This window comes from Staurois parvus, unplaced genomic scaffold (assembly GCF_062004578.1).
Source record: "Staurois parvus isolate SC_StPar_1 unplaced genomic scaffold, SC_StPar_1.0 ptg000021l, whole genome shotgun sequence".
In the NCBI taxonomy this organism is placed as follows: Eukaryota; Metazoa; Chordata; class Amphibia; order Anura; family Ranidae; genus Staurois; species Staurois parvus.
In genome coordinates, this window is record NW_028317817.1 from 2,114,987 (window position 1) to 2,403,344 (window position 288,358).

General features: G+C 42.4%; 4 protein-coding genes across 8 annotated transcripts in view; 2 read left to right on the forward strand and 2 right to left on the reverse strand.

The window, feature by feature from the left end:
* The window catches only part of CNOT10 (CCR4-NOT transcription complex subunit 10), a 188,172-nt gene extending 160,473 nt beyond the window's left edge, over positions 1–27,699 (reverse strand). Inside the window, exons 1-6 of one of the 5 annotated variants that reach the window (XM_089690725.1) lie at positions 27,615–27,699; positions 23,888–23,977; positions 18,965–19,059; positions 10,268–10,429; positions 3,533–3,683; positions 558–626 (exon numbers count right to left, since the gene is read on the reverse strand). In XM_089690725.1, coding sequence (XP_089546851.1) covers positions 558–626; positions 3,533–3,683; positions 10,268–10,429; positions 18,965–19,059; positions 23,888–23,909 — 499 coding nt within the window. In that variant the 5' untranslated portion in view covers positions 23,910–23,977; positions 27,615–27,699. Of the gene's footprint in view, positions 1–557; positions 627–3,532; positions 3,684–10,267; positions 10,442–18,964; positions 19,060–23,887; positions 23,978–27,464; positions 27,582–27,614 lie in introns of those variants that run through there. The other 4 variants (XM_089690708.1, XM_089690719.1, XM_089690736.1 and 1 more) reach the window with 4 other exon arrangements.
* A 29,207-nt stretch (positions 27,700–56,906) lies between these two features.
* On the forward strand, positions 56,907–127,000 carry DYNC1LI1 (dynein cytoplasmic 1 light intermediate chain 1). The gene is made up of 13 exons (XM_089690748.1): positions 56,907–57,217; positions 77,744–77,817; positions 79,958–80,074; positions 81,146–81,376; positions 88,175–88,344; positions 90,452–90,545; positions 92,020–92,155; positions 94,592–94,703; positions 102,149–102,208; positions 102,313–102,354; positions 109,324–109,444; positions 109,528–109,671; positions 121,448–127,000. Exons 1-13 carry the CDS (start codon positions 57,102–57,104, stop codon positions 121,558–121,560), a joined length of 1,530 nt encoding a protein of 509 aa, XP_089546874.1. The 5' UTR covers positions 56,907–57,101; the 3' UTR covers positions 121,561–127,000.
* Positions 127,001–142,060: 15,060 nt separating this feature from the next.
* CMTM6 (CKLF like MARVEL transmembrane domain containing 6) lies at positions 142,061–193,443 on the forward strand. Its single transcript, XM_089690760.1, has 4 exons — positions 142,061–142,380; positions 180,406–180,582; positions 185,163–185,261; positions 188,047–193,443. The coding sequence occupies exons 1-4, from the start codon at positions 142,285–142,287 to the stop codon at positions 188,209–188,211; spliced, it is 537 nt and encodes a 178-aa protein (XP_089546886.1). The 5' UTR covers positions 142,061–142,284; the 3' UTR covers positions 188,212–193,443.
* Positions 193,444–211,081: 17,638 nt separating this feature from the next.
* On the reverse strand, positions 211,082–279,187 carry CMTM7 (CKLF like MARVEL transmembrane domain containing 7). Its single transcript, XM_089690770.1, has 5 exons — positions 278,687–279,187; positions 220,192–220,365; positions 218,604–218,702; positions 212,605–212,686; positions 211,082–211,653 (listed from the first exon to the last, which is right to left on the reverse strand). Exons 1-5 carry the CDS (start codon positions 278,816–278,818, stop codon positions 211,640–211,642), a joined length of 501 nt encoding a protein of 166 aa, XP_089546896.1. The 5' UTR covers positions 278,819–279,187; the 3' UTR covers positions 211,082–211,639.
* Positions 279,188–288,358: the final 9,171 nt, after the last annotated feature.

A 288,358-nucleotide genomic window follows, 5' to 3' on the forward strand; every position in this document is an offset into this window, starting at 1 on the left:
TGGTCATGCGGTAAAGCAACACAAACACATGTGAATGGGACCTTAAAAAACAGAGAAAACATTACTTAGTTATTCTCTACTGCTGCAAGTACTGAAAAAGTGAAGTCTGGTAACAGGGTTTCTCTTAAAAAAAAAAAAAAAAAAAGACACTGTCCAGACAAACCACCTTCAAGGTAGCCCCTATTGCAGAGAAAATTAGCCCCTTGATTCCCCACTCCTCTTCTATACCTCCCCTTTGAAAACAACAGGACGTGTTGACTGGGGGGGGGGGGGGGCAACGAGAACCTCGAAACAAGGACCTCCAAAGTTTCTTTATGGTGATGCCTCAAGGAAAATGCCACAAAAAAGCTTTGTTGAAAAATAAATTATGAAAGCGAAGAAATCTGAGCATAATCCAACATCCCCGAGAGCTGCAAACAAAATTACGTTAACACTAGCTGTTTTTAATAATTTATGAACAGCTTCCACTGGTAAATGATCCTGAATGAAGGCCAGCTTCCATTCGCTCTATCTTGGGAAGAAAAAAGGGAACACTAAAAATTAGTAACAATCTTCACCTCTGCTGTGTGTTGTGCATGATCCATAAGGGCTGTGGTGCGATGATCTAGGTATTCTCAGACGCATGCCTAAAATGTCAGTGTCAAAGACAGCATGGTGGGAAAGAAAGTATACAGAAATATGAACAATAGCATAATAAACATTTTAGGATGATTAGAGTAAAACCTTAACCATACTATCATTTTACACAAAATAATTTTCCAAGTAAACAGCTTCTTTAAACTGTAGAAACATACATAGCAACCGCATTGCAGAAATAATGTTTTGTGGTCAATATCAAACCACACCACCTAGGTTTATTTTCAAAACTGAAAGTCTGACGCTAACGAATTCCTATGGGGAACAGGTTTTTTCCTTAGCATATTTCTCCATACATCAGGAGTTTTATGAGCAACAGAACTTAAATGATAAATCTAACAAAACTGAAGATTGTTTGTATTTTTGGTACAAATTTCAATATACACTAGCTAAATTAATAAAAACACACTTCTATACCTATGTATTTACTTTTTTAAAGCAATTATTTTATTTGTTAAACCCAGTAATCTAGAAGCCTCATCCTTACTATCCTACAGAACAATTTCACCTTTAAACTCCTTTAAATCAACCTGTCCTTGTTTCTTAACCTAGGCCAATGCAAAGCTTGCAATTCTTGGCATTGTTTTTACACAGCTTTTTAAACATAACTATTTTGCTGATTCTGCAGGATGTGGATAAAGTAGTAGAACAAACTAAAAATTAAGGATTTATTCCTGTGTATAAAATGTTTTAAAAAAATTAAATTATACTTAAGTATTTAATACCTGAACCTTAAAGAGTAACTCCACTTTTGATGAGGAAAAAAACATTCCCCTCTGGGTGATCTATGTACATTACAAGGATTTTCACAAACTTTGTTGCAAATTCCTACCTTTTCCTACCTTTTTGTAGACTGAGCTTGTAATATTTCCTCCTCCCCAGTCCCCCACTCATGACTTTACCATTAAGATCAACAGCACAACCATTGGTCCTTCCCCTCATGCCAGGGTGTTAGGTGTAATCCTAGACTCTGACCTCTCCTTTAGGCCCCAAATCCACTCACTGGCTAAATCCTGCCACCTCAACCTCCAGAACATTTCCAAAATCCGCCCCTTCCTGACCAATGACACCACAAAACAACTTATCCACGCCTTGGTTTTATCCCGCCTTGATTACTGCTACTCCCTCCTCACTGGTCTACCGTTACACAGGCTATCCCCCCCGAGTCTATTATGAATGCTGCTGCTAGACTCATACACCTTAAAAACCGATCAGTGACTGCTGCCCCTCTCTGCCAATCCCTTCACTGGCTTCTACTAACCCAACGTATAAAATTCAAAATACTAACCACAGCTTACAAAGCCATCCACAACACTGCCCCTAGCTACATCGCCAACCTCATCCACAGATACCGCCCAAATCGCCCTCTCCGCTCCTCCCTTGATATCCTCCTCTCTATCTCCCTCATCACCTCCTCCCACGCTCACCTCTAGGACTTCTACAGAGCCTCTCCCATCCTCTGGAACTCCCTACCACAGCATGTCAGCTCAGCCCCCACCCTGTCTGCCTTTAGGCGATCTTTGAAAACTCACTTCTTCAGGGAAGCCTACACCACCTCCACCTAAGAACTGTACTTGAATCACCTCCGCCAGATCATCCCCCGCAGCTATCACCTTTTGTATCACCTCCCCCTTCCTTTAGATTGTAAGCTCCACAAGCAGGGCCCTCACATTCCTTCTGTACTGAAAGTATTGTAATTGTACGGTCTCCCTTATATTGTAAAGCGCTGCGCAAACTGTTGGCGATATATAAATCCTGTATAATAATAATAATGTTTGTTTCTGTCCACGTGCAGAGTGAATGGTTTTATAATTATCAATCAGCTGCTGAACCTGCAGAGCTCTAAAGAGGAAACTGGCAGTGTCTGAATCCCTTTAAACGTGATTTCCCTTTGGGAGTATCTCACCAAAAATTAAATTTATGTTGCAGGGGATGACAAAAATCTGACGTATCTTAGTGCAGACTTCTGGGAAAATCAGTAAGTCAATCACACAAGCAGGAAATTACATCTTCATGGGGCGTTCTGTACACCATCTGTGTACAGATGCCTCCAGGTAGCAATATTGTATTTTACAAAAAAAATTACAGTGCTGCAAATTGAAAAGGATAGTGTGAGTGTGTGTGTGTGTGTGTGTGTGTGTGTGTGTGTGTGTGTGTGTGTGTGTGTGTGTGTGTAAATTTTCGCTGTTTTCCCACACAAGTGGAGTTACCCTTTAAAGTATCTAACCTCCAAAAAAGGTTAATTAAATATTCTGCAGCTTACCAATCCTAAATTGTTGAGACTTTCCTTTATTATTTTTTTTTTTATTTTAACCAGCTGATCCTGCAGGTAACACACGTCCTGTCTCAGTATGACAATGCTCACTTACTGTACTATTTATGTGGAGAAGCAGTGTTGTCATCCTAGGACAGAAAGTGTGTTAGGACTCTAGAACACCTCACAGTCTTCACTTATTTCCATAACATAGAGGGAGATATTCTGTAGTCCACAGCTGTGTGATAGGCTGGGCTGATAATATTGTTTGAGATAATGATACAGAGTGCACAGGACAACACAGGATTTTTGGCAGTGTCAACAGGTATTTTTTTTTTAATCACACAGATATAACAAACTCTTTCAATGGTACATTTAATTGGCTAAAAGGGAGAAAATGAAATATTGAAAGAAGTTTGTTATGGTTTACATACACTTTAAATAAGTAGAAAATCCAAACTAAATGTGCAAATAATAAAACAGCATGAAGGTACACAACAAAATAATTGCAATTCAGAAATGCTTTTCATTAAAACAATATCAAATATTTTGTCAAAAAAACGAAATTGTCAAATCTTTCAAAAATATTCAGATGTAATGGTAGAACACAGTTTGACTCACCAAGACTGAACAGTTACTTACCAAAAGGTTCAATGAACTGGTAAAGTTTTTCTCCAATGGCAATGGCTTCCATGTGCTGGCGCAGGTAATACAAAATGACAGCTTGATTGTGGTACAGCATGCTATTCTCCACATCATCTAAACTGTCCATCTCATCAACAGCTGAATGAACCTAAATATGTGAATTTAAATGATAACATGTGCTGTTACTAGCACCTCATGCAATAGGACATTATAGAATTTTTAAAAGGTAAAACAGACAATCTTCTTTTTCTGTGATCTCGCTATGTTAGCACACCCTGGTGTGTGTGTTTTCCCTGAGCCATGTACTGCAATACAGACTTCTCCTACCACAACATTTACTGGAGAGCTATAGTATTGTAGGACAGCATCTTATCCTCTAAGGTAGCCTTTCCTGACCGGGGTGCCATCTGAGGTCCTCAGGGGTGTCGCGGCATCCTGATAGAGAAAAGCTATCAGAAAAGACCAAACTCCTGATCCCAGCCGAACTGTACATCGGCAGTGAGGGAGCTCAGTCAGCCATCAAAGCACTCAGAAAAGTGAAAACAAAGGGAGTGGGGAGTTTATATGTAGTTTTCTCCTCCTCCCCCTGCAGTGCAATACCCGGCTGTGTGAGTGAAGGTACTGTACTGCAACTTTTTAAAAAACTGTATATACAGAGGTGTGTGTGTTACTTTTAGGCCAGGTTCACACCCCATGCATTTTTTTATGCATTCTGCAAGAACGCAGTGCATGCCATTTATCATGATTTCCTATGGATCACATCTATGTGTTTTTTGCGGGCATGTTTTTGGGAAGGGGTTAGGGACTTCTTTTCCCACAGCAGTTTGCTTTTTTTAGTCCAATAGACTTCAACGGAACCGCATATAAAACGCAAGTGTTGTGGTTTTCACAATTGTGCCCTTTCTTAATCTGCCCAGCAACAAGTTGGCCAAAAAATAAAAAAACACAACAAAAACGCATGTGCAAAAATGCAAAACGCACTGCAAAAAGCACTGCATAAACAGATCAAATGCAAACTGCATAGGTGTGAACCTAGCCTTAATCCTGACCCCTATTCCTGTACTATCAGAACTGCTTTTTTAAGGCCTGTTTGTAATAGCATCAAGGTCTGCCACTCCTCTAAAAAGAAAACCATGCTCAGATTGTTTTTCAGATGCATTTGACAGGTAGTGAAGAGGAACTATGTCGCCTGCTCATCACCTGTTTCAACAGCCAAAATGCAACATCACCGCACTGCAACTGGGTTCAATGCACTCAGCTGCAGGGCAGTTGCAGTGCAGCCCCACTCACCTGAGAGCATACTTCTAGCTGTGGCAACAGCACGTGTACACCACCAGCTGCTGCCTCTGCAGCTAAAGGGGGAGCAGTTGTCGGTGATAAAAAAACAGAGCAACTGAAAGTTATACCTGCTAGCACCTTGCTTAATATTTGTTTTTATTTTCGAGTGACAGAGCAACTTTAAAATGAAGCTTAATGAAAACACACTATTCATTTTCCTATTTAATATAATCTTACCAAAGCATATTATGTTCTAAAAGCATTATTACTGTATAATGTATAAATATATTGGTGAGACCTTCACTGTGTATTTCTCAAAGCAAATCTGTATGCACAGACTGACTAAAAAAAATAAAACAGACTTTGTATATGACTAATAGATTTTATTGCACCAGTTTTTAAGAGCTACTATAGAGGAGATCAGGAGAAAGAATCAATGTTATTTCATGATTAAAATATGGAAAATCAAGAGTATAAAACAGCACATTAAGTCTTAGGTCACACTCCCTGTAACCTCTCTAACACCCCTTTTCCTCTCTCCAATCACAACTTTATCAGATTCACATTCTCCATCTTCTACCTCCCATGCCTCCATCCAGCAAACCCGTAGAAGCCTCCACCACCTCAGTTCTTCCCTTCTTCACTACTGAGCACCTTTTATGATAAAATTGCACCCCTGCCCTGCCCAGACCTGGCCACATCTGCCTACAACAACTTACTATCATCCTCCCTGGACGCACTTGCTCCTTTCTCTACACGCCTCGCCTGTCACAACCCTGGAAAAACAGATGACTCCATCCAGGATGGAATATCACCCATATGCAAAATGATTTAAATGTGAAGGGAGAGTTCTGTGAGCACAAAGGTGACACTTTATGTGTGAAGTTAACAGGAGCACATGTACCATGTTGGTGTTGGAAAATCACGCACATTTATGAGGACTTTATGAACTGTTATCAAGTTTATATTCACATATGTTTGAAATGCTATAATTAATACATTTATATCTATATCGTTTGAAATGTACTAGAGTTTATGTGATTGTTTAAGCATGTGAATTTAATTATTTGTTTAATATAGGGACATAATTATTTTATATCACGTTTACCAATATTCACAGCAGTGCTGCATCACCTATCACACTAATGCACTGGTTATCCCCATACTTAAACCCTTGCTGGACCCCATCTGTTTGAATAACTTTAGATCCATCTCCTTGCTTCCGTTTGCCTCCAAGCTTCTCAAGCGCCTTGTTCACAACCATATGAATTGCTACCTCACCGACAACAATCCTCTACAGTCTGGCTTCCGCCCACAACATTCCACTGAAACTGCCCTACTAAAACTCACTAACGACCTACTAACTGCTAAAACCAATGGCCATTACTCCATACTCATATTCTTAGACCTTTCCGCTGCCTTTGACACAGATGACCACTCAATCCTCAGTAAACTCCACTCCCTTGGCCTCCATGACCCTGCTCTCTCCTGGTTCGCCTCTTACTACTCTCAGAGCACTTTCAGCATCAACTCCTCCACTCCTCTTCCTGTTGGGGTACCCCAAGGCTCCGTCCTTGGGTCCCTCCTTTTCTCTCTACATGTCCTTCCTGGGCCAACTGATAACCTCCCATGGCTTCCAATACCGCCTGTATACTGACAACACATATACACATATATATCTCCATTCCCCAGCTCAACCCCTCACGCATCACAAATCTACTAAGCGACATATCAGTATGGATGTCACACCACTCCCTCAAACTCAAGATTTCTAAAACCGATCTTGTAATATTTCCTCTTCCCCGATCCCCCACTCATTACTATTTTAATCAGATCATTTTTTATTGAAAAACTTTTCCTACAATAACAGCAAAAAAAAAAACCAATAGAAAGAAAGTAAACAATTGGCATCCATTTTCACAATAACAAATACAATCTTGTAGGAGTAACACAATTTGGGTCTGCAATTTCCAGTGAGGGAGGAGTCGTTCGAGGATAGTCAGGGGTCACAGATTTTAAGGAATTTTTTCGGGCAACCTCCATGCTTGTATGTCAATTCTTCCCTCTTTTTTGTGAAGTTCACTGCTTCTTTCCACTGTATTAGTGTTGGAGGATTAGGCGATAACCACTTTTGCAAAATACGTTTGCCAGCAAGGAACAGGGTTCTGATCCATAACATATTATAATTCGAGGGTAACACCTCACTCTGGATAATACCCAATATAGCATTCTTAGGTTCTATAGGGACCTGCGTAGAACACATGCTGTTTAGCATACCGAAAATTACGGTCCAATAACGTTGTAGTTTGGGACATCACCACAACATATGGATCAATGACCCATTATGCACCGTACAACATGGGCAGTTGGGTGAAGAACGTCTTCCCCATATGTGAAAGCGCTGTGGTATAATGGACCCTGTGTAAAATAAATAGTTGTGTCAACCGTTTAGAGGAAGATGATGATACCCTAGGAATAACTTCAGGTGCTTGTTGTCATCATTCTTCAAAAGGGACTCACATCCTCCTCCTATCTCCACATTTCAGCTGTATCTGATCTCTAAAAGTGGCATGTACAGCAGAGTATAAATCCCCCATCACTCCCTTTTTAGTACTGGATGAAGATTCTGCCATTCCCAGTACATTGGAGGCATTATATTTCAACTCCATCGAGACAGCCTGACATTGTAATGCATGACGGAGCTGAAGATATTGAAAAAAACACGTGTGTTAAATGATATCTCTCCACTAAGTTTTCAGAAGATAACAGAACATCATTACTATACAACTGATGTAGATGAATAATATGCGCTCGTCACCAGGTTTCAAAACCTGAAAGAGTGGCCAATTCAGGAAAGCTAGGATTATTCCAAATAAGTATATATTGCGTATATCCTTTATGAGAGTTCCCCAACAGATTCCCAAAGATGATGAAGCATATAAAATGTGGGAAACCTACGATAAATCTGAAATTGACCCGATACCAACAGGTCCACCAAAGAGGCTTCTGGTAGTATAGACAAAGTGCATTGAATGGAGTCTAGAATATTATCTGAATGCCACCCACCTTCCCATGTGTTGGAGTTGGGAAACTAGAAAATACAGTATAGTGTTAGGGACTGCCAGACCCCCAATGTCCATGGGGAGTTGAAGGGTAGTAAGTTTAATTCTAGAGTGTCCTCGCTTCCAAATAAGTTCCCAGAAAAAATGTATCTATGCTTCTAAAAGTTTTTTGAGGGATCCAAACTGGGCAACTGTGTAACAGAACGATTGTGGCATCCATATCATATTTACTAGATTAACCCTGCTATAACTGACAAAGTTAATTTACACCAAGTTCTACCAGTTTGTTTCAACCTAGATAAAAGAAGGTCAATGTTTATGGACAAGTATTCCAAAGATCTAGGTGTAACATAAACGTCTGAATATTTAAAGGAAAAAACATCTGAAATCAGGCTGGCCTTGGAAGCTAAATCTCCAGATAGCGCATCAAGTGGCATAATAACTGACTTGTCCCAGTTACTGGTGAACCTAGAAAATGAACCATATGACGAGATAAGAGACATGGAAGCCATCAAAAAGGAGGCGGTGTCCCCCAAAAACAGGAGGGTGTCATCTGCATATAAATCTACCTTATGATCCCCCCATCATTCTACAGAATCCCACTATGTCATCAGATTGCCTTGTGCCCCAGTGAAGCGGAAAAGGCTCTGAAATATGTCCGTTAACCTGAAACTCTTGTGGAAGTAGGAATAAAAGGAGCTTAACCCATCTGACAAAACATGGCCCAAAACCAAATTTCCGCAATACTTACCATAAGAAATTCCATTCTATGCTGTCAAATAACTTAGTCACATTGAGTGAAAAATAGCCCTATTGCGCACTCATGACTTTACCATTAAGATCCACAGCACAACCATTGGTCCTTCCCCTCATGCCAGGGTGCTAGGTGTAATCCGACCTCTCCTTCGGGCCCCACATCCAATCACTGGCTAAATCGTGCCGCCTCAACCTCTGCAGCATTTCCAAAATCCACCCCTTCCTGACCAATGACACCACAAAACAACTTATCCACACCCTGGTTATATCTCGCCTTGATTACTGCCACCTCACTAGCCTACCTTTACACAGGCTATCCCCCCTTCAGTCTATTATGAATGCTGCTGCTAGATTTATGTACCTTACCAACCAATCAGCGACTGCTGTCCCTCTCTGCCAATCCCTTCACTGGCTTCCACTAACCCAAACACATAAAATTCAAAATACTAATAACATACAAAACCATCCACAACACTGCCCCTAGCTACATCACCATTGTCATCAGCAGATATCGCCCAAATCGCCCGCTTTGCTCTTCCCAAAACATCTTTTTCTCTAGCTCTCCGATCACCTCCTCCCATGCTTGCCTCCTGGACTTCTCCAGAGCCTCTCCCATCCTCTGGAGCTCCCTACCCCAATATGTCCGATCAGCCCACTCCCTATCTGCATTTAGGCAATCTTTGAAAATTAACTTACTCAGGGAAGCCTACCCCACCTCCACCTAAGAACTTTACTTGAATAACCTCCATCAGATCATCCCCTGCAGCTATCACCTTTAATACCACCTCCACCTTCCTTTAGATTGTAAGCTCCACGAGCAGGGCCATCCTATTCCTTCTGTTTTGAACTGTATTGTAATTGTACTGTCTCCCATTAAATATATATATATATATATACACACACACACACACACACACACACACACACAGTATAATAATTGTGGTGTGGGAAACTGCATGTGAATAGGATAGGAATCACACCACGTTCTTGCTCAGATCACATGCAATTCTTTGCAGTGCAATTTGAGCATCTTTGTAAGACTCAAATCGCACCACACGACGCCAGGTACATGCACTTTTTTTTTTCCCTGCACTAGAATCGGATCACATGGGAATTCACACCCACACAGCCAATCTCACTGCAATCTGCAAGCAGTTTTTGGGGCATCATTAACATAACATACACACCTGCAGCAGTTCGAATGAATGGAGTGAGATTGTGATGCAGTGCTGAACAGCACAGAATTCGCTGAGAATCCTGCACCGCATCAGTGTGAATCAGCAGTCAACAGGCGAACAAAAAAAACAAAAATAAGTACTTTCTATAAAAGAAGAAAAAAATATAGCAACTGTAAAAGAGCAACACTGTCAAGGCAAGCTGAGGTATGCTGCATCCCCAAAAAACTCAAAGGCAGATAATATTTTAATATTTCATTTTTGCATCACAGCAGGAAGATGTTACAAAGTCCGCTTTATTCAGTGTAGGCACCTTTGAAATTACCCAGGGACATAAATTGCCATGCTGCACACAGTGTCTAGGACTACAGAACCCTCAGCATCAAACAGCAATTTACCACAACAGTTTCATTTTCAGGTTTAAAAAAAGATAGCAAAAACAAACGAAAAAAAAAAGTTACCTCATTTCTCAACTGGTTCAGCGTTTGTTTCAAAGTGTCTGTAGTACATTGGTCACCTTTATAAAACTCTGCAACTGCCACGTTCAACATTATTTTGTAGTCATCTTTATTAATTTCTTTAAGTTCTCCAAGGTGCTGAAGACATGCCTCATAATTCCCTGCCTGATGGAGAAACTGTATGAAACCACTTTTCAAAATGTAAATTATTATATATGTATATGCACAACATACAATGATAACCAACACTACCATTATTAAGAGCAATACACCATAATAACCATAGATTTCAAGGTTTAAGCCTATACAGATGAGGATTAATATCTGTCATTGCATGGTCTGCATGTGCAGCTCTTTTGTGCATTCGATTTTTACTGAATTACCAAGTACAATCCAAGCGATTCATAGACAACAGAACTGGAAGTAGACATGGTAATGGCAGTAAAAAGTTTAAGAGACAGGTACATGTGCAGTGGGTAAAGAAAATCACCCCTCTATAAAATGTTCACACTAAAATGAAGACAGTCACGAATTCTGTTTTATTCAGCTGTATTTACTCAGTGCAACTTATAACATTCAAGTGAAATATAGAACACACATACATGTCAGAGTTTTTTTCTTTTAATTCAAACACAAAATCACTGAGTTGGTAAAAGGATCACCCCTTGTGTCAGTATTTTGTTGAACCACCTTTTGCTTTAATTACAACTTTAGTCTGTTGGCGAATGTCTCTACTAACTTTACACATCTAGACTTTGCAATATTTACAGAACTGCTTAAGTTCAGTTAAATTTGATGGTGACGTTTATGGACTGCAGTCTTAAAGTCATTCCACAGATTTTCAATAGGGTTTAAGATTGGGCTCTGACTAGGCCATGTAAGGACATTCACCTTTTTCTCCTTCAATCACTGTGTGGTCATTTTGGCTGTGTGCTTTGGGTCATTGTCATGTTGGAAGGTAAACCTTCTTCCCATTTACAACTTTCTAGCAGAGAACAGCAGATTTTCCTCAAAAAATTGATGTTTTTTTTGTCCCATCCATTTTTCCTTCTATCCTGACAAGTGCTCCAGTCCCTGCTGCAGAGAAACACCCCCATAACAGGGTATTACCACCTTCGTGCTTTACTGTTGGAATGGTGTTATTTGGATAGTGAGCTGTATTAGATTTCTGCCAGACATACAGTCAGGTCCATAAATATTGGGACATCGACACAATTCTAAAATTTTTGGCTCTATACACCACCACAATGGATTTGAAATGAAAGAAACAAGATGTGCTTTAACTGCAGACTGTCAGCTTTAATTTGAGGGTATTTACATCCAAATCAGGTGAACGGTGTAGGAATTACAACAGTTTGCATATGTGCCTCCCACTTGTTAAGGAACCAAAAGTAATGGGACAATTGGCTTCTCAGCTGTTCCATGGCCTGGTGTGTGTTATTCCCTCATTATCCCAATTACAATGAGCAGATAAAAGGTCCAGAGTACATTTCAAGTGTGCTATTTGCATTCGGAATCTGTTGCTGTCAACTCTCAAGATGAGATCCAAAGAGCTGTCACTATCAGTGAAGCAAGCCATCAGTAGGCTGAAAAAACAAAATAAACCCATCAAAGAGATAGCAAAAACATTAGGCGTGGCCAAAACAACTGTTTGGAACATTCTTAAAAAGAAGGAACGCACCGGTGAGCTCAGCAACACCAAAAGACCCAGAAGACCACGGAAAACAACTGTGGTGGATGACCGAAGAATTCTTTCCCTGGTGAAGAAAACACCCTTCACAACAGTTGGCCAGATCAAGAACACTCTCCAGGAGGTAGGTGTATGTGTGTCAAAGTCAACAATCAAGAGAAGACTTCACCAGAGTGAATACAGAGGGTTCACCACAAGATGTAAACCATTGGTGTCAACAAATAATATAAATGATGAAGCGCTCAACTTATATCCTTCAAATATAATCAATCAACAAATATATATAGTGCAAAATCCCCCACGTAAATTATACACCCCCTAGTGGTAAATAGTGATATTCAACAAAATGACACAGGCTGGCCATACATTATACAATTATCTGCAGATTTTCTGCCCAATTTCCTTTAGATTTACCTTCAACTATGTAGTGCAAGGGCCTGCCTAATTGGATACAACTGAAAGTGTTGTTTAGGTTTGTCCTCCTATTATATGGTTTTTGGTAAATCTAAACCAAAAATCTGCAGATAATTGTATAATGTATGGCCAGCCTTAGACTGTGCAAAGTGACAAATATTTAAACAAAATATAATGCAAGATCAAAAAAAATGATTATTAGTGATGCCACACTGTGTAAAATAAAAAAAGTGTTCAATATGCTGTGATAATAATTTCACTCCATGCTGCCATTGTGCTCTTCATGACTCTTGAAGTGACTCCCCTTGTAAATAGCCAAAGTGCCCCCTCACCTTCAATATTCGACCCTTGCGGGTCACAAGGCTTTGTATATATAATATATATCTCTGCCAGGATATTGATACTCCACTGCCTCCACCGACTTACATCAAGATCCTCCTCCAAGCTATGGGTTCCTCTCAAAAACCTTCCCTCACAAACAGGGCGCATATGCAAGAGAAGAGCAGACCTCCATAGTGCAACACTATTTTAATGCACACAAGGTAAAATGCCAAAAACGCACTCACATGTAATCCCACAGAAAGAAGCAGTTCCCATCTGCTATGGGTATACTCAGGTGTACCAAGATGGCGTCCGAACCCGGAACCGGAAGTACGTCACCCCTATGACCGGAAATACGTCGACGCGTTGCGCCACGATCACGTGGCTTCTTCAGGATGCCGCATTGGATGACAGGACTCCCTTTTAAGCTATTGGCATAATTTACAAGGGGCGTGTATAACCTCCATTTTCTTGGAGCACGATCTACACGGGACAGCCGTATGCCGCCGCTACTCCCCCTGGTTCTCCCATTATACCTACTCTGCTTAAACTGATTGCATTTACTCCTCAAACATAAAATCCTTTATTACAGCAAATCGGTTTATATAAAATATTAAATTCTTATTTAATTATATACTATATAAGTAAAAAATGGAAAAAAAAAAAAAAGGAAAAAAAAGGGGGAAATTTCTAATTGATAAATGGATAAATATATATACACATAACCAGGGGATTTAATAGATATATGTACAATACCCATCCACTAAAATAGACTCCGCTCCCCTATATCGATTTATTAAAACTACCCCATTCCATAAAATTTCTTTATTATTAAAAATTAAATAAATGGCAATTATATTAAAACATATTAATTATAAAATTTGAAGAAATATTCATTAAAATTAATCAAATAAATTTTAGAAACCTATTTCAATAAAACTCCTGTATAATACCCATACCACATGTTTACATAAATAAATCATTATACACCACCAATTTATACATTAAACATAAATAAAACCAAGCAGTATTAAAAATCATTAAAAATCATTAATGAAGCAATTAAGGTCAAATTCAATATTTAAACCTCTAGGTGTCAGCGTTTGCATAAGGAAAATCCATTTAGACTCTGCCTGACTTATTGTTTTCACCTTATGGCTCCCTCTCCAATGTTTTTTGTATCGTTCCACCCCCCAGAATCTCAATCCCGAGGGGTCATTCCCATGATGACTGGCGAAATGTTTGGAGACGCTGTGTTTTGGGTTACCCTTTTGTATGTTTTTCACATGTTCTCTCAATCTAACCCACAACGCTCTTTTGGTGCGTCCCACATACTGCAGGCCACAGTTGCACTCTAAAACATAGACAACCCCTTCAGTTTTACACGTAATAAAATCTTTGATTTCAAATGACCTCCCATTGCTCTTAGACATAAATGCATTCCTTTTTTGATTCTGCCCTTTTGTAGCTTTACAGACACTGCATTTTTTACAGGGAAAAAAACCGGTAACACTAAACAGGGTATTTTCTCTATTCACCCTCGGTGGATCCAATACATTCCTCACTATTTTATTCCTCAATGTAGGAGCTTTTCTGTAAATAAATTTGGGCTGTTCTGGCAATAAATTACCTAATAGGGGGTCCATCTTTAAAATTGGCCAATGTTTCTTAAAAATGTTCTGAATCTTTTTATATTGTAGATTAAAATCCAAATAACTGCCACTTGATCAACCATCTTCCTATCCCTATTTTCTACTTTATTTGCAATGAGTTTCTCCCTATCTATATTAGCCACCTCCAATTTATTTTTCTCAAGATCCGACACCATATATCCTTTAGATATAAATCTTTTTTCCAAAATCCTAGCCTGAGTATCGTAATCATCTTTATACGTACAGTTCCTTTTCAACCTAATGAACTGGCCCTTTGGGATGTTGAGTAACCAAGGGGGAAAATGGCAACTCTCTATCGGAATGTAGCCATTCTTATCGACTTCCTTAAAATACGTTTTAGTGCTAATAGTTTCCCCTTGCACTCGAATATCCAAATCCAAAAATTGAATGGATTGGTTACTACATTTCCATATAAACTTTATATTCTTATTATTATTATTTAATAGTTTTAAAAAGTCCATTAATTTTGTTTCATCTCCTTTCCATATGATGAATACATCATCTATATATCCCTTATACATTGCCAGTTCAACAGGTTTATCTTTGTATACTGATTCTTGCTCCCAGTGGGCCATGAACAAATTTGCCACACTCGGGGCAAAACGAGCTCCCATGGCTACACCCCTAATCTGTCTGTAAAAAACTTTATCATACCAAAAATAATTGTGGCTAAGGCTGAAATCAAGACATTGTATAATAAATCTTCTCTGTGTCCAATTCAGGCTGCTTAATTCCCTCAGACCCCACCCCGTAGCTTCTAATGCGTCTTCATGGTTAATAATCGTATATAACGAAGATACGTCAGCACTGGCCAGTATTATATCAGAGCTCCCTTTTTCTAGAAGTTGAATTAGATGTTTGGTATCCCTCAAATATGATACCGTACTCTGGACCAATGGTTGTAAAAAAGTATCTATATATTGGCCTAATCTGGCCAATACCGATTGGATCCCATTGACGATTGGCCTCCCCGGTGGATTCACAGAATTTTTATGCATCTTGCGAATTGTATAGATTACAGGTATACGGCAACATTCCGGTACCAAATATCTACCCTCTTTACTATTTAGTATTTTCTTCTTTTCACCTATTTTAATTAATTGTTCTAATTCCTTTTTATATATCCTTGTGGGGTCCTTTAGTAATTTCTGCTATGTGTTCACATCATCCAACTGCGCTTTGATTTTTAATGATTTTTAATACTGCTTGGTTTTATTTATGTTTAATGTATAAATTGGTGGTGTATAATGATTTATTTATGTAAACATGTGGTATGGGTATTATACAGGAGTTTTATTGAAATAGGTTTCTAAAATTTATTTGATTAATTTTAATGAATATTTCTTCAAATTTTATAATTAATATGTTTTAATATAATTGCCATTTATTTAATTTTTAATAATAAAGAAATTTTATGGAATGGGGTAGTTTTAATAAATCGATATAGGGGAGCGGAGTCTATTTTAGTGGATGGGTATTGTACATATATCTATTAAATCCCCTGGTTATGTGTATATATATTTATCCATTTATCAATTAGAAATTTCCCCCTTTTTTTCCTTTTTTTTTCTTCCATTTTTTACTTATATAGTATATAATTAAATAAGAATTTAATATTTTATATAAACCGATTTGCTGTAATAAAGGATTTTATGTTTGAGGAGTAAATGCAATCAGTTTAAGCAGAGTAGGTATAATGGGAGAACCAGGGGGAGTAGCGGCGGCATACGGCTGTCCTGTGTAGATCGTGCTCCAAGAAAATGGAGGTTATACACGCCCCTTGTAAATTATGCCAATAGCTTAAAAGGGAGTCCTGTCATCCAATGCGGCATCCTGAAGAAGCCACGTGATTGTGGCGCAACGCGTCGACGTATTTCCGGTCATAGGGGTGACGTACTTCCGGTTCCGGACGCCATCTTGGTACACCTGAGTATACCCATAGCACATGGGAACTGCTTCTTTCTGTGGGATTACATGTGAGTGCGTTTTTGGCATTTTACCTTGTGTGCATTAAAATAGTGTTGCACTATGGAGGTCTGCTCTTCTCTTGCATATGCGCCCTGTTTGTGAGGGAAGGTTTTTGAGAGGAACCCATAGCTTGGAGGAGGATCTTGATGTAAGTCGGTGGAGGCAGTGGAGTATCAATATCCTGGCAGAGATATATATTATATATACAAAGCCTTGGGACCCGCAAGGGTCGAATATTGAAGGTGAGGGGGCACTTTGGCTATTTACAAGGGGAGTCACTTCAAGAGTCACGAAGAGCACAATGGCAGCATGGAGTGAAATTATTATCACAGCATATTGAACACTTTTTTTATTTTACACAGTGTGGCATCACTAATAATCATTTTTTTTGATCTTGCATTATATTTTGTTTAAATATTTGTCACTTTGCACAGTCTAAGTGTCATTTTGTTGAATATCACTATTTACCACTAGGGGGTGTATAATTTACGTGGGGGATTTTGCACTATATATATTTGTTGATTGATTATATTTGAAGGATATAAGTTGAGCGCTTCATCATTTATATTATTTGTTGACACATATCTGGAGGTATAAAGATTAGGTGATAGCAGCTTACTTTTTTATCACTAGGTTCTGTGGAGCGCAGGGGGATTTTTTATATATTTATTTCTGTCTAGTTAAACCATTGGTGAGCCTCAAAAACAGGAAGGCCAGAATAGAGTTTGCCAAACGACATCTAAAAAAGCCTTCACAGTTCTGGAACAACATCCTATGGACAGATGAGACCAAGATCAACTTGTACCCGAGTGATGGGAAGAGAAGAGTATGGAGAAAGAAAGGAACTGCTCATGATCCTAAGCATACCACCTCATCAGTGAAGCATGGTGGTGGTAGTGTCATGGCGTGGGCATGTATGGGTGCCAATGGAACTTGTTCTCTTGTATTTATTGATTATGTGACTGCTGACAAAAGCAGCAGGATGAATTCTGAAGTGTTTCGGGAATATTATCTGCTCATATTCAGCCAAATGCTTCACAACTCATTGGACGCCGCTTCACAGTACAGATGGACAATGACCCAAAGCATACTGCAAAAGCAACCAAAGAGTTTTTTAAGGGAAAGAAGTGGAAAGTTATGCAATGGCCAAGTCAATCACCTGACCTGAACCCGATTGAGCATGCATTTCACTTGCTGAAGACAAAACTGAAGGGAAAATGCCCCAAGAACAAGCAGGAACTGAAGACAGTTGCAGTAGAGACCTGGCAGAGCATCACCAGGGATGAAACCCAGCGTCTGGTGATGTCTATGCGTTCCAGACTTCAGGCTGTAATTGACTGCAAAGGATTTGCAACCAAATATTAAAAAGTGAAAGTTTGATTTATGATTATTATTCTGTCCCATTACTTTTGGTTCCTTAACAAGTGGGAGGCACATATGCAAACTGTTGTAATTCCTACACCGTTCACCTGATTTGGATGTAAATACCCTCAAATTAAAGCTGACAGTCTGCAGTTAAAGCACATCTTGTTCGTTTCATTTCAAATCCATTGTAGTGGTGTATAGAGCCAAAAATGTTAGAATTGTGTCGATGTCCCAATATTTATGGACCTGACTGTATCGTCTAGCGTTTAGGCCAAATAATTCAATTTTATGGTCTCATCTGACCAGGACACTTTTCCAATGTTGTCTTGGAATCTTCAAGGTTCGTTTTGGCAAAGCTCTGTCCTGATGCATGTGGCCTTTCCCGAGTGGCTTTTTCCTTGCAATCCTCCCATACAAGGCACATTTGTGGAGAATTTGTGATATTGTTGTCACATGCACACAAGGACCACTCTGACTACAGAGTTGCTATAGGCCTCTTGGTAGCCTCTCTGACCAGTTCCCTCCTGGCTCTTTCATCCAGTTTTGAGTGACCTCCTGATCCAGGGAGGGTCTGTGTTGTACCAAATACCTTCCACTTCTTAATAACAGACTTCACTGTGCTGCAAGGCATTGAAATTTTTTTGTATCCATCTCCTTACTTGTGTCTGCCCACAACTGTATCCCAAGAGATTTTTTGACAGTTGTTTGCTTCAGTTGCTCTACCAGGCATAGAAATGCTCAAGGAAAGCTCTTTTCTTGCTGAGCTAATCAAAATGACCACAGCTGATCACAGTTGAAAGTCAAATGGCTTGTGTCCCACTGAGAAGGTTATTATCTACACCTAATAGAGTTTACAAGTTATTTTTAGGAGAGGGGTGATCCTTTTTCGAACTCAGCGATTCTGTTTTTTTTTTGTTTTTTTTTTCTGACATGTTGGAGTTATATCTTTAACTTGGATGTTAGACACTGCACATAAGTAAATACAGCTGGATAAAACAAAACTGTATCCGTCTTCATTTCAGGCTGCAATAATGTGATTATTTTGAAGGGGGGGGGGGGGGGGGGACTCTTTTCTAGAAGAGAAAGAGACCAACAGAAGAGATTTTGTTGGTCAACAAAAAGGTAATAGCAGGCATAGTCTGGGGCCTACTCTTAGGCAGGGCCTATTTAAACTGCACACATTTACACAAATTCCTATACCTTTCCTTCACAAGCAGCAGGTTAAAACAAGCAGTAGGATACTGAACAAGAATAGAACATTTCAGTTACCGTAAATGCTTGGAAAGAAGACTTGGACAACTCTTTTTCTTGGTCAGAGATACCAGAACAATTAGTGGATCCCTCATGCTTTTCGGTATTTTGCTCTATGTTACATAAAAATAAAAAAAGACCAAAAAGTTAGTTTCTTATTTTTTAACAGTAAATTTTGTCACATTTATAAGACAACCTCTACCAGAAGTCAATAACTTAAAGAAAACCAATGTCTACTTGTTTTCAAGGCCTGGAATGATATTCTTCCTTTGCACTACTATTTAGCGAATTACTTAATTAAAAACATGTAAAATTCAGAAGTCCTGTACCCCCACGAAGTACATGCTTGTTCCTAGTCAAGGACTCACCAAGGAGAGAATTCAGGATCATAATGACAGTCTCAGAACATCCACACTTAGAAACATGTTAACAATGACCGTTTTCATATTTCTGTTTTTACAGATTCTAACCACAAATAGGCAAATAGGGAGTGATGGCCGATCACTTGGGAACAACATCTCCAATTATCAGAAAAAAAAAAAAAACAAAGAAACAAAATAAAAAAACCACATGCGACATGGGTGTTGGTGCCAGCTACATAAATGCACAAAAGATACTTTATTCCAGCATGTATCAACTAAAATACATTACTTTAAGATAACTGGTAGTCACAACAACACATCTTGTAAGAACTATTTGTACAATTATTATGTGAATTCATAACATTCACATGACCAGATAGAAATTATGTCATAAACAAATATTATTCAGTACAGTTAGTCAGTAGTTTCTTCACTGCGTTTCACGATGAGGGAAGACGTACTACTTAACCACTTGCCGACCGCGCATAGCCAAAAGACGGCTTCACCGCGGCCGGCCAGTTCTGAGTGGACGTCATATGACGTCCTCCCAGAACGCGCTCTCCTGCGCGCCCCAGGGGGCGCGCACCCGGCGATCTCCGTGATCGCTGTGTCCTACGGACACAGCTGATCACGTGATGTGGTGAAAGGCCGATCCCACCGGCCTTTTACAACGTGATCAGCGGTGTGCAATGACACGCTGATCACAGGAAAATGCAAGTGCCGGTTCTCGGCTGCACTTTCCTCACGCTGTCAGATCGTGAGGAAAGTACTGCCGAGAACCGGCAGTTGTCAGAGCGGGGATCGGCACCGATCATCAGGGCACTGATGATCAGTGCCCTGATGATCGGTGCCCAGCAGTGACCCCCGCAAGTTCCGATCAGCAGTGCGCCCACTAGCCCCGCCCACCCATTCCCAGCAGTGCCCCCACCTGTGCCCAGCAGTGCCCCCACCTGTGCACAGCAGTGCACCCACCTGTGCCACTCTGCAGTGCCACCTACCTGTGCCCAGAAGTGCCACCTACATGTGCCCAGCAGTGCCACCCACCTGTGCCCACCCACCTGTGCCCACCAGTGCCACCCACCTGTGCCCACCAGTGCCACCCACCTGTGCCCACCCACCAGTGCTGTCCACCAGTGCCACCCACCAGTGCAGCCCAGCAGTTGTGCCCAGGGGTTGTGCCAGTCAGTGACGCCAGTCAGTGCCCAGAAGTGATGCCAGTCAGTGCCGTCTATCAGTACCCATCATCAGTGTCACCTATCAGTGCCGCCTATCAGTGCTGCATATCAGTGCCGCCTATCCGTGACCCCTAATTAGTGCTGTCTATCAGTGCCGCCTATCCGTGCCACCTCATTAGTACTGCCTATCAGTGCCCTTTAGTGCTGCCTATCAGTGCCCATCAGTACCGCCTATCAGTGCCCATCAGTGCCGCCTCATCAACGCAAATCAGTGAAGGAGAAAAAATACCTGTTTGAAAAATTTTATAAAAGAAACAAATAAACTTTTTTTTTTTTTCAAATTTTTTGCACTTTTTTTAATTTATAGCGCAAAAAGTAAAGCGCCCAGTGGCGATTAAATACCACCAAAAGAAAGCTCTATTTGTGAGAAAAAAATGATCAAAATTTCACATGGGTACAATGTTGCATGACCACGCAATTGTCAATCAAAGTGCGGCAGCGCTGAAAGCTGAAAATTGGCCTGGTAAGGAAGGGGGTATAAGTGCCCGGTAGGCAAGTGGTTAATGATGATGTGTTGAACCCATGGCATATCAATAGTCACAAAGCAAGAGCAGTTGCCAGCAGACAGGGAGGTGCTTGCAAGCTCCATCACAGACATATAAATATATCTTTCCGTGGCTACCGATTCCTCGATTGTAGTTGCCTTTTTCAAATGACCACCTCAGTCAGCCATACTCTTCTTCATATATGATCTCGGATGAATGAAAAGGTGCTTGCTTTTATTCCCTTCCATGGCCTCTTCATTCATTTTTACTTCTGTTACTTTGAAAGTGGGTGGCTCAGTGGACACCACCTGACACTACAGAAAAAAAATACAAGGAGCTGGGTGCAAAAATCTTGGCTAAACAGTGACTGCATTCTATCAGAAGCAGTCACTGTTCTGGTATTCAAACAGTTGCAGGTGTTGTGGCAACTTGAAAACCATAGCTGCCAGTGGAGATTCCTTCATCCACTCTGTTTAGCATGGATGATTGAACCATGTGATTTTCAGTCATTCAGCCCGCTGGCAAAAGGAGAGAAAACAATGTGTGCATGTCTAGCTTAAAGGAGAAATATAGCCAAAGCTTTTTGGCTGTACTTCTATGGATCACAGGAATGCAGTTAATTCTTTTCGATTAGCCAAAAGCAGGCTAAAGCCCGCTGTTGGCGGACGTCACAGAGCCTGTCCAGGATCTGAAAAGATCCCAACCACAGGGTCGGGATCCGCCCAAAAGCCTGGACCAGCACCTGGCTGAGCTTCTCAGCGATCCGCTGAGCCAACTGCTCCTGCCCCCTCCACAGTCCAGCGCTCCAGTGAGCAATGGAGGAGCAGAGCATAGAAAAATAGACTGACTGTCAAAGCTCTCTACTTAGAGCGAAGGAGAGATTAGAGCGACTAGCGGTGTGATCACTCAGTTCTCAGTGCAAAGCAGGTAGGGGGGCAGATGCAGCATCGGATTGATGCTGCATCCACCTAGGGGAGTATAAGGTTTTTTTTTTTTTGGTTTTGCATACCCCATACGTCTCTTTTAACTTAGAAACTTGAAATCAGAGTGTGTTATCAGCATGATGTCTGGCATTCTTCTCTCTGCTCACCGAAATTGTAAGAAAGCTCACAGTACACAGATAATTCTCTGCACTGTAACAGAACTTGACTGTCTTACAGTAACGGTCATCCCACTCTCAATTCCTGCTCTACTAGGCAGGGCCGCTGTTAGGGCCTCCAACCCTGCCCGACACCATATACCTGCCCAAAAAAAAAAAAAATATACAGCTTTGTCTTCAAGGGGTGACAAAAGAGGGTACTGGTGCACAGTCAGGGGAGAAGGAGGGTCCTGGTGCATAATGGGGGGAGAAAAGGGGGTCCTGGCGCTTAGTGGGGGGAGATGATGGGGTCCTTGCGCTTAGCGGGGGGAGATGAGGGGGTCCTTGCGCTTAGTGGGGGGGGAGATGGGGGGATCTTGGTGCTTAGTGGAGGGAGATGAGAGGGTCCTGGTGCTTAGCGGGGAGAGATGGGGAGTGTTTGTGCTTTGTGAGGAGAGATGGGGGGTCTTGGTGCCTAGTGGGGGCAGATTGGGGGCAGTGCCATAACCAACGTGGACCACAAGGAAGTCCAGAACCAAGGCGCAAACATCTGAGGTCTGAAGAAAAAGCGGAACCTTTGAAAACAGGTGATTGACTTGTCCTCGCATCCCTATTGGCCGCACCGCACCTTGGTTCCGATCTTCCTTGTGTTCCACGCCTGTCACGGCGTCCAACACTGACTGCTGACACATAATCCACTCCTGGGACATGGACACCATTGGAAACCTCCAGCCACAGCACTTACCCTATAGAGGACATGCTTTAACGCCTTATCTGTGTACCTTCTAGTGAGTAGCCATTTGGCTATATTATTAATAAATACTTTTAACATACTGCACTTAGGCTGGCACCCCCTTGTGTTCCTTTATAGTTCAGACTCTACTGCCACTTGTCAATAAAGATCCGAAAGCAAAGCAAAACTTCCTCTACTTATTTCTCTGCCAGGCTCTGACAAATAACTAATCCAAAGCAGAGCCCAGCAGAAGAAGTCTTCCTTTACTGCCACTTTTTGTTTACTTGGCTGAGCTGTCATTGCATTGGCATTCCCAGCATCCCTCCAGGCATGAAGGCCACAGGAGCAGTGATTCTACTGTCACCTCTCCTGTCAGCGGCGGTGCGCGGAATCCACTGAATGAAAAGATCCGGCACCCTCACCAGCCCACAGCATATAAGTTACCACCGGTGGAGCTGGGAACAACATTATGTATGGAACACATGCTACCTGAAGCTTGAAGATGCTGGCTGACCGGGTCCCCCTCTAAAGTGATGGGGCCCAGGCCCCCTACAGGAGACCTGGAGGTACCCCCTTATTGGCAGCTCTACTACTAGGGAATAGAAAGCTAATGGAAAAGTAAAAATCATCTGGCAGGGAAAAGAGCTATGGTAAATGTACAGTATTTATTCCCTGTATTTAGAGGTTTGCATGAAGTTCAGTTTTAATACCTAGCAATCATTCATTTGTAAAAAGTATAGGCAAGCAATAATCAGCTATACCCAAATGCCTCAACCTAAAAATATTGTATTAGACAAAACAATGACAAGGCGGCAACAAAATAGATTTATCATAGGACCAAATGTGCACTATATTGGTTCAGTTGCAGAATGCTTGGGTCTTGAGTTTTCTACACACCTTGAGGACAGAGGATGAAGAAGGGGGTTAATATATTAAATTTTGCAATGACAACAATTTTTCAAAATCATTCTTTGTTACTACTAATACAAGACATTTCATAAAAACATTTTTCAAAAGAAAAATAGTAATTTCTACAGAATAGCCTTACCTCCTGCTTTATCTGCAGCCATTCTGGATTTTTTTCAGGAAAACAGTTCTTGGATTGTCCTCTTAATTCAACATAGAAATGTGTCTTTTCCTACAAAAAATAAATAAAACAGAAGTAAGAAATTAAAACACACGCAGACATATTAAAGCTGAACTTTGGGCAAGAAATACATTTATGAGAGCTATTTATCTGCCAAAGAAAATATCATTTTGGACATCTATACTGATACAGACTGGGTAATGTGTTAGGAACATAAGGATGCCCCATCGTTTGGTGGAAATTAAAATGATGCAGCAGGCTAGTTCACTTTGCTGAAATTTCATTGCAGCAACTCAAAATGGTACTCAGTAGTTTATAGGGCCCCCATATGCCTGTATGCATGCCTGACAACGTCGGGGCATGCTCCTAATGAGATGACAGATGGTGTCCTGGGGTATTTCCTCCCAGATCTAGACCAAGGCATCACTGAGCTCCTGGACAGTCTAAGGTGCAACCAGGTGGCGTCAGATGGACCGAAACATGATATTCCAGAGATATTCTAGTGGATTTAGGTCAGGCGAGCTTAGGGGCCATTCAATGATATCAATTCCTTCATCCTCCAGGAACTGCCTGCATACTCTTGGCACATGAGGCCAGGTATTGTCGTACACCAGGAGGAACCCAGGACCCACTACACCAGAGTAGGGTCTGACAATGGGTCCAAGCATTTCATCCCTATACCTAATGGCAGTCAGGGTGCCATTGTCTAGCCTGTAGAGGTCTGTTTGTCCCCCAATGTATATGCCTCCCCAGACCATCACTGACCCACCACCAAAAGGGTCATGCTGAACGGTGTTACAGGCAGCATAACATTCTCCATGACTTCTCCAGACCATTTCACTTCTGTCACATGTGGTCAGGGTGAACCTGCTCTCATCTGTGAAAAGCACAGGGCGCCAGTGGCGGACCTGCCAACTCTGGTGTTTAATGGCAAATGCCAATCAAGCTCTATGGTGCCCGGCAGTGAGCACAAAGCCCACTAGAGGACGTTGGGCCCTCAGGCCACCCTCATGAAGTCTGTTTCTGATTGTTTGGTCAGAGACATACACACATGTGGCCTGCTGGAGGTCATTTTTTAGGGCGCTGGCAGTGCTCATCCTGTTCCTCCTTGCACAAAGGAGCATATACCAGTCCTGCTGATGGGTTAAGGACCCTCTACGGCCCTGTCCAGCTCTCCTATAGTAACTGCCTGTCTCCTGGAATCTCCTCCATGCTCTTGAGAGTGCTGGGAGACACAGCAAACCTTCTGGCAAAGGCATGTATTGATGTGCCATCCTGGAGGAGCTGGACTGCCTGTGCATCCTCTGTAAGTTCCAGGTATCGCCTCATGCTCCCAGTAGTGACACTGACCCTAGCCAAATGCAAAACTAGTGAAAAACAAACAGTCAGAAAAGATGAGTAGGGAAAAAATGTCATTGGCCTCCACCTGTAAAACTATTCCTGTTTTGGGGCTCGTCTCATTGTTGCCCATCTAGTGTACCTGTTGTTAATTTCATTAACACCAAAGCAGCTGAAACTGATTAACAACCCCCTCTGCTACTTAACTGACCAGATCAATAACCCAGGAGTCTAACTGACATGATGCTATACTCTGATTAATAAGTGTTCCTTTAATTTTTTTGAGCAGTGTATTTACTCTTTCTAGCAGCATAAAGATTCAAAATAGTCAATGTTGATTGAGAGAGTGAAGTTCCATTTTAAAAACACCCCATCACACAAGGAAAAAAGAATGGCAGAGCTGTGATGACATCACTCCTGCGCATGTGGATGGTCGTGGCACAGTTCTCCATTGAGATGTCTGCGGCATGCTGTCCATTGACAGCGCACTGCTCATTCCCCAGTGATGTCAGTGGCTGCTACACATGTAAATATCTCCTAAATAGTGCATGTTTAGGAGATATTCACTGTACCTACAGATAAGCCTTATTATAAGGTTACTTGTAGGTACAAGATAAAAAGTGGAATTTACTTCTGCTTTACAGTGAAAAATGTCCCACTAGTTGTTGTGCGCCCCTTACCAAAAAAAAAAAAAAACACTTACCTGTCTCCTGTCCTGCTCTAGTGCTGTTCCTGCTGCACTATTGCTGCTCTCCCTTTCTCTTCTCACAAGCTACACTGAGAGTCGTAAGAGCCATGGGCTGTCAGTAAAATCCTGTGAGAAGGGAACAAGGGTTGTGGCCAAGCCACGCTGAGTCTATGGATGCACACAGCCTGGCTGATGAGTGCACCTGCACAGGTGCCTCCACAGCATATGGCTTGCTATGGAGGCACCCAGAGGAAGAAGGTGCTGGCAAGGGACCACCAAAGAGGTATGGGGCTGCTCTGTGCAATATCATTACACAGAGCAGGTAAGTATAACCAGTTTTTCATTTTAATTAAAAAAAAACAAAAAACGCCTTTAGCATCACTTTAAAGTTAAACTAAGGTCTGCAGTACTTACCTCTTCTCCAACGGTCTGAAGTCTGGGAGGTCCCTGGCCAGCATCTTTTCCCCAGCCCAGAGGAGGAATGGGATGGGCTCTCCCTCCTCTCTGTACACAGAACTTAACACAGAAACTTTTTCATGCTCGGACTGTACAGGGCTTTGTGTCATTTTGCTGTAGCAAGGGCAAAGATGGGGTTCAGGGGTGGCTGTGCTTAAAGGGGGGATTTAAGAAGGGCGGTTTCTGTCAGACGGAGGATTTTTTTTAGGAGGGTTGTGCTAGCAGGAGGGATGGGGGGGAACCTACTGACCACTTAACTCTGCCTTACAAAACTAAATTTTAGGGCATTTTGGAACACCAGTTGCAGTATGGTAAAGCATGTGAAATGGTGTGTTTTCCGCACCACACAAAAAAATGCATGGTCTTTTGCAGTGCGCACGGGTGCCATTAAGTCTTACTGGCATCCCCACACATCCAACAATTGTATGTTTGTTTGCACCCACTTAAAGCGGTTGTCCAGTCTCCTCTGAAAAAAAATTAAAAAACAGCCACTAACCTGTCCCATGATCCAGACAGCTGGGTTGACCAACCGTCTTCTGTCCCTGGCATCTTATGTCTGGGCACCCAGCTGTGACAGCTTGTGACTTCACAGCCGGGTGCTCACTGTGCATGTGCGAGCAGTGCTGCAGTCTTCAGGGATCGGTCAGAAAACTGCGGGGGAGGGAGGAGAACGTTCGATTGCCTAGGCAGTCAGAGCAGAAGTGGGAGTGGGTACCTGTCAAAATCAAGTGCCCGTTCCCCAAAGGTGCCAAATCTTCATGGGGAGAGGTGGACCAGTCCTTAAAGTGAAACTTTCCCTTTTGGGTGGAGCTCCGCTTTAAATGTATGGTACCGCGGTACCAGGTATTCTGGTGGGGCTCAATTTAAAAATCATGGCAGCACCTTTTTTTCTGTGGTTCACAAGCCTAATAAAAAAACAGAAAACGCACGAAAAGCGCCCAGGCTTGGACGCACCTCAGACTGGTGTGCCTTGTGGTTGTGCGCAATTCTAAAGGGTTTGACTACAAAGAGGATGAAAAACATTGCTGTAAAGCTAGACATTTCTAAAGGACAAACCTGGCATGTGTCCTCAGTGTGTGCCAGGAAAGTTCCACTCACACAGGACAGGCTGCTAGGAGAAGCCTCCCATGGAAATGGAAGGGAAGCCCCCTGTCCGCCCACACTGTACCCCCAACCGTGACACACCCGACAGATTCAATAACCCACCAGTAAGACACCCGCCGAACCGAGCCTTCAGCTGTTCCTACAGGCATGCGCGGTGACCTCCAATTACAACAAAACGCTGCGTTTCCTGTCCGCTTTCCGTCATATCCTCTCGCCTGTCTGAAGAGTTTGTCCCTTTTTCAGGCGCCATTTTTGTGAATACCACATTCGCTGTATGACATCGTTTGGTCTTCAAGGTAATGGAAGACGCGTTAATAATTAAAGAGAAACGTAGAACCAGGATGTGAGACATGAATTGGTACAACTGTCTTCATCTATGTACTTACTACAAGAAGATTACGTCATTTATGGCTGGAAGGTTTGAAAGTGTACAGTACTTTACAGCGCCACCTTGGGGAAGTGAGGTGCGCTATCAGGAAGCTGCTTTCATTTACTGTCCAAAGTAGCAGGTTGGCTAGGTTTGTATTGGACTTGACATCAATCACCTGTTATTGGCATCACAACCAAGTAGTTTTCACAGCAACTGTGGAAGTAGGGTTGCAACCTCATCCCTTTAAAACCAAACGCATAATAATTACACAGGTTCTGTGGCTAATTTAATACACATAAGGCACTGAGTTTAACCGCCTCCAGCCCGCCATATAGTAATATGACGGACGCAAGGTGGTTCTCTCGTTCTGGGAGGACGTCATATGACGTCCTCCCATTCTCAGCGCACATGCGTGGCTTCGGGAGCGCGTGGCGATCGGCAGGGCGCTGTGTTCCTCGGACACAGCGGATCACCAATCCAAGGAGGCGAAGATGTCGGCTCGGTCATGTGATCAGCTGTGTCCAATCACAGCTGATCACATGTAAACGGAAATGCTGGTTATCGGCATTTCTCTCCTCATGAGCTGTCACGCTGACAGCTCGAGGGGAGAGGAGATCCAGTAACTGGCATTCCTCGGAGGGGACATCTACACAGATCATCAGAGCATTGATGACCAGTGTGCCCTGATGATCTGTGTAGCCCCAGCAGCGCCCCTGTGCTCATCCATGCCTCCTGCCAGTGCCACATTTCAGTGCCACATCAATGCCACATATCAGTGCCCATCTGAGCTGCCAGTCAGTGTCACCCATCAATGCCAGTCAGTGCCACCTATCAGTGCCTATCAGTGCCGCCTAACAGTGCCAAACAGTGCCGCCTATCAGGGCCATATATGAGTGCTGCCTTTCAGTGCCCATCAGTGATGCCTGTCAATGCTCATCAGTGCCACCTACCAGTGCCTCCTAATCAGTGCCCACCAGTGCCAGCTATCAGTGTCCATCAGTGCAGCCTATCAGTGCACATCAGTGAAGGAGAAAAATCCCTTATTTACAAAATTTTATAACAAAAACTAAGAAAAAACTTTTTCAAAATTTTCAGTGGTTTTTGGTTTGTTTAAGAAAAAATAAAAAACCCAGAGGCGATTAAATACCACTAAAATAAAGCTCTGTCTGTCACAAAAAAATGATAAAACTTTCATATGGGTACAGTGTTGCATGACCGCGCAATTGTCATTCAAAGTGCAACAGCGCTGAAATCTGGAAATTGGCCTGGGCAGGAAGGGGGTTTAAGTGACCTGTAGGCAAGTGGTTAATTACCACAGTAATCAGCCACAAAACCTGTGCAATTAAAGTGTTACTAAACCCAGGACCCTGCATTCTCTATAACTGGTCTCCCACAGTACACACTACAAGGAAATGCAATTATTTTAGTAAATATAAACTGCTAAATACCTTTTCTCATCAGCATTATAGAGCAGTCTTGTGACTTTTATTAGTCTCCAGCAGAGCACCGGTTAAAGCTTGTAGGAGTTTTCATTCTCCCCTGATTGTCCTGTGAGGCTGCAGGACCCCTGACCCTCTGTCTGAACAGCGCTAATTGACCCTGTGCTGATCACATGCACTCTCCCAAAGAAAAAAAAATCTCTAGCAATACACACCAAACTGAGCATGAGCCGTTTGCCCCCAAAGCTCAGTTCTATCAGCAGATAGATTGGGGACAGTAGAAGGTAGGATCAGAGAAGTCAGGATCACACAGCCTTTTTACATAGTGCAGAGGATTAACCCCTTCGGTTCCACAGTGAGTATAACAAGCATGCTTTACTACATATACAGACTGATTTTACTGTTGTGGGTTTAGTAACACTTTAATATGTGTTCGGTTATAAAGGGATAAGGTGGCAACCCTATGTGGAAGTGAGTAACATAATAGGGTATGCTAGACTCCCTTTAGGCGAGATGCACACCTAGAGTCGAGTTCTTCTCGACTTCTCACTTTTTTTTGTGAGCGTTTTCGTGCTGCATGCATTGTAAAGTCAGTTTATTTGAATGGGCTGCCCTATGTGTAACAAATGCGCCAAAGAAGCTCATGCACCTTTTTGGGCAATGAACCTTACGCGTTTTTTACAGAGTATTTTCTGACACATTTTTCAAACATTTTGAAGTGTGAGAATATGCGGGTTTACTTGCCACATATGGGGTGCCATTAACAATGAAAAGCTGTGCAAGCGCTACACATATATTTTCATACTTTCCATGAATGCATGCGAAAATGCATGGTTTTACATGTGTTCATGGATCGCTCAGATGTAAGCAATTCTAACAATATGCAAAAAATGCGTGCCATGCTTTTGGTGCTATTCATTGTTAATAGTACACCAAACACAGCAAACAGATGAACATTAAAATATGCAATAAGCATGCCAAAATGTGTGGTCTAAAAATGTGCAAAGTTCAACAGCAAAAAAAAGTACAGAAGCTTTTTGCCATGTTTGTCACATGTAGGGCAGCCCATTGAAATGAACGGACTGCCCTATGCGTAAAGATTCTAGGTGTAAACCTAGCTTTAGAATAGTGTTGGGGCACAGTACCGAGAGTGTTGGTGCTTGCTGGACATGTGCAATTTGTTTTGTTACAAATCGACATTTGGAAATAGTATGTCTTTTTACTTAAAGTTCCACTTTTTATATTGAATGATGTGCCTATTTCTAAAGTGCTTTCTCTTTTGTTTGGAACAGTATAACGTTGATTACAAAAAAAACAAGTAAAACAAATTCCTTCATTTAAATATCATCCATTATAAAACTGATTTTTTTTCAGGCCCGAATATTTGTAAAATACAAAATGTAAAATGTGGCACTCGTTCTGTGAGGTACAAAAAAATCCTAATCTAAAAAAATCCATATCTGCCTTTCTATTTAGAAGGGAGTGCTTTACTCTTACTATAGAGCCAAAAGATGCTTAGGAATCTGACCCTTGTTTCATTATTTCACTGCAAAAATTAAAGGATAAGTTCACCTTTTAACAAAAAATAATACATGCACATTTTTTTGCAGGTAAAAAAATGTGCATATATTATTTTTTGTTTCTGGAGCCTCTAAAGCATTGCACCAGCGATCAGCAGATCAATGGTGCCATGCAGGTCTCCTGCAGACCTGTCAGTGTATCTGTCTGCTTGTACATCATAGAAGCAAGCAGATACTTACTGACAAGAAGAATGAACTTCCACAGCTGTGGTGGTAACAAGTAGCCCAGTAAATCCTAATAGCTCAGTTTCTAAGGTGGTAAAAAATAGTGGCTACAAGGCCTTCTTACCAGACCCAGTGACACAGCAGCAGTGATCCCACAGCAGCAGTTATCCACTCACTCTGGGTTGCCTGTGGTGACTCTGGTAAGCATCTTCATCCATCCATTAAATCTGGTCACAATCTGTAGCCTTTGGTAGTCCCAGACATGGCAGTGGGCTTCCCCTGACACAAGCTCTTTCTCTCTTAAGTGGAGCTCCTTGACATGGTTCTGTCACACTCTGCTCCTGTCACATTCAGCTTCTGTCACATTCAGCTCTGGTCACACTCAGCTTCGGTCACACTCAGCTCCGGTCACACTCTGAGGAGAATCCACATCTGACACAGGCTATTTATTATTTCGCTGTTAAGTGGAGCTACTTGACATGGTCCTGACACACTCAGCTCCAGTCACACTCAGCTCCTGTCACATTCAGCTCCTCTCACACTCTGAGGAGAATTCACATCTGACACAGGCTATTTCTCTGTTAAGTGGAGCTCCTTGACATGGTCCTGTCACACTCAGCTCTTGTCACACTCAGCTCCTGTCACACTCTGAGGAGAATCCACATCTGACACAGGCTATTTCTCTGTAAAGTGGAGCTCCTTGACATGGTCCTGTCACACTCAGCTCCTGTCACACTCAGCTCCTGTCACACTTTGAGGAGAATCCACATCTTACACAGGCTATATCTCTGTTAAGTGGAGCTCCTTGACATGGTCCTGTCATACTCAGCTCCTGTCACACTCTGAGGAGAATCCACGTCTGACACAGGCTATTTCTCTGTTAAAATGGAGCTCCTCAGCATGGCCCTGTCACATACCTCTCCTGTCACACTCTCTTTTTCCCACGCTGAGATGAATCCTTTTGCAGGAACATCTGGCTCTCCCCTCCTTACTGCTGATTGGTCCATTACTGTTGCTATGATAGAGAAGGAAGAGAGTGCACACACAATCCTATCTTGAGGTTAAACTGAATAGCTGACAGGAGGAGGAAAGGGGGGCAGAGACCCAGCCAGAGTAGTATTCTATTACAAAATAATAATTCACTGCATAGAAAAGCCAACAAATCAACATAAAAAAAATAAATAACACAACATTAATCTTATGTGTCAAACACCAGGCCATTTCATGTGGCCCTCATGCCTCTCCTGCAGTTGCAGCACCCTTCTCCTCTCCACTCCACCTTGTCTCAGCAGTCGGCAGCAGAGAGGAGGATAGAACTCCTCCTACAGATCCTGCACCTCTCTGTGCAGCCATAGCACCCCCTTGTCTTCACCTCCCCTGGTCTCAGCAATCAGCATACTTCTCTGGTCCTCTTCCAGACCCTGGACTTTCTTCTTCCCAGCTCCACCCCCAGCTTCTTCCCGGTAGCAGCACAAGATAACGGGGTGCACTGTAATGTAAAGGGTGGGGGACTTTTGACTTCTGATAGTGGGGGCTGTAACAATCATGCACACAGGGAGAGGCACAGTTCTCCATTTTGCTCCAGACTTCTGCATTTTGGTATTTCTCTTAAATTCCAAATCAGTCTCCCTCCTCTGATTTCCCCCCTCCCTCAGGAATGCGTTCAGCGTACCTTGCTAGTCCCTGCCTTTATACAATCCTTTTACCAAATAAGGCAATTGAGTTCTGTTGTAAGAGACACCTCGTTGATTTTGGGTAGAAAAAGAGGCTGTTATGTTTTGTCTGTAGACAGGGAAGTGAGAACCTTCTGAGTTTTATCATCTAGCAGACAGAGAGAAAGGGGAATCTCGCTATAACAACGAAACTGAGTGCGAGACCAGAAATCCCTTTCTACCTCATCAGACTTGAAACTGTTTAACTCCAGGCATCTATTTGGCAAGTACTTATTTACCTAAACTTCTTTCTGTTATCTGTTTTCTGTGCAGTTGTGCTCTGTATTTTTATATATATATATATATATATATATATATATATATATATATATATATATATTGGTTACATCTATTTTCTGTAAATATTTCTACTGCACCCTTTTGACCTTTTAGTAATAAATCTTACTTTCTGGAAGTGTTGAACTGTTTCTATAGCTCTTTACTGTGACTTACGAATCCCTGCCGCTGAAGAGCGCTACTATGAGTGTTTAACCCTCTGTATAACCTGTCTGTGGAGATAGCGGTATACCGACGATTAACCAATCATCCTAGTGTATTGCTGAGTTTCCTCTTTCTCTGTACAAAAAGGAGGTGGTGGCAGTGTGGAGGGTTAATTGCGTAATTAACCTGACCCAGTAACAAACGCTCCCAGGCTGCAGGTGCATCGATTGTGGTCCAATTAGCCGGAAAATCGGTGTGCAGGGTGCATCTGGGCATGGCATTGTTACGCACGTGACATCGCAGTTTCAGATTGGCTAGTCCTTCGGTCACGAGTTTGGTGAGAAGGTCAGGGGTCTGACGCGCGATCGTCACAGGGGCTTTTAAAATCTGATGTAAGATGGACATCTAGTCTTCCAGATACAGCCGGGCCTTTGAGGGCACCCATAATGCTGATGCAGCCTACGATGAAATTGAGTTTGACATCCCTGCCATATACTTAAAGAATATGTAAACCCAACATTTCAAATTCCTGATGTGTGACTGCGGTACCATGTACATGTATGAAAAAGCTGTTCTCTTTGTATTGCTTCCTTTGTGTGAAATCCCTGGTGTTCCTGCCAGTCCTTCTAGCTGTGCTGGGAACTCAGTCTGCTCTCCTACAATGATCAGACTCCTGCTGACATGCCCCCCCCTTCCCCGCACAGCAAAGGATCATTATTGTTAAGGATAAGTAAAGGATCGTTATTGCTGCAGATCGCTACTCCCAGAGTTCATGTGCTTCTGCTGTTTTATCACGTTACCAGCTCTAGTGTGTTTATTTAATTCATCCGGTGTGAAAGAGCACTTTATTGGTGATATATGTTAAGAAGACACGTAAAATTTGGACATTAATTTCTGTGGGGGACTTTTTAGCTTGTGCTTTTTTGGTTATGGACTCTGCAGTCATATGAATTGAGTATTTTATTCTATGACCACTACAGCACTTTTTATATGTGTTTGTTATATATTGTGGTCATTTGCACTATAGCATTTGTGTAGCATATTTGGTAGTTATATGAATTGAGTGTTTATCAGCACTATAGCACCTTTATATGTATTGTTGCAAAAATTTGTTTTTTTATATATTGTGGCTCATCGGGATTTGGGGTTTATGTATAACATGCTGTGAATGAAATAGGTGGGATTTGTGGGTTAGCACTGTTTCATATCATGTCTGTGAATTTTTTTGGGGTTCACCAAAAAAGGAATAGCAGCTCCCTTGAAGTATTAGGATGTTTTTTTGATGTTGCACTGCCAGCAAGGACATTCTAGTTTTAATACAAAGCAAAACTTAGAGTACTTACAATGTACAAACCAACTTCTGGAAGCAGCAGAGAAGTGGGAGGAGTTATATTAGACTGGTCACTTTTTTTTGCCACTGTCCAAATTCGCCTGTAGGTGGCAGCATAACCCAATTGTCTCTGATTTCTGTGTCCCTTAGTTAACTAGAACAGCCTTTCCCAATGTTCTCAACACAGAGGAACCCTTGAAATGACTTTTTGGTCTCTGGGAACCCCTGCTAGAAACAGGGGCAGACTGACCATTTGGAAACTTGGGCACTGCCTGAGGGCCCGGGGTCAGTAGGGGGCCCCAAGAGATGCCCCTGGTACCTTTTTCATAGGCTTTTTTGAGTTTGGGCAAGGACACAGGTGCCCAATGATCCCCTATTGCCTGGGGGCCCCATGAGTTGTCAGTCCGCCCCAGGCTAGAAAATTACTGTATCTACAGCTCATGATACATTTGTGTGATGGTCAGTGGGAAGAATGTTCCTTACACTTGTGGTCATTGAGAAGAATTGCCCTCTTATAGATAGCTAAAACTATCAATAGTGTCAGTGGGAACCTATCTGAGAGGCGGATATTGCTCATTGCTCAAGGAACCCCTAGCAACCTCTGGAGGAACCCTGGTTGAGAAACCCTGAACTAGAGAGAAGAAGCATTGGTGTTTTTATTTTATATTTGCACGGATTACATCTTTAAATACATACATTATATTTTATTTTCACCTCTTCTCCCTTGGACATTGTTTGTATTCCTTCTACTACAGATGACATGGAAGCTACTTCTAAGTCTACAAACACAAATAGTGTTTGTAGACTTAGAAGTAATGCTAGGGTGTGCTATTATGCAAATACTGACTTCAGAACTTGAAATCAAACTGAAGCCCACCTCCATTCAGAGCAATATTAAGTCCTGGTTTACACTACTGCGACTTCTGATGCGATTTGTGTCAAACAGAATCGCATGACTAGGGAATTCTCATTGTTTTCAATGGTGCCCGTTCTAATCAATGAGACTCAGCATGGTGTGATTTTAGGAAAGGTTTAGAGGAACTACTTGTAAAGTTGGAGCTGTAGTAGGGAGCAAGAGCCACATAAGCCGATGCCTCCTCTGTAACGCTGGCTCCTGTACCATGCAGAGTGATACCAACTGCACTCCAGCTCTTACCAGGGGTGGACTGACCATTTGGAAACTCGGGCCCTGCCCGAGGGCCCGGGGTCAGTAGGGGGCCCCATGAGATGCCCCTGGTACCTTTTTCATAGGCTTTTTTAAGTTTGGGTAAGGACACAGGGGCCCCATGATCCCCTATTGTGCTAGTGGTCTCCAGAGTGGTGCCAGGGAAAGGAGAGGTCTTCAGGTCAGTGTGAAGCAATACACTGAAATAATAGTATAGGGCGGTTTACCCACACTGCGAGTGCAGTCTACCCGCAGCTTTCCTGCAGCTTTATAGGGGGCAAAGAAAAGTAAGGGTTAATTTTTCATTTGCAATTTGGAGAAGTGGTAAAACCCCATAGTTAAGATTTTTTTTTACCACCCCTGCCCCAACTTTAGCTGCAGTGGCTAGGGGTGTAAATATGTCATGGCAGCAGCAGGAGTTACACGCCCTGTCATGGTTGGTGGGTGTAGCACCTGCCAAGCATGACCCATTCAAGTGAATAAGGCCGCTCTGCAAGTCCCCTGCAACCTTGTGCAGTACAGCAAAAAAGGGGTTAAAACAGGAAGCGTTGTGTTGCTTTCTCACCATGCACCCCGCAGAAGCATGCAGTTGCAGGGTGCTTGCAGAGTGGCCCCATTCACTTGAATGGGTCAGAATTGCAGGCAGTAGCACCCACCAAAAGCAACAAGGGGTTTAATTCCTGCTGCTGCACATATACATGTTTGGCTGCTGCCTCAGCAACTAAAGGGTGTAGGGATTGGGGGCAGTAAAATTGTGACGCAACCACAGGATTTTACCACCCCTTAACTTTCTGTGTGAATGAGTCCTAAGGGTGCCGCTGCCAAATGCAACTAAAGGCTCATTCACAAGTGCAGCAGACACTGCTGCTCCTCTGAAAAGTGATCTGAGTGTGTATGAGAGGTGGTGAGGAGGTGATGTGTTGTCTCCTCACCACCTGATTTAACCACTTGCCTACTGGGCACTTTTACCTCCTTCCCGCTCAGGCCAATTTTCAGCTTTCACTGCTGTTGCACTTTGAATAACAATCGCGTGGTCATGCAAACACTGTACCCATATGAAACTTGCATCTATTTTTTTTCACACAAATAGAGCTTTCTTTTGGTGTATTTAATCACCACTGGGTTTTTTTTATTATTTTTGTGCACTATAAACAAAAAAGAGCGAAGATTTTGAGGAAAAAAAAGGTTTTTCTTTGTTTCTATTATAAAATTTAGCAAATGGGTAATTATTCGCCTTCACTGATGTGCATTGATCAGGCTGCACTGATAGGCGGCACTGATAGGCAGCACTGGTGGGCATTGATGAGGAGGCACTGATGATGCTGCACTGATAGGCAGCACTGAAGGGCACTGATAGGCAGCACTGCTGGGCAGCATTGCTGGGCACTGTTGGGCAGCACAGAAAAAATGAGGAGCAGCCAGTGCATGCTCCGAAACGCGTTGCAGTGCACCCTGGGATCTGACATCATCACGGCCACGCCGCCGCTACGTTCTTGCGTGCATTCCATCCGGCTCTGAGGGAGGACGTGCATGCAGGCCGGCCTCACCACTGTTCCCCTCCAGCCACCACGCTGTTCCAGCCGAGAGCTGACCTCCCCACATCGCAGAGAGATGACGGCTCTTCACCCGGGTTACCACCCCACCGTTAACTATTGTTAACCACGGTTTTTAAGCTTATGATTACTTCACACATGTGAGTGTTTCTACATTTAGACTTGAATTAAAAGACTCATTGCACTTAGAGGCGCTTCTCTCCTTTTTCTCACTGTTGGGCAGCACTGTTGGGCACTTTTGGGGCTACGCTGATATCAGTGCAGATGTCTTCTTTCACTCTTGCCAGTTATTGGCAGTACTTTCCTCACACTGTGACAGCATGTAGAAAGTACTGCCGATAACCAGAAAGTGTATTTACATGGTGATCAGCTGTGATTGGACACAGCTGATCATGTGGTAAAAGGCCACTGTGATTGGCCTTTTACCATGTCTTGTGATCAGCTGTGTCCAAAGGACACAGCGGTCACAGACAGCGCCAAGTATATGCCACTGGGGGTGCATTCTGGGAGGACATCATATGACGCCCTCCCAGACCTGGACGACCGCGCTGTAGCTGACAAAGTGGTTAAACCCATGATTGCCATGCAATGCATGCAATTGCGATATGGTAGTATGACAATTAGGGTTTAAATCAAGGGTGAGAAGGCAACACTGTGCCAGGTGATCTTTGTCTTCTCCCAGGTTGTACTGGTAGATCTCTACTTCTTTAGGGTTGCCTACCCCTGCTCTAGAAGGTAAATAAATGTATGGGCAAGCGGACACTTTTCCTTGTGCAGTATTTAACTTGTGTCAAGCTTTGTGCAGGTACACATTGAACAAAATTATCAAGGTAATACAAGTAATATGCTATGAAAAAAAAAACAAAAGAAACATTTGAGGAATATTTTTTGAATTTTTGTATTTGTTTTATATTATCATGATAGCACTGAAGTGCTAAAGTCCAAAGTACAGGAAGAGCGCAACAGCAATAAATGTGATAGCATGTTACCTGCTCTACTATTTAATCTGATTTTACTCTGAATAACTAGCTTGCTGAAAGCATTCAATTAAGCAAATGTTAGAACTAAAGCAGATCTTTACTTTATATTTTATTTTATTGAATAATCTCAGAGGTAGTGCAGGACTACCTTTTAGGCACCATGCACATTAGGCTCTTCTGAATGCTTTTCTCCTGACAGGAGAAAAGCAGCGATAAAAACGCACCTAAATCCTCATTTTTTAAACACGTTTATTCATTTATTGGCCAGATAATTAATTTATTCTGGCCATTGAAATAAATAAATGCTCAAGTGCTGAATGTGCCTAGCATTTAGGTGAGTTTCTGTTCAAATGTTCCTCTCCTGAACACAATATTGGTGCATTTAGATTTCTGCCCCTAAGTGCCCCTGCCTCTAAACTCCTCTAAGGTCTGTGTGCATGGACACAGAGGCAAACAAAGAGGGGTGTTTAAAGAATAAATTCACCTTTGGGAACATGTTACATTTTCCACCCGTTTTTAGGGTGGAACATGTAATATGTTCCCATAGCCGCAGCAGCTACCCGCCGCCACCCCCTCCTTCTGACAGATAGTACAGGGAGAAGTTTCCCCATACTAGCTGTCAAATTTGAAAACAGCGCAGCCGTGCAAGGCTCCGCCCACACAGGCGCATCCAGGGAGTTGTATTTACCACAAGGCAAACAAGGCATTTGCCTAGGGCGGCACATTTCAAAGGGCAGCACTGCCCCATGGAAGAAGGGACACCTGCGGCATGGGGATCAGGTGAGGTGAGAGTCGAGAGGGGCTGCGGACTGCTTGATGGTGTATGCAGAACCCAACTCTCGTCCTCAGGGATGTCTGGAGCTGTGAAGGCGAGTGACTCTCTCTCCGGGGAGGGGGGGATGTGTGTTAGTGGAAGGCTCTCCCGGGGGGGGATAGGGGTGTTGTTCAATGTTAGGCTCTCTCTGCAAGGGGGGGGGCGTCTGATTTTTGTGTTGCCTAGGGCAGCGCAAAACCTAAATACACCACTGGGTGCATCATTCATTCAAGGACTTCTGTGAATGAATAAACTGCAAGTCCCAGCAGCCTTAGCGGCTGTTGGTTTGTAGTTTTCAAAGAACTACCAGGGACGTGGTAGTTCATTGAAGCTTCCTGTCAGAATATGTGCTTGCTCGTGCATCGTTTATTTGCAAAAAAAATATGCATTTATTATTTTTTCCTAAAAGGCGAACTTATCTTTTAATGTAGTTGTAAATGGCTTCCACTGCTGTCAATCACAGCCAGTCAGCCAATGAAGAGAGAGAGGGGGCAGGGCTAAGCTGCAGCTCCATGTGTGAATGGACACATGGACCAGCGGGTGCCCCCATAGCAAGCTTCTTGCCTTCGGTTGATAAGGAGGACATTGGGCACCTGTCCCTTTCCTGCCTCTCTCCATCAGCACTGGGGTCATAATAGCTGAGTGAAGGAGAGAAACTGAGAGAAAAGATAAACATTGGAGTACTAGTCTGTGCCACTATGCAAAGGTGTATTTGCTTTGGAAGAATAAATCACTTATGTTGGGTGCTCTACATCTGTAGATGTTGCTGCATTATATAAAACTGTTAGTTTTGTTTTTTTACATTTTAGCCTGGGTTCACACTGATGTGGTGTGGAATTTATAGCTTTTTCTGTGCAAATTCCGCACCGCAGCAGAATCATACCCTGTTCATGCGAACTGCTGCGGGTGTGTATACCGATGTGATCCGATTCTATTGCGGACCAAAAAAAGGGTCCTGCACCTTTTTGGTGTGGGTGGGGTGCAATTAGAGCCATACAAAATGTACGGCTCCGATCGCACTGCACACAATTCGCATGTGATTTGCACAGGAGTGCAGTGAGTTTCCTGTGCGAATCACGTGATGTGCTGAACAACATATCTGTGAACCCGAGCTTAGAATCACTTTAAGGGAAGAAAAAAAAACATCAATTGCCTGTAAAATGGGTGTTTGACAGCTGCTGTGTGCATGAGACCTTAAACTGGTTCTAAAGGCTCCATTTGAATTAATAAAGTTTGTGAAACTTTTATTGTCATTTCTATGCATCCGCACCCTAAAGAATGTTAGATTGGGAGCAGCGTCTGTGTCTATGCAGCCGCTGTGTCCCAATTGATATCAATAAGACTGCCTGCAGAAGGTATATCGCAGTGTGCAGAGGGTCAGTAGCCAGACCTAAACCTGGGAGCTCTCCCCCACTTTGTATCTGTTTGCCCCAAGTTGGCATTGTGTCCACAGTAGCATTTGCGTAGGCAGAGCAGAGTATGACTGGCCATAGAGGGATTACTTTGACACAGTTGGACAGCCTAAACATGTACTGCAATATGTGTGAACTAAAAATCCCTATTTTTTTTTTTTTTTTTTTTTTTTTTAATTTGCTGGAAAGGGTATATAGCAGTGTGCAGAGGGTTATTTAAGAATTTCTAGTGTTAATATGCGGTTACACCCCTTTAGCACCTGATAGATAAATGCATGTACAAGCTATTGGGATTTGAGAACAGGTATATCTTGTTTGTTTGCCTACAGATGGATGCACAGAACACCTATGCACCCCCATGTGGGTAAACAGGACCCTCCATGGGCGTAGTGTTACATTTTCAATAAGAAGGCAGCCAAGCAAGTTACAACACTGTCTTCACTTCTCTTCTCTCTAGTGAGAATGTAACAATCTGACTGTATACTTTTTGTTTGTAGCTGAATACACATTAATATGAATCATTTTTACTTATCATAACTAGTTACATTTACTTTATGATCAGATTGCTATATAGGGAAGGATGAAGATTGCGTTGGATTTAAGCGACGCTCATTTCAGCTAAATCTTCCTGCACATTACTGCAAAGGCGACTAATCTATTACAGTGGCTTAGAAGAGATTATTGCTAAATGGATCAAATCTGGCACTCGCTTTGACATTAATTAGTCATCCTTTACACAGCAAACAACTTACTTATTCCACTTTTGACAAACCTTTGAACACTTTTCCTTCCTGTATGAGACAATTTTTAAATGTTAAAATTATACAGTATTAGGGATAGTTGACAGTGCTCCTGACTATATGTATCCCCAATTCTCCTGTTTTGCAAAAACTGAGTCACTGATGCTTGCTGTGTCATACATACTAGGCAGGGGCGGACTGACAACTCATGGGGCCCCCGGGCAATAGGGGATCATGGGGCTCCTGTGTCTTTGCCCACACTCAAAGCACACCCAAAAAAGCCTATAAAAGGTGCCCTCGGGCAGTGCCCCCAGTGCTCAAATGGTCAGTCCGCCTCTGATACTACAGGTGAAACTCGAAAAACTAGAATATCGTGCAAAAGTTCATTTATTTCAGTAATGCAATTTAAAAGGTGAAACTAATATATGAGATAGACTCATTAAATGCAGAGCAAGATAGTTCATGCCGTGATTTGTCATAATTGTGATGATTATGGCTTACAGCTCATGAAAACCCCAAATCCACAATCTCAGAAAATTAGAATATTACATGCAATCAATAAAACAAGGATTGTACATAGAACAATATCGGACCTCTGAAAGTATAAGCATGCATATGTACTCTGTACTTGGTTTGGGCCCCTTTTGCAGCAACTACTGCCTCAATGCGACGTGGCATGGAAGCTATCAGCCTGTGGCACTGCTGAGGTGTTATGAAACAACAGGATGCTTCAATAGCGGCCTTCAGCTCTTCTGCTTTGTTCGGTCTCATGTCTCATCTTTCTCTTGGCAATGCCCCATAGATTCTGTATTGGGTTCAGGTCAGGCAAGTTTGCTAGCCAATCAAGCACAGTAATCCCATGGTCATTGAACCAGGTTTTGGTGCTTTTGGTCGTGTGGGCAGGTGCCAAATCCTGCTGGAAAATGAAGTCAGCATCCCCATAAAGCTCGTCTTTGGAAGGAAGCATGAAGTGCTCCAAAATCTCCTTTTAGACAGCTGCGTTGACCCTGGACTTAATGAAGCACAGTGGACCAACACCAGCAGATGACATGGCTCCCCAAATCAACACAGACTGTGGAAACTTCACACTGGACTTCAAACATCTTGCAGTGTGTGCCTCTCTATTCTTCCTCCATACTCTGGGTCCTTGGTTTCCAAATGAGATGCAAAAAGTTGCTCTCATCAGAAAAGAGGACTTTGGACCACTGAGGAACAGATCAGGTCTGTTTTTCTTTAGCCCAGGTAAGACGCTGCTGACGTTGTTTGTTCTTCAGGAGCGGCTTGACAAGAGGAATACGACATTTGAAGCCCATGTCCAGGATCCGTCAGTGTGTGGTGACTCTTGATGCACTGACTCCAGCCTCAGTCCACTCCTTGTGAAAGTCCCCAACACTTTTGAATGGCCTTTTTCTGACAATCCTCTCCAGGTTGCGGTCATCCCTGATCCTTGTGCATCTTTTTCTTCCACACTTTTCTGTTCCACATAACTTTCTATTAATGTGCTTTGATACAGCACTTTGGGAACATCCAACTTCTTTTGCATCTATCTTTTGAGGCTTTCCCTCCTTATGGAGGGTGTCAGTGGTGGTTTTCTGCACAACTGCCAGGTCAGCAGTCTTTCCCATGATTGTGATTCCTACTGAACCAGACTGAGAGACCATTTAAAGGCTCAAGAACCCTTTGAAGGTGTTATGGCTTAATTAGCTGATTAGAGTGGGATTCTTTGAGCCTAGAATATTGCACCTTTTCACAATATTCTAGTTTTCTGAGATTGTGGATTTGGGGTTTTCATGAGCTGTAAGCCATAATCATCACAATTATGACAAATCATTGCTTGAACTATCTTGCTTCAACATCAATGTTATATCTACTACCAAAGCATCCTGGAATCCATAGAATATGCATATCTGTCTCTCAGCAGAACCCATCATCCCAGTATGTTCCATAACTTCTGAAATCATGACCATATAGCCAGAATAAAGTCATATTCACCTTCATCAATTATTGGGTAGCATTTTGAACCCAAACACCCCTATGCTAGGAGGTATCAGAGTGGATTAGGCCTCCACACCCCTCCTGTGAGGAATAGATATCCAAGACCTGTCCTTCTGTATCTATATCCATCTTGAAGCTAATTTCATGCTGGACAATAATCTCCATGTTAGCAGACTGTAAACGGTCAGTATTTAGAAATATGAATACATATAGAAAACTGTATTTGGGATTTGGTCATAAATGTGGTGACATCCCAGCAACTACCCTTTAAACCAGATGATTGGTCAGATGGTCTCTGTCAACACCCCCTTTGATATGAAGAAAAGGGAAATACCAGGACCTTTTGATAGCTCTTGTTTAACATCAAACCAAGGAACGCCTAACTGGACTTGAGAGCCACTGTACCATGTTTGCCATCCATTGGACTCTGCAAACCAGGAGTTAAAAAATCAAAAGTGTTGAAATTGTCTCTAAGGCTTTTAATGCAAACTAAAAGAATCCCTGTCTCTTGAAGAGTGCTACTGAATTATAAATCTCTGAACATACCTGTCTGTGGTGACAGTGCGTGTTACAGACCTTCAATCTAAAATCATAGTTGTTATTGCTACGATTGCGAGTTTCTTCCTTCTCGGTAAAAAAAGGTGGTGGTGGCAGTTTAAAGGGTTAATTGCTTGATTAACTTTACCCAGTGACAATCGCTCTTAGGCTGCTGGCACCTATATTGTGCTCCCGCAAGCTGGAAAATCTTTGTGCAGAGTGCAACTGAGAGTGGCACTGTTACGTAAGTGAAAGCACAGTGTGAGATTGGCCAGTCCATTGTCACAAGTTGGAGAGAAGAGCAAGGGTTGGGCACCGTGTTTTGTCACACCCCTATGTTTCTATGTACACATACTGTAGGCTATTACCAGAGTTTAGGAGCAGCAGAGTTTAGAGGCAGTAAAATGGTGAACACAGAAGAACTGCATTCAGAAGAGGAGTGTTTTAACAGAAAAATGACAAAATGCGGAAAAAACATGAGTAAATGTGTGTAGACGCTAGGTGCTTTTGGGCGTTTTTAATTTATTCTGGCCAACAAGCACCCAAGCACTTGATGCAGGTAAATGCGGTACACATTTAGTTGACCAGCAGCAAGCTTTTATTTTGTTGGCAGAAGAAAAACATCCAGGGTAGTTGTTATCAGGGTCCAGTGTGCATGTACCCTAAGACTTAGGCAGGGTCCCTAACTCTAATTCTATTGTATTTATTGTATATTTTTTCACTTTAATTTATCATCTTTACATCTTCACATAAAACAGTTGCCAACCCATGGTTTACAGAGTGCAATAGCTCAGACTGATTTTTACACACACATGTACTATAAATGGGTCACAGCAGTGACTGATCCCCTCTCCTTCCCTGTGAACAGTAGTCAGACAACGCGATCCTTAAAGTAGGCAGCTTTTGCTGTGTTTAAATCATTCATTGTGCTCTGTAAATCCTTTGTCTTACATTAAATGTATATTTGTAAAGTTGGATAAATATACTAAAAAAAAATGAAACAAAAAGTTTTCCATTAACACAGTAGAAAGAATAAGACTTGAAAGGTGTCATGTACAACAGTTGGGCCACCCTAATAGTTAATCCACTGGTGTTATTCTTTGTAAAATTTTACCCTTTAATCGACTCTTTAGGCCTTAATCCAATACAGATGTAGAAAATTCCAGAACTTAATAAACTCTCTGACCCCTTGGAACCTTATAGGGTGTTGCGCTGACACTCAACAGTCACGGGCTTCCTAAAGTAGCTAAGCAGCAATCAAGGCTACAAAAAGATATTTAAATACTTCCTGCTTGAAGTTTCCCCCATCTGGTATGTCATTAAAATGGAAGGAAAGAGAAACCATTGAAGTTATTGCAAGATCTGGAAGTCCAAGACGAACCTCAAATAGAACAGTGTGTTGACTAGGTATGACTGCAAAACAAAACCTTCATGTTCAATGCAAAGTACCTGGAGGGTTTGGTTGGCACAGAAAAAATGGTGCACCAATCCACTGCTTTCACAAATGTGATCTTCATGAAAGAGTAATCAGAAGGAATCTCCACCAACATAAGCTTAAAAAACGATTTTTGTTTCTAGGGAAAGCCTGTATATAATCAGCATGCAGCAAAAAAAAGAAAAAAATCTGTAAATAAAGACCATTGCTATTGCGTGGAACTAGTGGTTTCTCAGCAGAGGTTTGGCACCCTCCCTGCTTCATCACAACTACAGCTGCTCACTCATCAAAGCTCACTCTCCCTGCTTAGGAGAGTGAGGCCCCTTTCACACGGACATTCTGTATGTTCGTTTTTCATCTGTCCGTTTACGGATGACAAACAGACACCTATGTATTTCTATGGACCAGCGGATCTAAACGGATGATTATCTGTTTACATTTTTTAATGTCCGCATCCGTTAACATCTGTTTGTTTGAATGGAAGAAAACCCTATGGCCCCTTTCACAAGGCGGTTCCATTTTTTTCATCAGTTCAGTCACATTTTTTCCAGGAAAAATGGATCAGTTCACATCAGTTTTTCATCAGTTCACATCAGTTTTTTATCAGTTTACATCAGTTTTTCATCCTTTTTTAATCAGTTTACATCAGTTTTTTATCAGTTTTTCATCAGTTTACATCTGTTTTTCATCCATTTTTTCATCCGTTTTCATCCGTTTACATATGTTTTTGTCCATCTTCACCCATTTTTTGCCCGTTTACATCAATTTTTGTCAGTTCCAGTTATTTTTAAAAGGACTTTTCTTCCTTTCAAAAAACCAAATGTTAACAGATGCGGACAATAACGAAACAGATGATTGTCCGTTTACATCTTCTAGTCCATACAAATACATGGGTGTCCGTTTTTCATACATAAACGGACAGATGAAAAAACAGACATATGGAATACCCATGTGAAAGGGCCTATTTTTCTTCCATTAAAAAAAATTGAATGGGCAAAAAACAGATGTAAATGACAAAAACAGATGTAAACAGATGTAAATGGACAAAACTATATGTAATCAGATGTAAACCAATGACAACAACAAATGAAAAACAGATGTAAATTGATAAAAAATGGATGAAAAATGGATGTAAACTGATGTGAAATGATGAAAAACTGATGTGAACTGATGTAAACTGATAAAAAACTGATGTGAACTGATCCGTTTTTCTTGGAAGGGGCCGGAGGGTTGCTGTGTGGGTGTGGGTTATCAAAATGTATTTTGACACTTAGGGGCATATCTATAAAGCAATACATCTGACATTCACCAAACATACCCCTGTAAGTGAATCCTCCTGGTACATTTGTTTTGAATTACAATGATCCACTAGTGAATGTTTAGGAAAAACATTCCTTCTCATGTGCTACTAGAATAGTGTAGTGAATTATAGGTAAAATCATTGTGTATGACTCGTGCTAATTGTGTGAATCTGTGACTGAGGTCAGGTTATTACAGGTTAGTTGGATGACTCAACATGATGTGGCTCTATTACCTCCTCTTGACTCTGGAGGACCATGGAACCTTCCAGAAGTTGGTATTCAGGAAGGGGTGGAGACCTAATCTGCATGTTTCTGGGAATCCTAGGTTTGGAGTCCTTGGTAGAATGGTGGACTGGCCAATAATTATGAGAGAATCAGCCTGACAGAGGAGTGGGGGGAGGAAGATGGAGTACTGAGGAGACTTGCGGTGCCTGGGAGGGGTCCCCTAGGTCAGTGGTCGGCAAGCCGCGGCTCGCGAGCCACATGCGGCTCTTTACAAACTTAAATGCGGCTCTTCTGTGTGCCGGGCGCCCGCTCCCCTCCCTCCTCTCGGGCGGCTGCCCCCTCCCCTCCCTCCTCTCGGGCGGCCGCCCCAAAAGTCAGGACTCTGCAGCTGTCAGGATGTAGGCGGGGCAGCGTGACGAACTCCTCTCCTCTCACAATCCGCCCTGAAGACCAGAACGGCGCGGGAACACGGCGAGAGAAACGCGCAGAGCAAAGGTAAGTGGATTGACACAATATGGGGAATGAATTACTATAGGGGGGATGAATTACTATAGGGGGGATGAATTACTATAGGGGGGATTAATTACTATGGGGGATGAATTACTATAGGGGGGATGAATTACTATGGGGGATGAATTACTATATGGGGGATGAATTACTATATGGGGATTGAATTACTATAGGGGGCATGAATTACTATATGGGGGATGAATTACTATAGGGGGGATGAATTACTATATGGGGGATGAATTACTATAGGGGGGATGAATTAATATGGGGAATGAATTACTATAGGGGGGATGAATTACTATATGGGGAATGAATTACTATAGGGGGGATGAATTACTATATGGGGGATGAATTACTATATGGGGGATGAATTACTATATGGGGGATTAATTACTATGAGGGATGAATTACTATATGGGGGATGAATTACTATAGGGGGGATGAATTACTATATGGGGGATAAATTACTATAGGGGGGATGAATTAATATGGGGAATGAATTACTATAGGGGGGATGAATTACTATATGGGGAATGAATTACTATAGGGGGGATGAATTACTATAGGGGGGATGAATTACTATATGGGGGATGAATTACTATGGGGGATGAATTACTATGGGGGATGAATTACTATATGGGGGATGAATTACTATGGGGGATGAATTACTATATGGGGGATGAATTACTATGGGGGATGAATTACTATATGGGGGATGAATTACTATGGGGGATGAATTACTATGGGGGATGAATTACTATATTATTATTATTATTATTATACAGTATTTACAGTCAGGTCCATAAATATTGGGACATCAACACAATTCTAACATTTTTGGCTCTATACACCACCACAATGGATTTGAAATGAAACGAACAAGATGTGCTTTAACTGCAGACTGTCAGCTTTAATTTGAGGGTATTTACATCCAAATCAGGTGAACGGTGTAGGAATTACAACAGTTTGCATATGTGCCTCCCACTTGTTAAGGGACCAAAAGTAATGGGACAGAATAATAATCATAAATCAAACTTTCACTTTTTAATACTTGGTTGCAAATCATTTGCAGTCAATTACAGCCTGAAGTCTGGAACGCATAGACATCACCAGATGCTGGGTTTCATCCTTGGTGATGCTCTACCAGGCCTCTACTGCAACTGTCTTCAGTTCCTGCTTGTTCTTGGGGCATTTTCCCTTCAGTTTTGTCTTCAGCAAGTGAAATGCATGCTCAATCAGATTCAGGTCAGGTGATTGACTTGGCCATTGCATAACATTCCACTTCTTTCCCTTAAAAAAATCTTTGGTTGCTTTGGCAGTATGTTTTGGGTCATTGTCCATCTGCACTGTGAAGCGGCGTCCAATGAGTTCTGAAGCATTTGGCTGAATATGAGCAGAAAATATTGCCCAAAACACTTCAGAATTCATCCTGCTGCTTTTGTCAGCAGTCACATCATCAATAAATACAAGAGAACCAGTTCCATTGTCAGCCATACATGCCCACGCCATGACACTACCACCACCATGCTTCACTGATGAGGTGGTATGCTTAGGATCATGAGCAGTTCCTTTCCTTCTCCATACTCTTCTCTTCCCATCACTCTGGTACAAGTTGATCTTGGTCTCATCTGTGCATATGATGTTGTTCCAGAACTGTGAAGGCTTTTTTAGATGTCGTTTGGCAAACTCTAATCTGGCCTTCCTGTTTTTGAGGCTCACCAATGGTTTACATCTTGTGGTGAACCCTCTGTATTCATTCTGGTGAAGTCTTCTCTTGATTGTTGACTTTGACACACATACACCTACCTCCTGGAGAGTGTTCTTGATCTGGCCAACTGTTGTGAAGGGTGTTTTCTTCACCAGGGAAAGATTTCTTCGGTCATCCACCACAGTTGTTTTCCGTGGTCTTCTGGGTCTTTTGGTGTTGCTGAGCTCACCGGTGCGTTCCTTCTTTTTAAGAATGTTCCAAACAGTTGTTTTGGCCACGCCTAATGTTTTTGCTATCTCTCTGATGGGTTTGTTTTGTTTTTTCAGCCTAATGATGGCTTGCTTCACTGATGGTGACAGCTCTTTGGATCCCATCTTGAGAGTTGACAGCAACAGATTCCAAATGCAAATAGCACACTTGAAATGAACTCTGGACCTTTTATCTGCTCATTGTAATTGGGATAATGAGGGAATAACACACACCTGGCCATGGAACAGCTGAGAAGCCAATTGTCCCATTACTTTTGGTCCCTTGACAAGTGGGAGGTACATATGCAAACTGTTGCAATTCCTACACCGTTCACCTGATTTGGATGTAAATACCCTCAAATTAAATCTGACAGTCTGCAGTTAAAGCACATCTTGTTCGTTTCATTTCAAATCCATTGTGGTGGTGTATAGAGCCAAAAATGTTAGAATTGTGTTGCTGTCCCAATATTTATGGACCTGACTGTATAAAGCGCCAATAGTTCACTCAGCGCTGTACATTACAGAGGGGGACAGAACATGTGACAGAACAATACCAATACAATGCAAAACATGAGGGGATCGAGGGCCCTGCTCTTTCGAGCTTACAATCTAGGATGGGGGATGAATTACTATATGGGGGATTAACTACTATATGGGGGATGAATTACTATGGGGGATGAATTACTATATGGGGGATGAATTACTATGGGGGGTGAATTACTATGGGGGATGAATTACTATATGGGGGACGAATTACTATGGGGGATGAATTACTATATGGGGGATGAATTACTATGGGGGATGAATTACTATATGGGGGATGAATTACTATATGGGGGATGAATTACTATGGGGGATGAATTACTATATGGAGGATGTATTTTCAGTTTTAAAAATGTGGCTCTCAAAATAAATTTTAATCGTGGTTTTGGCAAGATTTGGCTCAGTTGAAAAAAAAGGTTGCCCACCACTGCCCTAGGTCTATGGGAGGGCAAGCTCCAGGCTGGGCTCGGGAGGTTACATTCAGCAATAAGGCGTGAAAGGGATTGAGACTTGAAGCAGCAGGGAGCAGAGGACAGTGCGAGTACAGCAGCACTCTTTGGAATCTACAAGGGGAAAGACTGCCACATGTAGCAAGCTTTCTAAGGACAGCACTGGGCTCAATCCTTTATCTTTGTCCCGGGAGATCTTCTGAGAAGCCAGGAAACAGAGAGAAGACGTTGCTGCATGTAGCTACTAGACGTAAATATGAATTTTGAGGTGCTGCTAGTTCCTCGCCCATAAAGGGCAGCTACTACTGATCCGCAATGACTAAGGGCTTTCAGGAAAAGAATAGTCCAGGATCTGCCTTTGTACATAGGAAGGAAGTGTCCCCCTTCCATTGTTTCAAGCCAAACTGGTCATCCCATAATCCATATTTCATTATCCAAGTTGAATTCCCCTAATAAAACAACAAAACCAAGCCTGTGGACTGGTCATTGTCTTTGGATGTAGGTCTGTGTAAGAAATACCTATTGCCTGACAGTGCAGAACAAGCTTAGGGATACCCATTACTCAGCGGTCCTCACGAGGGTTCTTTTGGGGTTCTTGTCAGGGATATCCCTATAGCAACCTGCCAAGCCATTGCCCCTAGCAAACATCGAGCCATAAAAGAGTTATGTGCTGCTGAGAAATCACAAGAAATGAGCAGGAAAGTGGAATTGTGCTGCACTGCTGGGACTGTGCTATGCAAATACTGTTTATTATGTTGTCGCCCATAGCAACCATGTCAAGCCTGTACAAGTGTCTTCCCACTGCCCAACAGGTGGCTGGAATTAAAGACTGCGCCAACAATCAATTTGTCTATTTCACTGAGGCCAGCATTGCATGTACTGTATTTAACTTTAGGGCCAGTTCATACCACATGCAGTGCAATGGTTTTTTTTTCCCCACATCAAAAACGCATGGGAAGTATGTTACTTGGGTTCCAATGGCATAGTTCACACCAATGCAGTCAGTTACAGAAGAAAAAAAAAGGTACAAAATGCTGCTTTTTTCCTAATCATAATTAATCAATTAATTTTGTCATATTTGCTATGTTAGAATTATTCTTTTTTGGAATTAATTTAGTATATGAGGATTCATTACGTATATTCATTATTTTCAAATCTAATTGAAATTCAAAATATCAGAAGAAAGCTATATTCATTCTGTTTTATTCTATTCTCTTCTAATCTTTTCTATTTATTTCTATTGTATTCTACACATTTTCTACTCTACTCTTTTCTATCCATTTTTTATTTTATTCTCTTCTATTCTTTTATTTTCTATACTATCCTGTTCTATTCTATTCCTTTATTTTCTATGTTATTCTTTTCTTTATTACTCCTTTATTTTCTATTCTAGTCTGTGTTATTCTTTTATATTCTATTCAATTCTATTCTTTTATTTTCTGGCCTATTCTATTTTAGTCTTTATTAGTAATTTATTATATTCTATCCTATAAAGCAGCCTATGTAGGAATCATCATCTTATTTCATTTTTATAGCTTACTGTATGTATGCAATATGTTTCCATTTGCTTTCCTAATTGACTCCACTCTGAAACATATTACGCTACAATATCTTAAGCTCTTGACAGAGAGTTTGAGAAATGTTGCAATACCTTTGTGTAATGGGAGCAGCATTGTCTGTGTGTTGGCGGTAATCCAAGGCAGATAAAGGAGAAGGAGCAGTGGCTTCCTTCCTCAACAAGGACCTTTCATCTTCCTTAGTAACAGCCACTCTGTCCTCTGCTTCCACCTGTTCCCATTCTACTACCTCTTGAATGATAGCTTTAAGATTGACTGTAGTGTTGGCTCACACATCAGCTTTCAGTGTCCTTTTTTTTGGAACCAGCTTGTATCCATGAGATAAACTGATGCTGCATTACTTTATCTGGAGTGCCAATAGTGGAACAGCCTTGCCAATCTTTTTCTTGAAGCAGACATTACAATTCCCGGACAGACCGACCACAAGGCTGACCTCACTGTACAGGCTGCCTAAGCAGCCCATGATTTGTGCCAGAGTGGGTTCTATTAGCATCTTTTAGGATGAGTATGGCTCTCTTACCTCCATCTTCCAGGAAGTCGATCACCAGATCAGACACCTGAAACAGGCATGGAAAGAAACAAAAAAGAGAGGGCGCACTGGCCTTGTGCATTACCTTAAAAAATTAATTTATTGTATAAAAGGTGGTGATATACTCACAAAGGATAAAATATCAAAAGGCATATCATGTAAAGTATAGCAAGGACCAAACTGGATGATATCTGTTGGGATTTGTAGACCTCCAAATGGTTGATGCGTTTCAAGGCTTAGCCTCTTCCTTAGAGCCACTGTGGCTCCCAACACAGATATCATCCAGTTTGATTGGTCCTTGCTGTACTTTACATGATATGCCTTTTGATATTTTATCCTTTGTGAGTATATCACCACCTTTTATACAATAAATTATTTTTTAAAGGTAATTCACAAGGCCAGTGCATCCTTTTTTTTGTTTCTTTGCATGCAGTTCATTTGGATTCCCCTGATCCCATGAGGGCAGTAAGGCGTGCATCCTCTAGGCATCCTATGTGTGGTTATAGTTGCTGTGGAGTCTATCGTCCAGTGCAGGAGTAGAAGTTTATTTTTTGTCAGACTTGAAACAGGTATGTCGCACTCTCTAGTCTGTGTCCCATCTGCCAGGGTGTCATGGTCAGTGGTCAAGCTCAGTGGGCAGCAGCTGAAGCAATAGAGAGGCTCCCACCGACCGGCTAGATAAGTACACAAGCAGATCACTCTGGCAGATGATGCAGGCTCACCCAATCACTAATCAGTATTCACCAGAGCTCCTGATGGTGGGTTTTGCTGCATGTTAGTAGCAGGTTACTGTCCTCATGATCACCCCACACAGGAGGTGAGCAAGCCTGGGTTCAGCAGCAGATATAGCAGTTAGGGATCATGCAGAAATGTAGTCATTAAAGGAGCCAAAGGTCAGTAACAAATGGCTGCAGGTTGGGATCAAGCGGAAGCGTAGTTGGAAAACAAACAAAAGATTGGTAGTGAATGGTTGCAGGTAGGGGCTGAGTGGAGGTGTAGTCAAGGAACAAGCCAAGGTCAGCAAACGAGTAGTAGTGAAGATACGAAAAGCAGCCGCAGGAGAGACAAGAGCAAGATATTGGCTGAAGAAGAGCACAATAATCTGACAAACAAGAAGCGCAGAAAAAAAAACAGATCAGTTCCCATCAGTTTTTCATCAGTTCCCATCAGTTTTTCATCAGTTTACGTCAGTTTTTCATTGGTTTACATCAGTTTACATTAGTTTTTCATCGGTTTCCATCTGTTTTTTCATCCGTTTTTCATCAGTTTACATCCATTTTCATGTTTTTCATCCGTTTACATCCGTTTTTTGTCCATTTTCATCCGTTTTTGTCCGATTACATCTGTTTTTCGTCCATTTCATTTTTTTTAACGGAAGACAAATAGGGTTTTCTGCCATTCAAAAAAAAGGATGTTAACGGATGCGGACATTAACTGATGTAAACAGACGATCATCCGTTTATATCCGCTAGTCCATAGAAATGAATGGGTGTCCATTTTTCATCCATAGATGGACAGATGAAAAACGGACAAACAGAACATCCGTGCGAAAGGGGCCTTAGTGGTGTCAGAGTAAAGGGGGCTGAGTACAAATGCACGCAACACTTTTCAGATATTTATTTGTAAGAATGATTGAAAACCATTTATTATTTTCCTTCCACTTCACAATTATGTGCCACTTTGCATTGGTCTATCACATAAATCCCAATAAAATACATTTACGTTTTTGGTTGTAACATGACAACATGTGGAAAATTTCAAGGGGTAGGAATACTTTTTCAAGGCACTGTGTAGGTGATCTGGAGGCTTTTTCGTACATTTTTATGCTCGATTTGCAGTAGAAGTGCAAAATGCACATTTTTGGCCTCTCAGAGTTTTAAATTGGAGCACTTAAAACACACATGTGCACATGCATTTTTCAGACATCTCCTTTAACAAAGGACTCTGCCCCAAAGCTCATGACTTTTTTGAGATTCATATGACAAGTGACATAACGCTCGGGTGTGAATGGTACCATTAAGAATAATGGGATTCTTCATCTTGAGCGTTGTTGCCATGTGGGAGTCATGCAGCAAAACGCTCATGTGTGAATAGGAGCTTAACCAGTTGCCAACCGCAGGTAGCCTAATGAAGGCTGCACTGCGGCCAGCCAGTTCTGGGAGGCCATCATATGAAGTCCTCCCAGAACGCGCTCTCCTGTGCACCCCCGGGGGCGCGCATCTGGCGACCGTCATGATCGCTGTGTCCTACAGACACAGCTGATCACGTGATGTGGTAAAAGGCCAATCACAGCGGCCTTTTACCACATGATCAGCCATGTCCAGTTACACGCTGATCACCGGAAAATGCAATTGCCAGTTTTCAGCTGCACTTTCCTCACGCTGTCAGAGTGTGAGGAAAGTATGCCGAGAACCGGCAGTTGTCAGAGCAGAGATCAGCACTGATGATCAGTGTACAGCAGTGCCACCCAGCAGTTCCACCCACAAGTGCCCATCAGTGCCGCCTACAAGTGCCCATCAGTGCCACTCACCAGTGCCCACCAGTGCCACCCAGTAGTGCCGCTAGTCAGTGCCCATCATCAATGCCAGCTCATCAGTGCTGCCTTTCTGTGCCACCTCATTAGTGCTGCCTATCAGTGCTGCATAATTGTCAAAGTGTGACAGCGCTGAAAGCTGAAAATTGGCCTGGTAAGGAAGGGGGTATAAGTGCCTGGTAGGCAAGTGGTTAATGCACACTGCTGGTTGTGCTGCAATCCACAATCTTTGGATCACTGGATATGCTGTTTGGTATGGCAAAGCGTGGAGCCATCTGGGGTAGTATGAACTTGTATACAAGCTATCTAGAAGTACTTGGGCTAGCACAGAGTAAGGCTCCAGTCAAGCCCTGTTCACACCTGAGCGATGCTGCAGCACATATGGAAGAAAAATATATTTGAAATATATTTTTAAAATATTCTTACCAAATATATTGACATATATTTGAAATGCTACAATTTTGGCCATATTCAATATATTAAAATTTTTTTATATATATATATATTACATACATACACACATACACACACAGTGCATGTTGAAATGTGTTTTTTATATATTACAAAATATATGAAAAATATTTTTAAAAATATGTATTTTTAAAATATATTCTTCAGATTTTTTTTTTTTACAAAAGTAATTTTAACATATATTTTTACATATATTTGTAAATGCATTCCAAAAATGTAGATTTGTATTTTTAAAGACATACACTATATTTGAAAATGTTTTAAAAATATTTTGTAATAAAAACACATTTCAACATACAGTTTATATATATCTATAGAATATGGCCAATGTTGTAGTATTTCAAATATATGTCAATATATTTGGAGAGAATATTTTTTAAAAACATATTTAAAATATAATTTTTCTTCCATGTGGGAGGGTCACATTTTTTGTGTATTGTTGGGGTGGCACCATTCATTTTGAACAGGCTCCCTCCACTCCAAAAAAAGCTCATGTACTAAATTTTGACACTCAGCCAGGTGTATTTTGCATTTGTTTTTCCACAATTTGCACGTGTTTGGTCATATGACAATTGCTGCAAAATTGCACTGTGATTGGAGTGCCATTAAAAAATGATGGCAACGCCAGCATGCTGTGAATCTGGAATCGCAGGCAGAATTGTGCAATTCAGTCTGCAATTCCAGTACGCTCAGGTGTGAACGGAGCCGGGTTTGCGCAGCACGTCGCTGGTAGAACAGTCCATTCATTTCAATGGGCTTCCCTACCGTGGGGAAAGAAGTCCCCAATCCTTTTTTAAAATCGCTGCAGCACCCTACGATGGCCTCATTCACACCTGCGCATATTGGAATTGTGGGCAGAAACAGACGATTCTGCCTGCTATACTAGAATTGCAGCAAAACATGCAATGTACTTACGGTGCCACATTTTTTACTGGCACCCCAAACATGATGTGATATTGCCATGAGTGTCATGCAACAAAAAACGCAAATGCAAAACGCATCTGATTCAGCACCAAAATGAGCTTCTTTGGCATGTTTTTATAGCGTAGAGCCCATTCAAAATGAATGATACTGCTCCAAAACCACACCACTGAGACGCACAAAAAAAAAAAAGGCGGTGCTGCAGCATTATGCTGGTGTGGCCTTAGCGCATGTGAAATCACGCCACGACTGCGGATGCATTGGGTTGTGATGAATGGCAACGCTGTGCATCTGCTAAAGTGCAGCGCGTTTCTCTGCAGGTCAGGGAGGTGTGCGATTTCACACGTTCCCCACTTGCAGAAATGTGAACCTAGCCTTGGTAGAGTTTAAGAACACAGAGATAAATACTGAGGGGTGGGGGAGCTAAAAAAGTGTCTGAGACAAAGTTTGTCTCAACTAGAAAACAACCAATCAGCATTTCATTTTATAAGCTGAAGATAAAAGAGAGTGACTGGTTGGTTGCTATGGGTAACAGCACTGGTTTCGATAGAACTTGTCTCAGACACTTTAATACTGCCCCCCACCCCCATACAATGACCGTCCATAGTCCTGGTCACAGTGTGGAATGGATGCCGGTGATTCAGCATCCAGCAGTCACATTGAGTGGGCGGAGTCACACCGCCGCCACTACGTCACCTCCGCCATGCCTTGCGTCCCAGCCCCGCCCAGTGCTCCTGTCTCCCGCCTGCCTCCTCCCCTCCATAGGGCTCCTGGTTCTTCTTCCCGGGGACCGCGCCTTGTCTATTCAGCGGAAGGGTGGTCGAGACCAAATCCTGGAGGGGGGTGTTCCGCAGAGAAGCTGTCTAATCACCGCACACACAGCTGTCATAGGAAAGGAGCGCTAGGATGGCAGCGGGGAGAGCCGCCTCTTACTCGTCTCCATCCTCCAGCTTCAATGCTGGCTATGGGAACAGCCACAGCGGGGCGGCGGCCAGTGAGGATGAGGATGGACAGAACCTGTGGTCAGTAGCTGGCATTGTGTAATAGTGTGCTAGGGGAAGGACAGCCGTGGAGGCCGGGGGACCCTCGCCGCTGTTCATTCATTAGCCGGCCCAGACCGTTATGCCGAGCTCGTGTGACATGTTCTATAGGGGGCCGGGGTGGGGGGTAGGGGACCCTGTCTGCTTAACCCTTTCTCTTCTTGACAGGCTGCCATTCTCATTGCTGCACGTTACACAGAGAGGGTAAACACACTGCCGGTCCATGGCAGACAGGTGCTGTGCAGGAGAGACGCCTAGACGCTTCTAGGGGCCGGGGGCGCGCCTTACCTGTGCGTGGCTAGGGAGCTACAAGACACGGGAACGCGCTTTACCTGTCAGATGGTACAGGTGCGCAGGCTCTTGGAATTGGGCAGTCTGAGTGACAGATGGGCGGGGTTTCCTGTGTTTGTTTTCATTTGAGGGGCCCTTAGACTGCTCACTGTGTGTGACCAGTGGTTGGTCACACACAGTGTGCTCACTGTGTGTGACCAGTTGAGGGGCCCCAGCGTGGTGCGCCTCTCTGAGCAGTGGAGGGGCCCCAGCGTGGTGCGCCTCTCTGTGCAGTGGAGGGGCCCCAGCGTGGTGCGCCTCTCTGTGCAGTGGAGGGGCCCCAGCGTGGTGCACCTCTCTGTGCAGTGGAGGGGCCCCAGCGTGCTCTCTGATCAGTGGAAGGACCCCAGAAAACATTCTCTGTGTGACCAGTGTCCCTTATTTATGAAGTTTCTCACACAGAGCAGATCCTCCCTTTTGTAGTATTTTGTTATAAACTCACCGGCAGGGGCGGACTGACCATTTGGAAACTCGGCACTGCCCGAGGTCAGTAGGGGGCCCCATGAGATGCCCCTGGTACCTTTTTCATAGGCTTTTTAGAGTTTGGGCAAGGACACGGGCCCCATGATCCCCCTATTGCCCGGGGGCCCCATGATTTTTCAGTCTGCCTCTGCTCACCGGCCACTTTATTAGGTACACCTTGCTAGTGCCAAGAAAATATCCCCCACACCATTACACCACCACCAGCAGCCTGAATTGATACAAGGCAGGATGGATCTATGCTTTCATGTTGTTTACACCAAATTCTGACCCTACCATCTGAATGTCGCAGCAACCATTCTGCCCATTCTCCTCTGACATCAACAATGCATTTTTGTCCACACAACTGCCACCTACTGGATATTTTCTCTTTTTTTGGACCATTCTCTGTAAACCCTAGAGATGGTTGTGTGTGAAAATCCCAGTAGGTCAGAAGTAAATACTTGAAATACTTAGCCTGTCTGGCACCAACAACCATGTCGCATTCAAAGTCACTTAAATCCCCTTTCTTCCCCATTCTGATGCTCGGTTTGTCTTCACAACGTCAACGTGCCTAAATTCATTGAGTTGCTGCTGTGATTGTCTGATTAGCAATTTGTGCTACCAGGCAATTTAACAGGTGAACCTAATAAAGTGGTCGGTTAGTGTAGGTTGTAATGGTTTAATGATGATAGTGTGAGGAAATTCTTGCACATTAAAACGGAACTAAACACAGTGATTTAACAGTTATAATCTCAGCACATGCCAGGAATGTAACTGTCAGATTAGTTGTGATCTCAACCAAACTGTCAAACCATCAAATGGTTGGTGTCATAACTGATCACATGTGCAGGACTATTGCAGTTGAAAATCAGAGGCTAAGATGGCAGCTTCCTTGGTAGAAGCTGCCATCAAACAATAGGAGTTCTGCTTTAAGGCCTTATTCACACAGGTGGTTAGGCTTTTCAGCATCAAACCACATTGTTTTCAGGGAGGCTCGGCTGACAGGCTGATATACTTGGCGGCTGGACCTTGTACTGAGCAGAATTCCTGCGTTCTGGCCTTACGCTCCTAAATGCGAATACCACTAAGTACAGAAACCAGCTGCCATGTATTTCAGCCTGTCATAGATTTTGACAGGGCTGGCCGCTGCATCTGTCCTCCCAGGTGCCTGAAAACATAGAGATTGGACAGTGATGGGCCTAAACGAATGTGTTCATGAGGCCTTAAAGCAGTGGTCTCCAAACTGTGGCCCGCAGGCTGGATGTGGCCTTTTGCTTGCCTTTATCCGGCCCTTGAAGCTTTATTCCTCCCACTGATATGAGACGCTATTCCTCACATTGTCAACACAGTTAAGTCACCTTTCCGTCCACTGACATCAGTAGTGGGACATAATTCTCTTCACTGACCGCAATGATGGGGCATTATTCCTCCCAATGACACCAACAATTGGGCACTATTTCTTCCGCTGACACCAATGATTGGGCGCTATTGCTGCCATCGATAGCAATGATGGGGGCATTTTCCCTCTTCATACTAACCTCATGTGTTTTGTAATTTTTTTTACTCCTGCTGACCACCAAGCCTGCGGAATTGTTTGCTACCACTGACACTGGGACATTTTCTAATTCCAATGGGCACAGTACGACCCCCCCCCCCCCAAAGTTTAAAAGACAGTAAACTGGCCCTTTGCCATAAAGGAAAAGTTCACCTTTGGATCATGTAACATGTTCCAGCTCTGCTTCCTCTCCCCCAGATTTCCTCCTCCGTGACAGTGGCCGGGGATCATCTCCCTGCATCTGCTGTCAAAATTTAAACACAGCGAGGCCATGTGGGGCTCCACCTGTGAATGAATAAACTACATCTACCGTTGGTCTCCGTGACCGATGGCTTGAAGTTTTCAGTGAACTGTGAGGGCACTGGTGAGCATCCTCATAGTTCATTGACTCTTCCTGCTATACAGTAATTGCCTGTCTGTACGGAGTACAGGTAGACAGCTGTACTGAGTGCCTTCAGGAGCCTGGTATTGCACCCGTGGTTTGCTGATCACCCATACAATATCTTACAGACTACAGAGTAAAAAAAAAATGCTCATTTTTTTTCCTTCAAAAAGTTGTCCATTTATTGTTTTTTTTTTGTGTAAAAGGTGACTTTGGCCTTTAAATATCAGACCTGCTAACCTCATTTACAGCCAAGGAAGCTGCCATTTTATCCTCAGGTTGATCTGCAGTTGCCATAGTGTTATACATGGGGGGGGGGGGGGGCACGGGGATTGGCAAAACATTTTTCACCTTAACTACTTTAAGGCCTTGTTTACAGCAAAGGGGCACTAAAAACAAGTCGGTTGATATGTGCTGTTTTTTTTTTTTTACCAACCCCAACTGCCCACCTAAAACCTACCTACCATGGCAGCTGGATGTGTCAGTACACATACTGCGTCCATGATGCTTTGTTTTGTAGCCGCAGTAAATTTATGTTGGCAGCCTCATTTTCTTGAGCAGACTTCAGTTGGGGAGTTGGACAGGCGGTGCAGCCTATGAAACTCACAATGCCAAGTAAACTTTGCAGCAGTTGCATCTGAAAAAAAACAAATGCCTGAAAGAAGCTGCTGCTCTGCTGCCCTCTGAAAGGTGATCCTCTGATTAATTTTCATAGGGATAGTAGAGACTGCCACCTGTGTAAATGAGGCCTAATGGTTGTATACCATAGCTTATGTTCTTGAATGGAACCCTGTGTAGTGTTGGGGTTCTAAAGTGTTTCCTAAGGGAAAAAAATAAAGTATTGCTAAACCTAAAAAGAAATGTAAACTCTTGCAGTTTACCAGTCCTAAGATGTGGTGGCTGCACAAGTTTTTCTTTTTGTTCAGGCTTTTTCCCTTTTTTTTTTTTTTTTTTTTTTTTTTTCACCTGGTGATCCTGCCAGTAAAATACATTGGGGTCAATTCTCTAAAGGATTTTGCATGTAATAAGAAAGGTAACGTGACCCATTTTTCAGAAATATCGTATAAGATAAGAGTCAATTCATCAAAGTAAAATATCGAATGTGAGATAAATACTGCAAAAAAAAAAAAGATAAATTGTTAGTTAATTCACTGAGGCTGCTTTCACACTGATCTGTTTTTCTTCTGCTTTTGCGTAAAATAAAGCAGAAGAAGGAGGTGTGACCTATTCCTTGGAATATATGGTATTCCAGTTGGAACACTTTGCATTGATCCATTGCAGGTCAGGAGTGTTTTTCAAAGTCCTGCTTGCTGCATTTTTGGTGCGATAAAAAAAAAACCCACCTGGTACGTTTTTGGTGCAGTTTTTGAGTCGAATGTCATATTGAAAATGTACCGCAACCACATCAGTGTGAAAGTAGCCTTAAAGCAGCGTTCCACTCAACCTATAGAAAAAAAAAGTCAGCAGCTACAAAAACTGTAGCTGCTGACTTTTAAAAAACAGCCACTTACCTGTTCCTCGGTCCCGTGGTGTGTCCCCAGCAGCTTGTTTCACCGGCCATCCTGGATTCCTGGAGGCCAGCATCTTCAGTGTGGGCACCTGGCTGTGATGGCTTGTGGCTTCATAGTCAGGTACGCACTGTGCATGCGCGAGTAGCGCTTCACTTCATGAATGGTCCTGTAGTCTTCTGGGACCTGTCACATGTCCCAAAAGACTAGAGGGAGGGAGGACACCTTCCATTTCTGAGCGCCTAGGAAGTGGGAGCGGGTACCTGTCAAATTCGGGTGCCCACTCCCCAAAGGTGCCAATCCTTAATGGGGAGCGAGGTAGCTGTCCTTAAAGCAGAACTTCCCTTTTGGGTGGAGCTCTGCTTTAAGAACACACACATTCACTATTTATCACCTGCCAGTAGGCAGTCGTTACTTTAGAAATGTACAAAGTAACAGTGAGGGGAACTCTGCACTGGCCAGTAAGTTAAAAGTATACAATGTATCAGTGTGGAAATGTTCTGCTCTGAGCTCAGGAATGAAAATAAATTGTAACGTTTCTCCAGAGGGGTATGGTTCTGTGAATAAAACACCATAATGTTTTCACAGTTGTCAAGGTTTTCTTTAAAGTGATATCTATGCCAGTGTTTTTCAACCAGTCAAGGCACACTTTAAAATCCTGAACGATTTCCAGGCACCCCCTATTCTAAGCCTGGGTTCACACTTGTGCAGTGCGGCATATCGCATGTGATTCGCACAGGAACCGCACTGCATTGCTGTGCAAATCACATGTGAATTCTTTGCGTTGCGATTTGAGCCATACATTTTGAATGGCTCAGATCGCACCGCATCCGCACCAAAAAGGTACAGGACCCTTTTTTTGGTCTGCACTAGAATTGCATGGGTATTCACACTCATGCGATCAGATTCTGCACATCGCACCGCATTTTGCTGACTGATTTCAGGGTGTTGTTGACATAAACACCCTCAGCGGTTCACATGAATTGGGTGGGATTGTGATACGGTGCAGAATTCGCACAGAAACCACTGTGAATTCCGCACCACATCAGTGTGAACCCAGGCTAAAATGTAAAAAAAAGAAAACTAACAGTTTTATATAATGCAGCAACATCTACAGATGTAGAGCACCCAACGTAAGTGATTTATTCTTCCAAAGCAAATACACCTTTGCATTCTGGTACAGACTAGTACGCCAATGTTTCTCTTCTCTCACTTTCTCTCCCTCACTCAGCTATTATGACCCCAGTGCTGATGGAAGGAGGCAGGAAAAGAGCAAACAGGGATATTGTCAGGTGCCCAATGTTCTCCTTATCAACTGATGGTGTCATTGGTTGTTAGGAAACCGGTGGCAGGAAGGTTTTAATGGTGCACAATGATAATCGTTTAACTAAAAGGCAGGCTTCATCCTTCTACTACAGGGGTCTCCAAACTTTCTAAACAAAGGGCTGGTTTACTGTCTTTTAGACCTTAGGAGGGCCGGAGGGCCCAGTGGGAATAGAAAATGTCTCAGCGTCAGGAGTAAAAAAAAATTACATGGTGTTTGTAGTCAGTGGGAGAAGGAACAGTGCCCCGTCATTGGTGTCAGTGGGAGGAACAGTGCCCCGTCATTGGTGTCAGTGGGAGGAACAGTGCCCCGTCATTGGTGTCAGTGGGAGGAACAGTGCCCCGTCATTGGTGTCAGTGGGAGGAACAGTGCCCCGTCATTGGTGTCAGTGGGAGGAACAGTGCCCCGTCATTGGTGTCAGTGGGAGGAACAGTGCCCTGTCATTTGGTGTCAGTGGGAGGAACAGTGCCCTATCATTTGGTGTCAGTGGGAGAAACAGTGCCCTATCATTTGGTGTCAGTGGGAGGAACAGTGCCCTATCATTTGGTGTCAGTGGGAGAAACAGTGCCCTATCATTTGGTGTCAGTGGGAGGAATAGTGCCCCATCATTGGTATTACTAGGAGGAATCGTGATCCATCAGTGCTATTAGTGGGGTGAATAGTGCCCCATCATTGGTATTACTAGGAGGAATAGTGATCCATCAGTGCTATTTGTGGGGTGAATAGTGCCCCATCATTGGTATTAGTAGGAAGAATAGTACCCCATCATTAGTATTAGTTGGAGGAATATTGACCCATCAATGGTATCAGTGGGATGAATAGTGCCCCATGATTGGTATCAGTGGAAGGAATAGTGCCCCATCATTAGTATTGGAGGAACAGTGACCCATCAATGGTATTAGTTGGAGGAATAGTGCCCCATCATTGGTGTCACTAGGAGGAATAGTGCCCCATCATTGGTGTCGGTAGGATAAATAGTGCCCCGTCATTGGTTTCAGGGGGAGGAATAGTGCCCCGTCATTGGTTTCAGGAGGAGGAATAGTGCCCCGTCATTGGTTTCAGGGGGAGGAATAGTGCCCCGTCATTGGTTTCAGGGGGAGGAATAGTGTCCCGTCATTGGTGTCAGGGGGAGGAATAGTGTCCCGTCATTGGTGTCTGTGGAAGGAATAGTGTCCCATCATTGGTGTCTGTGGGAGGAATAGTGCCCCGTCGTTGGTGTCTGTGGGAGGAATAGTGCCCCGTCATTGGTGTCTGTGGGAGGAATAGTGCCCCGTCATTGGTGTCTGTGGGAGGAATAGTGCCCCGTCATTGGTGTCTGTGGGAGGAATAGTGCCCCGTCATTGGTGTCTGTGGGAGGAATAGTGTCCCGTCATTGGTGTCAGGGGGAGGAATAGTGTCCCGTCATTGGTGTCAGGGGGAGGAATAGTGTCCCGTCATTGGTGTCAGGGGGAGGAATAGTGTCCCGTCATTGGTGTCAGGGGGAGGAATAGTGTCCCGTCATTGGTGTCAGGGGGAGGAATAGTGTCCCGTCATTGGTGTCAGGGGGAGGAATAGTGTCCCGTCATTGGTGTCAGGGGGAGGAATAGTGTCCCGTCATTGGTGTCAGGGGGAGGAATAGTGTCCCGTCATTGGTGTCAGGGGGAGGAATAGTATCCGGTCATTGGTGTCAGGGGGAGGAATAGTGTCCCGTCATTGGTGTCAGGGGGAGGAATAGTGTCCCGTCATTGGTGTCAGGGGGAGGAATAGTGTCCCGTCATTGGTGTCAGGGGGAGGAATAGTGTCCCGTCATTGGTGTCAGGGGGAGGAATAGTGTCCCGTCATTGGTGTCAGGGGGAGGAATAGTGTCCCGTCATTGGTGTCAGGGGGAGGAATAGTGTCCCGTCATTGGTGTCAGGGGGAGGAATAGTGTCCCGTCATTGGTGTCAGGGGGAGGAATAGTGTCCCGTCATTGGTGTCAGGGGGAGGAATAGTGTCCCGTCATTGGTGTCAGGGGGAGGAATAGTGTCCCGTCATTGGTGTCAGGGGGAGGAATAGTGTCCCGTCATTGGTGTCAGGGGGAGGAATAGTGCCCCGTCATTGGTGTCAGGGGGAGGAATAGTGCCCCGTCATTGGTGTCAGGGGGAGGAATAGTGCCCCGTCATTGGTGTCAGGGGGAGGAATAGTGCCCCGTCATTGGTGTCAGGGGGAGGAATAGTGCCCCGTCATTGGTGTCAGGGGGAGGAATAGTGCCCCGTCATTGGTGTCAGGGGGAGGAATAGTGCCCCGTCATTGGTGTCCCATCATTGGTGTCTGTGGGAGGAATAGTGCCCCATCATTGGTGTCTGTGGGAGGAATAGTGCCCCATCATTGGTGTCTGTGGGAGGAATAGTGCCCCATCATTGGTGTCTGTGGGAGGAATAGTGCCCCGTCATTAATGTCTGTGGGAGGAATAGTGTCCCGTCATTGGTGTCAGGGGGAGGAATAGTGTCCCGTCATTGGTGTCAGGGGGAGGAATAGTGTCCCGTCATTGGTGTCAGGGGGAGGAATAGTGCCCCGTCATTGGTGTCAGGGGGAGGAATAGTGCCCCGTCATTGGTGTCAGGGGGAGGAATAGTGCCCCGTCATTGGTGTCAGGGGGAGGAATAGTGCCCCGTCATTGGTGTGAGGGGGAGGAATAGTGCCCCGTCATTGGTGTGAGGGGGAGGAATAGTGCCCCGTCATTGGTGTCAGGGGGAGGAATAGTGCCCCGTCATTGGTGTCAGGGGGAGGAATAGTGCCCCGTCATTGGTGTGAGGGGGAGGAATAGTGCCCCGTCATTGGTGTGAGGGGGAGGAATAGTGCCCCGTCATTGGTGTGAGGGGGAGGAATAGTGCCCCGTCATTGGTTTCAGGGGGAGGAATAGTGCCCCGTCGTTGGTGTCAGGGGTTTGAATAGCACCAAATTGTTTGGAATGATTGTCAGAAGCTACAAAAACTATACAGACACTTGCCTGTCCCTCGGTCCAGTGGTGTCCTCACCACTGCTGATTTCACCGGCCATCTTTTCTCCCTGGCACCGGCATCTTCAGTGTGTTCACTCGGCTGTGATAGCTTGCGGCTTCATAGCCGGGTGCCCACTGCGCATGTGTGAGAAGCTTTGTGAATGGTCCCGTAGTCTTATGGAACCTGTCACTTGTCCCAGAAGACTATGGGGGGGGGGGGGGGGAGACAGCTTCCGCTTCCGATCGTCTAGGCCAGGGGTAGGCAACCTGCAGCTCTCTAGCTGTTGTGGAACTACATTTCCCATGAGACATTGCAAAATTGACAGTTACAGCTATGACTTGCAGAGGCATGATGGAACTTGTAGTCCTGCAACAGCTGGAGAGCCGCAGGTTTGCCTACCCCTGGTCTTGGCAATTGCAGTGGAAGTGGGAGCGTTTACCTGTCAAATTCGTGTACTCGCTCCCCAAAGGTGCCAATCCTTAATGATGGTTTTTCTTTGTCCTCTGTAGAAGTGCCGAACAGCCAAATCCTTCATATTTATAATACATGTATGGGGCTATCTTTATTCATAATCTTGTTCTGAATAATTAGAGAGCCGTGTTGTTGCAGTTGTCCATTTGTTGATTCTGCCTGCCAAGGAAGAGGAGCACATGTGTGTCTTCTGATAAAACTAGTTTATTCTGAATTGTTCGGTCATATGAAAGTCACACTAGTTGTCATTGTCAGTGGTAAACACATCTGATAATTTTCCTGTAGGATTTTTGATTCCAGTTTATGGTCTGTACCTCCATTAATAATTAAAATTATTCTGTTATAGCACATAAATAAGATGCATTATGTATACTGTGATCCATGATCTGCCTCCCCTCCGGCACTCTTCTTGTGTGGAACGGACCTATAAATGAACGTCTCTGTTTAACCGCTGAAGTGGGGAAATGGTTAGTAGAGCAGGAAGATTGTCGATGATCCTTATTACAAGGGCAGCCCTATTAACAAATCATATTTCCATTCAGCATTACCATCTTTGCGTCTGGGCCAAAGGAGGGGGTAATGAATGTTTGAGGATCCAACTGATTATTACGGTATTGCATTGCTGAGCTCCGCGTACTCAGACAACATGAGACATGACGAGATTAATGGATGGCTAGATCTGGAAATTGTATTCTTACCTCTGTGGGTAGGTTATACAGTTGCAAGAAAAAGTATGTGAACCCCTTGGGATTACGTGGAGTTTTGCATGAATTGGGCATAAAATGTGCTCTGAACGTCATCTAAGTCACAACAATAGAAGAACACAGTCTGCTGAACATAATACTACACAAACATTAGATGTTGCCATGGTTTAATCGCACATAACATGTAAACATTCACAGTGCAGGGAGGAAAAAGTATGTGAGGCCCTAGCTTAATGACTTCTCCCATAGCTAATTGGAGCCTGGAGTGAGCCAACCTTGACTCCAATCAGTGTGATGATATTGGATGTGTTGCTGACAGCTGTCCTGCCCTTAAAAAACACACACCTGTTTTGGGTTTACTGGTTTCAAGAAGCACTGTCTGATGTTGAACCATGCCTCGCAGAAAAGAGCTCTCAGAATACCTATGATCAAGAATTGTTGACTTGCATGAAGCTGGAAAGGGTTACAAAAGTATCTCCAAAAGCCTTGATGTTCATGTGTCCACAGTAAGACAGACTGTCTACAAATGGACAAAGTTTAGCACTGTTGCTACTCTCCCTAGGCGTGGTCGTCCTGTAAAAATGACTGCAAGAGCACAGCGCAGAATGCTGCATGAGGTAAAGAAGAATCCCAGAGTGTCAGCTAAAGACCTACAGAAATCTCTGGCACATGCTAACATTTTTGTTGACACATCTACAATAAGGAAAACATTAAACAAGAATGGAGTACATGGGAGGACACCACGGAGGAAGCCATTGCTGTCCAAAAAGAATATTGCAGCACGTTTGAAGTTTGCAAAAGAGCACCTGGATGTTCCACAGCACTACTGGCAAAATATACTGTGGACAGATGAAAGCAAGATTGAGTTGTTTGGGAAGAACACACAACACTGTGTGGCGAAAAAAAGGCACAGCACACCAACATCAAAACCTCATCCCCACTGTAAAACATGGCGGAGGGAGCATCATGGTTTGGGGCTGCCTCAGGGCCTGGACGGATTGTTGTCATTGATGGGAAAATTAATTCCAGAGTTTATCAAGACATTTTGCAGGAAAACGTACGACCATCTGTCCGCCAACTGAAGCTCCGCAGAGGATGGGTGATGCAACAGGACAATGACCCAAAGCATACAAGTAATTCAACAAAACAACAGCACAGAATACGCCTTCTGGAGTGGCCCAGTCAGAGTCCTGACCTCAACCCGACTGAAATGCTGCGGCATGACCTTAAGAGAGCGATTCACACCAGACATCCCAAGAATATTGCTACACTGAAACAGTTTTGTGAAGAGGAGTGGTCCAAAATTACTCCAGATCATTGTGCAGGTCTGATCTGCAACTACAGGAAACGTTTGGTTGAGGTTATTGCTGCCAAAGGAGGGTCAACCAGTTAAGTCCAAAGGTTCACATACTTTTTCCTCCCTGCACTGTGAATGTTTACATGTTATGTGCAATTAAACCATGGCAACATCTAATGTTTGTGTAGTATTATGTTCAGCAGACTGTGTTCTTCTATTGTTGTGACTTAGATGACGTTCAGAGCACATTTTATGCCCAATTCATGCAAAACTCCACGTAATCCCAAGGGGTTCACATACTTTTTCTTGCAACTGTATAGTTCCTTCCCAACTCAAGTTAAAATGTGTGAAAGGGTTTTATTTTTGCCAACACATTTTTATTAAAATGACAAAGGGTTAGACCCTCTGACAATGTTTTTGATGTCCTGGTGTCAGACAGGAAGTGAGGGCACATCTCTCCAAATTGGGTGACAGATATTTTGAATCTTCCCCACTCTATTGAAAACTAAAAGAAGAAAACATTTGGGCTTTCTGTAGTTACGTTTTTGCAGACGTTTCTACTCAACTCGGGCTGCATTCACACTTGAGTGTTTTGTTGCTTGAAGCTCCAAAAAAGCTCAAACTTAAAAAAAAAAAAAATCAGTTGTCCTCTATGGTCCCTGTTCCTGTGATCAGGCGTGAACAGGCACCATAGAGAACAATGGATTTTTTTAGTTTGAGCTTCAAGCTACAAAACGCTCAAGTGTGAATGCAGCCTTAGAGTCTAATGCCTAGTACACAAGATGAGAAAATCTGATGACCAATGATCAATACATTACAATACTATACAAAACATTACATCACTTCAGAAGTTGTATCCTGTCTTAGGATAATTTTTGTAACTTTAGTAACCTATTCATTTTTCATATGAGACTAGTATGCAAAAAAAAAAAAAGACAACCATTTGTCCGATATTCTCATTGTGTGTACCAGCTTTCACATTAGTATAGTGTCCCCAAAAACACAGCGTTAGTGGGATTAGCCCCTGCACTTACCCCCCCCTTCTCCCCCAGCAATTGCAGTGTCAGTTTTACAAGCAGCGGGAGAAGATGCCCCCCGCTGCCTTCCACAGCCTTCTCGGGCAGTCCTGTGCCATCTGGGAAACCTGAGAATGCTGCCGGTGTTTCTGCCAGCTGATCATATAGCTGATTGGAGACCAGAATGGGGCCAATCATTTCTAGTCTAAGAAATCGAAAGCTATGAGGATTTCATCACTTCAGTTTCGCAGGATATAAACAGCGCCATTTGTAAATTGGGAAAGCATCTGATCACACCGATCTTGGTGAGATTAGATAATGTAAGGGCAGAGGAGATATCCAGAGTCTGATAGACCCCAGATTTCTCAAAAGAATGACAGTGTAAAAATACTAAAAAAAAATCAAGATAACTTATTAAAAAAAAAAAAAAAGAAAACCACCCTAACTCCCCCCACCTGCACCCTCGTGCGCGAGCGTTGACCCTGTGCCGGTATGTAAACAGCGGCTGCACCATGCATGTGAGGTATCGCCTCGAACGTCAGATCAAGGGCAGTAATTTGAGCACTAGACTCCCTCTGTAAATCTAAAATGGTAGCTTGTAAAGGTTTTTAAAGTGTTGCCTATGGATATTAAAAATGTATGCCATTTGTCGCCGTTGCTCGGGGCATGCACAGTTTTAAAGCATGTCATGTTTGGTATCTATTTACTCGGCATACCATCATCTTTTATATTTACCAAATAATTGGCCAATATATTGTGTTTTTGTTCATTAAAAGTAAAAAAAAAAGTTGTTTTTTTGTTTGTTTTTTTTTCTTAAATTTGCTGTGTGAGTACTATGTGACATAAATTAGAGCACCCTCCATTTTATTTATTAGGGTATCTGCTTTAAAAATATATACAATGTTTGATGGTTCAAAGTTATTTCCTAGCAAAAAATACTGATTATTTTTTTTTCCCCCATGTGAACAAAAAGTATCAGAAAAGGCTTGATCTTTAGGTGGTTAGAGTGGATGATGTGTGGCATAAACTTCTAATGCTGAGCATAAAATGCCCCCACCCCCCAAAACGACCCCTTTTTGGAAAGTAGACACCACAAACTATTTGCTGAGAGGCACGTTGAGTCAATAGAATAGTTACATTTTTTACCACAAGTTTTTGGGAAAAAAAATAAATTTTAGCACAAAATTGTCAATTAAATTATTTATTGCTCACACATGCCATGGTTATATGTGGAATTACTCCCCAAAATACATTCTGCTACTTCTCCTGAGTATGGGGATACCACATGTGAGAGACTGTTTGGCAGTCTAGCCAAGTACAGGACCCCAAAATCCAATAAGCATCTTCAATCTTTTAAAGGGCTTTGTTTCCTCATTACACTTCCTGACTACCTATCACAGTTTCGAAGGCCCTGAAATGACAGAATAGCACCAAACGCCCCCCCCCCCCCCAAATGACCCCTTTTTGGAAAGTAGAATTTGATAAGAGACATAGTGAGTATTTTGCAGATGAAGAAAGAAAAGAAAAACATTTTTCTATTACAAAACCTTGTGAGAAAAAAATGTGATCTGCAAAATACTCAACATGCCTCTTTTTAAATTCCTTGGGGTTTCTACTTTCCAAAAAGGGGTCATTGGGGGGGGGGGGGGGTTGGTGCTGTCCTGGCATTTCAGGGCCTCCGAGACTGTGATAGGTAGTGAGGAAGTGAAATAAGGAAGTTACGCACCTTCAGGCTTTCAAAGTGGTCATTGGATTTTAGGCTCCTATATGTGGCTAGGCTCCCAAAAAGTGTCGCACGTGGTATCCCCATACTCGGAAGAAGTAGCAGAATGTATTTTGGGGTGCAACTCTACATATACCCGTGTAGAAATATATAATTTAAATGACAACTTTGTGTAAAATAAAAACAAAAAAAAAGTTTGTGTCATTTTACAAAAACTTGTGGAAAAAATAAATCTTCCGTGGACTCAATATGCCTCTCGGCAGATAGCTTAGGGTGTCTACTTTCCAAAAAGGGGTCATTTGGGGGTGTTTATACTGTCCTGGTATTTTAGCACGTCAAATGTGATGGGCAGTCAAAGTAAAAACTGTGTAAATTCCATTATACCGTAGTTTGTAGATCCTATAACTTTCTCACACAGTTTTTGGATATTTTTTTTTTACGACAAATTAGAAAATCTTCTTTTTTTTTTTTTTTTTTTTTTTTTAACTTTTTTTTTCAAAACTTTTTTTGTTTTTATAAGGGTGAAAAATAAGCGCACAGGTGATCATATACCACCGAAATAAAGCTCTATTTGTGTGAAAGAAAAAGGACATAAATTTAATTTATGTACAGTATTGCATGACCATGCAAATGTCAGTTAAACTAGCGCAGCGCTGTATAGTAAAAAAAATGGTGTAAATTGCAGTATCTATACCATAGATTGTAGATGCTATAACTTTCACACAAAGCAATCAGTATATACACTTATTGGGATTTTTTTTTTTTTACCAAAAACATGTAGCAGAATACATTTTGGCCTAAATTTATGACTAACTTTGAATTTACTATATATTTTTTATAGCCGAAAGTAAAAAATACTCTTTCTTTAACATTTTCGGTCTTTTTTTTGTTTATAGTGTAAAAAATAAAAAGTGCACAGGTGATCAAATACCACCGAAAGAAAGCTCTATTTGTGTGAAAAAAGGACGTAAATTTCATTTGGGTACAGCATTGCATGACCGCGCAATTATAAGTTGAAATAGTGCAGCGCCGAATGGCAAAAAGAGGCCTGGTCTTTAAGGGGGGTAAATCCTCAGGGTGGCAAGTGGTTAAAGGTGAATTTAGCCTTTTAATACATCATTGATGGTTTCAGGAAAACCTTTCCTATTAAAGTTTCCAGCTCTGTCACATAATTCAAGGGGTAGATTTACTAAAACCTGGTGCACTCAGAATCTGATGCAGCTGTGCATGGTAGCCACTTTGCTTCTAACTTCAGCTTTTTCAATTAAGCTTTGGCAATAAAAGGTGGAAGCTGATTGGTTTCTATACAGAGCTTTGCACTCTCCAGTTTTTGAAAATAACACCCTAAGTGTCACACTTTCTGTATAGGGATGAGCAAAAGACCCCTAAAACTACGAGGCCTCTATGAGGGGTATTTCAGTTTATTATGGTTCAGCGTACTGCTGATTGGAAACCATGCAGTGGATTATAGAACCTTCCAGTTGGCCCTAAACCCATTTTAGCTCAAAAGTAAGGGGCAAAATAAAGTTTCCAGGCTAATAGAATGTCCGTTCTAGATATTTGAGCTGATTGTAAACCATGCAGTGGATTGTAGAACCTTCCAGTTGGCCCTAAACCCATTTTAGCTCAAAAGTAAGGGGCAAAATAAAGTTTCCAGGCTATTGAATGTCAGTGCTAGATATTTGTAAGACTTTGTGAACATAGCCAGGAACTTCAGACATCAGAAGATATGTGGCTGTGCCATCTCTAAGGCAGCATGTCAGTCCAGGAAGTTGATGATGTAAATCATTAACCTGTTTAAATGTGATTGCTGCAGGGGATGATCTGATGGCGGTGCCTCAAGTACAGTTCTTAGGATCAGGTGGCTCAAGTACAGTTCTTAGGTGGAGGTGGGGTAGGCTTCCCTAAATGAGGTTGGCGATGTAACTAGGGGCAGTGTTGTGGATGGCTTTGTAAGCTGTGGTTAGTATTTTTATTTTTTTTATACATTGGATTAGTGTAAGCCAGTGAAGGGATTGGCAGAGAGGGGCAGCAGTCGCTGATCGGTTGGTAAGGTGTATGAGTCTAGCAGCAGCATTCATAATAGACTAAAGGGGGAATAACCTGTATAATGGTAGACCAGTGAGGAGGGAGTTGCAGTAATCAAGGCGGGATATAACCAAGGTCTAGATAAGTTGTTTTGTGGTGCCGTTGGTCAGAAAGGGGTGGATTTTGGAAATGTAGCAATCCGTGGAGGTTGAGATGGCAGGATTTGGCCAGTGATTGGATGTGGGGCCCAAAGGAGAGGTCAGAGTCTAGGATTACACCTTGCACCCTGGCATTTGCTGAGGGACTAAAGGTTGTGCTGTTGATCTTAATGGTAAAGTCATGAGTGGGGGATCAGGGAGGAGGAAATATTACAAGCTCGGTTTTGGAAAGATTGAGTTTAACCGCTTCAGACCGCCCTATAGCAGATATACTGCTACAGGGCGGCAGGGGTACAAATTATATTTTTGTATGTGTATATATATATATATATATATATATATATATATATATATATATATATATATATATATTGTGGCAGTTCTGGGCACTGTCACTGTGAGAATCATGGTTATATCCCAGCAGGGTGGATAAAAATCAATGATTTTTTTTTAAAAAATCAAAAAAAATCAGATTTTTTTTTTTTTATTTAAATCGGATTTTTTTGAATAAAATGCTTTTTGAGGAAAATATATTACCATCCAAAGGTTATTCCATCATGAAATAAAGATTAGTTTTTTAATTATGTAGAATAAGGCTGTATATGTTTAATTTTTTTGGTAAATAAATTCCATTATCCATTCACAATGTCATGCTCTTCCAGAGGTTTTTGTAAGATTATTGGGCAATTTCTCTGCCTACAGGATATTATCACAGATGCTTGGTTCTCAAAACTGAATTTGACTCAGCGGAGATCACATGCCTCTTCTTCACAGCAAAAATGTTATAACATGAACAGAGTTAAGAAAAAGACCTTAATCCTAACTTCTACAAACCTATGAATACAGAATCAACCCCTTCAGTGCTAAGTTTCAAGAAGTTCAGTGAATAGAAAAGAAACAATATTTTTCTGATTGTTTGGAGTGGAATAGATCTGCACAAGAAGAAAGTGAATCTAAGTGTGAGGGGGAAGGGGCTGACAGTCTAAGTTTCTTAAAATATATATATTTTGTTTAGCCAAATTAGTTAACAAACATGGATGTTTGTTTAAGCAAATAACATATGCTGTAATGTTATTGTTTCAGTTGAATAAATCTGTTTAAATTGTTATTAAGGTAATGATTATTTTTCTCCTTCCTAAGTACAACAGAAAAGTTGTCCAAATATGAATGATTAACCTATTAAAGTGGGGATAAAAAAACGAATATGAAAAGTTATTCTAAAAATCTTCATCTAGTTGCATATTAAAGTTATACCAGCAAGAATTAGTCTATGTAGAAAACTATGATTTAAATCAAGCCTTACTGACTAGTGATTTAAATCGTGATTTAAATCAGTTTGATTTAAATCAAATCCACCCTGTATCCCAGGATTCTCAACTAAACAGGTTGAGGGGCACCAGAGGGTTTATTTAATGTAGAGGAAACTGGCTTTTCAGTTTCCTCATTTGTTCGTAATGTCTGTTTTGGGACCTGGAGCCTGGAGATTTCAAAGTGATCTGGGAGGGATGAAATCTCCAATCCTGCGTCCATATTTTCTTAACCCCCAGCACACTAATTGTACATGTGTGTACAGGGTTTTAAATAATAACCCGACTAAGGTTCTGGGCTCCACCCTGGCAGACAGTAGGTCATTGCCCAGGAGTCAGGAGGGCTCCACCTAGGAGTGGTGGGAGCCAGAGGAGCAAGGGGCTGTATACCTGAGAGAGCCAGGAGGCTGAATATTTGTTTAATTTGTATTGATGGTGGATACCCTTGCGTTGGAAACATATTGTATGGAACTTTCCTTTAAATACAATTGGGCTAAAAGGCCCTTAAAAAAGAACGGGGGGTGGAGTAAGAAATTAAGGGTAGAAAAGAGGTGACGAGGATTGGATGAGAGGGTTTGATGAGTGTTGTAGTATAGCAGCGTGGAGGACAGTGTTGTATTTGAGAAGGGCGGATTTGTAGAGGGTAAAGTCTTGCAGGGATTTAGTTGTAAGCCGTGCTGGCTCAAGAGCGCATTTTGCAGAAAATTTACAAAAATCTCTGTTATTACACAACAACCTAACCATACCTCAAAGCAGATAATTGCCATTACATCACTTCCTCTTTAACCACTTGCCAACCGCGCTATAGCTGCATGATGGCTACAGCGCGGTTGTCCAGTCCTGGGAGGGTGTCGTATGACGTCCTCCCAGAACGCACCCTACGGACACAGCTGATCACGTGATGTGGTAAAAGGCTAATCACAATGGCCTTTTACCACGTGATCAGCTGTGTCCAATGACACAGCAGGTCACCAGTAGATGCAGTTGCCACGTTAGGAAAGTACTGCCGATAACCGGTTATTGTCGGAGGACGGATTGGCACCGATCATCAGGGCTCTGATGATCAGTGCTGCCCATCTGTGCCTAGTAGTGCCACCAATCAGTGCCCAGCAGTGCTGCCTATCCGTGCCGCCTATAAGTGCAGCCTCATCAACGCACATCAGTGAAGGAGAAAAATTACCTGCTTGCAAAATGTTATAATAGAAACTTTTTTTCTTTTCAAATTTTTTGCTCGATTAAATCCTACCAAAAGAAAGCTCTGTTTGTGTGAAAACAAATAACAATTTCATATGGGTACAGTGTTGCATGACTGTGAAATTGTCTTTCAAAGTGTGACCGCGTTAAAAGCTGAAAATTGGCCTGGGCTGGAAAGGGGTATAAGTGCCTGGTAGGCAAGTGGTTAAAGTGTCACTAAATCCACATCAATAAAAACTATCAGTAAATGCTGTATTATATGCTGTTCATATTGTTCATGGGGGATTTGTGTTTTGCATTCTGGAAAAAAAAAAAAAACCTGGTTGATCCTTCCTTCTGTTCTCTGTCTCCCCTTCCTGTTTCTTGTCCCCAATGCAGTCGGGGTTCTTGCAGAGCAGTGTTGGCAGCTAGTGCATATGTTCCATTTTCAGTGAGGTTTTTATTCTGAGATCTGAGTCATGTGACAGGTGTATATGGATTAGTAAAGAGGTACTTGGATGTTTTTTAAAAAATAATTATAATGCCATCATCCATACAGAAAGAGAAGGGGTAATGTAAATTAAACATTATGTGTTTGGTATCACTTTAAGCACTTCTCCCTAGAAAAACAACACTTTCATGGGCATTTAACCAATTGCCCTCCTGATTATTTTCCCCCCTTCCCGACCAGGCAATATTTTGCGTTACAGCGCTGCGTTACTTTAACTGACAATTGCGTGGCCATGCAATGCTGCACCCAAATTAAATTTATGTCCTCCACCCCCCCCCCCCCCCCCCCCACAAATAGAGCTTTCTTTCAGTTGTATTTGATCACCTGTGTGGTTTTTTTTTTTGTTTTATGTTTTTTTTACGCTATAAACAAAATAAGACTGACAATTTTGAGAAAAAAAAATATTTTTGATGTTTTGGTATCAAACATGTCCAGTAAAAAATCTAATTTTGTCATAAATTTAGGCCAAAATGTATTCTGATACGTCTTTGCTAAAAAAAAAAAATCCCAATACATGTAAATTATTTGGTTTATGTGAAAGTTATAGCACTTACAAATGGTGGCATATATACTGGAATTTTTTTTTTTTTTTAGTAATGGTGGCGATCAGCTACTTATAGCAGGACTGCTGTGGGCATTCTGACACTGGGGGGGGAACTGACTTTGTGTCACTGACATCTCCAGTGACACCAATACAGTGATCGGTGCTAAAAAAAAAAAAATCACTGACACTGGGCAGGAAGGGGTTAACATGTGGGGATATTAAAGGGTTAACTTTGTACTGTGTGCTGTGTGAGTGCGTTCCACTGTAAGCACACTGCTTTGTATGGCTCTGCATACAAAGCAGTGTGCATTAGCTAATGGGAGAGATCTGTGTTGTTTATATACAGGTCTATCCCCCGTTGGATATACTCGGTGATCAGCGGGTGCCGGCGAGAAATCATCGACCGGGACCCGGTGAATGACAGCCGAGGCCACGAATGGCGGTGCGGGTAGGGCATGTGCGTGCCCCCTACCCGAAAACTGCAAAATCGTGTGTATATATGTGTGTGTGTGTATATATGTATGTGTGTGTGTGTGTGTGTATATGTGTGTGTATATATATATGTATGTGTGTGTATGTATGTGTATATGTATGTATGTGTATATATATGTATGTATATATATATGTATATGTACACACACACACACACACACACACACACACACACACACACACACACGTGTGTGTGTGTGTGTGTGTGTGTATATATATATATATATATATATATATATGTGTGTATGTATATGTGATTTTGCCCCGTGCCACCCTGTAGCAGTATTTCTGCTATAAGGCGACGCAGAAGTGGTTAACAAGCATTCTTGATGCTTTTTACAATGCTTCAAAAACACATCATAAATGCTATTGCTTCTTTAATGAGCATTGCTTTGTTCTTTATAGTCAACACACGTGTACACCCATACATTGCTTAGTAGGCATACATGAAAAATGTATCTGATGCTAGTGATGTGGATCCTTACATTCACTTTGGGAATATCTGCAAGGTATTACATGTAAGAATCACATTACCCTGCTAATATGTTTTTTGTATTTATATAGGTCCTCCATACTGAGTGAGGTTTCCACTAGGTCTCGTTCAAAGTTACCCTCTGGAAAGAATGTGCTGGTGCTTGGTAAGTTTTTAAAAAAAGAAAAAAAAAAAAAGCTTTTTTTGTTTCTTTACATCTTTTTAATGTGGACCTAAAGATGGGTAGTTTTTTCCATTATACATTTAGTAATGGATGTCTGAGAAGGCTTCTGATGACGCTTGTTTTCTGGTTGTCATACTGATTCATGGATTTCAGTACTCTGAGTTGCTGATGCAGAGCAAGTATACTAGCTAGGAGTTGTGACCTTGCTTCCTGCATACTTGTTTGACTTCAACATTTTCTGTATCACAGACCACAAAGACAGCTGTGCAAGAACAAAAAATGTGTGTGTAACTTGCGAGCCACTAAAATATTCCTCTGGATCGCTAACTTTATCACATACTCAAACTGTGTAAAAAAGACCATATAACTAAAAAATATTGCGCTCCCAATCTCTAACAAACTTATAAATTAGTGACTTCAAATTATATATCCATGAAAAACAAACAATATACCATATATAAATAAATGAATATCAAGTTAAATGTGATGTGATCAAATAAAATTAAAAAACAGTCCCATTAATCAAATAATAGTCCAAAAAAAGGAATTTGTGATGACGTGATTCAAACACACAAATTGTGACTTTTCGTGAATCCTTAAATCAATAAAGGAGGTGCGCTCACCTCCTCACAAGCTTAATACGCTTTTTCTTCACATACATGGAACCTGCTAGAATTTGCTGCAGCATGGAATGGATGTTGGATACCTCCTATGTACTTCACAATGCTTCTCTCCTTATACACTCGTTATCCCTGCAGGAATCTCTCCCTCCTTCAGCTGCTCATGATCCCCTGCTCACTCCTCTCAGATGTTCCTCAGTGTCATGAAGCAAAAAAGAAAATGTTGACATGGTGCTTTATCCTTATATGACTTGCCTTTATTTAAATGCTCAGTATATAACACTCACATTGAATAAATTAAAAAGCGCTTTGGTATTAAAAAATCCTTTGCCTGTGTGTGTCCCGCACAGCGTGTATACTCGCCGTATGCTCTCTGGTGCGGAGTGATGTCGTAGCCCCACCCCTACGCATTACGCCATAGGTCACGTGGCTTCATCAGGGGGTTGTAATTGTCAATTACAACCCCCTATGACATTAGCTGTGGGATTTAGCCCGCTGTTGGCTGAAAACTGATCACAGGAGTGCAGAGCAAACTGAACTCCTGTGCTCCATAGGAGAAGTGTAGCTTAAAAAGCTTTGGCTATACTTCTCAATTTGAAATAAGTTCACCTTTGGAAAGAAAATAATAAATGCACTTTTTTTTTTTTTTGTGGTTAAAAAAATGTGTTTTTTTTTGTTTTTTTCTCCTAAGGAGCCTGTAGAGCACTGCACTTGCGTTCTGCAAAAAAAGTGCATTTATTTTTTTTTTTTTTTCAAAAGGTAAACTTATCCTTCAATGTACAGCAGAGCCATTGCAATCCCAGGCTCATGCAGACTCTCAGCATATCTGTCTGCCTGTACCTCATACAGCTTGATGGTTACCTGAGAGCAGGAAGAATCAATGGACTACGAGAGCGCTCACCAGCCCCCTCACAGTTCATTGAGAACTGCAAGCAGTCAGCCACTAAAACTGTGAAGGAATGATGCGGCCATGTGGGCAGAGCCCCGCACTACCTTGTTACTTTTAAATTGTGACAGTGGGTGTGCAGGAGAAGACCCCTAAAATGGGTGGAACATGTACTATGTTCCAGAGGCGAAATTTATATTTTAGGGATACATTAGCATGGGCAGCAAGTGCCTGTGCGAATGACAGCGGCAGGAATCTTCGCAACTGTTTCAGCCACCTTTGGAGCAGGTAGCTATGATGCCAAACCCTGTACATTTCAATGACAGGTCAGTGGTGGCCACAGCCATATGTGGCTGCCCGCAGTGCTGGTGATTAACTGCAGTGATTGCTGCTCGATGCTCTCAAAAAGAAATGTACTTAATTGTACAGGCCAGTATTTTTAAATCCTCCCTTGGAACAGTAACATATAACTTCTCTTTCCCTCCAAGTTACCGTACCACTTTAAAGCATGCTTGTAATAAGTAAAAAAAATTATCATTACAATTTAAACAAATAGAGCTTTCAAATGTGTAGTTAATTTTATTATTTCTTTATTGTCATCTTCAAATGATTATAGGTGAGGATGGAGCTGGCAAGACAAGTTTGATAGGAAAGCTGCAGGGAATCGAAGAGTACAAGAAAGGAAGAGGAATGGAATATCTTTACATTAACGTCCATGATGAAGACAGAGATGGTAAGCAGAGCTGAAAAGATGATAATCAATAATGGACAAAACATAGAAAACTGAATATCGATGAAACTTCCAACTAATTATCTGTAGAAACTGAACACAAAACGGAGATCTTTAAATCATTCATATCAGCTACTATCCCTGAGAATTAATGACTGTTAGAATTTTAATGTGAAGCAGTTGATATTGGGTAAAATGTTAATGTCATCAAAGAGTCTATATTTTGTTTTGTTTTAGTAGCCATCACATGACCACTGAGATCCTCTTTCTGGTCTCCTTATCACTACTGTCATTCAACAGGAGGTAGGGGCAGGGCTGAGTGTGATACAACTGGTGGGTGGGGCAAGCCTTCTCCTCAAGAGTGACAACACTGTGTAATTCTGAAGAAAAAGACTGAGTGCCATCATGTTGCCAAAGCTGGCTCTTAGTCTTCCAAGAGTATTGCTCTGCAGAGGGTGACAATGCTCTCAGAAATATAGTAGGTGGCAGAAACTGTTGTCATCCCGAGAAAGGAAGTGGACTTTACACTGCGGGAAAGCAGATCAACAAGTACACTTTACATAATATCTGGGAAGGAAAAAAAGCACTTTTAGTTCAGTGAAGTTAAGGTAGAACTATAGGCAAAACTGTTTTTTTTTTTTTTTTTTCCCCCCCTCCATTTTGGATAAATTAAGGGAGGGTTAGAAACCCTACTGGTTTTTATTTTTTTGCCATTTGTGTCCTTTTGCTGAGATTTCTCTTCACTTCCTGTCATATAGCCAAACAGGAAGTGATGGAAATCCCTGCAAATTAAGGGAATTCCTTGGGGACCCACAGGTCATCAGAACTAGTATCCCCAATGGAATAGGTGATAAATCAACTACTGTCATTTTAAAACACAAGCACCTGAAAGATTTACCTGCAGTGAATGTCAGATTCACAATGTTCTACATACGCCCTGTTAAGTTAACCCTTCTAATTTCACAATGTAATAATGTTATTAATGCATGTGCCCTGATTTCATTTTTGTCTTTTAGTATATTGTTTTGATATGTTCCCTGTGTACATGTAGTAACTAAAATTCTCTTTTTGTAGATCAAACCAGATGTAATGTGTGGATTTTGGATGGTGATCTTTATCACAAGGGCCTGCTGAAGTTTGCCATGGATGTTGGTAGTGTTAGGGACACATTGGTCATGTTGGTGGTAGATATGTCACGGCCTTGGTTGGCCTTGGATTCACTTCAGAAGTGGGCCAGTGTTGTCCGTGAGCACATAGACAAAATAAAAATCCCCCCTGAAGACATGAAGGAGATGGAAGAGAAAAGTAAGTGAACTCTTATATGTCAAATTCATAAAGACTGCTGTAGATGCTCATTCGAAATCTCTCTCTCAGTAGTTTGACGAATAGTGCAGCTTGTGACAGTTTTTTTTTCTTGTAACCATAAGCTTTTATTAATCCTTCCACAGAGTTGTATAGTACATAGGAAGTAAGTATAATTTTACAGAAATCTCACCACCCCAGTGACAAACAGAATCCACAGAGCAATTGCATAACATTGCAACAGTCGTGGAAAAAATATTTGTGGCTGAACGTCCCGCTCTCTACTCAGAGCGGAGAGGAGACCTCCGTGATCATGTGATCACTGAGTTCTCACCCTTAGAGCCAACGGGGACAGATGAAGCATCGGACCGATGCTTCATCCACCTAGGTAAGTATAATGGGGAAAAAACAAATTAACCCCACACTTCTTTTAAGTCTCCCTTCAGACCTGTGTGGTTGAATTCTGCATGTAGGGCAGCCCATTCAAACATGGGGAAAGAAGTCCCCAACACTTTTATTATTAAATCACTTTCCACCGAGCCAGCACCATACGTTTTTTGGTACGTGTGAAACCATTCCGCCTTTGCTGATGTGTGGTGGTGCCTTTTAAGAATGATTGATACCCCAAGCATCTGTTAAAGTGCACCGTATTTCTCTCTGGGATAGGAACGTACATGACTTTGCACACATTCCCCCTTCACAGATTTATGGACCTAGCCCAAAAGAAAATGCAAACATTTACAGTAACAACTGGAGATATACAGTTGCTAGTAGAGGAAAAGGTAACAATGTTGCACTTTAGTATCTCTTGCAATGATTAACTAAACACATGGTTTGCTGAATAAACTTTTTTGGTTCAGCTATCTTGTGTGCACAAAACAAAACTGCAGAAGAACAACAATGTCTAGCGGTATAACAGATAATTTACCTGGAAGATTGCTGTAAATTCAGTTGTGGTCCTCTCAAATTAAATAGGTAGGTAATCTCTTTTAGAGGTTTATCAAGAAGCAGATATGACAGAAGGAAACTGTTTCTGCTTTAACTGTCCACTGTACATCTATTTATCTCCTTAGATGGGAAGTGTGATATCTTCAGTATTGCTGCAGCAATGTCCGAGAGATGATTTTTAAGATTACCTGGTTTCCTACAAAGTAAAAGTGATCCAAGTAGCTATAAAACTGCTGGATCACTTTTACAGGTGGCAGTCTGAAGTCCCCGATTGCACTGTGATTGCACCACGCATGTGAGGTATCTATGTGATTGTCAAGAGTAAGAGCATAATTCTTGCACCAGATCTCCTGTGTAACTCTAAACTGGTAACCTGTAAAGGCTATTAAAGCACCTCCTATGGATATTTTTAGGTACTGAAGTTTGCCGCTGTTCCGTGGGTGTACACAGTTTTAAAGCGTGCCATGTTAGTGTCTACTTACTTTGCATAGGATCGTATTTTATATTTTGGCGATTTAAAATGGTTATTCTAATGTTTGTGTGCACTAATTGGGTATTCTAATGTTTGTGTGCACCAACATTCATTAAAGTGTATTTTCTCCAAAAAAGTTACTTATGATAAACCGCTGTTCAAATATCGTGTAACAAAAAATTGCAACAAAAGGCATTTTATTCTTCTGGGCCTGTGCTTAAAAAATATATAATGTTTGGGGTGTTAAGTAACTTTCCAGGAAGAAAGCTGCTTACTCGCATAATTCCAGGGTGTTGCTTGGTCTGCTGGACATGGTGAATCCACTGCTGGATCTACTTCTGTATACACCCCTAAATACAAACCTGTTTAACTTGCTGAGAGAACCACCTATTCCTATAGATGATTCATCTGTTATACCGGGTGTCGGCAACCCGCGGCTCCGGAGCCGCATGCGGCTCTTTTTCACCTTTCCTGCGGCTCCGGAGCACACTGCCCACCAGGTGACAGGCAATAGGGTCGGCAAGCCGTGGCTCTTTTAATGCAGCTCTTCTATGTGCTGGGCGCCCGCTCCCCTCCCTCCTCCAAACATTGGCTGTCAGGATGTAGGCGGGGCAGCGTGATGAACTCCTCTCCTCTCACAGTCCGCCCTGAAGACCAGAACGGCGCGGGAACACAGCTAGAGGAACGCGCGGAGCAAAGGTAAGTGAATTGACACAGGGGGGATGAATTACTATAGGGGGGATGAATTACTATGGGGGATGAATTACTATATGGGGGATGAATTACTATGGGGGATGAATTACTATATGGGGGATGTATTGCTATATGGGGGATGAATTGCTATATGGGGGATGAATTGCTATATGGGGGATGAATTACTATAGGGGGGATGAAATACTATAGGGGGGATGAAATACTATATGGGGGATGAAATACTATATGGGGGATGAAATACTATATGGGGGATGAAATACTATATGGGGGATGAATTACTATGGGGGATGAATTACTATGGGGGATGTATTACTATATGGGGGATGTATTACTATATGGGGGATGAATTACTATATGGGGGATGAATTACTATATGGGGGATGAATTAATTACTATATGGGGGATGAATTACTATGGGGGATGAATTACTATATGGGGGATGAATTACTATATGGGGGATGAATTACTATATGGGGGATGAATTACTATATGGGGGATGAATTACTATATGGGGGATGAAATAATTACTATATGGGGGATGAATTACTATAGGGGGGATGAATTACTATAGGGGGGATGAATTACTATAGGGGGGATGAAATACTATAGGGGGGATGAAATACTATAGGGGGGATGAATTGCTATATGGGGGATGAATTACTATGGGGGGATGAATTACTATATGGGGGATGAATTACTATGGGGGATGAATTACTATATGGGGGATGTATTTTCAGTTTTAAAAATGTTTCTCTCAAAATAAATTTCAATCGTGGTTTTGGCGAGATTTGGCTCAGTTGAAAAAAAAGGTTGCCCACCACTGACCTAAGGCTATGATTGTGATTATGACGATACACTGTGGCCCTGGTTAACCCTTTGCTTACTGGGCCCTTAAACCCCCTTCATGACCAGAGCGCTTTTCGCAATATATGCAGTGTCGGATTTGTTTTAAATGTTGCAATGGTTTTGCGGCTCCCAGTCTTTTTTTCCCTCTCGGAAACGGGTCCAAGTGGCTCTTTATGTCTTAAAGGTTGCAGACCCCTGTGTTATACCAACAGGCACTGTTTTGCCCTGGTGGTTTCATTCTTTACGTACACAAGATAGTTAGCAAACCATGTGGTTACTTACTCATTGCAAGTGATACTAAAGTGCAACATTGTATCTCTAGTGCTACCTATTCATCTATTGGCAAGCGCAGATCTCCCTCTCCTTCTTTCCATTTTGGATAGAGTAAGGGAGGGTTATAGCCCCTGTAAGGTTTATTTTTGACATCTTTGTCCCATTGGGGAGTTTTCCCTTCTCTTGTGGTCCCATAACCAAACTGGAAGTGAGAAGAAATCCCTGCAAATTAAGGGAATCTCTTGGGGACCCCCAGGTTACTAGAACTAGTGTCCCCATTGGAAGATTTCCCCCTCTATTAATTTTGTGGGGCAAACCCAAAATTTGGAATTTTCTTTTGCGTTCACTTTCAATGATAATGTTAAACAGTAGGGTTGCACCGACACTGAGTATTTACATGAGTTTGTGGTGCGATTTGAGCCCATACAAAATGAAAGGGCTCAAATCGCACTGCAAAGAATTGCATTCGAATTGAACAGGAATGCGGTGTGATTCCTGCTTTAATCGCATGCGGTTCCCCCCATCTCTCCTGTGTGAACCCAGTATAGAAAGACAGGGAAGTGCCAAAGTGCTGCAATGGGTAAACCGTTTATTAAAAATAAACATTATAACAACTCACATGTTAAAAGTACATATCTCGCATGTCAAATCCACATCTGCTTGGTCAAAGTGTCCTTGTCCTGTGGGACCTGCCAATGATGGAAAACCACGGCTGCTTGTGGTGCTCACAGGGCTGGGGGAGATGTAGGAAGTTCCAGGACCCCTGTAAACCAGCTTGGAGTGCACATGTGGGTATAGCGCAGAAGGGATGTCTGCTTGGGGGCAGACCGTCTATACATCTTCTCCAGCCCTGTGAACACCACAAGCGGCTGTGGTTTTCCATCATTGGCAGGTCCTGTTCAATTCGCATGTGATTCTTTGCAGTAAAATTTGAGCCCATTCATTTTGTATGGGCTCAGATTGCCCCTCAAAGGTAAAGCGAAACAAAACAGCACACCAACCTTGCGCATTACTTCAGTAAACCAAAATTTTATTGAATACAGAGTGCTACTCACAAACAGCAAAGTAAATCAAGCATGCAAGTCCTCCAAGGAACTTAAGAATTATGGAGCCTGCGCGAGTCTCATCATAGGGGTAGACACTCAGAGTACAGCTGACGCCTTTTGAAGGGCGGCCCTTCTTCATCACAGCGCAGGAGAGGTCGTTTCTGCACCTCAAAGGTATCGGTACTCAGTATCGGCAAGTACTTGACCGGAAATGTCAGTACTCGTGGGTAAATAACTGGTATCAGTGCAACCCTAGTAAACAGGACAAATAGAGAGGGTGAATCTCCCTAATGGGGACACAGACAGTAATAAAAACTGACAGGCGTTCTAATTCATCTCCCCTCTATCTAAAACTAAAAAAAAAAACAGGTTATACTTTAATAATGTGACACAATACCTACTCCTGCGACACAATTTATTCCAGCATGAAAGAGTTCTTCTGTATCTCCACTTTCCTTATCAGCAATATGGCAGTATTTCTTATAGAATTTGTCAAAACAATAGTACTATTTTCTACACTTTCACTGTATGTGGCGAAGTACTAAAATGAAAATGTCACATGGGTCTAAAGAATTTTGAGCAAGGCTTTTGAAAACATTTGCACTGCCAGAAGTGCAAAATCCTTATTGAATCGTGTGGTTTTTCAAGTTCTGTCTAGATTTTAGTTTACAATGTACAGTGTATTTCAGCAAGTGGTATTTAACCTAAAACAGTGGAAGCTGTTCCAGTTGCTGGTGACAAAATCTCCCAAGAACCAGGGTGACCTATGTAAAGTTTAAAAAAAAAAATACAAATATTTAATTTTATTAACCATAGAAGCATGCTTTACACATGTGCTTAGTGTGCAGTCCAGAAGCCAGCAGAATGCTCTTAAAGTGAATGAGTTTAAAATAAAATGGAAGGAGAGCAAAATCCTATGACTGGCATTTCTCCCAAACTGAGAATTAGGCTATGTGCACACTAAGCCACACACTAAAATGTCATCAGGGCAGGGAGCAGTGCGATGCCTGTTTCAGCACAATGTGGTGCTTTTTTTTTTTTTCGGCTTTCAACTGTCATTTTGCTGTCTGGTGACATGCAGTATCTTCCATTGTACTGCATTTTTCTGCACTGTACATCACACTGGCAGTGTGGTGTGAATGTGGCACATAAAAAACAATTGATTTCTGTGTGCTCTAGTGGGACCTGCATTTTATCAAGGGCAAAAATCGCAGGTGCCCGCACAGTGTGAACAAGCCCTTAAACATGACATACTGCAGGCTCCTCTCTGCACCCTGTGTTTTTATATTTGGGCAATAAAATGCAGGCTGCGGTATGTGGTAACTTTTGCAGTATATAGCCCTGAGTGGGAAGCGTTATTCATTCTCCATTTATAAATTTGCCCCTTTTTAGTGTTCAATATATTTTTTCAAGTTTTATCTTCATCCACCGTTAAATTGTTTATCCTATATCAGACATTCCTTTAAATCCTGGTACTAGTCCAGTAGTATTTTCTAGGCTGTGTGTACACATGGCGTCTTGCACAAATCCAGTCCCCTATTGCTACAGTCACTCATGTCTGGCTACAAAGGTTTAGTGTTGTAGTCAGAGTGAACCCTGGGGTAGAGAGTCTAAACAAATACTACTCTTCATGATGTGGAACGATGACATCATTCCCCAGTTGGAACCTAGGCAAAGCAACTTGATGCTTTTTAAAGGATAAGTTCACCTTTTTATAAACCAAAAAAAATAAATGCACATCTTTTTGCGGTTAAAACATTTTTCCTTTTTTTTTTTTTTTTTTTTTTTTTAACACTGAACTGCAGGAGGAATTGGTGAACTATGAGAACACTTGCCACCCCCATTGTAGTTCATTGAGGATTTACAAGCCATCTGCCACAGTGCTGACAGTACTTGTAGTTCATTCACAAAACCCTGTGAATGAATGACGTGGCTGTGTGACCAGAGCCCTGCATGGCTGCACTGTTTTTAAATAGTGACAGCTAGTGCGGGGAGGTGTGGGCAGGTGCTGTATTGTTACATGTTACACTTTAAAGATGGGTGTAACAAGTTACACCTTAAATACGGGTCTAACATGTTATAAGGGTGAACTTATCCTTTAAAGCCACCCTGTCAGTGTGAAAAAGATTTAAAAAGATGGTGCCATGCAAGAAAAGAGCTTCTATTACTCCCCTTTTCAGTGCTCCATGTGTCCTGTGTTCTTGAGGCAGACGACTCAGGCATCCAACACTCCTGGAATTGTCAAATGCCTAAGACACTGATGGAGGCTGCAGAGCTGGAAATTGAGGAGAGGTAGGAGATGCAAGCTGCTGAAAAGAATAGCTCTTCCCTTGCAGGGCAATTTAATATAAAAGGTAGAATTTTTGTAAAATAGTATTCACAGCATATTGTAATATCTCAGAAATGTATTCATGCAGGCTTGGAAAGACATCGATAAGTTCACTTTCACTTTTGTCACCTTTTGGATTGGCTTGAATCCTTTTACTTGTGTTTTTTGTTCAGTGGTTAGAAATTTCCAAGAATATGTAGAGCCTGGAGATGAATTTCCTGCCTCACCGCAGAGGAGGGCTACATCCTCGCAAGAGGATCAAGATGACAGCGTGATCCTGCCCTTGGGAGAAGACACCCTAACGCATAACCTTGGCATTCCTGTAGTAGTAGTTTGCACAAAGGTCAGTCTTTGTTTTTTTGTTTTGTTTTTTTTATTTTTATTATTATGCATTACCCATTTCAGCTCATTGCCTGCAATTTGTGTTTTTCTATTACTAACAAGCAAATATGTTTGGCATCAGTCTTTTTCCTTTTGCTGTGTGTTTGCAGTAATTATTCTATTAAAGTTACACTCCAGGTTTGTTGAGGTAAAAGAAGGTCCCCTCCATGAGCACTACACTGTATATGTTGCAAGGATTTTGGCAAACATTAAAGTGGTATTACACCCAAAAGCTAACATTTTATTATATTGCAGATTACCAGTTCATAAATGTGATGGCTGCATTCATTTTCTTTCCCTTGGTTTTACCTGATGATCTAGCCAGTAAGTCTCTTGTTTTGTAACAGAACAAGCAGTCCTGCAGATGTAACAGTTAGGGGGGTGGGACACACCATTTTACAACTGACAGGGATGCTTATAATAATCAGCTTTTATTTATTTAATACCTTTATCCCAAAAGGAAAAAAAACTGTTGCTATAACTGCTTAAAAAGCAGTTAGTTTGGCTTCAAGTTATCAGTGTATCTAACACTCCCCTCCCCCAGATTAACAATGATTCTGTCCAAAGGTGTCTCTGTTGCTCCTTCATCCAGAGTATAAGCACTCTTAATACAGGAGGTGTGTCACTGGCCAGATTACCAGGTGAAAACAGAGGGAAAAACAAAAAAAAAACTAATGCGGCCACCACATCTAAAGCCCCGTACACACGGGCCGAATAATGGACGGAGATTTGGCCCATGTCGAACGGGCATGCTGGAAAACCAGCATCAGATTGGCATCCGATCAGTACTGGCACCCAGTGGCTGTGAGTGCTGACCAGAGTGTTCTGATGAGGGACAGGGGCAGGCAGGCCCCCTGTCGTCAGCACACAATAGCTCAGTGGGGAGTTCGCTGTACTAACATTGGATAGTTTTTTGCGTTCAGCCCGCTGGGTTGAATGAAAAATAAACTGATAGTGTGTACCAGGCCTAAGGATTGGTAAGTTGCAATATGTTAAATCCTTGGATTCAGGTTTAATACCACTTTAAAGCGGTTGTTAAGGCTCACGGTTTGTTTTTTTTTAACCTTCATGCATTCTATGCATAAAGGTAAAAAATCTTCTGTGTGCTGCAGTGCCCCCACCCCCTCAATATTTGCCTGAGCTGCATCGCGATCCAGCGATGTGCGCAACAGGCCTTGGCTGTCCTGGGCCTCTGCCTCATTGGCTGAGACAGCAAGCAGGAGCCATTGGCTCCCGCTGCTGGTAATTATAGCCAGTAAGCCAATGAGGAAAGAGAGGGGGCGATGCCAAGTCACGGATCCATGTCTTGACATAATTTGAGTATTTTCTTGGTACCTTTTCCTGACATGGCAGCATGATGGTTATCTGCTGTGAAGGCTCTAAAATCTCACTCTGTCCTATGTATAGAATTAATAACATAAAAATAGGGGAAAGATCAACTGTATCACTTGCAGATTTGTATTACATCTCAAAAAGATTACAGTACTTCCCTGAGAATTACGTCATCACCATTTCTTCCCAAAAGGCTGGAACCATCCTTGATTCAAGATCAGCAACTATTCCTCCTTACTGAACTAAGATAATTGAAACATGACAAAGTCAAAAATCCACTGCACTGTAGTCTTTAGATCCTTGGCTGTGTTGTCTTGCGCAGTGAGGTCCCTTCAACCCAGACAGAAATTTACAGTGTACAGTCAGAGTATTATGTGGAAGCCTGATGGAGGAAGCACAGTGCCCAGCAGGGAACGGGTATCAGATACACCTAGACATATTGAATACCAGCTGCTCCCAAGCAGCTGGTATTCAATTAACACATAGCTTCCTGAAAATGTAAGTATTAAAAGTATTCTTATTTTCAGAGGGCCTTTTTGCTTTATTTTTTTTTTCTTTTGTGGTGTCAGTCGCTTGTATTTTTGATCAAACATCTGCACTTATTGTGTCCTGTTAATATTTTTTGTTTGTCTGGAGTTCAGCTTTAAATACCTTTTTATATTTAGTAGACTGTAATATAGTCATACAGGCCTATTTTAAGTTCCCTCGCTTGTTTCTCAATGTTTTTTGTATTGCAGTGTGATGCCATCAGTATTTTGGAAAAAGAACACGATTATACAGATGAGCACTTTGACTTTATTCAGTCCCATATCCGGAAGTTTTGTTTACAGTGTATCCTTCATACGTGCAAGAAATGCAGACTTGTATCTGTAACTATACACGGCAGATAGTTTTATACTCTTCATTAAATGTGAACAATAATCACAACTGTTAAACCTGTGTTCTGTCTGTGTTTCCCGTACTGCGTTCAAAACGCATTGCAGTTGCGATCTACAGTAGATAGCAGTGTTAACTTATTGACAGCACAAACACGAGTCGCAGACAGTGAGTTTGCCTGCACCAGAATACATGGTACAATAGTACAATGCGATCTATTTCTTCTGTGTTTTTAGAAAGTAGTGCATGCAGTAGTAGTGCGGTCCTGTACAGTTTTAATGTCTTAAAATGAATGGACTGAAATTGCATTGCACCCGGATTGTATGTGAATCACACAAAAAAAAAAAATGTCCCTTTTATGGCTGTTATGTAAACAAATTCAAGTTTTGAGTACAAAAATTGAAAGAAAGCTGTGTGCACACTTTATCATGAAACCAATATCCGTTGTCTGTCAGGAGTCTGTACCTTGAGGAAGGTACCCAGCAAGGTTCCCAAATAATTTATTTGACGTTTTGCTCATGGTGGCTAGAAATAAAATCTATATTTGCTAATAGAGATGCGTTGATTGCTTTCCTTAAAGTGGGATTGCAGGCTATACCTAACTAATCCTAAAAGTGCTCTCTTCCCATTTCTAACGTCTATGTTGACTAACCTATGTAAGAGATGTATATACTTACCTATTTTCAGGCGGCTTGAGTCCAGTCATGTGATCCAGCTCCCCTGTATCAGCCAGTAGCAGCTGCAGGGGAGAGGGAACACTGACAACAGATGGGCCATAGAAAACTATGAGTGATGCCACCACTCCCAGGTTTTTGAGCATGGTTGCCAGCAACTGACACGGGGGATCATGTGACCAGACCAGAGCAGCCTGAAAATGGGTAAGGGTATACATCTTTCTTACACGGGTTATTTAGCATAGGTGTTAAAAGAGGGGAAGGTTCATTTTTAGGATAAGTTTGCTGATTGTAATGGCACCATCTGTTGCCAGTTGCCTTTTAAAGATTATTCTGGAAGGTGTACTAGGTGGATGCCGTTTTAATGCATGTTTTGAGTAATTCATGTTTTATGATGCACTTTTTTTTTTTCTTTTTTTTTAGAAAATGACTATATGTCCTGCCCAGCATGGCTTTCCTTTGAACTTGGGTGTTGCATTCTTTTGGCTTGGTTGACCTTATATTGCTTTCCTCTTTGGGACCTCAGCTGAGAGGGCATTCAGAGCATAGTTGCTGTATGCTCAGATTCTGCATTCAGGGCCCATTAGACACAGCCTTAGCATGTTGGCTACGTTGTTTCGGGTGTTTGCCCAATCCTCTAATGCAAATTAACCATTTTGAGATGCAATAGTTTTACATTTTGTGAAAATACCTGTTTTACTGCAAAATTTGTATGCCTGATGATCATATATTTTCCTTAACTAGTTACTTTTAAGATGGCACCGCACTAATTTACACATCAATCAAAGAGAACAAAAATATAGACATTGTATATAAGTATATTGTCCAGCACTTATATGGATTTCCCTTCAATATGCCTGCTGTGGTTGTAGAAAAGGATGCAGTATTTATGTAAGTATTTACAGCTGCTCTGACCATGAGATTTTGGAGCTCCTCTTTTCAGGCCTGCATGTAGTGACAGTCATATTAGAGATATGGTTGAATGCTCATGCCTATAATTAAGTAGCCCAAACCTGGCCATAGACAAAGGGATATCTACCTGAAGCTGAACTAATGCATTGCAGCCTGGCTGTACATTTTCCTTTAGCTATATCAACATCTATGTGGTACAGGAACCTTCCTAATTGGATACGAAACAAATGTGTTTTTGTTGTGTGTTTTTTTTTTTTTTAATGTAAACCATTTACATTTGTTTCGTGAATCTAAAAAATACTTTTACATTTAGGTTGTAATGTATAGCCAGATTTAGAATGCTGGAAACTGGGCCACGGCTTAGTGGGAAGGGGGGGGCACATGGTATTATGCTCCTTCACTTTTTTTTATACCACTGTAATGCATAAATGTCAGTAATCAAGGGGGGTAACTTGGACATGGTGATAAGACACTTTAGGTATCCCTACATAGGTACAAAATATACAGTACATTGATTTTGTTTGGTAAAGCACTGTTTGTGTTTGCAGAAAACTGACTAGGGCCTGTTCATACTGTTGCAAAAGTATAAGTTTTTCAAAAGCACATATTGTATTTTTAACATTTAGTGTGTTTCTATAATAGAAGGTGTGTTTTTGGTACTTTTTTTTCAAACAGAGCACCAAAGATGCTGCAAGCAGTACTTTTTAAAAATGCAGTACACCTTTAAAACACAAGGTAGAGATGCGCACAGGTAGATTTAAAGGTAATTATTTTTCATGCGCTTTTGTCACTCTGGAAAAATTCGTTATAGCGTGGTTAAAGTTGTAATAGGCCTTTAGTGCACAATTCACCTTTTCTTTTCTTTTAAGCAATATTTCCCGCTAAGTGGGGGGGAAAAAAGAAAAACTAAACGTCATAGTGGTGCAAACATTCGGTTTGTTATACGTACAACCCCTGGCAAAAAGTATAGAACCGCCACTCTTGGAAAATGTTCATTCAATTTGTTTAATTGTGTAGAAAAAAAAACTAATCACAGACATCCCTCAAAACTATTTTCATAAAAACACTTACAAAAAATAAAAAAGAGAAAACTGTAGTCAATTGCAACTGTTTTTGCAAATCAAGCAGTGGGATTATGGAATCGCTCAATTCTGACGAAAATATAATGGAATCACCATGTACTTTGCAGTTCTAAAACAAACTGCATCAGATTACATTTGCTAATTAGTCTGCTGTTAAAAAAGAGAGCTTGCACACCTTGGTGATCTGTTGCACCAAGCTGATTGACATGAATCATGGCTCCAACACGAGAGATGTTGAAACAAAGGAGAGGACTATAAAACTTCTTCAAGAAGGTAAATTGTCACAGAATGTTTCGTAGTCAGCTGTGTCTAAAATCTAGACCAAGTACAAATCAAAAGGGAAGCATACTGGTAGATCAAGGAAGACATCAAAGCATCAAGGTAGAAAACTTATAGCAATACGCCTTGAAAACAGAAAATGCGCAACAAAACAAATGGGCAGAAACTGGAGTCAATGTCTGTGATGGAACTGTAAGACATCACCTAAAGATAATGGGATTTACATACAGAAAAGCCAAACAAAAACCATCATTAACACCTAAACAGAAAAAAACAAGGTTACAGTGGTCTAAAGAAAAGCAATCATGGACTGTGGATGAAAGTGATATTTAGTGCTGGATCACAAATCTGCATTGGGCAGGGTGATGATGCTGGAACTTTTGTTTGGTGTGGTTCCAATGAAATGTATAAAGATGCCTGCCTGAAGAAATGAAATGAAAGAAAATGTTCCATGACAAGGCTCCAACCTGCAAAGCTGATCTGGCAACTGCTATGTAGAAAGTTGGAGCTGGATTGATGAAGTTTGTCGATTTAGTTAAATCCATGCCTCAGAGAATTCCAGCTGTTATAAAAGCCATAGGTGGTTCAACAAAGTAATAGTGGTGTACTTTAGTGTTTTTTTTTTTTTTTTTGTTTTTTTTTCTCCATGATTCCATATTTTCATCAGAATTGAGTGATTCCATATTTTTCCTGTGCTTGATTTGCAATCAGTTTCAACTGATTACAGTTTTCTTTCTCTTTAATTTTTTTAAGCGTTTCTTAAAGCCAGAAGGTTGGAATGTTAAATTAAATCGTTTTGAGGCATGTCTGTGATTTTAGTTTTTTTTTTTTTCTACACAATTAAACAATTGAATGAACATTTTCCAGGAGTGGTGATTCCATACTTTGTCAGGGGTTGTATATACTTAGCTATTTTAGTGTGTGTGATAATTTTCTATGATAGCTTAGGGAATTGTTTGAAAATGATTGCAGAAAATGTGAACAAGTATGCTTAGTTTATTTTAATTACTTTGAGATGATATTGGATGTCTGTTGATTTTCACCTTTGTTCCAGTCCTGCAGGATGGGATAATGAGAAGAAGATAGGAATTTTACATGAAAACTTTCAAACGCTAAAACCAGAGGATGCTTTTGAAGATATAATCACTAAACCACCTGTGCGAAAGGTACTTACATTTATATTACCACCTCTTGGAAGTCCAGGATTATGTTTTCTGCTTTGAGATAACCACATTACATGCCTACAGAGAAATATTAAAATGTTAGTGTTAAATCCTCCAGCCTTGCTGGATTAAATAAATAGCTCCAGGACAGTCTACAGGACCGCATTGCGGTTTTAGGCAGAGTTGTCGTTTGCTGCACAATTTAAAATGTTTCTTGTAGTATAAGTTAACCCTACAATGACACAGTAACACACATATGCATCGCCCAGGAGGTGGGCTTTAAACCTGGTAGCCACATATGTGTTCTTTCACTTTCTCCTCAGGTCTTGTACGGATGATCAGGAATCAGGACTTCCGGTTCCCATTCACCTAATTGCTGTGATAGCCTCTGATTGGCTAACACTGTGATCAGCCACTGTGCAGCCTACTCATGGGTTTTTTTTTCTCTTCTGCATGGAGAGAAAGATGCACTGTATCTTTCTCTCCATGCAGGAGAGAAAGATGTAAACAAAAGTGTGTTAAAATAAAGAAAAACATAGCTAGACCAAGGTTTTATCTAGGTCGTTGTCAGAGTTGGTGTTAAGGTTAATGTAATGGTCAAGGGCAGTATATTTTAGGCAGAGATTTAAAAAAGACATTTTTTTAAAATCTGTGCCAGTGTGTTTTAGGTAGGATACAAAAAAGCAAAATGCATACTATAGTTTCTGGGCCCTACTACGGGTACAAATAACTCACACAGATGTGTTTTTTGGTGTTAAGTTATAATAGCAAAAAATATTCAGCTAAATAAAAATATAAATCTATATATATTTTATTATTTTGTGCCAGGTTTCCTTTGATAACAAAAATGTATATTATACATTATTATACATTAATATTCTATTGTAAAGCGCTGAGCAAACTGTTGGCGCTATATAAATCCTGTATAATAATAAAAATAGTAGTATAGTTTTAATAACCCGTCAGAATTGCAAAATTGGGTCTGGGCATTCAGGTTTGTTTTGCTGTCGGTCTTGAAGGGGTTAAAACACACAAAAACAGTGTTCAGCAGCTCAAATGCATAATAAGAATGTAGTTTGATACTTTTTGTATTAGCAAAGCAAGTTTTAAAGTGCAACTCAACTCAAAATGCTGTTAGGGTAGATGGGGGAATCAGTTGAGCTGTACATGGATACATGAAAGCGGTATTTAAACCCAAAAGCAATCTTTGTATCTTGCACCTTTTTAGATCCATTTGACTGACATTTAACCACTTCAGTACAGGGTGAAATTCTGACACTTCTCACATTCTCACTTATAAGTAAAAATCGACGTTTTGTTTTTGCTAGAAAATTACTTGGAACCCCCAAACTTTTTATTATATTATATATAATATATAATATATATATATATATATATATATATATATATATACTTGAGAGTGTGTGTGACTTTTTTTTTGCAAAGGCCCTAGAGAATAAAATGGTGGGTGTTGCAATTATGTCATACAGTACTTGCGTACACAAACACTACATTATGGTAACATATAAAAGATGATGTTACTCGTAAATAGATGCCAAACATGTCATGCTTTAAAATTGCAGATGCCGTGGGATGGCGGCAAATTATGGTACCTAAAAATCTCTGAAAAATAACAGATTTACTGGCTTGATCAACAAGTGAAAATAAGGGGGGAAAATGTAAGAAAAACCTATGCAACCACAACATCTAAGCATTAGTAAGCTGTAAAATCATTTTTGTTTTGGAGTTTAGATACACTTTAAGCAACTCAGCAATGGTCACGTACTGGACTGTAGATGGTAAAAGTATTAATTTATATCACATAGAATGGTGCAGCGCTAAATAATAAAACACAGTTTATACACACAATATATTAATGTGAGTTTGTGTGAATTTGTAGCAGGAAGTGGATCGCACTGCGATCCACGACAAAATGGCGCCGATCGTTCGCGCATGCGCAATAGCTTGGAAAGACGATGCCGACGTTCTGCGCATGCGCCGATAGTCGACAAAATGGCGGGCGCATTAAGCTAAAGTGCCATTTACACATATAAATAGCAGCTAAACAGATGTCCTGGTTGCTGGCCTTGAACCCTATGAGTACGTGCATCGCACGAAACGCGTCAGTGGGCAGCAGGACACCTCACCACCGTTGGTGGACACCTGGAAAACGTATGGTCAGTAAACTTTTTATCTAAAATCTTTTTATGTACCCCACACCTACCAACCCTGAATAAAGATATCTGAAGCAGTATCACGCTATGAGGTCTCTCATTGGGCACTCTGTGTGAGTGCTATCATTCGCAGTGCCCATCTGGAGGATTCTGGACCCTTGGTGGTGATACCTGGTAGCAGTTCTGATGATCTTACTTCTGTGGAACCGGGATAGGGATCTGGGGGCAATCTGATCTGGGATCTGATGATCGTTTTATGGCCTGGTGACGCAGGATCACATATTGCGTATGTTAAACGCACATCTGGTGAGTGCGTATTTCACCTATTTGTGTGGTTCACACTTATCATCACACCTTGGATCAGGACGTCCACTCACCTGAATTAGGATCTCTCCGCGATCCGCACTATTATATTGAACTTTTTGAATTCACAGATCACCATTGGGGTGATATCACGCATGTGTACAAATTCACACAAACTCACATTAATATATTGTGTGTATAAACTGTGTTTTATTATTTAGCACTGCGCCATTCTATGTGATATATATGTTTCATTGGAGGTTTTTGTTTAGGTTACCTTTTCGGTGTATCAGCTGCTCATCATTTATGTTGTATATACATATTTATATACCTTTCCATTTAAGTAGCGCTCACTATAATACCTTTTACCTAAAAGTATTAATTGGTTTAGTTGGTCATACGTAAAGGATGGCTACGGTAGGAGTAGCTTTTGACTGCAACATTCTCTCTAAATTGTATTTGTTTCCTTTTTATGCTCTCTTTTGTGGATTGTTTTTACAGAGAGATTCTAGGTCATGAACTCACCTACTACCACTACTAAAGTATAGTTACATGTCCATATAATGATATGCTAACTGCAAAGAAGTTATTAGCCAGGAGATCAGAAATGGCCCCATTATTGCAAGTGATGATCAAAATCAAGTGCATCACTTTAATTGCAAGGAAATGTAATTTCATAAACTCAAAACTACAATCTTTGCTGTGAATAAATGTAAGCTTATTCAACATGATAGCCCAAACAGTCATCGCTGCAAGGAGAGGAAAGAAAGCGGTGGGGATTTCAAATCCCTCTCGCTTTCTCTGCTCTTACCACCAAGACTCAGCATGTGATGCATTCAGGGAGGTTTCCCACACCGTTCCTGCGTGAACTCGGGCTATGACAAACCTGGGTTCACACAGGAGCAGTGGGGAAACTGCATGCGATTTGGACAGGAATCTCATTCCTGTTCAAATCGCATGCTATTCTTTGTGGTGGAGTTTGAGTCCATTAACGCAAAGTATTGGTAATTCGTATCGGCTAGTACTTCACCAAAAGTATCGATACTCGTACTCACCGGTATCTGTGCATCCCTAGCAAACAGGACAAATAAAAAGGGTGAATCTCCCTAACGGGAACGCAGGCAGCAATAACAACTGACAAGTGTTCTAATCCATCTCTCACATATCCAAGAAAAAAAAAAGTTTTTTGCCTTTAACCATGTGTTACTAGCTTTTTTTTTTTTTTTTTTTTTTTTTTCCCCCCCAAGATTTTTTTTTTCTCCAATTAAGACTTCATCTACAAGCTGCTTTGGGGATCTTACCCGGACCCTGCTGTTGTACTTGGGTGATTTTGGGGTCCACCTAGAATGTGACCTTTGAACACTGGGCTTGGTTAGCTGCAGAGTGCTATTCAGGTTGAGAGCTGTGGTACAGTCTCTGGTGTGCCCCAGTTTCTGAAAGCTCAATGTATAGGCTGTAAGGGGGCCAAGCATCAGCTGTTATATTTACTATTTGTTTCTGCTGGTTTTCCCAGAAACTGTTAAGATGTATAAATTTAGCTTTAAGTAGTACCTTCCATACCCTTACCGCAAAACGCACGTTTGTCAGCATTCCCCAGGGTCTCCTGGTCTCATTTCTGTAATTTATGCCTCCCTTAAAAGTAGGTCCTCCTCACCCACCTGTCTTATGTCTCTCAATGGGAGCAAGATCTGGGTGTCTCGATTGCGGCGGAGGATTGGCGTAGGGCCTGGGGGATGGTGGCGAAATGTTCATTCAATACAGTCACTCTTGAGGCAGCCTACAAAGTTCTCCTGCAGTAGTACAGGGTCCCGCTCGCTTTAATCCGACTGGTGGGGATAGGTGTTTCCGGAACTGTGGTCTACGCGGGGGCGTCTTGCACATCTGGTGGTCGTGCCCGCGATTGATAGGCTTCTGGTCTAGGGTTTTTGGTTTGCTACAAACGCTATTTCATATTACGGTCCGTAGGGATGCAAGGGTGGCCCTCCTGCATTGTCCAATTTTGGGACTGTCAAGGGCTCAGCAGAAATTGGCATTCTACCTATTTATTTCGGCCAAACGTGCTATAGCTCACGCTTGGAGAACCCCTTTGGTTGTCTTCCAGTGGGTGAAGACCCGGTTGAATGCTATGTTGTTCAATGAAGAGATGTCTAGCATTCTTCATGATTCTCATCCGAGATTTCTTAAGGTTTGGGAACCTTGGATACGTTATTCCTTGCCATCCCTGCCTCTTACTAGTTATGGCCTCTTACAATCACTGCCTGTGCTAGCCCTGGATCCGTGATTCTTCTAGTTTCTTTTCCCTCCATGTTTTCTTTCTGATTTCCTTTTTTTTTTTTTTTTTTTTTGTTGAATTACTGCTGCTAATATTTGGTTTCGCTTTTTGCCGTCCCTCCTTCGTTATTTGACTAATGCAAGTCAGCTGGATGTATCTGTTTATGTTCTGCTCTGCCCCTGCGTGGGCGCATCTTGAGCTGCTTGTATTCTTAAAATAAAACTTTCTTAATACAAATATTGAAACAGAAGTAGTGCCTTCCTGCCACTGCTCCTAATCACAAGAGACACACAGAGGAGAGTTTATCAAGCCTGGAGCAGCCAGAATCTCGAGCAGTTGTGCATGGCAACCAATTAGCTGCTAGCTTTCACTTTCAAAGCCTAATTGAACAAGCTGAGTTTAAAAGCTGATTGGTAACTATGCACAGTTACTCTATATTCTGTTTGCTCCAGTTTTAGTAAGTTTCACTCCAGTCCTTTCTGCTGCCTACAGTTGTCTTGTGAACTGGTCACTTTTAGCCATTAAGCCATTCCCAGCAATCAGTTTGTGAGTACTTAAGGTTTTACCTTGTATCACAGCTAAGTTGTCTCTGCTTGCAGTTCAACATGTTGGATCGCAAACACAAAAGGAGTTTTCCTACTGTATTGAACATTTGTGGCCTGCAATCCACTCATATTTTCATGGTGGCCAGCAGGGTTCCTGTCAAGGACCTGACACCAACAGCCTGAAACATTGTCCCTGCTTCAGTTTTTACATTGCTCTGAGTCTTCTTTGACACGAGATTATATAGGCAGCATCTCCCTAGGGCTTCCTCTTTGCCAGAATGTAAGCGTTTTCATCTACCCCAGCATAGGATGCCTAGACCTCAAACCAGGTAAAAATCACCCCCCTCCCCCAAGATTAAACCCATGGCAGAAGCCCATTTTCATCGCAGGCCTTGAGCCCCCTAATCCTCAAAACCTGTAGACAAGTCCTCTTTGGTATAAAGGGGCACCCCTATGTTCCAAAAGGTGTGTGTGTGTGTGTGTGTGTGTGTGTGTGTGTGTAGGGGGAGAGTTGTCAGTCTTTGCAGACGCTTGGCCAGACAGCATCTCCGATGCTAAAGGAGACAGTTGCAATGGCCTACAAACTAGAGTTCTGCTCCCAACCCCTTCCTCATCTCATGTCTTCTAGTCTTCCTTTGTCACCACATAGTTTAGCAGGCCTTCTGGAGCAAGGGGTTATCACCCAATTCTTGTATAAGCAAAGTCACAATCTTCTTTCTTCGCTTTTTCCTCATCCTTTGAACATGGGGAGGAGTTCTGTTAGTGCTAGTCCAGCAGAGAAGAACTAAAGTAAGGTTTATAACCGTTTGGAATTTCAGTGCTGCATAGGCAGTTCATTACAGGAAGTTAGAAGCTCACTGGATTTTTGGCAAGATCAACAGTTCTATATAATGCCAAAAGATTGGGACACCCCTCCAAATCATTGGATTCAGGTGTTCCATCACCCCCATGGCCTCAGGTGTATAAAATCAAGCACCTAGGTATGCAGACTGCTTCTACAAACAATTGTGAAAGAATGGGTAGCTCTCAGGAGCTCAGTGAATTCAATGTGATACAGTGATAGGTTGCCTTCTGTGCAATAAGTCCATCCATGAATATCCTTGCTACTATATATTCCACGGTCAACTGTTAGTGGTATTATAACAAATTGGAAGTAACTGAGAACAACAGCAATTCAGCCATGAAGTGGTAGGCCACGTAAAATGACAGAGCGGGGTCAGCGCATGCTGAAATGCACAATGCGCAGAAATCGCCAACTGTCTGCAGAGTCAATAACTAAAGACCTCCAAACTGTGTGTAGAGAGCTTCATGGAATGGGTTTCCATGGCCGAGCTGCTGATCCAAGCCTTACATCACCAAGTGCAATGCAAAGCGTCAGATGCAGTGGTGTAAAGCACTCCACCACTGGACTCTAAAGCAGTGGAGACATGTTCTCTAGAGTGACGAATTACGCTTCTCTGTCTGGTAATCTGATGGACGTGTTTGGGTTTGGCGGTTGCTCGGAAAACGGTACTTGCCTGAGTGCATTGTGCCAAGTTTAAGGTTTGGTGGAGGGGGGATTATGGTGCGGTGTTGTTGTTAGTTCCAGTGAAGGGAACTCTTAAGGCATCAGCATACCAAGACATTTTGGACAATTTCATGCTCCCAACTTTGTGGGAGATTTCGGGATTGCCGCTTCCTGTTCTAACATGACTGCGCACTAGTGTGCACAAAGCAAGGTCCATAAAGACATGGATGAGTGAGTTTGAGGTGGAGGAACTTGATTGGCCTGCACAGAGTCCTTACCTCAACCCGGTAGAACACCTTTGGGATGAATTAGAGCAGAGACTGCAAACCAGGCCCATCAGTATGTTTTGCAGAAATAAGGATGCAAAGGTCTTGAGAGAGAGCTCTTTGCTTTTACCCATCATTAGATGTGTGTTGTGTGACACCTTGGTAATGACACATTTTTATAGGTCAGTAGTTGAGACTGAACCAGCTGATATTAATTTGCACTGACAAGAGGCAGGGTTGCTTTCTAATTACTGATAGATTTTAGCTGGTGTCTTGGCTTACCATGCCACCCAGACATACACGGTTTAGGAAAGTGGAGTAATTTATAAATTAATAAGTCTGTTTCCCTGTATCTCATTTTTGTATTATGCTTGTTCACAGTTTGTGCATGAGAAAGAGATTGTAGCAGAAGATGATCAGGTGTTCCTTATGAAGCAGCAAGTAAGCATACTCAACTATGTCCATTTGCATAATAAAGCAGAGTCAATTTTTTTGTTGATCAAAGCTAATACACATTTTTATATAAATTTTTTTTTTTCTTGCAGTCACAGTTGGCAAAACAACCACCATCTTCAGCAGGACGACCAGTAAGTTTATTTTCTTTATATTATGGTACATTTTCTGCAAGCATATTCATTGTGTGATGTGACGTTTGTTTGCCAAGTTGGAATGTTACACAACATTTCCTATTTTTTGTTTTTTTATTTTAGATTTTATGGGCTGCCTGCCATGACCAATCTCTTTAAATTTTTATTATTTTATTTAAAATAAAGCTCTTGTTTGCTTGCAAAAAAGGTTATAATGCATAGTTTACACTTTTGGGTTCCAGAGGAAGCAGATGCAACCTTCCCCATGTACATTTCAGTGCAGCAAATGTTTCCCCATAATTGCCTTGTATGACACTTTAATTTTGTGGGTGGTATCTAGTTTTCAGCCATTCACAGACTGAGTTATCAATATTAGTTCTGAGTTTATTGGCAAATTCTGACATTGTTGTTGAGGGAACTTTGACTTCTTAAATTACATTTGTTGGAAATTTGGCTTTGGGAATGTTTAATCTTTTTGGTCCATTGAGGGACACTGGAAGCCTTTACACTTCTGCCACCTATAAGAGGATTTGACACTAGCAAACTGTAACCAGACTCTTCTCTACAGCACTGCTGGAGCTTTGTCACCTTTTGGCCACTAGGTTTCCACTTAGAGCGCTTTCCAGACTTTCTTCTGGTAAAATCTAGCTATGAATGTTTTCCAGGTCCAGAGTCACTGGCATTGCCTCAACACATTGCCCTTGAAGACTCACTTGGCAAGTGGATCAGTCGGGACAAACATTCGGAGCAATCTCCCTTTACGTAGGTCACAAGTTGCCCTTATTCTCTATACCTTCCCATTTTTTGCAGCAGAAGAGGTTAAGTCTAGGGTGGTGATGTCTTCCCTGTGAGCTTGCTCTGCACCCTTTTTCCCACCATACATTCCCTTGATGCAGTGAATACCACTCTGAAACTAGAGGATCAGCCTGTTTTTCTACCAATGCTGTCTCCAACCTTGGGTTGTTTAAAACTCCTAAAGCCTCAAAGCCCCTTTCCCACACCTTTCCAATTATTCCTCTATAGCGATTAGCAACACCCCAGTTAGTTATTCCCCCCAAGTGCTTATTATTTTTGTGTCTGTTTTGGTGAGGATTTTGTGCAAAAGGGATCCATTCACACCATATATTAAGCTCTTTCCTGTATTAATATGATGCTTACTATACCACTGGATGATATACTGTCCTAAAGGACTCAACTGATAAGCAGTTTGAAGCCCCTTCTGGAGCCCTTTTCTTTTGGGTCCTGTTTTTCACCTGATCCTAGCTGTGAGTTTACCTTATCAAATCATGTATTGGTCCAAAACCCTTCAAAGAGGTCTAACTGCTACCTCTGTTGGCCCTTGCTTATTACATGCATGAAGCACACGTGGGATTAAAAATTTTAGTTGTGGCGGTTTGCTGGAAGCTTCTTGTGTCACTTTCTGTGGGTGTCTCACGCCAGTACATATCTTTAGCTCATTTTGCCTGAAGTGCTGGACTGCGGAACCTTTGTGTAAGATGTTTCGTTTGCCTGGATTTTGGGGTACCTTGGCTCTTTAACAAGCTTATGCTAATATTCTCAAGAATGCTATTGGTGGGCAAAAACACCCCTCTTCTTCAGCAAAAGGAACCGACTGAAAAGTAATCTCCCCTTTACCCGTTATGAACTGTCCCTTTTTGTTTCTCCACTCCCTCAACCTCCATGTTGAGACCCCCTCCCAGCTTGGCTATTATTCCACACGCAAGGTCTGCCACTCGAAGTCTGCCATATCCTCAGATGTTTAGACAGTTTGCATCTTAGACACTTCGATGCAGGGGGTGGTACCCCAGGACTACAAACTGGAGTTGCATACTCTGCCCTACCCTTCGTTTCTCACTTTCAACCTTCCTGTGTGAATGCACAGATTAGCAGATCTCCACCGAGGCATCTATGTTTTTATGGATCAAGGTATCATTGCCTCAGTCCTGTGGCAAGACATTTGCAAACCCAAAGGGGACATCTGCCACATCCTGGATCTAAGCGCTCTAAATGTCTTTATTTGGGTCCAAAAATTCTGCATGAGATCTGCCAAATCTGTACTCTCCTCCCTTTACCAGCGAGACTTTCTTGCTTTGGTGGACATCAAGCATGCTTACTTCCATGTCCCCATCTTTGCTGTGAATTAGCAATTCCTATGCTTTGCTGTGAGTTCCTTGCAATATCGATTTGTGGACCTGCCCTGCGGCTTCTTGTCTGCACCTCAGGTATTCACCAAGGTGCTGGCTCCAGTAATTTTTATTTGTATGGTACCAAAGCGTCTTTCAGTTCTGTACAGAGAGGATGACACACTGGTTCACTATAAAAGACCCCTGATTACACAAATTAGAATGCTGCTTGAAATCATTACAACATCTTCTATGCTAGTGTTAAAATGCAAAAAAAAAAAATTGTATGGCATTTTAACTGCTTCCTGACCGCCCTATAGCAGAAATACTGCTACCGGGCGGCACGGGTGCGCAAAATCACATATATGTGATTTTACATTTCTGGGCAGGGGCGCGCGCGCCCCGGCATTCACGGCCATGGCTGTCAATCACCGGGTCCCGGGAAGGATCACCGACGAGATGGAGGGCTACTTTGTTTACTAACAGTCCTCCTCCCTGTCGGCTCGGGCACACTGCTCTGGATGGCTGTGCACAGCCATCCAGAGCAGTGTGCTTACAGTGACAAACACACCCCCTGTCCCCTAGTAAAACACTCCCAGAACACAGTTAACACCTTGATCACCCCTCATGTTAACCCCTTCCTGCCCAGTGCCATTAGTACAGTGTCAATGCTTTTTTTTTTTTTTTTTTTTTTTTTTTTAAGCACTGATAACTGTATTTGTGTCATTGTGGATGTCAATGACACCAAATCCGTTCCCCCCAGTATCAGAATGCCCGCCGCAGTCCCGCTATAAGTCTCTGATCGTTGCCATTATTAGTAGAAAAAAAAAAATTCCAGCATCTATACTGCCATTTGTAAACGCTCTAACTTTCACGTAAACCAATTCATTTACACATATTGGGATTTTTTTTTAGCAAAGACATGTATAACTGCTTCCATGCCGCCCTATAGTAGAAATACTGCTATAAGGCGGCACGGGTGCGCAAAATCGTGTGTGTATACATACGTGATTCGCGCTCCCGCGGTTTTCGCGCCCCTCCCAGATAGCATCAGATTGCCCACCAGTAATCACATTGAACCCCTTGATTGCTAGGAACATGCTCACATACACAGTAAACCTCCATTGCTAGTATAGTGTCTAAACGGATCAATATCTTTGATCAGATCAGCGCTATACCAACGTTCAGCTGCAGGCATCATTCTGGTATAGTTTTTTTCAGCCGGTGAGCGGCTTTCACGTAAAAGCAATCCTAGTGGCTAATTAGCTGCAGGATTGCTTTTACATGCAGCAGGAGAAGATGGCCCCCCCCTCTTCCCCACTGCCTTCCACGGCCTTCTCGGGCAGTCCTGTGCCATCTGGAGAACCTGAGAATGCAGCCGTGTTTCTGCCAGCTGACCATAGATCTGATTGGAGACCAGAATGGTGCCAAATATCTCTATAGTCTAAGAAATCGGAAGCTACGAGCATTTTGTCACCTCAGTTTCGCAGGCTATAAACAGCGCCATTTGTAAATTGGGAAAGCATCTGATCACACCGATCTAGATAATGTCAGGGCAGAGGAGATATCTAGAGTCTGATAGACCCCAGATTTCTCAAAAAAGAATATATGACCTTGCCCATTGAAGTTATAGGGAATATTTGCATTCCCTGTGATTGCATTAAAAGTTATTTTAAAAAAATTGACCTTGTCAAAATAACTTAAGCCAACCTCGCGCACCTGTGTGCATGAGCGTTGACCCTGTGCCAGTATGTAAACAGCAGTTGCACCATGCATGTGAGGTATCGCTGCAAATGTCAGATCAAGGGCCATCATTTTAGCCCTAGACCTCCTCTGTAAATCTAAAATGGTAGCTTGTAAAGGCTTTTAAAGAGTTGCCTATGGATATTAAAAATGTATGCAGTTTGTTGCCATTGCATGGGTTATGCGCATGTTTGGTATCTATTTACTCGGCGTACCATAATCTTTTATATTTCACCAAATAATTGGCCAATATATTGTGTTTTTGTGCATAAAAAGTGCATTTTTTTTTTCAAGAAATCTGTTTGAAAAATCGCTGTGCGAGTACTATGTAACATAAAAAATTGCAGCACTCACCATTGTATTCACTAGGGTGTCTGCTTTAAAAAAATATATAATGTTTGGGGGTTCCTAGTAATTTCCTAGCAAAAAGTTCTGATATTTTTTTTTTTTGTTTTCATGTGAACAAAAGTGTCAGAAAAGACTTGGTCTTCAGGTGGTTAGAAGAATGAGTGAGTGATGTGTGGCATAAACTTCTAATGCTGGGCATAAAATGCCCCCACCCCCCAAAATGACCCCTTTTTGTAAAGTAAACACCCCTAACTATTTGCTGAGAGGCATGTTGAGTCAATAGAAGAATATATATATAAATTTTGTTATTTTCCAAAAACTTGTGGTAAAAAACATAAATTTCAGGCTTCTGTATGTGGCTAGGCTCCCAAAAAGTCTCACACATGTGGTATCCCCATACTCGGTTGAAGTAGCAGAATGTATTTTGGGGTGTAATTCCACATATACCCATGGCTTGTGTGAACAATGTATCATATAAGTGACAACGTTTATGTGTAAAAAAAAAAAAAAAAAAGTTTGTGTCATTTTCCAAAAACGTGTGGGAAAAAAATTAATCTTCCATGAACTCTCAGCAGATAGCTTAGGGTGTCTACTTTCCAAAAAGGGTTAATTTGGGCGTGTTTCTACTGTCCTGGTATTTTAGCACCTAAAGAAATGTGATAGGCAGTCAAAAAGTAAAAGCTGTGTAAATCCCATTATGTATACCATAGTTTGTAGATGCTATAACATTCACACAGAGCAATCAATATACACTTATTGGGATTTTTTTTTTTTACCAAAAAAATGTAGCAGAATACATTTTGGCCTAAATTTATGATGAAATTTGAGTTTTTCTGGATATTTTTTATGACCAAAATGAGAAAATATCGTTTTTGTTTTAAATTTTTGGGTTTTTTTTGTATATAGTGTGAAAAATCAAAAGCGCACAGATGATCAAATACCACCGAAAGAAAGCTCTATTTGTGTGATTTAAAATTGTGACGGAGGGTAGGCAGGACAGAACACACAAAGCGGATGGCAAACACACAAAGCTTTATTGAGATAAAATGACAGTCACTCAATGGAGGGATTGCAGGGAGGGTGACCTTGCCAGTAGGGGAAATAGTAAGGAGGGAGCCAAAACACTTGTAGTCTAGTCCCCAAGGGCAAGTTAAGGTTTCTGCAGACAGTTTGTAATCCAACAGTGAGGCAGAGGAACAGTTCAAGAACAGTTCAGGCAAAACAGAGGAAGCATGTACTCATGGATCCAACAGGGTGCCCGGTCTCCCAGGGGACAAGATAGTATGACACAGGTACCTGCCGGAGTATCCGTGCGGTCTCCCCTCTGTCTGGGGTCTCAGGCAGGGCTGGCGTGCGGTCTCCCCTCTGGCTGGGGTCTCAGGCAGAGTTTAGCCACGAGGGTCCCACCGCAGCTGGGCTCCCTCGATGGCTGCGCAGCAGAAGAGAATGAACGGGGAGAGCTCAGCACTGGCCTCTTAAACCGGTGTAGGACGCTTCCCGGTCGCCCTGGCAACCAGGGGCGGGCCGTGGGCGGCGTGCCTCATTGCTCGGCAATGAGGCTCGGCTTCAAAGAGCCGAGGCAGGACGAGAGACAGCAGGGGGCCGGTCATCCTGTAAGGGGGGGAAGTGGCTAATGAAGTTTGGGCTAGAATACACAAATGACAGAGAGGAAATTGTGTATTCTAGCCCAAACTTCGTTAACAATTTCCTCTGTCGTTTGTGTATTCTAGTCCAAACTTCGTTAACAAACGAGAGAGGAAAATGTTAACGAAGTTTGGGCTAGAATACACACACACAGAGAGGAAATTGTCTAACGAAGTTTGGGTTGGAATGCATTATTGCAGGGAAGGAAAGGCATTAATTGAATTTGGGAACATTTGGCAGGATGACAGGGGGGAAATGCATTGATTGAAGTTGGGAACATTTGGCGCAAGAACGTAAGGAATTAAAGATGTACTTCATTTGGGCACAAGGAATTAAGAATGGGATTAAGGAAGAAATTAATAATTGGGGCTGGCAGAGCACCTATATTGTGGCAGACATAAATTTCATTTACGTACAGTATTGCATGACCGTGCAATTGTCAGTTAAACTAGTGCAGCGCTGTATAGCAAAAAATGTCGTAAATTGCAGTATCTATACCATAGTTTGTAGATGCTATAACTTTCACACAAAGCAATCAATATACACTTATTGGGATTTTTTTTTACCAAAGACATGTAGCAGAATAAATTTTGGCCTAAATTTATGACTAACTTTGAGTTTAATATATATTTTGTTTATAGCTGAAAGTAAAAAGTAGTTTTGTGTTTTTTTTCTAAATTTTCGGTCATTTTTTTGTTCATAGTGCAAAAAATAAAAAGCACACAGGTGCTCAAATACCACCGAAAGAAAGCTCTATTTGTGTGAAAAAAGGACGAAATTTTGTTTGGGTACAGCATTGCATGACCATGCAATTACAAGTTGAAATAGTGCAGCACTGAATAGCAAAAAAAAGGCCTGGTCAGGAAGGGGGGTAAATCCTCAGGAGGGCAAGTGGATAATATGAGACTAGCATCCTATTTTTTTTGTATCTATCTATCCATCCATTTCAGTTCTTTTGCACAAGCATTTTCAGTCAGGTTCCTTGTTAGATACTTAATGCCTTTATTGTATTTCATTTATATTACCCACAGCTTCCTCAGCACTATGTCTTTAAATATGCTGAGCAAAACTGTTTTCTGTCATGTCAATTCTCAAGTATCATTTTGCTTAGGATGCATCTCCAAGAGTTCCTGGTGGGTCTCCAAGGACACCCAGCAGATCAGGATCATCTAATGTTACCAGTGTGTCGCCTGTCCCTGCTGGCACAAAGAAAATTGATCCCAACATGAAAGGTATCTTATCAGTTAGCCAGTGCTTTAAGTATTTGGGAAGTAAAATGCCTGCATTAACCAGTTATTTTCTTTTCTCATCACAGCTGGAACAACAAGTGAAGGAGTGCTTGCTAATTTCTTTAACAGCTTACTAAGCAAGAAAACTGGATCCCCTGGGCCTGGGGGTACAGGCAGCCCTACAGTCAATTCTGGAGGCAACAGCCTGCCAACATCTGCCAAAAAAACAGGTACTCTCCTATAAGTGGTATTTTAACTCACTGAAAATGCCAATGAAATTAAACCATTTGGAATATGCAAGATCATTGTTCTAAAATTAGCCAAGATGATAGTCTTCTGAAATTTGAATAGGCTGTTGTTGTTGTTGCCATCTAAAGTGTATATACAGTATAGTTGAGCTACAATTGTGAACTACAGTTGCATAGTAATTACATTTTATTTTTGTCCCTATATTGGAAGCATGATAGTATTCATATTTGCTGTATAGCTGCCTGGTATGTGCTGGCAGTTAAAAGCTTCTCCAAAGAAAAGCCATTACTTGTCCAGACTTATCTGCCAGTTAGGTTGAGAGTGATGGAGATAAAAAAAAGTTGATGTGTTAGTTAGCTTGGTTATTAGGCAAGCTCCATGAGCCACAGGGGCTTGCCAAATGTTGAGGATACTATAGATAAAAGAATTCTAAAGGAATGGATCAATAGAACAATCGGGATATGGAGATAGCTATATAGATATAAATACAATATATACATATACACAATCTAAAAAGTCTACACACCCCTGTTAAAATGTCATGTTTCTGGGATGTAGAAAAATAAGACAAGGATAAATCATTTCAGAACTTTTTACACCTTTTTTAATATGACCTGTAAACTGTACAACTCAATTGAAAAACAAACTGAAATCTTTTTTTTTAAAAGGGGGGGGGGGTGATGTAAACATAAAAAAACTAAAATAATGTGGCTGCATAGGTGTGCACACCCTCTTATAACTGGGGCTGTAGCTGTGTTCAGAATTAAGCAATCTCATTCAAAATCATGTTAAATAGGAGTCAGTACACACCTGCCATCATTTAAAGTGCTTCTGATTAACCTTAAATAAAGTTCAGCTGTTCTAGTAGGTCTTTCCTGACATTTTCTTAGTCGCATCCTACAGCAAAAGCCATGGTCCACAGAGAGCTTCAAAAGCATCAGAGGGATCTCATTGTCAGGAGAAGGATACAAAAGAATTTCCAAGGCATTAGACATACCATGGAACACAGTGAAGACAGTCATCATCAAGTGGAGAAAATATGTCGCAACAGTCTCACATTACCAAGAACTGGACGTCCCTCTAAAATCGATGAAAAGACGAGAAGAAAACTGGTCTGGGAGGCTGCCAAGAGGCCTACAGTAACATTAAAGGAGCTGCAGGAATATCTGGCAAGTACTGGCTGTGTGGTACATGTCACAACAATCTCCCGTATTCTTCATATGTCTGGACTATGGGGCAAAGTGGCAAGATGGAAGCCTTTTCTTACACAGAAAAACATCCAACCCCGGCTAAATTTTGAAAAAACACATCTGAAGTCTCCCAAAAGCATGTGGGAAAATGTGTTATGGTCTGATGAAATCAAGGTTGAACTTTTTGGCCATAATTCCAAAAGATATGTTTGGCGCAAAAACAACACTGCACATCACCAAAAGAACACCATACCCACAGTGAAGCATGGTGGTGGCAGCATTATGCTTTGGAGCTGTTTTTCTTCAGCTGGAGCTGGGACCTTAGTCAAGGTAGAGGGAATTATGAACAGTTCCAAATACCATCAATATCGGCACAAAACCTTCAGGCTTCTGCTAGAAAGCTGAACATGAAGAGGATAAAATGGGACTCGGCGAGCGCTTAATAATAAAAGCAGCTAGTACACTAAAAAAGGAAACGGTATACCTTCTAAATGACAAATATATATACGTGCAGTGCTAAAGTGGATTTACGTAAATAACTGTATAATCTCCAGGATATATAAAGTGCTTAAGGATATCCAAATAAAGTGCTAATTATCCGGAAGAAATGCTTGATATAAGATCATAAGTAATAATGGTAGATAATAAAAGTAATGAATAAATGGTTATGAATGTCCAAATAAAGGAATTAAGATAAATAAAAGTTCCAAGAAATATCAGTAATCTGGATACAAGTAAATCTTGTTATCCCAGTGGTAAGAAGTCAGCCAGAGGTCCCCTTTTAAGGTAGGATGGAATATGGCCTGATGCGGATCTCCCAAACAACGTACGTGGTACGAAACGCATTAAGGAGGAGTCACGCTCCGGATCACAGAGGTCCGGCGGCCATCTTTGCCTACCAGCTGGTCAGTGCATTAAGCAGCTTTAAGCTGCATGTACTCCTACTCATACGGATGATTTGGATTTTAATCTCTGAACAATAAAACCTTTTATAAACCCCAAATTACTACACTATGGGCACCATTCTTTTTTGCTCTGCACCGAGCATTTAATTCTCAGGAACCCAGGTGACCATCCCAGTGTCCAGAGGAGGGAGATCCGCATCAGCCCATATTCCATCCTACCTTAAAGGGGACCGCTGGCTAACTTCTTACCACTCCAGACTCAAGAGGAGGGTTATCCATTCCAGGCTGTATTCCATCCCACCACAGAGGGGACCTCTGGCTGATTACCACATATTAACATACTGCGCATTTAAAATGCGCATCTGGTAAGTGTGCTTTTTTTACCATACCCCACATGTCACCGGAATATTTGATTGCATACCACTGGGATAACAAGATTTACTTGTATCCAGATTACTGATATTTCTTGGAACTTTTATCTTAATTCCTTTATTTGGACATTCATAACCATTTATTCATTACTTTGATTATATACTATTATTACTTATGATATATTATATCAAGCATTTCTTCCGGATAATTAGCACTTTATTTGGATATCATTAAGCACTTTATATATCCTGGAGATTTTACAGTTATTTACGTAAATCCACTTTAGCGCTGCGCGTATATATATTTTTTTGAGCATGAAAAGGGATTCATGACGACGACTCAAAGCATACATCCAATCAACAAAGGAATGGCTTCACCAGAAGATTAAAGTTTTGAAATGGCCCAGACCTGAATCTGATCGAAAATCTGTGGGGTGATCTGAAGAGGCCTGTGCACAAGAGATGCCCTCACAGTCTGACAGATTTGGAGTGTATTTGTAAGGGAGAGTGGGCAAATATTGCCAAGTCAAGATGTGCCATGCTGATAGACTCATACCCAATAATACTGAGTGCTAGAATCAAATCAAAAGATGCTTCAACAAAGTATTAGTTTAAGGGTGTGCACACTTATGCAACCATATTATTTTAGTTTTTTATTTTTACTTCCCTCTACCTAAAAGATTTTAGTTTGCTGTTCAACTGAGTTGTACAGTTTATAGGTTACATTAAAGGTGGAAAAAGGGGTGTGTAGATTTATTTACTTTTATATATATCTTAGGACAGCCTGCTTCACATTGTCGTCTGTGCTGAAATGCTAACCTCTGAGGGAACTCTTAAGGGTCCAAACAGGTGGGAATCACTCAGAGCTAGGTCCGGGCTGTAAGGGGGATGTGGCAATACCTCCCAGCCAAGTTGCTGTAATGTGCATGTTGTGCTGTAAGCAGAATGAACTTGTGCGTTTTCCTGAAGAAACAGGACACCCTTAGTGATCAAACCAGGCGATTTATTTATGCAGATGCAAATGCACATCATTTAAAACATGACAGTAATATTCACTGTTGATAGTGGAACCACAGGGTAGAAAATCCACATGAATAATGCCACGTTTGTCCCAGAAAATGCTTGCCATCACCTCCAGATGCAATTGTTCAAACTTTTTTTGGTGGTGGTGAGTCCGCATGCTTCCATTGCTTTGATGCTCATTTTGATTCCGGAGTGAATGTTCACAGGGATGAGTGCTGTGGGCTGGGAACCACCATGGCCGGAACTGTCAACGATGGATGCACGGCCATATTTGAAAACATTTACACCATTCAAATGTCTTACTGCAGCTAAGCATCTCACCACCATACTGTGCTTGAAGTCTTCTGTAGATATCTTGGGTTTTATGCCTTCGCTCACAATAAACTTCATCACCAAACGCTGTTCCATGCACGCACTAACACTGTTGTCTGCCATCTTGATTAATGGTCTCTGAACTGGCCCACGACATGTACCCCACCTATCAGTAACAGTACACACTTGCCACTTACTACTGCATATAGTACCACCACGCTAGCATCCCTTTTTACAACTGTAAAACTAAAAGATCTGGTTTAACAACTAAGACTGGAATTCCTGATTTGTTTTTGTTTTTTTTCTTAATAGTAAAATAATATAACATTTTAATTGATAAAAGATGAGACAAGCTAAAACACTCATGGGTTGTGTGAAGCAGAAGAATTCTGTTAGACTAAGGCTTGGTTCACATGTGCAGAGGTAAAAAAAAAAAGAAAAAGGTGCTCGATCAATGCTTTTACCATCCCCTGACCAGCAAGCTTTAAGTTATCATGGCTAGTGGTTATATTAGTACACATGGCTGCTGTTGTGATGCAGTAAAATCTATACATTTTGGGGGAGAACCACCCCCAAATGTGACCCACTCAAGTGATTGGGACTTTAGAGGGTAAACTCTACCATGCATGTAAGTGAGGCCTAAGGGCGAGTGCTGATTGACGCAGGTTAGAAGGTGGTCAGCATTCCCATTAACTTGTATAAGGTGATCGACAATCCTGACTCAGCAAAAATCTAAACAAAGAAATTTAAAAAAAAAAAAAAGGTTAAAACAGATAAATATGATATAATTTCTTTTCGATTTACCAATGCTAGCAGCATAAGGATTAAAAATAGTCAATGTTGATTAAGAGAGTGAAGTTCCACTTTAAGCACACTCCAGGCTGCATTACTGGCTGTGCATGTGTGTAGATTTGTATAGCATATGGTTGGCTTTCAAGTGAAAGTGATACAAAAGTTATGCAATAAATATAGCGATAAGTTAATAAAATTAAAATTACGGAAGCAAATGAACAATTTAAAAAAAAAAAATAAAAAAAAATGTATGTATGTGTATATTAAAATTTCGAGTCCAGACCTACCAGCCGTTCACAAAACGTACTCTCCACCAGTTGCCCCACCCAACCTTGCCCAGGTCTGCCCCCAACCACGCCCCCTTAAAGCATTACATTTTTCTTTAGAATAAATAGTCCAAAATATAAAACTGTACACAGTAATGTATATCCCAGCTCCCCTGTACTCCATTATAGTGATATGACATGTATACAGTAATCATTACTGTATACATGTCATCACTATAATGCAGTACAGGGGAGCGGGGATATACATTACTGTATACATGTCATATCACTATAATGGAGTACAGGGGAGCTGGGATATACATTACTGTATACATGTCATATCACTATAATGGAGTACAGGGGAGGGGGGATATACATTACTGTATACATGTCATATCACTATAATGGAGTACAGGGGAGCTGGGATATACATTACTGTATACATGTCATATCACTATAATGGAGTACAGGGGAGCTGGGATATACATTACTGTATACATGTCATATCACTATAATGGAGTACAGGGGAGCTGGGATATACATTACTGTATACATGTCATATCACTATAATGGAGTACAGGGGAGCTGGGATATACATTACTGTATACATGTCATATCACTAAAATGGAGTACAGGGGAGCTGGGATATACATTACTGTATACATGTCATATCACTATAATGGAGTACAGGGGGGCTGGGATATACATTACTGAGTGATGTATATCCCAGCTCCCCTGTACTCCATTATAGTGATAGGACATGTTGTATACAATATTTACTGTCCCCCCGAGTCGCCCGCGGCGGTAGAGAGGGTGTCTCCTCTCCTCTCAGCGGAGGAGAGCAGACCTCTCCTGCACCTGTCCCCTGTTTCATGGGCGCATGTAGTTCCTCCCACTGACACCAACGATGGGACACTATTCCTCCCCCCCCACTGACACCAACGATGGGACACACTTCCTCCCCCCCCACTGACACCAATGATGGGGCACTATCCCCCCCCCCCCCCACTGACACCAATGATGGGGCACTATCCCCCCCCCCACTGACACCAATGATGGGGCACTATCCCCCCCCCCCACTGACACCAATGATGGGGCACTATCCCCCCCCCCCCACTGACACCAATGATGGGGCACTATTCCACCCCCCACTGACACCAATGATGGGGCACTATTCCACCCCCCACTGACACCAATGATGGGGCACTATTCCACCCCCCACTGACACCAATGATGGGGCACTATTCCACCCCCCACTGACACCAATGATGGGGCACTATTCCACCCCCCACAGAGACCAATGATGGGGCACTATTCCACCCCCCACTGACACCAATGATGGGGCACTATTCCTCCCACTGATACTAATGATGGGGCACTATTCCTCCCACTGATACCAATGATGGGGCACTATTCCTCCCACTGATACCAATGATGGGGCACTATTCCTCCCACTGATACCAATGATGGGGCACTATTCCTCCCACTGATACCAATGATGGGGCACTATTCCTCCCACTGATACCAATGATGGGGCACTATTCCTCCCACTGACACCAATGATGGGACACTATTCCCCCCACTGATACTAATGATGGGGCACTATTCCTCCCACTGATACCAATGATGGGGCACTATTCCTCCCACTGATACCAATGATGGGGCACTATTCCTCCCACTGACACTAATGATGGGACACTATTCCCCCCACTGATACTAATGATGGGGCACTATTCCCGCCACTGATACCAATGATGGGGCACTATTCCTCCCACTGATAACAATGATGGGGCACTATTCCTGCCACTGATACCAATGATGGGGCACCTTTTCCCCCCACTGATGCCGATGATGAGGCACTATTCCTGCCACTAATACCGATGATGGGGCACTATTCCTGCCACTAATACCGATGATGGGGCACTATTCCTCCCACTGACACCGATGATGGGGCACTATTCCTCCCACTGGTGTGCATTGGAAGAGGGGTAGTCTTATACGGCGAGTATAGCCCAAACACTACATTTTAGCAGGAAAAGTAGGGGGTCGTCTTATACGCCCAGTCGTCTTATACGCCAGCAAATACGGTACGTATATTCTCCAGAGAGATCAAAGGGGACAAATAGAGTATCATCCTATCCTCCTAATAAAGGTCTAAAGTACAAAAAATACAATAGTGAGTGCTATAATCTATTCTCCTCTTGGTTGTATTCGATTAAATTTTTTTTCAACCCAGCCTACCTTCAATGATCAAGGAATCCACAACTTTATATACCACAATATCTTGATCCTAAACAGCTCATTTCAAAATAAAGTAATGGTTCTTCCCTCCAAAGGGTCTATAATTTAAGGACCTATACAGTGCATCCAGAAAGTATTCACAGCACTTAACCTTTGCCACATTTTGTTATGTTACAGCCTTATTCCAAAATGGATTCAATTAAATTTTTTTTTTCAAAATGCTACAAACCATACCCCATAATGACAACGTGAAAGAAGTTTGTTTTGAAATCTTTGCAATTTATTAAAAATAAAAAACGAAAAAAAAACACATGTACATAAGTATTCACAGCCTTTGCCTTGACAATCAAAATTAAGCTCTGGTGCATCCCATTTCCACTGATCATCCTTGAGATGTTTCCACAACTTGATTGGAGTCCACCTGTGGGAAATTCAGTTGATTGGACATGATTAGGAAAGGCATAAACCTGTCTATATAAGGTCCCACAGTTAACAGTACATGTCAGAGCACAAACCAAGCCATGAAGTCCAAGGAATTGTCTATAGACTTCCTAGACAGGATTGTATCAAGGCAAAGATCTGGGGAAGGGTACAGAAAATTTTCTGCAGCATTAAAGGTCCTAATGAGCACAGTGGTCTCCATCATCCGTAAATGGAAGAAGTTTGGAACCACCAGGAATCTTCCTAGAGTGGGCCACCTAACCAAAATGAGTGATCCAGGAAGAAGGGCCTTAGCCAGGGTGGTAACCAAGCACCCGATGGTCACTCTGAAAGAGTTCCAGCTTTTCTCTGTGGAGAGAGGAGAACCTTCCAGAAGAAGAACCATCTCTGCAGCACTCCACCAATCAGGCTTGTATGGTAAAATGGCCAGACGAAAGCCCTTCCTCAGGCAATGGCAGCCTGCCTGGAGTTTGCCAAAAGGCACCTGAGGGACTCTGACCATGAGAAACAATACTCCGGTTTGATGAAACAAAAACTCTTTGGCCTGAATGCCAAGCGTCATGTCTGGTGGAAACCAGGCACCGCTCACCACCTGGCCAGCACCATCCCTACAGTGAAGCATGGTGGTGGCAGCATCATGCTGTGGGGATGTTTTTCAGCGGCAGGAACTGGAAGACTAGTCAGGATTGAAGGAAAGACAATTGCAGCAATGTACAGAGACATCATTGATGAAAACCTGTTCCAGAGCACTCTGGACCTAAGACTGGGGCGATGGTTCATCTTTCAACAGGACCACAACCATAAGCACACAGCCCACAGAACAAATAAGTGGCTATGGGCCAACTCTGTGAATATCCTGGAGTGGCCCAGCCAGAGCCCAGACTTGAACCAGATTGAACATCTCTGGAGAGATCTGAAAATGGCTGTGTACCGATGCTCCCCATCCAACCTGATGGAGCTTGAGAGGCACTGCAAAGAAGAATGGGAGAAATTGCCCAAAAATAGGTGTGCCAAGCTTGCAGCATTATACTCAAAACGACTTGAGGCTGTAATTGGTTCTAAAGGTGCTTTAACAAAGTATTGAGCAAAGGCTGTGAATACTTCTGTACATGTGTGTTTTTTTTTTTGTTTTTTTTTTAATAAATTGCAAAGATTTCAAAACTAACTTCTTTCACATTGTCATTATGGGGTATTGTATGTTGACTGTTGAGGAATAAAATTTGTTTATTACATTTTGGAATAAGGCTGTAACATAAACAAAATGTGGCAAAAGTTAAGCGCTGTGAATACTTTCTGAATGCACTGTATCGGACGCCCTGGATAATTAAAGGTGGGTTATATTGTGATCGTTCTTTATTGGTTTATGTTATATGGGTATACTCTGGAACCACTTTGATGTGTTTATATTATAGACCTTTTGGAGGGGAGAATTATTACTTTATTTTGAAATTGGCTGTTTTGAATCAAGATATAGTGGTATATAAATTCCTCAACCTTGAGCCCTGAAGATAGGCTGGGTTGAAATAAATTTTCATCTAATACACCCAAGAGTAGTAGATCGTTAGGCTCTCACTGGGCACCCTGTTTTTGCTCCACCACTTCTGTATTTTTTTTCCCCCCTTTTTGGTGTCTGTTTTTTTTCTCCCTATTATTGATTAATAATCAACATCCCTCTATAAAAATAATGAGTTTATATTGTACTAATTTTGAGTGTTATTATTTTAGAACATTTGTTGTATAAATTGGCTCCTGAAGAAGTGGATTTTGTTCAAGAAATGCGTCAGCCATTTTTTGCATATTTCTTGAACTTGATGTGTCATATAAGTGAAATATTATTTTATTATGTAAAGCTGTTGATCAAAATACATAATTAATTTAATCTAAAATTGTTGCAAGTATCTTCTCTTTTTATATATGGATCATATATTTTATATATGGATGAAATAAAAGTTTTATTCAATAATGGTGTTCCTCAAAAGTCCCATTCTACTATTTTATTTTATTATTTTTTTGGATGTTGGGCATCTATTTACTAGGTGCAACCTCATCTTGTATATTTTACCACAAATTTGGGTAATTAAATGTTTGTGCCCTAATATTCACTTTAGTGTATTTCTTACTACCACTATTTTATTCTCTAGAGCAGTGGTTCTCAACCTTTCTAATGCCGCGACCCCTTAATACAGTTCCTCATGTTGTGGTGACCCCCAACCATAAAATTATTTTCGTTGCTACTTCATAACTGTAATTTTGCAGTGGGAGGACTAGCGCCCCATCACTGATGTCAGTGGGATGAATAGTGTCCCATCGTTGGTATCAGTGGGAGGAATAGTGTCCCATCATTGGTGTCAGTGGGAGGAATAGTGTCCCATCATTGGTGTCAGTGGGAGGAATAGTGCCCCATCATTGGTGTCAGTGGGAGGAATAGTGTTCCATCATTGGTGTCAGTGGGAGGAATAGTGTTCCATCATTGGTGTCAGTGGGAGGAATAGTGCCCCATTGTGGGTGTCAGTGGGAGGAATAGTGCCCCATTGTGGGTGTCAGTGGGAGGAATAGTGCCCCATCGTTGGTGTCAGTGGGGGGAGGAATAGTGCCCCATCGTTGGTGTCAGTGGGGGGAGGAATAGTGCCCCATCGTTGGTGTCAGTGGGAGGAATAGTGTCCCATCATTGGTGTCAGTGGGAGGAATAGTGCCCAATCATTGGCGTCAGTGGGAGGAATAGTGTCCCATCATTGGTGTCAGTGGGAGGAATAGTGCCCCATCATTGGTGTCAGTGGGAGGAATAGTGCCCAATCATTGGCGTCAGTGGGAGGAATAGTGCCCAATCATTGGCGTCAGTGGGAGGAATAGTGCCCAATCATTGGTGTCAGTGGGAGGAATAGTGTCCCATCATTGGCGTCAGTGGGAGGAATAGTGTCCCATCATTGGCGTCAGTGGGAGGAATAGTGCCCCATCATTGGCGTCATTGGGAGGAATAGTGTCCCATCATTGGTATCAGTGGGAGGAATAGTGTCCCATCATTGGTGTCAGTGGGAGGAATAGTGTCCCATCATTGGTGTCAGTGGGAGAAATAGTGCCCCATCATTGGTGTCAGTGGGAGAAATGGTGCCCCATCATTGGTGTCAGTGGGAGGAATGGTGCCCCATCATTGGTGTCAGTGGGAGGAATAGTGCCCCATCATTGGTGTCAGTGGGAGGAATAGTGCCCCATCATTGGTGTCAGTGGGAGGAATAGTGCCCCATCATTGGTGTCAGTGGGAGGAATAGTGCCCCATCATTGGTGTCAGTGGGAGGAATAGTGCCCCATTGTGGGTGTCAGTGGGAGGAATAGTGCCCCATTGTGGGTGTCAGTGGGAGGAATAGTGCCCCATCGTTGGTGTCAGTGGGGGGAGGAATAGTGCCCCATCGTTGGTGTCAGTGGGGGGAGGAATAGTGCCCCATCGTTGGTGTCAGTGGGGGGAGGAATAGTGCCCCATCGTTGGTGTCAGTGGGGGGAGGAATAGTGCCCCATCGTTGGTGTCAGTGGGGGGAGGAATAGTGCCCCATCGTTGGTGTCAGTGGGGGGAGGAATAGTGCCCCATCGTTGGTATTAGCGACACAAATGATGGGGCACTATCCCTCCCACTGACACCAATGATACTTACCTTGCTGACTCCTGCTCCAGCCTGGGCTCGCTCTCTCCCTCTCCCATCTACAGCCTGCATACCTGGCTGCAGCAGCAAAATTTGCACTTACCTGTCAGCTGTCTTCCTTCTCTGGCCTCTCTCTTCACTCGTTCCTGCAGCTCCCTCGATCTTCTTCGATCTCCGCGCGCTGCCGCTCGGCTCCTCCTCTCCAAGCTCCACCTTCTCGCCGGTGATTGGCCGCCTGTGTGCCTCTCCTGAGCTACAGTTCCGGTGGCCAATCAGCGGCGAGGAGGCGGTGACAGGGGCAGCATATCATCCCGCCCACACATCGCCGGAGACAGGAGCGGCGTCTCGGTTCCTAAGACCATCGGAAATATGTGTTTTCCGATGGTCTTAGGCGACCCCTGGGAAATGGTCGTTCGACCCCCAAAGGGGTCGCGACCCCCAGGTTGAGAACCGCTGCTCTAGAGTGTCAGCTTTCAGAAGATATTTAATGTTTGGGGGTTTGATAAATGACAAAGTATAACGTTTATTGAAATATTTAAAATCTCAGTAATATGTCTTATTACCATGTCATCTATTCTTTTAAAGGCCAAAAGCCAGTGTTAACAGACGTCCAAGCTGAACTGGATAGAATCTCTCGTAAACCTGATATTGTCTCCCCAACATCACCTACATCCCCTACAGAAAATGAAGCATCTTGAAGGCTGCAGTTTCATCTTTGGAGTTGTGTAAAACAGCCTCTGCCTTTTCCTCTTTCAGTGATTGTGGAACCGCGGAGACAAACACTTTTTTTTTTTTTTTCCTTTAAAGTGAAAACACAATGTTTTGATATGTTTATCCCACTTTACAAAAAATACCCATGGGATAATTAATATAACTGGACTGCTGTTTTTTTATGGCACGGATCTACATTTTTTTTTTACATATGTAATAATTGTTTTCTTTTGTTTTTGTTTAAGCCACTGTTTGGTAAAGAATTCAGTTAATTATCTAAAGAGAAAATTATAGGTGAGCAGAATTGCAATTCCATAGGCTACTGATGGAGTCCCAGTTTCAACTACAAGCAGAACCTTTTTGAAAACCGTAAAGTTTTTGTGTCACACAAATAGAGGGGAAGAAGTTAGCGTATATTTCCACCATTAGTTGAGCAAATGTAGTACACAAATTACACTCCAGGGTTTGTCACCTTGTGCATATTCCTCTATTTAGGTGCGGATTCTGTAGTAGTCTCTGTAATTGAGACTGGTAAAAGTTCTGGGTAGAGGTCCCAGAAATTGTTTGAATTGGGACTATTCTGGTGGTGCACCTTGGGTACTGATGGGAGTGTAACATGATATTCTCCATCTTCATATTTGAGAAGTTCTACTTTGACTTGTTTTGACTATTTATGACAATGAACAGGTTAATTGATCTTGTAAAGAAAACTGGCATTACTGAATATTGCTGCTGTGCTCACCTATACAGTGATATACGGTATGGGAAGTTTCTAATACCAGATTATTGCAAGCACTGAAACGATCATGTTTTATAATTTAAAACAAAGGCAGAGATTAGAGTCGGTGTGTTGTGTTAAACTAATGTCTCCAGATATGTTTGTCTGACATGTACAGATCTGCACTAGCTGCTGTTTCACCGGTTTACAATGATGGTTCAAACAGTCCTGTCTTCTACAATCAGTTAATAAAGTTGTATTTATTCTCTGCATAGAATAAACTATCTTTTTATTTATGTTAATATATTTTAGTAGTCCTGTTTAGTTAGTATAACTAATGACCATTTTGACTACATATTCCACAGAGGGGAATATGTCGGAATATATCTGTGTAGTTAACTTGAACGTGAGCACCATGCTTGTATTGGGAGTTGCCAATTGCAATTTCAAGTAATTAGGAAGGAAAAAAACCGCTGTGGTTTTTTTTTTTTTTTTTTTTTAAACAAAAAATTTGGATTAATTTATTTTAGTCTGCACAGGTCCATCGATATAATGTTAAAATACTTTGCCTATTCAAGGGAAAGCAGCATGTTCTCTATAAAATCCAGTCCACCAGATTACTTACTCATACTCACTTTTCCTTTTGCTCCTCTGTTAAGCAGCAGAAACTAGGAAGTACAGCCCAGTATAAGCTCTAGTCAGAGCTTACACATGGCCGACTGTATCCCCACCCCGTAACAATGCGGTGCCAATCACAAAGAACCAGTGCTGTTACATGCTCTTCTATACCAAAAAGCGTCGGGTATTTTCTTAGCTCCTATTGTCTGGGGATGATGGAAAGGTGAATATATACTGCTGGTGGACTAGACTCTAAAACAAATTCATTTTGTTACCCTACATGGGCAAAATGTAGGTGTCCTTTATGGGTCACAACACTACTTGCCAATGGTTCACCTGTGGCTCGGTTTCCTGAGAGTGAGGGCCAAATGATCCATTAAGCCAATTGTTATGCATGCAAACACAAGATATCCATGTGCTGTATATGCTACAATTTTGCAGATTCTAAATACAAAGAACTTTCTAAAGTGCAAACCCTCAAGTTTGCATTTCACCTTTTGATGTTTTCCTACAAACCTAGGGAAGACAAGTTGCAGATGAGCAGAGGCCTAATTTATAGTTATTGCACAAGAAAAAACAATATCCTGTCTATAAACTTTTATTTAGGTTAGGATAATTGCAGAAAATTCTTTTAACATTCTTTTACCAATAATCAAATCACTAAATGATAGGGGATGCCGTGTTCTATATCATAACAATTACTTATTTGCTACTTTTTCAATTTTATAGTTCATTACCAAGCATATCTGCTAACCCTAATGTTAAATGCCATAAAATGCATTAAGGCTGCTATTTATTTACTTCCTATAACTGCTATTTACTATGTTCATGCTGTCCCTTTTGGGCCCACTCACACCATTGCATTTTATGTGCTCTACAACACAGGATCAAAGTGCTATAAAAAATATACTAAAAATTGTTACCATTATAAACCTATAAATCTCCTTACATCAGTGTGGGTTGTTTGTTTTTTTGTTGTTTTTTTTCAATACTGCTTCCTATATGTTTTGTGCATTTTGCCACCTAATTCATTACAGTTGGCATTGCATTGAAAACACAATGTGCACTTTAATTAGTGTTTTTCAAGTTACATGTGTCTGCAAAAAAAAAAAAAAAAAGTGTCTTGCGTTGCATTACATTTTAATGCAACACATTAAAAGTGCATTGGGGGAATAAACAATGTAACCAATATAATGGTGCAGGAAGCTGGCATGCTGCACATTAACAAAGCAAAAAGATCTGTGTAGACAGAGGGATCCAAAGCATGCAGCTTCAGCTGAACTGCTCTCTGTGCTGTGTGTGTCACAAACACAGTATGAAACACAGAGCATTTTACTTCTAATTATCAAAGGGGCTGAACCCCTTCTGTTAATTAGGATCAAGATCTGCTTCACTTTTCAGTTTAGAGGTGTGCACAGGCATAAAGCCTGTGCCACTCTTTAGTTCCCCCTATTATGCACTTTGAGGAAAAGGGATGTGTTTCCTAAGATGATGTGAACAGGCCCTATTCTTTGGGTACTGACCAGTATGCAAGTCAAGAATTCTAACTTTACAAATCTGGAAGCTCATTAGTGCAATGTAATAGTGTAAATGGGCCTTTAAAGTATTGAAATCAGAGACAGCCAAGAAGCTAGCATTTCAGAGGGTGGTCACAAGTGACAGCCCCTTTATTTCACTCAAGATGTGGGACATGTAAAAGGCTATAGGAGTAGCCAGGAGGTGTGATATGTGGGCCATAGAACTGTTTCACACAGGAGAGGATTAGCGATGCTTTTCAGATCTCTGTTTATGGCACCGTAAAATAAGCATAATTAACATTCTTTATGCAATATGCATATTTGTATAAAATGACATTAAAACCACATAATTTACAAACTGTCAGTACATGCTGTATTGCATGCTGTTCATAATCACTCAGTCACTATGGGATTCATTTTCTGTACTCTGCAAAAAACCTGGTTGATGCTGCTGTTCACTTTCCCTCCTTCCGTGTCTGTGTCCCCACTGCAGCCTGAGATTATGTAGACCAGCGGTAGGCAACATTAACATTACAGCTGTGGTGAAACTACAAATCCCATCATGGCACTGCCTCTGGGAATCATGCTTTTAGCTGTCAGTGTCGAAATGCCTCATGGGATTTGCAGTTTTACAGCAGCTGGAGTGCCAAGGTTGCCTACTGGTGTAGACCATCCATTGCCACATCTACTGAGCATGTGCCAGTTTTAGTTCCCTTAGATACTTACATGTTGATTGATGGAGGCTTCACCTCCCTGTAATTCTAAGCACATACAAACAGACACAAGCTTGAGGGGTGTGAAACGGGCTGTGATTGGCAGAACCTCCTAATAGCCCACACAATGTTTTTTTTTTGTGCCACAAATAAAGATTAGAGTTCAAATACATATTTGTATGACATTTTAAACATTTATTTGATATTAATTGCATATTTTTCCTGTTGTGTCGAAGGCGTCATGTTTTTTTTTTTTTTTCTTTGTATGTGACCAGCAGCAGAGGGCTAGAAACTCCCCTTGCTGATGTTTCCCTGCAGATGGACTGGGAAAGAGATCAAATGACAGATGTATATCCATTATGAAAAAAGGTGCTTAGAAGTATGTGTATTTATTTCACACACACAAAAAAAAAAAACCTGATGCCATCATCCATATAAATAAAGAGAAGGGATAATGTAAATTAAACTGTGTATTTAGAATCACTTTAGTGCTTCCTGCACACTGGGGCTTTTATAAATGCTTTTTTTCTGGCTTAGGCATGTATTTAATTGGCCAGAATATGGATTTATTCTGGTCACTGATATATCACTAAAATGAAAAACCACTCAAGCACTAAATGCACCTAATGCTTAGATGTGCTTATCGGTGTTTAGGTGCATTTTGAATCTTTTTATTGCAAAATGCTCCTCCTGTTGAATGCACAAGTGAGATTTTTTTTGTTTTGTTTTTCTGCCTCAACTCCTGTAAATGCCTGTGTGCATGCATAGGCTATCATGGAAGGGTGTTTAGAGGCAGAAAAACAACACACCTGTAATACAGGTGTTTTTCAGATCAAGGGTACATGAGGCCTAATGGTGCCCATCCACTAGATGAAAAATCATTTGAGCATCTGTCATTTGGATAATTCAATCATTTAAGGGAACAAATAGAAAAACGAGCCAAAAAAATGAAAGGAAAAGTTTTGGAGAACTGCTGAACTGATGAGAAATTGAAAGGTTAATGTGTTTCTCACCCAATAAAAATCAAACTGTTCGTACTGTGCATATGTTACAATACAAACAAAAAACTGATTCATTTATGTCTATGGAACGAATTATTGTTCGAAAATCAGTCATTACATGATGGCAATATCGCTTGCTCTCATGACTGTGTGTTTTGTGTTTTAAAAATGTGTTTGAACACTTTTTCAACTGGTGTATGGCTAGCATTAGTCTACATACTGATAATCTTTCATTTGGCTTTTAACAGCAGCTTCACAAGGAGGGACAACACAGGTGAAACAGTCACTCTTCATAAATGCACACCTGGTTTAAAAGTATGGCCTTCTCTTTTTAATATTGTTAGCACATCATTTCTACTGCTTGTAAAACAATCCTGTAATTGTTTGAGTAATGTTATTGCAAGCCACCCAGTATCTTCAAAGCTTACCCAGCAAATAGCTTTTAATAATCTTTGTATACGGAACCGTGATGAAAACACTTTTTATTTGCAGTTCATAAAGCCTTGATTTACCCAGAATAGCTAATTCAGATTGTTTGCACGGTTGGGTTTCAGCTTCCCATAATATATTTGCATTTATTTAGTATTGGGCTTTTGGTGAGAGAAATGCATGTTAAATCATAACATTTTGAACTGCTCAGTTAAGTTAATGGGGTTTTTTCTCTTTTCACTGATTTTACATGTAAATATCCCATAACTTGTATTTGGAGTGCCAACTTTCACGTCTAAGGAATCTTGATTTTGGTTTTCCCAATCTTGACTTTACATGCAATGACCCTTGTATAAGAAAAGTGTACAAATAAGCTGGTTTATTCCCAAACTGTATTTCAGCGAAAAAAAAAAATATATCAATGAAAACTTTTCTTGTGTCCATTATTTATTTATAACACGCTCATGTTCAAAGAAGGCACCATATGTTCTCAAGAATTTAAGACTATATTGCAATTTAAAACTTTCCACCTTCAACCAGCTTTATGCATATACACTATACTATATGGTCAAAAGTATTGGATTCAGGTGTTCCAATCACCTCCATGGCCACAGGTGTATAAAATCAAGCACATAGGCATGCAGTGCTTCTACAAACATTTGTGAAAGAATGGGTCATTCTCAGGAGCTCAATGAATTCAAGCGTGGTACTGTGATAGGTTGCCACCTTGCTATTAAATATTCCACAGTCAACTGTTAGTGGGATTATAACAAAGCAGAAGCAACTGGGAACAACAGCAACTCCCCCATGAAGTGGTAGGCCAGGTAAAATGACAGAGTGGGGTCAGTGCACACTGAAGCACGCAGTGCGCAGAAGTCGCCAACTGTCTGCAGAATCAATTGTTAAAAACCTCCAAACTTTGTGTGGCTTTCAGATTACACAATAACATTGCATAGAGAGCTTCATGGAATGGGTTTCCATGGCCAAGCAGCTACATCCAAGCCTTACATCACCGAGTGCAATGAAAAGCATTGGATGTGGTGGTGTAAAGCATAGCTCTACTGGGCACTAGAGCAGTGGAGATGTGTTCTCTGGACTGACGAATCACGCTTCTCTGTCTGGCAATCTGATGGACGTGTGGTTTGGCGGTTGCCAGGAGAACGGTACTTGCCTGACTGCATTGTGCCAAGTGTAAAGTATGGTGTGGGGTTGTTTTTCAGGGGTTGGGCTTTGGAACTCTTAAGGCATCAGCAAATCAAGACATTTTGGACAATTTCATGTTCCCAATTTTGTGGATGGCCTCTTCCTGTTCCAGCATGACTGCACACCAGTGCACAAAGCATAGTCCATAAAGACATGGATGAACGAGTTTGGAGTGGAGGAACTTGACTGGCCTGCACAAAGTGCTGACCTCAACCCGACAGAACACCTTTGGGATGAATTGGAGCGAAGACTGCGAGCCAGTCCTTCTTGTCTGACATCAGTGCCTTACCTCAAAAATGCACTTCTGGAAGAATAGTCAAACATTCCCATAGATACACACCTAAACCTTGTGGACAGCCTTCCCAGAAGAGTTGAAGCTGTAATAGCTGTAAAGGGTGGGCCAACTCAGTATTGAACCCTATGGACTAAGACTGGGATGACATTAGTTCATGTGCGTGTAAAGGCAGGCATCGCAATGCTTTTGGCAATATAGTGTATATATAGCAGGTGGGCCTTAAGGCCAAGTTGCCGCACCTTTGTATTCACTGGGAATTGCTCTTCTGTGCTAAGAGTATGCTCCTAGCACAGTGAAAAAGCAGTCATGGACAGCTCCTGGCCATTGTTCATGATTAGATGTTTTTGATCATGTGCCAGCCAATAGTCACATGAGTGGGAAGCCCACCTCCTGGTGTAATGGGCCACTGGACAGCAAGCGGTTAAATAGGGTTTTTACATGTTGACCACTGTGCAGTATGCAGTAGCTGGAAGTTGTATGCTCTTCTCCAGAACATCTCACCCTTTCCTCTTCTGGTTCAGTTACTGACCCACTACTCTCCACGGGTTTGTACTCAGAATCTGAATCAAACCGTGAGAGCTCCTCCCTGCTCTCATCTGTCATGTTAAGGATTTGAAATGCCTCCTCAATGGTGTACATTTTTTTGGACATGGCTCTGGTAGCACTATACTGGTGTGACGGTGACACTAGGACAGATGTGGCTGCAATCAGGTACACTGTGGATGTCTGCACTGGTGTCACTGCAATCGGGGGAACTGTAAATGGCTGCACTGGTGTGGCTGGATCAGGGCACTTCAGATGGTTGAATTGGTTTGGCTGAATCAGGGCACTGAAGATGGTTATGCTGGTGTGGTTGGATCAATGCACTAACAGATGGCTGCACTGGTGTGGCTGAATCAGGTCGCTGATGACTGCTACACTGGTGTGGCTGAATCAGTGCACTGACCTGCTACACTGGTGTGGCTGAATCCGGGTACTACAAATGAAAACAAAATAAGGTGTACCGGCCTTGCGCATTACCTCAGGGGCAACTGGAACTACCTAATTGTGCCCCTATCGCACAGTCGACACTTCTATGGCTTCCCCCTGCCCTGCGCCCTATGGAGCTGAGCCCGATGTTGCTCCATGGCTTACAAGTCTGGGACTCGGTACGTTACTCCAGTGGCCTGATGTCACCCTTTCTGCCTTTGCTCCCAATTGTTAATAATCCTCTTTTCCCACCGGGTTTGGATCACCCAAGGGCGTTCTCTTGGTGGGTGGCTAATGATTTTTCGCAGGTGCGACACTTTTTGGTTTTTCGGTTCTTCCCCACCTGGGATTCTCTTCAGGAGTCCCAGGATGTTCCCCCGGTGGAATTTTTTCCATACCTTCAATTGCGGGGCACTTCTGCTTTCCCATACCAGAAATCTGCCTTTGAACAGCTTTGCCAGCAGCGTCCGGGCGCCCCGGGCCTTATCTCCCTTCTTTATGCGGCTTTGAACAGACGCTTGTCGCATACTTCTCTTTCATATGTTGTTCAGTGGGAGAGCGACCTGGGAGTGGCTGTGGATCTGGAGGACTGGAATAAGGCCTGGTCACTCATAGCTAAATGCTCATTTAATACGTCCACGCTGGAGGCAGCCTATAAGGTATTGTTTCGTTGGTATTGGGTTCCGGCTCGTTTACCCAAGGCTAACCCTGCCTGTAATGATCAATGTTTTTGGGGTTGTGGCCAATCGTGGCGATGTCTTGCATATCTGGTGGTCATGCCCAAGACTGGTTCGTTTTTGGTCTCGTGCGTTTGGCCTCCTTTTCACTTTGTTTCATCTCTCTATACGCCGGGATGCTCGGTATGCCTTGCTTCATTGCCCTATACCGGGCCTCTTGGCTCATCAGGAGAAGTTGGCGTCCTATTTGTTTTTATCGGCCACTAGAACAATTGCCAACGCCTGGAAGAGTCAGTTTGTCCCTCTTCAGGGGGTGCGGGATCGTATGACCACTATGATGCTCAACGAACAGATGTCGAGTATATGCAACGACTCCCAACATAAATTTTCGAAAATATGGGAACCGTGGTTGCAATATGCCTTTCCCAGGCTCCCTCTGGCTAGTATGGGGATGTAATGGCGTTTGGCATTGGCGCTCTTGGACCCTTGCTTTTTTTTTTTTTTTTTTTTTCTCCCTTTTTCTGTTAGTTTTTGGGTGACAGTGGACAGCTGTCTTTAGTTGTCATAGTTTCATTAATGTTGTTGTAACTTATGTGCCATTGATAGCCCCTGCATGGGCCTACCTTCTGCCTTGTTGGAGTTAGAGCACTGTTTCTCTATTATGTTTTTTCTTATCGGTGCAACTGATAGCCCCTGTGGGGGCGTGTTTTGTTGCCTCTGTTTTATACTGATTAAAATTAATAAAAACCATTTGAAATATAAAAGGATTAAACAGATGTATACTCAAACACCAAAAATTACAAGCATATTACATCCAATGCTGGCCAATAAGGACCAGACTACTGTGCGAGTCCCAGATGAAGGAAGACACTAGAAGGATGGCTGACGTGTTTCGAAGGGTGATCCCCTCTTCCTCAGAGCCAATTTATCATGGTGTAGAATCCTTTTACTGTATATACCAAATTGTGGCTTATAAGCTCCTACCACTTATGGGCTGGTGTAATTAATGGGTAGGGGTGTCCATATATCACATGCTTAAACCATATAGATTTTTGCACTGTAGCACATAGCAAATTGGTATATAAGGGAGGACGACTAGACCATGATAAATTGGTTCTGAGGAAGAGGATCCCCCTTCAAAATGCATCAGCCTTCCTTCATCTGGGATTCGCACAGTACTCTGGTCCTCTTTGGCCAGCATTGGATGTAATATGCTTGTAATTTTTGGGTGTTTATGAGCATACCTTTGTTTTATCCTTTTAATAAACACGTTGCTGAGGTAATGCACAAGGCTGGTGCGCCTTCTTTTGTTTTTACTTTGTAGTATTGTTTTGGGCTTCCCCAGTCTTTCAAAGGGTTGAAGCGTTGTCCATATATGGTCCTCCCTTGCAGCTGACTGTCTCCTACTCCTTTCTGAGCTTCTTCTTTCTGATTGGCAGGAAGGATCATGACCAAGACCCGAGGAGCTGGGCAGCACAGACAAAAAAAATACAAAATTAGTCATTGACTTGAAAAACAACAAAAAGAATATGCGCATTGTAACGGAACCGGAACCCAGACCGCACTGAGTTTTTCCGTTATAGCACAACTTCCCCTGTCCGAATACCATCCACGGACCACACCCTCGAAATCCCTCAGGAAAAAAAGACAACACCCAGCTCTTACTAAAACAGGAAGCCAACAACTCTTTATTTTACACAAAGCACAGAATATATACAGAGGGCGGGGAAACACAACCAGGAACAGGAAATACATCATCAGCCCACCCTCTCAGTGGGAAGGGCTACAGTATAGGCAGGAAACACCTCATCACCCCTCCCCATCCAACCAGAAACAGAACAATGGGATGCAACTATATGGCAAAGGACATTGACCAGGCACAGGGTGGGTTAAACATAATGATTTGGGGAGATGATACAGAGGTCCCCCCACCCCCAAAAGTCACTCCCGTCACATATCTCCCCTTTCGGCAGGAGAGTAACGCAGGAGTAGATCCCACACGGATGTACTCTGAAGTTACTCTGCACCTCCAGTCTCTCAATGCCAGCACCCACACAGTACCCCATGCAAATTGTCCCACACCAAGCGTTACTCACCCAGCCAACCTCTGCCTCTCCCGTAGAACATACCCGCCGCTGGGGAGAAGTACGGACTGGTCCTTCTCCCGGAAATCCTCTCAGCCGCTGGAGAGAAGACAGGGTGGCTGGGCCGACTCCATCCTTCTGTAGGGGATCTGGGCTGACTACCCAGCATCCCTGGGGTATCCAGGTGGTGGCTGTAGTTGCTAGGCAGAGGCCAGCGGCACTCTGCCCTGGTGCCAGCGCTTCTGCTGGGGACCCCACATCTGCTCCGGCTAACCGTGGGGGAGGGAGGCTGTCTTCCTCCACTCCCAGACTGTGGATCTGCTGCTGGGATGGCATTCCTCTGTCACTGTCCCCCTGGTGCACAGATCCTGGTTTGGGAGGGAAAAGAGTTTCCTCCACTCTGGCTGACTGTGGGGGAGGGAGGACAACAACCTCCTCTCCCTTCTCACCCTGGGCCTCTGAAACTACCACAGGTGTGGGGCAGAGGTCCTGGACCCTCTGTCCGATTGTCAGTGCTTCAGCTGGAGGCCCCCCGGCTGGTTCCTCCTCAGTAAAAAAGTTAGTACAATCCCCAGTCTCTGGAATGGCTAAATGTCCAGGGCACGGGCTGGTGGCCTTTGGGTCCAGTGCCAGCACTTTGGCAGGTGACTCATCACCCACAACGTCCTCCATTGAAAAATCAATTAGATTAATGCATTCTGGGATCTGTACTTGGAGGGATGAGCCAACTTCTCCATCTTCCATACCCTCATTCAGTTGTTGGACAGACGCGTCCCTCCATCCAAGCTCATCCCATGTAGAAACAGGATCGTCTAGGTAAGCCAGCACTTGCTGCATCCGCCATAAGACCTCAGTTTCCATAGCTGCAGGTGGTATCTCTCCTCTCCTGCTATCTGAACCTTGGATCCTGGTGGTGGTTTGGATGTCCCAGACTGCAGGTGATTCATCACCCATAACGTCCTCCAGCGAAAAATCCATTAGATCCATACATCCTGGGATCTGTAATTGGAGGGATGCGCCGACTGCTCCATCTTCCACACCCTCATCCAGCTGTTGGACAGACGTATTTCTCCATCCACGCTCTTCCCATGTAGAAACCGGGTCATCTAAATAAGCCAGCACTTGCTGCATCCGCCAAAAGACTTTTGTTTCCATAGCTGCGGGTGGTATCTGTCTCTCCTCTCCTGCTCTTGGATCCCGGTGATGGTTTGGATGTGTTTACAGTTGGAAGCACAATCCCACCGCTTGCCACCAATGTAACGGAACCGGAACCCAGACCGCACTGAGTTTTTCCGTTATAGCACAACTTCCCCTGTCCGAATACCATCCACGGACCACACCCTCGAAATCCCTAAGGAAAAAAAGACAACACCCAGCTCTTACTAAAACAGGAAGCCAACAACTCTTTATTTTACACAAAACACAGAATATATACAGAGGGCGGGGAAACACAACCAGGAACAGGAAATACATCATCAGCCCACCCTCTCAGTGGGAAGGGCTACAGTATAGGCAGGAAACACCTCATCACCCCTCCCCATCCAACCAGACACAGAACAATGGGATGCAACCATGTGGCAAAGGACATTGACCAACCCCCACACCAATACACAAACAGTACATCCCATAATAGTTGGCTGCACAGGAAGACACAGCACAATGGGGGGTAGCACATGGTAAACAGACAATGGACAGCCATGTGGCCTAGACAAAGGTCAACACACAAATGCACAATACTTGGACTTTCACATGTACACCCTGTACCCTTAAACAAGCACAGGGTGGGTTAAACATAATGATTTGGGGAGATGATACAGAGGTCCCCCCACCCCCAAAAGTCACTTCCGTCACACACATCGTCTCCCCTACATTCTCTGAGAACGCTGGTCTTTAGAGGAGGTAGGCATGTTATCACTGCTGTAAAAAGACAAAACCAAGAGCATGAGGCAGAGCAATACAGCAGATTGAACAACAGGAGCACAACCTTGCAGGTGCAATGCATACCTGGAGGAGAGAGGCAATAGCAGGCACAGGCAGGCTGCAGGAGCACACAGTTACATAGGAGCCAGATGCTTCAGCCAGAAGCATCTTTAAATTTTGGCTCCCTTAAACCTAGCCCCGCCTCCCTTCTCCTGATTGGCTGAGCGGTCCTGCACATGCTTAGAACAGCTGCAGCATACACTCCACGCTGGTCTGCACACACTGATCAAGCAGTGCTGGTAAGAAGCGGGGAGACAAGTGCCACTCCCCTTAGCAGTGTCCACAACTCTATCCACCGCCATCATCCCCAGCAGCCACCATGGAAGGATTTTATCCTTGCCAGCAGCCGCCAAGGAACACCCCATAGCCAGTAGTATATTACCGTGGCCTGCTGCCGCCCCGAGGACCAGCAGCAGGGCTCCCTGGTCAAACTGCTGTTAGCAAAGGAGTACAGGGACCATGTCCAACCTTGAGAGTGATTCTGGACGGACAGCCGGACGGACAGCCGGACAGCCAGCCAGCAATTAGACCAACTAGGAGGGAAGACTCTAACTGTCCTGATTGCAGGAGGAAGAAAAAGGGACGCTTAGGCTGAGGTGGGTCAAAAATGTATTGAGTTACATCCTGATCCAGCAGGGGGTGGGCAGGGCCACACCCAGCTGTGCTGACATGGAGATGTCAGGAAGTGAGGCCAACATTACATTGGGATTGACTCTATAACTTTTCTACAGATTAAATAATAAACACTGATTTAGGTTATTTTCACCAAAGAAATGTAGCACAATACATTTTATTCTAAATTTATGTAGAACTATGTTTTATTTGCAAAATTTTATAACAGAAACATTTAGCAAAAAATACCACCTAAAGAAAGCTCTAGTTGTGTGAAAAAAGATAAAAATGTAATTTGGGTACAGTGTTGCATGACTGTGCAAATGTTATCCAGACTTTATATTTTTATTTCTTTTTTTTAGGCAGAGGCTCAGTAGCAGCTTGGGATGGGTCAGCCTGGGAGTGAGGTAGAAAGGCTACCTCAGGACAGGCTATGGAGGTTCTGGAGGTCAGGGCTTCTGGAACCCTCCCACCTCTCCAGAAACCTGAGAGCTTTCTGGAGGAGGAGAGGAAGCTCAGATCTGCATAGTTGAGGGACCTTGGCCAATCCCCTAGCAGGAGGCTGGGCATGGTGACCAAGGCAACCCTTATGTATCACCGACCCTGGGAGGAATGAGAGCAGTGTCAGGTGGAAGATGGAGTGAGAGGTTGAAGTATGGAGCCTGCGAGACGGCCCAAGAAAAGGGCCTACCTACAGGCAGGTGCTGAAGAAGAGGATCTCCACTGTATCACCATCTCCATAGGAGGTCATCCTGAGCTGCTGGGAAGGAGCCAGCCAAGTGAAAGGTCTTAAGGCAGCCACCAACCCATTGAGCTATCAAGAGAGTTCAGTGTGTGTACTCTTACCCCCCCCCCAGGGCAGATAAGGGGAGAGGGTAGTCAGATGGAAAACCCAACCAGCTTCTCATCTGGGGTTGCTGTGCTAAATTGGGAGTTTCTGGGGCCTCAGTGTAACTGGGTGATGAGGAGGATTATTTATTTATTTATCTGGGGTCTGAGGGCTCTTAAAGAGCAGACTATTTTTTCCACATCTGTCCATAGCTGCTAAGGAGTTTGTCCTCAAGTTTTCAGTTTCCTTGGGCATCCCATACACCACTCCAACCTCATCCAAGTACTAAACCCCTTTAATAAAGTTACAAAACCAAGCTCAAAGACTATTTACTAAGTATTCTTCCACACAAAGAAAAATGCACGTTGCCAGGCTGTGCAGAGCTTTAGGGGGACCAAAAACACAGCGACTCCTAAGGGGGTAGTGCTACAAATACACTGCTCAAAAAATTAAAGGAACAATTTGAAAACACATCAGATCTCAAGGGGGAAAAATCTCATGCCGGATATCTATACGGATATGGACTGGATAATGCATTAAGAACATAAGGATGCCCCATTGTTTGATGGAAATTAAAATTATCTACCTACAGAGGACTGAATTCAAAGACACCCCGAAAATCAAAGTGAAAACATTATGCAGCAGGCTAGTCAATTTTGTTGAAATTTCATTGCAGCAACTAAGAATGGTACTCAGTAGTTTGTATGGCCCCCACGTACTTGTATGCATGCCTGACAACTTCAGAGCATGCTCCTAATGAGATGACAGTTGGTGTCCTGGGGTATTTCCTCCCAGATCTAGACCAAGGCATCACTGAGCTCCTTAACAGTCTGAGATGCAACGTGGTGGTGTCGGATGGACCGAAACATGATATCCCAGAGGTGTTCTATTGGATTTAGGTCAGGTGAGTATGGGGGCCATTCAATGGTATCAATTCCTTCATCCTCCAGGAACTGCCTGCATACTCTCACCACAGGCCAGGCATTGTCGTGCACCAGGAGGAAGCCAGGACCCACTGCACCAGCGTAGGGTCTGACAATGGGTCAAATGATTTCAGCCTGATACCTAATGGCAGACAGGGTGTCATTGTCTAGCCTGTAAGATCCCTCCATGGATATGCCTTCCCATACCATTACTGACCCACAACCAAAGCTGTCATGCTGAATGATGTTACAGCCAGCATAACATTCTCCACGGCTTCTCCAGACCCTTTCATGTCTGTCACATGTGCTCAAGGTGAACCTGTTCTCATCTGTGAAAGGTACAGGGCGCCAGTCGTGGACCTGCCAATTCTGGTATTCAATGGCAAATGCAAATCAAGCTCTATGGTGCTGGGATAGTGAGCACAGGGCCCACTAGAGGATGTCAGGCCCTCAGGCCACCCTCATGAAGTCTGTTTCTAATTTTTTGGTCAGGAACATTCATACCAGTGGTCTGCTAGAGGTCATTTTGTAGGGCTCTGGCAGTGCTCATCCTGTTCCTCCTTGTACAAAGGAGCAGATGCTGGTCCTGCTGATGGGTTAAGGACGTTCTACGGCCTGTCTCCTGGAATCTCCTCCATGCTCTTGAGACTATGCTGGGAGACACAGAAAACCTTCTGGCAATGGCACAAATTGATGTGCCATCCTGGAGGAGTTGGACTGCCTATGCAACCTCTGGAGGGTCCAGGTATCGCCTCATGCTACCAGTGGTGACACTGACCCTAGCTAAATGCAAAACTAGTGATAAACAGTCAGAAAGGATGAGTAGGGAAAAACATGTCAGTGGCGTCCACTGACAAAACCATTCCTGTTTTGGGGGTCATCTCATTGCTGCCCATCCAGTGCGCCTGTTGTTAATTTAATTAACATAAAGCAGCTGAAACTGATTAACAACCTGCTCTGCTACTTAACTTACCAGATCAATATCCTAGGAGTTTAATTGATGTAATGCTATACTGATTAAAAAGTGTCTGTCGACCTGCAGGATACCCTTTCACCTGGGTCTGGTAATTAGCCAATCATATTCTTTAGGAGGTTCAACACTTGAAAATTGCAGTTCCTCAAGCCATCAGATATCACAATGCTGGAACCCCATAGGTCATCTGAAGTCTTAGCAGTGGGGTCATTAAACCATGGAGGTACCCTGATGCTAGGGTGTCTCTCCGTATCTAGACACTCCACATTTGAGTCACTAGTCTGGTTGCTAGAAACTGTTTTGCATTTTCACAACCACTCAGGTCTTTACAAGGCACTGGGTTCCTGATCTGGGTCCAACTGGAGTTGCAGATTACACTTGGGTCATAAAAAGCTCAAATGGAACTCTGCCATTCCCCAGAAGATCTCTACTACTAGAGTGAGCCCAGATACTGAATTTAGAGTAAGTGTTTGAACCACCATGCTTTAGTGCAACTGGCTGTAAAAAAAACTCAGGCAAGGCAGCTGTAGGAGTTATCTGCCAGACAGATAACCCATTTCTGGCATGCAACAAACATGGAGACTCAAAAGTACCAGACCCCTCAGCTGGCGAGAGCTTAACATTAGTAGCGTAGACAGGCTGGGCAGCATGCATAGGATTAGTCCACAGGCACAGGATCAGCAGAGACTGGCTGGGCAGCAGGCACAGGATCAGTGAAGACTGGCTGGGCAGTGAGCACAGGAGAAGTGGAACTGGACAGCAGGTAGAGGAGCAGTGGTATCAGACTGAACAACAGGTGGAGTACCAGCAAAGTCAGGATGGACAACAAGCAGCCGATCTGTTTAGTAGAGCATCAACAGAGCCATACTTGGCAATTGGAACATGGGCATCGTGCATAGTGGACTTAAAGGAGAAGTACAGCCAAAGCTTTTTTGGCTGTACTTCTGTAGATCACAGGAGTGCAGTTTGTTCTGCACTCCTGTGACCCGTTTTCAGCCGACAACGGGTTGAAGCTCACTGTCAGCTGATTTCACTCAGCCGGTCTAGGCTGGGGAAAGAGCCCAACTTTACAGTTGGGATCCACCCCAGAACCTGGAGTGGCTCAACCTGGCTGAGAACCTGAGCCAGCAGCTTCCTCCCCCTTCACAGCCCAGCACTCCAGTGAGTGCAAGAAGGGGGGCAGAGCAGACAGCGGTGATTGATAGTCACCACTCTCTGCTCAGAGTGGCTGTGAGAACTCACCGGTCATGTGATCGCTGAGTTCTCACACTTGGAGGACTGTGAGGGGACTGATGCTACATCCACCTAGGTAAGTATAATTTGGGGGAAAAACAAACCCCATACTTCTTTTTTAAGCAATGGTCCAGGACTCCACTTGGCTGAGTGAGTCAGTCTTCTTAGAAAGGCTTGAGTAGATATTATTACTGTAGAGAAATGTTGGGGGTTACTGAGAGTCCCACATATGAAATAGCAGCAGTCAGAGCTGAGGCTGAGTCAGGGGCACACTGACCTATAGTCGATACTACGACTGGCCAAACAGAGTTGGCTGGTACAGAGACAGGCAGGACTAGTCCAGCTGGTACAAACTTGACAGGAATGATTTACACTGAGCGACTGGCTCAGGAACTGGTAATGCAAAGTGAAACAAAAAAGAAAGCACACCAACCTTGCGCATTACCTCAGTAAACCATGACTTTATTAAATTCAGAATGATACTCGCAAACAACGAAGTAAATTAAGCATGTAAGTCCTCAAAGGAACTTGTGAAATGTGAAGCCTGTTCGAGTCACATTGTAGGGGTAGACACTCAGAGTACGGCTGATGCGTTTCGAAGGGCATCAGGAACTGGTAAGACTGCAACAGATGGCACCAGGCATGGCTCGACCAGAATCACTGGTACTGGGACAAGCTGGACCGGAACTGTGGACACAGTGGTAGACTGGACCAGAACTGCTGGCACAGAGGTAGACTGGACAGTGTTTGCGGTAGGTGTGGATAGTGGGAAAAAAAGTATAGTTTGGGAAGAACATTTGCTTCGTTTGGTTTAGATACTGGAGTCTAGCAGGTGATTGCATGGTGCCAACCAGTTGTGCTGCTGGTGGGGAAATAGTAACACTACTGAGGAGCAGAAGGTAGCTATAGCAGAGGAAGATGTCTAAGGGGAAGCTATGGGTAAAAGAGCTGTAGAGGGAAGGTTATTTGCAGGGGAATAATGATTGTTTCCTTGCCCCTATTGCATATTAGCCAGTGCTGAAAGTCTGATGAGTGCATCCTCACATCATTGCAGGAGTGCTCCGTATCTGCACTGTGCTCTCTCCTCCGTCACAGCAGTGCTGAGAGTGGAAGGGGAAAGAGAAGGCATTGTGCATTTACCAGGGGCGGACTGACAACTCATGGGGCCCGTGTCCTCGCCCACACTCAAACCACACCCAAAAAAGCCTATGAAAGGTACCAGGGGCATCTCATGGGGCCCCCTACTGACCCCGGGCCCTTGGGCAGTGCCCAAGTTCTCAAATGGTCAGTCTGCCCCTGGCATGTACAGGTTTGAGGATGAAGGTGAATACTCATCCTGTGATGATGGGCTGCTCATCAGACCCTCCATCCTGGCCTATACTCAGGATGGCTCAGAATGCTACTTTTTCAGACAGACTTTAGGGAAGGTGCGCTGGGCCTACAGGCTCAATTTCTGTACCCTGCAGCAGGATCTGAAGATTATGGGGCCCCTAACTGCACTGTAAGGCTCCATCCACATCACACAGTCAGGTCCATAAATATTGGGACATCGACACAATTCTAACATTTTTGGCTCTATACACCACCACAATGGATTTGAAATGAAACTAACAAGATGTACTTTAACTGCAGACTGTCGGCTTTAATTTGAGGGTATTCACATCCAAATCAGGTGAACGGTGTAGGAATTACATCAGTTTGCATATGTGCCTCCCATTTGTTAAGGGACCAAAAGTAATGGAACAATTGGCTTCTCAGCTGTTCCATGGCCAGGTGTGTGTTATTCCCTCATTGTCCCAATTACAATGAGCAGATAAAAGGTCCAGAGTTCATTTCAAGTGTGCTATTTGCATTTGGAATCTGTTGCTGTCAACTCTCAAGATGAGATCCAAAGAGCTGCCACTATCAGTGAAGCAAGCCATCATTAGGCTGAAAAAAAAACAAAACAAACCCATCAGAGAGATAGCAAAAACATTAGGCGTGGCCAAAACAACTGTTTGGAACATTCTTAAAAAGAAGGAACGCACCGGAGAACTCAGCAACACCAAAAGACCCGGAAGACCACGGAAAACAACTGTGGTGGATGACAGAAGAATTCTTTCCCTGGTGAAGAAAACATCCTTCACAACAGTTGGTTGGCCAAATCAAGAACACTCTCCAGGAGGTAGATGTATGTGTGTCAAAGTCAACAATCAAGGGAAGACTTCACCAGAGTGAATACAGAGGGTTCACCACAAGATGTAAACCATTGGTGAGCCTTAAAAACAGGAAGGCCAGATTAGAGTTTGCCAAACGACATAAAAAAAAGCCTTCACAGTTCTGGAACAACATCCTATGGACAGATGAGACCAAGATCAACTTGTACCAGAGTGATGGGAAGAGAAGAGTATGGAGAAGGAAAGGAACTGCTCATGATCCTAAGCATACCACCTCATCAGTGAAGCATGGCGGTGGTAGTGTCATGGCGTGGGCATGTATGGCTGCCAATGGAACTGGTTCTCTTGTATTTATTGATGATGTGACTGCTGACAAAAGCAGCAGGATGAATTCTGAAGTGTTTCAGGCAATATTATCTGCTCATATTCAGCCAAATGCTTCACAACTCATTGGACGCTGCTTCACAGTGCAGATGGACAATGACCCAAAGCATACTGCAAAAACAGCCAAAGAGTTTTTTAAGGGAAAGAAGTGGAATGTTATGCAATGGCCAAGTCAATCACCTGACCTGAATCCGATTGAGCATGCATTTCACTTGCTGAAGACAAAACTGAAGGGAAAATGCCCCAAGAACAAGCAGGAACTGAAGACAGTTGCAGTAGAGGCCTGGCAGAGCATCACCAGGGATGAAACCCAGCGTCTGGTGATGTCTATGTATTCCAGACTTCAGGCTGTAATTGACTGCAAAGGATTTGCAACCAAGTATTAAAAAGTGAAAGTTTGATTTATGATTATTATTCTGTCCCATTACTTTTGGTCCCTTAACAAGTTGGAGGCACATATGCAAACTGTTGTAATTCCTACACCGTTCACTTGACTTGGATGTAAATACCCTCAAATTAAAGCTGACAGTCTGCAGTTAAAGCACATCTTGTTAGTTTAATTTCAAATCCATTGTGGTGGTGTATAGAGCCAAAAATGTAGAATTGTGTTGATGTCCCAATATTTAGGGACCTGACTATATGTTGTGCCTGCAGTGCCATTATTGTTAATGGCATCCTCAGGGGTGGACTGACAATCCATGGGGCCCCCGGGCAATAGGGGATCATGGGGCCCCTGTGTCCTTGCCCAAACTCAAAAAATCCTATGAAAAAGGTACCAGGGGAATCTCATGGGGCCCCCTACTGACCCCAGGCCCTCGGGCAGTGCCCGAGTTTCCAAATGGTCAGTCCGCCCCTGGGCATCCTATATGTAGCCAGTGGACATGCTTTTTCATATGCCGTTAAAAAACATGTGAAAAGATGAGCCGAGCTTCTTTGACAAGTGTAGCCGTCAGTTCAACTGAATTGGCTTTACATACGTGTGTTTCGCAAAAACGTGGAAAAACATACATACACGCATGTTGCGCATATGTGTACCGGTCCTTCATTTTATTATGATGAAGTAACCCTATAACAAGGACTATACATTAGATTATAAAGGGGGACCAGGGAGGGAGAAATGAAGGACAGTCGGAACCAGGCTGTATTCTAGTAGAAATCTCTGAGAGAACGATGTATTGGACCCCAATGGAGATGACCGCCCGGTACCCACAGGGAGGAGCGGGGCGTCCGCCCGAACCGCCGACCTTTCACTTTCGTTTTCTGCCGACTCCATTTTAGCGGTGACTGAGCTGAGGAGAAGAAGGAAGTGCGGAGAACACAAAGAAAATTCCCCTCACAGCGAGCAGCGGCCATAGCGGAGCAGCGACTTATCGTGTGAGGAGCGACCAACTCTCACCATGGCTGACCCAGCATACCAGACGACCACAATGCCCCTGGACAAGACGCAAAGTGACCGGTGTATAATACAGATCGGCTTCAAAGTGTGTCAGCTGGTGAGTGCGGGAAGATGGGTGTAGTGTGGCGGGATATCGCTGTCCTTCCGGACCGGGCGTCGTGCTTACAGGTACCGGGGGGAAGAGGTATGACCTGTGTCCCTCCACACTGAGGGGAGCACACCAGGAGTGGACGTCCATGACAACCAGTCAACTTCCAGAATTCATTTTCAAAGTTCTTCTGACCAAGCTGAAGTTAGAAGCTGATTGGTTGCTGTGCACCAGATCGAGTAAATTCCCTGTACTGTGCCTATGGGGGAAACCTAGGCCACTGTCGGGCGGGAGGACAGAGCTCTGTATACATTAGCCTTGGATTAGGTGTTTATGACCACTGACAGCTAATAGGAGTAATATTGAATATCTCCTGACAATGGCACCCTATAAGTAGTTGGGATGTATTAGGCAGCAAGTGAACATGTTGTCCCTGATGTGTTGAAAGCAGACAAAATGGGAAGTATAGGGATTTGAGTGACTTTGACAAAGGCCAACTTGTAAGTGCCCAAGTGGCTAGCACTAGGGATGCACCAGTACCGGTTTCTGTATCGGCAAGTACCGATACTTTTGGTCAAGTATTCACCAATACTGATACCTTGCGGTGCAATTTGCGTCAGTACACAATGTATTGACACAAATTGCACTGCAAAGAATAGCATGCGATTTGAACAGGAATGCAATTGCTGTCCAAATCGCATGCGGTTTCCACACTGCTTCTGTGTGACCCCAGGATTGACATAGATTAGTTCACACAGGAGCGGTGCAGGGAGGTTTTCCACAGTGGAGAGTGGGCGTGTGGAAGTGTATACTATGGAGGCAGATGCTTCATATTCTCAGTGGTAGGAGAGAAAATGGCAGGGATATGAAAACCCCACCGCTCTCTCTCTTGCAGGAATGACAGTTTGGGCTAGAGGGCTTTTGATTGGTCAGCAACATCACATGGACGGTGCTGACCAATCAAATACTGTCTAGCTTGTACTGTCTTCACTGCTGTGATGAGGTGGCCTGGTCTGATGATTTCAAGAATGGTCTGAGTTGTTGACTTTGGCCTCCTGATCTCAGCTAAATTGAGCATCTGTGGAAAAATGAATTTAATCCATGGAGGCCCCACCTCACAATTTACAGGACCTAAAGGATTTGCTACTGATGGCTTGGTGCCAATTACCATAGCATACCCTCAGAGGTCTAGTAGTGTCGATGCCTCAACAGGTCAGGGCTGTTTTAGCAGCAAAAGGAGAACGTATTCAATATTAGATGGGTGGCTATAAAGTTATGGCTGATCAGTGTATGTATAGCCCAAACCATCCTATAAAGTTTTGGATAGAAAAGGCTAATAGTGATCAACCATTTGTATAGCCCCTAATGCCACCAAAGGGCCCCATGTAATGTCTGCAGATTTTTTTTGTTTTTTTTATACATTCACTCAGCGGTGTGATGCCTAACGTGGTGTGCAGAGGAAAACGTTCTCCAAACCATCGTGTCATGTATGACCTCACTTACCCCAAGACTGTTTGTGGCCCCCATAAGGTTCCACCAGAGTACCTAGCGGCGAAATGTCGGATGTGCAGTGCCTGAGTTAGACCCCTGTCCCACACATCCTACATGGCACCGCAGCATAAACCGTAGTATGCAAAACAGACCCGAAGCTTTATTAAAAGGACAAAGACACGCAAGGTAGAGTAGGGGGAAGGGGAAATCTTCAGACGTCCTTTTCCTCCTTAAAGTCCATCAAGTTATAGTCCTTGATCACACTGTGGACCAGTGTGCGACAGTCCTCAATGGATGTCCGCTGGTGGACTAGGTGCTTCCTGGTTCACCATAAAGCGTTCTTGAAACAACACCACACCCAACAGGTGCCATCAATGTCCTCCAGGGTAAAAGTCCCACAGAAAAGTCGTTCAACACACCAAAGTGTGTGATGGCTACCTGCAGTACAAAATCCTTGTGTTCTGGTTCCAAGGCCCTCAACACGTCCTGCGCAAAAGAGCACTCCCAGAAAACGTGCTAAGCAGTTTCCTCCTGGATGATACAAAAAGGGCAGTGCCTGTATCTGCTCAGGTTCCTGGCATGCGTAAATGCCCTGAGTGGAAACCCCCTTGAGATCGACATCCATGCGAGGTCCTTGTGCTGGTTAGTGAGTCTCTTTGAAGAAACATTCCTCCAAACCACCTTGCAAGTGGCTGAAGGCAAGCCTGCAACGGATTCCAAAATGTCTTTGGCTCTAATCAGCTTGTAGATAGTCTTTGGCTTCCTCAAGTCTGGCTTGATTCCATGTTGCTCCTGCTCCTTGATAAACTTGTAGTCCTGCCACAAGAGATGATTACAGACTACAGGCATGGTATAATAGAAGGTCAGGCATGCTGTGGGACAGCGGTAGTCAACTTAAAAAGGCATAGGGGCCATGATATGGAGGGCTGAGTATTGATTTACTAAAGATAAATAGGTTGTTCACATTACATTGCAGGGGAATTTTCAATTGAAAATAAATATTTCCTTAATTTAGTGACGAGGTGAAGCTAGAATGCATGAAGGTAAAAAACAAAACAAAAACTCTTTCAGCCTTTAAATCCACTTTCAGTATATGAGACTTGGGACGTGCTACAGGTGTGGCTGGACATTGTAGATAGTAAGAAGTAGAGAAGCGCCTCTAAGTGCAGTATTTGACAGTATTTATTGGGAAACAATGTAAAGCCACCCACATTGTGTAAAATAAAGAAGGCTCAGGTAGATAAAATGTGTAGCCGTGTCCTTGTTGCAATAGCCGCATCCACACCAAAGGAGACTGTACAAAGGCGCGCGATTCCCCCCTTAGTGGTTTAGCGCATGTTCCGAAACGCCTTGCTTTGCATGCTGCTCCCCACATGTCATCACGCTGACGCCAACGTTGCGCTCCAAGGTGCATTCCAGACGCCATCTTTAAAGACTTCACGTGCCGGCCAGCAAACCTGTCACATCTACAGTCTCCTTTGGTGCCGATGTGGCCATTGCAACAAGGACACGGCTACACATTTTATCTACCTGAGCCTACTTTTTTTTACACAATGTGTGTGGCTTTACATTGTTTCCAAATATTGTCAAATACTGTATTTAGAGGCGCTTATCTCCTTACTTTCACACAGTCTGCTACAGCTATATGAAGCTAGCCCTAGTGCTATATGGACTTTATCATGACATTGGACTTTATGTATTCATTTTGTGCCCCTTGTCTATAGGAGTTGGGGATCTTTTTGCGCTGATTTTCCCCTGTTCTCAGGGGTTTGTGTCTTTGGACATTGTAGATATGCTGTAGAAGACAGTGAGAGATTGGTGGCATGTTATATGGATATAGTAGTGCAGTAAAGCTTTCCTAAAACAGAAGGTATTCACAGTGATTTGCATGGCTCCACCTAATATCCTGAATTGAGGAATAATTCTCTTATTTGTGGGATATGTGATGGAATGAGACGTGAATACCTTCTGTGTTAGGAAGGCTTTACTGTGCTATGCACTCATTGGAGTAAGGGCTTTTTGATTGCTTTAGTCCAGGGGTACTCAACCTGTGGCCCTTCACCTAAAACCAGGAAAGTGCACTTCTATTAAATCCTGCGGGTTTGGTGTGCTTTCAGAAAATGCACCACACCCGTAAGATATAATAGAAGTCTATGGCAAAGCGCAGCTAACCCACGGGTAAACCGCAGCGCATCGGTGTGAAAGCAGCCTTACAGGGGGCTCAGAACAGTTAGGGCTCGTTTACGTTTGTGTTCTGGGGAGTGGTTAAACCCCATAGTTGAAATGTGTTTTTACCACACCTCCCCAACCACTGGTGTCACATTCTTTTTAAACTTGGACAGGAAGGGCAGCATATAAAGGACCTGGTCCTCTCTAATTCCCTTCTGCAGCCGCTGGCTTCTCTTCCTTCTCTCCCTCTCATTGGAATTCAGCGGCTGTAGGAGCGAAATGTTCATTATACTAGTTAAATGAAAAATTCAGAACCATTTAATTTCATTGTGACCCTCTCTCTTCAAAAGGTAGAGCACCCCCGCTTTAGTCCCTTCTCACTAGGGTTGAGGTTGAGTGTGTTTAGATCCAAGTCCAAACCCATGTGAATGTGCCCACCAGTAAGCTGTCTCTGCACTGGGCCACTGACCTATGGTCAAGGCAATCTCTGCCCAGCAGCTGTATGTGTAAACTGCCCTTGTATACAGTCAGGTCCATAAATATTGGGACATCGACACAATTCTAAAATTTTGGGCTCTATACACCACCACAATGGATTTGAAATGAAACGAATAAGGTGTGCTTTAACTGCAGACTGTCAGCTTTAATTTGAGGGTATTTACATCCAAATCAGGTGAACGGTGTAGGAATTACAACAGTTTTCATATGTGCCTCCCACTTGTTAAGGGACCAAAAGTACTGGGACAATTGGCTTCTTAGCTGTTCCATGGCCAGGTGTGTGTTATTCCCTCATTATCCCAATTACAATGAGCAGATAAAAGGTCCAGAGTTCATTTCAAGTGTGCTATTTGCATTTGTAATCTGTTGCTGTCAACTCTCAAGATGAGATCCAAAGAGCTGTCACCATCAGTGAAGCAAGCCATCATTAGGCTGAAAAAATAAAACAAACCCATCAGAGAGATAGCAAAAACATTAAGCGTGGCTAAAACAACTGTTTGGAACATTCTTAAAAAGAAGGAACGCACCGGTGAGCTCAGCAACACCAAAAGACCCGGAAGACCACGGAAAACAACTGTGGTGGATGACCGAAGAATTCTTTCCCTGGTGAAGAAAACACCCTTCACAACAGTTGGCCAGATCAAGAACACTCTCCAGGAGGTAGGTGTATGTGTGTCAAAGTCAACAATCAAGAGAAGACTTCACCAGAGTGAATACAGAGGGTTCACCACAAGATGTAAACCATTGGTGAGCCTCAAAAACAGGAAGGCCAGATTAGAGTTTGCCAAACGACATCTAAAAAAGCCTTCACAGTTCTGGAACAACATCCTATGGACAGATGAGACCAAGATCAACTTGTACCAGAGTGATGGGAAGAGAAGAGTATGGAAAAGGAAAGGAACTGCTCATGATCCTAAGCATACCACCTCATCAGTGAAGCATGGTGGTGGTAGTGTCATGGCGTGGGCATGTATGGCTGCCAATGGAACTGGTTCTCTTGTATTTATTGATGATATGACTACTGAGAAAAGCAGCCGGATGAATTCTGAAGTGTTTCGGGCAATATTATCTGCTCATATTCAGCCAAATGCTTCACAACTCATTGGACGCCGCTTCACAGTGCAGATGGACAATGACCCAAAGCATACTGCAAAAGCAACCAAAGAGTTTTTTAAGGGAAAGAAGTGGAATGTTATGCAATGGCCAAGTCAATCACCTGACCTGAATCCGATTGAGCATGCATTTCACTTGCTGAAGACAAAACTGAAGGGAAAATGCCTTTAAGAACAAGCAGGAACTGAAGACAGTTGCAGTAGAGGCCTGGCAGAGCATCACCAGGGATGAAACCCAGCGTCTGGTGATGTCTATGTGTTCCAGACTTCAGGCTGTAATTGACTGCAAAGGATTTGCAACCAAGTATTAAAAAGTGAAAGTTTAATTTATGATTATTATTCTGTCCCATTACTTTTGGTCCCTTAAAAAGTGGGAGGCACATATGCAAACTGTTGTAATTCCTACACCGTTCACCTGATTTGGATGTAAATACCCTCAAATTAAAGCTGACAGTCTGCAGTTAAAGCACATCTTGTTCGTTTCATTTCAAATCCATTGTGGTGGTGTATAAAGCCAAAAATATTAGAATTGTGTCGATGTCCCAATATTTATGGACCTGACTGTATGTGCCGCTGTTAGGCGGGGAATGCCCCAGCCACAGATAAATGATGGCTTCCTTGTGGGAGCTTGCTCACATGGGTTCTGACTAGGATCTGAACATACCCGAGCTCATCCCTACTTCACACAATAACTTATATGGTTATACTGTCCCCACTGGTGGCAGTTGTGGCACAATAAGATAGAAATAACCCCCCTGTGGTTTGAAAAACAGGTGTGCGGGAGGCTATAAAAATTACTGGTGCTACATTTGATTCTCTAGCACAGAAATAAGTAAGATAGTGTACAACAAATACACTAAGCCAATTAACACCTTGACATCTCTTTTAAGGTGTTACTAAATACAAGTAAAAAAAATTATATTCAGTACCCTTATTAACTATATCAGCTGTTTGGACATACGTAGTGTATCTTACAGTGGTGACTTGTGTTCCTCAGGCAGCTCCTGGCTGTAAAGTGAAAGTAATCCAGCAGCTGTATAGCCACTGATCACTTTCATAGAGTGAGTGGAGCAATCTCCCCTGCATGGTTCCCAGGCTTTCACGCTCTTATCAGGAGCTCAGGACCACATCAGTGGGCTTCAACATGGCGGGTGGGAGGAGACCAAGGAACGCCCATTATTCTGTCTCCTCTGGCTGAAATGAAACTGGAAGCAACAATCATTTTTATCACTTCCAGTTTCAAAGTGGTCTTTCCCTGGCTGGTCGAGACGAAGAAGCATGTAACCAAACAGATCTCTGCTCAGTGACATGCTTTGGAGGGTAGGAGAGACATTGGGGTCTATTAGACCCACACTGTTTCCATAAAGAGTACCTGTGACCTGCAAAATGCTATCACATGAGGGTTTTGTAACTCCTTGTGATAGTAAAAAGTTAAAGAATTTTTTTTTTGGTGTTTAATATATATTTCTAACTGTAACACCCATTGCCTCACACACACTCACAAATGCAAACATGCTACCACGATTGCACGACACATATCGCCGTGAATGTCAGAGTGAGAGCAATAATTGTAGGGAAAAAGCTCACAGTTAACTCTAAACTGGTGAGCTGTAAAGGCTTCTAAAGCAGTTGTGTCATTTTTTCTAAAATAAAAAAAACTTTATACTTACCTGCTCTGTGCAGTGGTTCACACCTATGCAGTTCACATTTGATCTGTTTCTGCAGTGCTTTTTGCGGTGCATTTTTGCACATGCAATTTTGATGCGTTTTTGTGTTTTTTTTTCCAACTTGTTGCTGGGCAGATTAAAACACAAAACGCATAAAACACGCACTACATGCAATTCTGCAGCATCTCAGTTGAAATCTATTGAACCAAAAACGCAATGTTTTCCATTTAAAAAAGTCCCTGACCCTTTCCAAAACATGCAGCGGGTGAAAACGCAGAGATGTGAATGTGTCCCATAGGAAATCATGTTAAATGTGCGTAGTGCGTTTCTGCAAAATGCTTAGGTGTGAACCTAGACTTGGTCAAGATGGTGGTGCCAGCACCCAACAGCCGGTTGAAGAATCGGCTCAGGGTGAGGACACCGCTGGATGCATGAACAGGTAAGTGCACTATTATTAAAGGTCAGTAGCCACAGTATTTGTAGTTGCTGACTTTTAACTTTTTTTTTTGAGAGGTGGCAGGGGCCAAAGTTCCACTTTAAGGTAAAAAAAAAACCTTGTGACTTTAGAACCACTTTAAAGCATTTTCTGTGGAGGTTTTGGGTACCACTGTTTTTTGTGATATCACAGGCACACACAGTTTAAGACAGAGCACACCGGAGTCTCACCGATTTTGAAAGTAGTTCCTGCATTATTTTTTTGCAATTTCAGGTGTGACTTGCATAGACATCTGCGCATGAAGTTGCACAGATGTCTTCCATGTTGCACTGACATGCAACTTTGAAATCGTGCGACTTCAAGTGACGTTGCACAGTTTCAAAGTCAGATCCAGTGTAACCAGGGCTTAGATGCAGTTTCTCAGCGTTTGTTGCATGTGGGAGGTACTCGCAGGAAGTAAAGTGGGTGTATGCACGGGTGCAACAATAACAGGATTTGTGGTTTCAGGCAAGTGGTGAACATTACAGTATCATACGAGCACTAGTAGCACACACATAGACTGGATATGAAGGGAAAGGATCCTCCGTCGTGAGTGTGGAGAGAGAATATAGTGCACTAAAAACAGTATATGGGATCTGTTTGTACATTTTTAAGCATTGGTGGTAGTGGTGCACCGAAATGAAAATGCTGGTGCTGAAACTGATGCAAAAAATTTACAATGCATGTGGTTGAAATCCAAAATGTCTGCGTATGTGGGGGTGGGGAGATCAATTTTTATTTATTTTTTAACTTTAATGTGTATTTTTACTTATTTTTTAATGTATGATTTTATTGCTATCACGTAGGGGACCAATAGTCCCCTATGTGATAGCATATGAGTGACAGGTCCTCTTTGTAGGGGGGAGGGCTGCCCCTATGTCACTGCCGGTTTTTAAATGTCATTACTGGCTTTTTTTTCCCCTTCGCTATAGCTCTGAGATTGAGCTGTCATTCTCACTGCTGCTAAGGGGCGGGGTCACCCAGTGACCCCTCCCCTTAGTTTTCTTTATTGGAGGAGAGATTGACAGCTCATTCTTGGAGCTATAGTGAAGGGGGGAAAAAATCTGGTAATTACATCTAAAAACTGGCAGTGACATAGGGGCAGCCAGTGAGGAAGCCTGAGCGTATACACTGCCCACTCACTGCATACACTGCTCCCTCACTATATACACTGCTCCTCTCCTGCCCTCCCCCTACAAAGAGAACCTGTCACTCATATGCTATGCAGTGACATTTAGTGGTATCTCACTATATACACTGCTGTACTCCTGCCATTCTTTGCCACCCCCATATGTAGTACACACAGCCCCCTATCATCTTTTTACGACCGATATATTTCAGCCGCTGAAACTTCGGTGCATCTCTAATAGGTGGTGCTTTATATTATAATCTTGATTGAGACTTTGATTCTGCAAAGAGTGTTTTTTAGTGACACTTTAAGTGATGTTATCGCTCTGTCGGCCATCTTGGATATGGTTCATGTGAATGTTTTTAATTGTTCTACAGCTTGTAGGTATGATCCTGTTTGTGCTAATAAAGAATTTTTTGATTTGTATTGCACTATGAGAGGCATGTTTTTTTCTTACATGACCTTGTCTGGCATTATACTTTGAGTTTGGAGTCTGGGAAGTTCCATGTGTTGAGGCGTGATACGGGAAGCCTGCCAGTGTTCTACAATATAAAGCTGGTTGGGACACCCTGTAATTAGGGGGTCTCCATATCTGGTAGGCCTCCATTCGTTACTTTGGTGGTGGTGTGCACTCTGGTGACCAGTTGAAGCAAGTTTATCTACATTTGCACTTACAGCATTGTCTACAATAATACCATCGATTGTGGAATTTTCTTCTCATACTTATGGACTATGGTTTATGTCTATATGGACTTTGTTTTTTTTGTTTTTTTTTTTGAAATTTTTGTACAAACCTTTATGTATATTTGAGGTGAATTTTTTGCACATTGAGATTTGACCTATCCTCAAGCTCGATCACTCTTCAGCGGTGTGAGGGTCTTCATAGGGTCATAGATAATGCATGATATTTTAGGTTAATTTGACCACATATCACGGTTCCTTACACGTATTTATGATGACTGTATTCACTCAGTTTGTTCAATCAATTTTTTTCAAATTTTGATCGCACTTCAAAGGGGTGAGGCTCTTCATAGGACATATGTACTCACTTATTTAGTTTAACTATTATAGTGTTTTTTTTAAAATGTTTGATTGTTTTTCAGTGGTGTGAAGGTCTGCATAGTGCTCATAACGTTTTAGGGGTTCACCTAGCACAGTATCCATTTGAATTAACTGAAATAAAAGACTGTTTAAAGAAAGGTTCATGTCCATGTTCTTTCACCAGGACCCTCTGGTAATAGAAAGTCAGTCATTAGGAAAAGTTATGTGCTCAAGTAGCCATACTGATCATATTTGTTTTCTATGTGCCCCTGTGTTGAGCCTGTGTTGATCTGTGAAGATCATAGCAGCTTCATTAACCTCCTTAGCGGTATTCCCGAGTGTAGCTCGGGGTAAAATGTCAGTACCAAAAGCAGTAACCCCGAGCTACACTTGGGCTTACCATGCGGCGTTGCTCAGGGAGTCCCTGCAGCACTTACCTTGTCCTTCGCTCCCACGATGTGTCCACTGCAGCGTCCCCGGCCATCTCCACCGGCCGGCATCCGGCTTCCGTGTTCCGGTCCCTGTGACGTCGGGACGTACGGGCGCCGGAACTGGCGGCAAATTTGAAATTTTTAAAAAATGTCATTTTTTTTAAAATGACTATTACATAGTAAAACATTGCTGTTTCAATGCATTTCACATACATTTTGTCCCTAGTGCTTTGTCCTGTGCCCTGCCTGCATTTTGACTGTTCTTTCTGCCTGGAAACTGAGAAAAGTCCACGGCGTCCAAAAAGCGTCCCTTTAGGTCAAAAGCGGTTTTAGACCAGCTAGAGAGCAGCGATAGTAAATCAGAACCACTTGCAGAATTGAGTGATAATGATTCGTGGGGAAATTCGTCATCAGACACTGAAAACGATTTTGCGACTTTGCTCAGCGATGTGCGAATTTGCTTCTGTATTTCAAATTTCAGTGTTTTTGGTTTGATTACATTATTGAATTAAATTTATTATTATTATATTATTATTTTTTATGATTATTTATTAAATTATAATTTATGATTTCGTATTTCAAATTTTATCCTACCCGGGATGTTTACTAGACTCTTGTTCGTACAGATTTCAGTGAGTTATTCCTAAAAATTACAGCCTACAATAAAAAACTACATATTTCCATGCAAAAAAATGGTATCGCTTTCAGCACAAAAAAATCGGAAATAATCAGACCGCCGAGGAGATTAATATGGTGTGAACGAGTCCTCCGTGTGTAGATTGTGATACACTGAAAGGATGACATGTGTCTTTTCCTCTCTGCTGGTTGACTTTTATGTCAGCCCCTGAATGTCTAATAGTCCTGCAGACATGGTACATGGTTTCTCCCTGTTTTCTTGGTCAGACTTAGAAATGTTTCTGAGAAGATTGCTGATAGAGTAAGCATGTCAAAACTGGGAGCTCCCACGTTTACATCACAGCTCGTGATTCGGGAAGTCATGTGATATCTCACAGCAGCATGTAAACTTTCATCTGACTATGCTGTGAGTTGAAATGATTCTCCACTTTCTTTTTCTGAGCATTATAGCATTTACAAGTGAGGGACAGGCTGAACAATCTAGTGCTGTTTGACAGTCATGTATGTGAACGTACAATATATGTGTTAAGCGCTGCGTAAAATGACGGCGCTATATAAGTACCTATAATAAATAAATAATAATACATGTATGACTAGCTGTGAAAAGAAGTTCCCAAATACAAATGTATTACTGAAACCGTGGGGTTTCTGAGGCCGAAGATCAGCAGTTTATTGGTCAGAGCTGCCTTCTGGGAACTGCAGAACAAAGACCTAATTGAAACATTCTGAATGAAAAAATCCTCCCTTCCAGAGGGGCTGCTCCTGCGCTGCAAGGGTTAACATCTAACTCCAGATTTTGGACCATGTTTCATGTTACACCTCTATGTAAGCTGGCCATAGACAATTTGAATCTCAGCCAGGTCAGCAGGAAATGGATGTGATTAGAACCCCGCATGGCCAGGCTGAATGTACCCAAGTTGATCGACGACTAACCTGCCGGATTTTACATGTGATTATCTCCCGGCGATGACAGCTTCCTATACCCCCCACACCCCACCAGTTGCCAGGAGAACACTGTCAACACTGTGCTGATTTGGGAATCGTGGTGGAAGAAAAGAAATTTGCACAGTCTATGGACTGCCTTATGAAGAGGTTACTAACGTTAAGAACATTCTCATACGACAAAATAAAAATTCAGAAATGATGTAATGTATTTGTATTGTAATTTCAGACAAAAACTGTACTGAAATCATACAATCTGGTATTGTACAAGAACTTTTCTTGCCTGTCCTTTTGATCAATTTTGGACAAACGTTGTGTAGGAACAATCAGATTATCGTACGATCACTTAGAAAGTGTTATTTTTCATATGATTTTCTGATCATGTGCACTAGACTTTAGGGTGTAACAGGAAACAGTGTCCACAGCCCCCCCCCCCCAATACAAGAAATTACATCTCCCCGTTGACTCCTGCAAATTAGAATTTGTCCTGACTACACCCAAAGAGTGGTGTCCTTCACAGAGAGTTGTGAATCTCACAAGTCCCGTTTGTGGCAGAGGGACTGTAGTTCTCAGTGGAGCACAAGTGCAGTGACATGACTTGTAGTCCATTGATACCTCCTCCATCCCCTTAACAGAGAGGTCCGTATCTTGTACCTTTTGGAAGAGTCTGCTGGAGCTGAAACATTGCTATTGCAAATCTTGGTGGTCGCAGTTCTTTGCAGGCTCAAATGCAAAACAATAACTGTATAGTTTTGTTTTTCACAATATGGGTGCATTCTTTTTTTAAGGGTGTCATTTTCTTTTTAAATGCTTGTTTATGTGTAGGAGACCAGAAAAAAACAGTGTTACTCAATCCTCTGCTCTACTAGATTGGTCTCCGCAGCCTTTTCTTCCCTGCTTTTCGGCAGTTGTGGGTCCCCTAGAGCACAGCATTGACTGAGAAGACACTAAGGGACAGACTGCTGCCAGAACATAGGGGTACATCTTAGTAAAACTAAAGTTTTTTTTGGTCCCCTAGATGTAAATGAGTGTGTAGGGGCAGCCCCACTGCAGGGGGGATTTTTGATTTCCCTGGTGATGGGCTTTTCATGGAAGGATCCAAGTTTTCTTTGTAGAGTAACAGAACAGATCTGTATAAACTAAGATATGGAAATATATAAAATTACTCACTTCTCTTTGTACATTGTTTCACGTTTCATTGTGGTGACTTGGGTTTTTTTTTTTTGGGGGGGGGGGGGGGTTGGTTAGGGAAGGTTTCTGCAGCATGAACCACTGCATCCATTTGGCAATTGCACAAGAGGTCAAGATCCAGTTAACCGCTTGCCGCCCTGCCACTGTGTATATACGTGTGCAGGGCGGCAGTGGAGCTCAAAACCACGTTTAAAAACGGGTTCCGCGCTCCCGACACTTTCGCCGGCAGGGGGCGCGCGCTCCCGCCGACCCGCGGGTGACACTATTTGATCCAGGAGGGATCAATCATTAGATTTCAGCCAGTGATTTCTGGCTGAAATCACATGATCGGTCCCTGTCCTATCCTGTCCTGTGTTGACATACACAGGGCAGGATATGATGTCATTCTTCTCTGCCTGGACACATTCCGTTCCAGACAGAGAAGAAGACATCCAAAAAGTGAGTACACAAGCACTACACTACAGTTAGAACACTCTAGGACACATTTAACCCCCTGATCGCCCCCCCCCCTCCAGTTAACCCTTCACTGCCCTGTCACCAGTGTTACTGATCAGTGAAGCGATTTTTACTGATCAGTGTCGCTGGCGACTTCCGATAGAGTTAGCGCCCTTCCCAGATAGCGCCAGATTGCCCGCCAGTACACCAGTAATCCCGTTTAACCCCTTGATCGCCCCCCCCCCCTCCAGTTAACCCCTTCACTGCCCTGTCACCCAGTGTCACTGATCAGTGAACCAATTTTTACTGATCACTGTATCAGTGTCGCTGGCGACTTCCGATAGAGTTAGCGCCCCTCCCAGATAGCGCCAGTTTGCCCGCCAGTACACCAGTAATCCCGTTTAACCCCTTGATCGCCCCCCCCCAGTTAACCCCTGCACTGCCCTGTCACCAGTGTCACTGATCAGTGAACCAATTTTTACTGATCACTGTATTAGTGTCGCTGGCGACTTCCGATAGAGTTAGCGCCCCTCCCAGATAGCGCCAGCTTGCCCGCCAGTACACCAGTAATCCCGTTTAACCCCTTGATCGCCCCCCCCCCCCAGTTAACCCCTTCACTGCCCTGTCACCAGTGTCACTGATCAGTGAACCAATTTTTACTGATCACTGTATCAGTGTCGCTGGCGACTTCCGATAGTGTTAGCGCCCCTCCCAGATAGGGCCAGTTTGCCCGCCAGTACACCAGTAATCCCGTTTAACCCCTTGATCACCCCCCCCCCTCCAGTTAACCCCTTCACTGCCCTGTCACCAGTGTCACTGATCAGTGAACCAATTTTTACTGATCACTGTATCAGTGTCGCTGGCGACTTCCGATAGTGTTAGCGCCCCTCCCAGATAGGGCCAGTTTGCCCGCCAGTACACCAGTAATCCCGTTTAACCCCTTGATCACCCCCCCCCCCCTCCAGTTAACCCCTTCACTGCCCTGTCACCAGTGTCACTGATCAGTGAACCAATTTTTACTGATCACTGTATCAGTGTCGCTGGCGACTTCCGATAGTGTTAGCGCCCCTCCCAGATAGGGCCAGTTTGCCCGCCAGTACACCAGTAATCCCGTTTAACCCCTTGATCACCCCCCCCCCTCCAGTTAACCCCTTCACTGCCCTGTCACCAGTGTCACTGATCAGTGAACCAATTTTTACTGATCACTGTATCAGTGTCGCTGGCGACTTCCGATAGTGTTAGCGCCCCTCCCAGATAGGGCCAGTTTGCCCGCCAGTACACCAGTAATCCCGTTTAACCCCTTGATCACCCCCCCTCCCCTCCAGTTAACCCCTTCACTGCCCTGTCACCAGTGTCACTGATCAGTGAACCAATTTTTACTGATCACTGTATCAGTGTCGCTGGCGACTTCCGATAGTGTTAGCGCCCCTCCCAGATAGCGCCAGATTGCCCGCTAGTGCACCAGAAATCCCATTTAACCCCTTGATCGCCCCCCCCCCCCCCCAGTTAACCCCTTCACTGCCCTGTCACCAGTGTCATTGATTACAGTGAACAGATTTTTACTGATCACTGTATTAGTGTCACTGGTGACTTCCGATAGTGTTAGCGCCCCTCCTAGATAGCGCCAGTTTGCCCACTAATGCACGGGATTTTTTTTACCAAAAACATGTAGCAGAATACATTTTGGCTTAAATTTATGACTAACTTTGAGTTTACGATATATTTTTTATAGCTGAAAGTAGAAAATATTTTTTTTTTTCAAAATTTTCGTGGTTTTTTTGTTTATAGCGCAAAAAATAAAAAGCGCACAGGTGATCAAATACCACCAAAAGAAAGCTCTATTTGTGTGAAAAAAAGGACGTAAATTTTGTTTGGGTATAGCATTGCATGACCGCGCAATTATCATTTGAATTAGTGCAGCGCCAAACAGCAAAAAAAGGCCTGGTCATTAAGGGGGGTAAATCCTCTGGGGCTCAAGTGGTTAATGAACATCTCCATTGTTCACAGGGACAGCTGAATTTTTCTGGTTAACATCTTATACTAGCGAGTCGGTGATTAATCAGATATTATGTTTTTGAATGCTGGAAATCAAACAGTAGATTTTTTTTTTCCTTTAAAAACTTTTGTAGCAGACTTTCTGTGTTTTAATGTTGTTGCTGGAAAATGTCAGTTTTGAAGCTGAACACCCTCCACCCCAAACTGTCTTTAAGGGTTAAATGCTTATTAAGTCTAGGGGTTGAGACTGAAGGTATAACACTTTGCACTGCATATACCTATGTACAACAATAGAGCACATTATTGGCAGCCACTACTGCTTAGGCAGCCCATACAATTTTATTTATTTATTACAGGTACTTATATAGCGCTGTCAATTTGCACAGCGCTTTACATATATATTGTACATTCACATCAGTCCCTAACCCTCAAGGGGTGTACAATCTAAGGTCCCTAACTCACATTCATATACAAGGGCCAATTTAGACAGGAGCCAATTAACCTACCAGCATGTCTTTAGAGTGTGGGAGGAAACTGGAGTACCCGGAGGAAACCCACGTAGGCACAGGGAGAACATGCAAACTCCAGGCAGGAGGTGCCGTGGCTGGGATTTGAACCAGCGACCCTAGTACTGCCAGGTGGAAGTGCTAACCATTTAGCCACTGTGCTGCCCTACATACAATAAGCTTTTCTTTTTTTTCCCATTCAACCAGTGGGTTAAACATAAAAAAGATCTGATTTGCTCATCAAATCACTCCCATTGTGCTATTGTGTTTTGACAGTGGTAAGACTTCCCCACCATCAGAATATACTGATCAGTGCTGCAGCACTGACTGAGTGGGAAAAAACAGATAGGCTGGTTTACAGAAGTTGATTGGTAGATCGACTTCTGTACAACCAGGGTGCCCGTACATGGATTGAAATTTGTCTGGGCCCTGCTGAATCAGCTAAATTTGATCCATGTATGGCCATCTTTAGGGTTGACATCAATATTAATAATTTGTAGCCATCAACACATACACCACTGATTAAACACTACTGATGTTGTTTGTTCTGAATGATTAATGTATGTGGCAGCAGCACATGCACTGCATGACCTAGTCCTAGGCTAACTCTGAAGGAAGGCAGAGGTTATTCTGCTTCAACATTACTAGTGTGTATATCAGAGGTGCAGGCACTGCCAGCTACACATTGTTGATATTGACATGTCCTCCTTGAGCAGGAGATGTGGCCAATAGGAAGAAACATTACCCCGTTCGTATGTTAATGTGGCACAAACGTTAAATATGTTCGGACAACTTTAAACATAGGATCTTGCTGCTGAGCCTCTGACGGCAAGAATCCTGTGCTTGTTCATTCCCCCCTCCATCTGAAGGAGCCCAAAACGACCTTGCAAGAAAAGATCTAACAAATATCTTTCAATTCTGTATTTAAGGGGCCAAGTAGAAAGATCTATTGTTATTATTTTTATTATTACATCGAGTTTATATCCTAGATTGTAAGCTCGAAAGAGCAGGGCCCTCAATCCCCTCATGTTTTGCATTGTATTGGTATTGTTCTGTCACATGTTCTGTCCCCCTTTGTAATGTACAGCGCTGAGCGAACTATCGGCGCTTTATAAATACTGTATAATAATAATAATATAGCGCCAAAGGGTTTGCTCAGCGCTGTACAATAGAGGGGGGGGGCAATACATGAAACAGTACAGCAACAACAAACAGCACATGAGGGGTTAGAGGGCCCTACTCTTTTGAGCTTACAATCTAGGAGATTGTTAGGGTTTATATATACTTTAAAACATATTTCTAGGCAAACTAAAAAAAAATTGTACATCTCTAAAATACATGTGCATTTCGCCATGTTTTGTTAAAACAAGCTGCAAGCACAGAAAAATACCTGTTGATGTATCAATATAGTGTGCTCTTACTTTCCTCTTTCCCATGACAACACAATGGGGTAGATTTACTAAAACTGGAGCGCACAGAATCTGGTGCAGCTGTCCATGGTAACCAATCAGCTTCGATCGTCAGCTTGTTCAAGTAGGCTTTGACAAAAAAAACCTGGAAGCTGATTGGTTTCTACACGGATCTGCATCAGATTTTGCACGCTCCAGTTTTAGTAAATAAAATTGAATTCCAAAAAACCTGGTGTCAGCCTTGCTTACTTAATTTCTGATTTTAGATAAAGAACACAGCCCTCTCCTTATCTCCCCCCCTTCTCATCTTCATAGAGCCTCCTTGTGCTCAGGCAGAGAGCACAGAAAGCTATCAGCTCACAAGATTTCTGCCAAAATCAAGAGTTATTTCTCACACTTATCGAAAAGATATAACAAAAAACTTTGAATTGTATTTTTCACAGAGAATAAGTGAAGTTTATTATTGGGGTTTACATACACTTTAACACTTCCACATGTTTTGACTTTAGCTTGGGTTCACACTGATGCGGTGCAAAATTTGCACCTGTTTCTGTGCGATTTCCGTACCGCATCATAATTGCACCCTGTTCACACGAACCATTGCGGGTTTGTATTTTAAGTTAACGTCACCCCAAAATCAGTTTGTAAAACACGGTGCGATGTGTAGATCGGTTTGCATACATGTGAACACCCATGCGATCCAATTCTAGTGCGGAGCAAAAAATGGGTCTTGCACCTATTTGGTGCAAATGTGGTGCAATATGAGCCATACAAAATATATGGCTCATATCGCACCGCACAGAATTCGCATGTGATTTGCACAGGAATGCGGTGTGGTTCCTGTGCGAATCACATGCAGTATGTTGCACCACACAAGTGTGAACCCAAGCTTAGATACAATGTAACAGTTTGCACATTTGTTCCTTTGGTGGCCCTGTCAGCACCACGTGGCTCTCAACAAAAGTCAATTTCTCAACCACCTTTTGTCAAAGGTAATGGGCAGAAAACTCTCAGCTGACAAGAGCCTGCATCCAATCAGATGCAGTCACTGTTCAGGTATTCACGGGTGCTGCCTGTCAGTAGCTGGAACTGCAGATATGTCCATCCATGCTGTTTAGCATGCTTCAGTTAAACAGCAATTTCTCTGCGGTCTGAACAAGTGAAATCTTAACGTGCATGGCCAGCCTAAGTGTGCTTTGGCTGCAGCACGGTATACCTGCGGTTTTTCTGCTGGTTAGCTACGTTTTCCTATAGAATTCTAATATGTTCCACGGTTTTGGTGCACTTTCAGAAAACGTACCAAAGCTGCGGCACGTAATAGAAGTCTATGTGAAAGCGTAGCTAACCTGCACCAAAACCACATGTACACTGAGCTGCAGCCAAACCGCAGCAGGTCAATGTGAAGCTGCACAAACAGCCTAGTTGTTAACAATGCAGCATTTTTTACGTGAACTTTACAGTATTTGTGGGAGTATCTGAGATCTAAGCTGGAATGTCCTGACATTAGAGAAAACGAAACCAAAATCTTATGTTTGCAAGAGTGAGATAATTTCTGTTAAAGAAATGAAATTTAACTTAACCCCTTAGTGACGGAGGATAAAACAAATGTTAATGCCGGAACAAAATTTTGCAACTTTGCTGTGGGTTAGTAAAACCATATATATCATCGCAACTGCTTTGTGTATCCAGGTCGATTTATACCTTGTTTTTTTGGGGCCAAATTGGCCATTCTTTTGGTGGTAAATCTCCAGATTATTTTTATTATCAAAGGAAAAGTGGCTCAAAATGTTAAAAAAAAAATTTTTTTTTTTTTATTTTTAAATTTAGCAGTATATTTCTTGCTATTACCATAACCTGTTACCAAAGAACGACCCAAAATAAGTTCTCCTGAACCAGATGATTGCAGCGATACCACATATGTGTATGTTATTTGCTGTATGTATCCCATGGTAGGACCCATAAACATTAGTATGCTTTTGCTTTTTTTTATCCTACCTAAAACACATTGATATTAATGTAAAAGTGCTTTTATCAAAAATACTACCTAAAATATACTGATCCTGACCTTTACCCTTATACCTACCCTGGCATTGACATAAATCAAACCTTGATGTAGCTATTTTGTTTCTTTATTTCTTTTTTACACACCCTTTGTTACCACACTTTCACCCCTGCAAGGAGAGAAAGATACAAAATATCTTTCTCTTCATTCAGAAAAGAAAGAAAATACATGGGTGAGCTATACAGTGACTGTTCACTGTGATAGCCAATTAAAGGCTATCATAGCAATCAGGTGCCCGGGAACTGGGAGTCCTGGGTCCCACTTGTTAGCATGAGACCCGGTGCTCTTGGTGAGAGCGCAGTCCTTGTGCTGGGAGCACGCTTTGTAGTGTGCTCCTAGCACTAAAAGAGGAACGCTTATATGCAGCCTCGGGTTAAAACCCACTTTTGTGAGGCCACATATCTGCATACTGTTGGCGGAAAGGAGTTAAAGTGAATCTTTACCCTAACAGTGAACTTGTCTTGCACTGTTTCCAGTTCTCTCTCTGTAGTCTACAGAACATTTCACCCTGTGTAATGAGGAAGATGAGAGGGGAGGTGATCTATAGTCCTATCCTAAGTTAACAGTGCTGCTTCTTCATAGGTAAAGTGTGATAAATGTTGTTGCCCAGGAACAGAAAGTATGTTACTAGTAGAATCACCAGGAAATATAAAAGAAAACTAATGATGCCACCACATCTAACTGGTAAGCAGTAACCGAATACATTTTCGTTTGGGGGTTTGGACCACTTTAACACACAGTTACCATAAAAACATACACTTACCGACCAGTCTATTAGCTACATCTGTTAAATTGCTTGGTACCACAAATTGTTAATCAGCCAATCACCTAGCAGCAACTCAATGCATTTAGGCATGTAGACGTGGTGAAGGTGACTTGCTGAGGTTCAAACCGAGCATCAGAATGGGGAAGAAAGGGGATTTAAGTGACTTTGAACGTGGCGTGGTTGTTGGTCCCAGACGGGCTGGTCTGAATATTTCAAAAACAAATGATCTACTGGGATTTTCACACACAACCATCTCTAGGGTTTTCAGAGAATAGTTAGAAAAAGAGAAAATATCCAGTGAGCGGCAGTTGTGTGGACGAAAATGTCTTGTTGATGTCAAGAGGTCGGAGGAGAATGGGCAGACTGGTTGCTGAGACATTCAGATGGTAGGGTCAGAATTTAGCGCAAACAACATGAAAGCATGGATCCATCCTACCTTGTGTCAACGCTTCAGGCTGGTGGTGTAATGGTGTGGGGGATATTTTCTTGGCACTAGCAAGGCAATCAGACAGCTACGCTTAGACTCTCATAGTTGAAGCCCAACTATGATGGAGGGGGAAGGAGTGCTGGAGTTGTGCATTACACAAACAAGAAGCACTACAAATACAAATTAGTGGACAGGGCAGGTTTAACCATTAGCCAGAGTAGGTACGTTCATACTGTATAGGGTCTTTCCGAAATGGTCTAATATTTTCCCTATGATAGGTCCTCTCATAGTGAAAGTGAAAACTAGAAACTGTTCAGTGTAAAAGGGATAATCCTAGCAAAGGAAAATGGCTTTAGGATCCAAAGATTATGTGTCAACAGGAGCTAGTGGTGGAGATCTGGTCCTGTCAATGTAACGAGGACCACTCCCTGAAAAAGGAGGCTGAAATAAACAGCATGTTGTTATGGATTTCTGTCATTTTATCTGTCAAGGTGTAGTTAAGGCTGTAGTGATACATGACCTTTTTGTCACTATTTAGGCCACAATGTAATGTAGATAGGAACCACCTTGCGCCCATCATCAAGGAAGGGTAATAACCCGTCAGATTTTTTTTTTCTTTTGCCATCTGTGTCCCATTTTTGTGAGCTGTGTATATTGATATATTGAGTTAATGTGCTTCTTTTTATTTGTATACATTGTTATGGTATGAATTTATTAGTTTTTTATATATTTATTTTTGGGTAGCACTGTACGCTGTGTACATAAAGTTTTTTATTATCATTCCTGATATTTATCCAGCAGTTTGATGTAGGGGGGAGTTTGTGGTATGTTGAGAAATTCTATTCGCTTTAACCACTTTGAGCCTCTTCCTCTTCTTTCCACCCTTAGGGCTCGTTCACACTTGGCTGTTTTACCAATGCTTGCCAAACGCCCCTATAGCGTTTGGCAAGCGTTGGTCCGGCGTTTGCGAAGCGTTTTTAACGCTCGGCAAATGCCGCATGTGCGGTTTAGCGGCGGTTGCTAGGCGTTTGCCGAGCGTTAATAACGCCCCACAAATGCCTATAATGCAGTTTGAGTGGTGTTACCGCTCCGCAAACGCCCCGCAACCGCACCGCAAACGCCGGCCGGGCGTTTGCTGAGCGGCACCATAGACGAGAATAGGAGGCTTCAAAGCCTCCTGACTCGACCAGAGGCGTCCGTTTTGCCGCGACGCAACGCGACGCAAACGCTCCCGTCAGAACAGCACCATGTGCTGTAATGTGCAGAATTGGCAGAGGCGTTTGGGAAGCGGTAAAAACGCTTCCCAAATGCCTCTCTGCCGCCTGCACACAACGCTAGTGTGAACGTAGCCTTATGTCTGGTACAAACTATAATTTTTTTTTTTTGTTGTTGTTGTTCAACCCAGTGGACTGAAAATAACTGAGGAGCTCAGGAGGAGCTTGCTGTTCTAACTATGCACTTGTTCTATTGTGTTCTGACCAGGGCTGCCAGCACTGATTGGATGGCAATTGGATGCTGGTCTTCCAGCATGCCCGTTCGACAGAAGCCAGACAGGCTAGTGTACACACAGGCCGAATCTCCTTATGTACGGGGCTTAGTTCCCAGGTGTTTTCTCATTTCAAAGATGGCTCAGTTACATATTATATGGACATGGGCATGCAATTTGCTATATTCAGATCCATAACTTGTATGGATCTGAGCATTGTATGCTATGGGCCCTGTTTTGGCCTGCATTGATTAGCTGTGTATATCAAACCTAGAAAATATTTATTTATGGTCCTGCATTTTGGATTGTATTTTACTCTGTTAATGATTACATGCGTTCTGTGCATTGTGCCAACACCGCTGTTTAGGCCAACTAGTAAACAATGTTTAATCAATGGACCGTGCCGCTGTTTAGAGGGTCATCCCTGAATGCGTCGATCATTCGGCAGTGCCGCATGTGCAGAATGAACTTGGCCTTTAGTCAGACTGAAAGCTGAGGTCATTCTGCGCATGTGCCATTGCATGAATAAATTATTCAGGGCCAAAGTGTAAACAATAGTGTATAATCACTTTGCCCCCCTTGCCACTGCTGATTAAACACAATGTTACATGTGGCCCCTGAAAGAGTCATTCATACAGTTGTGCATGCACATAATGTACACATCTCAGCTCATACAACCATACAGAGGGTGTATGTCTGTATAGTTCAGATGTAATACAAACAACTCTTTATTCACAAGCTTGCTGTCTTTTCCTGTGTACATACAATACAGCCGTGTGCATGTGGCCTAGTGTGTTAAAGGACAACTTCACCTTTAAGGAAAAAAATAATAAATGCCCATATATTTGCAAAAAAAAAGTGCATTACATTTTTTAGTTGTTGTTGTTACCCTCAGGAGCCTGCAAAGCATTTCACCTACAATCAGTGGATCATGGGTGCAATGGCATGCTTCCGCAGACTAGTCCTCCAGCTTTCTGCCCCTACCTCTTTCTGTTTGAAAGCTGAAGGACTTGTGAATGGACTGCGAGTGTGGTGATCAGCATGCTCATAGTCTATTGAGAACTACAATTCTGCAGTGGAAGATGGGAGAAGTAGTTTCTTCATTCACAGAACAGCTCACACAGCCGTGCAGATTTTTAATGTGGTAGTAGCTGTGCGGAGAAGAATCCCTGCCCACTGTCGCAGAGTGAGGGGAACATGTATTTAGGGAGGAACATGTTCCAAAAGGTGAACATATCCTTAGCCTAGATTTTCACACTGATGAGGTGCAAGTTTAATTCGTTTTGCAGTGCAATTTCAAAGAACAGCATCAGTGCTGTTCAGAAGCGATTCTAATGAGTTTTTGGTGTGATTTGGATACAGTCTCTCTCTCCTCTCTCTCCTCTCTCTCCTCTCTCCTCTCTCTCCTCTCTCCTCTCTTCTCTCTCTCTCTCCTCTCTCCTCTCTTCTCTCTCTCTCTCTCCTCTCTCCTCTCTTCTCTCTCTCTCTCTCTCCTCTCTCTCTCTCCTCTCTCTCTGTGTCTCTCTCTCCCCCCCCCCCTCTCTCTCTCTCTCCTACGCATCAGATAATCTCATCAGTGTGAATCAGGGTTTAATGATAAGTTCATCCTTTGAAAATGTTGCATGTTACACCCATATTTAGGGTGTAACGTGTTCAGCAACCCCCACCTCACCCCTCTTCCCTGTAACAGTGGGCAGGCATTCTTCTCCCCTGCAGCTGCTGTCACATTTTATAATCTGCCTGCACAGCTGCATCATTCATTCACAGTGATCTGTGTGTGAAAAAACGAAAAGTCTTGTCTCTCAGCCTGGCGGGTAGACCTGTAGTTCTTAGTGAACTACAAGTGTACTGTTCAGCACAATGGTAGTACAGCAAATACTAATTATGGCTAAGTATGTAGAGCTTTGTGAATTAACCCCAGGGTTTTCTTGTTTTTTTTACATGCTTCACACAGCTTTCTCTGCTGGCCACTCTATGCAAGCTCTGCATTCTTGTACAGTTTTGTGTCCTGTCTGCTTGCTGCCTCGGGTGATCTGCCATTGTAGCAGGGTGGGTTGTAAAGTGATTTATTTCTCTATCTCCCCCAGAAAAAAAAACAACAAAAAGGTTGGGAAGGACATTTGTGGTGCTTTTAGAGATGTTTTATTGGGTTTTTTTGGGGGTTTTTGTTGTGTTTTTTTTTTGTTTTCAACACAGCTTCTGCTTTATACCACACAGCTAAAATACTTTCTGGGAATGGACTGTATATTTATTTATATTTTGTTTAAAAAAAAAAGGGGGGGGACTCTGCTGTAGTAAGCTTCCTCCTGATTATGCCCCATGCAATGCATAAAACCAGTTGGTGATCTGTTACTGACACACAAACATTCTGCTAGGTCTGGTTAGTCTATTTTTATCTAGAATTAAATAATCCAGAAAAGTCAGCATTCTTCTGGGTGTACATAATTACCATTGGGTGTGCTTGCTGTGTTAGTCGTTACCACCCCCTGTGATATCATTATGAAATTGTTCACGCTGAAAAGTTCACGAAGGAAGACTTTAGCTGTTAAACTTTCCTTTCTGTTTTTTTTCTACACACAGACCATTTATGAGTTTATTGTTGTGCTGTTCTTAGTACTGTGAATGCTCATGTGAAAATAGAATCTTGCCTGTCAGTAGTTCCTTAACAAATGGAAGCCGTCTTTTGCTGTGTATCTGCATGTTTCACATGCTGGGATCTGTAGTTCATTAACTGTACTGTTGTTTTTTTTTGTTTTTTTTACAAGTCAGATTTTTCAAGAAAATATCAAGATTCAGCCAAAAAATGCAATGTATGCTTGCATGACCATGCTACATTTACACATGCAGACAATTGAAGTATTTCCTTTTTTTATACTGCTGAGCTTTGCCTTATCCATTAATATGCAAAGGATCTTTCATGGCCAGCCTGACAAGTTGAATAATTAAGTTTTGGCTGATGAATAAACTGTTTAAATGGGCCACACTGCAGTGGTTCCAAGCAGGCGCTTTAAATCCTTGCTGGCTCTGTATGTATGTATGTCCAAGGACCAAACATACATGTAAAGATGAAAACAAAAATAGAGCATAGTTAAACCACTTTCCCCCTGGAGGATTTACCCCCCTTCCTGACCAGGCCATTTTTTGTCATACGGCACCGTGTTATTTTAACTGACAGTTGCGCAGTCATGCAACGCTGTTCATAAATTAAATTTATGTTCTTTTTTTCCCCCAAATAGAGCTTTCTTTCAGTGGTATTTGATCACCTGTGCAGTTTTTATTTTTTGCGCTATAAACAAAAAAACACCGACAATTTTGAAAAAAATACAATATTTTTGACTTTTTGCTATAAAACATATTCAGTAAAAAAATGTAAAAAATCGAATTTCTTCATGAATTTAAACCGAAATGTATTTTGCTACATATCTTTGCTAAACAAAAATCCCAATACATGTAAATTAATTGGTTTACATGAAAGTTATAGCATTTACAAATGGCGATATATTTGCTGGAATTTTTACTTTTTTTTTTTTATACTAGTAATGGCGCCGTTTAGCGACTTATAGCGGGACTGCGACTGGCATTCTGACACTGGGTGGGAACTGTCACTGACATCCCAATGACACTAATACAGCGATCAGTGCTAATAAAAAGCACTGACACTGTACTAATGACACTGGGCAGGAAGGGGTTAACATCTGGGGCAATCAAAGGGTTAACTGTGTGCTGTGCTTTACACACACACACAGCACAGCACACAGTTAATCCTTTGATTGCCCCAGATGTTAACCCCTTCCTGGGCAGGAAGGGGTTAACATCTGGGGCAATCAAAGGGTTAACTGTGTGCTGTGTGTGTGTTTTACTTGGGAAACATGCTGCTGTGTATTTCTCAATACACAGCAGCATGTTATTGTTGCAGGAGAGAGACCTGTGCTGTTTACACACAGGTCTCTTATTTGTCAGTGTTACCCAGCGATCGCTGGGTGGCAGCGGGGAATCTATATGTGAATTTGCGCAACCCTGCCGCCCTGTAGCATTACTTCTGCTATAGGACGGAGGGGAAGCGGTTAATAGTGAGATATTAAAACTCCACATACATAAAAGTGACTTGATCAGTACATATTAAAAAAGCTTATCTGGAGGAATACCATGTCTCTCCAACAGTACTCCCATGTAGAAGCTGGCAGTGGGAGGAGAAACCGCAATCAAGTTGGAAAGACTGTCGTGAACACTGGAAAAAACGTGAGGAGAAAGATTACAGAGACGTTCCAAGATGGAACATGAACATCTGATGAAGGGCCATAGACCCCCCCCCCATATATTGGTTTAGTGGACCTGCTGCATCACCCTGCACACAGATTCAGTCCCCCTCTTCATGTTCCATCTTGGGACATTTCTGCAGTCTCTCTCCTGGCCGTATTCTTCCAGATGAACTGTTTGTGGTGATACAGTCATGTGGAATTTGAACTTTATTTAAATTTTCAACATACAAATTATACAGGCAATAGTGTAATATATACCATAGAGAGGTCGTGATACAATGAGTGAAACATAGTAAATGCAAAACAGAATAACAAACAAGACTGCTATTAGGGAAATTTTATCTGCACCATGTTTATATTTTTGGTGGATGACTCATAGCTGCTCTCTAGGGAAATGAGGAACAATATTAGTTCTGGCAGCCTCAGTATCTACAGTATGTGGTGTGTTCCTGGTAATATTTATTATTTTTCATTACAGGTACTTATATAGCGCTGTCAATTTATGCAACACTTTACATATATATTGTACATTCACATCAGTTACTGCCCTTACGGAGCTTACAGTTTAAGGTCCCTAACTCACATTCATACATATGCATACTAGGGCCAATTTGGACAGGAGCTGGTTACCTACCAGCATGGGAGAAACCCATGCAAGCACAGGGAGAACATGCAAACTCCAGGCAGGTATTGCCATGGTGGGGATTCAAACCGATGACCCTGGTGCTGCTAGGCAGAAGTGCTAACCACTTATTGGTGCTAAAGAGCACAGCATCTCCTAAAGCAGTCTTGCTCAATATTTTTACCCTTGAGGAAAATTTTTTAAGGTCTTGGGGGAACCCCTCAAATAATTTTCTGATTTACCACTCACTGATCTATGATCTGTGAATGGTAGGTACAACCGTAAATAAACAAGGACTTGTGTACACTACAGCTCCTAATCTGACGTTCAGGAGCTGTTCAGTGTTTTTTTCAGCAGCCCCTAATCTCTTCTAATGTTTTCCTATGTGTCCATGTACACTGTGGTTTACAGGCAGTTCAGTTTACAGTCGTTTTTTGAACGCACCAAACTTGCATTCAGGAGTAGATTTTACCGGTGTTTCACACGCTTGTAAACGCGGCTAACCGCATTTTATAAGCGTTTGCATGTAGACGTGTTTTTTAACTGTTCCATATCCAGATGCTGTCCAAAGCCTTTTTTCATCATCAGAAATGCAAGCAAAGCGTTTTCCATATATTTAAATGGACCTAGTACACCAGCGTAGTCAGTTCCAGGTTTTGCGTGAAGGAAAAAATGGTAGAACGTGCTGCATTATGCTCATGATGGGATCCATAGTGAATACAAGCAAAAAAGACAGGTAATCTCAACACACACTGCTCTCTCTGCTTCTGCTCTCCCTATTTCTCTCAAAATGTCTGAAATAGTTAATTATTTACTATTTTTCAGTGCATTCTGGGCATTTGGGAGGGTCTCCTTAGGTTAAACTTAAAAAACGTTTTTAAACACAAACGCGCATAAACGCGGTATGCAAACATGGCTACACATGTTTTTTAACTTACGTTTTCTAGCAGTCAGTTTCCATCATTCAGAAGAGTTTTCCAAACGCCCCGTGTACATGAGCCCTAAATCGTAAAATATATCTCTTCAAATAGGAGCATGTTACACTTTTCATGTATCTTTCTACTAAAGGTGAACTTAGCCTTTGAGGGCCGGTTCATACCATGAATCACAACGGAACACATGATCTTGGTGCAATGGTGCTGTTCACACCATGAATTGCACAGGAACATGTGCGATTCATGGTGTGAACAGGCTCTCAAAGGTTAAGTTCACCTTTAGCAGCATGGTACATGTAAGGTGTAACATGCTCCTATTCATCCCCTCACCAAACCCCCTTCCCTGTGACAGCAGGCAGGTTTCCTCTCCCCACACCTGCTGTCACACTTTAAAAATGGCGAGTGGTTGTGTGGGGCTTTGCCTGCATAGCCGCGTTGTTAATTCACAGCGATCTGTGAAGGAATAAACTACAAGTCCTGTCTGCCACAGCAGCAGGAGGCTTGTAGTTCCCAATGGACTGTGATGGAGCTGATGATTGCCCTTGTAGCCCATTCACACTGCCTACAACTCTGTAACTGAAAGCCTGTACGGGCAACAGAGCTGCAGGCAGTGTGTGTGTAGGATCCTAGCATTGCATCGATAATTCACTACTGATCACAGGTGCAATGCTCTGCAGGCTCCTGTGAAAAAGTAATAAATACACATTTTTTTTACCTGCTGAAATATGTGCATTTATTATTTTTTTTCATAAAGGTAAACTTAATTTATAATGATGAGGCAGCATAGACAGCTGACAGATCGTGATTGGCAGATACCAGAAATTTTACTCTTGAGAACTACTAACCAAGATTGCACATCTAACCATGTTTACATAAATCTGCAGCCAAATGTCTCCAGAAAACGGCAGCAGTTGACATGCACTGGGATATGGAGAATGTTTTCACTTGCTTCACATAAATTGTGAGTCGAAAAAAGCCACATGTCTTTACTTTGTTCATCTGAGAGGAGGAAACAAGGGTGTGTGCCGCAGCTGCTGTCCTGTTTACACACAACTATGGAGAACATTGTTCTGGAGAAGAAATAGGTCACGTCTTGTTAGCATATAAAACGTACACATTTTCTGCAGTTGTATGAACAAAAGGGTTACACAAAATTTGAACACGTGTGCCATGTAAATTACCACACTTGCCCTGTTTTTTTTTTTTTCAGTGTCTGTAACAAGAACTGTTGTTGTTTCTTTGGTATAACAATTTGTTAGATGCTCAGCCAGTCTCAAATCTAGTTAGAGGCAGTTGTGCCTCTCATCCGCATATTTAAAGGATAAGTTCATCTTTGGAACATGTTACATGTTCCACCCATTTTTAGGGTGGAACATGTAACATATTCCCAATGCCTGATTGCCCCCACCCCTGTGATAGCAGTATGGGGAAATGTTCCCTGTACTAGCTGTCAGTTTTTAAAAACAGGGCGGCTGTATGGGGCTCTGCCCACATGGCCGAGTCATTCATTTAAAGAGTTCTGTGAATTAATGAACTACAAGCGGCTTTCACCTTGTAGTTTTCAGTTCACTACCAGGGCACTTTGGAGCGCCATGGTAGTTCATTGATTCTTCTTGTCTGTATATCTGCTTTCTCGTATATCCTGTACAGGTAAATAGATACACTGACAGGTCTGCCGGAGACCTGCATGGCACCAGCGATCTGATCACTGGTGCTATGCTTTATAGGCTCCTGCAACAAAAAATATCAAATGCATATTTTTTAACTACAAAAAAATGTACATTTATTATTTTTTTGTCAAAAGGCGAACCTTTAATGCACCCTATTCCTACGAGGAGACTCAGTAATATTTTTTGTACAGCCAAAGGTACCCACAGACACAAGATGCCATTTGAGTGATCTGGCTACAAGACTATAGGGTTGAATTTCTAAAAGCAAATAGGCTGTTCACCTTGCAAGGGAACATGGTGAATCAGAAAAAGTTTTACTTGGCAAAGAATACCCAAGGTAAAAAAACACAAAAACATTTTTGCATGCAAAATGTTTGGAAGATGGAAGTCGGCAAAGATTCACCTCATTCATGAAGCTCCAGGGGAAATTCCATTGCAAAGTGAATAGCCTAATTGCCTTTAGTAAATAAACCCTTGTGTCTCTCTTTGGGCCCCCTGTAAGAGGAAAATAGTTGATTGGCAGATTGGAAACCCTTCCTTATTATTGCTTTTCCTTTTTTTTTACAATACAGCAGAGAGTCTCCAAACTTTCTAAACAAAGGGCCAGTTTACTGTGCCTCAGACCTTTGGGGGGGCCGGACCATGGCCAGTGGAAGTACAAAATGGCCTGGCAATAGTGCCCCATTCGGATTAGTGGGAGGAATAGTGCGCCATCATTGGTGTTCGTGGGAGCAATAGTGGCCTACTGTTGGTGCTAGTGCAGGAATTATTGCCTTATTGTTGGTGTCATTGTGAAAAATAGGTTCTTGTATGATTGGAAGGAATAGTGCCTCAAGGGCATGCAAAGGGCCGCAGTTTGGAGACCACTGCGATAGAACAAAACCAAGCTCCACTTTTTCAGCCAAATTGCGATATCGCCTACTTTTACATTTAATTTTACATTTACATGTTAACTTTCATATAGCATAATTTACACAAAAACATTAAAGAATGTTTCAAAGTGCACTAATTATTTTTTGCCCCCATCCGCTGACCTGACAGATAACACCCACCCCAGCCACAGATGCATACTTATCGAGATTTGACACCTGTAGCCTTCTCTGTCTGTTGGCTTCCAGCACTACAAGTCCTCTTTTCCTGACCACATATTGGAACCCTATAGAAGTCTAAGTTTATTAGGCTTGTCTCTCCCTATCTCCCAGCCTGTGAGATGAAGGTAGACCAGACCCATAGAAGTCTACAGGACTTCACTACACAGGCAGAGCTTGGGAGGTAGGACTTGCAGTTCTGGATAAAAACATACGGTTGCCTCAGGTGTCTAACTCAGCAAGCTTGCATCTGTGGAAGGAGGAGGCTTCAATTGGTTGGGTCAGGGGTACAAAAGAAAAAGTTTACTTTGTCTGAATGTACACTTGTTCTTTAACACCTGTTGAAATCTGCATTTTACGCTGGAAAAGTGATTGGTGGCACTAGGCATACAAGTCACTTTTACCTGAAAACTGAGAGTCGACTGTGAAAAATCAATACCAAGGTTGTGGCTGAGCTTGTTTTAACCCCTTGAATACCAGAACATTTTATAAAAGTGCCTTGGTAGATAATGGGTTAAAGAGAAACCGGTGAGATATGCTTACTATAATTAAGCCCTGTGTGTACTGTGCTGGCAGATCATCATTATCAGTTGTATACTAGATGAACACACTGTCCCAAAAAGTTTTAAAGATCTTGAGACTTGGGTGATAAATTGTATGTTAATCACTTCCCGTCCGGCCCATGTACATAAACGGCCGGCCGAGAGCAGTGCATGAGCGGGTTGCCGTTCATAAACAGCTCCCGCATTTACAACCTGTGCATGCTCCCTGGGAGCACACTGCACCGCGATCCGGTGCCCGCTGTGTCCGGAGGTCAAAGCGGAACACTGATCGCTGTACGGGACCAATGTGTGAGGTCCCGATCATGTGAACACTGATTGGCCAATCAGTGATCACATGAATAGTAGTAAGCAAGATGTCCCTTCCTGACATCATTGCTTACTACTTGTGAGATCTGTGAATGATCACAGAGGTCACATGGTGCAAGGCTATTCACAACAGCCTTGTACCATGTGACTAGCAATGACCAATCACAGCTCTCACAGTATTTCTCAATGGCTGCAAGAATGCAGTCAGAGAGAAGGAGAAATGATTGCTTTTACAGCCTTTATGGGTGTAAAAGCAATCAGTGTAAAAAAAAAAAAAATCTTCATCACCCCCCACAAGTAGTACAGTGTCACTATGGTGACACTGTACTGCTAGGGTGCCAGTATGTTAAAAAAAAAACCATAAATAATAATATAAATAAATAAAATAAAAATGTAAAAACAAATTTAGAAAAATTATAATTTTTGGTTATAAACTCATTTTGGGGTTTTTTTTTTACTAAAAAGATAACTGAATGCATTTTGGCCAAGATTTATGAAGAAAGATTATTTATTTGCAAAATGTTATATAAAAAACACTTTTTTTCAAAATTTTGGGACTTTTTCATTTATATAACAAAAAAAATCCTAGTGGTGAATAAATACCACCAACATAAAGTTTTATCTGTCTCAAAAAAAAAAATTCATATGGGTACAGTGTTGCATGACTGCGCAATTCAAAGTGTGATAGCACTGAAAAGCTGAAAATTGGTCTGGACAGGTATGGAGTAAAAGTGTCCGGACTTGAATTGGTTAATAAACTTCAGAAAAAAAAAAAAAGGTCCGTCAATCTGTCCCCTAATTGCACATTCGACCCTTAATGACCAGTTAGGCAGTCTCATTGTACAGTTGAATGGCCCTATCTATGAAAATAGGGGAAATCGGGCACAGAGGGCACTATCTTTCTGGCTAATAACGGAAATACCTGGCATCCTGTCTGCTCTTAGGCAGGAATTTACTATTACAATTTTGAAATGGAGTACTGATTCAAATTTTGGATTGATGGATATCATCCTGTTTAGAACATATGCAATCACCTTGTTTTTGTGATAAAGTTTAGTGTAAAATGATCAAAAATATTTTTTTTCCCCCTGTTAACTAGCGTACAGTAAATAAGCAGAAGGAAATTGCTGCAATTGCCTTTTCAGTGACACATCTGCTATAAGGGAAACTCCCTGTTTTTCTGGGAAGAGATACTTTGGCCTGAGGGACAGCCCTACCTTATTTTATAGTCTATTTCATAAGATTTAAGGGAGGTTATGCTTGGGGTATCAGGAACAAGAAAAGCAAGTCTGATACAAAAAATGCCCTTGCATGTGAGCCCAAAATTGCCCTGACACAAAGCCACCTGATGCGTCTAGCAGTGGCGGAAGTAAAAGGACCCATCCCTGCAAACACCCCTTCCCTTGTGCAAGTATCTTACAACTTAAAAATTTGCAAAAAACTACAATGTTTTTACTCTACGGGTTCTCTGCTTTCAGTAAATATATAATGTTTGGGGGTTTTAAGTCATTCTCAGGCCAAAAATGCAAATGCTGCTATCACAAAAGGTTGGGACACTAGCAAACAGAAATGTTGTAAGCCAGTCTTTTGCTAGTGTCCAAGGAGGTTGAACACCTTTTCTTCTGCTCATTCACAAAATTGAGACATGCTAGGTAGAGGTGATCGAATGTAGGCCATACATCGAATTCCAAACAATTTGCTAACTGGAAATTTTGTGCGTTTGTAATCCGATGGTGCCACCATTGATTTCGAAATTCAAACAACCATGTTCAATTTCACCTCATGTTTCTACAGAAAATAAATTTTGTAGCCAGGAATCTTCTTTTCTTTCCAGGTCATAGCTCATGTGCATTTCTTTTTTGATTATATTTCTCCCATGATTCTCCCATCATTGATTAGAAATTAGTGTTTCAAAAAATTTCCAGCATGCCTGATCACTCAAATTTGATGCCTGCCGTTGCTGTGGCCCACTAATGGGGCAAAATTTGAGCGAAAATTCATAATTACGATTTTCGAAAGAAAATTTGTTCAGAATTCGACCATTTTATGGCCAGCTTTATACATGACCTATCCCAGCTCTCGGAATTTTCACTCGCCCGCTCGCATTGGGCGAGTGGAAATAAGGTGGGTGGTGAGCAGTGCCGGGACTAGGAGTGTCTGGGAGGGGCGGCGGTGGGGACAGTGATAATCAGCAATCTTCTGTATGGCTTTCAATGAAGCAGCTAGAAGCTGCAGGAGGGAGCGGAGGAGAAGTGGCTTCCAGCTGCTTCATTGAAAGCCGTACAGGAGATCTCTATTTGTCACTGCCCCCACTGCTGCACCAATCATCCCCGAACGTTCCATTTCTTTCCGCCCCCCCCACAGAGTGCTCCTCAGTGGCCAGCCCCTACACCAATAGGAGAAGAGGGGAGAGAGGCTGGATCTGTTCTGCCTTGCCCTGTGCCCTCCCACACTCCAGTCTGTGCAGCTTCAGAGTATGTGTGGGTGGGAAATTGAAAACAGTGCAGCCGACAGCTCTGATGCATCTGAATGAGTCATGTAAGTTCGACCTCCCTTCCTTCCACCCCACCTGACCCCCCCTTCCTTCCACCCCTCCCATCCTTCCACCCACCCCTCTCTTCCTTCCTTCCACCCCTCCCTTCCTTCCTTTCTTCCATCCCCCCTTCCTTTCTTCCACCCACCCCTCCCTTCCTTCCTTCCACCCACCCTCTCTTCCTTCCATCCACCTCTCCCTTCCTTCCTTCTTCCCTCCCTTCCTTTCCACTCCTCTCTTCCTTCCTTCCTTCCACTCCTCCCTCCCTTCTTTTCACCCCTCCCACCCTCCCTTTCACCCCTTCCTTCCACCCCTCCCTCCCTTCCTTTCACCCATTCCTCCCTACCTTTGCCCCCCTCCCTTCCTTCCCACACCTCCCTTCCCTCCCTTCTTTCTTTGCACCCCTCCCTTCCTTCCTTCCTCCCTCCCTTCTTTCCATCCCTCCCTCCCTTCCTTCCTTCCTTCTTTCCACCCCTCCCTCCCTTCCTTTCTTCCCACCCCTTCCTTCCTTCCATCATTCCTTCCACCCCAGACTTCCTACCTTTGCACCCCTCCCTCCCTTCCTTCCCACACCTCCCTTCCTTCTTTGCACCCCTCCCTTCCTTCCTCCCTCCCTTCTTTCCACCCCTCCCTCCCTTCTTTCCACCCCTCCCTCCCTTCTTTCCACCCCTCCCTTCCTTCCTTCCACCCCTCCCTTCCTTCCTTCCACCCACCCCTTCCTTCCACCCACCCCTCCCTTTGTTCCACTCCTCCCTTTCACCCCTCCCTCCCTTCCTTCCTTCCAACCCTTCCCTTCCTCCCTTCCACCCCTCCCTCCCTACCTTTGCACCCCTCCCTTCCTTCCCACAACTCCCTCCCCTCCCTTCCTTCTTTGCACCCCTCCCTTATACCCCGCCCTACCTTCCTTTCTCCCATCCTTCCCTCCCTTCTTTCCACCCCTCCCTCCTTGCCACCCATACCTTCCTCCCTCCCTTCCTTCCACACAACTGGTGGAGAGTAACTCTTAAGTCCTGGCTAGAAGCTCAGGATGTGAAATTTTGAGCCCTGACCTATCCTATACATTTTCTGTTTACCAGTGTCTCATCTTCCTATTGGTGGCAGTATAACCCAAATGTTTTTGAATTCCTGAGTCCCTCAATAAGTTTGAAGAAATAGATTTCCTGATCAGTACAAAAATGCAAAAAAAAACCAAAAAACTTGAAAAATAAACATTTTCTCCAGCAGCGCAAGGGTCAAAGAAAAATGTATAACACTTTAAACGTGTATTCCGTTTGTAAATAAGTGCCTTGCATTGTATTGTGGAATTTTAGTGTCACTATAAATGGAACAAATCGCAAGATATTTGTTATTTTCATCCTTTACAACTAACACTGATCAACCTAGAAAAAAAGTTTGTTTTTTTGTTTACGTTTAGACTGCATGTAACATAAAATATTTTTCACACAGCAACATTTCTAAGAAAAGCCTTGCCTGTCTTGTAAAAAGTATTATTTCTGTATCATAGGCAATAACAAATGTACTGCCATTCATAGCTGCAGTGTGACAATTGGTCAGATCCATACGGTATGGATCAGTTTAAAGTGATTAAGAGAGAGAGTGCATGCAGAGGGATGTGTCCCCAGTTATGTAGAGTGCTAGCTAGCACCATATTTTCTTAAATGAACCCTCTAGTGCAGTGGTTCTCAACCTTTCTAATGCCGCGACCCCTTAATACAGTTCCTCATGTTGTGGTGACCCCCAACCATAAAATTATTTTCGTTGCTACTTCATAACTGTAATTTTGCAGTGGGAGGAATAGTGCCCCATCATTGGTGTCAGTGGAAGGAGTAGTGCCCCATCACTGATGTCAGTGGGAGGAATAGTGCCCCATCGTTGGTATCAGTGGAAGGAGTAGTGCCCCATCGTTGGTATCAGTGGGAGGAATAGTGCTCCATCATTGGTGTCAGTGGGGGGAATAGTGCCCCATCGTTGGTATCAGTGGGAGGAATAGTGCTCCATCATTGGTGTCAGTGGGGGGAATAGTGCCCCATCATTGGTGTCAGTGGGAGGAATAGTTCCCCATCATTGGTGTCAGTGAGAGGAATAGTGTCCCATCATTGGTGTCAGTGGGAGGAATAGTGCCACATCATTGGTGTCAGTGGGAGGAATAGTGCCCCATCATTGGTGTCAGTGGGAGGAATAGTGCCCCACCATTGGTGTCAGTGGGGGGAATAGTGCCCCATCACTGGTGTCAGTGGGGGGAATAGTGCCCCATCATTGGTGTCAGTGGGGGGGGGGATAGTGTCCCATCGTTGGTGTCGGTGGGGGGAGGAATAGTGCCCCATTCTTGGTGTCAGTGGGAGGAACAGTGCCCCATCATTGGTGTCAGTGGGGGGAGGAATAGTGCCCCATCGTTGGTGTCAGTGGGGGGAGGAATAGTGCCCCATCGTTGGTGTCAGTGGGGGGAGGAATAGTGCCCCATCGTTGGTGTCAGTGGGGGGAGGAATAGTGCCCCATCGTTGGTGTCAGTGGGGGGAGAAATAGTGCCCCATCGTTGGTATTAGTGACACAAATGATGGGGCACTATTCCTCCCACTGACACCAATGATACTTACCTTGCTGACTCCTGCTCCAGCCTGGGCTCGCTCTCTCCCTATCCCATCTACAGCCTGCATACCTGGCTGCAGCAGCAAAATTTGCACTTACCTGTCAGCTGTCTTCCTTCTCTGGCCGCTCTCCTCTTCACTCGCTCCGGCAGCTCCCTCAATCTTCTTTGATCTACGCACGCTGCCACTCGGCTCCTCCTCTCCAAGCTCCACCTCCTCGCCGGTGATTGGCCGCCTGTGTGCCTCTCCTGAGCTACAGTTCCGGTGGCCAATCAGCGGCGAGGAGGCGGAGCTGTTGAGTGATCCCGGAGGTGTGGCCAGGGGACAGGGGCAGCATATCCTCCCGCCCACACATCGCCTGAGACAGAGGAGCGGTGTCTCGGTTCCTAAGACCATCGGAAATATGTGTTTTCCGATGGTCTTAGGCGACCCCTGTGAAATGGTCATTCGACCCCCAAAGGGGTCGCGACCCACGGGTTGAGAACCGCTGATCTAGTAGATAGAAATAGTTTTACACCAGTTTGAAAGCTGTGACTTGCTCATATAGGGCAATAGATTCTCTTTAACACCTCCCAAGCTGCACATACTTTTACATTCACTTACCTGGCACAAACAATCAGAGAAGGAATTTGTGGGCTTCATAATAAATAAGCCCTTGTTTGTCTGAAACATGTTAACGGCACTGCGTATCCTGGCGCTGTCACTTTGACATTGTAATAAAATTTGTCAGTTGGGTTGTCTCCTGTGGTGGTGTGCAGCCATTTGTTTACCTTCTTCAGTGGTCAGCATAACAGCCAGGCAGCTAGTGTTTTGAGAAGCGATGGTTGGCAAATGATTAGAAAGCGTCTTTCTTGATGGGTTCCGTTAAAGTGGAACTACACCCAAGAGGTGGAGTTCCGCTTTTCCTCCTCCTCCTCCCAAAACCCCCCCCACCACCACCACCACCACATTTGGAATGTCTTTTTTTGGGGGGGGAGGGAGCGGGTACTTGCTTTTGACAGCTACCCGCTCCAACTTCTGGCAATCCTCCTACTGCTAAACCTCCTACCCCCCCCCCCCCCACGTCCTCTTGGGACACGTCACAGGTCCCAGGAGACTGTGGGACCATTCATGAGGTGCAGCACCACTCATGCTTGTGCAGTGGGGAGCCAGCTGTAAAGCCGCAAGGAGTCAGTCAGCTGCCCACAGTTAAGATGCCAGCAGCGCACCTGGGCCCAAAGACTGGCAAAGAGCCTGGTCAGGTGAGGACATCAATGGATCCTGGTACAGGTAAATGAATGTCTTTTTAAAAAGTCAGCAGCCACAGTATTTGTAGCTGCTAACTTTTAATTTTTAACAGGGTGAGTATTTTCAAAAGAGCTCTGCTTGAAAAAAAAAATTGTTGGATCTCACATGTATGTCAAAATGTCGACCTCTGGATACTGTGATTCGGCAAATCTTTGGATAACTTTATGGTAGTTCAATTGAATATAGAGCAAGGTATTGAATAAAAAATATTTTAATATTTGTGGCGTGCCTTGTGCCTCCATGCCAACATGAATTTGTGCTGTAAAGTAAATGACATGTTTATTCATCACTGACACAATGTCTATCTGTTCTTTACAGCTGTTCTCCTTGGTGGCATTTATTTGTGAGGAGATCATCAGCCAATGCGAAGTATGCTCTGGATTATACATCTTTGAGTTTGTCAGCTGTAGTGCCCTTTTAATCAGTATCCTCATGATCGTGGTTTACTTCTCACCTCTAAAACATAAAATCAACATTCCAAGCTTCAAGAAAGTTGTAAGTATGCCTAGAAACAGGGATATAACCTAAGGTGTATTTTTTTGTTTTTTAAAATGTCAAGTTTGTAACAGAAGAATGCTCGTTATGGACCTGACTTGCAGCTTGGCTATACAAGCATGTGTCAGAGTATTCATAGGTTAGTGTGAGCAACAGTGGGTCCCTCAGCATCACGCTGTGTGGTTTTAGTGAAGTAACTCGCACTGCAGCTGGTAATCATTTTTCAGGTGGTCCACTTTTTTTTGGGTGGTTTGCCACTGCATCTGAACATGGACCTGGACTCAGAAAGTGAAGATCTGCCATCATGAAGAAAACATCAAGAGCTGTTAAATGTGCCTAAACAGTACCCCAACATTTGTTTTGAATTCTTCCAGAAAAATAGCAATGCCTGTGCCTTGACCTTTATAGCTGTAGTGTATATCTGTAATATGTGATACTGTGTGTTTGAGTTCTTGTCTTGTGGGACTCAAGGAGGTCAGCACTGTACTGCTCTGTGTTCTTGCTGAAGAGAAAGCTGTACAAGAGGGCCTACAGTGCAAGGATTCATTCTGTGGTTTACTTTTTTGAACATTTCCTGCTGCTTTTTGACATATCTGTACAGTCATCAGAGGGCAGCTCTGACATGAGGAAGCAAAACCCTGCTCCTCTACAAAGATGGCCACCTAGACACAGACACAATGTAGAACAAAGTATGGTAAGTCCGTAATGGGGAGACAGTTCAGCTTTACGGAGACTGCAGGCAATACTGGTGACTAGAACTTTGCCCACTGTTTGCATTTTTTTGGGGGCATGATTTCTAGAGTTAAAATCCTCTTTATCCACTTGCCACCAGATCACGGTACATCTGCTAGGTGATGTACCCACACACCACAGCCTGTCTTCTCAGTTTTGGGTTTGCATGCGTGCTCACTGCTGACCTGTGCACACATAGCACAAGTTTGTCAACAAGTTTCAGCCAATGATTTTGGCTGACTGAAACCTGCTGATCAGCTGTGGTCAATCACAGCACAGAGTTCTGTGTTTACAAACAATGTGTTTACGCAAAACAGCTAAATCTGTGAGTAAAAGCAACACACATCACACTTGATAGGCACACAGTTAACCCCTTCATTGCCCCTTGATGTTAATCCCTTCCCTCCAGTGTTATTAGTATAGTGACAGTATACAGTTTTATATCTGATCACTGTATTAGTTTCACTAGTGACATCAGTATCAGTCAGTTAGTGTCCCTCCCAGTCAGTATCTGTTAGCGCCAGATTGTCCACCACACCATCACAGTCACACTATAGGTCACTTATCACTGCCATTATTAGTATAGGATCTATAGCTGCAAAAATTTCAGTATAGATACCATGATTTGTAGATGCTATAACTTTTACACAAACCAGTTAATTTACACTTGTTGGAATATTTTATATAATAAAAAACCAAGTGGCAATCAAATTCCACCAAAAGAAAGCTATATTTGTGTGAAAAAAATGATCTAAATTTCTTTTGAGTACAGTGTTGCATAACTGGGCAATTTCCAGTTACAGTAGCACAGTGCATTACAGCAAAAAATGCCCTGGTCATGAACAGGGTAAAACCCTCCGGAGGTCGAGTGGCATATCTGTACTGAAAGAAACCTAGGATGTCATCATGTACATCCTTCTGAAACTATATTAAACTGGCTCTAGCTAAGTTCAGTCCTTTTGAGTCCCTGATATAGAACAAGAATGCAGTGAGGTCTGAATTCCTGATTTGCATATTTGTTCTGTTCCATTGATGGTTGCTTTCTTTTGCTGGTTTTGCATACCTGATCGGTCTTCATGCATTTCTGTCAGATGTTTCTTGGTATTACAGATCTCGTTTGGCTTCAGCAGTTGCCCTATATTTCCATTTGTTAAGGCTAAACAGCAGGCTCAAAGGAAATCTATTGCTTGCCATAACAGTTTCCCACCAAACATGGAATGTGTTGTTCTAGTGCTTGACCATCCCATGAGCTGAGATCTCATAGTCCAGCTTTCTCTGAAGGTGTTCCAGCTGGGTGACTTTTTTCATGTAGACTTGTCAGGTATGCAAAGTCAGTTCCCCCTATTACTGCAGAGGACATGCAAGAAAGCTCAGCTGTCACAAGAATAGATATGCTTTGGTCCACTTTGCAGTGTTGCTTGCACAAATCTGATCATCAAAAAGAAACCATATTTAATGCCATCTCAAAAATCAGTGGATCTGCAGCATATCTCTTAAAGTGGAAGAAAAGCCGAACTCTAACTGTTCTTAAAAATGTTCCCTTCTCCTACCTATCCTGCCTATCTTGTATAAAAAAGATCTGTGCACTTACCTATTTTTAATCTGCTCGGTTTGGTCAAGTGATCCTGCTGTTCCAGTGCTCTTGGTAAGGGAGTGCTTGACAACTGCTGTGAAGCATGACATCACCCATAGGCTCCCACAGCCCAGCCATTGTTGGCCCTCCCTCCTCAACCCTGTAGTTGCCACTCACTGACACAGGGGAGTCGGAGCTGCAGATCACATGACTGGAGTGGATTAGGAAGGGAGGGAACATTTTTAAGAATAGTTAGGCTGGTTTCACACTGCTGTGCTGCGGTTTGGCCACAGTGCAGGTGCGTCCACAGTTTTTGTGTGTTTACTCATGGTTTTAACTGTGGTCCCCTAGACTTTCTATTAGGTTGTGCATTTTTTATGCATTTTTCTGAAAGAGTACTAGAGATACAACATGCAGGACTTTTGGAGCTCTTAAGAAAATGCACCAAACCTGTGTGATATAATAGAAAGTTTATGGGACTGTGGCGAAAACCGCAGATATACCATCATATATGTGGCCAAACCACAGAGCATTAGTGTGAAACTAGCCTTAGAGTTAGGTTCTTTTCTTCTACTTTACCACTTTAGTCCCGAAGCCTTTTTTTTACTTCAAAAATAATTTTAGGACTAAAGATTACTTAAAACCTTCAAACGTTATATATTTTTTGAAAGCAGAAATCCTAGAGAACAAAATAGTGGTAGTTCCAATTTGTTTGTGTCACATGATATTGGCGCAACTGAAATGCAAAATTTCAGTATACAATACATTAAAATTAATTATGGGGCATATAAACGAATGAAATGATGCACGTTTTTGGTAAAATATAAAACAAATTAGGTTGCGCCGAGTAAATAGATATCCAACATGTCAAGTCTTCAAAAGTGGGGCTGAATACAAATGCACGACACACTTTGCAGATATTTATGATATGTAAAAAAATGTTGAAAACCATTTATCATTTTCCTTCCACTTCGCAATAATGTGCCACTTTGTGTTGGTCTATCACATAAAATCCCAATAAAATACATTTACATTTTTGGTTGTCACATGACAAAATGTGGAAAATTTCAAGGGGAATAAATACTTTTTCGAGGCACTGTATCTGTGCTCATGCTAATAAGTGTGAATGGGGGCTAAAACTGGTACAAATGTAAACACTGGCAAACCGTTACACATTTCACACTTAACAGCGCTTAGCCATAGATCCCATCTCTCTCGTTTTTGGTTGTAAAATGACAAAATGTGGAAAATTTCAAGGGGTATGAATACTTTTTCAAGGCACTGTATTCACATGCCATAACATCTTTTAAATTTGACCAAATTGTGTTTTGTGGGTACAAAAATTCATTAAAGTGTTTTTTTTCCTGAAAATAATTTGCATTTGATAAACCACTGTGCCAATATTGTGCGACATAAAAAATGTTTATCTCCAGGGACTTTGCTTTCAGAATATACAGTATAATGTCTGGGGTTTCTGAGTAATTTTTTAGCAAAAAAAAAAAAAAAGTTTTTTTACATGTATGTGAGAAATGTCAGATCTGGCCCGGTTTCAAAGTGGTTATTTAAAAAGTGTCCATAGTGTCCTATAGCAACAAACTTTAGGTATTAATCTTCCAAATGTCTTTTTCAGATGCAGTTTTTTAATATCAGTGTATTGGTATAGGCAATGCATAGAGATCTCATTTCAGGCTGTTGTGTGATTGGTAAACATCTCATAATTTCAGTCACCCAGAACTGGAGGGACCCATAACAGAATCTTGGTGTCATGTATTTTTTCACAAAATGAAAAGGATGAGATGCAGATCGGACCAACCCGGTGCTATGGTAGAGTGTGGCCTCTCCAGTGTCGCTCTGGCCACACCCCTGATGTTTATCTCCACCCATCGGGGCTTGGTCTCAGAGCCCTCTGCGACCAAGCCTCAGTGGGCAGGGCAAAATGCGTCAAACAGTGGCCAGAGCGGCGCTGGCTGGGGCCACATGCGCCCATAGCACCGGGTTGGTCCGATCTGCATCTCATCCTTTTCATTTTGGTGTAATCTACACTTCTGAATGGTGCATAGACGCCTGCTCCCATATTCAGAACTACTGGGGAAATCTCTCCTCCAGCTTCGAGCGGCGCTACAAACTTTACGGGTCACAATGTATTTTTTCCCCCATCTTAACTGAGACAAGGCTTCCTATAAAGGCAGAAGAATAAACTATGACAGTGATTTAGTGTTTACTGAGCTCCATCTAGAGGATTGTGTGGTGAATTGCAAATCTTTCTGTTTTGCAGGATTTCTGGATTACATTGGTCATCGCTATATGCTTTTTCATTGCCTCCATCGTGTTTATTGCCACAATAGAAAATAAGCCACTTGCACAGGCATCTGTGGTAAGTTGTCAGCTGCTGTTATCTAAACCTCACAACTGCTGTATGTGCGCCACACAACATGTCTCCAGGTGCCCTGTACCAGCTACCTGCTCTTCTCAACAGAAGTATATGAAGTGTACTGGAGGGGTTGGAACTTCTTTCAGATTTTTATGGCATCTGGGGATTCCCTATTGCTACTGGTACAGAAAGTGATTGAAAATTCAAAGTATTCCCCTTACCTCCTGTTCACCAGAATAAGAGGTGAGGGGGAAACTTCCTGTTCAGGTGATGATTAAAGCGGTATTAAACTCAAAACAAAAAATGTTATATATTGCAGATTACCAATCATTAGATGTGGTGGCTGCATTACTTTTCTTTTTTTAGGCCTTACCCCTCTGTTTTCAACTGCTGATCTGGTCAGTAAAACACCTCCTGTATTAGCGTGTCCCCACTCTGGATGAAGGAGCACAGGGGGCATATTTGGACAGCAGCATTGTCAGTTTGGGGGGAAGGAAGTGCTAGATGTACCAGCAGATTTAGATACACTAATTGAAGCCATATTCCAGCTCGCATTACAATTGCACAAGTAGTTGCAGAAACGTTTTTTTTTTTTTTTTTATCAAGGTTTTACATAAATAAAAGCTGATTATTCTAAGCACTCCTGTCAGTGGTAAATGGTTTGTCTCAATACTCTAAAACTCCACATTTTGCAGGACAGCGTGTTCTGTTGAAAACAACTTTCACTTTGGAGAGGTTTCCTCTCACTTCTTTTGTCTCTGAGACAGGAGTCTCCCTAAGAAGACATGGACAGCAAAGAAAAAAAAACCTGATGGATTTCAGCCAATTCCTGCACTGACACATACTTAGTGTATGTCCAGGTATTACCCCAATTGCCCTCCCCCCTCTAGATAATGCCACCAGCTTCCCCCCCACAGCCCACCCTCTATCAGGAAACCACTTTTTTTACTCCCTGTGACATCATCACTGGGCAGGTAACATTCTTGCTGAGGAGCTGCTGGGAACTTGGCTTTTCCTGACATAGGCACGCTTCCAGAACTACATCTCCCATGTACAAAGAGTGTGGGCAGGCTTTCAGGAGTCAAGACAGCATCATTGATTTGTTGGGAAAGAAATCCATATATGCAAGTGAATTGGAACTAAAAGGGGTGGGGGAAGTTTTGTAGTTTAGGCAGACCTTACATTAAAGCTGTACCTTTTTGGTACAGTTGTCCCTTAATTACTTGGCAGTCTACAAGGATAAATACCTTCAACCTTGATCCAGTGATAATTTCTGTGTGGCTCCAATTACAGTCACATGGCCATTTATCCAAAAAAAGCTTCCTTTAAGGTCCCCGTCCCTTGATGGGACACTATTCATACCTGGGCTGATTAAACAATTTTTGTATGTGTGTGGATTTGTTTAATTGGATTAGTGACTTAGCTTGGAGAGAATGTGGAAGGAGCTAAACTTTACTAGTCTTAGTTTTTTCATACCTTGTGACGTTAATTTGTGATTTTACTCCTCGTGTGATATTTGTGTTTTTGCTATGCTTTAATAGCTTTGGCTCGTGTAACAGAGTTGAGGACTGTAGGGGGCCAGGGATTTGAAAGCTGCAGTCTTCTTCCCCTTTTTTCCCTAGGGATGCCAGGATGGATCAGAGAAATTCTTATTGGTCAAAACAGAATCAAAATCACTCTGATCCATCCCAGAAGGGGATTTGAAGGCCTTGGCTTTCAAATTCCCAGTCCCCTGCATCGGCTGCGTGGGCATTGAAAGCTAATCATCCATGGAGGTATATGCAGCGGGGACCAGAGGAGGTGGCGTAGTGTTAGTTCACCTTTTCTTCTTTTGTGAAAAGGTGAACTTACATTTTTTGCTATTGTTTGAAATGCACTTCCCTAGTACTCATACCCCCCTCTGTGGCGATGCCCTAAACTGCAAAGATATTGGGCAGAGGTGGTTGGTACACGTAATGGGCTTTTCAATGTGAATATTTCTGTAAAACCACTTACATGTCTACTCAGCTACCTCAACTCTTCTTTTTACATGCCTCCTATGGTGAATACTATCCTGGGTGCTCTTGTTTTGGCCGGTAGACAAATTGCCCTTAAGTGGACCCTCCTACATTATCTGACTGGCTTTTGTTCCAACGGGTTTTTTTCTTTTATATATTTTTACAGATGTGTATATATGTGTGTGTGTGTTATTTTAAAAATCATACATATTCTTTAAGAAATCCAATGAGGACGTTTGATGCATTTTGGTCACATAGCTTGAGTTTATGTCCCCTGCATTGGACTAGGCTAACTGTTGTTTCAAGTATTGATGTTTATGTATGGGGATATACAATATTCTTTTTTTTATAGATATTTTGTTTTGATGGTCAGTTATAGCCGAGGTTATTTTATAACTTACTTTCCATCAGTATATTAGTATGCTCTGTGGTTTTTTTTTTTTTCTTTCTTTTTCTTTGTGATGCCTTGTGTGGCGTGTTTTGTTTGTGTTTTATTGAGACTGAAAATTTTTCAAAATCAAAAAAAAAAAAAATCCGCTTCCCCATGTGTGGCATATTGATTGCATGGGTCATTGATCATAGATTGACTATTCCTAACAGTGCGCTGCACAAACTGTTGGCGCTATATAAATCCTGTATAATAATAATATTTTAAAGCTCTGCACAAACTGTCGGCACTATGTAAATTTTCTATTATAATCAGAAGAGATTGACTGGAAAATAAAGCAACCATTTATTGAAGTGTGTATGGCCACCATTAATATTAGTTCTTCTTTTGATTTATCTTCCAGGCTTTTGGGTTCCTCGCATCCTTTGCATTTTTTGGAGAACTTCTTTACATGTGGAAGGAAAACTACTTACAAAAGATAGAGAAGCCCAAGACGACACCAAACGTAAACGGTGGAGCTGAGGTGGAGCCTCTAAACCACCCAGTCCAAGAAAACCCACAAAACTGAACTCCTGTGTACATTCTACTACAGCTATGCAGCCCTTATAGCCCCCACAATATTATTGTCTGCATTTAGTCATGAAATTTGTGGCATCACAGCTGATATCACAGGACAGTCTATATCACAAAATCTATTACAGGAATCATTTATCTACATCTTTGAAATAAGAACTGTCTGTTCTGTTTTCGATTGTAGGTATGCCCAGGGGCAACACAGCCGTAGCTCATGATAAATGTGGCTTATTATAATTATGTAAATAATGAATGTGTTTTTTAATCATTTGGCTGTTTAAAAACCTTTTAGAAGACTTCTACACCAAGGTGAGATGTCATATTGGACTTCATCTTTCTACTGTCATATACTGTGTTTTACTGGTGTAGATGAAACAAAATATTTATTCACCATAAGTTGATATAAAAAGATAGACATCAGAAATACAAATCATCTGTTCAGTATGAATGTCATATCTTCTCTCCATGCACAGATATGTCTAGCTGAATGTAAAATGTTTCACTGGCAACTGTCATGGCATGTAAGGCTAGAAACTGAATTGAATAAGCATAATTTATCTGATAATTTTGCTCACCATGGCTTGTGTGGCCAAGAGCCAACCCCACCCACAATGGATATTTTAGATCTGCATGACTCCTAGTAGGTCATATAGCATGATATTTCAATAGCAAGATATCCCTACCATAATTCACAGTACTACACATATGACATGACCAAACCATGTTCTCCCCTAGTGTTCCTTTATTGTTAGTATAGATCAGGGCTTGAAATTTCCACTTGCCTGCTCGCCAATGGTGAGTGGAAATTATGGTGGGGGCGAGTGTGTCCCCCAGGGCCGTCTTGCTGAGCACAGGCAGGATCTGTCATTGGCACTTTGAGCCATCAGACTGCTCAATAGCTGAGCGCAGAGAAAGCAAAGCAAGGAGTGTGTGCTGTGCTCTCTGCTTCCCCCTAGAGTGCAGTACCTGGATCTGTGAGTGAACAACGAAGTACTGCAACTTTTTATTGGGGGGGGGGTACATGTTTGTCTGTGTATGCATGTGCAATTGTACATGTGTCTGTGTGTACATGTGTGTATCTGTACATGTGTCTGCGTGTGCATGTACATGCGTGTGTGTGTTGGTGTGTATGTACATGTGTCTTGTGTGTATGCACGTCTGCGTGTGTATTTCTGTGTATGTACATGTATATGTGTGTCTGTACGTTCCTGTGTGTGTATACATGTGTCTGTATGTGTTTGTGTGTGTACATGTGTCTCTGTGCGTGTGTGTACATGTTTCTGTGTGTGTGTGTGTACATGTCTGTGTGTGTGTGTGTGTGTGTGTGTACAGGTCAGGGGCGGACTGACCATTTGGAAACTTGGGCACTGCCCGATGGCCCGGGGTCAGTAGGGGGCCCCATGAGATGCCCCTGGTACCTTTTTCATAGGCTGTTTTGAGTTTGGGCAAGGACACAGGGGCCCCATGATCCTCTATTGCCCGGGGACCCCATTAGTTGTCAGTTCGCCCCTGGTACAGGTGTCTCTGTTTGTGTGTGTTTGTTGGTGGCGAGTAACTCTAAGGCCTGGCTAGTAGCTCAGGACTTGAAATTTTAAGCCCTGGTATAGATGAACTTAGATAAGCTGTAGAAAATTTTCACTATTATAATCTTCTGCAACCAACCAGTAGATCTTAGGCCTCCAGCACACTGGATGTTTTTAAAAAGGCTGTTAGCGGTATTAGGCATTTTTTTTTGCCTCTAAATGCCCATGCACCATTACCCTATGTAGGCATTTAGGAGCAGAAAGAAAAAACCCACTGCCAGTGTGTCCGGGAGCAGCAGAGTTCTGGCAGAAAATGCATGTAAACGCCTCTAAATGTGAGTTAACACTAGGTGCCTTTTAGAGCTTAATTCATTTTAAAGGTCAGAATAAAATATTATTCTAGCCAATTAAATGAATTATTTCCCAAGTGCTTGATGAGCTTAAACACGTTCCCAAGCAACAAGTGTTTTTTCTGCCAAACTCTGCTGCCTGGAGGAACGGAATCTAGGAGAGATGGCAAAACATTGAGTGTGCGTGAGGCCTCAAAGCTGAGGTGTGGACAAAAAAAATAATTTTTGCCCATTTGCAAAGTAAAGATAAGTTAGCTGCTGCACTGTTTGTTAGATATCTTACTTTTTCCCAGGCTGTTGTCTCCTGTGAGCGGCCAACATCTGATGTCCAAATGTAGTGTTCGGGTAATGTACACTGGATCGCTGCTGGTCGCTTGCTTGGCACCTTCACCATTTATAAAAAGCTTTGCATTGTTTTCCATGAGCGCAAGGTGCTCTATGGTTGGAGGAGGTGCAGATGATGTCACATTCTCCACTTCTCCAATCACAGAACACCTTGAATGCACTAAAGTTAATGCAAGGCTTTTTATGCATGGAGGAGGTGCTGAGTGTGTAACCAGAACTACAAATCTCAGCACTGGATATTTGGCGCTGAAAGGAGACAGCTGCCTTTGTAAAAGCATGATGGGTAACAAGCAATGCAGCAACCAGATATGGGGAACATTTAATTATACCCATGTTGTGCAAATGGCTGAAAATCATTTTTGCCTATAGTTCAGCTATAAATTATATTAATAATTGGAGCTGGACTTTTACAGGTTAACCTCTCTGTATGATCAGCAGATACTGTGTACCTGTAGCAGCCCTAAGAGTGACATTTAGATGCGTAATTTACTCTACGTAATATTTGCCTACAATAGATAATGATTCTGGCAATGTGAGGTCAGGCTAAGAGGTAATCTAAAGCCAGCTTAATTTACTTTCATATAATAGGGACTTGACTTGTACACAAAGCTGAAGCAGGCCATGTTCCACCATATGTGGGCTTCCTACAAGGTAGATCTTATTTCTCCTATATAATCATGTTCATAAATTCCATTGTCTGAGCCTTTTTTGGGGGTGGGGGATTAGGTTAACCACCCAGCGTGATGTGGGTGTTCATAGAAAGATGTTTGATTTATGAGCCCTAAATGTATACACATAGAGGGTTTTTTTTTAATGACTTCCAATTATTTTAAACCATCCATTTCTGATTATCTATTAGAACAGTGTAAATTATCTGAGGATTTTTACAATTTTTTTATTTTTAATTTGTGGTCGGATGAAGTCGACTTTCACCTGCTGTACATTTTAGCAATAGTCTGAAATTTGTATACATCATATAGATCTAAGGATTGTGAACATATTCTTAATGTAAGCACTTATTTCACAATATGGGAAGTGGACCGCACTGGGCAGCAGCTGTTTCCATTACTGTTATTGTTAGAACATAAGACACTGAAGTTTACTATGCATAGTCTACAGACATTTGTGAAGTTAAAATATACAAAAACACATTTTTTTAAAATAGCAATACAAAAAGGTGTAAATACAGTTTTTTGCAGTCTGTTTTCTATTGTGCAGAAGGCTCAGTTTAATAGGTGGCCTCACTGGAATACTTTTGTGGTCGGATAAATAGGGTGAACCTACAGACAAATAAAATCTCATACTTAAGTGGGCCTAGATGTTGAGTCTGTACAAATAAAGACTGGCACCTGCCTTTATCAAATGTGCACTACTACAGCACTGTTTAACCATTCACACCGTTGCCTCCCAGGCCCTTTAAGAGGCGGCCGGGGTTTTAGGGTCATGTGACTGCCGTGATTCGCTGTCAAGGTAGTCGCATGATCGGAAAAGGTCCCAATTGAAAGGGGAGATCGGGACCTTTCTGTGAGTCACGGACATATGTGCTGGGAGTGCAAAGGGCGCGCTCTCAGTATATATGTATTTTCTAATTGCACGCAATTATGCAGCCGCTCAGAGTCAAGGCCGAGAGGCCGCATATTTGCATGCGCTCGGCGTCAAGGGGTTAAATTGTCATCTGATCAAAGTGTAGACTACAGACTTGAATCTAATTTGGCTTCTTTGATAAATAATACTGGTGTTTTTACCATGTAAAAATCAGTGTAAGAAAATCTTAGTGTCACCATACACATTACAGTGTTTGTACAATCAACTTTAGATTTTTCCAAAGCTATGTAATATGAGGACCTGACTAATCTATCCAATCCATTTTTAGCCAGACAGGCACTTGCAATCATTGGTAGATCTAAAGGAGATGTAATGTACATGGTGATCTTTCTATTTCAAGAAACCGTTTATTTGAGAAAGTCATATACAGTAAGTCCTCTACTTATGAACATTCAAGTTGCGAGTTTTCAAAGATAAGAACAACCTCCAAGTTGCAAACTTTCAAAGATACAAACATGCATTCACATGCCAGATCATGAAAGTAGCTCACGTGTGTGCCGGACATTGTCAGCTGCGTGCACCCTCTGCCGCAAGTGGTTGTTCTGCTGTGTACTTCTCTGTAGAGTACAATAGTGTACAGTAGTACAGTGCTGATTTCAAGCCTAGGATGTCTGGAAGCAAGCATAAAAGCAGCGGTCTTGTGTGGTCACCCCATGCCAGCCCCTGTATGTCAGCTGTTGTACTGTACTACTGTTCCTTTCAAGGTACTGTAAGATTAAACAGCCTTTCTTTACAGTATTGCATTTGTTTTTATGCATTATTTGTGTGAAAAGTATTTCTAAACCTTACCTCGTTGGACTTACAAACAAATTGGACTTATGAGAGAACTCCCAGAACGGAACTCGTTTGTAAGTAGGGGACTTGCTGTATGGCTTACATGTTTCTAAAGGAAATGCCACAACTACAGAGTGCATTATGTTTTTTTCCTCCAGCACAGTGTTGTGCCATCAACCATGGAAACCAATCATATTAAACATTGCAAAGGAATGGGCAGGTAAATGATTCGTTTCTCTGGGCTACCATACACCCTTGCATATGGCAACATGGTATTAAGGAGAACCTGAGAGGCTAGATGTATAGAAGCTGTCATTGCTGATTTGTATTTAAAGGTGTAGGCTCTGGGCTGTCATCCTAGATAATGAAGCCTGGATCAGGATGACCGTGCAGAAGCCTGCTTTAACAACTAGCAATAATATCTTTGATATTTCTACCCTCGTGAGTTTACGCTACTATCTTTCTGTATGTACACTATTATGTGTTCAGTCCATAAAATGCAGTTTATTTATCTACTCTTATTATCTTCCTTTTTATATCATAATCTGATTATTAAGAAATTACATTGTACCAAGATCATGACTTTATCTAATTTCCAGTATGTAAATAAAACATTCAAATGTAATTGAAGATGCTTGATGGGGTGTTTTATTTTAGTTGAAAATGATCAGTATATTCAGGTGGTCATTCATATAATGTTGGAGTTCATGGCAAACATACTCAGGAATGAACTAAGCTTCCTGTCAGAAGTGTTCTGTACCACATGAACAGAGCAGACCTGTTTCAGGCCTACCTATGCCACCTGCGCCAGTTTTTATTTCAGAGTGAGATAGAAACTAGCGTAGGTCTGCCCTGGCAGTTTTCCATATAAAAATAACTCACAGAATCCTGCCATGTGTGACCTTGTCTTACAGGATGTAAGCCGTTCGCAGACAGTTCAAATCCCTCTTGCTCCCCATGTAATGGTCACACTACACAAAGAGAGACTGAATAGAGACTCTGCCATTCTGTGCAAGGCTGGGGTGGGGACAAGCAGAGAGGTCAGAGCATGCAGCTCCTGCTCTCTCTCTGTTCTCTGTGTTGTGCCTGTCAAAGCCATAGAACAGAGAACGTTAATTAGGAGCTTCATATGCTCCATGTTCTAAGTTTAGAAGAGTTATACAAGCATTTCCCCCATATTCTCCTAACATGTAATGCTTTAAATAAAGCTGAAATCCAGAATTTAAAAAAAAAACAAAAAAAAAACCCAACCCTTGCAGTGGGCCCCCCATGCTTGTTATTTCTAGGCGTATTTTTATTTTGTGGAGGTGAGGAGCATGCAACCATGGCTGGGAACGCCTTAGGTGGCAATACCAAACCAGTTGCGTGAATTAATGAAGCCTGCTGCAGCCAGGGATAAGTATTACTCCCCCCCCCCCCCCAGACTAAATGAGCATTTAACCCTTGCAGTGTAGGAGGATTTACTGTAGGATAACTTTTTTTTTTTTTTTCTGAGCGCAGAATGTGCGTAATTGTATCATTCTCTGCTAATGGTCATTCTGGACAAAGCAATGGGGCACATGTTTATCAAACACACATTTTTATAATACAAAAATACACTAAAGTTAAATTTAGTCCTTTTTTTTCTCCTCCCTCGCCCTCCCCTTTTCCCTTCTACCTTCTACCTCCCACACTAAACCGTTTGGAAACAAAGGATTTTGGCTTGTTTTCTCATTGGACCTGCTTTAAGCAGCTCAATGCACATGGTGTGAGTGGGTCCTAGGGAATATGGGGTTGATTTCTGTGCAGTTAATGTTATGTTGCATTAGGGTACAACACATCAGAAAGGTCCTAAAAAATAAAACCAGGCATGCACCACTTTTTTTTAAAGTATAAAGTAACTTTCTCATGAATCACAGTGCCCAAAATCCGCTGCTTCACTTCTATGAAGTTCAAAGAGGACTGTTTCCAAGCTTTGGCATGTAGCTAAGAAAATGAAGGTAGCTAGCTTCTGTTCAGTAGCAGTGAGGTTAGCTATACCGGGATGATGCCTGCAGCTACAGGTATCATCTTGGTATCTTTGTTTACAGCTGGCAATGGGCTTTTTTTGTAAAAGTGATTCTAGTGGCTAATTAGCCACTGGATTGCTTTTACAGGTGGCAGGAGGGGTCCCTTCCATTGGGAAAGGAGAGCCCGGGACTGCAGCCAGTGGTTCCTCAGACTGACAATAGAGATGATCAAAGGCCAAAACATCCCTGATCATCCTTTATGGTCTAAGACAGTGGTGGGCAACCTTTTTTTTCAACTGAGCCAAATCTCGCCAAAACCACGATTTAAATTTATTTTGAGAGCCACATTTTTAAAACTGAAAATACGTCCCCCATATAGTAATTCATCCCCCATAGTAATTCACCCCCCATATAGTAATTCATCCCCCATATAGTAATTCATCCCCCATAGTAATTAATCTCCCATAGTAATTCATCCCCCATATAGTAATTCATCCCCCATATAGTAATTCATCCCCCATAGTAATTCATCCCCCATATAGTAATTCATCCCCCATAGTAATTAATCCCCCATATAGTAATTCATCCCCCATATAGTAATTCATCCCCCATAGTAATTCATCTCCCATATAGTAATTCATCCCCCATATAGTAATTAATCCCCCCTATAGTAATTCATCCCCCCTATAGTAATTCATCCCCCATATAGTAATTCATCCCCCATAGTAATTCATCCCATATAGTAATTCATCCCCCATAGTAATTCATCCCCCATATAGTAATTCATCCCCCATAGTAATTCATCCCCCATATAGTAATTCATCCCCCCTATAGTAATTCATTCCCCATATTGTGTCAATTCACTTACCTTTGCTCCGCGCGTTCTTCTCGCCGTGTTCCTGTGCCGTTCTGGTCTTCAGGACGGACTGTGAGAGGAGAGGAGTTTGTCACGCTGCCCCGCCTACATCCTGGCTGTCCCGCCTACATCCTGACAGCTGCAGAGTCCTGACTTTTGGGGCGGCCGCCCGAGAGGAGGGAGGGGAGCGGGCGCCCGGCACACAGAAGAGCCGCATTTAAGTTTGTAAAGAGCCGCATGTGGCTCGCGAGCCGCGGCTTGCCGACCACTGGTCTAAGAAATTGGAAGCAACGAGTATTTCATCACCTCCAGTTTCGTGGTCACACCCCACATTGGAGGTATCACTGAGAACTCCAGGTCAAGAGCAATAATTCCAGCTCCCGACCTCCTGTGTAAATCTAAAGTGGTAGCCTGTAAAGACTTTTTAAGCAACTTCTAGCAAAAATTTACTACATGTAGTTTGTTGCCGTCCCACAGGCATGCGCAGTTTTAAATTATGACATGTTTGGTATCTGTTTAGCGTAACATCATATTTTATATTGTACCAAACATTGGGTATTATATTGTATTTGCACAAAAATTCATGAAAGTGTATTAAAAAAAATAGCATTTGGAAAACCGCTATGCAAAACTGTGTGACATAAAAAATTTCAACACCCTGGTCTGATCCAAACATTCATGGGGTGGCTTGTGGAAATCAGACTCACAAAGCTACCATTTGCCAAAGATTTACTCATATTTAGCATATCCCCTCTGATTTCTTTGCCTAACATAAACCGAATTTTGAATAGCTTTAGCGATGTCTCAGGCCTTAAGATCAATGCTCACAAATCCATGGCGATGAATATAAATCTTCCTTTGTCTCCAGTATCCCGACTGCAGGCAGTGTTTCTGCTTGCCCGGAGAACTGACTTTGTCCCACACCTGGGCATTTACCTTCATTGGCTTCCTTGTAAAGGGCAAATTACCCAACTTTTTATAGTAAATTGGAGGAAGATGTCCGAGGGTGGAGGATCCATGATCTATTCTGGCTAGGCAAAGTGCTTTACATTAAGAAGTCGTTGCTACTACTTCTGCTGTATAATTTTCGCCCTTTACCTGTATCAATTGTTCGGTCACATTTATTTTAATTTCAATCCAAGATCATCCGTTACCTATGGGGGAAAAAGAGCTATACGGTATCGAAACAGGTATTTTTTAGTCATAAAAAAAAACAAAGAGACCTTGGTCTTCCACATCTAGCACTGTATTGCCAGGCATCTCATAGCTCCGTTTTCGTCAGTCTATTCCCGCAATGAAAAACTGGAATGGATAGCTATGGAAAGGAAAGCAGTGATCTTGGTCCCTTTGAATTTTATTAAATGGCAACTTGCAAAATGACGGTTACCCATTGTGGCCTCTGCCTTGTCCAATTCCCTGGCTATTTGGGACAGGGTGTGGAATAACCCTAACCTTATCTTGCACTTTCTTGCATTAGCTCACCTTTTTACCAACCCTGCTTTTCCCTTGGGTCAGGATCCATAGGCCTTCTGATGGTGGCCAAATAAAGGCCTCTATAGGATTGATCACTTTTTGACACCTAGGACCCCCTCACTTTATAACCGTTTAGCTCCAAAATAAAATGCCTGCCTTGGAGATCTTCTGATTTTACTGAATTTCGCATTTTATTGTGTTCCTTGGGACCTTCAATAACCAGGGATCCCAAGGTAACACCCTATGAGAGATGGCACATGCAGGATGCGGATCAGATGGGTGATCTCCATAATCTATAGACTGTTGCTTGACACCACTGATAAATTGTCTTTTGTGTGGATGTGGGACTCAAGTTTGGCTTCTGAGAAAGATTTGGACCATTGGTATACCTGTTTCCACTCAACATATAAGGGTATATTAAAAATCTCTTTGGTGGAAGCAAATGTGAAGGTCATAACTAGATGGTACGGTGGTGTGAAAAAGTATTTGCCCCTTCTTGATATTTTTTTTTTTTTCGATTTTGTGATTCAGATAATAATCGAACAAAATGTAATATTACATAAAGATAACCAGAGAAAATACAAAATGCAGTTTTTAAATGATGATTTTATTTATTAAGGGAAAAAGCTGGTCAAACCTGCCTGGCCCTGTGAAAAAATAATCGCCCCCTAATCCTAATAATTAGTTGTGCCACTCTTGGCAGCAACAACTGCAATCAAGTGTTTGCGATAACTAGCAATTAGTCTTTCACATCCACATGTGGAGGAATTTTGACTCACTCTTATTTGCAGAATTGCTTTAATTCAGCCACTTTAGAGGGTTTTTGAGCATAAGGGTCATGCCACAGCATCTCAATCAGGTTTCATTTTTTTTTTATTGAGCCATTCAGAGGTGGATTTGCAGTCGTGTTTCGCATCATTGTCCTGCATAATCCAAGTGCACTTGAGCTTGAGGTCATGAACTGATGGCCGGACATTTTCCTTCAGGATTTTCTTGTAGAGCGCAGAATTCATGGTTTCATCAATTATGGCAAGTCGTCCAGGTCCTGAAGCTGCCATCACACTACCACCATGTTTGACTGTTGGTATTATGTTGTTATTATGAAATGTGTTTGTTTTTACACCAGATGTAACAGGATGCACACCTTCCAAAAAGTTCAACTTTTGTCTCATCAGTCCACAGAATATTTGCCCAAAAGGGATAATCAAGACTTTTTTTTTGCAAATGTGAGCTAAGCCTTTGTGTTTTTTTTTGGACAGCAGTGGCTTTCACCTGGGAACTCTCTCGTAGATGCCATTTTTGCCCAGTCTCTTTAAAATTGTTGAATCATAAACACTGACCTTAACTGAGGCAAGTGAGGCCTGCAGTTCTTTAGATATTGTTCTGGGTTCTTACATGACCTCCTGGATGAATCGTGCTCTTGCATTAATTTTGGTAAGTTTTCTACATTTGCGGATAATGGCTCTCACTGTGGTTCGCTGGAGTCCCAAAAGCCTTAAAAATGTCTTTGTAACCCTTCCAGACTCATACATGTCAGTTTCTTTGTTTCTCATCTGTACTTGAATTTCTTTAGATTGTGGCATGATGTGTTGCTTTTTGAGATCTTTTAGTCTGCTTCACTTCCTCAGACAGCTTCTTCTATTGATTCAACAGGTCTGGCAGTAATCAGGCCTGGGTGTGGCAAGTTAAATTTAACTCAGCTTTCCAAAAATGTGGTTAATCACAGTTCATTCATAGTCTAGTGACTATGGATGTAGTATCCCTGTATAGTAATATCCCTCACAAGGATGGATTAGCTGCATGTCACAGATCCTTATCATCCTCACCAAACCATAAATACACTGCTGAGGATGTTACACAGCTCATTGAATTCATACATTCACACAACTACTTTACCTTCAATAAAGACATCTATCTTCAATGTATGGGTACTGCGATGGGAAGTAAATTGGCACCCCAATATGCCAATTTATTTATGGCTGAGGCTGACCTGGAGGAAAAATTCCTGAACAGCATGGAACAAAAACCATACAGATACTATCGCTATATTGATGATATTTTCATCATATGGACAGAAGGTGAAGAACACCTAAAACAATTTTACTCATTGATCAACATTTTTCATCCATCAATCAAACTAAAAATGGAATACTCAAACACACACGTCAACTTCCTAGACACCACAGTATACATCAGGGATGATACGCTTCACACCTCAATATACAGGAAACCCACTGACAGATGCAACTACCTCCACAGTTCTAGCTTCCACCCCCAACACACTAAACGTGCCATCATACACAGTCAGGCCATTAGATACAACCAAATATGTTTTGACCCAAGAGACAGAGATACACATGTCGGGACACTAGCAGACGCCTTCCATAAGAAAGGTTACAAGGACAAAATTATCAACACCGGCATAAACACAGCCTTGAGAAGCCGAAGAGAAAATCTGCTTCAGTACACAGAGAAAAAAAAACAAACAACCGTGTACCTCTAGTAACCACATACAACCCAGCACTAGAAGAAACAAGAAACATAATCAAAGATTTACAACCCATCATAACAGAGGATGGAACTCTGAAAGAAATATTCCAGCAACCCCCAATACTGGCCTTTACACAACCCCCCAACCTCAGAAATAAACTAATCAGTAGGAAACTTCCTTCTGATCAAAATGTCACAAATAATGGAAGCAAACCCTGCAATAAGAAACGCTGCTAACTATGCAACCAAATCAATTCATCAAAGAGTGTCAGACACTCAAAAGGGATCTTCAATATCTCCGGGTCATACAGCTGCACCTCCAGTAATGTTGTGTACCTTATACAGTGCAGAAAATGTAGCAAAGGTTCTTATGTTGGTGAAACAGGACAGAAGTTACAAACAAGGATCAATTTGCACAGACATACCATCAAGGAACATAAAGAAGATGACTTCTGCACATCTGTGGGACACCATTTCGCACAACCAGACCACATTATGGAAGACCTCAATGTTTTAGTTCTTAAAGGAAATTTCAAATCCATTCAGGAAAGAAAAACTAAGAATGATAATTCTATTTGACACAAGAGATAACGGCCTGAATTTGGACATGGGATTCCTCAGTCATTATCCAACATAATTATGACTCCGTCTGTGAGTGCTGTTCCTCCCGAAGCCCCCCCCCCCCCCCCCCAGTCTTTGCTTTTGCTTTGCTGTTCTTATCTCTAGGCTAACCTTAGGCTTGTGTTTCTTTCTGCCCTTTTTTTTTTTTCTCAATCCCCACATATCTTTTAACATTCTGCTAAAACTTTGTAACAGTACTGCTTGGTCCTTGAAGAAGGGGACACTCCCCGAAAGCTTGTCCTCAAAATTGTATATTAGTGCAAATAAAAAAAGTATCACGGACATTACTGAATTGTTACAGTCCATGTCTGAATGTCTAAAAAAAATTGGTTTACTCACTAGTCCAAAATAATCAGTGTGGTATATGTAAGGCAGGAAACTTTTCATCTTTGGAGGGATACAGCGGCTCAGAGCCACAGAAGCCAAGAGTGTTTTCATAGTTCCAGCTGCAGGGGTCAGGGTTACCATCTCCACATATTAATATCCCTCTGTGTTTACATAAGAAGCAGAGCAGTGGCAGGATTGTATTTGAGAGCAAGAGAAGGGGGATGGAAGAAGCTGCTGATGGAGGTATTGTAGTTTGTTCAGATGATAATCAAGTGAGGTCAGTGGTCAGACTGATATAAATCAGATACATTTGACCTATAACTGGCCTGCTCTGTGACTGAGCGACTGATCTTTCTGTGTGGTTAACAGAGACTAGGATCTGTGTAGGAGCAGCCTGCTTTTTTGAGAGCACTATATAGTTCTTTGGGTGTTCTGTTTGCACAGCTCTCTACAAGAGAGTGATTCTATGCTTACCAGTTAAGAGTTAAAAACACTTTGGGGGATGTCTCGGGTGAACCAGTTGTTTTTTTTTTCTTTTCATGTTGGTTTAATTCTGATTTTGTTTCTGTCCCCCATTTATGTATACATCTAGATGGGGAAGAATTTACGGTAAAAGGAAAAAGTTATGTATTGTCAAGATAGCCTTGGATCCATGTGTCTCCTCCTATGATTGGTCATTGCTTCAGTTATACTGTATGTTACAGGATCTGTGTATCCCCATTGTTTTACCTATGCATAATTCTGCTGGTACAGTAATATTATTGTTGATTCTGTAAACTCTGTTCATTGTCTTGACAAAAGTTGTTTGGATTTAAAAAAAAACACTTTGGGGTTTATCTATAAAAATTTGCAGTCACTCCGACAAACAATCAATGTGAGGGAAGCACGCAATGAAAAAATGCCGTATTTTTTAAATACCGCAATCAGAAAAGAATCTGCATTATGGCTGTTAGATGGTGCTGACTATCATAGGAACCAACCAAACAATATATACCAATTTTATGTTGTGGCTATGCAAATGTATCATATTTGTACAGTGATTTTTTTTAAATAAATAGGCCCATTAGCAGCCCATAAATTAGTCAGTTTTTTTTTTCTATGTGGATGGCAGAATCCTTCAGCTGAGCTTTTGTATTCTGACAGTGGGGAGACTTCCCCTCTGTCAGAACATACTGCTCAGCACTGCAGTCTATAGCCTGCAGTGCTGATCGAGCAGGGAAAATCGGAGATGGTGGTTGTACAGGAGTTAATCTGTAGATCGATTTCCGTAAAGACAGGGTGAACTGGCAGAATTTCCACCCACAAGTATGCGGCTACAAAAAGCATTTTTACATTTTGATTGTACAAAAAAAAGCACATTTTGTGCTTAGATTCACTGAAAAGAATCTTACAGGCTGAAGCATAATAGTAAAAGTGACATGTAAATGTATTGCATGCAATAAAATTTGGATTCTTTATTCTCCTGCTTGCGATCAGGTGGTTCATCTTTATTCACAAAAGGCTCATACACGGAGGCAGTGGAAGCAAAGCACTTCCAGTCTAATAATTCCACCCTTTGCCATTTATGGGCACCGCAGTGGCTAAATGGATAGCACCTCTGCCTGGCAGCACTCAGGTCAAATCCCAGCCATAGCAACTCCTACCTGGAGTTTGCATGTTCTCCCTGTGCCTGTGTGGGTTTCCTCTGGGTACTCTGGTTTCCTCTCACACTCCAAAGACATGCTGGTAGGTGAATTGGATCCTGTCTAAATTGGCCCTGGTATGTGTATGTGTGAATGTAAGTTAGGGACCTTAGATTGTACACCCCTTGAGGGTTAGGGACTGATGTGAATGTACAATATACAGTTGCAAGAAAAAGTATGTGAACCCCTTGGGATTACGTGGAGTTTTGCATGAATTGGGCATAAAATGTGCTTTGAACGTCATCTAAGTCACAACAATAGAAGAACACAGTCTGCTGAACATAATACTACACAAACATTAGATGTTGCCATGGTTTAATTGCACATAACTTGTAAACATTCACAGTGCAGGGAGGAAAAAGTATGTGAGGCCCTAGCTTAATGACTTCTCCCAGAGCTAATTGGAGCCAGGAGTGAGCCAACCTTGACTCCAATCAGTGTGATGATATTGGATGTGTTGCTGACAGCTGTCCTGCCCTTAAAAAACACACACCTGTTTTGGGTTTACTGGTTTCAAGAAGCACTGTCTGATGTGAACCATGCCTCGCAGAAAAGAGCTCTCAGAAGACCTACGATCAAGAATTGTGGACTTGCATGAAGCTGGAAAGGGTTACAAAAGTATCTCCAAAAGCCTTGATGTTCATGTGTCCACGGTAAGACAGACTGTCTACAAATGGGGAAAGTTTAGCACTGTTGCTACTCTCCCTAGGCGTGGTCGTCCTGTAAAAATTACTGCAAAAGCACAGCGCAGAATGCTGCATGAGGTAAAGAAGAATCCCAGAGTGTCAGCTAAAGACCTACAGAAATCTCTGGCACATGCTAACATTTTTGTTGACACATCTACAATAAGGAAAACATTAAACAAGAATGGAGTACATGGGAGGACACCACGGAGGAAGCCATTGCTGTCCAAAAAGAATATTGCAGCACGTTTGAAGTTTGCAAAAGAGCACCTGGATGTTCCACTGCACTACTGGCAAAATATACTGTGGACAGATGAAACCAAGATTGAGTTGTTTGGGAAGAACACACAACACTATGTGTGGAGAAAAAAAGGCACAGCACACCAACATCAAAACCTCATCCCCACTGTGAAACATGGCGGAGGGAGCATCATGGTTTGGGGCTGCTTTGCTGCCTCAGGGCCTGGACGGATTGTTGTCATTGATGGGAAAATGAATTCCAGAGTTTATCAAGACATTTTGCAGGAAAATGTACGACCATCTGTCTGCCAACTAAAGCACCGCAGAGGATGGGTGATTCAACGGGACAATGACCCAAAGCATACAAGTAATTCAACAAAACAATGGCTGCAACAGTACAGAATACGCCTTCTGGAGTGGCCCAGTCAGAGTCCTGACCTCAACCCGATTGAAATGCTGTGGCATGACCTTAAGAGAGCGATTCACACCAGACATCCCAATAATATTGCTACACTGAAACAGTTTTGTGAAGAGGAGTGGTCCAAAATTACTCCAGATCGTTGTGCAGGTCTGATCTGCAACTACAGGAAACGTTTGGTTGAGGTTATTGCTGCCAAAGGAGGGTCAACCAGTTATTAAGTCCAAAGGTTCACATACTTTTTCCTCCCTGCACTGTGAATGTTTACATGTTATGTGCAATTAAACCATGGCAACATCTAATGTTTGTGTAGTATTATGTTCAGCAGACTGTGTTCTTCTATTGTTGTGACTTAGATGACGTTCAGAGCACATTTTATGCCCAATTCATGCAAAACTCCACGTAATCCCAAGGGGTTCACATACTTTTTCTTGCAACTGTATATGTAAAGTGCTGCGTAAATTAACAGCGCTATGCAAGTACCTGTAATAAATAACAATATACCATCATGGGGGTGGGCAGGCAATATAGAGAACAACTAAATGAACAGGTGAGTGGCATCACATTGCCAAATAAATTAGTCAATGTTCATTATGATGTAGCCCAGTGCAACAAGAGGCAGTCACTTGACCAACTTGTGTATAATGACTTATTTGATCCAATACATTTGTTTTAACCTGTTTGAGGAAAAACAGCATAGCACACCAGTTTGTTGCTTTTATGTTCAGGGACAAATGCTTTGCTGTTCAAAAAAGAAATGCAATGCAAAGCTGACATCCTTTCCATACATCTTGATGCATGCATTTGTCATAAGCATAACCTTCAATTCTAAGCACAACAGTAGTTAGCAACAGAATTTTTTTTTTCAGAGGCCATGTCTGCACAGTTGAGCACCATAGGCTTCTATGGGACCTTCTTTGGAGGTGGCAATAAAAAAGTTTATGGGAATCACCTTTGCACACATGGCAAGCAGACTATTTTCTCTACAGGATAGGAATATTGCAGCAGGCATTGGCTTTGGGATTCAGGTCAGTATGCATCTAAGGCAGGGGAGTCTGCGGTACTTTCTTCTAGGCAGGCTAGGCAGCAAGGGTGAGGCAATATACAGTTGCAAGAAAAAGTATGTGAACCCCTTGGGATTACGTGGAGTTTTGCATGAATTGGGCATAAAATGTGCTCTGAACATCATCTAAGTCACAACAATAGAAGAACACAGTCTGCTGAACATAATACTACACAAACATTAGATGTTGCCATGGTTTAATTGCACATAACATGTAAACATTCACAGTGCAGGGAGGAAAAAGTATGTGAGTCCCTAGCTTAATGACTTCTCCCAGAGCTAATTGGAGCCAGGAGTGAGCCAACCTTGACTCCAATCAGTGTGATGATATTGGATGTGTTGCTGACAGCTGTCCTGCCCTTAAAAAACACACACCTGTTTTGGGTTTACTGGTTTCAAGAAGCACTGTCTGATGTGAACCATGCATCGCAGAAAAGAGCTCTCAGAAGACCTACGATCAAGAATTGTTGACTTGCATGAAGCTGGAAAGGGTTACAAAAGTATCTCCAAAAGCCTTGATGTTCATGTGTCCACGGTAAGACAGACTGTCTACGAATGGAGAAAGTTTAGCACTGTTGCTACTCTCCCTAGGCGTGGTCGTCCTGTAAAAATGACTGCAAGAGCACAGCGCAGAATGCTGCATGAAGTAAAGAAGAATCCCAGAGTGTCAGCTAAAGACCTACAGAAATCTCTGGCACATGCTAACATTTTTATTGACACATCTACAATAAGGAAAACATTAAACAAGAATAGAGTACATGGGAGGACACCACGGAGGAAGCCATTGCTGTCCAAAAAGAATATTGCAGCACGTTTGAAGTTTGCAAAAGAGCACCTGGATGTTCCACAGCACTACTGGCAAAATATACTGTGGACAGATGAAACCAAGATTGAGTTGTTTGGGAAGAACACACAACACTATGTGTGGAGAAAAAAAGGCACAGCACACCAACATCAAAACCTCATCCCCACTGTAAAACATGGCGGAGGGAGCATCATGGTTTGGGGCTGCTTTGTTGCCTCAGGGCCTGGACGGATTGTTGTCATTGATGGGAAAATGAATTCCAGAGTTTATCAAGACATTTTGCATGAAAACTGTCCGCCAACTGAAGCTCCGCAGAGGATGGGTGATGCAACAGGACAATGACCCAAAGCATACAAGTAATTCAACAAAACAATGGCTGCAACAGCACAGAATACGCCTTCTGGAGTGGCCCAGTCAGAGTCCTGATCTCAACCCGATTGAAATGCTGTGGCATGACATAAGAGAGCGATTCACACCAGACATCCCAAGAATATTGCTACACTGAAACAGTTTTGTGAAGAGGAGTGGTCCAAAATTACTCCAGATCGTTGTGCAGGTCTGATCTGCAACTACAGGAAACGTTTGGTTGAGGTTATTGCTGCCAAAGGAGGGTCAACCAGGTATTAAGTCCAGAGGTTCACATACTTTTTCCTCCCTGCACTGTGAATGTTTACATGTTATGTGCAATTAAACCATGGCAACATCTAATGTTTGTGTAGTATTATGTTCAGCAGACTGTGTTCTTCTATTGTTGCGACTTAGATGACGTTCAGAGCACATTTTATGCCCAATTCATACAAAACTCCACGTAATCCCAAGGGGTTCACATACTTTTTCTTGCAACTGTAACTACTAATAATCAGCACCTGAGGGTATATAGAAAAAATTCCTAGCAGCTGGAACTAAACTTCCCCCTTGGGCAGACCAAGTCAAAAGCCAGCAATTCTTATGTCCTCTGCAGTCTCTTAAAAGTTCATTCTGAGAACAAACTTCCATACAACAGTTACATAGTTATTCTGGCTGAAAAAAGACAAAAGTCCATCCAGTTCAACCAATAAAAAAAAAGTTATAATCCTATACCCACAGTTGATCCAGAGGAAGGCAAAATAACCCAGCAAAGCACGATCCAATTTGCTCCTGCAGGGAAACAAATTCCTTCCTGATGCCCGAGAGGCAATCGGATATTCCCTGGATCAACCTTACCTAAAAATGTTAGTATCCAGTTATATTCTGTGTATCTAAGAAATAATCCAGACCTTTTTTAAAGCAATCCACTGAGCTGGCCAGAGCCAACTCTTGAGGGAGTCTATTCCACATTTTCACAGCTCTCACTGTGAAGAAACCTTTCTGTGTTTGGAGGTTAAATGTATTTTCCTCCAGATGTAGAGTGCCCCCTTGTCCTCTGTGATGACCTCAGGGTGAATAACTCTACACCGAGTTCACTATATTAACTATTGACAGTTATTATAGTCTTCTTATGCTCTCACCAGACAATGAAGATATGAAGCTTTTCAGTAATTGCATGTGTCTTCTCTTGACTGTTAATATCCAATGTGATCCCACTATGCTTTTATTACACCATGTAAAAAACATAAATTGCATGTTTGTGTAAAGTATGTGAACCAACAAATAAAATAAATAAGCATGTTCACATGAAAAATAAGAAACATGTGCCAAACATTAAATCTCCACCGCGTGAAAACATTTTGCCATCCACCTCATTCAATATCTACCTGTACCCTCAATTCAAATGCTTCTTGCATCAATACAAATAGTGATCCTTCATAAGTCTTCTCATTTGGTGAACTCACCCAAAAACAAAACACTAACATAGTGTAGTATCTTTTTAAATTGTAGACATCCTCCATAAAATAAACCTCACATTCAATAATTATCCAAATCACCAAAAGTGTGTTACCATCCACCAAATATACACCACACCTCGCCCTTCAGATCGTGTACCTTACCACACTTGGGCACAAATACACATATACAGGTTCTATGGTCTGCTCTATATCTTCATATAACTGGCATCATCATGTACTCATGATGCCGCCACATGTTCAGAAACCTAGTATCCTAGTCTTCAATGATATACAGTGAGCCTTCTGCTTGTTTTCAAATACTTTTCAACCTTTGTTAGCAAATCCTGCCAACTTCAGCTCACATGAACATGAAAGAAAGTACGGGACCTGCAGAGTATCTTCTATAAATACTTGTGTAATGGAACTTCTCTGATAGAGATTAGTGCACCATGCAGACAGCACACCCTTCCATGAGAGAGAAGCATTATGGGATCACATTGGATATTGACAGTCAAGAGGAGATGCATATGCAATTATTAAAAGGCTTTATTTCTTCATTGTCTGGTGAAAGTATAAGAACATAATACCCCATATAGTTTGCAGTCTCTAAAAAGTTCATATCTGAAAACAGAGGATATAAGAAGCACTGACTGTTGTGTATTATTACTAAAGGTAAGTGCACTTTATACTAAAAAACAGACATCCCTTAAAAGGTCCATCAGCCTAAACATGAAATTTAGGTAATAGCTATGTCATGCCTGGCTTCTTAAATTTCAAAGCCACCCACAGCCTGGAAAAGGAAGTATTTGGCCGTGGTTTTCACAGCTGCAAAACGCCATATGTAAGCAGTCAGGGTATGGATGCTGAAATGTTATCTGCAGCATTTGGGCCACCATCAGGTCCCTGCTGACAATTCAACATCGGTCCCCCAGTAGCAGTTTGAAGAGGAACCTATGGACTCCAGCATCAAGATCTTCCTACTGAAATTCCTAGCTTCCCCATAGAGAATATGCAGCAGGAGTGGTGGCACGCTCCTACGCATTTTAAGCAGATAAAACTCCAGTAATGAGACTTGCCTGGTTGCAGCTGGCAATTCAGATGTTAAGATTACCCCCTAGCTTTCCTTTGATTTAGCTCCATAAGTGAAATGTTGAAGCAGTATAGTTATAAAATATTAGTTGCTAACCCCTTTTATCCTTTAAAGTAAATGTAAAACCAATCACTAAAATCTCACATAAGCTTTAACATGTAACAAGTCACATTCGGTCTTGTAATGCTGCAGCTTTCATTAAAATAATACCTGGTGATTCTGCCTTGTTCAGATGCTTACAGGTATAGGGTGACAATGCTTTTTCCTTGTTTCCAATTCTACTCTTGCATTGTCACCCTGTCAAATGCTTTCTTAGCTGAGGCTACAAACGGCTCTGCTATCTGGATTATTGTAACCTATATATCACAAAGGTAGCAGGGAAGAAGCACTTTCAGTACATCCTTAAGGTCCAGCAGTCAAAATACTCAATTTGAGAACAATCAGAGCAAAGTGCTACCGCCCAGCTATTAAGAAATGTGAAAGAGTCCAAAAGTCCAATGTAAGTCCACATAGCACTAGGGCAAGCCTCATATAGTAGTAGCAGAACTCTGTATAGACTAGAGAAGAGAAGAAGCGCCTCTAAGTGCAGTATAGGTAACTTTAATGGATAACAAATGTAGAACAACTCACATATTGCAAGATAAAAGCAAGCTCAAAAGGATGGGAGGACGGCTGTGTCCATGCTGTGTCAGCCGCGTCTGCACTCGGAAGACCGTGGATGTAGGATAAAAAGGGTCCAGCAGTTCCAGCCTACTCTCTGTGGCCAGTGGCAGGACAGAAATTTGATTGTGCAGTTAGCCTCAGGGCCCACCCACAACATCAGGTTTGCATTATGCTCTTTAAAATGTGAATCCTCTGGTGTTCATTGTGTAGGGGCGTGCAACATAACACACTGTTTACTTTGTTTTTTGAAATGTCACAAAATGGCATTTCGTTCAACGCTATGTACTGCAACACATTGCAATGCGATGTAGTGTGTCATCACAAGCAATGCAACACATCCTACATTTATTGCAGTATACACCAATGCACTGAAACAATCAGGCATAAGCCAAATGATGTCCATACATTGGGCAAAGCTGTCTAAATTGGTAAACAAAAGCAAAACAGGGCGCACTCTCATCGTGCAATAATGTGGTAAACCATGAATTTATTTAAAACATATAGATGTATACTCACAAACCAAAGAGAATAAAAACAGAGCAGAAAAATCCGTAATGTCCGTAATGTCAGTCCAATGTGACGCTAGACCCTTAATGGGGTACGCTAACATTTAGGCTTAGAAATGTTGGAATAGCAGGTCTACATACAAGGGAGTGCGTCTCCCGAATCGCGTTAGCCTACCCCATTAAGGGTCTATCGTCACATTGGACTGACATTACGGATTATTCTGCTCTGTTTTTATTCTCTTTGGTTTGTGAGTATACATCTATATGTTTTAAATAAATTCATGGTTTACCACGTTAATGTTGAGAGTGTGCCCTGTTTTGCTTTTGTTTACCAGTACCAAGATGTCCCGATCTTTGGGCTGCACCTCAACGTTTGGCATTTAAAGTTTTTCCCAGTCTGCATGAAGATCTGAGCGCTGGTTTCGTTTGTACATTTGGAAAGCTGTCTAAATAGTCTGACTAAAGGAACCATTTGCTGATGTAACTAAGTGGCATCCTTCGTTATTGAGAAACACCTCAGAAAGGACAATGTTTACTCCTGGGTTCTTGCTGCCAAGGCAACACGTTGGAAAAAAAGGTTTGTATCCCTTTATATTAGTGTACAGATCACTGTATTATATATTCAGGTTTCTGTTACTTACAATGTATCTTATTTAGGGGCATATTAATACAGATTTGTATATACATTCAGTAATATGTCTCCATCTAGTGGCCATAATATATTATTAACTTCATATTTAAATTAGGCCATTCCATTTGATTTCATCTTATCTTCTATTGTCAATTTAATTTGATTGTATTTTAATGCACCATTTATGTTCTTCAGGTGTAATGTGTTTTTAATTTGCTTTGAGTCTATGGTTCCATATGCCATTTCTGTAAATTCCTGGGATTTTGATCTGGTCAGTTAAGTAGCAGAGGGGGTTGTTAATCAGTTTCAATTTTCCCCTTTGAGATTTGATGTATTTTCAAAGTGTTCCTTTCATTTATTTGAGCAGTGTATGTATCTATATATTATATATATATATAGATATATGTACATATATATATATATATATATATATATATATATATACACATATATATATATATATATATATACACACACATACATACATACATACATACATATATATACACATATATATATATATATATATATATATATACACACACACACACACATATATATATATATACATACATATACATACATACATATATATATACATATATTAGGATCTGCAAAAACCAAGTGGTTGTGATTCCAAAACATGCTGTCATAGTAAGAAGGATCCAGAAGGAATATGCACTCTCCTGACACAAGTGTTTTTCAATATTGAAGGTCACAGCTCAGTTACATTTTTCCATTGGGCTGACATGGACACTAAGACTTTTTTGCCCATTTTCTGATTTTCTGTTATCACAATTCTGTGTCTATGTTACATGTCCAATGTAACCTGCCCTGAGAAATGCAGCCACCAAAGGAGCACCTGTATGTGAACAGGAGGTGGCTGCAAAGAGACTGCAAGAGAGTACTGATATGCAACAAATGAAAAATGGTCAAAACAGTATTTTATTAAAAAAACAAAAAAAAAAAACAAAGAACATGTCAATTGTTTGTGATACAAGGTGCTTTACAAGCAAAATGTCATTCAGCTCGGGTTTACATCTAATGTACTTTAAGTAGCAGAAGCAAAGTCTAAATTGTTCCAATTCATTAATTACATCTTTGTAAACAATTCTCATAGAGCTATTCTGTATATGCTCTTCTGGCAGTGACTGCTTTGGGAACCTTCCTTAACAGGTTTATTTTTTCTTCATTCATAAATGGCAGTTTTGGTGCTTGTAGAAATGAAGTGCAGTGTTTGTATCTTTGGTTGGCAGTATAACACTCAGGACTGGCAGTGGTGAGGCACAGAGATCAGAAGAAAAGGTCATGTATTCTGGAACCACTTGAAGAAATACACACGATTAGCTGCCTTCAGTGTAGAGATTTACCATCAACAAGATTCTGTTTGTTTACAGGGGGGAAGAAGTTCAGAAATGGTGCCAACACCTTTCACTGTTCACCTGAATGTCCTTTCAACTCCAGAAGGTTAAGGTGTCTGGTCGGTCATACTGAGCCACCTGAAAATAACAGATATGACAAATTACAATGTATACATACGACTGTAGAGGAAATGAGCTAGATACCATGAGGGAAGCCGATTATTGGCATACCGCTAAAACAAAGCTACAACTAAAGCCCCTCTGACAAAACCCCTGCTTCTGCTTGCATGTGATAGCGCTGGTCTTGGGCAAGCCATTGGTGCCTGAAACCAGAGCTGTCAATTAGCACCAATTAATTATTTGTTTGCTCCAGAGCAGATAACTCTGGATCTACAGCACCAATTGACATGGGACAAAACGCTACATGTACCTTGTGTTGTGGGGCACAGGATAAAGAAACACATCTGGTGAATATACCTACCACCCTGCCCTGCATGGACAAAGAACAGAGTTGCCTAAAAAATGATCTGCTTCAAATTACACTTTCAACATGTCTACTGAGCGTATTACTATTTTCTCTAAGGTTCAAGCACAGAAAGCAGTATGCATACACTGCAAATGTATTAAAGCATTGACTTACCCTAGAACCAGAATATGTATTTTACATGTTCAGTGACATTAACATAATTCGTCATAATTCTTGCTTTCTTAAAATGTATCTCTAAGCAAATCTATTTTCTCTAGAATAGAGTAGGGAAGGGTTGGAACTTCTGTAAGGTTTTTATTGCCCGTGTGCCTGGTGGGTAGATCCGCCCCCTCTCTTTTTGGAGATCACTGTTACTGGAGCGAAAAATCAATGAGAAATCCAAAATGTTACAGTTGTCACTGGCTCAGAAGTTAATGAGAAACGGAGACAACTGTCAGAGAAGGGATTTCCCCCCCACTATTAATAGATAACTTCTCATTTCATGTTGTGTCTTCAAAGCATAAAGCGAAGTAAACTCACCCACAAATAAAACCCAATATGCGTTTGACCATTCCCTACTCTATTCACCGCCCCCCCCCCCCCAAAAAAAAGTTACAACTTACCACTTGACTGAGTTACAAATGTTACTTTATATGAAAGCACCATGCCCAGAGTACAGAGGAATGTAGCTATGAATCCAAAGACCTGAAAGATGAAAGGTACAGCACATTACTAACAGATCAGTTCACAGCCTGTAGAACTACTACAGACTGCCAATATCAAGTGTATCAAGAATACAGAGACTTGTTCTATTTAGATTGCTTCTTTTTATAATTAAAGATGAAGCCCAGGCAGCCAGATAATACACAGCACAGTGGCTTAGTGGTTAGCACTACTGCCTTGCAGAAGGGTCCTCATTTCTTGGTTTGAATCCCAACCAGGACACTACCTGCATGGAGTATGCATGTTCTCCTTGTGCTGGCATTGGTTTCCTATGGGTACTCTGGTTTCCTCCTACACTCCAAAGAAATGCTAGATGGTAAATTGGCCCTAGCAAGTTCATGTATGCATGTGAGGTGGTGACCTTAGATTGCAAGCTAATTGAGGGCAGTAATGTCAATGTAACAAATATAAAATTCTGCAATGGACTGTTAGAAGAGCTGAGGTAGGATTAGTATTTTTGTCCATAAGGTCCTGAGATTTAGCAGCGCTGCCTGTCAGAGAAGAGGGGCTGACCTTTCTCTGCTGCAGCTTTTTTTTTTTTTTGACATAGCTCAACAGAAGCCAGTTCACACAGAAAAAAGAAACTCCATAATCAGGATGTAAAGATACATTAAACTTCTATGCAGGAATTCGGTAGCAACAGCTAGCAGAGCATAGCAGACATTGTCATATAAAAATTAAGTAGAATAGAATTATCACAAATAGTGTTTAATGCCATAGAGACCTTACAAGTGCGACCCAGAACACATATCTAAGGCCGGCCGTAAACAGTTTAAATCTCGGCCTGTTCAGCAGGAACCAGCTGAGATTCGAACTGTGTGTGGGCAGGCTGAATACAACCAGCCTGCTGGATTCACTCGCAATTATCGCTAGCAGCTGCTGTAGCCACTAGCAATAATCAGTCTACTTCTGACAGGAATGGCTTCCCCCGCCCAGCCCCCTGCCAAGAGAATACAATTACTCAGCAAAAGGAATTCCTCTCTCAGAAGGACCTGTGTTGATGGAGGAATCATGCAAATTTCTTTCCTGCAACCATTGGAATTGTCTACAGCCTGCCTAAGTAACAACATAGATCAGACAAATTACATTTCAGCTATGCAACAAGCCAAAATTATATATATATATACATACACATACATACACACACACACACATATATATATATATATATATACACACACACATACAGTGAAAGAAATAAGTATTTGATCCCCTGCTGATTTTGAATGTTTGAAATTTCTACATACTACTTTATTTCTGTTGTACATATGCTTACTATACTTACTTTCTAAAGTAAGCTCTTCCCCCAGAATATTTTCCCATTTAGGCATGTCTGCATGTTTACCCAACTTCTGAATAGGATAAGCATTCAAAAGCTTGTAAGCATCTGAAATTAAGCCCTTCTGGCCCTTCTGCAAGTAATCTTTTGAAAGGTGTTGGCTTAGAAAACTGTAGCGTAGAGGTTATGGGGGGTGAGTAGTGTCTTATCTGTAGCTAGCCATAGCGTGCCATGGGCGGCAAACTATGTCTATGTTGAAGCTGTTCAAAAACAAACAATTTCCAGATGACGAAATTGAAATAACTGTTCCAGTAACCAAGGGGTTATCAATAAAGCAGATAGACTGTCTGGTACTTCGGGATTGTAGAGAAAAGAGGTAATTAAGGAAGTACCTGACATCAGGTCATATCAACATTTAACAAGTTCCACAAATTTCTCTGTTGCAGTTTCATGTTCGCTAATCAATCATCCCCTCATCCCCACCTTGTGAGTGGACAGTAAAAGAAAAAGAACACTGGTGAGCTCATCTTTCTGTCACTCCACTCTCTTCCCCTATCAGCAATCTCCTTACAATTCTCTGTGCTGCTTCTCCCTCCTCCTATCTAAGTTCTGCTGAACAGTAGATTGCTGGAGGCTTACACCAAGTCAAATTCAGATGCTCACATTGCATTTATTGATGTATTAGTGGTTACAGAGCATTAATTTGTAACTTATATCTGCCTGGTGTTCAGCTTTAAACAGTACATGCATTCTGGTACGTTCACCTAGCAAGCCATAATGAACACTAATGCCATAAACAGAAGACATACACAGTAGATGACTGCTGACAGTGTAATCGAGGCCTAATGTACACTTTACCCTACTCTATCAAAACTAAAATAAACTTTGTTTCACATAGACTTTAGGTAGTGACAACTTGTATAAACCACATAGTATACATGCTTACAGTCCACAGTCACTCTCCTGCTTATAGGTATGTATGGTTTTATCATAATTAGCTCTGAAATCCCTCTCATGTGTGCCACTCTGATACTGGTTTCTTTGTCTACCAGCCTGACATCCCAAGCTTCAGGACAAAATCCTTCAAACTGCCACTGATAAGTTCCGTGTTGGTACACTATGTATTGGCTACTAGGGCATTGTTATTGGACAAGGGGGTGATGATTGCCACAGCTTAGTCTTAAATTAGAGCTTCTCAGTAAGAAAGTGAAATTTTACTATCAGTGTCTTGAAAGATGTTTAAATGACTGATAGGGGTTTATTTACTAAAGCTGGAGAGTCCAAAATCAGACTCCCTTCTGCATAGAAACCAATCAGCTTCTAACCTCAGCTTGTTCAATGAAGCTTTGGCAATGAAACCTGGAAGCTGATTGGTTTCTATGCAGAAGGGAGTCTGATTTTGGACTCTCCAGCTTTAGTAAATAAACCCCATAGAGTCAATTTAAGAACAATCTAATTCAAGCAATCACCAGACACTGAATCAATCAACTCACAGTAGGGTAAATGGTTATAATCCTATGTACAGTTGTGTTCAAAATAATAGCAGTGTGTTGAAAAACATGAATAAAGCTCAAAATCCTTCTAATAGCTTTTATTTCCATACACACAAATGCATTGGGAACACTACACATTCTATTCCAAATCAAATCATGAAGAAAAATATATCACATTTGTGTTGTTCCTCTAAAACAATTGAAGAAAAGTGAATATTAGACTGTTCAAAAAAATAGCAGTGTTTGTATTGTTCTTTACAAACTCAAACATTCACTATATAAACTGAAAAATGTTTGAAGATTTTGCTTTCCTTTGAATCACTTAATTAATATTTAGTTGTATAAGCACTGTTTCTGAGAACTGCTGTACATCTGTGTTGCATGGAGTCAACCAACTTCTGGCACCTGTGAACAGGTATTCCAGCCCAGGATGATTGGACTACATTCCACAGTTCTTCTCTATTTCTTGGTTTTGCCTCAAACTGCATTTTTGATGTCACCCCACAAGTTTTCTATTGGATTAAGATCCGGGGATTGGGCTGGCCACTCCATAACGTCAATCTTGTTGGTCTGGAACCAAGATGTTGCACGTTTACTGGTGTGTTTGGGGTCGTTGTCTTGTTGGAACACCCATTTCAAGGGCATTTCCTCTTCAGCATAAGGCAGCATGACCTCTTCAAGTATTCTGATGTATTCAAACTGATCCGTGATATCTGGTATGAGATAAATAGGCCCAACACCGTAGTATGAGAAACATCCTCATATCATGATGCTTGTGCAACCATGCTTCACTGTCTTCACAGTGTACTGTGGCTTGAATTCAGTGTTTGGGGGTCGTCTGACAAACTGTCTCCGGCCACTAGACCCAAAAAGAACAATCTTACTTTCATCAGTCCACAAAATGTTGCGCCATTTCTCTTTAGGCCAGTCAATGTGCTCTTTGGCAAATTGTAACCTCTTCAGCACATGTCTTTTTTTCAACAGTGGGACTTTGCGGGGGCTTCTTGCAGGTAGCTTGGCTTCACATAGGCGTCTTCTAATTGTAACAGTACTCACAGGTAACTTTAGAACTTCTTTGATCTTCCTGCTGATTGTTGGCTGAGTCCTACCATTTTGGCTATTCTTCTATCCATTCGAATGGTAGTTTTTCGCTTTCTTCCACGTCTTTCAGGTTTTGGTTGCCATCTTAAAGCATTTGCGATCATTTTAGCTGAGCAGCCTATCATTTTCTGCACTTCTTTATATGTTTTCCCCTCTCCAATCAACTTTTTAATCAAGGTACGCTGTTCTTCTGAACAATGTCTGGAACGACCCATTTTCCTCAGAATTTCAGAGAGAAATGCACTGTAACCAGCATGTACAACATTTGCTGCCTTCCTTCCTTAAATAAAGGCAATAATTGCCACCTGTTTTTCAAAGAATGAATGACCTCACTAATAGAACTCCACACTGCTATTATTTTGAACATGCCCCTTTCAATTAGTGATTCAATTACACAGAATCAGCAGCATGCATGTCATGACTGTTGGGTCTGTTGGATTTCTATTACTCTACTACACCTGCTAGTAAATTATTTGCCATGTAGAAATATCATTTCTACCAAAAACAGTGATTGATCAGGTTAGTGATGTCTGACTGCTATTATTTTGAACACAACTGTAAATACCATTAATTCATGAGACTTCTTTCTTTAAATTTCATACCAATTTCTCAATGAAGAGGCTATCATTAGGTCACATAATAGATGACCTTTCTGTAGGAGTGAATGCTCTTTTGTTCATGCATACGCTGAGAATGTGGAAACCTGAATCAAGCTGCTTGCCGCTGAAGCCACTAGCCTGCACTGTATTTGCTATACAGGCTAGTGTGAACATAGCTATAAATGCACTTGGCTGTAGGTAGCTCCCCTAGTACAAAACTGTCTTTCTCTACAGTAAGTGATATGATTGTGGCTAATTTTTTGCTGTCTCTTATTCAACGTCAATGTATTTATAGATATAGTTTACATTGAGCACGTACCATTTAAGATACAGTGGGATATATTTTAGCAACCTGGCTATGGTATAACATAGTAAATATGTCTGGATTTGTTGAATATATGCGCACTACAAAACATGCGCAACATATCTAACTATACTTAACCACAATTGAGACTTTTTTGTCTTTACCACATCCCTTTTAGTATCTAGTCATAAATCCTACACTATTTCTAAAAACACGACAAAGAGTTCTCAGAGCACTATGGGTTATCTAGAGAGACAGTACAACAGAATGTTCTTAATTTAATGCTTGCTTTTTCTCGATCAAACCTCATATGCGGTCATTATCAACATATTTATAGACATACTGTACAGTAGCTTACAGCAACCTTTCTCAACCAGGGTTCCTCCATAGGTTGTTAAAGGTTTCTTGAGCAATGGGCAGTTTATGACTCTCAGATGAGCAACAATCTTTAAGGGGGAATTTTTCCTAGTGACCACAAATTGAAGAAGCATTCTTCTCAGTGACTATAACACTGATGTACTGTGAGCTGTAGATATAGTAATTATAAGTAGAGGTTCTCTGAAGCCAGAAAGTTATTTTAAGGGTTCCTCCATGTTAACAAGGTTGAGAATGGCTGGTTTATGCTGAACATGTGCCATTCAAGATTTGTTCGGATATAATTTAGCAGCCTAGCTTCGCTATAATATACTGCATACGTCTGGATTTGTTGAATGTATGCAAAGTACAAAACTAGTGCAACAGATCTAATTAAACTCAGCCATATTTAGTTTTTAACACATCCCAATTATGGGGAAATAATGATGTTTTGGATTAAAGTCTACTTTTTTATTGAATACATGACAAAGGATTCTCAGAGCACTAGAGAGTCAGAGACATCCATCATCTCTTTTAAATGTATTAACCGTGTATACATTTCCCTTGAACTTTTGTGTTTTTTTAAACAGCCCCTCTTTTGAAAAAAACCTGTTAAGGGTACTAAGCATAACATGTTTAGAGGAGCGTAAAGCTCCATCACCTGGAAAGAAGGAAGAAAGAAAAAAAAGGAAGCCCACTAGTTCTATTTCAGGGACATAAGAGAAGCATCATATGAATGATGGCAGGTTATCATTTATACATATCTTACCGATCCAGCTACTAATCCGTTCACACTATAACTTTTCACAGCAGCCACGATGGAGCCAATGAGCAGAAGGATGGTGCAGATGGCATAGTGTAACAGTTCCTTTAAGAAAAGAAATTGTTATTTAATAAACCTGAGGATATTTTATATATATCTGAAAGTGTATATAAGGGCAAATGATAAAAAAACATAATGTGATTCTCAGTTTCCCAGTGAGTCCAGTCCACTCCAGAAGATCTGTTTAATGGCTTGCTGGCCCACTTTTATTAAAAAGAAGTAAAAAGTTCACACAGAAATTAGTTGCTGATGCAGGGGCTTTCAACATGACTGTTAATCGCAAAACACAATGCTTCAGCCTCCTGGCTCACTCTTGCCACACAGCTGCTTCAGGCCTCAAGCCTAGGCCTTATGTCTGATCATCCGCCAGATCAATGAACACAGGAATTTTGGCCTCAATCCTCAGGCCCTTCCAATGCACACAGGAACTCTGGCCTTAATCCTCAGACCCTTGTCTATCTACTCCAGGCAATCTTCTCTCCCAAACTCAATGTACACTGCTAGCAGCAAGCAATACTGGCTCACCCATGTCTCTTAAGGTGAAGCCCTACTGGATACAGACCTCCTGTCTCTTGGGTGGAGCACCAAACTATTCTCAGGTTCCAGATTATAAGGGCCATGAACCCCTGCCCACACTCCCTGCTGGTCCTGGACACTGGGTTGGAGAGTTCTTCCTACCCAGAGCACTCTAAATCTAAGCTCTAGACCCTGATCCTAGAAATACAAAACCTGGTGAAAGATTTAAAAAAAAAAAAAAATCTTTCTCCGCTCAAAACTGACATTCTGTATCCACTCAAACTGTAGTTTGGGAACCCTGTGTCCCTTTCTCCTATTTCACAGTGGCAGGGTTTCGCACTATCATAATATTTAGTATATGTCTGCAATCCATGCACTTCCCCCCATTTTTAATCCATTTAAAGACCCTGCAAGTACAGAAAAATATCTGTGGATCTTCCAAAAATGCACTGAACTCCTATATTTTTGTTGTGGAATAACAACCCATAGAATTTTGTGGGCTGAAATCACAAGAAACAGTTAGAGCCCTGCTAAGTTGTCCTTCACTAAACTTTTGCCTAGACTTTTTGAGACAATACAGGAAGTGTGCATAGGACACAAGACAGCTTTGAATTCCTAACATGATCAGCAGGTATTTCTTGCACTTATCAAACAAATATATATAAAAAAATCCCTTTTAATTATATATTCAACATAGCATAAGGGAACAAATAAGAGAAGCTCAATGTTAAAGTGGAATACTCTCTCAATCAACATTGACTACTTTAAATCCTTATACGGCTAGCATTAGTAGACAGAAAAGTATAGAATATTTCCTTGTTTTAGACAGTTTTTTACATTTCTTTAGTTACTTCCTGGTTTCCATGCCTAGGCAAATTATGTCATACATCCCAGGAGTCTTCAGGAGGGAAGAGGGGTTTTCTTAGCTAAGCACATCTTCCTGCCTGCATATATCAGCCAAGGGCAGATGGATTCCAGGAAGTAAATTTGGCACAAATGTATTCACTTAAGTACTTACTGTCAATGGCCATGACACACAAGTGAGCATTCTGTATATCCGGAACAGGGACACCGCATACAAGACAAGTATTAATATCATAAAGCATATTGTAATAACTTCAAAATAGCGGTATGTGCTGTAGTCTGTCCAAACAGAGTTCCTCACACACAGGAAAGCTATCAGTAAGCACACCTGGAAGAAAACAAAGAATACATCACTTAGTACTTACACATACGGAAAGAAAATGAACACACAAACACTATACATTCCCTGTAAGTGCATGAGATTCTGTATTCAAGATCTCTCTTTGATAAATAGCATAACAAGCTACAAATCTTGTAAAGACCAGGACTGCTGGTGGTCAGCAGTATCCTATGTAGGGATAAGGTAAGGGTTTGTCATTACCATGGGTTTAAGGTGAATCCTGTGGGCTCCAGATTTGTGGTCTTGACAAATGAATGTGTATATTCACCCAGGATAGTTTGTTTAAAACCATAATGCATTTCATGACAATTTCACTAAGGCCAGCAGGCTTAGAAGGGCCAGTAAGGGGTCTTCTGGATAAACCAGACCTCCACAGAGCAGCCATAATGCCAGTGAATTGGAAGCTTTAGTAGGAAAAACATAGGGCAAGTTCATAAAACATGGTGAGAGATTAGGGTTAGGAAACTGTACTTTAATTCTGACTGCTAGCTCTGTGGGCAACCAACCACTTTGCTTCTTTTGATGTTTCTATTACTGGGGGCTTTTTTGCTTTTCATTTTATTTCGTAATTGATTTGAGGTAATTTTTAACTGCTGTTTTTTGTCCATTGCATTTTTTTCCATTCAAAATGTAAGCTGTAGTTTTAAGGGGTGATATTTGGGGGTTTTAATTTATTTGGAGGATATATTGTTTTTTTGTCGTATGTTGATAGGGCCTTTATTTTATGTTAAAGTGCTTTTTCTCTTCTTATTGCTGCAAGTCTTTCATTTTTTCATTTAAAAAAGTTGGCAATAGTTTCAGGGGTGGCATTTTCAGGTTTTTTAATTATCATTTTATTTCGATGTTTTTTAGGTTTGGGTTGCCTAAAGTGGAGCATTCACTTGTTACTGACTACCTGTTCTTTAAGGCTGCTTTTTGTTCGCAGCATGTCACTGCATTGTATAAAACCAAAAATAATGTTGCAGCAACAGTGTGCACCCAAACCATCTCACATTATATCACTCATATTCCATTCAATACAGCCTATAGATAAAATAAAAGTAAGGTATGCACTACTTAGGCCTGTTATCCCTGATAAAGCTGTTCTGCTGCTGCCAAGTTTACACTGCTCTCTGCATTAACATGATTTTTGTAGTAAAAAAGCCTAGCCTGTGCCATTTATCTCTAGTAAATTTAGATAAGGCTGAAACAACTATTCGACATACTCGATTATGAAAATAATTGTCAGCTATTGTAATAATCGAATAGTTGGTCGACCGATTAGTTTGCCTACATACAGAATGCATTATTTGTTTACATATCAGAAAATACATTCAGACCATGTGTGCAGCTATCCTTCCAACAGAAGTCAGTTCAAGGGCTGGCTTTTGTTAAAGGGACAAGCTAGAAAACCAGCATCCTATCAGTCATTGGCTGCCAGCGTTGATTAGTGTGCTCTAGAGAGTACCCCTGTGAGAACACAAAGGCACAGTGGGAGAGATCACTGCACTAACATTAGTTAATTAGTAAAGCGATCTTTCCGGGTTTTTTTCATTCAGCCCCCTGGGTTGAACGAAAAAAAAAACTGAATGTGTGTACCAGGATTAAGTGACAGCAGCTGCAGATAGCTTGTGCCAAGCTACCTGCCTAAGACAAGGGAGTTTGTCGTGCATATTATTATATTACAATCCTGTTTGAAAATCCGCAAAACAGCGATTTAGGTCTTTCATACATTTTTTTTTTTTTTTTTTTTTTTTAAGTAAAAATTTTGATCTCTGAGTCTGAGTTTTCTCAATAGTGGATTAGATAGTTTGTTCCCTAACCATGTAGCTGGTTATTTATGTTTACCACTGCATATAGATATTCAAGAATAAATTGTCTTTTTTTTTTTATTTTACATATTAACTAAATTATACATCACACTTTTTTTGAGGCGATTAATCGAAACAATAATCGGCCAACTAATCGATTATGAAAATAATCGGTAGTTGCAGCCCTAAATTTAGATCTAGCCTTCATCATGCAAATTGTTCTGCTTTGGGACAATTTTACACTACTTTTTAGTCTACAGTCTCTTTTAATAAAACACCTGCCTGTACTTTTTGCTTTTACGCATTTTGGCTAATTCTCCTGGAACAAAAAGTCCTGTTGCTGGCCAATTTTACACTGCTGTATCATCTGTGGTCTCTTAATTCTTAATAAGACCTCAATGGAAATTGGGAAATGGCAGTGAGAACAAACAAAGCCATAGAGACCTACTTGCCAATTACTAACTTCCAGTCAAAATATTTGATAAAAAAGTATGTTTCGTTGCTATAGCCTAGTACACACGGGCTGAATGCTGGCTGACATTTGGCCCGTGTGTATGGCAAGCAGTCCGAAAGAAGACGGCTTCTGTCGAAGGGGAATGACCAAAAATGGTCTGCAAATCGACTTACGATCATCACTCTTAGCCAATGGCTGAGAGCACTGCCTGAAGAGTTCTGACGGGGGGCCATCCCCCCTTTCAGAACACAATAACCCAGTGCAGCGGGGGAGAACACAGTACTAACATCAGATAGTTAATACAGTGGCTCTTGGTTTCACTGGACAGCATACTCCTGCACCACGGAGTTTCAACAAATTTTTGCCGGCTGATTAAACACTGAAAGGTTCTGCCCCACTAGGTAAATCCACTGCCTAAAACACACGTGGATCAGGTCTCTAATGTGTTGCTTCAATCAAGGTGGGAGGATTACCCTCCCCCTCCACTTCACTCCCAATCCCCCCCCCCCCCCTTTTTAAGGCTACCTTGTATTTTTAAACTTCGGGCTCCCTGACATGGGTCAATTGACACCTATTACAGAGTCTATGTTTGAAGTAGTCTTAACCAATTGTTCAGTTATGTTTCTCCACATTCTTTCTCCTGCCTCTGTAGACCTCCCGTGTCATGAGGACCCAGCATACTGATAATCTATATCCCTGGAATGCCTAAAGTTGACGTGTGTTTTGACCTTTGTTCCTTTTGTATTATTTTTTGTATTTGATAATTTGATTCATCTTGTAAACATTTTGTAAAATCCTAAAAAAGATGGAATGCAAAAAAATACAGTGGCTCCTCCTGAGCTGTCAGGTTTTTTTCATTCAGCCGCTGGGTTGAGCAAAAAGAAAAACTAGTAGTGTGTACTAGACTTAAGCCTATCAGAAAATGTTTTTTTTTCAAGCAGAAATCAATCAGCCAGTTTTGCTGCTGATGTATGTGAGCCAAGCTAATTGTAAAAGAAAGGAACAAAAATTTCACAGCGATATATATGCTGCCAGTCTACAAATGTAATAGCAAAATTAGCCCCTCATAGACTTTACTGGGATGAATTCTGAATAGGATTCAAAGAAATTTGGCAGACTGCCTAAGACTAACCCAATACTAGCAGAGTAATAGTGAGTACTTTTCAGTGACACATGCTGGTAAAAGCAGCTGACCAAACTGTGTGCAGAGGAAGAAAACAAGATGGTCATAAATGTCAGTATGTTCTTTTGGCCACCAACTTTGCTCTTAATACAGCTCATCTCCAGACAAAATGTATTTGAAAAAGCAGCTCTCACCTCACTTTGCTGAAATTATTCAACTTTTTCTCTGCAGCTAGCATGCAACTCCTAACAGAGAGGCAATGTCTTGTAGTCTTGACCAACTAATGCAACTGTGTGTGTTGGATGACCTGTCACTCAACAACTGTGGACATTGCAAACCTTCCAACAACTAATGTTTTATTTTATTATTCTACAGAAGGTGTATTTATATTCAATCAGTACCAAGGTGCTTGCTAAATGTTAGTGTAGCACCCTCCTAGTTAGTTAGGGGGAGCTCAAACTTCAGTTGTTAATCAGAGGCTGAATAGCAGCCTGGGTGTCATAGCAAGCAGGGTTAAATTTGGGTCAGAGCTGAGAGGCTCTACAGACTAGCTCGCTGAGACTTCCCTCTGCATTAGAACTTTGGAAACAGTTCTAGAAGCTGTGGGCGGAAGTAAGGAGTGGCTGGTCTGCACTCTCAAGGGATCCTGGCTAATCCCCAACAGGAGGCTTGGCAAGGGGCCAGGACAGCCCTTAAGAGTGATCAAGCCTGCTCAGCAGCAGGAGAGTTCATGTGGAAGATGGAAAAGTGAGGCTGGAGAGCAGAAGCCTGGAAGGGGGCCCAGATGGGAAAGGGCTCACTTCAGGTAGGGACACTGGAAAGGAGGAAAACTCAGCACCTCATCAGCTCCCAGAGAGAAGACCCCTTCTGTAGCAGGAAAGGAGCAGCCCAGCTAGAATCCCTGGTAGCAGCCACCCGACCCACCGACCCATTCGCAGATGGAGGACTGAATGAGTAGACCTACACTCCCTGGACCAGTAAGGGGAAGGAGCATTCTAGTGGGGAGCTGAATTAGCTGCATACCCAGGACTGTCTTACACTTAAAGTGACAGGCACTGGATCCCCTGCCTAGGGATTCCTCCAGGGAGCTGGATAAAGGAGTATCTGGGGTGCTACATCTAAAGAGGCTGCATAGCCCTCCAAGAAGAGGATTAGAGACTGGTACATAGTTCCAGGAAGTTGTTATCAGTTATCATACCCTTGGGCATCCCTTACCCCATCTAAGTTCAATCCCCTAATAAAACCTTAAAACAAAGCTCATCGACTGGTTACTATCTCCTGGATGCAAGTCTGAATGAAATGCGTGTTTCCTAACTGTGCAGGACAATAGGGGGATCCAAAACTATAGCAACTCCTAAAGGGGTAGTGCAACATTAGCAATTGTATTTTGAGAGTGTGTACCGGCGAAGACCGAAAACATGCCTGCTCTCCTGTCACTGGTACCACATACCCACATCAACACCTATATTTTCATAAACCTTTGTCTACACACTTTATTTGTAGGCACATAGCTCCTGGGAAATGTAGTTCTGCTGGGTGCCATATGTCATTAGGAAATAATGTAGAATTTTTCCCAGCCCCTACGATAGTGCCACAGGGGCTAGGAAGCAGAATTTCTCAGCATAGGGACAGAGCAAGTGAAAAAAAATTGCAGAAGGACATTACACATGAGAAGAGGTAGGTTTGGGGCTACTTTTAGGTGCTGACCAGACATCAGCTTTAAAGGTGCTTGTATACCCCAAAATAAGTAACTTGATCTAAGTTTTACTATCATATTTGCCTTTTCCATCTAGATGGCATAACTCCTGTGTGCATGCATAGACGTTACATTATCAGTGGCCACCCAACGGCTGAAAAGGACTGCTGAGAGATCCAGGACTAGCGTCAGAGATAGTGGTATTGGATGACAAACTCATTCACAAACATTCCTTTTACCTATAAAAATTGTATTTTTCCATTATTTTTTATTATCTAATGAACGTTTATCTTGTAATTCCATTATTGTTTATTATTTAATGAATGCTGGTCTTGTAATGGGCTGCTGCTCTTCTCTTCTGATTGGGAGCCGTGAAACTGCCAGTGGTAAGTCACTGTCCACAGACGCAGTAAGGAGACAGAGGGATGAGGTTTCAATGTCTGATTCAGCCTCAGTCTTCTTTGAAGAGAGTTTCCTGCCCTAGGTGTTATTGAGACCCTCTCATTGCTGTAAGAATGTTTGCTGTCACTTCAATGACTAACCCTGTCCCTACTTTTCTACCATTCGCTCCCCAGTTTTCCAATATCTGCACCTATATTCTTGTGATTCTATTGCCAGCATGTGCTCTTCTAATAAAATAATTTCAATTTGGGACCTCCCAAACACAGAACAGGTGGTTGTAGTGGTACTTTTCCCATAAACAACTTTCATCCTGACATACATAAAGACATTCAGACATGAAATATATAAACAAATAAGGATATAAATAAATTCTCATTTCTGCTGGTGAGTGGCATTTAACCTTACAGAAGGCTGATGATGGAGAAGTACCAAAACAACGAAATACTATATAATAAAAAATGAACGCATTATAAATGCTTTGTCTCTGTGCTTTGTCTCTGTGGAGGAAGTGAATAAACAATTCCATAATCATAATGAAATCAGGAGTGCAATCACAACATTTTTAAAACTCTTATCATTATGAAGAGGGGGAGAGGGGCGTTGGAAAAATTTACAAAAAATATTATTCATATAAGAAAATATATAACTTTAATGACTCCACAATATGTTGTATGAACAAATCATCTTGTGATTCCTGTGCATGGTATCCTCCCATGCAACAGTTCCCAGCAATGTCTGACACAAGTCCTTTCCCATTAATGGAGAACTAAAGACAAAACTTTAAAATAAAATTTAGAGCAAAGCTGGCCATACACTGATCGAGATTTGACCAGTTCAGTGCAGACTTGCCAATTCTGATCAGTGTGTTGCTGTCATGCTGGTAAACTTTGGTTGATCATCTGCCGCTAATCAGTGTATTCTGACAGCGGCACGTCCCTCTGTCAGAATACAATATCCTGGCCGTGGGGGATTGCTCCATCTACCTTGTTTGTGTGCATAGCGAGATCTTTGGTGTTTCTTCATTCAGCCACTGTTAGGACATTGCTAAGATGCTCCCAGCCAATTCAAACTCCCTCATATGTGCTCTCTCCACTGTTGCAGGAGCTCTGAACTCAGCAATGCTGCAATGGAGAGGATAGTGGACCACACATTTGCGGGGCTTCGAGAGCTTGCTTCTGTGATGGTGGGGGTGAGCAGTAATGGCCGGGAGTGCCTTAGCAGCATGGTAGAAACATGGCAGGACGGGATGATGCCACCTGTGGGAGATTTTCAGCATGGCTTAAGGAGGTAGGCAAATGGCCTACACCTACAGCAAAATAATTGATCAAAGTTAGTCAAAGTGCAGTTTGTTTTATCTACAGGCGCCTCTTACCCTCACAGGCTGTTTGTTTAATAAAGGTGAACTAACCCTTTAAGTAACACTACTCATGTGAACATGCACCACTGAAAATAATTACAATTCTAGTGATGAACTTTAAGTGCTTCAAATCTCTCAGGTGTGAATGAGGCCTGAGGCACAATCTAGCCATGCACAGGGTATGCACACTGCAGCAATTGTGTCTCTGTTGTACAGTACACTAGGGTGCACCAGGTCCTCAAAATCCTAGTCATTCTCACATTTTGTTTTGACTTTTTAATTGTAAAGTCAGGCAGGTTACTTGTTATGAGCTTTGTCAACATTTACATATTGTTTAGAGTGTTTACATACCTGTTTTAGTCTGTGTGATATTTCAGGTTTTAAGTAAAAAATGTACTCTGTCAGTACATTTTCCAAGTTTTATTAGTAAAAATAAAGTTACTGGGCGCTTCCAACCCCTCAGGGGCCATAGCTGAGGCTCTGTATCTCTATTAAGTTGGTCCCCACTGGTTCAGTACATTCTAGCTCAGGGGTGGGCAAACTTTTTGACTTGAGGGCAATGGGTTCATATATTGGACCCGGGGGCCGGACCAAGAGTAGATGAATGATGTGTAGTACTATTCCCCCCCAAGTAGTAAGCCAAGTCCCCCCTGTGTCAATTTACTTACCTTTGCTCCGCGCGTTCCTCTCGCCGTGTTCCCGTGCCGTTCCGGTCTTCAGGGCGGACTATGAGAGGAGCCTAGCTCCCCTCACGTTCGTCACGCTGCCCCGCCTACACACATCCTGACAGCCAATCACTGGCTATCAGGATGTGAGTGGCAGCGAGACTGGCTAATCATTGCATTTGAGCGCACTGAATGATGCAAATGTTTGCCTGCCCTGGCTGTTTTGTTTTTGTATCACGCTCCGCGGGCCGGATTAAAAGGTCCGCCGGGCCGTATACGGCCCGCGGGCCGTAGTTTGCCCATTGCTGTTCTAGCTCTACAAAAAAAAAATAGATTTTTCTGTCTGTGTCTCCTAGCTTCCTGTTCTAATATCTGTCCAGTTTCTACTTCCAACACATCCATTGTTAAACTGGGTTCAGATCAGGGAAATACAGTACTTGACCATTGATTCACTTTCACCCTGTTCTTCTTCAGAAATGCAGTAGTGGCATTAGATGTGTGTTTTGGATCATTGTCCTGTTGGAACAGTGCACAACGACCAAGGGCATGGAGTGATGGTAGCATCTTCTATTTCAATATAAAGCAGTACATCTGTGAACTGATGATACCATAAATGAAATGCAGCTCCCTGACACCAGCATCACTCATGCAGCCCCACAGAAGGATACTGCCACCACGTGTCACTGTAGGAACCATGCATTTTTCTTTGTAATCCTCACCTTTGCGATGCCATACAGTTTTGAAGTCCTCAGTTACAAAACATTTATCTTGGTCTCATCATGCCAGAGTACAGATTTCCAGTAGCCTTTTTCTTTTTCAGCATCGGCCCTGGCAAATTCTAGGCAGGCTTTTTTGTGCATGGGCTTTAGGAGAGGCTTCCTTCGTGAACGACACCCATGCATGCCATGCCTCTGCAGTGTATGCCATATTGTGTCACCGGAAACAATCTCCCCAGTTTGGCTTTCTACTTCTTAAGCTAACTGAAGTGAACTTGCAAGGCAATTTTCTTCAACCATTCTCATCAGAAGATGCTCCTGTTGAGGTGTTAAACTTTTGTGGACGGCCTGGACATCTCTATGAGATGGTTGCAGTTCCATCTTTGTAACATTTTTGTATCACTTGCTACAGTATTCTGACTGATAAGTAAAGCTTTGCTGATCTTGTTGTAGTCTTCACCTTTCTTCTGTAAAGAAATTATTTTCTTTCTCAGACCTTGTGACATATCTCTTCCATGTGGTGCCATTGCTGACAGCATGAAATGGGAAGGGGTTGTTTGTTAACCCCTTCACGCCTAAGGGTAAAACAAATCTCAAAGCCTGCACAATTTTGCAACTTTGACGTGTTAGCAAAACTGTAGAAATCATCACAACTACTTTGTGCCTTATTTTTTTCAGGACAAATTGGGCTTTCGTTTGGTGGTAAATGGTAATGGATATCTCCAGTTTTGTTTTTTATTATCAAAGAAAACTGACCCAAAATAGTAAAAAAACATTTTTTTTTAACTTTAGTTCTATATTCCTTGCTACTACCATAACCAACCACCAAAGAACAACCCAAAATAATTTCTCCTGCTCCTGACGATCACAGTGATACCACATAGTTGTTGTTTGTACCCGTAGTACAGCCCACAAACAATAGTGCACATTTTGCTTTCTTTCTCATCCTGCTACTGACATTGATACTATGTTACACATTAAAAAAAAAATCATGACAAAAAAAAAAAAACTGACCATGACCCTGACCTTGACTCAACACTAACCCTGGCATTGACCTAGATCAAACCTTGATCTAGGTATTTTTGCTTATTTCTTTTTTTATTATTTTTATTTATTTATATATTTTTTAACAAACAATTGGGGCAGGCTTCACAGTGACTGATCACTGTGATAGCCAATCAGAGGCTATCACAGCGATCATGTGACCCAGAATAGAGAGTTCTGGGTCCCGATCCTTAGAACGGAACCTGGGGCTCTCACTGACAAACCGGTCTTTGTGTTGCACAAAAACAGGTAATTAGCGGCCCAGCGGAAAAAAGTCCAATTCTGTGAGGCTGCTAATTTGTGTACGCTCGGCACTTTTTTAATCAACTGTCCACTGGACACCTATTTAATGAATAATTAGACTCATCTGTAGTTGAATTCTTGTTAATTAGGATTTTGTTGTCTAAAATTTAGCTTTGATCCTAAAACTTTCATTGAGATGTATTAGTTTTTGCAACATGGTTTCAAATGAATTTGTTACGAAAAATACTTTTTTGTGTGTGCAAATAACAAATCTTGTTTGCAATCAATGGCCCTCATTTGTGGGAGTATTTTGTGGTATAGTGCCCCACAGAAAATGTTGATTCTGAAAGGAAAGTAAAGGTTTTCTGACAAATCTGTTGGGGTGTACACATTTATGCTGAGCACTGTAGGTGATTATTTTGTCAGTACCATTTATTTTCCTCCTATCTGTACATTATTCATCTCTGATGTACAAACATCTCAGTTCTGTTGATTGAGGGAATGATTGCTACTACTGTTATAAATATGATCTAATTGCATGGCCCAAGAGACCTTGTTATATCATGTGGAGGGTTCAGTTTAAGTTTGAAATACACTTCCTGGTGTTCTATGGTCAGCACAGCCCTCAGAAGGAAATAGTCATCTATATGGGCCAAATCATTCATAAATAGGCCAGCTTTTGTTTTATAAGTATATTTTTTAAATACGTCATTCTCATCATTGCACAATAGGTGAGCTGGCATGTGAGTATGTTGGCATGCTGCAGAGGCCCAATTGTCTGCCCGCCAGCAAGCTCATTTAACTGCCAGTCAGGAAACCCACTTTTCTGCCTGCCAGCAAGCCCACATGCCTGCCAGTAAGGCCTCACAATATCGGTAGAGAAGACTGGGTAGTGTTTAAAAACTGTTAGAATACATTCCCAGGTAAATCATTTCCATGCATTGTAATATCTCACACTCTTGTCTACAGCAGTACCCTCATTTATATTTAAAAAGGATGACCAATAAGGTTTAATTGTGGTGCTATAGTACTACATATAATACTATAACTATATATAATGTATACTATATATAATACTACAACTAAACAATGGCACACAGCGCACAAGGATACCAAACAATATTATATTGCAGCTGCTTCCAAAAGGACCCCCTCCAACATGGGTCTTGAAATAGATACAAAACAGATAATATTAGAGCGCGCTCCCACTAGACAGAATAAATATACATTAAAGATACTTCCGTAAATCTTAAAAGGATCCTGTGTCTCCTTTAAATGGCAATAAAAGGATAATACCAAGGGACATGATAAAGCGGATCCAAAGTGTCCAAAATGGAAATTATTATTAAGACAGAAAGACAGATGCCCAAAAGCAGCAACTCAACAAATACCTAATTACAGTGCTCACTGCAATGATAGAATATGAAGCAGTAATGCCCATACACGTACCCTAGGTGGCGCTCAAGAGTCAATCCTCACACTCTCAGGTCCAGATAGTAAACACAGTGGCAAGGCATGTTACACAGGGCAGTCAAAAAGCAAAAAGGCTGGGATATCACAGTGCACGGTGTCAGTCAGATCCCAGCCATGAATGAGCTGGCCAACTGCATCACTATTAGGGAGTACAAAAAGAAACCCTCTACCCAGGTGATGTCACCCTAATCCAACACGTTTCAAATGGAACATGCCGTTCTTTGTCAAGGAGAATCCATCTTGTTACATAGTTAGTCTGGCTGAAAAAAGACAAAAAAGTCCATCCAGTTCAACCATTAAAAAAAAAGTTATAATCCTATACCCACAGTTGATCCAGAGGAAGGCAAAAAAACAAGCAAAGCATGATCCAATTTGATTCTGAAGGGAAAAAAAATCCTTCCTGATTCCCCTAGAGGCAATCGGATATTCCCTGGATCAACTTTACCTATAAATGTTAGTATCCAGTTATATTCTGTGTAATATTCTGGAAAGAATCCAGGCCTTTTTTAAAGCAATCCACAGAGCTGGCCAGAACCAACTCTTGAGGGAGTCTATTCCACATCTTTACAGCTCTTACTGTGAAGAAACCTTTCCGTGTTTGGAGATTAAATCTCTTTTCCTCCAGACGTAAAGAGTCTACCCCGAGTAAGCAGCAGGGCTCACCTGTCAGGTGGAAGCGATGCCGCCCGATTGCTTCCACACAGCCCTCGTTGACAACCCCCCCCCGCTCACCAAGTGTCTTGGGCTCTGCTTGCCCCCATCTCTCAGTGTGCGCTGGCAGCTAGAGGGGAGGGTGAAGAGAAAACATGTCCACTCCCCTCCCTTTTTTGTCCTGACCCGGAAGTGACGTTTGACATCACTTCCAGGTCCACATTCACAGATTCCCGGCCATTGAGGCTGGTAAAGTATGTAATGTAGTGCGATGTACACTGCATTTCATTCAGTGGAGCAAAGGGGAGACATGCAGGGTTGCACCCAAGCACATAACATCGATTGCGATACACATGTTACATATCGCCATGCATGCCAGAATGAGAGCAATAATTCTAGCATGAGACATCCTCCGTAACACTATACTCATGACCTATAAGGATCTTTAAAAGGGTCGCCTATAAAAAATATAGGGTACTGAAGTGTGTTGCCATTTCACGAGCGCACGCAAATTTAAGGTTTGACATGTTGGATATCTATTTACTCGGTGGAACCTCATCTTTTATATTTTTTTTAAAAATAGTGTAATTTCTTGCTTTTTTGTGCCCTAAAATTAATTTTGTGTACTGAAATGTAGCATTTTCTAGACCTTTGCGGTAATATCATGCGACATAAAAAATTGGAACTACCACTATTTTATTCTCTAGGGTCTCTGATTTCAGAAAATATATAATGTTAGGGGTTTTGTGTAATCTTCAAACCTAAAATTATTTTTTAAATGTGTGCATAAAAACGCAAAAACGCTCTGGCAGCAAAAGGGATAAAGGATAAGCCCGACACGCCTCTTTCCTGACGTGCAGCCAATCAGTGCTCATTACTCTGCAAGGTTTCTCCTGTCCCTGCTAGTCCCCGGGTGTGGTGCTGGAGACAGGCAGGGAGAGGAGTAGGAGATCAACAGTTCAATGTTAAAATTATTACACGTTTAAGTTGCCATAAAGCCTTTTTTGTTTTTAAAAGCCCAGACATTACTAACAGCACCTCAGATTTAAATACGGTTTGGGTTTCAAAAATTTCCACACCCCTGAATTCAGTTCCTCTAATCTTTCCTCATAGCTGAGCTCCTCCATGCCTCTTATCAGTTTAGTTGCTTTTCTCTATACTTTCTCCAGTTCCCCAATGTTCTTTTTGTGAATTGGTGCTCAAAACTGAACTGCATATTCCAGATGAGGTCTTACTAATGATTTGTACAGGGGTAAAATGATATCTCTCTCTCTGGAGTCTATACCTCTTTTAATACAAGAGAGGATTTTGCTCGCTTGCCCAGATCCTTCTCCACCATTGATTCCCCCAGTTGTACTCCCCCTAGTATGTATGATGCATGCATATTCTTAACCCCCAAGTGCATTACCTTACATTTAACAACATTAACCATTAGCCGCCCAGCCAATGGCCGTTTGGCAGCTTCAAATGTGCCTCTGCACTCCGGGTGCACGCCATTTGGCGTGCTCCCGCACATGCGCAGTTTGCGCTAATGCAGAGTGGCGCAGCAGTGCGATCTGTCACCGGCCGTGCACCTCGGACACTGCCGATGACAGATCCGCGTACCGGCTCCTGTTGCTGGTACCATGTGACCTGCTATGACCAATCACAGCAGGTCACATGACAGTTGTATACAATGGATGGCTTCATTCATGATGCCATCCATTGTATACTAGTGCCTAGCTGTGAATGGTCACAGCTAATCACATGCACATGTTATGTGATTAGCTATGACCAAATCACAGCTAAGCACAAAAAAGAAAAAAAAGAAAAAAAAAAAGCTGAATGAATCGATTTCATTCAGGTAAATGCTTGCTTATAGCAAAGTAATTCTTTGCTATAAGCAAATTGTGTAAAAAAAAAAAAAATACTGATCACTTCCCCAAAGTAGTACAATGTTACTATGGTAACATTGTACTACTTTGGTCATAGTAAAATATGAAATAAAAATCTGCAAAAAAATAAAAAAAAATGTAATAAAAAATTAAATATAATAAAAAAAAAAAAAAAAAAAATATATATATATATTTTTTTTTCATACTGTCACCAGTCAGTGTCCCTGTTCACCGCCATGCCAGTTATATGATGACACTGTACTGCACTGGTGACAGTATGTAAAAAAAAAAATAGTGAAAATAATTTTTTTAATTTTTTCATTTTCCGAAAAATTATGACAAAAAAATACAACTTCAAAAAACTCGCCATGCCTCTTATGAAGTACGTCGGACTGTCTACTCTGCAAAAAGGGGTCATTTGGGGATATCTGTACTATTCTGACATTCTTGGACCTCAAGAAATTAGATTGGCTGTCAGTACTTCAGGATTGATCAATTTTCAGATCTATACCATAGTTTGTAAACTCTATAACTTTCCTACAAACTAAAAAATACATCCTAATTTGGGTTATTTTCCCCAAAGACATGTAGCAGAATACATCTCGGCCTAAATTTATGAAGAACAATTATTTATTTGTAAACTTTTATAACAGAAACAAAGAAAAATGTGTTTTTTTTTCAAAATTTTTGGTCTTTTTTTTGTTAATTTAGCAAAAAATAAAAACCCCAGCGGTGATTAAATACCACCAAAAGAAAGCTCTAGTTGTGTGAAGAAAATGATAAAATTTTAGTTTGGGTACAGTGTTGTATGACCGCGCAATTGTCATTCAAAGTGTGAGAGCGCTGAAACCTGAAAAATGGCCTGGGCAGGAAGGTGTAAAATTGCATGGTATTGAAACGGTTAAACCTCATTTGCCACATAGTTGCCCAATTAAACAGTACATTGAGGTCGGCTTGTAAATTGAAGACATCCTGTGAGGACGTTATTCCACTGCACAGCTTGGTGTCATCTGAAAAGACTGAAATGGGATTTTTAATCCCAGACCCTATATCGTTTATAAATATATTAAAAAGTAAGGGTCCCAACACTGAACCTTGGGGTACACCACTGACAACCCTAGACCATTCAGAGTATGAATCATTAACCACTACTCTCTGAATATGATCTTTTAGCCAGTTTTCTATCCATTTACATACAGATTTTTCCAAGCCTGTAGACTTTACCTTACACATTACCCATGTGTGGGGAACTGTGTCAAACACTTTTGCAAAATCCAAGTATACCACATCCACCGCCACCCCTCTGTCCAAGGTTTTGCTCACCACCTCATAAAAAGAAATCAGATTTGTTTGACAACTTCTGTCTTTCATGAATCCATGCTTTCTGTTACTTAAAATATTTTTTTCCAGCAAGAACTCATCTATTTGGTCTTTTACTAAACTCTCCAGTATCTTCCCTATATAGAAGTTAAACTAATCTACAATTATTTGGTAAAGATTTTGATCCCTTTTTAAAAAGAGGCAATATCATCCCCATTGTGGACAAGAGCTCCCCCATACTCCTTTGTATACACAGAGCTGAAGAAGGTATATAATAAATTTGCCTTCTCTTTGTCCCCAGTCACCCACTCTAGATTATTTTGTAAAGGGCCTACATGCTCGGACCTGACCTTTTTACTATAAATATATTTGAAGAATGTTTTTGGGGTTTGTTTGGGCAGCTCTTTAAAGTGGTTGTAAATCATCCCACACAAGTTGTACCTGTCTATCTACAGTCTTCTCTTATCTATAGACATTCAAAATGCAGAATTTATACACAGTCTGAGTTTTCTGAAAGCAGGGGTCGGGGAACTGAAGTCAGTAAGGAGAGCTCCGAGAGCTGATTGGAGGGAGGGGACCCCCCCTCCCCCTTCATAGAGCACACAGGAACAGAGCTGAGATGGTCATTCAGAGGCTGTCAATCTGACAGAGCTCCCTCCCCTGTCACCTTTTTTTCTCCTGGTGCCAGGAAAACTTGTCAGAAGTGAGTCGTGCATATAGCAGAGGAACAAGACAGCAGAAAGAGATGACACTTATTTCTCTGAATTGAGACCAGCACACACTATGCCCCCTTTCAGATAGGCAGACTGTTAAGCAGATCCGCCTGCTCATCAGAGGATCTCTCCACTGATCCCCGCTGGGAGGGCAGATGACAGGTCTGTGTCCGCTACGCTGCACAGACACAGCCTGTTGTTCTCTATGAGGCGGTCAGATGGAAATGGACTGCCTGTCCATTTTCATGTGTCATCTGATCCGATTTGCTGTTTTTAGCGTACAGGATTGGATTGGATGCCGGCGGATGTCAACGGATACCCGCTGCTCCATACACAGCTATGGATGGTCCCATTGGGTCCGCCCAAAAAATTCAGAGGCGGGCCCGATCAGACAATCAGTTTGAAAGAGGCCTATAGAGCAACCAAGATGGCTGCTTTGTAAATTAACTCCTCGGCCGCCGGACACATCGGCCGATTTTCTCTCCTCAGGGGGGGTCCCCCTGTTTCCTCCCTGGCCCCCAGTCTCTCTGGTGCCCTGATGGGCAAAAAAACGCCGGCCGCCCGTGCCTCCAGCTCCCGGCAGGCTGCTCCGGAGTTTGCGGCCTACCCGCCGGAGATCGCAGCTGAAGCCGGGGCCTCGATTTTGGGCCGGCCGCCGCGGACTTCCAGGACCCCGGCCACGGGTTCGCGGCTCCCGCCCGGGACCACAGATGGAGCCCCAGCCGCGATTTTGGGTCCCCCGCTGTCACCATCCATAGGTGGGTCGGACCCTGGCAGTGTAGAGGACCTGGCACCAGAGCCATCCCTGCAGTCTCCCATCCCATCTCTGCGGGATGCTGAGCTCCTGCGCCGATTCCAATGTATGCTGCAGTCCGAGTTGTCCTCCGCTACCTCCAAGCTGGCCGACCGTCTTTCGCAGGAGATTCGCAAGTTGGGCAACCGGACGAACGACCTCGAAGATAAGATGGACGCTGCGGCCACGGTCATGGAAAATCACGAACAGGATTTGTGCGACCTCAAGAAAGAATTGGCGGACGCGCTGCTACGGCTTGAGGATTTCGAAAATCGTTCCCGCCGTGGCAATCTGCGGTTAAGGGGTATCCCGGAAACGGTCGCGGATCTTACTTCCACTGCTACAGCTCTGTTTCAGGAGCTGACACCCGCTGTTCCCATTGACCGGCTTGAATTTGACCGCATACATCGTGCGTTGGGCCCCAGACGACCGGATGGGCCCCCGAGGGACATTATCATCAAGTTTACGTATTACCGCACTAAGGAAACTATCCTCTTGGCGGCCAGAAACAACCCTGACCTCAGCTTCCAGGGGCATCGCTACCAGCTCTTTGCGGACCTCTCTCAGACCACTCTTCAGAAGCGTCGCCAATTGAAGCCCTTCACTTCGGTCCTGGTGAAACACAGTATCAAATACGCTTGGGGCTTCCCGTTTCGCCTCACCTTCACCTACCAGGGCCGCAGTCATTCTGTGGCTACGCCGGAGGAGGCCCATTCTCTTCTGGAATCTTTACACCTTCTTTCGCCTGAGGCTGCGAATCGGAGCCCAGCTCATTCATCTGGATCCCCGGCAAGGCCGCTTCTTCCAAGCCGCATCTGGGAGCGGTCATCCAATAGGAAGAGGGCCCTCCCTCAGACCTCTTCACGATCAAGTCCTTCCTGTTCTTCTCCGGGCTGAAGATGTGTCTTGGACTTCCCATGTATCATCTCACCGATGGACTTCCTTGACGGGACCGTGAGTTTGGCCCTTAGGGCTCCCCCAGTTTGTCAGCATTACGGGTTGGGACTGCTCCAGTGGATTCGAGAATTATGACTTTCTGCTGCCGCAGCCTATTTTGGGCCTGGGTGATGGTATTCCGGTTTTTGTTGGTAGCACGGAGTGAGGGTTCCCTCTGGTTTCGGGGTGGGAGGTTGATCTGGTAGGCCCGGTTGGGTGGGAGGGGGTTAGCCCCATGGTTCTCTGGGTTGCTATGGGGAGGTCATCACGGTGGCCTAGCTCCTTTAGTTTTATTGCTTTGGTACCCCGTTCTATTGTGTTTAGTGCCTTATTGCCCTTTTGCCCCCTGGGGACTTATGTTTCTGATGTTTCCATTTGCAGCCATGTGTCCGGTGGTAGAGCCACCCCTAACTGGTATCCTTCCTTTGTAGGATGCACGTCACCATTGGCGTGACACGATTGCACTATTGTATATTCTTTTTGTGTACTTTTCCTTCTTTCTTTCTTTGTTTTTTTTTCTCCTTTGGTTTTTTTTTGTTTTTGTTTTCTGCAGGGTTCCGGGACGCCACGGTCCGATCGCCATTGGGAGCGGAAATTGCTAGCTGCTTTATGGTTTCTTCTGCTGAGCGCGTTGCCCTGATGCCGCCATGGCCTCGCCCCTTTTGAAAATTCATTCGCAAAATGTTCATGGCTTTAATTCGCCTCAGAAGCGGGCTAAAGTTTTTCATCACCTCAAATCACAACAAATTGATGTGGTATGTTTACAAGAGACCAGGTTTTCTCAGTCCTCCGCCCCGCGTTATCTTTCACCTCACTATCCCACCTTTTATACGGCCTCGGCCCCTGAGAAGCGTCGGGGTGTCCTGATCGCTTTTAAACGCAATCTCCCCTTTGTCTGTGCTAGGAATATAGTGGACCCCAGGATAATCGTTTTCAGGATAAATTCTTTTCACATCTTTGCACCATTGTTTCCCGACACTCCAAGGGTCTTCTTGTTGTTTTGGGGGATTCAAATGTTACTTTGGATTCCGCATTGGATAGGCGCTGCGCACGGGGGGCGGTCCCTTCTCATGACTTGGTGCTGGAGGAACGTATGCGCTCTCTCCTGCGGACAGCGGGGCTGGCGGACGTCTGGAGGGAGCTTCACCCAACGGAACGCGACTTTACATTCTATTCCAGTCCTCATGATAGTTTTTGTAGAATTGATCATATATTTATGCAGGTTCAGCAGCTTCCCTTGGTCAGGCGGATAACTATTCCCTCCTCGCCTTGGTCGGATCACGATCCCTTGGTACTTCTCCTTGCCCTCTCTGGGTCAGAACGGCGCCCATTTCATTGGCGCATCAATGATTCTTTATTGACCACTCAGGCTACCTGCCAACAAATAGAATTTTTTTTACGAACATACTTCACGGAAAACGCGGGATCGGTCTCCTCGGCAGTGCCCCTATGGGAGGCGCATAAGGCCACGGTGCGGGGTCATGTTATACAGCTGGCGGCGGTCCGGAAGCGGGAGCGGGAGCGCCGACTTTTGGAGCTTCATTCTCTCCTGGCCTCTGCGGATGCGCGTTGGAAGTCCTCTCCATCTGCGGCCCATAAACGCGCTCGGGACGCTCTGGCGGCAGAGTTAGACCTACTTGCCTCTTCAGAGGCGGAACGGGCCCTGCGTTGGACCAAACACAAATTTTATTCCTGTGCTAATAAGCCAGGCCCGATGCTGGCCAGGAAACTCAATTCTGTGGGGAAACCCCATAAACCGATTCGACTGCGACTTCCTACAGGTGGCTGTACTTCTAATCCCCAGCAGATTGTTTCCCGTTTCTCAGACTTCCTTGCACGCCTCTACGCTAAACCAGATCCCTTCCCCGTGGCTCAAGCAGAGGCATTCTTTCAAGATCTCCGACTTCCTGGGTTATCCGAGGCAGCACAGGTGGCACTCAACGCCGGTGTCACTGTACCAGAAGTGCTCCAAGCTATCAAATCTTTACGGTCCACCGCGGCCCCAGGTCCCGACGGCTTTTCCTGTCTTTATAATAAGAAATTCTCAGCCTTGTTGGCGCCCTTTTTGGCTGAGTATTTTAATGCGTTACGACAGGGCTCCTCGCCCTCCCCAGATGCGCTTAGAGCGCATATCGCCATGATTCCTAAGACGACCGATGATGTACAAGAACCGCAAGCCTTCCGGCCTATTTCTCTTCTTAATGAAGACCTGAAGATATTGGGCAAGATCCTTAGTTTCCGCATTAATAAATATTTGCGTAGCCTGGTCCACAGGGACCAGGTAGGGTTCGTCCCCGGGAGGCAGGCGGGTGATAACGTTCGTAAGGTGGTCCATCTGATACATTTTCTGCAACAGTGGAAAATCCCGGGATTCTTACTGTCTTTAGACATATATAAAGCCTTTGATTCTCTATCCTGGGAATATCTGCGGTTTGTGCTGTCTCGTTGGGGTTTTGGGGATTCTATTCTTTCTTGGATTCAGGCCTTGTATTCTTCTCCTTCGGCCTCCGTCAAATACGCTGGGTATTTTTCAGATCCCTTTCCTATTGGGCGAGGGACGAGACAGGGTTGCCCCCTGTCCCCAGCGCTCTTTGTCCTGGCGCTTGAGCCGTTGGCTTTGGCGCTTCGGACCGATTGCAATGTATCGGGGGTTCCTTACGCGGGACAGGAATTCAAACTGAACCTTTTTGCGGATGATGCCCTCCTGACTCTTACTAACCCCCTGACGACGCTTCCTAATTTGCAACAGGTTCTTGAGCGCTTCTCCTTGATTTCGGGTCTCCGTATCAACTTGGATAAGACTGTCGCCCTCAATATTACTTTGGCTTCAGATTTGGTTTCGCGCCTACAATCCCACTTCCCTTACAAATGGGCTTCCACTTCTCTTGAATACTTAGGCATTCGCTTGACCCCCACTTATGACTCCTTGTTTGCTGCGAATTACTATCCATTGCTTAGCTCTCTATCCTCTCTTATGCATTCTTGGCAATTTCCGCACCTGTCTTGGATAGGACGGGTTAATTCGGTGAAAATGACCATCTTGCCGAAATTGTTGTATTATTTTCGCACACTCCCGGTGCGGGTTCCCCCTCATTTTCTTCGGTTGCTTCAGGCGAAGTTAATGCGTTTTATCTGGGCCGATAAGCACCCCAGAGTATCCAAAAGTACGCTTTTTGCCCATAGACTTCAGGGTGGTCTTGGGGTGCCTAATGTGACTAAGTATTATCAAGCGAGCCAGATTGCCCCGCTGTCTATGTTGCACGCCTCTTCCGACGTCTCCCTCTGGGTCCTGTTGGAACTACCTAATTGTGCCCCTATTGCACTGTCGACGCTTCTATGGCTTCCCCCTGCCCTGCGCCCTATGGCACTGAGTCCGATGTTACTTCATGGCCTACAAGTTTGGGACTCGGTGCGTTACTCTGGTGGTCTGATGTCACCTTTTCTGCCTTTGCTCCCAATTATTAACAACCCTCTTTTCCCGCCGGGTTTGGATCACCCAGGGGCGTTTTCTTGGTGGGTGACTAATGGTTTTTCGCAGGTGCGACACTTTTTGATTTTTCGGTCCTTTCCCACCTGGGACTCTCTTCGGGAATCCCGGAATATCCCCCCGGCGGAATTTTTTCGATATCTTCAATTGCGACACTGGCTGCTCTCGCTGCGGGGTACTTCTGCGTTCCCGTACCAGAAATCTGCCTTTGAACAGCTCTGCCAACTGCGTCCGGGCGCTCCGGGCCTTATATCCCTTCTTTATGCAGCTCTGAACAGACGCTCGTCGCATACTTCTCTTTCATATGTTGTTCAGTGGGAGCGCGACCTGGGAGTGGCTGTGGATCCGGAGGACTGGAATAAGGCCTGGTCACTCATAGCTAAATGCTCATTTAATACGACCACACTGGAGGCAGCCTATAAGGTATTGTTTCGTTGGTACTGGGTTCCGGCTCGGCTGGCCCGGGCTAACCCTGCCTGTAGTGATCAATGTTTTCGGGGTTGTGGTCATCGTGGTGATGTATTACATATCTGGTGGTCATGCCCGAGACTGTTTCGTTTTTGGTCTCGTGTATTTGGCCTCCTTTTCACCTTGTTCCATCTCTCCATACGCCGGGATGCTCGGTATGCCTTGCTTCATTGCCCCATACCGGGCCTCTTAGCTCACCAGCAGAAGTTGGCTTCCTATCTGTTTTTATCCGCCACTAGGACAATTGCTCAGGCCTGGAAGAGTCCGTTTGTCCCTCTTCAGGGGGTGCGGGATCGTATGACCACTATGATGCTCAACGAACAGATGTCGAGTATCCGCAACGACTCCCAACGTAAATTTTTGAAAATATGGGAGCCGTGGTTGCAATATGCCCTTCCCTCACTCCCCCCGGCTAGTCTGGGGATGTAATGGCGTTCGGTATTGGCGCTCTTGAATCCCTGCTCTTTGCCCCCCACCCCTTTTTTTTTTTTTTTCTTTCTTTCTCTCTTTTCTTTTTTCTCTCTCTCTCTGTTTTTGGTGTGACTGGACAGCTGCATTTAATTGTTATAATCAGTTACATTACTGTTTTGTACCTTATGTGCCACTGATAGCCCCTGCGTGGGCGTACCTTTTGCCCTGTTGGCATTAGAGCATTGTTTTTCCTTTTTTTTTTATTTTGCATTTTGTTTATCTGTGCAATTGATAGCCCCTGCGTGGGCGTGTTTTATTGCCTCTGTTTATACTGTTTAAAAAATTTAATAAAGACCATTGAAATAGAAAGAGGCCTATAGAGGGATATGCTTTGTTCATATTTCATGTCAGAGGTTTACAACTACTTTATGCATCTTCCCTCCCATACTGACAGGTTAACCCCTTCAGCCTCCATGGTGCAGCCACCACTGAAGGAAGCAAAGTCCCACATACAGATACAATACAAAAATTGATAACATGCAGTGCGTACCTCCTAGCCCCAAAAAGGACAGCAAATAAGGGCGAGCGATTTTCCCTGGGGCACTGCTTGAGGGGGAGGAGCCAGAAGCGCCAGCAGGGAGCCAAAAAGAAGAGGATTGGGGCTGCTCTGTGCAAAACCACTGCACAGAGCAGGTAAGTATAGACATGTTTGTTATTAAAAAAAAAACAAAAAATAAGCTTTAGTGTCACTTTAAGTTAATGTGCTCATTTGGGCTGGTCTGAGGCCTAAAGATGAAGTGTTTGGACCTGACAGGATGTTCAAATGGAAGATTTGGGGCCTTACCTGAAGGAGCAGAAATTACCCGCTTCAATGTTTATTGTGTGATTTATGTTACTTTCTCCTGACCAGGATTTGTTGCTTCAACACTTAAATTGGTTGTAAAGGCTGAATGTTTTTTACCTTCATGCATGAAGGTAAAAAACCTGGGTGCAGCAGTGCCCCCAGCCTCAATACTTACCTGAGCCTCATCGTGACCCAACAATGTGAATGACAGCCTCGGGTCTCTGCCTCCTCATTGGCTGAGACAGCAAGGAGCCACTGGCTCCCGCTGCTGTCAATCACAGCCAGTCAACCAATGAGAGAGGGGGGGCAAGGCCAAGCCGCTGTTCCATATTTGAATGGACACGGAGCAGAGTGTGCCCCCATAGCAAGGTGCTTGCTGTGGGGGCACCTGACAGACAGAAGGAGCCTGCAGGGGACCTGAGGAGGATCCAGGCTGCTCTGTGCAAAACCACTACACACAGCAGGTAAGATCGCTTTAATGATTAATAAGTAAAACAGTAGTTGTACAAGGACTACAGCAACTGTATGCAGTGCGTTGACTCAGACTCTATTTGACCATATCCCTTTAAACCGGCATATAGTCCAATGATGGGCGCAAGGTGGTTCTCTCGTTCTGGGAGGACGTCATATGACGTTCTCCCATTCTCACCACGCATGCACGGTTCCGGGAGCGCGCAGCGCGGCGATCGGCGGTGTGCTGTGTCCCTCGGACACGCGGATCACCGATCCATGGAAAGAGCCGGCCATGTGATCAGCTGTGTCCAATCACAGCTGATCACATGTAAACAGGAAATGCCGGTTATCTGCATTTCTCTCCTCTCGAGCTGTCACGCTGAACCGGCTTTCCGCGGAGGGGACATGTACACTGATCAGGGCACTGATGACCAGTGTGCCCTGATGATCAGTGTGGCCCCAGAAGTGCCACCTGTCAGTGTCCATCAGTGCCAGCTGTCAGTGCTGAACAGTGCCTAGCAGTGCCACATCAATGCCACATATCAGTGCCTACCAGTGCACATCAATGCCACATATCAGTGCCCATCTGAGCTGCCTTTCAGTGTCACCCATCAGTGCCAGTCAGTGCCACCTATCAATGCCAATCAGTGCCAGTCAGTGCCGCCTATTAGTGCCAGTAAGTGCCGCCTAACAGTGCCAGTCAGTGCCACCTATCAATGCCATATATCAGTGCTGCCTTTCAGTGCTCAGTGATACCTGTCAATGCCCATCAGTGCCACCTACCAGTGCCTCCTCATCAGTGCCCATTAGTGCCACCTATCAGTGTCCATCAGTGCAGCCTATCAGTGCCCATCAGTGCAGCCTATCAGTGCCCATCACTGCAGCCTCATTAGCACACATCAGTGAAGGAGAAAAATCACTTATTTACAAAATTAAGCAAAAACAGGATGTTGGTGGAATGGAACTGGAAGATTCATTAATAAAACAGGTGCATTAAAATGACTGTTAACAGCAAAATGCACAATCATTAAGAAGAACGCACATAAGACTGTTCAGTGCATTATTTATAAGACAATCTCCCCCCAGAGCCATTACCTTAAAAATGTTTTTATCTGAAACAAAGACTTTACAATAAAAATAATACTTTTAAAAAGAAAATTCTAATCCAAAGCAGGGGTGTGGAAATTTTTTCTAAAAACTACTTGTCCAGGACTAAATCAGGGTCCCAATCTACTTGTCCCTCATGAGGTGCCCCAATCTACTTGTCCCTCATGGTCTGAGGTGCTCTTATCAATGTCTAGGGATTTTAAAAACTAAAAGGGGCTTTATGGCGACTTAAACTTTTAATGTTTTTAACATCGCACTGTTTATCTCCTACTCGCCTCTCTGCCTGTCTCCAGCACCGCACCTGGGGACTAGCAGGGAGGGGAGAGACCTTGCAGTGTGGCAAGCACCGACTGGGTGCTCATCAGGAGAGGGGATCTTAATGCTAAGATCTCAGTGTATCTGCTCAGCAAATAAATAAGGTGCCCTAAAACGGGTGGAACATGTAACATATCCCCGAAGGTGAACTTATCCTTTATCCCTTTAGTTGCCAGAGCCCTTTTTGCATTTTGTGCACACATATAAACAATCATTTTAGGTCTACAGGTTACATAATCCCCCCAAAACATTATATATTTTCTGACAGACACCCCAGAGAGCAAAATAGTGGTAATTCAAGTTTTGTTTCGTCACGATATTACCGCAAAAGTCTAGGAAATACAAAATTTCAATAAAAAGCACACTTAAGTTCATTTTAGGGCACAAAAAGCCAATAAATTGCCCATTGCTTTGCTACTAAATTATAAGAGATGAGGTTGTACCGAGTAAATAGATACCCAACATGTCAATTCTTAATTTGCGTGTGCTCATTAAATGCGAGAAACTTTAGTACCCTATATCTGCTGTGGCAGATATACCTGATGTGGTACACTGATCACCATTGGCCCTCCTCTCTCAAACATCCCACATGATATCACAAATAAGCACTTTGGATGGACTGGAGAGAAGGACGGGCATCAGCACACTACAGTCTGGTGGAAAAGAGAACAGACTTGTCCATGCAGAGTCAACCAGACCACAAATCCAAGGTTCACAGCACCAATGTCCAAGCTAACAGAGTATCCTAGGTGACACAGGCATTCTCTGCCCTGCAATTGTATGTATCAAGGGATGTGCCGCAGAGAATGCCTCCATAGCCTAGAATGTACTTTAACTGTTTCCCAGCTGAATAGCTTAGGCGATGAACATGCCTGAGCTGTTTCTTTTCCACACTGCTCTGCCGCTAAAACTTAAGGGAGGGGAAGGCAGGTACTTGATCACGTTCTACCTGTCACCTACCCACAGTCGGGTAGATTGCAATCGACAGGTTGCTGACTCCCACTCTAAATCCTGGAGCAATCAGATTAAAATCAGATTAAAAATGATGCACAGGCAACTTTCATTTTCAGAAGTGGAAGTCAGCAATGACAGCTTAGATACTCCTCCAATACAGGCTTCTATTCGCACAGCTGTTGGAAAAGCTTCAAGTATATCTAAAGTCACAACATTCTGAAGAGTAGGGGAAAGTTAAAACTACTGTCATTTGTTTTTTGCCATCTTTATGCCATTCTGCCATACCAGGGAATGTTTGATAATCAATAAATCTGGGAATGGGGGTGAGAACAAGGGTTGGGTAGAGGGCACGACTAAACATAATAAATGGTTGCGGCATGCACCAAAATAGTGCTAATGTTTGTGCCACACCTCAGCAACTTGAAGAGATTAATAGCAGTGTAAAATGTGGGGCTAACAATAACAAAGGAAGAAATGAGTGGTGTCATTGTAGGAAAAAATCTCCCTTCATCAGTGATGTCACTGTAAGAAAAAAATGTCCCTTTATCAGTGGTGTCCCTGTAATGTAAAAATATCCCTGCATCAGTGGTGTTACTGTAGGGAAAAAAATGTTCCTGCATCAGTGATGTCATTGGAGAGAAAAAAATGTCCCTGCATTCGTGAAGTCACTGGAAAGATAAAATGTCCCCTCATCAGTGGTAATACTGGAAGGAAAAAATGTCCCTGCATCAGTGGTGTCACTGGAAGAACAAAAAGTCCCTTCATCAGTAGTGTTACTGGAAGGAAAATTGCAGCTGCATTGGTGGTGTCAATGGAAGAAAAAAGTTCCTCTGGTGGCAAATAAAATGTTTTTATTCACCCTCACTTTGATCTGCGGTGACATCTGTGATCAGGGCAATCTGAGACAATTAGAGAGAGAAAGAAAGAGTGAATCTCCATAATGGGGACACAGATATAAAAATAGTGTGAAACAGGCAAATACCATATTATGGCCACTAGATGGAGCTGATGTGCTTCGTAAATATGGTAATCAACCCCATCTAGTGGCCATGATGCAGTATTTTCCTGACTCAAAATATCACTATGAATGAGAAACATCTGACCAGGAAATAAAATAGCCAGGTGACATTCAATTTTACTGTCATTTGCATAGAGTGAATGTATATGCAGTTTTGCAAAAAGAATAGCTGTGCATTTTTTTTTTTTATAAATACACCACATAGAGATGGTGGATCCCCCCAATGGGACACCACAATAAAAACCTGACAGTGAGTCTAATCCCTCAACACTAAATAAATATAGTTTTGCCCTTTAGTTCTCCTTTCAAATCCATGAGGACCTTTTATTACACAGATAGCAGTAAGTTCAGTATGACATCCCACTATGCCTGCCTTCCTCCGGCCCAAAGTGCAACTGGAGGTGAAAGATCACTTCACACAGTGGTGGAATCATCCTTAGTCACAGGAAGGCCTTTTCCTTAACAGACCAAAGCTTTGTGGAAACTTAAAGGAGATCTATGGTCACAGCACATACAAATTTCATTGTATAAAATCAGCATTGCAATAGCTATACAAACAATAGTTATTACTGAAAATCCAGTGTAAACTTTCTTGTAAAATCTCCTTTTATGCAATATAAAGCATACACTGCAATATAAAGCATTGGATAAAAAAAAAACAACAACAAAAAACATTGATCTAGTGCTTTAAAAAAAATGGCCGGAACCAGAACTGACATTGCTCTGGTCCTCCAAGGGCATAGAGATGAGTGGAAGCCATATTTCCTTCACTAATCTCTATGCACAGCGCCAGGATCGTTCGATGGTTTCTCAGGTAAGGCTGAGATCTACAAAGTGGCGGCCGGTGGTGGCAGCAGCAGGCAGGAGCGGCGGCGATGGCGAGGTTTTTTCGGCACCTGTATCAGTGCTTTTTTCCATATCGGCCAACGGCCGAAAGGGGTGTTTTCGCCATGTTTCGACCACCGAAATTTTGGTGCATCCCTATTATATATTGCATCATATTGGCTGAACCAAGCACCTAACATATGCTAAAACCATTATGGATGCAGGACTAGAATTTCCTTTTTGCTGCTATATTCTCTCCCCCCCCCCCCCATGAGTCCCAAAATGAATAAATCACCAGAAATGTGTGACTTGTTAATGATACAGAGTTTAAGTTTACCACTTATGTACAGCAACCATGAAAGCACTAATGGCACTAGTGATTGCATTGAGACATGCATTGCAAAAGTAATCCAATCCTGCCTAATGGACAATTCCGCAAAATGGCATTTATAGAAAAGCTCTGCTAAGCATCATTTACATCTAAACTGACCATATAACATTCACTAAACCTAGGTTTAGAAAACAACCTTTTCTGTGGGAAGCAGTGATTCCTGTACTGACTCCGCCTCCTGAAACTCCTCCTATCAGCCTCTCTGTACTTCAGAAGGTAGACTTTGTGAAATCAAAAGGGCATAGTGAGTATGTGTCACAGAATTCAAGTAAGTACATGTGTGGGGAGTAAGTTTATAAACGTCAAGATTGTTCAGATTAATGGGAGTAGGCTACAAATAATTGAAATACATTGTGGAAATGAACGCATGATTTTAACTTTTGACCAAAGATACACTTTAAAATGACACTGAAGAATATCCTTTTTCTTCAGAAATAATCAATTGATTGTAAACATCACATTTTTTTTCTTTAAAATAACAAACATGTCATAGTTTCCTGCTCTGTGAAATGATTTTACACATAGCAACCTGAATCCTCCTCTTCTCGGGTCCCCCTGCCATGGGACATATAGGACACACACAGCGTGGCTCATCCCAGCCCTCGCTCCCTCCCTCGCTCCCTCCCCACTGGCTGTGATTGATAGTAGCGGGAGCCAATGGAACCACTGCTATCTCAGAGCCTATGAGGAGGAAGAGAGCAGAGAAAGCCACTGCTCTCGTGCACAGCGCTGGATCAAGATTGGCTTCAAATAAGTATAGGGGGGGCTGCACACAGGTTTTTACACTAACACAGTGAATGCGTTAAAGTAAAAAAAAACCTTCAGCCTTTAGAACCATGGTCCTGTAATCTATTTTCATGAAATTGTTTATTACTGTGTTTTTCTGCTTCTGTGTAATGTCCTCATGCAGCTCCCAAAACTCTTTTCTTTCCCCTCACTTCTGATTGTTTGAAATGCATAGTGCATGTTAATTGCAGTCACATGCACTGCTTTGTACACACTACACATCCCATAGTCCACCTTGGGAGTAAGCAAAAGAGGGTGGCTACATCATACATACTGTGGGACCATGGAGAACGAAGGTAGTCACCCTCTAACAGGAAATCAGATCACAGCAACAAAATGGAATGTGGAGAGAGCAACAGATTGTACATTTCTGAGTTATAGAATATATATATATATATATATATATATAAAATTGTATTTATTTTATTTTTTAACAAGAGATTAGTGTCACTTTAAGTGTTCTAAATAGTGCATACAAAAACAAAAATGATGTATATTGTGATCTATTTGTCTTCAGTCATGTGTTTGTCTTTATCTAAAAAAATAAAAAAAAAAACCCAGGGGAGTAAACATAGAAAAGTCAGAGGAGACAATGTTTCTGTCATTGCAGACAGCCTGCAAGTCAGGTGGTTCCAGTGATGCGTGATCATAACTTTCCTTCCATTACAATCACGCCACTATACTAAAAATGATGTCAGCCAGTCAGATGAATAGTTGGCTGCGTCTTCACAGCATTAATAAAGAATGCAGAGGCTTGGATGCTTTATAAATTATTTACATTGGTACAGTCAGATTTGGAAATTATGAAAGCAGGGATCACAGCCTTTTTCTCTTTGTCATCTATGCACTGCTGTAATACAGGTATCTCATTGTTGTTAAAGTGAATCTAAACCTAAAAAGAAAAATGAACTACAGCTTACCAATCCTTAGATATTGCTATATATATTTTTATTTTCTCTTTTGTGTTTTTTCCTTTTTATTTTCACTTGGTAATCCTGCAAATAACATTTCCAGTCCCTTTGTGTCTAACCTTTTCAATGCAGTATTTGCAGGGGAAGCCATAGTCATACAAGGAGGACTGATGGGACTAGTAGTTTACACGAGCAAGATAAAGTTAATTGTGCTTTCGTTTGAGTTCACATGACATTACAATGACACTGCATTTTTGGCAAAAATAAAGTGTTACTACACCCCTGACCCTGAATTCACTATATCTGGTCTCCCACAGTACACAGAACATAAAAATGCAATTATTTTAGTAAATATAAACTGCTAAATACCTTTTCTCATCAGCAGTATATAGCAGTCTTGTGACTTCTATCAGTGTCCAGCACAGGACTGGTTAAAGCTTGTAGAAAGAGCTTTCATTCTCCCCTGATTGTCCTATGAGGCTGCAGGACCCCTGATCCTCTGTCTGGACAGCTCTGATTGGCCCTGTGTAGATCACATACACTCTCCCTAAGAAAAAAAAAACTCTAGCAATACACACCAAACTGAGCATGTGCACCTTGCCTCCTAGGCTTTGTTCTATCATCAGATGGACTTGGGACAGTAGAAGGGGAGGATCAGAGAAGACAGGATCAAACATTCTTTTTACACAATGCAGAGGATTAACCCTTTAGGTTCCAAGGTGAGTATAACAAGCATGCTCTACTGCATATGCAAACTGATTTTACTGTTGTGGGTTTAGTAACACTTCAAGTATTTTCTGTACTTGCTGAAAATGTTGTTGGCCTGAAAAAATAAAACAAAAAACGGGGGCACTTTAAACTTTTTTTTTTTAATTATTTATTTATTTATGTTTTGCACTGTCCCTTAAAAAAAAGTTTTAATCACTTTTATTCTTATCACAAGAAATGCAGGCATCCCTTGTGATAGAAATAATTAGTGACTGGTCCTCTTTATGGAGAGATATGGGGTCAATAAGATCCCAGTTTAAAATATATTACAATTTATTTTAGTGTATTCAAACACAATTTAATGCATATTTTTGTACAAAAATTAAATACAAGGCAACAGAAATAATTAGTAACAGGTCCTCTTTATGGAGAGATATGGGGTCAATAAGACCCCACATCTCTTCTCTGCAATGTAAAGCATTGGATAAAAAAAAAACAACAACAAAAAACATTGATCTAGTGCTTTAAAAAAAATGGCCGGAACCAGAAGTGACATTGCTCTGGTCCTCCAAGGGCATAGAGATGAGTGGAAGCCATATTTCCTTCACTAATCTCTATGCACAGCGCCAGGATCGTTCGATGGTTTCTCAGGTAAGGCTGAGATCTACAAAGTGGCGGCCGGTGGTGGCAGCAGCAGGCAGGAGCGGCGGCGATGGCGAGGTCTTTTCGGCACCTGTATCAGTGCTTTTTTCCATATCGGCCGACGGCCGAAAGGGGTGTTTTCGCCATGTTTCGGCCACTGAAATTTTGGTGCATCCCTATTATATATTGCATCATATTGGCTGAACCAAGCACCTAACATATGCTAAAACCATTATGGATGCAGGACTAGAATTTCCTTTTTGCTGCTATATTCTCTCTCCCCCCCCCCCATGAGTCCCAAAATGAATAAATCACCAGAAATGTGTGACTTGTTAATGATACAGAGTTTAAGTTTACCACTTATGTACAGCAACCATGAAAGCACTAATGGCACTAGTGATTGCATTGAGACATGCATTGCAAAAGTAATCCAATCCTGCCTAATGGACAATTCCGCAAAATGGCATTTATAGAAAAGCTCTGCTAAGCATCATTTACATCTAAACTGACCATATAACATTCACTAAACCTAGGTTTAGAAAACAACCTTTTCTGTGGGAACAGAGGAAAGGAAATGAACTTTACTGATGCAACTGAATCTTTTCTTGTTGTGGACTGTATTAAAAAGGCAAACAGTACATATGCGCTCTCTTTTGCGGACAGCGGGGCTAGCGGATGTCTGGAGGGAGCTTCACCCGACTGAACGCGACTTTACATTTTATTCCAGTCCTCATGATAGTTTTTGTAGAATTGATCATATATTTATGCCGGTTCAGCAGCTTCCCTTGGTCAGGCGGATAACTATTCCCTCCTCACCTTGGTCGGATCACGATCCCTTGGTACTTCTCCTTGCCCTCTCTGGGTCAGAACGGCGCCCTTTTCATTGGCGCATCAACGATTCTTTATTGACCACTCAGGCTACCTGCCGACAAATAGAATTTTTCTTACGTACATACTTCACGGAAAACTCGGGATCGGTCTCCTCGGCAGTGCCCCTATGGGAGGCGCATAAGGCCACGGTGCGGGGTCATGTTATACAGCTGGCGGCGGTCCGGAAGCGGGAGCGGGAGCGCCGACTTTTGGAGCTTCATTCTCTCCTGGCTTCTGCGGATGCGCGCTGGAAGTCGTCTCCATCCGCAGCCCATAAACGCGCTCGGGACGCTCTGGCGACCGAATTAGACTTACTTGCCTCTTCGGAGGCGGAACGGGCTCTGCGTTGGACCAAACACAAATTTTATTCCTGTGCTAATAAACCGGGCCCGATGCTGGCTAGGAAGCTCAATTCCGTGGGGAAACCCCATAAACCAATCCGACTGCGACTTCCCACAGGTGGATGTACTTCTAATCCTCGGCAGATTGTTTCCCGATTTTCGGACTTCCTTTCGCGCCTTTACACTACGCCTGATCAGGCAGAGGCATTTTTTCAAGATCTTCGTCTTCCGGGATTATCCGAGGCAGCACAGGTGGCCCTCAATGCCTGTGTTGCCGTACCGGAAGTGCTCCAAGCCATCAAATCTTTGAGGTCCACCGCGGCCCCAGGTCCTGATGGCTACTCCGGTCTCTATTATAAGAAATTCTCGGTCCTGTTGGCGCCCTTCTTGGCTGACTATTTCAATGAGTTACGACAGGGCTCCTTGCCCTCCCCGGACGCGCTTGGAGCACATATAGCCATGATTCCTAAGACGAACGAGGATGTACAGGAACCGCAAGCCTTTCGGCCCATTTCTCTTCTTAATGAAGACCTGAAGATATTGGGCAAGATTCTTAGCTCTCGCATCAATAACTATTTGCGTAGCCTGGTCCACAGGGACCAAGTGGGGTTTATCCCTGGGAGGCAGGCGGGTGGTAACGTTCGTAAGGTGGTCCATCTTATATATCTTCTGCAACAGCGGAAAATCCCGGGATTCTTACTGTCCTTAGACATATATAAAGCTTTTGACTCTCTATCCTGGGAATATCTGCGGTTTGTGCTGTCTCGTTGGGGTTTCGGGGATTCTATCCTTTCTTGGATTCAAGCCTTGTATTCGTCTCCTTCGGCCTCCGTTAAATATGCTGGGTATTTCTCGAACCCCTTTCCTATTGGGCGAGGGACGAGACAGGGCTGCCCTTTGTCCCCGGCGCTTTTTATACTGGCGCTTGAGCCGCTGGCTTTAGCGCTCCGGACCGATTGCAATATATCGGGGGTTTCATACGCGGGACAGGAGTTTAAGCTGAATCTTTTTGCGGACGATGCCCTCTTGACTCTTACTAAGCCTCTGACGACGCTTCCTAATCTGCAACAGGTTCTTGAGCGCTTCTCTTTGATTTCGGGTCTCCGTATTAACTTGGATAAGACTGTCGCTCTTAATATTACTTTGGATTCCGATTTGGTTTCACGCCTTCAATCCTACTTCCCTTATAAATGGGCTTCCTCCTCTCTTGAATATTTGGGCATCCACTTGACCCCCACCTATGACTCCCTCTTTGCTGCGAATTATTACCCATTGCTTAGTTTTTTATCTTCTCTTCTGCATTCCTGGCAATTTCCGCACCTGTCTTGGATAGGGCGGGTTCATTCGGTGAAAATGACCGTCCTGCCGAAATTGTTATATTATTTTCGTACTCTCCCGGTGCGGGTTCCCCCTCATTTCCTTCGGTTGCTTCAGGCGAAGCTTATGCGTTTCATCTGGGCCAATAAGCACCCCAGAGTATCTAGAAATACGCTCTTTGCTCATAGACTTCAGGGTGGCCTTGGGGTGCCCAATGTAACTAAGTATTACCAGGCGAGCCAGATTGCCCCGCTGTCTATGTTGCACGCTTCCTCTGACGTCCCTTTCTGGGTCTTGCTGGAGCTACCTAACTGTGCCCCTATCCAACCGTCGGCGCTTCTATGGCTTCCCCCTGCCCTGCGCCCTATATCGCTGAGCCCGATGTTGCTCCATGGCTTACGAGTCTGGGACTCGGTACGTTATTCCAGTGGCCTGATGTCACCCTTTCTGCCTTTGCTTCCAATTGTTAACAACCCTCTTTTCCCACCGGGTTTAGATCACCCAAGGGCGTTCTCTTGGTGGGTGGCTCATGGGTTTTCGCAGGTACGACACTTTTTGGTTTCTCGGTCCTTCCCTACCTGGGATCTTCTTCGGGAGTCCCGGGATGTTCCCCCGGCGGAATTTTTTCGATACCTTCAATTGCGGCACTGGCTACTCTCGCTGCGGGGCACTTCTTCTTTTCCATACCAGAAATCGGCCTTTGAACAGCTTTGTCAGCAGCGCCCGGGCGCCCCGGGCCTTATCTCCCTTCTTTATGCAGCCTTGAACAGACGCCCGTCGCATACTTCTCTTTCATATGTTGTTCAGTGGGAGCGTGACCTGGGGGTGGATGTGGATCCAGAGGACTGGAATAGGGCCTGGTCACTCATAGCTAAATGCTCATTCAATACCACCACGCTGGAGGCAGCCTATAAGGTATTGTTTCGTTGGTATTGGGTTCCGGCTCGTTTGGCCCAGGCTAATCCCGCTTGTAGTGATCGATGTTTCCGGGGTTGTGGCCATCGTGGCGATGTCTTGCATATCTGGTGGTCATGCCCGAGACTGGTCCGTTTTTGGTCTCGTGTATTTGGCCTCCTTTTCACGTTGTTTCATCTATCCATACGCCGGGATGCTCGGTATGCCTTGCTTCATTGCCCCATACCGGGTCTCTTTGCTCATCAGCAGAAGCTGGCGTCCTATTTGTTTCTGTCGGCCACCAGAACAATTGCTCAGGCCTGGAAGAGTCCGTTTGTCCCTTTTCAGGGGGTGCGGGATCGTATGACCAATATGATGCTTAATGAGCAGATGTCGAGCATATGCAACGACTCCCAATGTAAATTCTCGAAAATATGGGAACCATGGTTGCAATATGCCTTTCCCACGCTTCCTTTGGCTAGTATGGGGATGTACTGGCGTTAGGCACTGGCGTTTGATGGTGGCGCTCCTGGATCTCTGCCCCCTCTTCTCTTTTTTTCTTTTTCTCTCCTCTTATTTCTCTTCTCTTTCTTTCTTTCCATTTCTGTTAGTTTTTTTGGGTGATAGTTGACAGTTGCCTTTAATTGCAGTTAGAATTTCATTACCGTCATTGTAACCTATGTGCCATTGATAGCCCCTGCGTGGGTGTACCTTCTGCCTTGTTGAAGTTAGAGCACTGTTTTTCTTTTATTATTATGTTTTTTATCTTATCGGTGCAATTGATAGCCCCTGTGGGGGCATGTTTTGTCGCCTCTGTTTTATACTGCTTAAAACTAATAAAAACTATTGAAATACAAAAAGGCAAACAGTAAGCATACAGACTGACAGTTTTTCTTCAGGTCCCACACTGCAAATTAGGTGCTTTCTTGTTGTAAGACAGTATCAGCTCCCTGTAACAAAATATTTTATCAGCTCCTCACTGTTTTTCAAATAGAATGGTTACTTTTTACTACAGAAATTTCCTTTCTTCCATACTAAACATGTTGAGGGAAACAAAACGTTTAGGTGGATACTTGCATATAATCACCAATTCAAGCCAGTAATGACCAGTTACTGAAATAGTGTTTAACCACTTCCCTTTCATTTTCACACACATTAAAATCAGCTTTTTTGGCTATAAAGTTACATAAACCCCACATGACGAACACTATATATTTTCTGAACATAAAGGCCTTGTAGACTAAAAAGATGGTAGTTGCACTTTTTTAACATTGCAGGATATTTGAGCAAGTGTATATTTTCAGATTAAAATATATTACAATTTAGTTTAGTGTATACAAACACAATTTAGTGTGCATGGACACATAGGACAACTCTGCTTCCAAGGGCAGATAAAAACGCTCACAAGTAGCTGCTAGGAGCTTAAAAATAAACGAGTGCGCTTTGAGCCTTATTCTTGGCTGGTGACACTGAAAGTAACACACTTTTTAGGCCTCATGCACAGTGCAGCTCAAAAAGCTGCTTGTTTGATTGAGCATCTGAGCTTTCTTTTGCCTGTAAACTCCTCACCATGTGAGCCTATATGTCCAGGAATATTATACGCATTTTAAGGAGTTTGATGGCAGGAGAGTGTACAAGCAGAGAAAAAAAAAATCACTTGTGCGTTCAGAAAAGAAGCTTTTTAGCATAAAAAAGCGTGTTAAACGCACATTAAACGTTAAGCGTGTTAACTTCGCTAGTGCATTCTAATGGCTAAAATTCTGGCCAATAGTATGCATTAACACCAGATGAGGGAGTTAACATCCATGCAAAAACTAGGCTTTTTACTGCTCTTTTGATGCTGCAAACTCCTGTATGAGAAAAAACTTTCTTAAGCTAACGGGTGTGTACGAGGCCCTAAAGTTCATAAAGTGGCAACACTCACTGAACTGTATCTATAAATAAGCAGCAATGCCTAAGAAGTATGTTTGAACTACAGAACATCTCCTCCCTCTCTTCATAACATAGTGCGGAGGTGTTCTGTAGTGCACAAAGTTGAACTGGGCTAGATTTCTTGTGTAATCAAAAGGTATTTCTTTACTCCTATAGAACAGAAATAATAAAAAGCCCTCACTGTTACACCTAACAGATCAAGAGAGAACAAATAAGAGAAGTTCATTGTTAGGGTTTACACAAGGCTAATTATACGTACATGGTCTGGTTTCAATCAAAGCAGAGGCCTGCCAGTGTGGTACAGGCCTAGATGCTTAATAATATTTCTATTGTCCTGACAACAACTTCAATGCTGTGCAATGCCATTTCTCTGGGAAGATGAAATCTGTACAAACAATGCCTGAACAACAAGCACTCTAGAAATGAACACGTAGAATAAAATGCTTCCTATTGAGTGACATGAATAGGTCACGCTCTGTAAAACAGGAAGTCTGTTATTTTACAACGTTTTTCAGGAAACTAGTCATTCTGTGATTACAGGTAGGAAGGGTAAATAGTGAATGTATTCTGTGCTAGTGAGGGGACTTGGCCTCAGTTAAGTTCCAGCACAAGTTAGATTAAGCTATATGTATTTATCATAAAACATTAGTCAATTTAGAACAGGAAGGGAGTAGCTTGTTACATGAAAGACTATCACAATCTGTCTGGTACATAAATGAATACACAAGGAAAATGATGTAATCCAACAAACATTAGAAAGAAAGGGCATCACAATGTTTAACTCATCTCAGCATTTTGGGGGAAATGCCTTACATAACTAAAATAACTCATATACTACACTATTTTACAGCTACTGAATTTTCTATGCAGAGATGGGTAGACACAAGTACTCTTTCATAGCTCCAAACTCTCTCAGATTTGGAGGGTCTACCCTTCTTTTGGAACCATCCCATCTATCCCTCCTGTGGTCTCATTCACATGGTTAATTATCTACGTGTCTCATGCAGGTCCATGTTTTGCTGGCATGGGGATGCACAGGTGTTGCATGCATTCTTGTGCCAGCAGTGCCACTGATGTCTACTATGACATGCAGCTGTACAGACACAGCTTCTGTGTCCCAATGTGGGGGCGGGTGCACAGCCCCGAACGCACCCGGAGTGAGTTTGGGGACAGATGTACTTAAAGCTGTACGTCTTACCCATCTCAAAACTGGAATGTATACTATTTTATGAGTTGAACTAGTGTGTGATCATCCATGTTCTATCCAGAAGCTTTCCAAACATTCATACAACTCGAGTGTGAAAAGTAATTTATGGGACATGTACATCACTCTAACAGTGTTAGCGATGTTAATCTTTATCTAGGGGCTTGAATATTCCAATGTTTGGTTTGCATATATTGGGAAGTTGTGAGAAGGATATGCCATTCCCCTGCCGTTTTTATGCCATACTCCCAACTACAGCTAGCTATACGAGGCTAGATTTCTCTTGTTCAACCCTGTGAACTGAATGACTGCAATCCCTTAATTCACTCTATACATGTTGACAAAAAATGTTGTTTCTTGGGCGAGTATCTTCCTGGATTCACTTATTAATTGAGATGAGGTGGGCTTTACCACTCCAAAAGGCAACAAAGAAGTAACAGCTGCAAAATAATTCACCTCATTTGGATTACACAAGAGGAGTCCAGGCGTGAGATAATGAGGGAGCAAACGAGTTGTTTAGTAGTGTCTGGGGTTAGGAACGTACGTATTTTGGAGATGTTATGGAGGTGGAGCCTGCATGAGCTTGCTAGTGATTGGACATGGGGTTGGAAGGACAGGTTTGAATCTAGAGTGACACCTAGGACTTTGGCTTGCGGGGTGGGACTGATGGTGGCGTTGTTGGTCGTGATGGAGAGGGGGGGGGCATGGGCTGGGGAGAAAATTAGGAGCTCGATTTTTGAAAGGTTCAGTTTGAGGATGTGGAGCGACATCCAGTCTGATATGTCGTTCAGCAGGTGGGTGATACGGGCAGAGACTGAAGGAGTGAGTTGAGGGGTGGAGAGGTAAATTTGCGTGTCATCGGCGTAGAGGTGATAGTTGAAGCCGTGGGAGTGTATCAGTTTGCCATGGGAGGTGTAGATGGAGAAGAGAAGGGGCCCGAGGACAGAGCCTTGGGGGACCCCAACAGAGAGGGGGAGAGAAAGGGAGGTGGTAGCGTTATAGGTAACGCTGAAGGAGCATTGGGAGAGATAGGAGGAGAGCCAGGAGAGAGCGGAGTCTCTGATGCCGAGGGAGTGTAGTTTATCGAGGAGGAGGGGGTGGTCAACTGTTTCGAAGGCTGCAGAGAGGTCAAGGAGTAAGAGGACTGAGTAGTGGCCATTAGCTTTTGCGGTTAGTAAGTCATTAGTGATTTTGAGTAGGGCGGTTTCGGTGGAGTGTAGGGGGCAGAAGCCAGACTGTAGTGGATCGAGGGGTTGTTGTCAGTGAGGTGGGAACTTAGGCGATTGTAGATTAAGCGCTCAAGGAGCTTGGAAGTGAATGGCAGCAGGGAGATGGGTCTAAGGTTGTTCAGGTCAGTGGGGTCCAAGGAGGGAGTATGGGGGTGATGTGCGCGTGCTTTAGGGGGGAGGGGAATGTGCCAGTAGAGAGGGAGAGATTGAAGATGTGGGTGAGGGAGCGTAGGATGGAGGGGGAGGGTGCCTGGAGGAGTTGTGTGGGGACAGGGTCAAGGGGGCAAGTGGTGAGGCGGGCTTCTGAGAAGACCTTGGTGACCTCCTCAGTGGTGGAAAGGCTGAAGGAGCGGAGTGTTGGGGGGGTTATGGTGTGCGGGATGTTAAGGGTGGTGGGGGGCAGAGCAGTTGCGAGGTCAGAGGAGGGGAGAGTTGGAGGGGTTGTAGTGGGATGGAGGCTAGGTGGGGAGGTAGGTGGAGCACTGGCAATGTTCTTACGGATTGTGTCGATCCTATTTTGGAAGTGAATGGCAATCTCGTGGGCAGTGAGTGAGGTACTGGGTGGGGGGGGGGGAGAGAGTAGGGAGTTGAAAGTGGAGAAGAGCCGATGAGAATTGGAGGAGAGGGTATTGATGAAGGTTTGTTTGGCGGCGTGGAGGGAGGAGGTGTAGGTGAGGAAGGCGGATTTGTAGAGGGAGAATGCTTGAGGGGATTTGGTTTGACTTATACTACAAAGTAACACATGCTTAAAGGCTTGTTTGTTGCAAAGAAGTTTTTCTGCCAAAGCTCCTAAACGCAACTCCATAAAAGCCTACGTGTACACATAGACTTCAGAATTCGGTTCAGGATAGGAACGTTTTGACCACTGGCTGTGGGAAAACACAAAATGAGGCAAAAACACGTGTAAACGCGGTACCATGCGCTCTTGCCACATTTTGCATTTTCCCACAGCCTAACATGTAGCCTAACACTGTTACAGTGATCTACAAGCCACCCAAATTATTTTCCATGCTTTATTCACTTATCAGCACTTCCGTATGTAAAAAAATAATAAGAGGACATTTTTTGTACATAGAACAAACAAGAATGTCTTAAAGACATTCTCAACCACCAGCAAAACTAAAGCAGTAACTACCCCAACCTCTGCTTTAGATGCTGTCATTCTGAGGATAGTTTTCTACACACTTGGTGGACACTAGGAAGTCCTGGTCTTGGCCTTGTTAGATATTTTTACAAAACAATAAACAAAAACCCCTAGGTAACCCTACTGCATGAGCACTCTAACTAAAAGGCAACACAAAAAGCAAATTTTCAGATACTCAAATACAGTAAACATTTCAATTGACTCATACATCCTCCTTGGAGTCTGAAAACGCAAGAGAATAACTATAAAATACTTACCAGGTGGAAGTGCCTTCTAAACTAGTCACATGTCCTTCCCCATTCCACTTTTGCTGGAGGTGAGGACAAAAACAAAGAGGGATCTTCCTTTACATTGAAGGGCAGTGCCCCAATATGCACTCCTTTTGGATGGATATTAGATCCCAAATTAAACTAATTTTGAACGTTGATTTAGCTGATTCTTTCATACCTTTCATACCCTATGTACCCACAGTCCCCGTTTTAGTCCCCATTATAAGAAGAGTGAATTACCACAAATTCTAAATGCAGCCAAGTGTTTAGCACCAATATTTTGGAAAACTGGCTCCAACTAGGATGGTTTGGGTTAAACAGGTAACGGATATTGTGGAGTCAGAGCAATGGATAGCCATCCATACAGAGTGTTATGCTGAATTCTTTAATATCTGGGCTCTTCCATTGTGAACAAAGCTAGTACTCCAAACACAATCTCAACTAGACTATAGACCCTCCTATAGAGCTTACCTCGATGATAATTTAGTCATTATTAGCTAATAAGAGCTACAATGTTCAGTCGTTCCATATTACATTTATGGCCAAAATTATGCCTGTGTCCAGGATGGGTTATTCTTTGTTCTTTTTAGGTTTAATAGATATACAGTATTTAGACGTTTCTATCTATCTGGAGTTGTTTTGGCTCACATCTTTTCTTCCCACTTTTTTCTTTTCTCCAAGGATATTTCCTATTTCTTAACAATTTAAAAAGATTCTTACAATCTTAATATTGTATTGTATACTGTATTATCTGATATTCTAGAATACAAACTGATATGCTTTCAACAAGGATTCTGAATTTAAAGAATAGTATGGAAAATTTCATATTCCTGATGTGTGCCTCCTGTACCATGTACTTGTATAAAAAAGTACCCTGTCCTCCTTGTTTTGCTTCCTTTGTGTGAAATCCCTGGTGTTGCTGCCAGTACCTCTTTTCCTATCAAAAACTGACCATACTGGGCATGAGAGCGCAGTGTAGTGAGTTTTCTAGCTGTGCTGGAAACTGGAAACTCAGCCTGCTCTTCTCCGATGATCAAACTTTTGCTCACACGCACCCCCCACACACACACAGCCATTCACTGGGAAGATCAGCGTGCTGCTGTTTCTCCTTCCTGAGCTCCTTATGCTGCTGGGAAAAAAGGTATGCAATCACTTATAAAAAAGTGAAAAGAGGTATTTAAAATGGTTTTGTATGAATACACATCTCTTTTGCCTTTCATTTCTGTTTTAAACTTAATGGGTTGTTTTACAAGGTGAAGATTTACATATACTTCAATGAATATACTTTCATATACTTTCTCTGCATTTATCTTGGTTGTTAGAAAATCTTTTATACTGTGCACCTGGATCATGCAAGATAGTATCACTGTGACTATAATATTTGCTGTCAAGATGTATGATTCAGACCATCTGTATGGTCTACTGTGTTAATATATAAAAAAATTCTTTAAACAAAAACATTATATAATAAAAGAATAACAATCAAGCCATTTTTGTTTTTCTTGTAGCCCAATATATCTAAAGTCTAAAAAAAAATAAGGAGATATTCAAACATTTGCATTAGACCCAGCGGATATATGATAAAGCATCATGATGATGAAGCTTTTCTACTTTCATCACAACTTCTTTTCCCCCTCCTTTTTTTCCCTTACCTACCTAATAAATCAGCTCTACTGTGGCAAAGACAAGCCCTTTGAATATGTACAGTGAGGAACAGAAGTATTTGAACACCCTGCAATTTTGCAAGTTCTCCCACTAAGAAATCATGGAGGGGTCTGAAATTCACATTGTAGGTGCATTCCCACTCTGAGAGACAGAATTAAAAAAAAAATTCAGGAAATCACATTGTATGATTTTTAATGCTGAACATAAGTATTTGAACACCTGAGAAAATCAGTGTTAATATTTGGTACAGAAGTCTTTGTTTGCAATTACAGAGGTCAAACGTTTCCTGTAGTTCTTGACCAGGTTTGCACACACTGCAACAGGGAGTTTGGCCCACTCCTCCACACAGATCTCCTCTAGATCTGTCAGGTTTTGGGGCTGTCGCTGAGCAACACAGAGTTTCAGCTCCCTCCAAAGATGTTCTATTGGATTTAGGTCTGGAGACTGGCTAGGCCACTCCAGAACCTTGATATGCTTCTTACGGAGCCACTCCTTGGTTATCCTGGCTGTGTGCTTCGGGTCGTTGTCATGTTGGAAGACCCAGCCACGACCCATCATCAATGCTCTGACTGAGGGAAGGAGGTTGTTGCTCAAAATCTTACAATAAATGGCCCCATTCATCCTCTCCTTAATACAGTGCAGTTGTCCTGTCCCAGCACCCCCAAAGCATGATGTTACCACCCCCATGCTTCACAGTAGGGATGGTGTTCTTGGGATGCAGCTCATCCTTCTTTTTCCTCCAAACACGACGAGTGAAGTTTAGACCAAAAAGTTCTACTTTGGTCTCATCTGACCACATGACTTTCTCCCATGCCTCCTCTGGATCATCCAGATGGTCATTGGCAAACTTCAGACGGGCCTGGACATGTGATGACTTGAGCAGGGGAACCTTCCGTGCAATGCATGATTTGAAACCATGACGGCGTAGTGTTCTACCAACAGTCACCTTTGAAACTGTGGTCCCAGCTCTCTTCATGTCATTGACCAGCTCCTCCCTTGTAGTTCTGGGCTGATTCCTCACCTTTCTTATCATCAGTGATGCCCCACGAGGTGAGATCTTGCATGGTGCCCCAGTCCGAGGGAGACTGACAGTCTTCTTTAGCCTCTTCCATTTTCTAACAATTGCTCCAACAGTTGATCTATTTTCACCAAGCTGCTTGGCAATTGCCCCGTAGCCTTTTTCAGCCTTGTGGAGGTCCACAATTTTGTCTCTGGTGTCTTTTGACAGCTCTTTGGTCTTGCCCATGGTAGTAGTTGGCGTCTGACTGACTGTGGGGTGGACAGGTGTCTTAAAAGAGCTCAGACAGGTGCTACTGAGTTAGACTAATGAGTGGAGTAGAGGTGGACTTTTTAAAGGCACAGTAACAGGTCTTTGAGAGCCAGAATTCTTGCTGTTTCTTAGGTGTTCAAATATGTTCAGCAGTGCAAGACAAATAAATTCTTTAAAAATCATACAATGTGATTTCCTGATTTTATTTTTAAATTCTGTCTCTCAGAGTGGGAATGCACCTACAGTGTGAATTTCAGACCCCTCCCTGATTTCTAAGTGGGAGAACTTGCAAAATCACAGGGTGTTCAAATACTTCTGTTCCGCACTGTCGGTGTGACAGAAGCATGTAAACAGATGTCTGTTAATGGGGCCACCATAATAGAGATGTTAATCCTGAAATGTTTCTTTTCTCTAGCTCTTTCAGTTAACATTACTGAAACTAAAATAGCCATTTTAACATTGCTGACTAATAGATTGCAGTTTTAGATATATTTAGGCTACAGCCAGTGAAGTCTCATTAGAAATCAGTAAAACAAGACGTTGCCAAGGAAAATGGTTTCATAACTTTTTATAAGTCATGGCGCTGTTATTTTCCACAGAACTGCTGGCTGTAGTATCAACACTGGTTCAGCTTGTACAGTGACAGCTTCTACCACAAATAGGCCAGGATATATTTTCTAGACGTAGCTTCTCCTAAATGCAGATCATCTGGAGGTTTTACTCCATTTTTACAGAAGTCTCGAAGTATGGAGTGTCTTACAAAAATTACATGGGACTGTAAAAGCTTTGCAACTTTTTATAGCCAACTCTGTTTACTAGTACTGGCAGCTTGTGGATCATAGCTGTCCACCACCTTGGAATATTCTACAAACATGTTAAATAGAGGTTTCAGAAAATTCCGTAAATGGAAGGTGATACTTAACGGAATAGTACAGAATAAAATCTGTGTAGGGTTTCCTAGCAGTCCAGAGAAAAGGCCCATTTATTCTGTAACATGATATATTCACAGACTGAAAACTGTAGAGCAATTGTGTCTAGCAAAGGTACGCTCTGCAGGTAAATGTGACTTTCACTGCGGCTATTTTTGTAGAAAGCCTCATGAAATAAACTCTGTAAACAAAAGCAAACATAAAAATATTACCCATATAACTAGAAAGGAAGCATGCAAAATGTAGCTTTAAAGGCTGCCACATCACAATTTATCCCAAAAAAGTAAATGAGTTCCAGTCACACTGCAAAAAAATTAAAGTCAGCAGCTACAAAAACTGTAGCTGATGACTTTGCAAAAACAGCCCCTCACCTGTCCTTTGATCCTGCGGTGTCCTCCCTGCAGCCCGTTTTACCGGCTGTCCGGTGCTGGCATCTTCAGTGTGAGCACCCATCTGTGACAGCTTGCGGCCTCACAGCCGGATGCCCACTGCGCATATGCGAGGAACGCTGCGCTTTCTGATTGGTCCTGTAGTCTTCTGGGACCTGTTACGTCTTCCGGGACATGTTACATCTTCCAGAAGACTACAGGGAGGGACGGAGGAGGACAACTTCCGCTTCTGATCGACTAGGCGATCGCAGAAGTGGAAGCAGGTACCTGTCAATTTCGGGTACCCGCTCCCCCCACTGCTCCCCAAAGGTGCCAATACTTAATGGGAAACGGGGGACCAGTCTTTAAATCGGAACTTCCCCTTTTGGATGGAGCTCCACTTTAATTTTGTTTTCTTACGGTACAGCTTGCAAAAGCATTAGAATCTTGATATCAACTTCTTGCTATCCTCTGCATGTCAGCCTTTACACTTGTAAAGGAAGAGGCAGCACTCTAACGTAGGGCTTAAAATTTCCACTCGCCTGCTCGCATTTTGCGAGTGGAAATAACATGGTGGCAAGTGTTATTGTTGGCTACTCCTTGCCCATTACTGACCGCTCCTACACCTTCTATCACTCCCTTTTCTTTTACCTATCAAATGTACTGTATGAGGATCTTCCGCCTCCCCCAGTACTTGTGTCCTGTGGCTCGTCTAGCTGTCTGTATCCGATGGCCACTCCGGAGTCAGATGTTACTATGGTGATGTTGCGCACATGCGCACCCCCTCACACAACCTCCTCTCTGCTCCCGGGACCGGAAGACAGACTTACCGGGATCCCAGAGAATGGGGACGGACTGGAGGTGCAGGCAGCCAGGGACCGCTCCATCTCACATCACAGAGATTCGCTGGAAGGAGTAGAGCACCTCCTGTCCTCACCAAGAGCAAGACCAGACCCTGCCCGCTGCTGGCTATCATGCACATCCTGCTGCCATGGAAGGTATCGTACTGAGCATCACACACACCTTATCACACACAGCAGATGGGTACTGGGACAAGGAGGCACAGGAAGAACTGCAGACAGGGACTGGCTAGGGGCCTCTCAACCCCCCCCCTCTCTCTCTTTCTCACCCCCTCTCTCTGACTCCCCTTCCTCTTTCTCACACCCCCTCTCTCTCTTTCTCACCCCCTCTCTCTGACCCCCCTCCCTCTCTCTCACACACCCCGTCTCTCTTACCTCCCTCCCTCTCTCTATACCCTCTCTCTCTTTCTCTCTTAAAGCTTATGAAATTAAAATTGTCTTTAGAATAAAGTTTATTCTAAAGAAAAATTTTATTTCATAAGCTTTAGGGGGGTGTGGTTGGGGGCAGGGCTGGGAGGCTTGGTTGGGGGACAAGCCGGGGGTGGGGTTGGAGGCGGACCTGGGCAAGTTTGGGTGGGGCAACTGGTGGAGAGTAAGGTTTGTGCCTGGCTAGTAGGTCTAGACTCGAAATTTTAAGCTCTGCTCTAAAAGGTTAGGGTTAATTTACTAAAAGCAAATAGACTTTGCACTTTCCAAGAGCATTTGCTCCAGAGCTTAGTAAACTGCCAACTTTCATCAACCAATCATGTACAAGCAAAAATGCAGTTTTTTATTTGCCTTGTATGTGAATGAATATTCTTAGAAAAGTGAAGCTTCACTTCATTTACTAAGCTCTGGAGCAATGGTACTTTGCGAAATGCACAGCCTATTTGCCTTTAGTAAATCAACCCTTAGGGCTGTGATCACACCTATACAGGTGCAATGGTATATGTGCATTTTTGTGCAATTTCACATATCGCATTTAGGGCAACCCATTTATTTCTTGCCCACTATGTAGCCGCAGACACACACTTTAAAATAAGGCCTTGGTGGCAAGCTCCCAATGGCTGAGCCATCCACCATTCCCAGCGTTAGTTCCTGGGGTCAGCCCTTTGGAAGGAGCATGGTGATAATAGTTCCTGTTTTCTTTGTTTCAGATGTTAGGTCACTAAAAGTTGAATGTGGCTGGTAGCTATTGGTTATTCCCTTTATCACTACTCTGTTCAGCTTTATCAAATCGGTTGTTACATCTAGCACCTGGAAGGTTTGCAGACATAGTTAGGCATAGGTCGAAACAGTCACAATAATAAACACTTTAGAATACAAAGCACATACAAGACAACCTGCAACTACAGAAAGCCTTTGCTTCAAAGTTTGGAATGCCTCAATTCCTGCATCCTGCTATTGGCATAAATCTCTTTGCATTATGCTTTCTTGTTTACAGACAGTTGCTGAGCATGTGAAAATTAAAACAGAATCATGACATTTCCAGTAACCAGAGAAAAATTGGACTGAGCTTTCCCTGAAAAACAATCATGTTTTCAAGCAAGTGTCCTAAAAATCAAGCTGATACCTCAGTCAAATAGATGTAGTCAAGTAAAACAAGACCTCACCATCTAGTATTTATTCTTCATAAATTTACTCACACATCCAGCAAATCCAGCATTGTTCTGTCACACACCAGCATCTTTGTGGCTAATGTCCTTGTATCATAATATAGTAATGGCCAAAAATATTGGCACCCCTGCATTTCTGTCAGATAAATGCACCACTTCGTCCAGAAAATTGTTGCAATTACAAATGTTTAGGCATTCTGATGTTTATTTCTTTTGTTTGTATTGGTATGACACAAAAAAGTGGATAAACAAAAAGTCAAATCTGACCCGTTCCACACAAAACCCCACCAAATTGTACAAAATTATTGGCACCTTCTCAAAATTGCAAGAAATAATTGCATTCCAAGTTTGTGACACTCCTGTAATTGTAATTAAACTCATCTGCAGATCTTAATGTTCCTGTATCCACTGTGCGCAACACTGTCAAGAAGTTTACAGCCCATGGCACTGTAGCTAATCTCCATGGATGTAAACAAAAGAGAAAAACTAATCAGATTGCAACAAAGGATTGTTCTAATGGTGGATAAAGAGCCTCAATCAACATCCAGACAAATTCAAGCTGACCTTCAGGCACAGAGTACAACTATGTCAGCTCGCAGGATACGTTGCAATCTGAATGAAAAGGGACACTCTGGTAGGAGCCCCAAGAGGACCCCACTGCTGACACAGAAACATAAAGAAAGTCAGATTGGAGTTTGCCAAAACTTACTTGAGGAAGCCAAAATCCTTTTGGGAGAATGTGTTGTGGATAGACGAAACAAAATTACAGCTTTTTGGTAAAGCCCATCATTCTACTGTTTTCAGAAAAAGAAATGAGGCCTTTAAAGGAAAATAAAAATAAAAAAAAGCACAGGCGATCAAATACCACCGAACGAAAGCTCGAATTTGTGGGGAAAAAAGGGCGTTAATTTAATTTAGGTGCAGCGTTGCACGACTGCGCAATTGTCAGTTAAAGTAATGCAGCGCCGTAAAAAAAATGGCCTGGTCGGGGGGGGGGGGTAAATCCTCAGGAGGGCTTGTGGTTATATAAAATTTGCTACACTATTGGGGGATTTGTGCCTCTCTCCCCATCACTTTTCTCTTTTGTAGCACCTGGGTTCCCAGCCCGCTCAGAAGGCAGCCTTCCCCTGCCAGCTGTGTTAGCAACAAACTAATTAATTACAACCTTACCTTCAGGAGTATATTGCATATATATTTTTTTAACGTATATATTTTAAATGTATATACCGCTACACACAAATTGTTGATGGTTTTATTACTTATATGCAGTTTTGTAGATTCACATGCTGATGATTTCCAAGTACTGTAAGTTCCCCATACACTAGCCAACCAAGATTGCATGAGCTCTAGCAAGTGCAGCTCATCGTGTTGGTGTTTTCTCATGCCTTGACTGTGTGCATGGCATTATGAAATATGAAGACTACCAAAGACTTCTGGGGTGCAAAGTAGGGCCCAGTGTCAGAAAGTTGGGTCTCCGTCAGAGGTCAAGTGCTGGAGAGTACAGAGCTGACCAGCAATGATTCCAGATCTCAATCCCATAGAGCACCTGGGTAGAGATCTCAAAACAGCATTTGGGAAAAGGAACCCTTCCAATCTCAGAGACCTGGAGCAGTTGGCAAAAGAAGAGTGGTCCATAATTCCAGTAGAGAGGTGTAAGAAACTCATTGATGGTTACAGGAAGCAATTGATTTCAGTTATTTTTTCCAAGGGGTGTGCTACCAAATATTAAATTGAGGGTGCCAATAACTTTGTCCAGTCCATTTTTGGAATTTTATGTGGAATGTGTCAGATTTGGCTTTTTGTTTCTCCATTTTTTTGTGTCATACCAATACAAACAAAAGAAATAAACATGAGAATGCATAAACATTTTCAATTGCAACAATTTTCAGGGCGAAGTGGTGCATTATCTGCCAATATCTTTGGCCATGACTGTATGCCACATGCAGTCCTGAAGAAGTCAGCTGTTCGAAATACATTGGGTAGCTCCATATAAATTGTCATTTCAAAGCAAGACATATTTACAACTAATGTAACAAGGAGAAAATAGTGGTACATTTTATTGGATGTTATTGGTCCAAGGACTATAAAAATGGTATTCAATTAGCCATGATATATTATTTTATCATCATTGTTTAATATAGAAATATTTTTATTTTAAGATTTTGTACATATTGTATTTATTTACGGTGCCTATAAAAATCCCAACTGCATTTGTATATTTTGATGTTATTGCATATACAAGGAGATAAATGAGTTTGTTCAATCACAAAAGCTGTACTTTTTTAACATCTACATATTCTATCTATCTATCCATTCAGTTGTATCCGACCCTTGGCAATTGAATGGACCATCACTCGTTAGTGACTTTTTCCATGAATTCTCTTAGCGGTTATTTTACAGGGTAGGTTGCCAGGTTTTTCCCAACCCCTACCATGCAGGAGATCCCGCACGGCCAGAGATGAAACTAGGACAATTTAGACATGAGCCAATTAACCAACCAGCATGTCTTTGGAGTGTGGGAGGAAACCAGAGTACCCGGAGGAAACCCACACGAACACAGGGAGAACATGCAAACTCCATGAAGGAGGCACCATGGTTGGGAATTAAACCCATGACCCATTTACTGCAAGGCAGAAGTGCTAACCACTAAGCCACTGTGGCATCCTCATCTACATATTAACAAAGCCTATTATTGTTTAAAACGATATTCACAATGAAAAGCTATCATAAAATAGACGTCAAAATATTTGTACATACAGTGTATAGACCTTGATGAGCAACTAAAATCAAAGTTAAAATAATGTCTGTTTTTGTGTATTTTCAATATATAATGGGGACCTGTATGCTAAAACAGCCTTTTTCAACCAGGTTGCCCAGGCACCCCTTCAGGTTTCTTCAGAGGTGCCTTGACAAAGTGCCTAAATTACGCACAAATTGTATACAAGCCAGCTGATGGATCAAGCCTGACTTTTATTTACACAAAGCCACAAGTTTTTATTGTGCACCTTTACAACCTTCTAGCTGGAGTCCTGACAACCAATTACATAATCACCTGATATGGAGGATGTTGGGTGCTAGCACAGCATCCATATATACCCTCCCCTTGCTCATCTCCAGCGGCACCATGGTCACATTAGCAGAGTGAGGGAGATTGGAAAACTAGTCAGTACCAGTGTGGAAAAGTATATTTGCTTTGGAAGAATAAATCACCTTTAATGTTGGGTGTCCTACATATGTGGATGTTGCTGCATTATGTAAAACTATTTGATTCATTTTTTACATTTTAGAATAGGGTGCCTTAAGATTTTGGAAAATGTTAAAGGGTGCATCGAATGAAAAAGGTAGAGAAACAGTGTGCTAAAACACTGAACTAATGCTGATATATAAATGTCAGGTTTCAATTGAAAAACAAACTGAATTGTTTTAAGGGGGGGGAATAAAGAACTAAAATAATGTGGTTGCACAAGTGTGCACACCCTCTTATAACTGGGGATGTATCTGTGTTCAGAATGAAGCAATCACACTCAAAATCATGTTAAATAAGAGTAAGTACACACCTGCCATCATTTAAAGTGCCTCTGATTAACCCCAAATAAAGTTCAGCTGTTCTAGTAGGTTTCTCCTGACATTTTCTTAGTCGCATCCTACAGCAAAAGCTATGGTTCGCAAACAGCTTCCAAAGCATCAGAGGGATCTCATTGTTAAAAGGTATCAGTCAGGAGAAGGGTACAAAAGAATTTCCAAGGCATTAGATATACCATGGAACACAGTGAAGACATCAAGTGGAGAAAATATGGCACAACAGTGACATTCCCTCTAAAATTGATGAAAACTGGTCTGGGAGGTTGCCAAGAGGTCTACAGCAACATTAAAGGAGTTGCAGGAATATCTGGCAAGTACTGGCTGTGTGGTACATGTGACAACAATCTCCCGTTTTCTTCATATGTCTGGGCTATGGGGTAGAATGGCAAGACGGAATCCTTTTCTCTGGAAGAAAAACATCCAAGCCCGCCTAAATTTTACAAAAACACATCTGAAGTCTCCCAAAAGCATGTGGGAAAATGTGTTATGGTCTGATGAAACTAAGGTTGAACTTTTTGGCCATAATTCCAAAAGATATGTTTGGCGCAAAAACAACACTGCACATCACTAAAAGAACATCATACCCACAGTGAAGCATGGTGGTGGCAGCATTATGCTTTGGGCTCAATTTCGCCAATATTTGCACAAAACTTTCAGGCTTCTGCAAGAAAGCTGAACATGAAGAGGAACTTCATCTTTCAGCATGACAACAACCTAAAGCATACATCCAAATCAACAAAGGAATGGCTTCACCAGAAGAAGATTAAAGTTTTGGAATGGCCCAGCCAGAGCCCAGACCTGAATGTGATCAAAAATCTGTGGGGTGATCTAAAGAGGGCTGTGCACAGGAGATGCCCTCGCAATCTGACACATGTGCAGTGTTTTTGCAAGGAAGAGTGGGCAAATATTGCCAAGTCAAGATGTGCCATGCTGATAGACTCATACCCAAAAAGACTGAGTGCTGTAATAAAATCAAAAGGTGCTTCAACAAAGGATTAGTTTAAGGGTGTGCACACTTATGCAACCACACTATTTTAGTTTTTTATTTTTACTTCCCTCCACCTAAAAGATTTCAGTATGCTGTTCAGTTTATAGGTTACATTAAAGGTGGAAAAAGTTATGAAGTTATAAAGTTATAAAGATGCTGATAACAGGTTACATTCATGTACAGTGGGCATAAAAAGTTTACACACCCCTGTTAAAATGTCAGGTTTCTGTGATGTAAAAAAATTAAAGAAAGATAAATCAATCTTTCTTTCATTTTTTTACATCGCAGAAACCTGACATTTTAACAGGGGTGTGTAAACTTTTTATGCCCACTGTACATGAATGTAACCTGTTATCAGCATCTTTATAGCAGGGCTAGAGTGTGAGAGGAAGAAGCAACACAAGAACCCAATCAGTTCATGTCCTGAAAAAAAGCATGCTGATAGGAAAATACAGCCAAGAGAAGAGCTCATCACTATGCTGCTTCTTCTTTCACTTCCAGTCACAGAATGGTCCAGGATGGCCTGGGCACAGAGGAAGTGTTTTGAATGTTGCTGACCATCAGAATAAGGACATCTATTGATAGAAAAATGTACTGCGGGGAAATATCCAAACTGAAGCTGCGTATTACAGCAAAATCTTGTTCTGTTATTTTATCTTTTCTTGAGCTATTTATTTTTATCCTGTTATTTTTGACTGGAGTTTAGCTTTGCATATATCTGAAAAAATAGTAAATAAACTGGACAAAAAAAGAATCAAACAACATTGGAACAGCCCATTATCCTCATCCTAAGTGTACCTGTCACATACACACAATATGTGTACCTATGTCAATCATCTAGGGGCAGGTTGCGTATGAAGACCCAGCACTTCAGGTAGCTGGTACTCAATAAATTGCTCCTAAACCTAGGCTGGAATTGGCTCAGTTCATCAATAGCAATGCTACATCAATATACTTTATACAGGCATGTAAGGGTTACACTGTGGACTCCGTTACTGCTTTGTGTAAGTTGTGGCCTTCACTGTGTTGATACAGAGGGTAGACAGGTATTAAAGAGGAGTTTGACTTTGAAGTAACTAAATCATAGAAGATTAGGTGTACTGCTAATTGCTGATGTGTCTGAGATATAAAAGAAATGTGTCAATTAGAACTTTGAGAGAGATTCTAAAGCAACACGATCCAAAGAAAAGCATTCAAAAACAATGAAATCAGTTCCTATGCCCAGAGGAATAGTCTCAGCAATAATGACATAATATTCTAAAGTTGGACGTACAGGACTGCATGCAGGGAAAAGCACTATAAAGTAGGCAACCATTTTCTTAGATCTGAAGTGGTATTAAACCTCAGCAACAAAATGTAATATTTTGCAGCTTACCAGTCATTAGATGTGGTGGCTGTATTAGTTTTCCTTTTTTTAGTCTTCTTTTCCTTCTGTTTTTACCTGGTGATCTGGCCAGTAACACATCTCCTGTACTAGCAGATTTAAATACATCAACAAATTAAATCCAAACTCCAGCTCATACGTTATAATCGGTTACAGCAAACAGTTAATTTCCCTTTTGGAATAAAGGTTTTAAATAAATAAAAGCTGATCATTGTAAGCACCCATATCAGTGTTAAATGTTTTTTCTCATCTCTGATACAAGGTAACTGATACATTCTGTTTTTGTAAAACAAGAGACTTACTGGCTGTATCACCAGATTAAAAAAGAAGAAAAAAGCCCAAAAAAGAAAATGAATGCAGCCATCACATCTAAGAATTGACAAGCTCCAATATAATAAATGTTTTCTTTTGGGTTTATTACCAATTTAAACCACCTATAGATGTTACAATCCGTTTTTACAATCCCTGTACAGTTATTGTCAGATTTACCAAAATGATGTCATATAAAGCCTACCTATGTAATCTATTCAATTTGTATCCAATCAGGCAGACCATTCTACCACACAGCTGTAGGTAGATATACAATCATAATGTAACATGCATGGTCAGAAAAAGGGCTGTCACGTTTCCTGTATGGTAAATCGCTGAGATTTACCATTCAGGAAATGTTGGATCTGGTCGGTGATGCCTTGTGCTTTAAAAGCACAGAGCACTATTTTTTTTTACTTTCTTAAAATGTGACATTTACTTGATTTCTAGCCATTACAGCAAGAAATGGAGCCAAGGTTGAGCTATGGTGCAGGACAGAAACATTTATTTATTTCAGGTACTTATATAGCACTGTCAATTTACACAGCACTTTACATATATATATTGTACATTCACATCAGTCCCTAACCCTCAAGGGGTGTACAGTCTAAGGTCCCTAACTCACATTCATACATACACATACTATGGACAATTTAGACAGGATCCAATTAACCTACCTGCATGTCTTTGGGAGGAAACCAGAGTACCCAGAGGAAACCCACACAGGCAGAACATGCAAACTCCATGCAGGTGGTGCCATGGTTGGGATTCAAACCAATGACCCTAGTACTGGAAGGCAGAAGTGCTAACCACTAAGCCACTGTGCCACCACATGCAGACTTCTTGAAGATCTCTGTACTGCACTGCAGCTCACTTGAAGGCTGGATTCATGTGTGAACACTGCACATAGATAGCTGTTTTCTGTGTGCCCTTGCAGAGATCAAAGTGTTTCTAGGGCAGATAATCTCTCTGTGTGTAGAGTAGCATCATTGTGCATCAGAGTCTGATTAGTGCACATTGCAGAGGGTTACAGTAAGCTGATACATAGACAGAATTCATAATTATGCCAACTGTACTTAAAAAGACTTTTGCAGACCAGTTGGATCTATTCGTGTGCTTCAAGGTGTGTTTTCTTGTTTGTCAGGCAGGTGCAATGTCATGTGTCAAGGAGTGTTTTCTTTGTGCAATGACATTTATTTTATCACACATTAACATGCATTTTCAATGTCTTTTTGAGTTTAGAATTTGGAGCATTTAAGGATAACAGCCAATGACCAAGGCTTGTTAATACCAGGAACACAGCAAAAACAAAAGCACCTCTCCAGATCAGTCCAAACGCTACCCGTGCTTAATCTTCACATCAAGGTGCCTGCCCGGCTCACAGCCAAAGCAAGTGGATGGCCACACACTGCTGTAAGGATACTCTGAATATCTTTACTGAGACAATATGGACCATAAAGACATCACAGCACCACCATGAAAGAAGATATGCTAACTCATTTCATGCTCAGAGGTGTTTACTAATAACAAAAATGATTATAAGTAAAATCCTCTGAGCATGAAACGCGTTCAAATATCTTTATATATTATATGAGATATGTTGAGTATCCTAACAGCAGTGTGGGGCCATCCACTTGTTTCACTGAAGCTTGTTAATACCAGGGGCCAATGCATCAAAACACATGTTGTTTTTGAAGCACTGCCATTGACTTCCAGGGGCCTTCTGACACGCTAAAACCCAACAAAAACGCACCTGTCCTATTTTTCAAAAAATTTCACTGCATGAGAAGAGATGCTATCTTTATTATGGGGAAACATGACACAAGCACTATATGTGTGTTAAAATGCAAGTGTAAAGGGGCCCTATGAGATTTTTTAGGTGCATATACTGCTGGATCAAATGGTAGATTGTGTAAGCCTGACTGTTTGCTTTAACCCGCAGAAACATTACAAACCTGACATCAGTTCACTGAGGTCTCAATACAGGGTATGTCTGATCATTGTATTGCTTGTACACTAAATACAGTGTACAAAAGAGTTCAATAAGATTCTCTGGGCGTCCTTCACTTGCCAAATATAGTATGGAACCGATGACACATCACACAGGTCTGACGTCTCTCCTGTGGGCCAAATTTCCTGTGTGAAACCCACATACAAGGCTATATTTATTTATTGACAGCTTCAGCTTTACTCATAGGGGGGCTTATACTGTCTGTGCCATTCATCCCTATGGAAAGGGCATTCACCTAATATCCAAACCAAAGATAAAGAAAACATGATCCTATGTATTGTCCCCCCTATTGTACAGCGCTGAGCAAACCCTTTGGCGCTATATAAACTCGTAGTAATAATAATATTCACACAGACCTAGGTGTCAGTGTAGCCTCATTCCACTCCCATTCCCATTAACAACAGATAATAGGAGATGTGATATATATATATACAGAGAGAGAGAGAGATTTACACAAGGACACTGCCCAAAGCATCAGTTTCCTGCCCAATTCCTTTTTACCCTAAACTGGCTGTTAAAACTGAAGCACCATTAAAGCTAATTTTTTTTTTAGTTTTTAAAGTGAGTGGGGAAGGTTTAGGACCCCTGTCATTCCGTGAGGTGTATTTATAAAAAAAACATCCTGCATGTACATTTGCTTTGTGTGTATGCCAGCAATATTGAAAACTAGGCAATTTGCTCTCCAGGTCAGATGTTCTTCATTCACAAGAATAGTGTGAATCAAGAAAATACTGCATTATGGCCACTAGATGGAGCTGATGATCATAAGAAACACTTATCCATGATGACCATCAGCTCCATCTAGTGGTCATAATGTGGTATTTTTCTGATTCATGCTATTCTTATGAATAATGAATATCAGTGGATACATTGGTTCCAATAACAAACATCTAAAAAGTCATATCCCTTATCGCGGATATGTAATAGGAATATAGAATAGAATAGGAATCGAAAGAAAATCTGCCGAATGGGACACAAAAAAAATATTGATGAGTTTTAAGGTATATCTAAACTCAAGAATCAAATTGTAATATATTACAGCTTTCAAGACCTTATACCCTCAAGTAGTACATAATGTTTGCATGTATATCATGTCATGGATAATGTCATTTATTGTTATATATCTCATTGTGTAATTATTACTTTTTAAAATTGTCCCCACTCTGTTTATCTGGTGCAGCGCTCCAAGCAATGTCAGCTCTGGGAATGCAAACAAGCTCTAGAATACCCCAACAGTGTGACTACATGTCCCAGGAGTCACTGCTGTTGTCTTATAAGACATGACAGCAATAGGACATAGCTGTGCAGTTGTTAGATAGGGAGTGTAAATACTGTGGTGGCTCCATACAGGTACTCATAGTGACAGGAGCCAACACAGCAAAGGACAGATAGTTAAAGTGTTACTAAACCCACAACAGTAAAATCAGTCTGTATATGCAGTAAAGCCTGCTTGTTATACTCACTGTGGAACCTATGGGGTTAATCCTCTGCATTGTGTAAAAACGTGGTTTGATCCTGACTTCTCTGATCCTCCCCTTCCTCCACTGTCTCCCTCATCTCATAAGACATGTGTGTGGAATCACTCTGCACATGCTCAGTTTAGTGTGTATTGCTAGAAAGGTTTTTTTTTTCTTGGGACAGTGCATGTGATCAGCACAGGGCCAATCAGCACTGTCCAGACAGAGATTCGGGGATTTCCATCCTCCTAGTTTAGAAAGAAAACTCCTCCTACAAGCTTTAACCAGTGCTCTGTTGGACACCAATATAAGTCACAAGACTGCTCTAACTGCTGATGAGAAAAGGTATTTAGCAGTTTATATTTACTAAAAATAATTTCATTTCCATGTTCTGTGTACTGTGGGGGACCAGATATAGTGAATGCAGGGTCTTGGGTTTAGTAACCCTTCAAGACTATGTAAATGGAGGAGAGAGATACATTGTACATTGTATCTCTCTCTCACTCTCCTTACAGAAAGAAAAAAGACCCTGGAAAATAAATAAATAAAAATTTGAAATAAACCCAACCTAGATCAAAGTTTGATGTAGGTCAGCGCCATGGTTGAGGTTTGGGTGAAAGTCAGAGTCAAAGGTCAAGTTCAGTGTCGGTATTTTTTTGGGCAGGATTTTTTTTTACATTTTTTTAAGACTAGGATCAGTTAGTGTCAGTGTGTTTTAGGTAGGATTAAAAAAAAAGAAGCAAAATGCACGCTATAGTTTCTGGGCTGTACTACGGGGGCAAACAGCAACTAATACACACATATGTGGTATTGCTGCGATCGTCAGGAGGACAATTTTTGGGGGTTTTCTTTGGTAGTAAGTTATGGTAGTAGCAAGAAAGACACAGGTAAGCGTAAAAAAAATGATTTTTGAGCCAGTTTTCCATGGGCTATCCATTATCATTTACCACAAAATGAAAGCCAAATTGGTCCTGAAAAAACCAAGGTTTAATCCACCTGGATGCACAAAGTATTTGCAATGAAATGTACGGTTTTCCTAACACAAGTCAAAGTTGCAAAATTGTGCTTAGGCATTAACATTTGTTAGGCATGAAGGGGTTAATACCACCTTAACTATTCCTTACTTTGTCCAAAAATAATTAACCCCTTGACGCTGAGCGTACGCAAATATGCGGCCTCTCGGCGGCTGGGCCTGGACGCCGCGCGGCCGCATATTTGCGTACCATTTGTAAACGAGCATGTGCTGAGAGCGCAAAGTTTTAGCTGTACTAAAACCTCTGTTTGCTGTAAAAAAAAAATGCCAGGCCAGCTAAGCTGAGGACATCTCCCACAAAAGGTACAACTCCGATGGTTTCATTACAAGCCTCCAGCCTGCTGTGTGTCGCTTTCCTGAACTTCCAGTCAGGGAGTGCGTACAGCTCCACAGAAACGCCCCTTTCACAGGGGGCGGAATTTGATTTGCTCAGCAGGGGATCTGTCTGCTGATTGGAGCAGAGTGGGCAGATGACAGGTCTGTGTTCTCTCAGTTTATGCAGAGGGGACACGGATAGAGGCCGCTCTGCTCTATAGGTGGAAGGGAGTAAAGTGACTCCACTATCTACCCTCCGGTCCTAGACAGGGATGGGGGTCACCTTCTGTTTTTTAGTGGGTCAGCTAAGAGGTAGGCGGGTGTAAATGGACACAAGTTGCCGGTCTATAGGGATGAATGGACCATCTGATCAGGTCCGCCATGTGAAAGGGACCTATGTGCCCTGATCCCCCTCCTCAGGACTACAACCCATAATTCCAAGAGCCACCACACACGTGTGCCCCATCAGGTCCTCTCTATAGGCTGGCACTAGCCCTGCTGACCTAGACTGGTGGTCTCCCTCCATAGGGCCCTGCAAGAGAAGGGTGCCACCTGAGGAGAGGGGATCCTGGGCACAGCTGAGGAATGAAGGAACAAATGGAAACTTTCCACAAGAGTCCCAGGTCTGCAAATACAATGCTAGGTATAGTGTGATCACACCAACGACTACATGTCCCGTACACAAGTTCTAGAACACAAGAGGAGAGCAGTTCTGCTGGGACTTGTAGTCCTCCTAGACCTGGGGGTCACACATACAATGGAGGGGTTCTTACCGCCTGGCACAGCTTGAGGATGGCGGGGATGGAGCCGGGGTAGTCTCTGTCCACCAGTCCCGGGCTGCTCTGCTGGACATTCGTGCTGCTGCTGGTGGTCCGGACTACGGTGACTGAGCTGTGCTGGGACATGGCCACTGAGGTCCGGACACAGGAGAGGGATGAGGAGGCACCGAGCGGAGGATGGAGGAGGGGAGGCCCGAGCGCAGCGATCAGTATACAGGCCGCCCCGTCAGCTTCTTCCGTCCGACTTCTCCACAGAGCTGTGTGCTTTATGAGGGGAGGCTGAGACTTCCACCGAGCTCTGGGGGCGGGGAGATCCCACACATGTACTGTACTGTGAGGAGAGTACTCGGGTCACCCCGGCCCTTCCACTGGAACCTCTTCCTGAACCCGCTGTGTGGACGTCTAATACATGGACAGATAAATACAGACTGGGCAACTGACTGGCCTCTGACACCAAAAACTGGGACACTATTCATCCCAATGACACCAATAGGGGCATTATTCTTCCCACTGACACCAACAGGGACACTATTCATCTCACTGACAACAACAGGGGGATTGTTTATCCCATTGATACCAACAGCAGGGACAGTATTCATCCCACCAACACCAACAGGGACAGTATTCATCCCACTGACAACAGGGGGATTGTTTATCCCATTGATACCAACAGCAGGGACAGTATTCATCCCACCAACACCAACAGGGACACTATTAATCCCACTGACAACAGGGGGATTGTTTATCCCATTGATACCAACAGAGACAGTATTCATCCCTCTGATACCAACAACAGGAACTCTATTCATCCCACTGACACCAACAACAGGGACACTATTCATCCCACTGACACCAACAGAGACAGTATTCATCCCTCTGATACCAACAACAGGAACTCTATTCATCCCACTTACACCAACAACAGGGACACTATTCATCCCACTGACACCAACAACAGGGACACTATTCATCCCACTGACACCAACAACAGGGACACTATTCATCCCACTGACACCAACAACAGGGACACTAGTCATCCCACTGACACCAACAACAGGGACACTAGTCATCCCACTGACACCAACAACAGGGACACTATTCATCCCACTGACACCAACAGAGACAGTATTCATCCCTCTGATAGCAACAACAGGAACTCTATTCATCCCACTTACACCAACAACAGGGACACTAGTCATCCCACTGACACCAACAACAGGGACACTATTCATCCCACTGACAACAACAGGGGGATTGTTTATCCCATTGATACCAACAACAGGGACAGTATTCATCCCACTGACACCAACAGAGACAGTATTCATCCCTCTGATACCAACAACTGGAACTCTATTCATCCCACTTACACCAACAACAGGGACACTAGTCATCCCACTGACACCAACAACAGGGACAATATTCATCCCACTGACACCAACAACAGGGACACTAGTCATCCCACTTACACCAACAGGGACAGTATTCATCCCACTGACAACAACAACAGGGACACTAGTCATCCCACTTACACCAACAACAGGGACACTAGTCATCCCACTGACACCAACAACAGGGACACTAGTTGTCCCACTGACACCAACAACAGGGACACTATTCGTCCCACTGACACCAACAACAGGCACACTAGTCATCCCACTGACACCAACAACAGGGACACTATTCATCCCACTGACACCAACAACAGGGACACTAGTCATCCCACTGACACCAACAGGGACAGTATTCATCCCACTGACACCAACAGGAACACTTCATCCCACTGACACCAGCAGGGGTACTGTTCATCCCACTGACACCAACAGGGACACTAGTCACCCCACCTACACCAACAAGGATACTAGTCATCCTACTGACACCAACAGGGACACTATTCATCCCACTGACAACAACAGGGGGATTGTTTATCCCATTGATACCAACAGAGACACTATTCATCCGACTGACACCAACAGGGACAGTATTCATCCCACTGACACCAACAGGGACACTTCATCCCACTGACACCAACAGGGACACTAGTCATCCCACCGACACCAACAAGGATACTAGTCATCCTACTGACACCAACAGGGACAGTACTCATCCCACTGACACCAACAGGGACACTAGTCATCCCACTGACACCAACAGGGACACTAGTCATTCCACTGACACCAACAAGGATACTAGTCATCCTACTGACACCAACAGGGACAGTATTCATCCCACCGACACCAACAGGGACACTAACAGGGACACTTCATACCACTGACACAACAGGGGCACTATTCATCCCACTGACACCAACAGGGACACTAGTCATCCCACCGACACCAACAAGGACACTAGTCATCCCACTGATACCAACAACAGGGACAGTATTCATCCCACTGATACCAACAACAGGGACACTCTACATCCCTCTGACACCAACAACAGGGACACTATTCATCCCACTTACACCAACAGGGACACTTGTCATCCCACCAACACCAACAGGGACAGTATTCATCCCACCAACACCAACATGGACACTTCGTCCCACTGACACCAGCAGCGGTACTGTTCATCCCACTGACACCAACAGGGACAGTAATCATCCCACTGACACCAACAGGGACACTAATCATCCCACTGACACCAACAGGGACACTATTCATCCCACTGACACCAACAGTGACAGTATTCATCCCACCGACACCAACAGGGACACTATTCATCCCACTGACACCAACAGGGGCACTATTCATCCCATTGACACCAACAACAGGGACAGTATTCATCCCACTGATACCAACAACAGGGACACTCTACATCCCTCTGACACCAACAACAGGGACACTATACATTCCACTGACACCAACAACAGGGACACTATTCATCCCACTGACACCAGCAAGAGGGACACTATTCATCCCACTGATATCAACAACAGGGACACTATTCATCCCACTGACACCAACAATGGGGACACTATTCATCCCACTGTTACCAAAAACAGGGACACTATACATCCCACTGAAACCAAGAAGACAGATACTATTCATCCCACTGACACCAACGATAGGGCACTTCTGCTGACACAAACACCGGTACACTATTCCTCTTGATACCAATAATGGGGCTTTATTCCTTTCACTGACACCAATGATGAGGCACTATCTATACCGTTGACACCAACAATGGGGGTGCTTTTCCTTCTCACACTTACACCAATGATGGGATACTATTCCTCTCACCGACACCAATCATGAGGCACTATTCATCCTGATACCAACAACTGGCTTTAATCCTTCCACTGGTACCAATGATGAGGCACTATTCCTCCTACTGATAACAACAGTGTGACACTATTTATCCCACTGACACCATCAATATGTTGTTCTTCCTCCTACTGATACCAATGATGGGGCATTATTCCTTCCACTGACTCCAATGATGGGACACTGATTTTTCCACTGACTCCAATGATGGGACATATCCCCCCCCCCCCCACTGACTCCAATGATGGGGTACTATTCCTTCTACTGACACCAATGACGGGACACTATTCCTCCCACCGACACAAATTATGGGACACTATTCCTCCCACTGTTTTCAATGATGGGACACTATTCCTCCTGATACCAACAATGGGGCTTTATTCCTTCCACTGAAACCAATGTTGAGGCACTATTTACTGTATCACACTGACACCTACAATGGTTTGTTCTGCCTCCCACTGATACCAATGGTGGGACACTATTCCCTCCACTGGCACCAATGATGGGGCATTATTCCTTCCACTGACACCAGCGATGGTGCACTATTCCTCCCACTGATACCAATGATGGGGCATTATTCCTTCCACTGACACCAGCGATGGTGCACTATTCCTCCCACTGATACCAATGATGGGGCACTATTCCTCCCACTGACACCAATGATGGGGCACTATTCCCTCCACTGGCACCAATGATGGGGCATTATTCCTTCCACTGACACCAGCGATGGTGCACTATTCCTCCCACTGATACCAATGATGGGGCATTATTCCTTCCACTGACACCAGCGATGGTGCACTATTCCTCCCACTGATACCAATGATGGGGCACTATTCCTTCCACTGACACCAGCGATGGGGCCCTATTCCTCCCACTGATACCAATGGTGGGACACTATTCCCTCCACTGGCACCAATGATGAGGCATTATTCCTTCCACTGACACCAGCGATGGGGCACTATTCCTCCCACTGATACCAATGATGGGGCATCATTCCTTCCACTGACACCAGCGATGGGGCACCATTCCTCCCACTGATACCAATGACGAGGCATTATTCCTTCCACTGATACCAGCGATGGGGCACTATTTCTCCCACTGATACCAATGACGGGGCATTCTTCCTTCCACTGACACCAGTGATGGGGCACTATTCCTTCCACTGATACCAATGACGGGGCATTCTTCCTTCCACTGACACCAGCGATGGGGCACTATTCCTCCCACTGATACCAATGATGGGGCATTCTTCCTTCCACTGACACCAGCGATGGGGAACTATTCCTCCCACTGATACCAATGATGGGGCATTCTTCCTTCCACTGACACCAGCGATGGGGCACTATTCCTCCCACTGATACCAATGATGGGGCATTCTTCCTTCCACTGACACCAGCGATGGGGCACTATTTCTCCCACTGATACCAATGATGGGGCATTCTTCCTTCCACTGACACCAGCGATGGGGCACTATTCCTCCCACTGATACCAATGATGGGGCATTCTTCCTTCCACTGACACCAGCGATGGGGCACTATTTCTCCCACTGATACCAATGATGGGGCATTCTTCCTGGCCCATAAATTGTGCTGTGCTGCTATGTAGCACTTGTTTGGAACACTTACAGTACTTTGGGGTTGGGGGGCCTCTGCACATTCACGATCTGCTCTTCATAGGCAAGGTACAGTATCACTTTTTTAACTCTCCTTTCAAATACATCCAATCAGTCCTAGGGAGATGCTGGTCAACCTAAGGTATATTGTACAATCAGTATGTAAGGGGGGGGGGAATCTCTACCCTAGAGGTGAATTGGAGGAGAGTAATCACTGACATATCATTTCTTCATGAGATTTTCATTTTTTCATTTGAGTTTAATAAAACATTTTTGCGATGTCACAAAGATAATAGATAATGGCAACTGCCTGCTTAGAACGACAGTGGGTGTATTGCATTGCAAAAGTGGCATGTGTATACCCCTAACAGTTGTCTCTGCAGCTAAAGGGGTAGCGTTTTTACAGCTCCCCATCAGCCTCACATGTGAATGAGCGCAAATAGTGCAGCCAGTCACGGATTCCTCAATCAGCACCACACCAATCCCAGTGTCACCATAGGGCCTTGTTCACATGTGTGGTGCTCTCTGTGTTCAGATCGCTCTTCAGTGAGAATTTGGCTGGCATTGTATCACCTCCTCACTGCCTGCTTTAACCCATTGGACCCCCAAACAAGCATTCCCATTCACTTAAAAGGTTCACAGGTGCTACACCCTCCAAAATCAACAAGGGGTTACATTTCTGCAAGCATCGGAGCCATGTCATATGTACATCCCTGGCTGCTGCCTCTGCAGGCGGAGAGGGGGCAATAAAATCGCAGCTTAACTTTGTGTGAACAAGCCCTGATAGTGCAGTCAGTCACAATATCCATAAACATGATAAGTGGTCAGAAAATTAGATGCATAATGTATGACCCTTGAGCACCTGAAGTGCTCCATGGATTTTGGGCCTCTCTATGTTGCTAGGCTATGAAATACTCTCTAAGGCTAGGTTCACACCTATGCAGTTTGCCTCTGATCTGTTTCTGCAGTGGGTTTTGCGATGCATTTTTGCACATGCATTTTTGACGCGTTTTTGATGTGTTTTGCGTTTTTTTTTATGTTGATAGGCAGATTTAAAATGAATCAAAAATGCATCAAAAACATGGCAAAAACACATCAAAACTGCACTACATGCTTTCTGCAGCATTTCCATTGAAGTCTATAAAACTAAGAACACAACTTTTTGCGTTTAAAAAAGTCCCTAACCCTTTCCAAAAAATGCACCAGGTGAAAACGTGGAGATGTGAAAGTGCCCCATAGGAAATCATGTTAAATGGACTGTAGTGCATTTCTGCAAAACGCTGCAGAAAACGCTTAGGTGTGAACCTAGTGTAGTGGATTGTGATAGACAGTCCACGTTCTATTAGATGATCAGTAAAATGACAATTTTATAGTCTTGCTACTTTCTGCTTCTTGCTCTTTAAATTCCTTACTCTCTTAAGAAAACAATCAGATATAGGGCAACAGAACAATGATAATTAAGATGGCGCCTTCATCCGGAGTCTCACCCTAGGTGACTCATTAGAAGAAAAGTATCTTTTAACGTAAACAACCCCCCATAAAAGGGAATGAGTCGTTTTGGGGACAATGATTGGAAGATATCAACACGGATGGAAGAACACACAGAAACCTAGTGGACTTTTCACCCAATCAATGTCTATGCTTCGCCTGCATCATGAGACCTATAAATGTTACTGTTAGTTCCTCAATAAAATAGAATTTTAGGAAGTTGGCAAACTGCGAAGTGTCAGTGTCTTACTTCCATGTGCACGTAATTCTATATCAATTTGGCTCACTGGTAGATCACAGTAAATGGTCTGTAGGTGACCCAGTCCAAAACACTAGGGTCACATATGATATCCCTATACTCAAGAGGGGTAGCAGAATGTGTTTTGGGATGTAGTTCTAAGTATGCCTATGCTGTGTGTTTGAAATTATTTATTAACTGACAACTTTGTCTAAAAACATACATTTTCATTTTCATTCCACATTTTCCAAAAACTTGTCGCAAAAGAATAAAGTCTTTAAAAGACTCACCATGCCTCTTAGAAAATACCTTGGAGTGTTTGCTTTCAAAAATATGGTCATTTTGTGGGTGTTTCTGCCATCCCAGTACTCCAGGCCTTTCAAAAATGTAAAAGCTAGTCAGGAAATTAGATGCATAATTTATGCTTCCAGAAAAGCTAAAGGTGCTCCATGGATTTTGGGCCTTTCTATGCGGCTAGGCTGTGATAAAGTTTCCCACATGTGGTATCGCCATACTTGGGAGGAGTAGCAGAATGTGTTTTGGAGTGAAATTCTAAGTATGCCTATGCTATGTGTGAGAAATATCTTATTATTAACAACTCTGTGTGAAAAAAATACATTTTTCATTTAAAAACTTGTGGCAACAAATTACATTTTTAAAAAATTCACTGCACATTGAGGTGTTTTCTTTCCAAAACGGGGCAATTTTGTGGATGTTCCTCTTGTCCTGGCACTTCAGGGACTCAAGAAATGTGATAGGTAGTCAGGAAATGAGATACATAATTTATGTTCCTTAAAAGCCCAAAAGTGCTCTTTGGATTTTTGGCCCCTCTATGCATCTCACACGTGATATTTCCATACTCGGGAGCAGTAGCAGAATGTGTTTTGGAATGTAATTATAAGTAATCCTTCACTCTGTGTGAGAAATAACTTAAAATGACAACTTTGTGAAAAGAAATCACATTTTATTTAATTTCTTCATTTTACAAAAAATTGTGACAAAAAAAGTACAACTTCAAAAAAACACAACATTCCTCTTACTAAATACCTTAGACTGTTTTTTCAAATTTTTATTATTTTGTGAGTACTGATCTTGCATTTTAGAGTCTCAAGAATTGACTCAGTACATCAGGACTGATCAATTTTCAAATATATACCATTGTTTGCACGCTCTATAACTTTCACACAGAACATATAACAAACAGAGATTAGATTTATTTATTCACCTGAAAATGTAGCAGACTACATTTTGGATTGCTGTTATGAAGAATTTTATTTGCAATGTTTTATAACGTAGAAAAACTTTTTTTTTTCAAACTTTTTGGTCTTTTTTCCTTAAAATAGTTAAAAGTGAAAAACCCCAGAGGTGATTAAATACCACTTAAAGACAGACATGGCTCAAAAAGGTACATAAAATTCATTTGGGTACAATGTTGCATGACTCTGTCATTTTAATTGTGACAGCAAAGAAAACTGAAAAATGTCCTGGACTGGAAGGAGGTAAAACAGTCCGGTTTTGAAGTGGTGGTGTGCACACGCGCCTCAATTTTTTAACCAGTTGATCTGCAATTTGGTCAAAACTATCAAATTTACAATACAATCAAATAGCCATAGCTTCCCTTACAATCAATGTAGATTGTATTTAGATTGGATTTGATCAAACTAAGTTGATCGACCAAGGCAGAAAATTTGAAATTGTTTTGCATTGATCAGACAGTACTGAGTTACAGTACTTTATTCATGAAGATGATAGTATTTTAATCAACTTTAGCCATCTGTCAGCTGAATACGGGTCACATGAGTTCAGAACTAAGTGGACACCTGTGATCCCCAGGAGAAGTAGAACAAAGAGAGCTTTGGCCCTACTTCTCCTTTAATAAGATATTAAAATAAAAGTATTCAAGATTAAATTATAGGCAAACCAATTGTTTTAGAGCAGGGGTGTCAAACTGGTGGCCCTCCTGCTGTTGCGAAACTACAAGTCCCATCATGCCTCTGCCTTTGGGAGTCATGTAACTGTCAATCGTGCAATGCCTCATGGGACTTGTAGTTTGGCAACAGCTGAAGGACCGCCAGTTTGACACCTGTATTCTAGAGCATTGTTGTTTGAGGATTTCCCTCCTCCTCTCCTTCCATGATTGGTTATGTGATAAATGGGAAGTTTGCTAAGCATTGTGATTTAATGCTCTGTTAGTCAGTGTTCTGTGGCAGTTCCAGCATAAAAGTGCACTGGAACCACTAGGTTCATGATACAGGCTCAGCCCACTATGCTGAATACATGAATTGAGGTCTAGAGCACATGTCACCCGTTGGGCACCAGGGTTCCAATAAATCATGAAAGTAATCACTCAAATGATCTTACAATCTAATGAAGCAATCCTTTACTCTAAAGTGTTACTAAATCCACAACAGTAAAATTAGTCTGTATATGCAGTAAAGCATGCTTATTATACGCACTGTGGGACCTAAGGGGTTAATCCTCTTACTGTTCCCAATCCATCTGCTGATAGTACAGAGCTCTAGGACTTTGCTGTGTATTGCTAGAGAGCTGTTTTTCATCTTTGGGAGGATGCATGTGATCAGCACAGGACCAATCAGCACTGTCCAGAGAGAGGGTCAGGGGCTATGCAGCCTCATAGGACAGACAAGATTCCGATATACCGCTGATGAGAAAAGATATTTAGCAGTTTATATTTACTATAATAATTGCACTTCCATGTTCTGTGTACTGTGTACAGATGAAAAAACAGACCCCCATATATTTCCATGGACTTGCGGGTGTAAACGGCTGAACATCTTTTTACATCAATTAATGTCCGCATCTGTTAACATCCGTTTTTTTGAACAGAAGAAAAAACTTCCTCAAAAAACCCCAAAACGGATGAAAAACAGACGTCAACAGATTGTATGCAGCCCAGCAGGTCAGGAAAGGGGGGTGCGGGAGAGCGCCCCCCCCCTCCTGAACCATACCAGGTCACATGCCCTCAACATGCGGCGGCGCTTTGGGCGGGGGGCTCCCCCCCAAAGCACCTTGTCCCCGTGTTGATGGGGACAAGGGCCTCCTCC

Excerpts from the sequence above, each read along its gene's own strand:
- DYNC1LI1 (XM_089690748.1), top strand. The coding sequence starts at position 57,102 with ATGGCAGCGGGGAGAGCCGCCTCTTACTCGTCTCCATCCTCCAGCTTC. Across the intron at positions 90,546-92,019 it reads CCGGAAGTTTTGTTTACAGT|ATGGCACCGCACTAATTTAC; the intron begins GTATCCTTCATA and ends GTTACTTTTAAG. Across the intron at positions 102,355-109,323 it reads CATCTTCAGCAGGACGACCA|GATGCATCTCCAAGAGTTCC; the intron begins GTAAGTTTATTT and ends CATTTTGCTTAG.
- CMTM6 (XM_089690760.1), top strand. The coding sequence starts at position 142,285 with ATGGCTGACCCAGCATACCAGACGACCACAATGCCCCTGGACAAGACG. Across the intron at positions 142,381-180,405 it reads GCTTCAAAGTGTGTCAGCTG|CTGTTCTCCTTGGTGGCATT; the intron begins GTGAGTGCGGGA and ends TGTTCTTTACAG. Across the intron at positions 180,583-185,162 it reads TTCCAAGCTTCAAGAAAGTT|GATTTCTGGATTACATTGGT; the intron begins GTAAGTATGCCT and ends TCTGTTTTGCAG.
- CMTM7 (XM_089690770.1), bottom strand. The coding sequence starts at position 278,818 with ATGTCCCAGCACAGCTCAGTCACCGTAGTCCGGACCACCAGCAGCAGC. Across the intron at positions 220,366-278,686 it reads TCCTCAAGCTGTGCCAGGCG|GTGTGCTTACTGATAGCTTT; the intron begins GTAAGAACCCCT and ends GTTTTCTTCCAG. Across the intron at positions 218,703-220,191 it reads GTGTGTCATGGCCATTGACA|GAACTGTTACACTATGCCAT; the intron begins GTAAGTACTTAA and ends CTTTTCTTAAAG.